We start from the raw sequence: 288,358 nt of genomic DNA, 5'->3' as shown, positions 1-288,358 counted from the left end.
TGGATTTTTATTTTTATTTTTTCTGTCGCCTGACACCCACTCAACGTGCCCGTTCTCTGAGCGAGGCGGCATAGCCACCTGCTTGCATTGTGGCCGGCAGCTTTAGAGCGCGGCAGGGGGGCCTGCAGAGACGGCCGAGCACGCAACATGTTCCGGCGAGTTTGTTTGGAAACCGGCGGGCTGGGCCGGTGCGCTGATCAGGGGGAGGATGGAGCCAAGCACAGCTGACAGACACGACACACCAGCTCTCTCACTCACAGTCACTCTCTCGCCACCGTCTGCCTCGTTCTACATCAGCTTTTTTCCCCCTACTCTGCTCCCCATGCACTCCCTTCCTCCCTACAGGGGTCTGAAATCACACTTTAATTGCCCATTCTTTGCTGCCTGACCGTCACTGCATCGTTTTTTTGTGTCCCACAGGTGTGATGTCATCACTAATGGCCCAGGCAGAGACTGCAGGTGAATCTTTATGGTCTCATTATCTTTGAGGTTTAACTGACAGGAGCGGCCCACCTGAACAAGTTTCTGTACTCCCCTATGATTAATTTACAGTCGGCTATATATTACCGTGCCACTGCTGAACGCTCCGCTGCGGGAGCGACATGACCAGATATTCAAAAACAGCTCTCATGTGCCACAGTGTCGCATAATAACATTACGTCCCCTTGGAATTATAAGGTTCTTTCTGACATTTTTGATAGAACCTTATAATTCCAAGGGGACGATTAGTAATAGTGATGCATCTCATTTTTTTATAATTTATTGGAACATGCAGTTATCTTGTTCCAGTGGTCCATGAGGAGACATTTAACTTAATTTTATTTTTAAATTACTATTCACGCATAATTCATGTATGAATGAGAAAATACACACTTCCAATTGTCCAAATCAATATAACATATAAAATAACCTTTTTTTTTCAGAAACATAGCGAGCTTGCTAAGGAAGTAATCTTATGCAGCGTTCAATTCAGTGTTAATTTAGTACGGCTGAGCTACTAATATAGTGTTTATATTTTGAATACGTTTTAATACTCTACTGTTTGCATTTGAATTTTGGTTAAAGTTTTAGTATTTTTGTTGCGTTCTTTTCATTTTATTTGTTTGTTTCTTTTTAATTTGTTTTAATCTCAGTTTTAGATAATTTTAGTACATCATGTAAACCTAAATGAAAATTAGAACTGTTGAAAATTAGAATAGTTGAAATTAGTTTTTAGTTTGTTTACTTTATATTCCATATATATTTAAATAGATTTTTTTTATAGTTTTTTAGCTACAACAACGCTGAATACAACAAATCTTCTAAGATGTCATATTTAAACAATTTTTTAAAGCACCATTACATGTTTCACTTACAGATAAGAAGATCCCCAATACATTACATAATAATAATAATAATAATAATAATAATAATAATAATAATAATAATAATAATAAATAAATAAATAAATAAATAAATAAATAAAAACACAAGATGGTGGATAGAGAAATGCTGAGTGTAATTTACAGGGGTGTCAAACTCAATTCCTGTAGGGCTGGAGCCCTGCAGAGTTTAGATTCAACCCTAATTAAACACACCTGATCCAAATAAATCAAGTTTTCAAGACTTATTTGAACACTACAAGGTATGTCGTTTTCAAGCATGGTGGGAACAAATCTCTGCAGGGCACCGGCCCTCCAGGAATTGAGTTTGACACCCTAATACTATATACCTCTTATATTTCATTCAATCCTGAAAAAATTATTGTTAAAATAGATAATTATGAGAAAATTTTACTAATTTACCAAGTAGCCTATTTGTGTGAGTTGCTGTATAATATTTTTATGCTTCCAAGAATCGAGTCATTAGCTCAGCAGAGTCCTAAAATCAAATGAAGCCTAAGCTTTTGCTAGTTTCCAAGCATTTCAGGCTGGTCAAGAGGTTTTGGACACAGGCTTGGAGACCACAATTGGCTAGAATAGCTGAAAGTCAGTTTATCAAGGCTGGAGACTAGTTAAGACCAGATTGGGCTGGTGTAAGCTGGTTTGAGCTGTTCAAGCCTGTCAAGATAGTGTTTCGCTGTTTCAGATGAGTGGCAAGCTGGTCTCCCACCCTAACTGGCTAAAAAAAAGTGTATCCCCTACTAAAACCAGCCAACAGAACAGATATTTGTATTGCATGGAGGTTCCTGCCTATGAAGAGCATCTCTTATGAAGTTTAATTTCAGTTATGCAGCTCACTAGGTATCTCTCGAATGTATCTTATTCAGAACACGGTGAAAGCAAGCAAACACCGCATACAGATTTTCTGATGCTTTGAAAAGACAAGCTGACTTTGCATCTGATCTCCAGTCACAACCTTGAAACGGAAACTTTCCATCCTGCATTATGTAAAGAGTGACATTCGAAAGATCACTCTTCAAATGTCACTGCTGATGCCCCCTGATACACACGCAGGGTTGTCAGCGCAGGTATTTATGATACATCATCCTCTCGTGTCATATCAGTCATTCCGTCATTTCTCAACGCATGATCAAGCAGTGCTTTTAAATGCCACCTGATTCCACCCACGATGGAGTTGTGATTTCTCTTGCCAAAACAATCAGTATGCAAACACACATGCGCATCTATACATAGACTACACAGTCATTTTGAGAATCAAACCTGGTGCTGTAAGGACAGTAGTTCATGGGACAGTGAAATGAGAGCATGAGAGAGAGATTAAAGAAAGCCCTCTGGGGGAAAACACCTGGCCAGCAGAGGCATGGGCCAGAGGAGATGAAAGAGTGTGAGAACAGCTTTTTGATACTCTTCTTCAAAGCCGTAACAGAAGAGAAAGTCTCCCGGAAGACTGCTCTCACCTGCTATATCTGGCGCAGCAGGCTTCCGGAGTATTCTGCACCACATAACTTTTGCTTTCTTTCTTTTTTTTCTCTGTAGGGCTAGGTCTTCCTCTTCCTCTACTTTTTCTTTCTCTTTTTCCTCCACAGCAAGGGAAATCACAATTTCTGTCTGCTTTTCAAACGAATGACTAAAATAGTGTGAGCGCTCGAGGTACACGAGACATATAGGAATAAATGCCATTAGTTAAATGATTCATTCATTTCTGGTTAAACAATTACCAGAAAAATGATATTTTATTAGTTTCACCATTTTAGAACAAAACACACACATAAAAAAATAAAATAAAATAAAATAAAACACAAGCAAACACAAAATGAAACATGATTCAAAACAACCAAAAGCAAAATAAAAAAATGATTTGATATACCACCAATACTTTTCCCATCTTAACATTATGAAAACCCCAAAATATCAACCAAATATTATTCTTCCCAACAGCCGTGAACCACCGCCCAAAAAGCATATCTTTACACACGACCCAAGCTTGTTAAACACTGAATCTACTTTTGTGGCTCATAAGCGATGAAGCTTTAAAGCGGCGGGGGGTGTGCGGGGAAAATGGAGGTAACATCTATTATTGCTTTTTTTTCCCTTTCCTTTTCCTTTTTTTCTCATATGTAAGCCTGCGAGGCAAGCCAATTATTGCACAATCTCACTTTTTTATTGTTCCCAGCTGCTGAAATGATTTCTAAATGTCAGTAAGATGCAACATTTCCTGTGGAGTTACTGACAGTAATCACTTCCCCTCCCAGCGTAGCAGTCTTTAATATGAATACACTACAGAGCAACCCGCCCTCTACACTTTACACAAGGCCTTCTCCATTTTCTTTATTGGATTCCTCTCTCTCTAAGCCCAATCACGCTAAACACACACACTGCATCATTTTCTCATTGAGTGACTGCACCTCCTGGCACATTCTGTAATAATAAAGCTTCCTGTCTAGATCTGTTTCTACATTACATTTGTGTTCGGCAAGACCCCCATATCATGGCGGGGGGCTCTTTGGATTTATTACAGCCCTTCGCTGATGGACGCCCACTCTTTGTAACTCTTCCTTTATTTGGTTGTCATCAAAAAAAGTTGGACATAAAAGCGCAGTTATGGAGCATTCATGAAGTTAATTGGTGAAAAGGGATGTAAACAGAGTTGTGCATGTAATACAGTGGTTGGTTGTCTCCAGCACCAGTGTGGGCTGGGAATGTGCCCAGCGGATGGAAGTGGGAAAGGGAGGAAGAAAATTATTTTAGTGAGACATCAGTGTCTAGGTATCAAGACCAAGTGAGAGACAGACAAAGACAGAGAGGTTAAAGTGCTTGTATTTAAAGCTAAAGCTGCAGCGAGACTTAAAAGACCAAAAATAGTCCAAAATGGAAATGGTGTCCTCAATAAAAGGAAAAAAAAAAAGAAAAAGAAAATAATCACCCCCTTCACAATAATATTTTTTTTGCTTTGCAGCCTGAAATGAAGAAGGACACTCTTTTAATCAATGAGTCAAATCCTTCCCTAAAAACAACAACATAAAAGTAACTTAAACTTATTCAGTCCAATGTATATTTAAGTTATCTTTTGTATTCAAAAGAATAAAGAAAGACAATGACATGAGTGTAAACGAACAATAACTGAGCTATCATTTGTAGGTAAAAATCAATTCAAATACCACATTAATTATTTTTAAAAACGCTTTTGCATACATGGCAAAGTACATATTTATTTTACTGGCAAGCGTTTCACATTTATTGTAAACACAGGGATAAATATTCTTCCATCAAAGAAGACATACTGACAAATATCCAAGCATCAGACAAATAGATGATGTTTATCCGGGATAAGAAACAAGACGCCTTACAAGAGACACAGCTGTCACTTACCGGGGAACCAAACAAATGTGCGCATTCACATAAACAGACACACAGGCGCGTAACCTTAGCGAGGGGTTGAGGTTGTCTAACTAGGGCTGGGTGCAAACAAACATTCCTGCGATTTTCTGCCTTTGTGCCTGTATCTTGTTAGTAAGGCTGATCATAAAGAGCTTGCAGAGCTGTTTGATCTGGCAAACACATAATACTCTTGCCGTTTTCTCTCTTCATTTCACACCCACATGTGGCGTAAAGAGAATTATTCATTGTTTTCCACTGAGCAACAAAGGTCTGGCAGCTCAAAGAGCATCTGCAAACAAACGGAGCTCATCTGGATCCACATTCATTGATGATTTAAGGCTGAAAAGGTTCATTTTTTTGCTGTAAAAATTTGTTTTTCTATCATAGATTAATATGCAACAAAAACTAAGCTATTTGTAAATGCATAAACAATGTGTCTCCTTGAGATTACCAAAAAAAAAGCAGCAACATTCAATCAACAATTTACATGACATTGTGGGCGGGGCTATCTGTTCGGTCAATCAGTGGTATATGGGATAGTTGGGAAACCTGTTTGAAAACTTTTTTTATTATTATTATTAAAACTTCAGAAACTTAAGAAATCAACTTTGATTCCACTTTGAGAAAAGAAAGTGAAAGGGATATTTTTTATTTGGTTTTCATTTCACTTTTGTTTTGCAACAATTTACTGTAATAAATGTGAGTCACTACACTTGTGAAAATAATAGGTGGTTCATTAATTTGTGTTTTGGAATGGAAAGCCTAACCTCATTGTTTTGTGAACTTCTCCTGAAACCAAACACGCTTCATCACTTCCTTGTTACTTTTTGAGACGTTTTCCGCTGCATGCCCCACAATTAACTTACTGTTGTCTGTGTTTCTGTTTGTTAACATTTGTAAACATCATGCTTCGTTAACCATTTCGTGTCACGGTATGAGATGATGAGTATACATGATTATAGGAAATCAATGTTGGTGTCTACTAAGGGATATTACCCTATGAAACGACAGCCAAAAAGTCCCCCATATTGTCTGAGTCACCTTCAGACAGTATCAGGGGGTTTCCCATGATAACAACTAAAAACAAAATAAATAAAATCTTGAATATCTTGTTCACCCGTTCAAAACCTTTAGGCATTACTCTCTTTATCCTGAATATCAGATGTAAGCCTGAGACAGGCCTTGACTTGTGCCCAGCCTCATCACTAAAAGTCACACGCTATTTATTACAATACACACCTCGAGTTCTGTCTGGATGAGTGTAGCAGTTCTGACTGAGAGTGTCTGGCTTTGATTTGATACTATATGTCTCTGGTCGCTCTTTGCTACCAGGGTGAGCGCACTGGCCATAACCTTTCACTCAGACACACTGAGCTCTGGGCACTGCCAGATTTACACCAACGGCCCCATTAGCCGGAGACAGATGATGGTGCTCAAACCAATAATGAGGCAGAAAAGCTCCGGTCTCACATCACTGTGTGATGTTACTGTTTTTATTTGAAGAATGGTGTCTATTTGGCTGTCTAGGTCAGTGTTTCCCAATCTTTATTATGTAACCCCACAATCCCTTTAAACACTGACACTGAATATGGGCAGAAATGTGTTCCTTTTAACTTTCATTACATTTTATATACTGTATATACAGTATACATTTTATACTACTACTACTAATATCACCAGTATAGAAATTATTATTATTAAGACATAATAAAATAATAATAGTAATAGTATAATAATAGTAGCAATTATCATTTCTAGAAAGTTAATTTATTATTTTAAATTAACTTTCTAGAATGTTTTATTATTATTATTATTATTATTATTATTATTATTATTATTATTATTATTATTATTATTATTATTATTATTATTATTATTATTATCAATTATAACAATAACTATAATAAATTCTCAAAATTTTATTATTTTTAAATTAACTTTCTAGAATGTATTATTGTTGCTATTAATGGTAACTATACTAATAATAATATATAACAATAGCAACAGCAACAATAATAAATTAAACTTAATTATTATTATTATTACATGGGATCTTTGTAGGATTAAGATTTCTTAACAGAAACATCATGAAGAACAATTAATTACAGAAAATAGATCAATCAAAAGAAAAGAAAGAGATATGTCATGGGAACAACATGAAACAGAAGGAAAACAAACAAACCAAAAAAGCTAATGCAGAGTGGAGAGAAAACGCATGAAAAAAGATCCCCGCAGGAAACGCATGAAAAAAACCCCGGAATAATTCAGTAAATCAACAGCAGAAGGAGAGGATCATTAAACCGCTATGTGAGAGTAGCTGAGGGAAAAGAGACTGAGGAGTTTGACAAAAGAGAGGGAAGAGACTTCACAGAGATACTGAAGCTCCAAACCATGGGAGAGTGAACAGGGTTGGAGTAGCTCAGATAAATATTGGGGATAAAGGATGAGGATTGTGTACTGTATGCGGTAAGAAATAGACGTAACTGACAAAGTCTCCACTGATAAGCAACTACTAAATATATTGTAGAAACTTCATTTTCTGTGAAGCAGCTTTGCAATGATTTGTTTCGTGAAAAAAGTGCTATACAAATAAACTTGAATTGGAAACTTGAATTGAATTAAGAAGTGCAGGTGACGGGAATGGGAATGATGAGAGCAGATCTTTTAGTGCGAGTGAGGAGGCGGGCAACTTTAGATTGGCAAAGTTCGCCTGGAGAAGAAATGTCTTGTGATTGCACTTCTTTTCCTCTTTTTTTGGTCCTTTGCCAGGATGTGTTTCTGGCCAAGACAGAAAAAAACAGAAGAGTTGTCTAAACCTGGTAGACAGCACAGAATGTGTGAATTGACAGGTATTCCAATGGCTGCCAAAATCAGCTGTCTAAATCTTCCGCCATCACAAGATCTGCCTTAAATAATTCAGTGCGCGTATATTCACAATCCCTCTCTCCCTCTAGGCTGAGAAGCAGAGATAAGTGTATAAACTCGGGAAAGCTGAAAAGTCAATTACTTTGACAAAACTTTCTATGCCAAGGAGAGCGGAGAAACCAAACCGATCAGAAAATTCTTGTTATCACAGCTATATGAATTAATGGCAATCCTTTCAGTTGGCAAACTTGGACTGAAATTCTGTTGAAATTATTTTGGAATGATATTACATATTAATGCTAATAAAGAGTTCTGGCCTTATAGCTGTCACAACCACACTGTAAAAAAAAAAAAAAGGAGATACTGTATTTGTAATAAACTGAAACTGCATTAAAAAAACAGCATTAACTGAAATAAAATATGAAAATAATTTAATGTTTAAAATAATTAATAATGTGAATACTAACATAAAACTATATACATCAAAAGCAAGAAACTAGTAAAAATGACAAACTGATTTAAATTATGAATAAAAACAATAATAGTATCTCAATGACACTAAAATACCGGTTTGTGTAAAAAAAAAAAAAAAAAAAAAATGCTACTATTTGAATCAATTATTAACCATTACTTAATTTCAATTAAATATATTGACTAAACTTAAAATGTCAAGTTGCCAATATTGTGACAATTCCCTATTTAAATTAATATTAGATAACATTTTAATTAATTTATAGAATATTAAGCATAACTCATTACTTAACAAAACAACAACAACAATGTAAACATAACTGCGAAAAAAAAAAAACATATCAATTTGCCACTGCATCCTGGTAGGCCTATTATTTTAATACAACTATTTGGGGCAGAAATTAATATTGAAAAAATTAACCAAGAGCAAAAATATTAGTACATTTTAAATGAAAAGCTGCATCCACATGCATTACTCGTGTTTCTGATATTATGTGATAGTAAACAAACAAACAAACAAATAAATAATATAGTACATCTTTATTAGTTTATCTAAGAATCAATTTTACAAAACCAACGGTGTTACACAAAAACAATTAATTAATCCAGGATGAGCTTCTACTCACCTTTACAGTATGCCAAAATAAAAGAAGATGCTGAAGGATGAGCACTTGCTTCACTGCCTTCATAAAATAAACATATATTCAGCCCTGATCTTGGTCCTATAAAACAAGGCAAGAAAAAAAATGATCTGGTAAACTGTGTGAGATCTGCTTAACTATTCTTGGACAGACTGTTGATGTGTAATGTTCACACAGCCCACCTGCCTGCTTTCTCTCAGGACTCTCACTGGAAACAGATGAGAGCGCTCTCAGGCAAAAGCCAATAGATGAAAGAAGCTCCACCGTTGGATTAGCAGAATCGGTTCTGCACGCCTTGATCAGACTTTGGAAAGTTCCACCTCCAAGTTTGCAATCTTTAAGGTCTTTCAGAGACTGTGACCAAAAATAGGCTTGTGCTGTATGTGACCATGTGGTGTTTGTATTTGGATGAAATCTGTTAAAGGGACACCCAGCTCAGTATGCATTGGCTTTGAAATACGGAGCCACAGTTTTGGGAAGCATTCCACACAAGGATAAATATGCTAACAAACTGCTTCAAACACAACAGGACAGACTCATGATTTACACTGAAACATGAGGGGAGCTTTTTTAGCTCCACAGCTATTTAATCCTAAAATGATGTTTTCAAGAGGCCCAACGACCCTTTTAATATCTTAAAAAAATACTTATTAAGAACCAGGATCATACATTGCTTTCTAGAAATACATCCAGTAAACTGTTTTAATAGTACTTTTCTATATTGTGTTTTTGTTGCAGTTAAATTAACTCCAAACTGAACCAATACTACCATATTGGGTCTTTAGAGGGTTAACATTTAAATTTATGTTCATTGACTTAAATTAACATACTAAACTAAATTAAACTAAACTAAAAAAAAATTATTTGGGTCCTAAAAAAAGTAAAGCAAATCTCAATAGAGCATGAGGGTTATAACATGAGGTTAGCACAATTTCTGTGAATATGACAAATGAAGGACATGGCCAGTGTTCCCAGGTTTCCATTAGGGTATATCATCTTTGCTGACTTCCCATTTTCCACACACCAAAGAAAGAGGTAGAGAGTTATTTCCACTTCATGAGACACACCACCTGCACCCTCCGGGGAAAAAAATAATAAAAAAAAATTACCTATTGCAACAGCTATCACTACCTTTAGAAAACTTCTGCTAATGATCCACAGAAATGCTATACACTGACATATATTTATGTGTGTGTGTGTGTGTGTGTGTGTGTGTGTGTGTAGTGGATTGGCGTTAATCTGGGGCCTGGTGCTAATTTACGTAATTATATTACAAACCCTATGTAACTGCGAACATTCCTCTAATTTTCACTGAGATTGCAAGATGACAGGCTGCTAAGGTGACGGTCCAGATGAAGGCTAAAGGATCACACTTTCAGTCATTTCAAGAGAAGCTGGTTGTTCCAAAAACATGTGATTTATTGAATATCACAGCTTTACAATGACGCTAATTCAATCAAGTCCCCCCAAAAGGCTGGTTGTCCATATAAGACAAATGCACGGGAAGACAGTATAATGCGGAGACTCTCAATGGGAAAAATGGTTCATCACTGCAGCTGGAATTGCTCACCAGTTCAGTGATGAACAGGATATGGATCTGTTTCGGGACGTTTAAGAGAAGTTGGACTGAAAGCACACTCTGCAGTGACCAAGCCTCTCATCAGCAGAAAGAATCAAAAGGCGAGGATCACCTTTGCTGAGGAGCTTGTTGTGTGAAGAGAGAAGAACTGGTCCAAAAGTTCACTTAAGTGATGAGAACAAGATTCATTTATTTAGGTCAGATGGGAAACATTCAAACATCAAAGATCAAACTGGGGAAATACTGAAGCCCAAGTGCATAAAGAGGTCAGTGAAAAGTGGAGGAGGAAGTGTTTTCTGCAGCAGGTGTTGGGCCTCTTATACAGCTAAAGGCAGGGGGATTGAAAATTTTTATCAGAACCTCCTCATGCGGTTCCTTCCCTGCAAGCATCTCACAATCAGCCTGCAATGTTCATGTAAGACAATGTCCCTGTCTAACTGCAAAATGGGTAAAGCAGTTCCTTGAAGCTAAGAACACTGAAATGAAATAATGAAATGGTAGCCCAGAGTCCTGATCTAAATCCAACTGAAAATCTCTGGAAAATCCTAAGCGACAAAGTTATCATTATCTAATTTTGATCACTGAAATTCCTTGATTATTTTGTAAAATATGTTAGTATAACAGTGGTATACCAACAGCTAGATGAAGATTAACAATATTTCAGTGGGGAAAAAGTATAAAAAAATTGTTCTCTAATTTTGATCTCTTAATTGATATATATATATATATATAGAAGACATTCTCAGATTTGCATAAAAATATTAACCAGTGTAACATTAACTATCCAGAGGAGCCATCAATCTTATGCCAACTATATCGTATGTTTGGGGACCCAAAGTGTGCTAGAGGTAAACTGGCATTATGGGGTCTGGCCGTAAACAGCGGGCCTGTGGGAAGCTGTAAACAAAGCAAGAGCTTGATTATCAGAGTCGATTAAGATGCATGCACAGGACTATGCTAATTTTACCCTATATCCTACAGAAGTAAAACAACAAGAGCACGCTTCATTAAGAAAGGCCATGCATTATTCAGATAACACACGGCTGGAGAAACGACTTCAGGCCAATTAAAGGACTGCGCTGGAATTCTCTGTAGCCTGCACTTTCCTTTGAAACAAAGGCACATACACAGAAACAGATACGCCATTCATTTTTAAAGAGCCGGATCTCTTATTATCATTATAAATGACCAATACTGCTGAAAGGTCTCAGGCAGGGCAGGGATACACTGCAAAATAGATGAAAATGCTGCGGCCTGGACTGGTGGGAAGGAGAAAAAGAGCGTGTATCAGCTATTAGAATGCAAACTGTGCAGGTTTCCCCAGGGTAAAATGGCTGACCTATTTCTCTAATGCCAAGGTTCAGTGCTGCTCTTAAATGCACACGCGTGCACACGCACATACACACACATACAGTCAAAAATATGCTTAAGATTAAAGTGTCATTAGTAAAGTAAGTTGTTAAATGGTTACTGGTTTAACTCAAGAGTCTTTTTTTTCCATTTGGTGGCATTTCAAAGAACATCCAGGTCAAATGCCAAAATGGAAGATGTTAGTATGCCCAATATTCATACTACAAACTGAAAACATAGAACACACACTTCATGCAGTAGATAGGCTCTTCACTGAATTTTGTACACTGAAAATGCACAATTTCAGATGGAGTTGAAATTGTAGGCTTTCCCTCTCAACCCCTTTTTATTATGTTAAAATAATGGAGGGCAAATTGTCCCTAACTGGATTTAGTACAGTTTTCTCAAATATACACTATGAAAAACAAACCTTTAATATCAATACTTATCAATACTTATTTATTTTTTTTATCAGTGTGTATATGCCAAAATAAAATCATGTCTTTTAATGTGTCTATTGTGTATTTCTGTCTCTTTCTTTTTACCAACCACCCTTCATTTAAAGTCACTGTTAACATAGCCTCCGGAAAGTGCCGTCCTACCTTAGTACAAGGACAAAGACATAGCACAAACCTAACTTTAAACCGCTTAAAAGTTCCCATAAATGCACAGGAAGAGATGTGGAACTAACACAAAAGTGTTTTGCACAGGTACACTGCGAAGAGCAATACCACCTTCAAATGTTGATGAACAAATTAGCATTTGGCGTCAGTGATAATTCAGATGATGCTCTGAATTAAAGAAATGGGGAAAGGTTACAGGAACACTATGTTTTCAGCAGGATTCTACTGTTCTGTGTTCTACTGTTCTAGCAGCAGCTGGCAGGATGAGGGGTGCATCTCACACCAACAGTAGGAAGTGATGAGAGCTGCTGACAGGAAGCCTGGAGTTCAGGCCCGTGCTAAGCTAACACCAGTCCACTGGCGATGCAGTCACATGCCCTGCGGAGACTGCGGTTGTCAGAAAGTGGTCTGGAGGCCCAGCTGTCGGGGTGTGATGAGGTAACAGCGGGGGAAGTGCAGGGCAACATGTGGCATGTGGCAACAGCCCTCAGCCCTCGACTGTTAGTGACAAGCAGCAACTCATCCTGTCACAAGATTCACCACAACTGTGTGAGATCCATTGACACTGAATTCTGTTTTAGAACACGGGATCTTCTCGGTTAGTCGGCAAAAGACTGGTATCATTTGAATGGTAAAGGAATATTCTGGTTGTGTTGATAATGTTAATAGCACAATGTTGAGAATGCAAAATTTTCTTCAAATAATCCCTCTTTTTCTTAAAAAAAAAAAAAAAAAGCACAAGTCTGCGTTACAGTGAGGCACTTAGAAGTGAATGTGTCCAATCCATAAAAAAAATAACAATTATAATAATTAAATACTCAAGCCATAGGGTGTTAACAATGTGTGTTAATATGATTTTAATATAATAAGATGAGCCCTAAAATAAAGTAATTCCTGACACAAGAAACTGACTTCATTTTGGAATGATATGTATTGACGTGCACAATAAGACCACAAATTCTTATTAATGCAGTAAATATGGCCAATTTTGATTTTAATAACAAATAAGTAAAGGGCTATGAAAAAAAATAGAGACACACATGTTCTTGGCTACAAACAAGTATATGCAGTTTCTGACGATATAAATGAGCTCACTGCCCTGCATCAAGAGCAGGTCTTAAAAACGAGCTCATCTTATCTGTAAGTCTAACTCTACTCAGTCTAGATATCTGTCTCCTGCCCCGTCCTGACCTGTCCTGCTGTGCATAGCTGGCCTCGACTTTTGCAGATCTCATTACAGTGAGTTGCTGTAGACCAGACCAGTGGATTTTGGATAGTCCCACACGCCGCCTCCAAAAGTCCCTGAGGTCAGCACCCGTCTGCTACCGAGACAAGGCTGCGTCTTGACGGACATGTCATCAGGTGTTCATCAGGCACTCCAAATAGGACTAATGCTGGAGATCTCCATCTATGCACAACTGCAAATAAGGAGCCTCACCTGGTGATTTACACAGGGACTGATTTGGTGAGCCAGGCTTTTGGGGATGAGGCTATACCAGGCGCAGGCACACAAGGACTGGGCTGAACATAGCAGCTACGGCCACTGTCATCTCTACCCTCTACAGGAGGCTGACACACTCCACAGTTAATACAAAAACATGGAGTATGGTATCTAGGAGGGATAGGCTGGCGGTTAAAGGTGCTTTTAAAAGATGTTGTGGAAATGATAGACGACAGTTTTGCCAACATCCTCTTCTTTGCAACTTACTCTATAAAATCTACTGTAGATCAAGTCCAGGATTATATCTGGTCTTCCAGATAAGTTTGCTCAGGAGTTTTGACGGATAAAGCAACTGGGTTGATGACAAATAAGAGTGTACAAGATAAAGAAAATAAAGATTTTTTTTTTTAGAAATGTACCAAGATGCCGGAAATGATGGACCAAAACATAAAAAAAAATAAAAATAGTATTAAGCATATCACATAATAAAGAAAGCATACGCTAAATAGACAAGATATAATCAATAAATATTTTTCTAAGTAATAAATTAATAAACGATTATGCTAAACTACTTAAAGTTTTCTATACAAGAATGCAAAGGCTATTTTCTTCATGATTGCATCAGTTGTACCGTCCTGGTATTTTTGACTTTATGCCACAAAAAAAAAAATATTAAAATGAATTCAGAACTTCAGAACAAGCTTGTTATAGAATAGGTGTATTCAAGTCTTTATATTTTTTATTGCTTTTAAAAAATTTAGATTAGAAAACTTATCTGAATCTTAATCAAGCCTAGTGTTGTCAGTGCTGACGTGTCCTCCTTAACAGTTGATGGCATAGACAAACAACTAAAGACTAACCACAGTGGTCCAACAGATGCTTGTGATGGTGATAGAACAGTTAGTCAGAGTCAAGCACAGATAGTTTAGTCAAACACAGACAGCTTAGTCAAACCAAAGCAAACCGATGATTATTTATGGATCTTGTTACGGAAAGAACGCCATGCCAATCCACAGTTTACTCAGTTTAACAGAAACATCCTCAAAGCATTCAAGAAATTAGCATGTCTAATTTGCAGGTTTGTACAAGATTCCCAGTCCAGGCACTCAAGGTGAAAATTCAGTCCATTGCTTACACAGGATTATAATGCTGACGGCAGAATTGAGCCACCCTGCTTCTGCACAGGGACCCACTGAGTGTGCTGGCTTTTGTTCCAACAGAGCTTCTAATTACCTCAGCTAATTGAGCTGTTAATTGAACTGTTGTCTTAATTAAATATCTCCTGACGCTTCTTTGCTCCTAGTCCCCGCCAGCATAGATGAGTGGCCATTGCCACACATACAGGAAAGAGACCACCAAATCCGGTCAGCTAATCAACCTCCTTCTGTGGCCTAAACATCAGCAATTAAAGATTAGCCACGACTACACTGAGATACAAATCAGAAATCTAAGAAATTAATAACAGGTGAAATTAAACCAAAATGGCCTATTCGTCGCCCTGAAATTAAAAAGTAACAAATGTGATTAAACTGAAATGATTGTCTTTTATCATAACTTAGCATCTAATAAAAAGTTCAGAACTGCCAATCAAACACGTGTCCTAACCAGGGGCAAAGCAGCAAGCCAGAAAACTCCCATCTCCCTGTCTCCATGTTAATGGAGTTTTTTCACCTAACAAGCAATGTGCCAACGGACATTCCACTTTATAATAATGGCTACGTTTACATGCACAATTTTTGGTTCAATCGGACTGAATTCTTTCCGACTGATGAATCTGATTGTAGTGTTTACATGAACGCTAAATAAATTGATCAGGTTGATGTGCGTGCTTATACGTCACACGCTTCAAATCAGAAAAATAGATTTTTTTACATGCGGACACCGCAAAAATATGTTTCACTGTCTGCACATAATAACCACTCTCCTACACCGTTTCTTTATATGTTTTAACAGCAAAATTTGTTCTGCGCGTCATACGTCATTACGCTATTTCTGCGTCATTGCACATGTGCAGTCCTTTCAGTTTCATGGTTCAGTCCGATTGAGTGTTTACATGCACTCTCAATCGTATTAGAAGAGACACAAATCAACCCCTTCAATCCGATCGCAATTTTATTCCAATCGAGCTCAATTGGATCGATAAAGATTTTCAGTCCGATTGAGCTGTCAATCTGATTACAAATGGATTATTTGGTTGCATGTAAACGTAGCCACTGTCATGTTACACTAGCTAGCCCTGCCCACAGCACAATCTCATTGGCTAAAAAATCCCACTCACCAAATATGTGCAAATTGGGTTTTGTCACTTCAGTCAGGACAGAATGATGTAACATTTTAAAGTCTTTTTAAAATGTTGTTGTTGTTGTTGTTTAGGTAAAACATTTTTTTACATGCGACATTGTTTTTTGAGAGTCAAACCACATGACAATTTACAACACAAACTAACCTTGCCTTGTCATAAAAATTGTAAATGATCTAAAATTTTCTGAGACTTAATGACCTTGACACACAGTCATAAGATTTCTTCTGGTGTCCTCTGTGTCCTCTGTATGTTTTTCAAATAATTCTAATCATATAATAAAATAAAGAAAATATAATAAACAAAAATTTACAAACATACAAGTAGTAGGTAGTATGTAATAATAATAATAATCTTCTAAAAAAATTTGAATTAATTATAATAAAAAAAAAAAAAAGATTATTCCAAACTTGATGTTGATGGCAGAATCGAACACCTGCAATATGCAAAAGGAAATTTTGGTTTATAATTTTGCCACGTCACACTGGTTAGCCCAGTCCATGGCGATATGTAATTGAACTAAAATCCTGCTCCTTCAAATACGTGCAGATTGGCTTTTGTCACTTTATTTGGGACAGAATTACATAACACTTGAACAATAAAAAAAAAAAAAAGTTGTCATGGCATAAGTAACAAAACTGGAGCCCTCTGTGCTATGCAGGCCTGTGGTAGTCAACCACCTGCAACCACAATACATCCCTTCACCCACCCATCCTCTGATTTCTCCCCCTGTTTCCCCTCCCACAGGGCCCTCATGGGAGCCAAGTCTGGTCAGCCACACTCAGCTGGACGTCTGACTCACACACACTTCCTGGAAGAGGCCAGCACTGAAAAGGAGGAGGATGCAGTGGGACGAAGACGCTAGCGATGATCATGCTAACTTTATCATCCGCTCCCAGGCTGGGTGGCAGATGGTGCCAAGTTGCATTTGCGACATACACCAGCATTTCCCACGAGCTCGGGACCACGTGAAAGGAGAGCTTTGTCACAGCCCTCCAAATGTCAACAAGAACAGCGAGAAGTTAGAGGCATGGCATGCAGTAGGGGTGGGGGTGACTTCTGTTTAACATTTACCCATGGTAATGATTGACTTTTGTAAAGGAAATGCTTCACCAGCATAAACCCTTAGTGTTTTCTGCTTGAAAGGCTCTTTGGACTAGCGGATGAGGTTCCACATATGGAGAAAGTGAGAGAGCGTGAGAATGAGAGCGAACGAGGCAGGGAGAAGAACTGCTGAGGAATGTGTCGCTCTTCAGTCTGAGCAGCAAGTACCCTGCAGATTTTAAAAGAACTATTATAAGTATTTCCATGGCAGCTGTGCACGGTCAACAAAAGATAAAAGGTTTCACTGAACACAACAAGAAAACACATGAGGAAAGTGGCTAAAACCCAGTTCCAGAGAGACAACTTATAAAAAAAAAAACAGTATGTCAAAAATAAGGGGACGTTCAATAAGGATTTTTTCCTATGTAAACATGCCAGTCGGACATGTTTGACCATCACATTCATGTCTTTTGTGTCTCATGCATTGAGAAGGCATTCTAAACACACTCAGGTTTAAAACTGTTCAAGACCTTGCATTTTTTCAAATCTTAAATTTTTAAACACAAAACCATGTTTTATACTTACTCTTTTTAAAACAGAACAGCATGTAAAATGATCCCAAGGAATCCTGCAATACCCGGTGAAGAGTTACTTTTTACATTATATGGAGTATTGTGGAAGTGAAATATATATATATATATATATATATATATATATATTTTTTTTTTTTTTTTGTATGCAGAATAATGTAATTATGACATCTACCAGCAAGTAGTCAAACCTTGACCCCATGTGTCTCTGTCATGGCACTTTGACTAGCTTAACTAGCAATACTTTCTTATTCAAACAGCTTCACCCAGTTACAATTGCTCAGTTATGTTGGTGCATTATACATTAGACCACCAACAAACAAACCAACAAACCTGGACAAAAGTAAAAATGCATGCTTATCTGAGTAAAGCATAACATGGTGAATGTTCATAAAGTTGTAATGGGAGTTTGCCAGTTAAACATTAACTACTTCCTCCTGAATGATCGGGTAGTTGATGTGAAGAGTTAACTTCTTAACAGGTAAAAGTTGTCCTTTCACAACAAGACACAGATGGGGAGTTCAATATGTTGTGACAATACATTCAACAAAGAGTTATATATAATGCTTGGCATCATGGGAGAGGAAGGCCTGCACTGATGTGATTTATAACTACTGTTAGTGCTGTATTTCAATGATGAGGAAGTTCAGAAATGTTCACCACAGGGTTTCTGGTGATACTGATAAAACATGCTAACCTGTCACAATGTGTCTTGTATGTGGACAATTGCAATATCTATTACAACATACAGACTGTTGTGAAAGGCTGGTACAGTGTGAACTCATGCTAGCTATGGTAAAAAATAATATTAAAATAATTGTTAATGCCTACTAGTATTTCTAACAATCGTTGCAGTTTGAACTGTAAGCTTTCATAATCGTCTTTTAATTAAATTGATCAAAAGACATTGTAAATATGTCACAAATGATCCCAGACAATCTCTCAAATGAATTAGGTTCTTTTGTATTTCCTATTCAGAAAAATTCCGTAAAATCCTGCAAAAACTTTTCAACACTGAAAATACAATACAGTAATAAAAAGTAATGTTTTTACTGTAAAAAGTGATATGAGACTTCTATTAAAATAGACTTCTTTCAAAAAGAAAAAAAAATGGTAAAAATTATAAAATCTTAATTATTTTAAATGGTAGTATAAATATAGTATAGTCCTATTTGATTCGACATACTGTTTAATTTCCCCATGATCAGACAAATAAGCTGACAAATATGCAAACTAATGGTGCAAAAGATTACACACGATACAATGACATTTCTCAAAGCACATCTGACTTAATTTAGGATGTGTACTTGAAATAGTGCTGCGGAGTCTGCAAGAAAGGGATGGGAAAAAGATTTGAAGAAAGAGAGTGAAGGAGAAGGGGAACGTGGGGAACTTTTGACAGTTTTGTGTGTTTGTTCCAAAGTTGTGAGAGAGCAGCAGATGGCTTCACTCCGTGTGAGTTTGCTGTGGAGTGTGACTTTGCCTCTGGTTGTGCCACTGATGTTGCCATCCACCAAGTCAACGGCAAACCGGTGAAGCCAGCCTGTTAATTCATCCCACCCTCTGACAGAAAGACACTCTGTGCCTTAGTGAAGACACAAACATAAATAAATGCATTAGGAAAAAGTTTTAGAAAAGATGAAAAAATGCAAAAACTAAAGTCACAGAAATGGAAGCTTTAGCCTAAGTTCTGCCAGGAAGACTCAATCACTTCGTCACTAATTACCTTCATCATTATCCAATCACGTCTTTATACTCCTGTATAAAAGATCGTACTTACACATGTTTGAGTTCGCAGATGCCGGCGCGACAACAACCTCCACCCTCCCCACCACCACCAGGATGGGCCTGTCCTTACCTTCCAGGGGGGTCGGCTGCGCCCCTGCCTTCGTCTTCAGGAAGGAAATGCAGATTTGCTACCCTCGGATTACGAACCATGGACGGGGCCTTCGGCCAAAGAAATTTATAATTGTGCTCGCTGAGCTGTCAATAAATGTATGCTTCGTACATCATTCTATCTCCCGAGTCTTTCTGGTAGAACATGAATGCTGATAGTCCTCTCTTAGGTCTTACGTCTACTGTGTTGCCTTTTTTTTTATTATTTCTCTGGTCTCAGCTTAAAAGATCAGTCCACTCAAAAAATAAAACTTGCTCATCATTCACTCACCCTCATGCCATTCCAAACTTGTATGCCTTCTTTTCTTCTGCAGAACACAAAAGTGCTTTTCTTAAAAAGTATTCCAGCCACTTCATATATAGCTGTTTCCAAATTATGTGGTGATATATATATATTACCACATAATTTGGAAAAATGTCAGAGAAATGTTGGAGATAAGGGTAGATACATTTGTATTTATTTAATACTGCAAAGTTCATTTCCAAGTAAGATGATACTGGTAAACTGGAAAAGCTAGTAAGACCAAACAATCATATCACAAGTTTGATTCCTAGGAACCACTTACTGAAACCCTTGAACTGAAATATTGTGAAATATTGCTATCCTAAACCATATTCACCTTCCCTACATTTAGTAAATGCAACATTAAACCCAGGAATGGGTAAACTGTGCAGCTGTACTCACATAAAGGCCCTCTAACAACAAAAGAGCAGCATTATGACCACAAACTCAGGTGTTTTGTCAACTAGCGCTGCCAGCACAGCTCAACACGCTCCCTTTATCTTCACACACTCCTTCACGAGACGGGTTCCTCCTTAATGGAACATCTGTTTTCCGTCCTTTCATCTCATGGGATTTTCATTTAGCCAAGTTAATTACCCTATCAAACCAGGTTGATTATCATATTCCTCGACTTAAAATAAATAATTAAAAAAAAATAAAAAATTGGTGCCATGGTCTTGCGGCGACGGATCAAATCCCACGCAGCCTCTATTGCAGGTACGGCCCACCGCAGCACAAAGAACAGCTGTGTCTGGACAGGGTCCCCTGGGGGGATCCGGTACTATGTGCTAAATTGGAGTTTGGTGCAGGTTTGTTGAACAGTCTCATAGTAAACATCGTTCCCAAATGTGCCTCTAGAGAATATAAGGAAATGTGCGGAAATGGTGATGAAATGGTGATGAAATGGTGATGAAATGGTGATGAAAAGCAATTTATTGAATCGGGAAGTAATCCTTGTGCCCAAGCCTTAATCCAAATGGCTCCCTTAGCGTAATTAATAAAACATTTTCTTTTCCCATCAACCTCTATTGACCTTCATTGCTAGACATAATTGAAATGTCTAGTTATTTCAACCCTTCGATTGAATCAATTGAGCTTCGGGGGCGTCCGTTTCTTGACTTAATAATTTGGGTCTTTGTCTTTTACACATCAGTTGATTAATGTAAAACAGGCCACCCACATATTTTCACCCTGTAATATCAGAAGGAACCCTCCCCCTCAAGCGTTTGAACACGCACAATAAACTACAGTATGTGGACTGTCAGAAAGCTTTATGCAGTTACACAGGGATCATTACTTTAAATAGGTAGCTGTACTTGAAATGACCTTTCACACACTGTCGTTATTGTATTAATCTATTCTAAAGATAATCTGTTAAATGAATTATACATAGCGTATTTCTGCCGAGCAGCGAGGCACGGGAGACCAGATGGCTCAGGGTGGAGCACTAACTGCTGTAAATTGTCAAGACAAAAATGGATGCTCTAAATATGGTCATCATGCTGCTTGTAGGTAGAGAAGAGAGAAGCAATGGATGGAGAAACTAATATGACCAATTATGCCACAATAAACAATATCTTAGAACATTTGATTATACTCCAAAAGAGACTTTTAATAAAATAGTGGGGCATAATGTAACACTATACTCAACAATTATTATTGAAATATGTTTTACTAGAAAATACTATTTCAGTCTTTCTACTTTTTTTTTTTTTTGCCCTTTTGCAACTTTAAATGAATGTGAGAAAGTGCCAAAATACAAAGAGAGGGGTAGACCATTAGGCATTAGGACATGTTGCAAGCCAGATTCACACTAACAACACAGCTTAGTATGTAGGCGCATGTATGCTAACCGCTAGGCCATAGCTCTGACATTTGCCTCTTTTTAGTGTTTTCCAAGGCGAAACTGAGGTTAGTTTATCTACAAATTAATCACGTTAGCCCTGAACGCATGGCTCTGCACATCCAACTGCCTTAATTCCAACCATTTGTGTACATTTAGATAACAAATATTTCACAGGTGCAGAGGATCAGAGAAAAATTCTGGGGTGCTATGAAAAAAATTCTGGACTTTGGATTGTAAGTGAGCCTTTTAAAAGCTAGCAAAACAAACAGAGAAAGATGAAGGCGGGAGCTATTGTAATGTAGCATAAGACAGGGTGAGAAAGTTTCTCGGGGTGACAGAGTGCTTCCACACGGAACGTTTGCCCGCCAGCGAGTAGCACGCGCCTCTGCTACTGTTTAAACCTGCGCGGGTGTCCCGCGTGCACACGCTAATCACACTGAGTGCTCCCCTGCGTCTCGTTTTATTACCTTGTTGACACCAGCTGCTAGTTTTTAAGCACTTTTAAATGCGGGTGTGAGTGGTGGCTCAAATCACAGAATTAATGCCGTTATTCGCCACGCTTTTCTTTTTGGCAGCGACTTAAGCCCTAGACTTAACAACAAGCCTGTTTTTTTATGCATTCCGACAGCTGGTGGGAATAAGACTCTTGCCAGTGGAATAAAAAAAGGCCGTACATGAAAACACAAAGAGATAAGTACTGTGCACATAAACCACTCCTGATGGCTCTAATTCTCAGCAGTGGGCCTCTGAATTTTTCGCCCTGAGAAAAGTTAGTTTCCACTGTTCTAATATTAACATAATGATAAGGTGTTTGTTTGGTTGTTAGTGTTCTTGTTTAATTCTATATAAAATTCCCTTAATAAGAAAGTATCAATGTTTTAACACAGAATATTAGCAGTAACTAGGTATTCAGATCCAACAATTCATAGGTATTGTAAGTCCTAAATAGTCCAAATAGTTCTAAATAGTTATGCGATGTGAATTTTCCAGTTTAAGAAGTGAATTTTCTACTTTAAGCAATGTTTTCAAACTTTTGAGAATGTGTAAGGAAAAATGGAAAACACATTAAGAAAAGAAATGAAAAAAAAAATCACAAAACAAAAAGATCAAATAAAAGATCAAATAAAAAAATAAAACTCAAACAACAAACCAAAACATGCAACAAAACAAAAACTAAAATAAAATAATGTTAGACTTCAAGAATCGGAGTTATCGAGCGCAGCGTTAGTTCAGTCAGGCCACGGAGGCAAGGCTGTGACCAGCTGATGCGGTCAGCTGTCAAATTGCTCCAATCACTACCACTCTCCTATTAGACATGGGACATATATATATTATATATGTGGCACTACTGCTCGGTAAGTATGTTCAACGGCTCGCAAACCTCCCTCCCTCCCCATTATAAGCATGAACACAATACCGTCTTCTGACTGTTTCAGATCATTAAGGCTTCCAAAATCTTAGCTGGTATGGAGCTCACTGCGCCAAAGTGCTTCCTGTCTGAAATGGAGTTATTTACAGCACATTAAACATTGTGACAGAATGAGAAAACGTGAGCAGAGCTCAAATCTTTGTGTAGTGGAGTCAAGTGATGAAAATGGCAGGATGATGGAAGAGTAACCTTGACCACAGTATCTTGAGGGGCTGTCAGAATGGGTTGAGTCTACAGACGAGAGGCGCCATGATTGCACTGACAACAACAAGCTGCTAGCGGAGTGTGTGTGTGTGTGTGTGTGTGTGTGTGTGTGTGTGTGTGTGTGTGTGTGTGTGTGTGTGTGTGTGTGTGTGTGTGTGTGTGTGTGTGTGTGTGTGTCAGCTTCTCTATGGTGTAATGTCGAGAAAGAGGGAGGATCTGAAGCCTCAGGTAAAATAAATACAAATTCCAAATGGTGCCAGCAGCACCTGCTTGATTTACATTTTCTAATTGCAAAAGAAAGAAAAAGCCAAAAAAAAATTGTTTCATCAATACATTGACAAGAGAAAGAGAGGAACAGCACTGGAAGCACAAAATAATTAATCCACAGACAGAATTAACTCTGATGTTTCTTTGTTCATAGTTTCGAGGCCTTGCTTCGTACATAGTCTGTGTTCTTAAAATGTCTGTCAAAATAATTTTGCCTCCCTCTTTGTTCAAAATGCAGACAATATGGAAGTCTGTTTCATCCTCAGAGTAAAGATAGATAGATAGATAGATAGATAGATAGATAGATAGATAGATAGATAGATAGATAGATAGATAGATAGATTGATAGATTAATGAAAAGGTAATTGTAACTTTATTTTCAATAACTGGGACTTTATTTCTCATACAACTGAAACTTTAGCTGTGTCCCAATTCAGAGACTGCATTTGAAGACTGAATGCGTCACGGGTGCAACGAATGCTGTCCCATTTCAAAGACTTCTTCAAATGAAGCCTTGAAATGCATCTTTCATTTCCTAACTGGATTTATTTTGAGAGAAAATGCCAGATTACATGGGCGTAGAGTAAACAGGGGATGCAGGGTGTCCAGTTATGACTTACCAGGAAATCCCAAATATGGACAAAGTCATCTAGCAATCACTGTAGCTATGCAAGCTGAATAAAAAGCAGAAATGTTTTGACTGATGAAACATGAAGACAATAAACGTAATTGCGACAATGTATGATTTATATGTTTTTTCCAAGACATTTCCTGGCAGTAAATAAAGTATATGAATGATTCAGTGCTAACTGACATATCATTTAATGCAGTGCAGAAACTATAAAATATATTTCCCACCTTATTCTGTGATGAAATGGTGCTTGTAGTATATAAATAAATTAGGAAATTGTTATTGGGAAAAAATATGCAAATATATATAGCAATTTTTTTTTTTGGATTTCTTGATTGTAAGAGATAAAAGTTTTTGTCAAAAATAAATATATACAAACAATTATTACATTTGACACTTCTGAAATGGTGGCTACACCGCTGCCAGATTACACTTTTAAATATAAGTATTGGATTTCAATTGGATTTCAATTTATTTCAAACCATTGGATTACAGCCCATTAGATGGAGACATTAACTCATGCTTCTCAGATGTTTCACCTGAGACCCTATAAATCTCACGTGTCTTTAAGGGCAGGCTGTGCTTAAAAATTACTTTAAATGCATTAGACAAAGGCAAGATGAAAGAAAACACCATGTAAACTTTTCTGAAAACAGTCAATTCCCCACAGAGATACATTCATATAATCCCCAATTCCAATTGTTTGTATTTTCTTCCGATATTTTGTCTGTCTGTACAGTGTTTTCTCCTCTTTGCGTCCATCTTCATTGTATCTGGCTTCTAGTAACATCCGTTTACACACACAAATGACATTTTGGAAAATGACTGAAATGCACATTGTGTGCAAACCCAGAACGGAAACAGGAATTCAAAATGGATCGCAGCATACTGCTCAGATTTCCACAATACCAAAGTCTTGTGAGCAAAATCTAATATTTCAATATATTTTAAATTTACTTCTCATTCAAAAAATTTTTAAACCAAATTTCTCTGCACTTTGCTACACACACTATTTTTTTCCCAAAACTTTTGCCAGACTAGAAGACTGCATTCAGTTTTTCTTTTAAATACAAAAGAAATACTGCAAAAACAACCAGCCTTTGGAGAATGTGCACTGAGAATTACTGGCAGATGATCCCAAATCAGTTGCAGCCCGTCAGACGATGACAAACACAACGTACACACAGTTGAAACTGGTTAGCCAGGTCGTCTTTTGACACCTTAACCAGAGGCCCTTGCTGAGAACTCAACAAACAACACCTGCAAGGGCTTCCCTGCAAGTCGTGTCCTTGATGGCATTCCAGTCACCTGAGAGAAAGAAAAACTTCCCAGGTCTGGCACCCATTCGCTCTCTCTTTCCTCCTCTCACTATCTCTCATTCTCTTTTTGCTTCCAAGACCACAAAAAAAAGCATTTTGTTGTGTGTGATTCAGGTTGTGCTGTGCAGCAAAAAAGACAAACAATGGAGAGAAAGAGTGAGTGAGGGAAGGGAGGGAGGGGAGACAGAAAGGGAAAACAGACCGCGGGTCAGAAGTCTCAGATGACACAGGTGTTGCTGCTGCCACCAAGAGTGGCACTAAAATTGGCAGGAGCTTCACTGCTGAGCTTCTTAGCGATATGGCTGTTTGGCAGATGAGGACATGGCTGTGATTAGCAGCAGCGCACTTGCACTAACAATGAAGGAAAAACCAATCGGGGGGTACAGCTGTGAATGAATCTCATAATAGAGAAATGCTGTGCCAGACTGACCAGCACTTCATCAGATGTGGAATGCTGGAAGAAAGCGTGACACCTATAAAGGACAGCGAAGACCTGCACAAAAATGATGTAAAGAAATTCAGACATTTAAGCGTCTGCAATAGTCAAGGTTCAATTCAAGTTAAATTGAATTGACGACTAAAATTTAGACTCATCCCTTCCTTTAAAATTTTTTTAAGTTGAGGCATGGTTTAAAATCAGAAATGTGAAGCTTATTTTATTGTACTTTTACCAATAAAACATTATATTATTTGTTTTTAATCATTACAGTTTGTTTTACTGTGTAAAGCGTAGTGTTATTTTTGGTGATAAGGTTGTAAAACTGAATATAACTATGTAACTATATATATATATATATATATATATATATATATATATATATATATATATATATATATATATATATATATATATAGACACACCCACACGCACACACACACAACTGATATAGATTGTGTGCAATTGAAGAACAACTGAAAACTGCATAACTCTGCTCCGGTGTGATATTTCACAAATGCAAAGCTTGTGATAACAAAAAGCAAACAAATGCCCCCCTCAACCGTTTTTGTTGAAGTCTTGTAGGGAACCATCATCATCGCCAGACTCCGTGTAACAGACACATGACAATAGGTGAGATGTGTATCCTGTCAGATGTCTTTGTCTTCTGTTCCCTGAGGTGACAACACCTGCGAGTTCAGATCCTCTTCACTGTTCACTCTCACGCTAACACTGCCAAAAAGGGACATTACAGTCATATTCACAAGGTAGAGTTGCTCTTAGAAACATTGCTAGATACTGAAGTCATGCCCATGTGTTAATAAATATCATCCACCCTGTGGCAGCTGTTGAATATGCATTTAAGTTAGCATTATATAGACAGTATATGAGAAAGACTACTTGTAGACTGTTCATTATTGATGAGTAAATATCAAGATATTCTAAAAAGACGTTAGTTAAAGTTATTTATTACTGGTGTTTTTACGGATAAGTGAGCATTAATTGACGAGAAGCTAATCTCAGACGATTAACAAAAAACTCTTTCATTTACAGTAACCAATCACCTTTTAGCTATATATACTGTTTGTTTAAAATGCAAAAATGTGGCTGCATTTGAAAGGTCAACAATGGGTGGGAAAATCCTGCAAAGTGTGTAATTACTTCCTTTACCAGCAGGGGCCAAAGGGCCATGCTAACTGATATACATCCTGTTATTGAAAACCTATGGGGTACAAATGAAATAACCCCTAATAAGTGGAAGCAGAAAACATGTCTTCGGTTTAGTAGTCTTTGTTTGTTGCAGGTGATCCTGAGTTTTTATGTGCCTGTGTTGGTTGCTGGTGTGTTCTCAAAGCAGCCAGGAGCTAAATGAGCAGCGCAGCAGCACCTGAGGCCTGGGGGCTGAGAGTCTGGAGTCTGCGGCTTCCTTCCTGCCAGTAGGACAGGAATGAGCTCATCACTGCTCTCCCCTGCTGTCAGCAGCCTGGAGAGCCCATCCACTCAGTCAGAGAGTCAGGAGGCTCCGCCATATTGCGCGCACACACATGAATTGCTTTCCACCATGCTTCAAACATTGTCAGACACCTTCATTGAAATGAGGGACTTGTCATGATTCCTGGGAGTATATGCACTGTCCCAGCGGTCTGTTCTTTGTGATCAGTAACTGGAATGCACATTCAACGGTAATAGTTAACTAGGGCACACTGTTCATTAACCAGTTGGTCAGGACCAAATTAATAAGTAATTCTTAAGTGAAAGAGACCAGATCATATAACTGATAACAACTAAAACAATGGATACACCGGGGGAGGGGGAGGTATAGGATTTCCTTTGATACAATTTGAAACAGAAATTGCTAGCAAATATCATAAATACTTAAAGAAAGAGAAGTATTTGCACATAATAATTTTATTTTTACAGTGTCCCTATACACTCCAGAAAAATGTTTTCTGGTGCCAAAATTTATGCCAAAAAAAGTCATTTTAAATTAAATATTAAATAAATATTAATTGAGCAGGACATTCTCGAGACATTTTGTTTTGGTCTCTACTCTCTCTGACTGCCTAGGTCATAAAGAAGGTCGTAAACATACATTTATTTTGTATTCTTAACTACTGTATATAAATCAGAAGAATTAAATATATGGTGGATGAGGAGATACCCCCTGACAATGTAAAGCGTTTTGAGTGCCTAGAAAAGCACTATATAAATGTAAGGAAATAATAAAATCAAAAAACAAATAATAATAAAAATATATATAATAAACATATAAATATATCAACATTTAAGATCAGATGAGCTCATGGACTATAGAAATTTTGCAGCAAAATAAAATGTATTAGTTCATTGCATATCAATAATTAAAAATATATTTGATTATTTTTATTGCCATACCAGCATCTATGGCTATTTTCATGGCAAGATCCATGTATTTTAAAAGAAACAAATAGAAGTATCATACAATAATAATGAAAAACAACAGTTGAAAAATTCAATAAAAAAATTGCCTTTAAAAGGGCCTGTTTCTTGTTGTACCCTTTAAATCCAAGCAGGGCAATGGCTTCTCGACTGCAGAACTAGTTTGTCCTTTACTGTCTAGTGAGCTACTTAATTATAACAGAACTCTTTCAAATTCTGGGTTACTGGGCAAAACTTTCAAATATCCTTATCACCTTGAAACATGAACAATCAGGGAGACGCTAAGCTCCCATAACATATTTTCATTTGTGTTGGTCTTCTGCTGGGACAACAGGGTTATTAATTTCATTTGGGTTTCATTAAACCACATTCTGCAATTGGGCTCTTCCGTCTTTAATCATAATTTCTCCCCTTTGCCAGTGTGGCCTCCAGTGGCTTGGAGTGGAGGGTCACAATGTGTTCCCCCATCATATCCACAAAATGAATGACGATAAAAGATCATTCATCTCATTCACTCACTGCTGGACCAGAGTCATCTAAATCCCTGCTGTAATTCATCCTCACTGGAGAGCAAATCGCTGTCTTATATAAGAAGGGATAATAAGAAAACAAATAGGTACATAAGAGATTTTGAAAACACTTATTCAAGAATAAAAATTAAATGACTGAAATATTAAGGGAGAGTTATGAATGCATTTTAGTTTAGAGACTATTTCAAGGACATCAAGCAATATAAACTTCAAGAAAGGGCCTGATAGACTGAATGATGGATGATGATTGAATAGCCTTTATATGATAGAAATATGAAATAAATAAAGGGCATCTAGAGGAGCATAGAAAATAAAAAGAAGCAAGCATGTAAATGAAAGTTTTGAGAATCCATGAAGATTTTAAAGATGTTATGAACCCAAGGTTTATCAGGGCAGCTTCCAGCACAATATCTAACTAAAAAGCTTTTCCCCATGAAACTGAAGCCATAAATAAATGTTTACTTGATTTGCCAGACAAACAAAATGCAGGAAAATTTGACTGACAGACCAGCAAAAAGAATCATCAGTTTTAGAAAGAGAGGAGATGATGCACACTTAGCATTTTTAGCTTTGCAATCATGGCAAAATATTACATTTACTACTAACAGATACTATGATAAAACTATTTACTATTTATTATTTATAAATAAATAGTAAACCATGTATCCAGAACTGTCTAAAAAACAAAAACACAAAGCAAAACTGTTACTAAAGCAACTGTTTTAACTTGGTATTTGTTACCACTGTTACAAAAGCAAAAATAAACAAAAAATAAAATAAAACCTTTACAAGGACAAAACTGTTTTATCTTGGTAAACAAAAAAGCCAAGTAAAAGCACAACAAAACTGCTAGTATAATAAACTAGATTAAAACCACGAAAACAACAATTTATTATGATAAAACTGTTTTAGGTTTGAAGTATTAGCCACCATGTCACAAAACAAAACAAAAAATAAAAGCAAAGAAAAAAATCAACGAAACAAAACTGCTAGCATAATTGTTACTTTGTATAGCCATGACTGTCATAAAAAAGACAAAACATTACAATAAAACAGAACTGTTTTGTTACAGTTATAAAACTGTTTAACTTTGTATTAACAAACCACAAAACAAAAAGAGAAAAATTTATTTAAATTATTTATTGTGATTTTTCCATTGTAATAGCAACTGTACAGCAACCATGGAATTCTGGTAAGGGACCTAAACGTCAGTATCTTTGGCTGTTCAGTGTCCATTGTCAAGACTTATGCTCATGGGTAACATTAATGTATACCCACACAAACAACCTCTTCATTCTAACTTGTTAAAACCCTAATTTTATTCAATTGACTTAAATAGAGTTTAACTCTGCGGAATGATGGCAGGTCGTCCCTCCCTACAGGAGATTACAATAACCTCGCAGAAGTGCAGCCAAAAGCTCTTAGCGCTGTGACAGAGCAGATGCCTGGAGTAATGACAGTGGGGATTATCCAATAATTGTGGATGCGTAAATCATTTCAGTTGGGCCGCCATGATTAGGAGAGCGAGCAAACAGTTACTTAAAACAAAGAACATATTTAAATATGTTCTTCAAGGGAAACAAGCTTTAAATTACGCTGGCGCACGTGTCTCAGACAGCGCCTGTGCTCATAATATTCTTGCAAAGAAGAGAATAAGGCTAAAATAGTTTTTGAAAGGCACAACATTGCCCAAGGGGAAGGAAGGATGTTATCTTAGTATTCCAAGCCATGGTGGCACATTTATCTGTAATAGATCAAGCAAAACGGGGGCAATGACAGTCTCTTATATTCACCTAGTGCTTCCTTTCTTTCATTTTCTCATCCTAGGCAACATTTTCACATTGCCTTCCACCAGGAGCTTACATTGTTGTTCTAATCACATTGCTCACACTCTCTCGCTGCTTGCCTTAATTGTTTAATAAATTTTATTCAGTTAAGCATGAATTATTGTTAATTGAACTAAAAAGTAATTTTCTTAATTGAAATGAAGCGGGGGAGGGAGGCATATTAACAAGGTTAAATCGGGATGCTTGCCTCAACGCTGCGAGATTTGCGAAGTCATTTTATGTCATTTGTTTTTACTTAGTTCTACATTCATTTACTTCACTTAGTCTTAGTATGCCATAACTTGAAGACAAGCTTTCAGCTGCTTTTGAACATCTAAATATTTATGTCCATCTGTAAACTGCAAACTATTCATTTATCTGAGCTGCTGTGACAGAACTTCAACATGACTCGTGTCAATGTTCCTCACTGCATTGAACTTTACAGAGACTGACATTTGTTTTTTCTGTGATCTATATTGCAATTTAAGAAAAAACAGGAATTTTCACAAGATGACTTGAATATCTACATAAGTGCATTAAAGTTTACTGATGTTGATCCAGGAACATGTTGTACTTGGTGAAAATCACGCTCGCCGTCCGTGTGCTTTGGAAGTGTGCACCAAGCGGCAACCTCCATATATCATCAAAAAGTTAAATGTATTACACCAATTCCATTCAAAAAGTGAAACCTGTATATTATATTCATTCATTACACACAATCCCAAATTCAGTATCTCAGAAAATTAGAATATTGTGAAAAGGTTCAATATCGAAGACACTGGGTGCCACACTCTAAACAGCTAATTAAGTCAAAATACCTGCAAAGCTTTTAAATGGTCTCTGAGTCTAGTTCTGTAGGCTACACAATCATGGGGAAGACTGCTGACTTGATAATTGTCCAAAAGATGACCATTGACACCTTGCACAGGGAGGGCAAGACACAAAAGTCATTGCAAAAGAAGCTGGCTGTTCACAGAGCTCTGTGTCCAACCACATTAATTGAGAGGCGAAGGGAAGGAAAAGATGTGGTATAAAAAAGTGTACATGCAGTATGGATAACCGCCTGACCTTAACCCCATAGAAAATCTATGGGTTATTGTGAAGAGGAAGATGCGATATGCCAGACCCAAGAATGCCGAAGAACTGAAGGCCACTATCAGAGCAACCTGGGCTCTCATAACACCTGAGCAGTGCCACAGACTGATCGACTCCATGACAAGCTGCATTGCTGCAGTAATTCAGGAAAAAGGATCCCCAACTAAACATTGAATGCTGTACAAGCTCATACTTTATTATGATCATACTTTTCAGTTGGCCAAGATTTCTAAAAATCCTTTCTTTGTATTGGTCTTAAGTAAGATTCAAATTTTCTGAGACACTGAAATTGGGATTTTCCTTAGTTGTTACTATAATTAAGGGCATGGCCACTTGAGTGACAGGTGGATTGCTGCAGCTGACACTGCCGTCGAGCTAGGTGGGCGTGGCTTCAGCAACCAGCTCCCACCTTTTTGCCCATTTTCAAATATCCAGATGTGACACGGTGATGTGCTGCCAAGATGGCGACAGCCCTGTCTGCCCACTTTGAGCCTCAAAAAAGCTCTTCAGAAAACTACGGGTGACGTCATGGACACACCGTTCATGTTTTTATACAGTCTATGGCAGGGATCTTCAAATCTGGCCCACCAGATCCACTTTCCTACAGAGTTTAGCTCTAACTCTAATCAAACACACCTGAGCATGCTTACCAATGTCTTCAGGATCATTACAAAATCACAGGTAGGTGTGTTTGATCAGGGTTGGAGATAAACTCTGCAGCACATCCAGAGCATGATTTGAGAAACCCTGGTCTATGGTGTGCACTCAGAAAACCGTACATCATATGGTTTGAAACACATTATTTCAGCACAATGAACATGATATTCAGAACCAAAACAGATAGAGCACTGCTCTATTCTGGAAAAGGGGGCGGGGAGCAGCAGCTCATTTGCATTTAAAGAGACTGGTCTGAAAAACAGCGTGTTTCTGCTTCCACTCAAAATAGGCATTTTCAAAATGATATAATTAATGATCGGTGGAGTATTTTGAGCTGAAACTTCAGACACATTCTGGGGACAAAAGAGACTTATATTATATATTGTAAAGAAGGGGCATAATATGTCTCCTTTAAGTCTTGCATGCAACCGTTTTTTTCTTCACTATCTACTTTCACTTTAGACATAACCAACTGTGATTATATGTAGGCCTTAAACTTGTGTGTTATTGACAGTATTAGCAGGGTCATAAATTGTTTCTGATGGTTGTCTTCCCAAAATAAAAAAAAATATCATTACAAACCATTCTGTTTATTATAAATGATATAAGCACATATACTTATAGCAAAAAAAATATATATATATAGAAATTAATGAGCGATTAACTAGCTTGTTTAGTAGCTTGATTAATACCATAACTTGTTATGCTAAACTATGCTAAACTTAGCTAAAATTAATATGTATATTATATATGTATAAGTCATATGTTGATGATGTGTTGGGTTTTGCTCAATACGATGTTAAATGGCACATGTGGGCTTACTGCTGAATATCTAAATAAGAGATGTACTCAATCCCAGATGAAACCTAAAATACTATGTGGAGGATCCAAAATATTAAATAATTATAATATGATCACGTGGTGAACCTATGAACCTAACTCATATTTAAACATGGTCTCCATGCTATGAATACATCACTTGTCTATCCTCTATTAGAAAACAGTTGAGTAGATTTTATCAGGTTTCTTTGATAGAAAGTTCATCAGAACAGCAAGCTACTGTATAGCACCCAAAACTGACCAATCAGATCAGCCTAGAGGCAGAATAACCATATTTGTATTGAGTTTATATTAGCAACAATGTGTGGGAGTAAATAAGCCTATGAGCGCATCTCCTGTTCATTCTCCATGTGCCCCTTCTAGCAGTTAAATGCTTACAGTGTGAACGGCCCATAAACAACGTACAGTACACTTCCTGTTTTCAGAATTCAACTAACAGCGTCACAAAACCAAAATTCTCTGATGCCGTCTGCAATTTATTTATTTTTTTTGTGGAGATGTAAGCAGCGAATGACGTTTGTGTTGAGAGATGCGCTGAAGCCTCGCTTCATGTGAAAGGGCCTTGGGATGTCTCTCTGGAATCAATCAACCGGGCCAGAGGAACTTGAACTTGGAGAGGTTTGTGTCCACAAATATTAGTCCAAGTGATTACATAAAACCAAAATTAGTTGTTCTTTCCAGCTTCAATATCAGCTGCTGCCAGGAAAGGGTCACCAGGACAAAACTAGAAACCACTTACCATCCTCTCAAGACTTTAAGAAACATACAAACACTGCTTAAGAAAGAATCTATTGATGGTTTTGATAGCATTGTTGCATTATATCTTTAAACAAGTACTATTAAAGCTTTAGCCTGTCTGACCACTCATATAGGATGATGGGAAAGCTATTTTATCTTTTGTCCCTCAGATTGGTTGTGTCTACAATGACGCATTAAAAGTATGTGCAAATATTTCCAGCTGTTGGAAGGGGACAAAAAATGAAGATTGTTCCCAGGCTTCTACACAAGATGAAGTCATTAAAAACACTAATTTCAAAGTTTAAATACTATGTAAAGGATGCTATGTAAAGGATGCATCATGTAAAGGGTGTATGGGTAAAGTTACTCTGAACAAGGTATCAGCGGTGTAACTGATGCTGGTGACAAATGTTTTTCATAAGAACAATCATCCTGACAGCTGGACAGCTGACATTATTGCTCTGCGTCCTTCCATCTCCTTTGAACACGGCAGACTTTAGGCTCATGCTCTGAATGATTTAGGCGACTTTAATAATTCAGGGTTTCCCTGAGCTAATTAGATAAGTGCCAGAGGTTTAAGGTCTAGTGAAGGCCTCAGGGGACATGTGGAGGAATGAGCCGTGTGAAATACAATCTCACTATTGTAGCTGCTTTAAAGGATCATTTCATTGTATATTTACACATTTGATTCAGACAAAATGCTTCTTGGAATGTGCTTTGTTGTTTTTCTATCACATATGTTAATAAACCATTAAAGTAAAATGACATTATAAGTCTAAATACAACACTATAAAATAATTTACAAGTGAATTTAGGCATCACAACATTTAATATTCATATGAAAATTGGATATTCATTTTGATTTTTGCTAAACATTACATTATTAAAAGTTGGAGATTAAGCTGTTAAGTGAGCATTAGATGACAGCAAAAAAAAATACATATACAAATAGGGGAAATTATCATGCACTGTTAAATATAATTAAAAAGGCTCATTTGTACATTGCTTTAGATAAATTCATCTACTCAATGAATACATGTTAAATGTAAATATTTAAAAAGGTTTTGATTTTAAGAGGGGTTTCTGGATGTTTTAAGATGGATATGGAAAATTATGTTTTATCTTGTCATACATATAGCAAAAGTGTTATAGTGTTTTTCAATAAATATAGTTATAAAATGTAAGGTGACAGGAACAGTCCTTGTGAAGGAAAGATGTGGTAGGCAGAGAAAACAATCTGAAAGGCAAAGCTGAAGAGTGGTTAGAATGGTCACAGACAAGCCACAGACGAAGAGCTCCAACAACATCTTGCTGCTGATAATGTCATTGTACAGTGTTTCACAGTCTACACACTTTGCACAAGGAACAGCTCGATGGAGGGCTGATGCAGATAAAAGCCTTTTCTGTGGACTGCCAACAAGCAGAGTCCTGTGAGGTATGCAAAGGCTCATCTGGAAAAGCCTGAATTATTTTAGAATAATCTGTTGTAGACAGATGAATCGGTAAGACGGTTATTTGGTCATAACCAGAGGCTCTTTGCATAGCGGAAAAAGAAAACAGCATTCCAGAAGAAGAACCTGTTCCCCACTGTTGAATTTGGTGGAGGATCCATCATGCTGTGGGGCTGTGATAAGCCCAGGAATTGGAAACCTTGTCAAAGTTGAGGGTTGCATAGATTCCATCCAGTATCAAGAGATTCTCAAGAACAATGTTCAAGAATCAGTCAAGAGGCTGAAGTTACACCGGGGTTGGTTGTTTCAGCAGGACAGTGACCCAAAGAATTATTCCAGATCTACCAAGGAATTCATGCACACACAAAGATAAAATGTTCTTGAATGGCCAACCCAGTCCCCAGACTTGAACATCAATAAAAATCTATGGCCATCAAAGCTGACTGAACTGGAATAAAATTTGCAAGGAAGAATGGTCCAAAATAACTGCAGCAAGATTTCATAAACTTACCAGTGGCTATAAAAAGTGTCTACAGGCTATTATTTCAGCAAAACGTAGAGCTACTAAATACTGATGTGATTATTTCATTGGGGTGCCCAAATTTTTGCACCTGTGTATTTTTGTTACTATTCACATTGCATTGTTTCTGTCGATTCAATACATTTCAGAACTGAGATTTTACTGTTTTCATAAGGTAGAAACTAATTCCAAATAAAGTTGTGGCTACGAAAGCCCAGCAGATTATCAATTGAAATGATGATTATTATCAGGAGTGCCCAAACTTTCACAGAAAACTGTACGTCTACATATACACACACAGAAAGTTACAGCATTTCTTTCCAGAGACCTCTCTAAATGCTCTGGCCTTTTCTACCAAGTTCAAGGTCAGGTCTCCAGACGTCATTTTCTACAAGGAGAACCTCCTCACAGGAAAGCTGTCAACTCTGCCTCACCCCTCCACGTCCACAGCCAGAGCTGCAGGAGGAAGACCACAAACACAAGCAGATATGCCGCTTATCTAATGCAATGAAGCCTCTAACATAAACACAATGTGTTGTTTCACAGCACTGCTGGTAAAACCAAGAGGTCTTAAGCATCCTAACAGAAATAGGAAGCTCAGAAGTGAATCTTTATCTAAGGGAACAGAGACACTTAGTGAATAAATGTTTTTATCATCACAGAGAACAAGAACTGTCTTGCATAAACACATCCTCTTTCGTGAAATCTTGTCTTTATCTGCATGGCTTTTGCATGTGCCTGACTGAAGCTGATATCTCACACGTAAAGTGAATTGTGTTAAAAGAATGTTATACTATTATGAGACTGGAAGCACAGATGCTTTATCATGCAAGATTACACAAATACAAATGTATTAAAGTTTATGTGAGATAACTAACCCTCTGTAAATATGAAGTCCGTCTGACACCACTGACAGAAATCCAACAAAACATTTTCTCAGTAACTAAACAAAGATTAACAAAAGACGATAGTGAAAACAGAAAGCTGACCGACCTATAAATGAACTAACCACAATAATTGACTGTTTATGCCATATCGAAATACTCTGTCTTCACTTTAGCAAGATCTAAAAATCTGCCTGTCAAAGACATTTTATATGAATTAATCAGTGAAGCCAATTAGGATCACTGCTTTTGACTTGCCTTTGAAAGAGTTAGTAGAACCAAAGTCAGCAAATTTGTCTCATCTCATGAGAATATAATGGCTTTGCTCATGAGAAAGACCTCTGCAAATGATCCAGTATGAGAAAACTTTGGCTAAAAAATCCACAGACTGACAGCTATGCATAAACTCAAACAAAAGCAGAGCGAAATAAACGACCTACTGTAAACAAACTGTAAGTTTCTTCATAAAATCAACTGCCCCCTCTATTCTGAACAGAAATAACATATCATGCTCTAAAAACCTCAAGAGGTGAATAGGTGGAGCACTGATCTTACTCAGCTGTTTCCCATGCAACATCAACATGCCACAAGTTGTGAGAAACACTGAAGTTATGAGTAATGAATTCAAACATAGGCCTTTCGCCCACGCGCCAGAAATAGAATCATGTTCTATCATCAATTCTATCACAAAGATGGGACATTTTTGCTCTGTTTTTAAGAACGTCACTTATAACACCTGTAAACCTTATGTTAATAACATTGCTGTTATTTCTGACCAGCATTGGGGAGTAGCGACGCTATTAACTTCCCTAATCTCGTGTAACAATTGTTCCAATGTTTTCAAAACAGTGTGTCTTTTTTCAGTAACCAGATTCTTATTCCATCGCTGTACAGCATGATAAAATGCGACATCACTATGTTTTTATTGTATTTTAATCTTTGTGCTTTTACAGCAACGCTAACTTATGTAATCAAACACGCTCTTATCTCTCTTATTTGTTCATAGTTGACATACTTCATATCAGTGGCCTGTTTGCAAAATGGTTTAGAAAACACTAATTAGGATTGGTGTGGATGGAAAAAAAATGGAGCCTGACCAAATGCTGAAATTTATGATCCACTCAAAAAACAAACAAAAACAATTAGACAGCCTACGTAAACTTTCTTCCATTCTGGTACCCTCTTATTGTATTGGATATCTTCTTAAACCATGAGTGTGCTCTTCATGTTGCGTTTCAGTGGGCGAAAGCACATCTTTGAAATTCATCAGTGGTAACATGCAGAAGGTTTCTGCAGCAATTCTGCAAAGACATGAATACCAGCAACCCTCCCACATACACCAGCACTGTCATACAGTCCAAACTACAAAGGTAATCTCAAGAGGAGCATGCTGTCAGTTGATTTACCTCTGTAGGGGTAAGATATTTGAAGTTGATAGTTTCATTAAATTGAACAGAGATGAGAGGCTGAGACCTTGAAACTGAGGAAACTGGCCAATATACACTACTACTAATACTACTATACGATACAATATATACTACTACTACAAATGTAACATACCAACATCCAATAAATGAAAATGACTATATATTTACTCAGGCTAGGGGCTGTTTTGATGCTCTCCGGAGTTTGACTATTACCATAAAAATGCTGTAGTCAAGGAAACTGGCTTTAAAGTGACCATTTACTGGGTCCTTTAATCTTAGTTTAGGTGACTTGTAAGTAAGCAAATACACACAGATTTATAAAATAGTTCAATTTTCTTCTTCTGATGGGAGTGCATATTAAATACATTAGCAGAATCACCACATGGTAAATAATTAAAGGGATTGTTCACCCAAAAATGAAAATTCTGTAATTAATTACTAATGTCGTTCCAAACTCATAAGACCTTCGTTCATCTTCTGAACACCAATTAAGATATTTTTTATGAAATCCAAGAGCTCTCTGATCCTCCATAGACAGCAATGCAATTAAAACATTGCCAGGCCCACAGACGTAGTAAAGACATCGTTAAAATAGTCCATGTAACATCAGTGGTTCAACTCTAATTTTATGGAGCTATTTTTGTGCACAAATAAAACAAAAAGAACAACTTCATTCAACAATTCAACAAATTCTCGTAGCTTCATAAAATTACAGTTGAACCACTGATGTCACATGGACTATTTTAACAATGTCCTTACAACCTTGGCCTATTTTAATGTCCTTACAACCACCTCTGTGGTCCTAATGGGTGGAGTTTGACCTTATTAGGGATAGGTTTATGGTTATGGTGTGGTTGGACCTTCAAGCTCCACCCATTACACCCTGAGAGAGGGAGCTGGATGTCAAGCTCTTCCTATTGACTCTGCAGTGTGTGGGGAACTTGGGCCAATGGGGACAAAGGGGTGGAGCTTGAGCAGCTGTAACTTCCCAGAACTACAAATCCCTGGAGATTTTAAATGGAAGCGACACTATAGGGAGTGACAACAAATGTCAGTATCTATCCATAATGGCGTTTGATGTCACTTTAATAGTGGATCAACGTCTCCTAAAACATAACTAAACATAACCATTAACTACCATTAACCACTGACAGAAATAAGAGGGAATTGATGAGTTGGTAAAAACGTTTTTCAAGCTCCATCCACAGCCCTAAACATAACCCTAAAATCTGATCAGCTGACAGGAATGTTTAACTTTACTTCTCATCTTCCCCAAACAATCTTCTACAAGGGTGCAAAAAGACAGTGTACCATCTGTTTTATCCCCATTCAAATGCAGTATCTCAAACGATGGAGTGATCAGTGTTATGTTAGAGCAAACATAGCAATTAAGCTAATTAAGTTCCCGCAGATTCCCTTTGATTTATGGCAGTTGGAGGAAGACGATTTCAGGAAACACGGATTCTCTCCCTCCGCTGCGCTGCGATGATGATGGGCCTTTAACAGCAGCGGGAGTAAATGGCTCCTCGGGCGTCTGTCACTAACCCAGGCCAGCATGGGATGAACAGTCATGATGACAGGGCCAGAGTACTGTGTCAACATGCTGACCCCAGCTGTCAATCACTGAGAGATGCCCCGGTACAGAGACGTGCAACAACCAGAGACGAGAACAAAAAGAGGGGGATGAGGTGAAGAAGGTTGGGAAAGGACACAGAAAACTGAAAAGAATAGCCTAGACTAGCAACAAAATGTCTATTCATCAGTGTGACTTATTCTAGTCAAAAGCCAGCCCCTTAAACAGGAAAACACTGTCTGACTGACGTGTTCTATGTATAGTATATATATATATATATATAATATATATTCATTAATTTTTGTTTTTATTATTTAACATATATAATTTCTTGATATAACGTTACCAGATGCACTAATAAGAAAATGTCCTTCATCCTGGAAGTTGCGTCAAGCCAGTCAGAATGGAGCTATAGCAATTTCAGTCAACTATTGCCAATTTTCTGTCAAACATTTAGCGAAGGGCTGTTGGCCATTCTGTAGGCATGCCATGAGAATAAATAAATAATAATAATTAATATCAATAACAGACATTTTACACCATGCTGAAATGCCTGAGTGATGATGACTGTAACTTTAGATCAAATTGAATTACAGCTAGAAATAAACCCACAGCTCAGCAATTCTGTGCATATTTTCCTGGGGCTGTCCCCTCTTCTAATAATTTTTCCAAGATAAAAGCACATCTTTGCTGTTTTTCGGGTGTAGACAAAACCACACATCTGCAGCACACAGAAAAACCACAGAGCTCATCTCTAAGTATTTTACTACTGCCATCCTATACTGTAAATGTTCCAAGCTTTTTCTTAGACATAGATGCTGTTTTCAGCTCAGTAGGAGGGAATTGCTCTTGTCTCTGTAGGACACTCCTGGACAGATAAATGGGTGGGTGGACAACCCAGCAGCCCGACCACAGCTGTGCCCTGTGAGACACCCGCCTGTCCACACACACCCACTCATCCTGCTCAGCAGGAACACACAGATGTGGGTCATCGGACATCTGTTTCCAGATTGCTGCCCATATTCATTTTAATAACCACTCCCATAATCACACGGATTATTTGAATATTAGTGAGCACACTCAAAGTTGTGGCCCAGAGTTTAGCTCTGGTTAAAGTATAATGCAGGGCACCATATGGTCAACAAGGTCAGGCTTTTCTCCAGCAGCACAAAGATGAAAGCTAAAAAATGGCTTATAGGTTAATCAGGGTCTCTCCATAAAACATATTTAAAGAAAGAAAACAATAATAAAAAATAAAAATAAAAAGTTGATTCTGGATTAATATAAACAATCTGTCACTGCTGCAACATGAAGATCATTTGTGGCAATAAAAATACCTTTAAAACACATAAGCAAATCTGAAGTAAAATTCTATGCCAACATATATACTTTAACTGAGGGCAAAACAGTTAATTTTATTTATAATTTAGGGAAAATAGAGACTTCTTCGCAAAGACTTTATTATTTTATTGACTGTTTACATTTTAATGCAATACCATAAACTATGCTACATGATGAATATAGTCATAAACAAAAAGGGATATGGGTACTCAACTGTACATGCACATGTCTCTTAATATAGTATGCAGACAAAGAGGTTATAATTATTAAAAACAAATATTGTGTCTACAAAATTTGTGGTAAACCCACGACAAGATAAAACAAACTCTAATAGTAATCACATTATGAATTTGATTCATCTAGCATCTCTGAATTTGCTTATCTAATGAGTTGCAAAAACAAGACTATTCCTAATAATCTGCCACCAATGCACACATCAATTAAAAGCACCAATTTAAAACATGTAAAATTATGACTCTTCTGATTATTCTGGGTTCCAAAAGAAAATAATTCTTCCCTTCTCTGTCGTACACACTCCCCCACCTCCCCTCTACGCTTTTTATTACTCTCTTTTTTTCTCCTAAGAGATCTGTTTGTGGAAGTTCTCAGCGGATCCTCAGTACCTCTACTACTGCTGCTGATGTTCTCTGTCTGCAACTGCAACAGCTGCGGTCACCATGGTGCTGTTTATTACTGAACACCACATGCCCCAAAGACTTTGATCTTGTGGACAAACATTTTTCAAATATTATTGATCATTTACTTTACATTTTACCTTTAGATTTATTAATTTAATAATTTCTATCCAAAGCATACAGGTGTCATACACTTACTGACCTCAAGCATCTAGAGAGGATGTAGACTCATGATTGTGTGCAATGCAAATCGTGCAGATTGTGCTGTACTTGTCTGTCTTTTCTAAGTTGAACTCTAGGTGTTTTGGTTGCATTCAAGCTGAGGTGTTTGCCAGACAGAATATGATCTGTGCAGCTACCCTTGGATCATCTGATTGAAATGTATTGTAGAGCTGTAAATCATGAACATAGAAATAGTAGCAAAAACCATGTGTCTGTATAATGGGTCCCAGAGATGGATTGGAGGGGTCCAAACACTAATCCTTGAGGAACCCCCTCGACCAGCTGATGTGCTTTGGATATTTATGTTTTGGCAAACTGGTGGCGAATTCTGCTTATATTGAGGATTTTTAAGGGTTTAAAGTTTGCTTTTTTCCCCAAAATTTTTTATAATAATTAGATTTTGTACAGATCAAATAGTTATGTAATTATTTATCAAATCTAAATCTCTCTTACACTGCAAGTGAATTGCATTTTTATATATTTTTTACTAAATTAATAAATAAGATAAAATAAAAAAGGGTCACATCATTGATCCATTGGTGGTCAGCATAACTTTCCAATGATTGCAAAAATAAGATTGAAAATTAGATGGAAAAAAAAAGATTTGATTTTGTTTTGTCAATGAATCAGTTTTCCTGCTGCTATGAATTAACACAATATGCAGAAACCATCTGTGATAAATACATATTATATAAATTAATCATATAGAATTGTGAAACTGTTAAAAGTACAGTATCACAAACTTCTACTAATTTGCATAAATATTAACTTTTCTCAACTTGGTCACATCAGTGGACACGCCCACATTATGCTGTCAAAGGCCTCTATCGCTAACGTCGCTAAAAATCACCAGTTCTGTTTGAAAATATGTATCCTGGTCACTTTGTAAGTCGCTGTCAGTTTGAACTCAATGTGAACTTGTCCACAGCTCAGTCTTGTTTCTTGGTAGAAGACAAACACACACTGCAGTTGGCCAGCAGCAGCTTGTGAGCACATGGACTGATCAGCCACAGGCTGGGAAGTTAATGACATTTGTGAGAGCTTTTGACTGAACCTACATGAGGTGAGCAGTCTGGTGGGGACCTTAAGGCCACACACATATGTGCACACACACATACTGTACAACAGACATGCACACACACACACACATACTGTATAATCCACATACATTCACATACACACAAAGAGTGTTTACAAAGAGTAAATATTTGGTTTGACAATGTTTGATTAATAAATGATGCAATGCAAAATAAAATCAGAAATTTGTTTACAGTCTGTTATGCTTCGATAATTGTAATATGATATATAATTAAACACCAGAAGATGTCAAGAATTTTATTTTGAATAAGAATCTAACTGATAACAAACCAGGTATAATAAAAAATAATATAACAAGTAATATTAATTATATAAAATATATATATTTTTGTATCGGTGTGTTGAATTTGCATTACATATCAATGCATTTGATATATTACAACCCAAACAAGTTCTTATTTTCCATTTGTATATTTGGCAAATATTTATATCCAAATGTATTCATGCATTCCCTGGGAATCGAACCCATGACCCTGCCGTTGCTAGTGCCATGCTTTACTGGTTGTTGTTGTAGACTCTTTTTTTTTATCATTGTAAAAAATCTAAGATTGTTAGAGAACATTTTACAACAAAATACTTTTTTAATTTTTTTTACTACAAAGTGTCTTATTTAATCCAATGTGTTACTTGCTGTTTATTTCTAACTGGTCTGACTGTTCAACTTTACTAGCAAATTCTGTGTGAAAATACCTACAAAAACACTACCAAATTCCAATCAACATGCATGCAATAAAGCATTACTCTTTCATAAGCACCCATTTCAGATGCTGGGAAATCAAATAGATTATATATTATTCCCAGCCTGGGAAGACACACTGTAAACTTACACTGTAAGTGTAAGTAAGCGTAAGCGTAAGTAAGAGATGAATGTTTAGCGGAGCAGCTGATGGGTGGACTGCAGCAGGTTCGAGGAAGAGGATCTGTTACGCAACATGTGAGATTCTACTAATCTGCTTTGGCCGCCTGTTCCTCCTGAGCATCTCCATCATCCACACACACACACACACACACACACAGGTGTCACTAATGGGTTTAAAAAGCTATGGATCTGACCTCATGCACTAGCATGTGATCAGAGAACAAGGGAAAAGAATTTAAGATTTTTCGGCTGAGCAATGTTTTATTTGTAAGTTCAGAGAGAGCAGCATATGGCGTTTACTCTTCAGAAAAAAAAAATGCATATCTCCAAATCCAGTCCTTCGAATGAGCCTTCAACATGCATGCCTATTCAGGAGTGAATATCACTAAAACAAATACATTTCCACCCAAAATTAAAATGAATATTAAATTATATTTTGTATTTAATTCAGTCTATTTTAGGACCATGACTGGGTTTATTCAACTGTAACATTATTTTTATGACAATTAAGCACATTTACACCTTACATTATCTTCACTGTATGCAGCCAGGCATTTTAAATCACATTAATTATACCCCACATAATTATAATAAACACTGAGATAAAATGATACAGTACAATTAAAATTAAAAAAAATTTAATTAAAATTAAATATTTATGAAATAAATAATTCTTTGAAAGAAATTCATACTTGTATTTTGACACGTTAAATTAATAAAAATGACTGTAAAGACATTTATAATGTTACAAAAGACTTCAGCACAACTGCTTTTAACACTGATTATAGCGAGAAATATTTCTTGAGCACCAAATCAGCATGAAAGAATGATTTCAGAAGTGACATGGGCATTGCCTGCTGAAAACATTTAAAATATAGATATTACAGTTATTCACAACATTACCGTATTTCAATATAAATGCAGGCTTGGTGACTATAATAGTCCCCATATACATGCATGCAAATAGATTTATTTTATGGGGTGGGATAAAACATGACCCATACACAATATTTTTATGTATTGACTTGTATTTGAATCCATGACTTGGGTTTGATGTGGTGTTGACACAGCTTGCCTGCTGTAATGAGATAAAATAATGCTTCCCTTTTAAGACGCACCAGGAAAGGATCTACTGTGTGACAACTGGGTTATTAATTCATCCTATAAGTGAAACCGGTTAAACCCTCATGCAGCATATCATGCTTTGACCTGGTTTCAGCTGTAAAACGAGTGACTTAGTGTAACCACATGCAAACTGCGTTTGACCTGAAATGCCTTGAGTGGTTCCTATCCAGGTTTTACACATTTTTTTTTTTTTTACATTTTCATGTCTCAGTCGGTCTTACAAACTCCATGCATTTAAGTTTACAAATCTCTTTTTTGATCTAGTCCAGTTCATTAGACTAGACACACAGGGTCAGCTGTACAGGGCAGATAAGCTTGATTATGACCGCATTACTCAGCAGGCTAGCATACGGCAAGACCTTTCTCTCTCTCTTCAGGAGAAACAGGCTGCTCACCTCTTTAATACCCACTGTCACATGGGCCAGCACGGGATGTATTGACTATGCCATTGATCTGAGGGGGAGTGTCTACAGATAAAGCACACACACACACTGTGAACAGTTACCAGATAGTCATCCTGAGAGGAGCCAGGGCAGCTAGTTGCTAAACCACATCATTCTCAAGCTGTGCAGGATTTGAGCGGTTAGCAAGAGATCAAACAAGCTACAGCTCACTTGGAAGTCGCCCTGCTTGCTCTCGCGGTTGTTTCTGCCTTGAGACAGACTTAATTCTGTGACGCTCAGTTGACAGTTTTTTTTTTCTTTACCTTCCTGGAAAAGACATGGTAAACATTAATTAATGCAATGATAGAAGGCAATATAGAAACAGTTTGGAGAGGAATGACAGATGTAAGAACAGAGAGATGGACATTATGAGGCTCACTGTGAGAGCTATTTGTGGCTAATCGCATATATAACCATGAAAATGTGCAAGGCAAGGCATAACCGATGTAAAATACAGCATTTTTTTTATAAATGGGTACATTAAATAAAATAAAAATGTGTGAACTGTTAGCAATAATCCTAATTTGGCCACACCCACTTCACTTATTTTCAGCAAATCAGTACTGCTAACATTGCAACATCTCATTTGAGTTCATGAAAACACTAATAAGAATTATGTTGTGCCTCTTGCACACTTTTTGCAGATCATTCCTTCTCACCCTTGATGAAATGCATCCACATCGAACCCAGAAGCTTTGCATGTTTGTTTCAAGAACAAGTAAAAATGCTTAGCAAAATCCAAAAGGTCTCTGTAAGATATAAGATCATTCAAAGAATGAAAAATAAGTTCATGTGTAACATGTATATGGATGTTAGCATATTCCGGTTAGGGGTCCATGAAATAATTTAATAATCAACCACTGAAAAATCTATATCACTAATCTGAATATTGGTTTAGGCGGAGTGTCTCGATGTTATGGCCTTGGGTATATGAGTTTGAGAGTAAAGACTGCTGAATTTACCATGAGTCCTCCATGCATCTTCTCTTGAGTGACTACTTCATTCTCAAGTCAGTACTATTATATCAGTCCAACTCATTCATCTGGAAATGACACACACTTACACACAGCAATGCTGTCTGAGAGGAGTCAAAGTTGTGTAAATGCTTATGATTTGCATAACAGATATTATTATTTTGTAATAGTAATATAATTAGATTGTTTTGTGTAATTCTAAAGTATTCTTTTTTATTATATTATATTTTAGTCATGTATTCAAGTTAAGTCAAAAACAAATGTTTTGTTTCTCCATTCGCCACTTTAGACATATACCATATAAAGTGTTTTTAAGGTGTAAAGTGATTTAAAAAATGTTTATTCTGTTTTTAATGTATAATTCAATATATATCATTTTTTCCAAAATGTGGTTTGTTCCTTTATTAGCGGCTTTAGGTACAAGTTGTTTTCTTCATCTTTCATGGATTTGCACTTGATTTTTTGCGATTGGTGCATCTGATTCTAATTTTAGACACTTATTGTTGGGACAAATATAGGGATGTACTAACTTCTCACTTTTTTCCACTTTTAAATTTTTGTTTATTTATGCTATAAATATAGTTTCTACAAAAATGAACATTTGAACAAGTGTCAGTTATTGAAGAATTTCTTTATTCAAAAAAAATTAGAAAAAAAAGATGTAAATCTTTATATATATATATATATATATATATATATATATATATATATATATATATATATATATATATATATAATTTTTGGCCTTCTGGAATCTATGTTCATTTACATGTACTCAACACTTGTTAGGGACTCTTTTTGCTTTAATTAATGCCTCAATTCAGTGTGGCATGGATGGATGTGATCAGTTTGTGGCACTGCTGAGTGGTCTTCAGCTCATCTGCATTGTTTTGTCTCTTGTTTCTCATTTTCCTCTTGACAATATCCCATGGATTCTCTCTGGGGTTCAGGTCTGGTGAGTTTGCTGGCCAGTCAAGCACACCAACATCATGGTCATTTAACCAACTTCTGGTTAAACTAACCCACGAATTGTGTACAAAAAGACATTGAACAAGTAAACAAATTTAATTGTAATTGGCAGTGATTTCCACAGCAACGTCCCTTCTCTGACCCTGCTCCACCCCTGTCCTCTCAGAAGAGCAGCCCCAATGAGCATGCTAATTAACACTCATTAGTTCATCATTGTCTGATCCTCTTCAACAAGCCCACAGATGTAACCAGGAAGCTACTCGGAGGAGGTAGGCTTCTGTCTAGCAAGCAGTCGTGCGGCTCAGTATGGAAATGATGACAAACTACAGCCAGCCACATGCTGAGAGGTTGGACGACTGTGAGTGATTGAGTGATCAGTGATAATGAAGAGATATACAGGGAGCCAATGGGATGCCGGTGAAGCAGCCGTCCTTACGGAAGATGCATATATTTTCATGCATCACATGGAAACCGGCAAACACTGACGGACACGGTTTTCTGTGCATCTCATAACCTTTTTACCATGCAGTCATTTCAGTCCAATGATCTGCAGTGGACTCATAAAGAAACATCTGCGTTTAAGCACACAACAACCACAGAAAGTGAGAGAAAGAGACACAGATGACACCAGCTCAACAGACACGACAAAGACAGCAGGTTATGTGGGCAGAAGTTGACACACTCATCTCCCAGAGGAAGATCTGGCCACCATACGCCTGCTCCAACATGATCACTAACACTCCCTAAACACAGTCCTACAGTAACACTAACAGCTTATGTGCACCCACTGGAACATTTTATTGCTCAGATGTTGCTCTTTCATATAGTCAGCAGATTGCAATTACTTCTTTTCATTTCATTTTTCAGCTTTGGAAAAAAGAATGAAGAAAGGAGATGTTTGTTGGTGTGTATTAGTGTATAGAACTGTAATATAAACAAGAAAAGCAATGGCTGGTTTTGGAAAAATATGTAACATTTCATGTTGAAATATGTTAAAATGACTTCTTTTTGCAGACATAGGTGTATAGGAAAATCAAATTTGTAACTGTAGCCTAGTATCTGTCCAAAAAGCTTCCATTCAAATTTCAAATGCTTTTGATTTCGGGGGAGCTTATCTTGCAAGGTTTTAAATGTTTCAAAGAACAAACTAAAAAAAAAAATGAATGTAGTGTATTTTAATGAGATAGTTCACCCATAAATGAAAATTCTGTCATCATGTCGTTTCCATACCCGTAAGACCTTCGTTCACCTTGGGAACAAAAATTTATATATTTTTGATGAAATCCGAGAGCTTTTCTGATCCTCCGTAGACAGCAATGCAACTGAAATGTTGAGTGTCCATGTAACATCAGTGGTTCAACAGTAGTATTTATTTTTTTTAATTTTTTTATTTTTTTTATGCTACGAGAATACTTGTGACGCTGCTGACACAGGATCCTGTAATTGGAATTCTGATTAATTTTGGAATATTCTTTTCCATGTAAAATAAATAAATAAATGGTGTACACTGTAAAAATACATTTTGAAGTTGGCTTAATTTCACATTTAATTTAACGTGTCAGTTGCCATTTTCTGTAATTATCTGGCATCTACTAACAATTTCTGTGTGGAAACCTCAAAATTTTTTATTTTCTTGTAAAATGTGCTCCAATAAATTACTTTCTAACTATGTACTGGGGTCTTCTCCACTACAAAGGGAAACAAAGAAAGAAAGGAATACATTTTTGTAGCAGTATTTTTGCCTTTTTTTCTAGAAATAGAAAATTAAGCCAAAATCCTAACTTGTTAGGCTATGAGAATTTTTTTTTTCTGTAGGGCCTGTATTTGACCTTGCCTCAACTACGCTGTAGTCTTTAAATGCGCAGCGGCCAAAGCGGGTCTAGTATTAGGATCTCCGGCTCTTCCACGCTGAGATTAGGGCACATTCTCCGATCCAGCACAGTAAGGACTATAAAGCTCCTGCTCTGTGTTCGGATGCTGAGGTCTGCACCCATCTGCTCAGCTTCTGCCCACTAATCTGCTGCGAGCCATAGAGAGAGAGAGAAACACACTGCGGATAACATTTGTTCTTCTAAGTCTACCATCAGAGGTTTTTACTTGCACCCGAGTGTCCACTGTGACCAATGTGGTTTAGAGGTGATTAAAAAGGAAAGCCGGGCTGCTTGCCTAGCAAGAGTAGCTGTCATCTACGGAAACTCTCCGACCAGACATACTGAAAATCTACAGGCGTAATCGGTTCATATGCAACAGCAGATGTCACTGAGGAAAAATCCAGGGTACAAATTTCAATCAAGCGCACAGCAAAAAGCAAAGCTAAATGAGTATGGATTAATATGACAGGACAAACCCTCGTCCTGATTTATAAAGGCATGCAGTGCATTATGGTACATGCATATGTGGCAGGCAGTGCATATGTGTTTACCCAGAACATTATGGTGTATGGTTCCCATTTCACTCAAATGCAGATCTTATCTCATCCCAGCAAGGAGCCACCGAGTGGCATTTTCAAAGGAATCAGACCAGAGCTTCCAGCATGTCTGCCAAACGCTGCACGGAGAGTGAACACTCCACTAGGGAACAGATGGTCATTACGATCATTTATAAGTTATTAGCGCACATGATCCTACCTTAGTCTGCCTAATCCAGCAGTGCCTGTTTTTATCTGGTTCCGTTCAGAGTGAGTGCACCTGCCCAGAATGACAGCCCTAATGATCAGGATGCTCCAACTCATCATCTTGGCATATAGTGAGTGATGTAAATATTTCCACCAAGTGTAACGGTCGGTCATATTGTTTCATGGAGAAGGGCTTGTGCATTGGTTGTATTGGGAGAAAGACTTTTTTTTTTTTTTTTTTTTTACCATCTTTAATTCATGATATAAAAAGAGTAAGCTCACCATTTAATAAAGAATAGAATACTTCTGGGTATAACAGAAATTAAATTAAATTAAATTAAATTAAATTAAATTAAATTAAATTAAATTAAATTAAATTAAATTAAAACTATTATTATTATTATTATTATTATTATTATTATCACCATCCCAACTCATCAGAGCAAATATGCTATATAGGCCACATTAGATTTGAACACAATACAGATTTCTCATTCACATAATAGTCTGAGAACTGCAAAAAGTGGCTTATTAGTTAGTTTAAGTAAATAATAATAATATAATCTTTATATTGTATAGCTATGCTATCTTATTTTGCAATGCAAAAATAAGCTATTATCTTTGAATGTGCCAGACTTCAGATTCATTAGCTGCTAACAGGTAAATAACTAGAAAAATTAAATACAGTAGACAGTAAAACTGTGATGCAAACCAATGTTTTCGAATATGATAAATAATGTGGTAATAAATACCAATTTGCAATATCAAGCAATATAATGGAGTGTTTTTGAACAGGTAAAATAAATGAAAGCAGAAGACACTGAAGGCTTAACACATTTGAGTGGAAAAAGAACGGCGGCATTTGCTCTTACATCAAAAATAAGCAGGATAGATTGATTCATCAAGTTTTGAGAGACAGTAGCATGAGGTTTAAGCTTTTATTTTCATATTGAGAAAACTATCTTTAATACTGGTTCTGTTGAGCTTTGCTGAATGGCAGGGCTGTGGAGATGGAGGCTTCCCTGTCATCTCTCATGTTGTCTGTGCAAACAAGTCGCAGAATGAACACCGCGAACAGGTGTGTGCTGACGCCGGATGTCTAACAGCCTACATCAGTCACATGGAGATGTAAAAATAGAGCCAATCAGTGTCCCGCATGGTTACAATGGGTTTGTTTGTTCCAAGTGCCAAGGCCTCCAGATAAAGAGAATCACTCAAACCTCTGGGGTGTGGTGACATAATGATTTTAAGGGAATTAGACTCTATATCATTATATGGGGATCTCAAAATATGTTAAATTCATCTCTTTACTGTGCATTGTATTGCAATAAAATTATGTATATAGAGAGATTGATTACTGGTATTCCATATATATAGGGGTGGTGGGTATGTGGTTGGACTAGTGTAATGAAGTTACTGCTGGCATGGACTATGAGGAGCAGCTTGTCCCCTGCTGATATGGCTAAAGGAAGGAAGAAGAAACAGGAAGCTATTCCCTGCAAGACAGATGGACACCCGTCCTCTTCCACAGCACCTTCACTCATATAGTCTCTTCATACAGAGTGGAGAAAGGTTTGGAGGAGAGGGAAAGGGAGGAGCGTGACACATGCGATATCTGCCAGGTGGAGTGAGAACGCTTCCATCGCTTGATTTGAGAGAGCAGTGTCAGATCTGCATGGTGCCAGATTGTCAAGTGACACAGGCAGTTGTACTGTACATGTGTCACATGTGCTTTATTAGGGTAAGAGTACACGCACCACATGACATGTATGGGTTTGAGATGCAGTGATAGGCCTGTATCTCTGGCACCCTCACAGGTGTGTGCATCGCCACAGTCAGATGCTCTCATCCACATGAGCAGCACATGAGAGGTGCAAACAGCTGTGTGCTGACTTGATTGCGAACGTGAACTGTGAGCTATGAGAGAGCTAATGAGAGTGTTTCTACCCAAGAATACATCTGAAATCATGTTGACCCACACCTTTATCATGATTGGATAGACAGTAACTATTTTGGTTAGTGAATTCATTATCCAATCAGAAAAAGCAGCTAAATTTGGTCACTTTTTTTTTTTTGTAGTGAAGGCTATGTCTACAGGCTAGCGCACACTAATATGCTAGCCATCTTGACCACAAAATTTATTGTATTCGGTTGAGTTATCAACACTTTTCTGCATGCTATGCTGCAACACTATGTTTTTAAGCACACATTCTAACCAGAGAGTTGATTCTTGACAACAAACAACATGGATGAAATTGGTTGGCTATAGTCTGAGGCTTTTGACACAGACTAGTCGCAGAATTTAAGGGATCGTTCAATCAAATATAAATTTATCTGAAATTCTGTAAAAAAATAAAAAGATATCATGGCCAGAAATAATTTGTTCCTATGAATTATTAATTGTTGGCACATTTTGTGAATTGATTCTGTGGTTTAAGTGAATTCACTGTAACATTTTGTTAAAGGGATAGTTCACCCAAAAGTGAAAATTACCTCATGACTTACCCTCAAGACATCTTAAGTGTATATGACATCTATGAGTCAATATATTCCTGCATTATTACCTGAAGCTCGGTTCTCAAGGCTTGGCACATCAGAGTTGTTGTTTTGGGTTTTATTTATTTATTTATTTATTTATTTATTTATTTATTTTTTTGACGATTTGCTATTTAAAATGCTATTTAAATTCACTTTCAATAAAACTCCGATACACTTCTGTACACTGTAAAAAAAAAAAACAGTGTATCACGTCTACTTCAAATTTCTTTTGAAATAAGCATTATTTTTATGGAATGGCCATTATTTATTGCTAAACACGAAATGTAATTTATTAATAAGATTCGGGAGGAGCGCGTCAGATACTTAGCCTAACCAACACAGGTGGACCATAATCAAGTAATTAATCCCATAGTATAAATATTGCTGACTTACCTCTGTCCATTGACGGTTTATCAGCATGCTGGTTCGCTTCGTCTGTCACCTTATCACAGACCCAATTTTCGTACCAACAAAGAGAGCTACACAGGGGATTTATAAGACCTGCGATCATTCGTACCCAGCCAAACACGGCCGTTGAGCAGCATTAAGCGTCATCGTGACAGCTGCTCTCCTTGCCAAGCCACACATCATGGCCAATAGACCGTGCAAGCTCCGAGCTCGCCTCGCTCGAAACAACGATCGTGCCGCCCGAGACCGAGCTCTCCTCGAGCGCTGGATTGCAGCAGAAAGAACCCAACCAGCCTGCACCGAACCCCAGTTCTGACCACGGCTCAGCCTTTCACCCCGGAGTTCCGGCCGAGTGGCAGTTTGAGGCCACTTCCTCTAGTGGCTCAGAACGCGCGACGTTAACCAATAAATTTTCAGGCAAAGACGCTAACAACAGGTTCTTCTTTTACTTCATTGGATTTTTATGGCAGTTGGCATCCAAAGTGTTGCATCTAAAAGCAGGTTCGCGGCTAAAGTTTGTTAAACGACGTCATGACGCAGTTCCGTCTTCTTCTACTAGTGTTTTATGGCGGTTTTGGCAAACCAGCGTAAAGGTGCATTACGCATAGATTTGTACTACAGATACAACGTTCCGTCGGATGATGATGCCACCTTTAACCACGAAGCCAAGGCATTACTAGCACGTTTAAACCTCACTGAAATGATACAGACATAAGTTCCATGATATAAAAAAAATATATAAAAATTCCTGGTAAATCTCTGGATAAAAGCGTCTGCTAAATGCTTAATTTAATTTTACATTTTAATCTCCATGAAAGTTTTCTGGTAGGACCAAATCATTTAGGGACCTATTTCACCATTCAACGGCGTGATCACTCAAAATTCATCTAAAACACATCTGCCCTCGTGGTTTGACGCAGGATAGCAAGTGTGAGAAAAATTACTGTTGCCTTTTAAGGACCGTAATACAAAAAAAAAAAAAAACAGTGTTTCAAACGTATCCGCTCTGGAGACTGTCTAAAGAGCCCGGAGGCCAAATGAGAGGAAAGATGCTTTTCCAACAGGAACATAATAATGTGGACAAGGCTTGAGGAATTGTCAAATCAGGCAACCAATTGCTAAGCTGGTAACACAGTAGGCTACCCATTCATTTTTAGCTTGCCCATCAAATGTTACTAATCCTTTTTTACTCTTCCCACAGCCAACATCTACAGCAGCCGAAGCAAGTAGCCTTTCCTGTACCTCCTCACTGCCGCAGCAGTGTCTGCTCCCGCAGGAGCCTTTCCTGTACCTCCTCCCTGCCGCAGCAGTGACTGCTCCCGCAGGAGCCTTTCCTGTACCTCCTCACTGCCGCAGCAGTGACTGCTCCCGCAGGAGCCTTTCCTATACCTCCCCACTGCTGAAGCAGCGTCTGTTCACACACACAAAAAAAAAATAAAAATAAAAAAAATAACCCATATCACCTCCGCTTGAAGGTATGCCATGGATCCTAGGTTGCGGTTGATAGCATCATGTATCGCAAATAGCCAAGATGATATTAGGCCCATTCTCCAACCAATGTTTTTTATCATAATTATTAGGCGGCCTACCATAATTCGGCTTTCAAACCGCTCTGTTATCTCATCTCAGCACTGCACTTCACGCTCGCCCGTGCTCTCAAAGGATGATGTGAGCCCGTAGGTGGCAAAGAAGTCTCCATCCACAAATAGACATACATGGTTTGCAGATATAAGGTATTCCATCGTACTTTAACAGGTAATCCGATACGTGCCATATTTTAAAGGAGCTCTCACTAACAGAGTTTAATGCCACAGTTACGTTAGAACGCATCTCATTCTGGTTTCAGGGGCGGTGCGTCGGTCCCATCATGAGGCTTGTGGTCTGGAGCGCGTACAACCAAGACATCATTTCAACCGAACTCACTCCAAATATATGAACTTACCGGTTTTTGAATACCTTATATTTAAGGCATTCGTTTACGTCCATATTAGGGTTAAATCATTAGACTTAAAATGGAATCTACTATCGTAAAAAAAATTTTTTTATAATAAAATAAAAAAAATAATTAAAAAAAATTCACAGGACAAACGAGATGACAGTAGTGCCGACTACATGAACTAGAAGTTTTAAATATAGTATTTTATATTTAATGCCAGTTTATCAGTACGTCCGAAAGTACATTTTTCGGTTATTGGTGATTCCATAGGCTCTTTTCGTGCACCTGCATGGTTAAAATGGCAAATAGTAAGCCCAGACAAGTATAAAGAATTTTTCTCTTACTCCACCCATGCACGATTACATTGTCGATATGTACCATCGATCTCACGTGCTGACAATATGACGATTCGACAACAATCCGCATCGCCGATACATGGCACCTATTTGGGGTACACTGGCACAGGAAATCCAATCTATTTTTGTACGCTTAATTTCGAATACAATGACTGCACCAAGATTTTTCGGACTCATTATCGGAAGCAGCTCATTGGATTTGCTAAACAATTATTCAAATAAGCCTCACAGCGTCTATCCTCGTAGACAACCTCCTTAGTATCGAACTCCCTGTCAGGTGCTGCAAGAGTGCTCCCGGTTGAGCCAACCTTTGCCTTCTCCGTTCAACTATCAGCAAAGCTTACTCGTATGACATCGTGAGTATTAAACTCCTGTCAGATGCTTTCCCGCTTAAGCAATCTTGGACTTTCCATCCGACCACCAGCGAAGATTACCCAATTAAAAAGCCCGATTAACCAAAAAAAATATAATTTTCAGTCAGCGACACTTACCTATAAAATAAATAAATAAATAAAAATATATAAAAAAAAACAAAAAAAAAAAACACCGGATGCCGGCCATAGCCTCCCGGCCAGATAACCTTACCTTTTTCTATCTTATGGCCGGCAAGGCTTCTCTCTTCGATGCCAGGAGCTCGAGCTCCCATCGGATGCTGACGAGAGCCTCCCGGCCAGACAACCTCACCTTTTCCATTGTGCGGCCAGCAAGGCTTACCCGTTCATTACCAGGAGCTCACACTCCCTTCGGACGTAGGCGAAAGCCCCCGGCTACCCTTTTGCCATTCTGTCTTACGTACGGAGAGGTTTACCCATCCAATGCATGGAGTCAGGGTTCGATGTTCTGAGTTTAATGCCCCATCGGATGCTGCGAGAGTCCTCCCAGCCGGGTTTTCCTTTCCACTCTCCCCGTCCGGCGAGGCTTACCCATCTGATGCGTGTGCTCCCTTCAGACGCCTGGCGAGAGTTCTCCCGGTCGGGCTTATGCTTGCCGGCCGCAAGTGAGTCTCATCCATCCGATGCCGTGAGTCGGGATCTCCCTTCGGATGTCGCCAGAGTCCTCCTTGTCGGCCAGCCCAAAGCTTTTTATCTGCCAAACCGAGAGGACCCAGACGTCCGTCATCCTGAGTCTCAATCTCCTGTCAGAGGCTTCATGGGCCCTCTCAGTCAGCATTAGGCCCTTCACCCACTGAATAGCAGGGGCTGTCAGCCAGTAGGGCCCGTACGCCGACACCATGACCTATTCCAGTCGACGCAACTCGGGTCCTCCTGGTCGGGCACCACAACCGCGCTGCTCCTCCTCATCAGCCGGTAGGGCTCACCGTTCCAATGCCAAAAGCTCCATATGAGCATCGGCTCGAGCCCTACCGACCGGGCGCCAACAACAACTTAGTTCACTAGCTGCAGCCGGTAGGGCCTACTCTCCCAACGCCCAAGTCGCTCCCTCCGGAGTACGTAGGCCCTTCCAGCCTGCAAATGAGACGACTTCTCAGAAACCAAATCAGCCCCTGCCAGTACTCTATGCTTTTTGGGGGGGGGCACTCTTTAAACCAGCAGCTGTCCTCTTGTACATTTGCCTTTTTGGGGGGTACTCTAGGTTCGGGCCATTCCCGAGCCCGGAGCCCTTCCCCGGACAGCACGCCAAATACGCATACCATACCTCAGCTAATTATATGTAAGCGTGAACTAGTGAAATGTAATTTATTAATAAGATTCAGGAGGAGCGCGTCAGATACTTAGCCTAACCAACACAGGTGGACCATAATTAAGTAATCAATCTCATAGTATAAATATTGCTGACTTACCTCTATCCATTGACGGTTTATCAGCATGCCTCCTCCACCCCATCTCCTCACTTCGAGTTCACTTTATAAATAGACAGTGAAAGGGGGGGTACTCTAGGTTCGGGCCATTCCCGAGCACGCCACATACGCATACCATACCTCAGCTAATTATATGTAAGCGTGAACTAGTGAAATGACTGTTTCATCCATCCTGGACACCAGAGGGTTCGAGCGGGATTTTATGTTGCTGTTGATCTGCAGTCTCTTTTTAAACAAGGTGTGTTCACACCATATCAGAATTACAGTGATTACGAAATTTTAACTTGTAAAAAGCATTCACGTCCTTGTACCACTACCACCTGACCACCTCTGATTTATTAGGCACTATGTTTAGGCATTAATAGTGTAATAGATTAGAGTCCAAGGGTGTGAAGTGTGAACAGCTCTAAGTAGAGCGTCACGTGTTGTCATCTCGATATTACGGCTACAGTACATCTACATTCATGTCACCCACCAGAAAGCCCTCTCTCAAGTACACGCATATGACTGACTAGAGATTACAATTTGTAAAGTTTTAAATATGTCTATTTTTCTTACAGAAACACATTGTTTCGCTTTAGGAGGCCTTTATTTACCCCCAGAGCCATTAAGTTAAATAATAACATAATTATTTATGTGATAAATAATGTTATTATTTAAGTATGGAGAGTATGACTCCTAACCCTAATGTTGTGGGTTCGAGTCCCGGGCCGGCAATACCACAACTGAGGTGCCCTTGAGCAAGGCACTGAACCCCCAACTGCTCCCCGGGCACCGCAGCATAAATGGCTGCCCACTGCTCTGGGTGTGTGTTCACTGTGTGTGTGTTCACAGTGTGTGTGTGTACTTTGGATGGGTTAAATACAGAGCCCGAATTCTGAGTATGGGTCACCATACTTGGCTATATGTCACTTCACCTCACTTCACATGCAGGTTGTCTCCTGCAACTTTTTTGTTCCCACAACATTTTACTTGGTTCCTATGGCTTATAAATTTGTTCCATTGTTTTATTTAATTCGACTTTATAATTAATTCTCTTTGATTTTGTTAGACTATGGCAAGAAATTAAATTACTACTTTTTATTTCACAATTCTGACTTATTTTCTCACAAAAAAATAAAATTTCCCCAAGAATCTAATCTTGCAATTATGACTTCGTTTCCCAGAACTGCTCATTTATATTTCACAATTTTTCTTGCAACTGCTAGTTTATATCGTGCAATTCTGCCGAAAAATTTCATACAGGCCAGACACAAATCACACGTTCATTCCAGGTGTAAAGTGGCCACTGTGTCTGCTCTGCAAGAACAGTTCTCAGTACTGAGCCAAGTTAAAAATCCCTCCTGTAGCCAGATGGGCTTCACTATTACACATAAACAGAGCCGTGCAAATCCTGTGTCCGGTTGGCCACAACAGAAGTGCGAGGGGACGTCTATTACCACAGAGAGTGTAGTGATAGATAGAATGAAAGAAAAAAGACGGGAGGGGGCTGTACGCTACAGCTGGCATCAAATTCACAGTGCCAGTCGCCAGTGTTGCAGAGCTCCTTAACAACTTCACAGGCTGCATAGAAGAGCTTTAAAGTTTACCCCCAGAGCCATTAAGTTAAATAATCACATAATTATTTACCTGATAAATAATGTTATTATTTAAGTATGGAGACTCAAACATGACATGCAGTGAGTCTCCCGCAACTTTTTTGTTCCCTCAACTTTTTACTTTGTTCCCATGACTTATAAATTTGTTCCATCGTTTTATTTAATTTGACTTGATAATTCATTCTCTTGGTTTTGTTAGACTATGGCAAGATTCTATTCATTTATCCCCATGACTTATTAATGGCCATGTTTTGTTTCCTCGCATTGTTATATAAATAATTCTAATAATTAAATGAATTAATTATTAATTCATATGCAGAGCTATATGTAAAATGGAAAATTCTGAATGAAAAATCATTTACTGACTTTTCTTTTCAAACCTGTATAACTTTCTGTCATCTGCAAAACAAAAATGAAGATATTTTGGCCCATTGTGTTTTTTTGTTTGTTTGTTTTTTCTGCATTGACTTTCATTGTTTAGGCAAAAAATAAAAATAAAAGGTTGACACATTCTTCCTATTATCTACTTTTGTGTTCTGCAGAAAAAAGAAACATGAAGGTGAGTACATTTGTGACAGGATTTTTATTTCCGGGTAGACTATCTTTTTAAACCCTGCCATGGAGATGAGCTTCTGTCTCATATTGTGTGTTTGACTTTATTGACTGACAATCCTGGTGTATCTAGAACATGACAATTGATATGGAAGAATCATGCTGCATCTGCTCATTCAAATTCATGTCTTTGATCTTATTCAGTATGAAACAAAGGATCATATGATAGTGATATATTTCACTTGTACTGAGTAATAATGGTGGAGTCTCGGCATAAACACCAGATCAAACATCATATATTGTGTTCGCTAACCACAACTCTGGTCTCAAAGGCCCCCTTTACACCTGTCATTAACATGCATAAGGTGATCAGATCACAATCGAACAGCACCTGACCACATGAAAAGACAGGTTTAAATACACCCAAGATGCAGTGTGATTGGATCAATCAAACCACATTTTGAGATGGTCAAGAACAGTTCCTGACCACATTTGATGAAGCTGTATGCTAATGCATTTTCGTTGTCTTTTATTTTTATTCTACTCTCAAATGTAAAAATAAAGACAACAGATACTGGGTTTAATGAACTATATCCCATGATTTTGTCTCTTTTCTCATAAGCATTTGGTTGCATTTAAGGTGCATTTAAAGGAAAAGATAAGGGATATCATGGTATCCTTTACAAAGCTTTTCCACCAATGAATAAAAAAAGAAAAAGAAAGAAAAAAAATCAAGAAATTAAATTACGACTCTTTATTTCACAATTCTGACTTTTCTCACAAAATTTCCCCCCCCCCCCCAAGATATAATCTCGCAATTATGATTTCTTTCCTCAGAACTGCTCGTTTATATTTCGCAATTTTTCTTGCAACTGCTAGTTTATATCGTGCAATTCTGACGAAAAATTCCATACTGGCCAGACACAAATCACACGTTCATTCCAGGTGTAAAGTGTCCACTGTGTCTGCTCTGCAAGAACAGTTCTCAGTACTGAGCGCAGGTAAAAATCCCTCCTGTAGCCAGATGGGCTTCACTATTACACATAAACAGAGCCGTGCAAATCCTGTGTCCGGCTGGCCACAACAGAAGTGCGAGGGGACGTCTATTACCACAGAGAGCGCAGTGATAGATAGAATGAAAGAAAAGAGACAGAAACAGAAGGAGGGGGCTGTGCGCTACAGCTGGCATCAAATTCACAGCGCCAGTCGCCAGTGTTGCAGAGCTCCTTAACAACTTCACAGGCTGCAGAGAAGAGCTTTAAAGTGTCCACATGGCCTCTGCAGCAGGGCTTTAGAAGGGCTCTGCTCAACTCCCTCCACCAGCTGCTGCTGGGGACACCAGCGCGTCTGTGTGAGTGAGAGAGAAACAAATCTGTGCTAAAGAGAAAGGGTGTCAGTGTGGAGAAAAACAAGTGTGAAATAATGAGAGGTGGGGGGGGGGATTAAATGCTTTAAAAAAAAAAAACAATGTTAAGAAAGCAAAAATTACCGTGTCGTGTTTAACTTACATTTCTGGAAAATAAGAGGCTTTCATGTGAGAACCAGTGACTTTTTGTTTGCTCAAGTTAAAAGTTACACATTTAGGCAAAAACTAAAGTAAAAAAAAGCCTGAGTAACATTCAAAATCTCTCTAGCAACCACTCAGAACATCCTAGCAACAACCTAAAACAGTCTAACAACGCTTCTAATACTAGTAAACCCCTAGCAACTCCAGCTAAGGACATTGTTGCTGCTAAGATGTTCTGGCTGGTTATAGTGAGATTTAGAATGTTACTCTTTCTTTGCTTGCTGATAGAGGTTTTGTTATGGTGTTCTATTTAGTTGTTAGGTGTAGTACCAAACTGGTGTTTTGGGTAGTTGCTAGGGCATTGCTACGTGCTTCCTATGGTGTTGGTTTTATAGGGCATTGTTTGCTCCTAGGATATTTTGGGTGGCTGCTAGGGAGATTCAGAATGTTACTAGGGCTTTGCTAGAGGCATTGTTGGGATGTTTTGGGTGGTTGCTAATGAGATTTAGAATGTTACTAGGGGTTTTCTAGCTATTAGAGACGTTGTTCTAAGTTGTTACTAGGACATCGCTGGTTGTTAGGGAGTTCTAAGAGATCGCCAGTGTTCTGAGTGGTTACTGGGGAGTTTTAAGAGGTTGCTAAGGTTTCGCTTTGTGGTTGCTAGGACAGGGTTTTCCTAGGTTGCTGTTAGGATGTTCTGAGTGGATGCTAGGGAGATTTTGAATGTTACCAGGGTTTTTCTGGCTGCAAGCATTGTAATGCACCGTTTCCACCGCAGGAACTTTACCCAGGAACTAGGGACTTTGGCCTGGTACTCGGTGTGTTTCCACCGCAGGAACCAGGAACTAAATAAAGTTCCGGGTAAAAAAAAAATGCCCCTCAGAAAGTCCCTGCTGGCGAGGTGGTACTTTTTCAAAGTTACAGAACTTTCGGGGGCGGGACTTGGGCACTAAACATCCTGATTGGTTGAGTTCACACAGCATTGGTTGAGTTCAACCACAATTTATTCAGATCAACATTTTAAAATTTTTACTGTTATTGTGTTTTGAAATTAAATTTTAAAAATATTTCAGGGGAGAATGTAGTTGTTTAAAACTCAAATCTATGGTTTATTTATAAAGACAGCGCCTATTTAAAAATGTGTTTCGCCGATCTCGTAGACGGTGAGCTCCACGTGATCAGCGGGAGCTCAGTCCTCATGTATCCGCAGAGAGTAGCCTCACCTCGGCTAGACTTTCTGATATGTGCCGCTGGCTCTGATGTCTCTTTAGTGGTTAAACATAAAATATAATTCAGCTGCAGGGTAAATCTAACAGGTTTTCTTTGATCTGTATTCAATTTCTCTATATGTTAAAATGAAAATAAAAAAGGCAAATCTATATGATATTTCATTTCATTGTAATGGCTTTATACACATATCCCTGAACTAAGTACATCTGCAGCTGTTATTATGTTTAAATGAAAACGAAAGGAGGCAGTGGTATTTGATATCCTATTTCGCTTTATTGTAAATGTACAGTGAGGAAAATTGCAGTAGCCAAGGCAGGCTGACTGAAGTTATCAAGTACAGTGTTGTTTACAGATTTACATTACACTCCCGAGACAAATGTGCAAAGTCTGAACTACCGAGGATGCACGTCCAAAATCAGCGTACTTTGTACTGAGAAACGCGCGCAGACCTACGTCACCAGTCTATTTGCCTAATCTTCCCGGTTCTTTACACCGCGGTGGAAACACAGGAAGTTCCAGGTCTGGGGGGAAAAAAGTTCCTGGGAAAAAAAGGTTCCTGGTACAAATGTTCCGGGTAATTTCTGTGGAAACGCGGCATTAGAGACTAAGTAGTTGTTGTGACGTTAATAGGTGGTAATTATTAGCTTGACTATAGGGAGTTCTAATAACAATAATTGGACTAAAGCTAACACTTTTTGGGGTGGTGATTTTTGGGTGAATTTTCCCTTTAAAAAACTAAATTATAGTTTTGCATTATTATTATACATTATTGTTATTATTGTTATAAGCTAATATCACTACAATATTACACAGTGACGTGTCTATAATATTAATGTTTTGTGGTGTACTATCGAAGATGTGGGTTGATGGGATTCCTGCACACAGCCGTACTCCATGTGTAGGGCAGATTTAAGGTAATGTTTCCTTGCTCTTTTGTGATTCTTTGCTCAAATATTTTCCTCTCATCGGGGTATTTTCAGTGGTCTTATGACAAAAGGGGGTTTGCTGGGATCAGAGTGTATTCCCACCATCTCTATGCAAGCCTGGGCCACATTCACTGTGGACATTAGCATTTCAAGGAGTCTCTATTAGCGATGGCAAGAAAAGCTTCTCTCTGTGGGGGGAGTTCAATTTTGTCCTCTTTTCCAACATCTGTTCTAACCTACAGAGCCAGAAGGGGAACTAGATAATGCCAAAGAGGCTTTTGATTTACAGTAATGACACCACTGACCAAGTTTCTGCTAGGACGAGGGAAGGGGGCAACAGAATAAAAGGCGAAAACGTCATTTGTGCTATCTGTAATGGGATATATTCATTTCTCTCAGGAAAGCATGAGAGGTGCATTTACCCCCAGCTGGAAGCCTCCAGTATATTCAATGGGAAATGCAATGTAAAGTTTTCAAAGAAATAAAACTCATTTAAAAACCCTTTTAATCTGCACATTTCAGAACAGGTTTGACATAAGAACAGGACAAACAGATAAAAGGAGAGAGAGAGACAGTTGACAAGACTGTAGGGCTTGATCCTCGGCCCATCTGCCCTCTCCTTGCAGTCTGCCGCTCAGGCTGGACTGAACTGGAGGGCAGGAGGTCCGTTACCCTCACAGACGCTGCGGGAATCCCAGGAGCTCAGCCATTACACACAGCCTGAGCGGCCCACTGTCCAAACTCTCAGCTCCACGTGCCACTGACCGGACTAACAGGTGACTGTAGTCTGCACGACAAACAGGGTCCTACTGTGCGAAAAGAGAAACTTCATGTAAGTCCATTTTAAACAACATTTTTCCATTTCTAATGTAGTTATATAAAGTGTTCAGAACTTTATAGTAATTGAGAGGACTGAGAAGATTAAAAATGTATTCATGAGAATATGAATTGCAATAAAAAAAAATTAATTAAAAATACAATTTCCCCTTTAGGAAGCTGTCAGACTTTATTCTGGTAAATATTTCTTAGGATAGGAAAACAATATTAATGAACCACATATACTTTAGTGTTAGGATTAGGGTTACTGCATGTAATTATGCATAATTTACTGTTATTACTATGGTAGGTCCATGTAATGTGTAACACAATGTTAGATAAAGAGTTATTGAAATTAATACAGAACACCCATCACTAAAAACTACATTTAACAAAAGGTAAGATCAGAGACTTGTCCTATTAAGATACTCTGAATAGGCAATGGCCCAAAAGCCTGGTGTGTTCTCTATTGTGTCCTTCTGCACTGTCTGCAATTTAAATGCATGCAGTTGGCCACAAGCTTGTAGTTCAAAACAGATTTTCTGAAGATCTCAAATGGCTTCAGTGTGTCTGTGCAACTAAATGTTGAAATAACTTATGAAACATGAGGGTGAATTTCTATTACTGTATTATCATGTTTCATGGCTTTTCCAAACAAGTTTTACAATGCGATGTAATCAAACTGAGCCTATTGAGTTATAGGTTTGGGCCACCTGCACTGACCACCTGGCTGCTTTGTTTAGGGATTTCATTGTTGTGGGCTGTGGGCGTACAATTCATGCTCTCTTTTTTGGACAATGAACACTCTCTCACTCACTCACATTTTTCATCTCTAGCGATTCTAAGAAGAAACATGTGACCTGTCCATGCCAGGCCAGGTGCCATCTTATCTAACCAAAGCACTGCACTGCAATCATATTCCCCTGTGTGGTCCATACGCAAACCCTCCGATTGTCCTGCGGTATAGTGCTTACAGCTGGACTTGAGAGAACAACATCACTTTTAATGATTATTTTAGGTAGTATTCTAGAGTTAGAAAACATAAGATGTGTTTGTGAGATCTTATATGTATGTTGAGAAAAATGACAGCCAGCAGAATCTAACCAGATGAGTAGGAAAAGTAGTTCCAAGCACCTGTAGACTCCACAATTTGCCTGAAAGACTATGAAAGTAATACTACTTACCATTAACCAAATACAGCATAATACACACTTTACAAAAACAAATAATAATAATATTAATGTGATGTAACCATTAAGTACAAAGTACAAACATATTTTCCTTACACTTTAAATACCTGTGAGTGTACACAGCCTAAAAATTACTTTTTTAAAATATATGTTTAGAGAGAGAGAGATTTAAATAGATTTATTCTAAAATTATTTGGTTGATTTTTTTTTAACAAACATAAATATCAAATAGTTGTACAATGTGTCAACCTAAACTGCTATTGCATCACATGGAAAAAAAAAAGATAATTAAAAAAATATATATTTTTAAAAAATTATTAAAAAAAAACATTAGAAATAACATCTATCGGATTTATACACACACACACACACACACATACACATAAATACTTGCATATTTAAATAATAATAATAATAATAATAATAATAGAATTGACAAACAGTGAGTGTCAAATGATTAACTATGATTAACCCTTCAGACTGATCCAATAATTATTCAAAATACAAGTGAATAAATCAAAATTTACAGCTCTAATTTGCATTTTCAATCAAAATTTCAGTAAAAATGTCATTTTGCAGTCTGTTCCAATAATGAGTCAAAATAAAAATGAATAATATGTCAAAATGTACAGCTTTTGTTCATTTGTCGCACTGGAAATGAAAGGTCGAATAGGGTTTGTTGCAATATGGCATACAATATACTTTTGGTGTGCTTTGCTGTATTCTGCACATTTTGGCAAATGTAATATACACACTACAGAGAACACTAAAAGTAGCATGTTAGCATATGATTCCAAACATCGTCATGGAGTATGTGTTGTCTGCAATACATAGAATTTCAGCACACAAACACACACATCTAATGACACATTCTTGCATATGCGCATACACACAAACACATGCACATACGCATGGGCAGATGGGCTTCAATACTAAGGCTTAGTTTAATGACAAAGAACCCTCAATCTGGACAACATGGGTGGATTTAGCTATCTTTTTAAAGTCCATCTGCAAGACGTTTGACTTCCGATCACAATTCTTCCTAGTTCAAACATAAAATAGAGCACAGACTTGTTTATCTGTGGGTATGCTCATGCGTTTACATTCAAAGGAAAAGATGTGTCGTGCCTTTAGCCCCACAGCTACGTCCTAACATGTGATATGTCACCACGAATCGTTTATTTATCTAGGCTGCTGCAGCCCGGCCTGAGAGAGAGACAGATAGACAGACTGACAGTGAGGAGATAGACTAGCTACCTATTTATAGCCCCGGCCATCTGCAAAAGCTCCCTCTTGTCTTTGGTCATCCTGTTCACAAAGGCTGGGAGGCAGATTCCAGCAGCAGCCGCTCCATTCACTATTCATTCCAGGACCCGGCAGCTCCATATGGATCCGGCCCACTGCTGGGCCCGGGCAGGCTCTGTTTTTTCCCTGGGATTGACATGGTAATGGAGCTGCAGAGGAAGGAGCTGTTCTGAGATCAGAGGAGAGCAGCATCCCCCTACGCCCGCCTCCTTCCTCCGCAGCTCCCAGGTCAGGCCTTTCACCCTTTCTGGCCACACAACTGATCTGGGAGCACTATGGGCATCTGTGAAAGGCTAATGACAGGCTCTTATGTTGGGCCTGCTTTATTATAGCCCCACTAACCGTGTCTGTCCATCCAAGCTGTATGCGGCACAGTGCAGCCGGGCGTCTGGAGCATCCCTAAAAATGATCTCACAGGTCTACGCCATATAGAAAAATGTTGAATTATTCTGTCTGATTTAGATCTGAACAAGGTGGATATCAGGAGATATCGAGGATATTTTAAGGGATAGTTAACCCAAAGATTCACACAAGAAAACAATCACTAGTCAGGTGGCTATCAACTATTGATATTTTTATTTAAATTAATACTCACTGGTACTAATTCTATCTTTCAAATGGGTTATAATGCACAAATTTACTTTATTTCTTATTTACATGTAATGCAGGCCGAACGTCTTTTACCTAATAGATCTCCTTTAAAAATCTCCTTGAGATTTTAAAATCGATATTTTAATAATTAAGTATCACATTTGCATGTTCAAAGTTAATGGTCACATGACATGCATCTAAACAAATAAAATATATTTTTTCTATCTCTTCTATTACAACTTATTATTTCATTTTGAACTTGATAACTCAAGTTTTTTCTTTATCATTTAAAACCTAAGGTGTAAACTGAAATAGATGTCACTCGGCTTGATATTTTGTTATATAATCCAAAGGCACGAAGTGGTCATTCAAAATGAAACTCCTGAACAGACTCTCTGGTGAAACTGCACAGGGATCTGAGACAGAGATTACTGACATGGAGTGGCAGGGAACAGCACATGTGTCACAGCTTACAAGCCCTTCCCTTTCTCAGATCTCCTTTCACACACTCACAGGTCAGCTTGGCAGAGCAGCATGGTTCAGCTCATCAGACACGGGGCCCTCAGGGCAGCGGCTGAATTAGGGGCCCCGTGCTGGGCACAGATTCTGCCAAGACCATCACTGTCAACTTGTCTTTGTCGCCTGATCTGGCCCCACTATTACCACTGGACATTGAACAGCTATTAAAGAGGCCCTTGAAATTCCTTGGAGGACCATTAGCATATCATGAATAATTCATAGGGACTTGGGGGTGGGGAAGGTGTAGAACCGATGATGAAGAACAGCACCTCTATCAGTGCACGCACAGCCCAGCCTATTCCCAAGAGTCGACCCCTCGATAAAGCACACTGCGGAAGAATCAATACAGCATGACATTAGCCTGCACTGATGCATTCCTGACCCTGTATATGTTATTTGTGGCAAATATGGCAAGGGTGGGTTGCAAATTATGCATCTAGTAAATCAATATGAATTTAATCAGGTACGACTAACTGAGATGCCCTTGCTACTTTGTTGTGAGATTGTGAGAATGATGTTGCTATTTTGTTTAGTGACACAATTGTAGTAATTAAAAGGAAAACTAAAATTACGTAATTGATTCACCCTCATGCCATTTCTCTATAACGAAAACATACATACATCTATAACGAACACATACATACACACACACACACACAAATAAATTTTGTATAATCAAGTGATCTGAATACAATACAATTACAATAAAAGTAGTTTATGTGATATTATATGCACTATATTCCAAGTGTTCTAAAGTCATGTGATAACCTATGGCTGAAACACTACATGACTTTTGCTCAGGTTTTTGCCCTGATTTATAGCCTGGACAAGTTGACACTAGTTTTTGCACTGGATCAGTCTGATCAAATTCAGACCAGTTTTTGAACTGGATCAGACTAAATAAATTCAGAAGATTTTTTTTAAAGTTTTGTGAACTGCAACAGTCAATTCACTGAAAGACATTTTAGTAATTCTTTCATGAACATGCCATAAGTGTGCCAAAGACATCCCCGGTACATATTCACTTTTATTATATATTAAGAAGAGCTACTATGATTTTCTTCATAAAAGCAGATAAAGTCATACGGGTTTTAATTGACATGAAAGTGGGTAAATGATGACAGAATTCACACTTTTTTGGTAAACCATTCCTTTAAATTGGTCTACCGTAAAGTGCATTTGGGATATCAAAAATAAGAGCAAACTAAATACTTTTTACAAAATATAATCATATATGATGTGTCACACAAGGACTTCTGGGAATGTTTTACTGTTTTATTATACTGTAATTTATACATTAGATTTTTTTATCACATATGCAATGTTAAACCATTAAAAGTTTTGCTGGACCAAGCAGCAGCAATACCTGTTGAATGTAATCCGCGACCCACATTAAATATTGCCACACAGCCGTGATATCTTTCTTCAGCACTTGTGCATGCAAAGTCGTGCTGCAACCACTACACTGCAGGGAAAACCTCACTGTGTGAGCCATCACCGTAAAAACCCTCGCCAGCCAATGAGAACACATCCTATATTCAATAATATTGTTACAACTAAACATATGATGTTCAGAAAATACCTTTTTATAACACACAGTGTATTTCAAGATGCCCCTCAAGCATCTGAAGTACAGGTGCATATCAATAAATTATAATGTCGTGGAAAAGTTCATTTATTTCAGTAATTCAATTCAAATTGTGAAACTTGTGTATTAAATATATTCAATGCACACAAACTGAAGTAGCTTAAGTCTTTGTTTTTATGCGATGATTTTGGCTCACATTTAACAAAAATCTCAACAAATTAGAATATGGTGACATGCCAATTAGGTAATCAACTTAAAACACCTGCAAACAGGGGTGTCGGACTTGGGGTACAACCAGTACTGATTACCAGGGCTCCGAAGGAAGAGAGGGCCCTTGAAAAGTCTGGAATATATATTTATAGACAGCTGATCTGACAGTTGTCCAGAAGACAATCATTGAAACCCTTCACAAGGAGGGTGAGCCACAAACATTCATTGCCAAAGAAGCTGGGTGTTCACAGAGTGCTGTATCCAAGCATGTTAACAGAAAGTTGAAAGATCACAACCGAGAGAACCGCAGCCTTAAGAGGATTGTCAAGCAAAATTGATTTAAGAATTTGAGTGAACTTCACAAGGAATGGACTGAGGCTGGGGTCAAGGCATACAAACGTGTCAAGGAATTTGCTACAGTTGTCATATCCCTCTTGTTAAGCCACTCTTGAACCACAGACAACATCAGAGGCGTCTTACCTGAGCTAAGAAAAAGAAGAAGTGGACTGTTGCCCAGTGGTCCAAAGTCCTCTTTTCAGATGAGAGCAAGTTTTGCATTTGATTTGGAAACCAAGGTCCTAGAGTCTGGAGGAAGGGTGGAGAAGCTCATAGCCCAAGTTGCTTGAAGTCCAGTGTTAAGTTTTCACAGTCTGTGGTGATTTGGGGTGCATTGTCATCTGCTGGTGTTGGTCTATTATGTTTTTGTTTTTTTAAATCAAAGTCACTGCACTCATTTACAAAGAAATCTTGGAGAACTGTATGCTTCCTTCAGCTGACCAGCTTTTTGAAGATGCTGATTTCATTTTCCAGCAGGATTTGGCACCTGCCCACACTGCCAAAAGCACCAAAAGTTGGTTAAATTACCATGATGTTGGTGTGCTTGACTGGCCAGCCAACTCACCAGACCTGAGCCCCAGGGAGAATCTATGAGGTATTGTAAAGAGGAAAATGAGAAACGAGACCAAAACATGCAGATGAGCTGAAGGCCACTGTTAAAGAAACCTGGGCTTTCATACCACCTCAGCAGTGCCACAAACTGATCACCTCCATGCCACGCTGAATTGAGGCAGTAATTAAAGCAAAAAGAGCCCCTAACAAGTATTTAGTACATGTACAGTAAATAAACATACTTTCAAGAAGACCAACAAATTTTTTTTTTTTCGTCTTATAAAGTATTAGAATTTGCTGAGATAGTGAATTGGTGGGTTTTTGTTAAATGTAAGCCAAAATCATGACAGATAAAAAAGAACCAAAGACTTAAACTACTTCAGTCTGTGTGCAGTGAATTTATTTAATACACAAGTTTCACAATTTGAGCTGAATTGCTGAAATAAATGAATTTTTCCATGACATTCTAATTTATTTGAAGAACTTGTGTTCTTCAAGTGTTTTTATAACCCTAAAATACTAGAAACCTCCTCTGAAAAACATAACAGTGCTATAACATTATAGTGAATCACTAAAAGCTCAGTGATTGTCAAAGCTCATTGATTAATCTGTTTGTTCTCCGCACAAAGCACAACCCTTTAATGTTCTGACATTTCTGTTTGAAACCCCATACTTTATTTCCATTATCTTATTACCCGGATCAGACATAATAATGTACAATCAAACTGAACAGTGCATTCTGTTGCCTAAACAACATTAGGGTGTTAATTCTCAATCGGTTTCAAAGGGCAACTGACAAATGAAATATTTAGTAGAGATGGCTTGGATTTAGAAAGCCTGCTGAAAGGTGTCGCTACATTTTGGTGTAAAACATCAGTGGAAGGTTCAATGCAAAGTTAGAGCTCCAAATAATAGCTAAACTCTCACATAAACATACTTTTATCATAAAGTCCGGAAATAACATTCTGATGGATAAGCGTGAGAGCAAAACTTTACACAAAACCCCAGACTCCTCATTTGTCTAACATGCTCTCCAACTATTTAATAATAGTGAGAGAAATGAATTCCCCATAGACTCTCTCTTCCTTTGTAAGCTATATAAAGAGATGAGATTGAGTAAGAGTCTAGTGACTGAGAGCAGAAGCCAGTAGGGAAGTGGCTCAGAAAATAACTATAGTCTTCGCAATCCATTGCAGATCCTGTAGCGGAGAAAGAGAATAAAGCTAAAGCAGTTTGAGTGGCACAAGCTACCACAAAAACCAAAAAGTTGCCTGTCCATATGTCCATCCACATCTGATAGTCTCAGGCAGTTTCAGATCTCCCAAACACTCTCAATTCCCTTGTGACACTCAAAAATTTAAGGTGTCTGGACTGAGAAAGGAGCCTTTCAGGATTTCTCTTCCTCAGTCATGCACACTACTGGTTTCTATTACATATCAACTTTATATGAGGACTGATAAATATCTCTTTTATTCTGGTTCATACTATTACTTTAGTCTATATATTTACATACTTATGTAATACACACAGATCAAATCCAATCTTTAATCCACTGTTACAGTGATGTTATTGACAACTCACAGCACTAAATCACTGGGTATCTATATTCTTTCAGTTCTCATAGATTTGTTTTTGCATATATATATATATATATATATATATATATATATATATATATATATATATACACACAGCAATAAAATATTTAAATATACAAAAAATGTAAACTGTTTTTTTTATTTTAATAATATTTCACAATTTAACTTTCTTGTATATAACTGTATTTTTAATCACATAAATGCATAACATAAACAACTTTATTAGCTGAATCTTGTTTATTGTATTTGCTCGTTTATAACAGCTTGATGAAATTAGATTCTTTACTTTGAAGGATATAAATGGGGAAAAAAAGAAGGACAAAGGGGAGAAAACAAGTAATCAGACAGGTTTTTACAGAGTTTTTGCCTCAAAACGTAGTTACTGAAATATAACCCCTGTGACAACTAGTGCCGGTCTCCATTGTTTGTACAACTTGAAAAAAAAAATGGTGATGCTCTGACAACTAAAGGAAAAGCGTTTTAATGGTCTGTTGTGAGAATATAAGCAGCAGCAGCACATTACGCAACCAAGAAAAATACACGATTTGAATTGCTCAATTTCCCAGGACCCTCTTTGGGAGGCGAACAATAGCTTTAGCCAAACATCAACGCCACGCCCATGGGGTCGATGTTGGTACAAGAGTCGCGAGCAACACTTTCACGAGTGTATTGCTGCACGCGACAGGCGCGTGGGAGCCTCAAAGCCACTAACTACCGAGAGCCGAAAACACAGCAAAGCGAAAGACCAAACGATTAGATGCGTTCGGATATACAAAGCCTGTTCATTTGCAGTCGCTAAGTATAATGCGGTAACTCGAGCTGAAACGGGTTATTGGGACAGCGATTTTTCTGTTATATATTTTATCCCACAGGTTATCAGGAAGTTTGACGTAAGAATTTGAAATCTCGCATATTTAAATATGATTTAATGAAAACGTTGCGCTGCTTAGAATTTAACGTCTTGAGCACCGATTATTGTGAGAATGCGCGTGACTTTCTTTAGAATAGCTTTTCTAATCTTTTCAAATGAAGATAGTATAGCCTATACATCCAACAAAGTTCTGATTCAGTGTGTTGAGTACCGTCATCAGAGATCTTAGACGACAGTGCTGTGGGTAAGATGGGACTGGTGAGCTGGAGACGGGAGGAACTGTGCAGCTGCAGTGAGCTGGAACAGCAGAGGAGGCGGGACAGACATCCTGACTCCAGCCCGTGGAGAACTCCTCAACTCTGCCAACTTTAGATTGTTTTCTTGACATTATCATTGCGAGCTTTTGACAGAGCAGACAGAAACGTAAACGTGACTCTAAAATATACTGCGTTTTGGGTGTGTAGTAGCTAATGTTCTTTTATAGTGAGTAGCCTGTATTTAGTTCAAAAGTTTAGTTTAGTTCAGCCTTTAATGGATAAATATATGTCTGTCCGTAACTTTCAGTGCGCAACCGGTCGGTTCCTTTCTCTGTAGTCGAATTAGGCTACTTTTTAGAGCCAACAGTCAACTTAGATGATGTTTGAAACGATACATAGTTCGTGTTATTGTGATAGCTTATATATATTCTGCAATATATGTTTGATATTTTACTGGAAAGTACTGGAGCGACTTAAGCCTATTGTTGTAGCCTAATGGATACTTCCTCGGGCAAACTTCTATGTAAACGTCTGTGATTACTGAAACTTTTAAGACGCGACTGAAATGTATTTATCTTTTTTTTCTTTTAAAACCATGCAGTCATTCGCAATTCTGCTGGACATCCGACTTTTTTATCCATAATAATAATAATACATAACTAATTGAAAATGCGTTCTACATCGGGCACACTGAGATCAAGTTGAGGTCATTTCGGGTTACTCTTTTTACATTACGTTCGTTTCAAAGTCTAGATTATCTCAAAAGGGCGAGGAGTCGTCCAAGTTAAACGTAAGCAAAGAAATGCAAATGATTGCAGGTGTGCGGGCCTCGGAGCGCAGGAGACCTGAGGTGACGGACTGAACTCCGATCTCTCCGCGCCGGGGCCCCATTGATCAGCTGAGAACCGTCTCCATAGCAGCCGCCTGGACGGCGCCGCGAGGATGCGCTGGAGGGCCGCTGTGAATGGGTGACGTCACGGGGCTGGCGCCAGAGAGTCTGCAGGAGCGCGAGCTCGCGGCGTTGCTCTGTAGTGCTGCTTTGCTTGGTGCCAATTCATCACCTGTCAGGGATCAGTCAGGGTGTCATGCGAAATGTACACAGCTGTGAGAACAAAAAAAAAAAAAAAGGACGAGGGAGAAAATAGAAAGAGCCAGTTGCGGCGAAAGCAGACGAGCCCACAGTGCTCTTATGTGTGTCGCGTTTGTAAGTCTTGCGCGCGCGGAATGTAGTTTTTGGTGAAAACATTTCCTTGAAATAGCTATTTAAAAATGTCCAAATGCATCGGCCTGGAGGCATCTTACAAACAGGCCTAGCTCATTTTCTAGGGAGTGATAATGAGAATGTGAGCTGCATTCCGACACATCAACACGACTGCGTTCCGACGCATCTCCGCAAACATCTGTTAAGTCGGATATGCACAAGCAACCAGGAAATCGCTGTCTCCATTGTTACTTAGCATGTGTAAACATACAGCTTTTTTCTTTTCTTTTTTTGCCATCACTCTCTAGCTCTAGACTGCCAAAAAGGTTTCTAAAAAATGGAAATATAATCCGTGTCAGGACAAAAATAGCCTATTCTTCCCAGTCCCGACAGAATGCATTTTCACTTCACTTGCACTTGTGTTGTTTCGAGTTAAAACGTACAGTAGCCTAAATTCTCCCAGTCAGTTATTGCTGCATGTCTGACTATCAAAATGCTGAGCGCATTCCTGAACTAAATCTTCTGCCATCACTATTACATCTTAATCGCAGGCCCGAAGACTGCTCCCATAGTCCCCCACAGTCAACATGTGTATAAACAAACATAAATATTAAGGGCACATCACCAGTTTCAGAAAGTGCAAACTTAAAACTGCTGGGACGTCCACAGCGAACACAACAGATAAAGAAACGGCTCTACGAGACTGGTTATAACTAAACTGAATTTCTAAGATTAATTCTGTGTCCTGAAGAAAGTAGGCTACAGTGGGCACAATTTCTTTAAAAATAAATAGAAATAACACACACACACACACACACACATAGGCTATGTATAGGCTACATAGCCTACATAATTGTAAGAGGGATTTCTGAAACTAAGGTTAATTGACTTGTCTGGCATTGGATTGCCATCTTTATCGAAAATGAATTACAGCATGCCATGATAATGCCACTGACCTCGAGGTAAATGTTTATCTTTTACACTATGTTCACAAAGGGGAAAATTGGAAAATTAAAGAGTATGTCTAGGCTAGATTGAAGAAAATATGAAACTTGTTGGAAAATAGCACGTTGATTGTTGGATATATGTTAAGTTTCATAAGCTGCGAGGTATTTTAAATAGGCTATACAGATATAATAAAATCCATTATTATGGAAATAGGTATGATCATGTAGGGCCTATGGGGCAGACTAACTCATGATGTCCGTCACAGCATAAATCAGCCTAAACTTGTTTTGATACATTGTATCCGTTACACTATAAACAAAGAAGGAAAATGCGTGAAAACAACCTTATACTGGCAAGTCACTAATTCTCTTGATCGGAAACAGGTACACTGATTTGAGAAATTATCCGTGGAAGCTGAAGGCAGTCAGAGCCGCCCGAAACACGCGCTTTCACTGGTTAAGAACGCGGAAGAAATGGGCGGCTCTAGAGCGCTCAGAGCAGCGACCAATAGCGTTGCGCGAAGGCGATGACTGACGCGTCAATTCCCTCCAATCAGCGTTATCCAAAACAGCGCGTGAACGACCCACCCAGCTGGGTATATATACAGCGATGACAGCTCGCTAATCCACTGCGTTTGCTTCAACAGCAAGAGGAGACCTCGAGCACAAAGAGCGATTCTTCCAGCGAAACCGTTTCGTACAGACGTGTGAACATGAAGGCAGTAAGCCCAGTGAGGTCTTTCCGGAAAAGTAGCCCTAATGTGACGGAGCACAGTCTGGGAATCTCACGGAGCAAGACCCCCGTGGACGATCCCCTAAGTCTGCTGTACAACATGAACGACTGCTACTCCAAACTGAAGGAGCTGGTGCCGAGTATCCCGCAGAACAAAAGCGTGAGCAAAATGGAAATCCTGCAACATGTCATCGACTATATCCTGGACCTGCAGATCGCACTTGACTCGAATTCGGCAATCACCAGCCTCCATCAGCCGCGAGCGGGACAGGGGACATCCAGAACCCCCCTGACAACACTCAACACAGACATCAGCATCCTCTCATTACAGGTGAATGACCCTAGAAATAATAGTGTGCACTCTATCTATCTATCTATCTATTTGTCTGTCTGTCTGTCTGTCTATCATAATGTTTTATTTGTTATTAATGCGTATGGTAAAGCTACATTGATTTGTTGCATATTTATTTGCACGTTTGATTGTGCAAAAGACTGGACTTAATAAATAACTTGTTTATGTCCTTCTAGACACCTGAGTTTCAATCAGACTTGATCACAGAGGACAGCAGGACACTTTACCGTTAATCAGGTAAGTGCTCTTGACCACACTGTTTTTAAAGAGCCTTGTATTACATGCTGTAAATAATAATAATATAAATAAAAAATAAAAAAAATAGCATGCAATCAGAGCAGTGTTTAATTTTAAGAGTATCTAATCAAATTTGCTAAGGACCATTATGTCATATAGTTGTATAAAGTGTGTAATAAGCGTCAGTGGAGGTTGAAATGGAAAGCACGAGTAAAGGCAGAAGTTGTGCTCGTGTACATCTGGAGCCCAGGGTTTTGCTCAGTCTCTGAGTGTTTGGTTAAATGTTCAAACTGCGGCTTCCTCTCTGGCGCCAGGCTGTCCGGATCTCTGCCCTGTTTGCATTCTCTAAATGCGCCTCTTTCTCAATCTTTTGCAGGTGTTTGGTTAAGACACAAGAACACACAGGACCTGGGAACTGGCTTTTCCTCCGATTTTCTGTTCTCAGTCTGGAGTTTTTTTGTTTAGTTTTTTTTTTTTTTCCCTGTAATTGAATCAAGACTTTTTTTTTTTTTTTTCTTTTGCTTCTAAAAGGACAATCCATGTGTTGTGTTATAAGTTCGGACACTGATTATTTATCTTCTAAAAAGACTTATTTGGTCTTTTCTTCAAGAGGAAGAAGCACTATATTCCCTGAGAAGAGGAGGGGAAACTTGTAAATGATCACAAGGAAGCTTTTCTCTGCACTGAGAAGAAGTCTTACCTTTTTTTTTTTTTCATGAAGACCGTGTGAATAGGAGAAGACGTGGTTCGTTACTGTACAAAAGTTTAAGTCTGTTTTTGTCAATTCTTTTGGCACATGAAGGACTGGATGTTGAAAATGACATGAAACCTTGTGAACTCTCTCGGAGTTTTATCTTGTATAGTTGCAGAAATTGGACTGTCAGTATCTGCAAAGTGTTATGCTGTATGCTGAGACTTTTTATAAAAGTAATATTGTAAATTGTACCTTTTTTTTATACAAAATAAATCAAATGCTTTATTTGATGCTGGTCCGTTATGCTTGTGTATAAAAATGCCAATCTGCCATGCAGTGTTGTGCTGTAGATTGACCTTGCCTTTTATATCCAGGATTCGAAAGCATGTCCCTGACAAATGCACATGCAGCCATTACTGACAGGAACCTGAAATGATCTTTTAAATCCCATGTGTAAAACTGAATTCATTCCAGTCCAAAATGTGCTTTTTCTATATATATATATATATATATAACTGTCCACAAATCATAAAGTCTAGCAGTTTTTCTTGCAATTGACCTCTTTCTCACTTGCTGTGTGGTAAAACTCATTTCTTGAAGGTGTTTGAAAGTAGAACATTAATTGTGACTGTATCCACAATGGATGAAATGGCAGTTAAATCAATGCTTGAGCTTTTGATTTGTGGAAATCCGTTTGTAAAATAATTGTCTGTCGGGTTACAGTCGGCCGGCCGCTTAATGAGCATAAAGTAATAAATCAAGAGACCCAGATAGTGATTTTTGTATTTCTATATATATTATAAATGTTTTATAGCTTCAGCTATTCTAAAATAATCCAGAATTGTACACAAAGTCCCCTGGTCTTGTTAGCATATCAGACATTAAAAATAGATTTAATTTATAGTGTAGTAAGTGATGCACACATTTGAAGGAAGTCATTTTGTGGGATGTAATTCAGGAAAACTATTTAACTAAAGTGGAAAAAAAAGATAATGGTATATGCTTTTCTTTATTACATCCATTTCTGCAAAGAGTATGTTTCAAAATTGAAGGTTGTTTCTCAAATGCAGCCTAAAGCGCTATTAGTGTTGTTGATATGAAGAGTGCGCCACCTGCTGGCGGACAGACTTCACCTCAGAAAAACAACGGACATTCCTTTAATAGTTTCCGGTTTCACTGCTTATGGGGGGAAAGATTGGCAGTTGGAAAGTCTCCTCAAAATACATACATAAATGCATGTATATTTACAAAACCAAAGTCTTTAAATGTTATTATTTTAGTGATCAGTCCATCCGCACACACTAGCAAAGCTTAAATTTAGCAGAGATTACTTAAAAATCAGACACATTTGAAGTTAGTTTGATTTTCAAATATAATATTATTTGAAATATTCAAAATTCTCAAAAGATTGGAAAAGAATGAGGTTTATTGGTGTGAGAAAACATTGAGGATACTCATACACACAATTCAAACCTTACAGAAACCTCTATAATTTCTTGTTTTTCTCTTTTCGTAACACTGATCACAATTCGATTCACTCATCTAAAACACTACAAGGCAGAACACAAACTACAAGGATGACCTGAATGTGAACAGGGCATTCAATCACTAATAAATAACAGCTTTCACATCACCGATCACAGCAAAAACATCAGCACCAACTCTCTGTGGTTAAATCCCCACTCTACTTGATGGATTTGAATATTGTGGACCAGCCTACGCTGGATCTTTAATGTTAGCAACAAAGCATGAAATAACAGGATTTGCACTAAACAAATCAGAAACTACGAACGGCTTCACAGCTTCCATTTATCGCTTTTTAGCACCCACTCCAAAAACAGAAACAATTAAATTTCTCACACTTTTACACAGTATTTTGGTTTTGTTTTCCAGTTAAAAATATCTAAATGTCCTTAAAATAAGACACTTACATTGATAGAACAAGGTTGTGTAAAATAATAAGATTTGTTTTCAGTGGATCTTTTTTCTCTCTCTCTCGGTAACACTACAATAGGCTTCAATTCTTTAACATTAATCAGTAATGATCTAACACAATGACAATTTTTTTAAATATAGGTTAATATTATATAATAATCTCTGAATATACTATGGATAATTGTTGTAATCCATGTTCATTTATAATATGTTAATGTTAATTCATGCAACTTGAAACCTTAAAAATGTATATGCAAAAATGAACATTAACCTAAACTAATAAAGCTGTAAAAGTTTTTGTCATCGTGTTTCCTAATGATTTTTCTTATGTTAATGAATTGCACTTCAATTCTTAAAAAAGTTACTTTTAAGTCTAAACCATAAATTTTTGGTTTTATATAATAGGCTTCAGAAATGTTATGCTTAAATGATTTTATATAACTAATTAAATTTCTTGTTTTATGGACCTTTAAATATCTTTTATGCAAAACTAAATCAGAAATACTGGTTAAGAAACAGATTTTGCTGTGCTGGGTCATTTTTAATTCGTGTTAACTAACAACACAGATGCCTGAATGAAGAGTTTCTCTGAAGCTTTGCAGTCGTTAGACTTTTACAGTAATTTACCTTTCTTCAGTTAAAGAAACCGTGTTAGGCTCAGAGGACACTCTCTCGTTCCTCAGCAGCGTCGGTGGCGGGACCGGTGGCCCTCTTCTGGTAGGCTCCACGCAGGTTTTGATTGGGCAGCGTGGTGGTTTCGGTGCTAGATCCTGGCCGTATAATGATAGAGGGGCAGTCGGTTGGGTCGGGCGTCTCCTGACGGGCGCTGTTGTTGATGTTGTTGTTGTTGAGCGCAGTATTTTCAGGTGAGCAGTTGAGGTTGCTCACAGCTGACGTGGGCCAGCTGTCCTCAGGGCTACTGCTGTCAGATAAAGCGTCAGAACAGATGGACATCCGGGCCACTGCCTCATCCTGAAGGTTACTCAGCCTGTGTGGTAAGACTCGCTTCTTAACCGGGCTCTCAAGAACCAGCTCGATCAGATGGGCCTCTTCTTCTTTCTTCTCCTCCTTCTGCGCCGATTCGCTCTCCTCGTCTTGCAGCGAGCGGTCTGATGAGCTCCTGCTGGACCTCACTCCAGAATCAGATGATTTCTTATCCAGTGCGATGTCTGAGATGAAGCTCTTCCCTTTAGCTAAGACGCCTGGTTCAGCAGCCCAAGGTTCCTCTCTCAGCAGCGGGGTGGCGTCCGTCTCCTCATCGCCTGAATCTTCTTCATCGCTCGGTATGCTGTGGTAAGACGGTCCCTGTCCTTTGGTCTTGCATCTGGGTGGGATTTTAGTGGCGGACCCATGCTCTGACTTCTCATCCTCCTCTGTAATTGGATCTAGAAGACCACCGTCTGGGACAGAGGAGAAGTCCTCTATAGTGTCTGGGGTTTTGGAGCTCTTTTTGGCGAAGGGTTTGCGCCCGTCTTGCTCACCTTCCTTAGTCTTCTCCTCAGAGCTGGCTGGGAAGAACCGGCCCGACAGGACTTGAGCGGGACTCTCTCGTCCAGCAGCAGACACCTCGAGCTGGGACATGTGGGAGATGTACTCCAGGTAAGCACTGCGATACTCCGCTTGCTGCTTGTCGGTCAGCTTGCAGATGTCGTTAGATGATTCCTGAGAGTTCAGGCTGGATATGCTTGGTGTCCGGTGAGTGTTGGCCTGAAGGAGAAGATCAGGTCAATTCATTTAGACAGTAATATGTGAGAGAACATGTTAGGTGATGTGGTAGCAAACACACAACAAAGCACTTCAAGCAATAGTTTATCCAAACCAATTTTTCAAGGCAAAACTGAGTTTTCAAATAGGATTCCATGCAACTAGGAATTTTAGACGGCTAACTTGTCTCAAATGGAACTTTTTTACTACATAGAACCATTCACAGTGTTCCGTTTCTAGGAAAGTTCTGTTACAGTCGCTTTAGCATGTTTAGCCACTCCCCTTCCTGTACATCCACACTCTGTCTTTTCTTTTAAAATACATCCCTCAGCTACTCACAATCCATTTAATAGAGCGTGAACACACTACTTGGGATACAAAATGGTGTAAAAAATAGTGCAGAGTTCTGTGAAATGAGATGCACGCACAGTCTGTGCTCACCGACAACTTCCATAATGCTAATCTAAACCATTATGAGCTCTTGCTTGTGTTGCAACACCTTGTCAAGTGTTAACAGATGAGTGCAGAAATAGCTATCTCTGTGTGATAGAAAGCTAGCGTGTGTGTGGTCAGCTCTTCACTTCCTCTGCCCATCCAGGACAGAAAACAGTTCGTTTGTCACCCAGTTAACCACACGCTGTTTTCATGCAGATGAGAGACTACTGAAAAGGAGAAGCTGCCTCTATAGCAACAAAATACAACAACACTGAAGAAAATACTTAGTTGAAAAGGCACAAAAACAAAAAAAGTTCTGATTTCTTTCTTTTTTTCATGCACGCATATATGTTTGTGTTAGCTTCTATGTATATAATTACGCCGTTTTCTCATAGTGTGCACCTGTGTTTATCTATAGGCTGTACTTCAGTGCCTGTGTTTGTGTGCACAACAGTAGCACGCACCAGCCAGTGGGCATTGTGTTGCCTGGCGGGCTCCTCCAGCCCCACACCGCTGAGCTCGTCGAAGCTTAGGCTGAGGCTGTACGTGAAGTTTTCTGGGTTGATGGGCACATCTTGTGGTGCTTCACTGGGTCGGCTGGGTTCGAGTTGAGTCAACACACTGCTGCCCTGCTCGCTGCACGCTCTCGATTCATCATGCAGCAGCTGGTTCTCCACATGACGCTGCTCTAGAACCTACAGCACAAATACAGCAATGTTTAAACCGATTCAACAGCAAGAACGGATTTCATCCATTATAGGGATATCGAGTCGTTCCAGTACGATTCCGACTGACACTGTATTCCTGTGTTCTTGAGTTCTAAAACACAAATAGTATGACAACTATCCAGAAAAAGATAAACTACTTTTTAAAAGTATGGCATTTTAAACACTTTAAAAGAAGTGCTCACCCAGGGTGTATTTATTTGAGCAAAAATGCAGTAAAAACTAATATTGTGAAATATAACAAATAACTCTTGTATTCTAACATATATTAAAATGTCATTTATACCTGCAATGGCAAAGCTGAATTTTTCAGTCTTTAATCCAGTTTTCAAAGTCACATGATCATTCAGAAATCATTCTAATATGATGCTTGGGTGCTCAAGAAACATTTCTTATAATTCCCCATGTTGAAACAGCTTAAGCTGCTTAATATTTTGGAGAAAATCATTATACATTTTGAAGGATTCTTTGATAAAATGTTCAATAGAATAGCATTTATTTGAACTATAAATCTTTTGTAACATTATAAAAATCTTTGATGCCACTTTTAATGCATCCTTGCTGAATAAAAGTATACATTTCTTGTAAAACAAAAATCTTACCGACCACAAACTTTTCATTGGTAGTCTCTGCAATATTAGAATAATGTTACACATGATTGGGATAAGTCAATATTTCTTTTTACTCTATAGTAATGTCTAAATGTCTATATATAGATAAATAATGGCCATAGAACTATGTGAAACCTCTGGGGCATGCCAATATTACAACTAGCCTCGAGTCGTTCCATTTGGACTTGTTTCCAGTCTAAAGAATGCTACTTTCTTGAACACGTCAAGCTATTCAGATCTTCAAGTGGACTCTGAGTTCCCACTGACAATAACCCTCCTTCATCCAGGAAGCAGCCAGCTTGGACCAGATGGCTGCCTGCTTGCTGGCAACACAACATTCGTTTGTATAAGCGCAAATGGAAATCTGATCAACACTGCTACATGAGTTCCTTATTTCAACCCCATCCAGCCTTCTTCACTATAGAGAGATTAGCCGCGTGCTAAACATTACAAACCACAAACAGAAAGATGACCATTATCTGATCTGAACGTGTAGGAAAGAACAGCTGATGTCTTACCATGGACCTGAAGAGATGCCAGTCTCCAAAGTTCATGTTCATTTCCTTCTTGAGCTCATCGAGGTCGCACTGAGACAGAACCCGGCCGTTCACGTTGGCCTACATTTAGGATGACAGAATTTGACATTAAACAGACTTTGGATTAATTTGATCTCAGCAGTATGTCAAAGGTTGAAACAAAGTTCACAATAGAGATTTTTGAGTAGGCAGGTTGACTAATGCATGTCTAATGAAGACATCAAATGTCATCGCTTTCCTCAGATGTTGTCCAATGGAAAGAAAGGCCTCATTGTGAAACCGCTGTATGCACCACATGGAGCTGATAAAACCACTCTTTTCCAATGCATGAACATGTATTTACAGGGATGAACTAATTTACCACACCCCATGTCTCAGTCCTGTTTTTCTCTTTTTTATTAGAAATTGTTGTATTTACATGAAAAAAAAAGGCATAAGACTAAGAGACTAACTTTCATAAGATAAAATATTACAAGAGCTGCTTTATTTTCTATTCATTTTATATAAAGTTAGCAGCCCTGTTGTCAAAATGAGGACGTTCAAACACAGTTCAAAGCCCATTGTCTGGATTTATTTTCTAGCAATAAACAACTTAAAAACATACAAAACATAAAAATAGAAAAACATTAAAATAGATCAATATAATTAAAAGACGTTAGGAAATTAGTTGATTTGTACTTCGTTTTGTACTAATTTGACTTTGTACTTAGGACTGCATGCTTTTCAATGGAGCTTTCAGGACACTTGTCCAAAACAAACCTTTTTGACTGTGCTGATATACTGCTGCAGCATGCTGGAGTCCAGGCCCTGGATCCGTTTCAGCTTCCCACATACGCCATCGATGCTCAGAGAACCGAGGAGGACCTGAGATCCACTAGAAACCACAGAACCAGAGCCCTACACACACATACTATAACTAGTTACTCATTCCATCAGTTCATAATGCATTCTGGAATGGCAAGGCATGAGGCACGGTCAAAGCCATGCAATGCAAAAGCAGTAACTAAAGAAAAAGCACAGTAGTAATCTAATGTCATTACATAATAAGGAACTGAGCAATTATGGGTGAAAGAACAATACGTGATACATGATGGAAATTTCTGTCTGTTGAAGGCATGTATGGGAGCTATTATTACAAGACTTGCATGCATGTTTAATGTAAAATGTTAATGTGTAGTGTAGACAGTGTGAACCACAAGATCTTTATGGTGCAAAAAGATTCTTTATTTGATTGATCAATAAAAAACTTAAACTTCACTTAAAGGTTCTTTTTGGAACCCGAAATGGTTCTTCCACGGCATTGTTGCAAACCACCCTTTATTATGGTTCATGGATCCATAGATGTCATTTATTTTTTAAATTTATATAGACAGTCCCCTCATCTAATGCAACAACCTTGTAGTGACCATATAACATTACTTTAGTTATACTTATTTGAGTTTTCTTATGAAATTGCTCACTAATTTAATAATCTGGGGCCAGAGTTACCTCCATAAATGACTCCGCATTAGCATTATAAAAATCTGTTCTTCCTATGATGGCGACTGGGCCTTGTATCTATATTTAGGTCGGTCTGATTGGGAAACAACTACTGTGATGAGCAGCCAAAGAATATAAAATATATCTTTGTTCAAAAATGAGTGGTGTGGATTCTCGGCCAAGCTTGACACCATTGTTTTTACCGAAAATATTTGTGCTTAAGTCCTGTATTCATCAGCAGCAGGCATGTTTTATAAGAAAACATACAAAAAATTAAAGTAAACCAGTGCCTTGAGAGCTAATTGGATGAAACTGCAGAAAAATGAAAAGTAATCATCCAACCAGGAGAAACCTCTGAATTAAAATTCTCTATAGTCACTGCAAATATTCTATAAAAATTCATTTGCACTCAGATTCAAACAAGCTGACGTTGAAATTAAACTATATAATAGAGAACCATATTTGAGGCATTTTAAGTCAAAAACAGTTGAAATTTCAATCTGTCCTTCACATAAATCATCACATGGCTTCAGAAGACTTTAAATATAGCGCACAGGTTGCATGGAAGTTGTTATTGTCCTATCTGGAGCTGGACAGCATGTGTTGTTCAGTTGTTCACATACTTTTGGCCACAGTGTATCTGAACAGAAATTTCACAATAACAGAACTGGCTGTTCATTTTGTTTTAAGTGAAACAAGCCAAAATGAGCAGAAGCCCTAGAAATAACACAGTTAATAAACGAAAACTGAAGGGTTTAAATGTTTGTACCTGCTTCATTCTGAAGGGCTGAGATTTATTCTGGGATTGAGAACAGGAGAGAGGACGAGACGAAAGGAGGGATTAGGTCACATGCTTCAATCGATCAAATGTACACACAATATCATTATTTATAACAGACTCACAGCATCCAACCTGCACGGCTTTCACAGTACTGATCTGACTGGAGCCACACAAACAGAATTGAAAAGAATGAAAAGAACAACATTTTGCAGAAAGGATGGACTGGCAAAGGGTTTCGAAAAGAAAAGAGAATAGGACAAACTGAAAGGACTTTTCACGACTCCATGCAGAGAAGAAGTTGTTTGATTCCAAAACGGCCCCACCCTGATGGGCGAGTGTTTGAGCGGGACGATAAGAGTGTAATTAGCGTGAGAGGCCGGGGAGGAGGAAACAGACATGTTCGCTGAAGGAAGAGGCTCGCTGTGCTGATAAGAGCGCACCGTCCCAGCACTGCTGATGCTAATCCAGCCAGCCTCAGATAGCAGAAGCCGTTCACACCACGCAGAACAAGACAGAGCAGAGAGCGCATCAAATGACAGAGGCATGAAAGAGCAGCACAACAGAGCTGAAGGAAGGAGGGCAGAATATTAGGAGAGAAATCAGCAGCAGGGCTTATGAGGAAGAAGGACAGAGGTGCAGGATAGGAGAATATGCTGGAGGTGCTGAGAGAAATGTAAATAGTGGTTTTAGGGATGATAAGTAAGTGAGCATCAGTGGGCATCAGTCAAAATCTAATCTGAGATAATTATGATTTATGATATTTGGCCATTTTGAGATTACTGGCATCCAATCTGACAACAGAAATATCTTTCCAACAGCCCCCAGTCAACCAATATTGCACATTTTCCGTTTAAAAAAAGTTTGTACTGAATTAGGTCAATACTGATTAAAATAAATGTTCATTGGATTCAGAAATCTAGTGTGAAATCATTTAAATTATACTACTGTTCAAATGTTTGGGGTTGGTGTGATTTTTCAGTGTTTATCAAATCACTTATTCTCGCCGTGGTTGTATTTATTTAATCAAAAATACAGTAAAAACAGTAATATTGTGAAAGATTATTACAATTTAAAATAACTGCTTTCAGTTTAAATATATTTTATTCCTGTGATGGCAAAGCTGGATTACGCCAGTCTTCAGTGTCACGTGATCCTTCAGAAATCATTCGAATATGCTGATTTGGTGCTTAAGAAACATTAATTATTAATATCCATATCGAAGAATCCATATTGAATATCCATATTGTGCATCTTAATATATTTGTGGAAAATGTTTTGTCAGGATTCTTTGATAAAAATATATATATAAATATATACACTTAATTCTGTTTCAAGGTCAAATACGCATTCAAAAGTCAAGATGAAGCTTTAGGGTTTAAGCAGCGCAGGCAGAGACTGGTCAGCTATATAAGTGTAACATGATCACATGATCACGAGTGTATATGTGTGTGTCTGCAGGCAATAAAAGGCACTACTGCATCTTTTATGCACAGATATAAACACAGACATACACACTGCTAAAGTTACCATAGCGGGAGATGTAGGAGAGGGAAGACCCTCGCTGGAGTCCTCTCTGATTACATCCTGATGGAGGGAGACAGTATGGATGAAAGAGGAAGAACCAGAGGATGAAAGACAGTTACAGGACACACACCTTCAGTGTGGACAGGGGAGAGGACCGACATAGAGACGGGCAGGAATCATGGGGGTTTTCCTGTAACTTCTGAATACTAGAAGCTTCATCGGGTCTTTAATGGGAAGTGTTTTTGAAAACAAGAGTTTTTAGGCTCTTTTAGAAATGAAGACAGATTCTAACTAGCCAGAAATCACATGGTTATAATGTCATAACCATTAGATATTAAAATATGAGCTAGACTTTAAATTGGCAGATAGTATTACTACTTTGCCATGCAAAAATGTTAGTCAATCATAAAGGTTTACATGTACGTACACAAAATCAAACTTCTGCTGTATACCTTTAAGACTAAGTAAGGAGGAAAGGAAAAGATTGTTGAAAACTAAAAAAATTTTTTATATAAATTTGTCAAGGAAAGTGCTACAGAACCACAAAATTGCTCTGTGAGTTTAGCGTGCAAATTATAGCATACAAGCCAAAGGCTGTTTGTCACAAGGAACCTAAAACAGATATATATTTAGTATCATGACACATAAAAACATTATTGCGGCCATATAGGCTATAGGCACTAAAATGTGTGTCTGGCTGCAGTGACACTGATGCGTTCAGTTATGTACTTACTAGTCCCGGACTGGGGTCCTTATGGAGTTTAGTAGCAGGGCGTGAGGGGGCGTGATGGGGGTTTCCAGGGGAATGTCGGGGCAGGTGATAAACATGATGAGGGAAGTAAGGCTACAGAGGTGGAGAGAACAGACAAATACTCAGGAATCTGATGAATGAGGGGCAGTGCCACATCAGGCATTCAGTGAAAGGTCAAACATACATAACAGCCAATAAACATGCATGATGATTTACCAGGGCTGGGCTATATATATGAAATATTAATATCATTATTATTAGTGGCAGTGTTACAATTCTTATTATTATCATCAGTCATACTACTACTACTACTACAATAATAATAATAACAATAATTTTAATTATTTTATATTACAAAATATTCAGTTTAATCATAATAATCATCCTTTAATTAGTATTAAATACTGATCATTAAATGATGACGATGATTAAGTGTAATATGATCAAATATAAAATATTATGATTAAAACAAATATTATTAATGGCAATAGTAAGATTATTATTATTAATTTATTATTAATATTTTAATTTCTGCTATTTACTACTACTACTAATAATAATAATTATTATTATTAATATTACATTGATATTGTTATGAACATTTTATGAACTATCATTATTAGTATTAGTAGTATTGTTGTTATTTATATTATATTATCATTAACATTATCATTGTTATTATTATTAAGCTGAATATGATAAAATATAACATATAATTAAAACTAATAATAATAATAATAATAATAATTATACGATTATTATTAATAAAGGTAAAACAATATTTTATGAAGTATTATTATTTTTATAATTATTATTATTATTATTATTACTACCACAACAACAACAAAAACAATAATATGAAACTACTTAGTATCAAGATTTATTTGGAAATTAAGTTTAGGTTTTTTTTTTTACATGCAAAAATGACGGTTTTGTTCCTGCACCTATTTTACAATATACTTATCCTAGGTATGTTTCAGTATCTCCACGGACACAGGTCCATTTTTCCTGAACACAGTAAGCAATGTCTGTTGTGATGTCTCACCCGGTTGTAGAAGGGGTGTTGGGGTCCAGTGAGCCCACTAAAGTAGCTGCTGTGGGGTTGAGCGGCCGGCAGCACACCAGCAGGAGCCAAAGAGCCTGTGGGAGAACAGGCCAAAGACTGCTGCCCAAATGTCGAGTGGGGCCGAACCGAAGCATCTTGCAGGGGCAGTGTGGGATAGCTGACTCCTCCAAGGTGCATCTGCTCTCGTGCATCTCGTACATCTGAAGGGAGAAGGGGAAAAGACACACAGAGACAGAGAGAGAGCAGGAGAAATTTAAATTCAAATCTTGGCCAGCACTTTAAAGGCATTCAAATCCTCCCACTCACAGTCGACTTCAGCCAAATGAAGCATTTATAGTAAGTTACATGTGAGAAAAGAAAGGCCTTTGTGGTTTGATTCCCTCAGAAAACCAGTTTCCCAACAGAAATCGCAAACGCACCTGGGAGAAATAAACGTGGCTCCCAATGAAATCCACGTTTGCTTTAGCGTCAAAGTCTCAGGGGCTCAAACATACGTCAGAATTTGTTTGGTTGGAAATAATATTTCTGAGTCACCCAGGCAGACCAAATAAGACTGGCTGGGTGACTCAGAAAACGAGCAGCTCATGGAGCTTCAGTGAGGTTTCATTTCATCTCCCGGCATTCACAAAGGAACCTTTATTGCACAGTCCTGTTTCACATTGCACCAAGCAACGTTTGCGGTCTCAAAGCACGGCGCAGCTTACCATTATCATGTGATGAGATGTTATTGCAATGATTTAGAGAAATACACAGCAATATATTTAGCATTGGGTGTGCATTTACTACTTTAAATTAATCTATACACACTATATAAAACATCAAGCTATAAATTCCAGTAAATATATAATTTTGCCAATTAGTGTTGATTGCCAGCTTGCTCGATAGTGTTCTTGTAGTCTCGTAGTTTTGGCGAGTTTGCATGAATTCTAGCTGTATATAAAAACAATACCTTTCTTATTTATAGTTAGACAAACATGTTTGTGTTGGTGTGTACCTGCAATGATCTCCCTTAGTTTGGGATCCAGGTTGACAGTACAAGGCAGGAACATCTCCACATCATGAGCGGTAAGAACAGGGGTGTGCGATGAAAGAAACACCTCGAAACTACGAATATCTCCATCAATCTCCAACAGAGGCTCCACATCTTTAGTGGTGGGAATGTTTTTAGAAATCCTGCAATGAGATAGTGACAATTTATATACAGAAACTGCTAAGGTACACTAGTTAAAAAAAAAAATAAAAAAAAAATCAACAGGTTTTGAGGCTAAAATTCCCCAAATTTTTAAAATGTGACAGAATAAAATGGGAATAAATGTACCATTAACCCTGTTTTTTTTTTTTTTTTTTTTTTTTTACTTGCTATGTAAACAACCCCCAAAAAATGAAAAATTCTGGACATGACTCAAAAAGGTAAAATGGTCCTGAAAAAAAACAGTCGCACTTGTATTGTTTGCGGTCAAAAATTGGACCGCATTGAAAATGAATGGGAAGCAAATATCATCTAATGGAAATGTTTGGTATTGCATCCAAACAAAATCTTACTGAAAGTAAATTATTTTTGATATATCAACCTCGAATATTGAATACAACTTGTTTAGACGTGTGGTTTTTATTTTCACACAGTTTAACAGTAAACATATTTTGGAAAATAAATATTTTGTAAAGGTAAAACTACTATTTCTGTGCATTTTTCGTAATAATAAAATTAAACTTAAACTTCTATAACAATTTTGTCCACCTTTTTTTTTTTCTTGTGAGCAATAATCTGCCATGTCTGTGCTCCAAAGCATGGAAATTGTTGGAAATGTAATTTGCAGGTGCTCAAAAAGTGGTTAGCAGATAACATGTAAATGAACGGAACTATTTCATAAATATAATTGAGTACGTTTATCACATTTAGTACTTTTTTGATGGTCACATGAGCAGCAAAAGAAGGTTAAAAGAATGCTATCTAAATAAGTAAATAAGATATTGTCAATCAAATTATATACAAATTATATCATAAGGCAAAATGCCCCTGAAAAACTGTTTCAGGTTGTAAACATTGGGGGTTCCTAAAAAGGACATTTCTGACATTGATGCAGACTGACTGATTGATAGATTGATTTATGGACAGATTGCTTTGCTTTATTATGTATTAAATTAGCCACCGACTAAGGTGCTTGGATTTATTCACACACTTTAAAATATTTATTTGAAGCTTCTTTCTTTTCAGATTCTTACAGCTTTATCATAATAGGCTGCATATTAACGTATTGGGAGAAAACAACAAGTTCTATGTGAAATCAGACATTTGAGCTCCCCCATAGGGTCAACATGGCATAATCATAACAACCCACAAATATTCGACTGTTAGTTTGGTAGTCGAATCAGACTCCTCGAATCGAAGCATCGAAGCATCGAATCATCGACAATTTGGGGTCACCCCTAGTATTTAGTATGAATTATCATCAATAACATGTAAATGTACTCTAAATTTGCTTACTAGTCACAAGCCCACACTCTTTAACTTTTTTAGCATATATGTGGTAACTGCAGTTATTTTCTGCCACACGATGTCAGGCGCTTTCAGATAAATGCCTTTCCATTGCAATTTATCTTACAGAGCGTGGAAATTCATATCAAATAAATCTGAAGATGTGTTTCTGCTAAACCCAGACACTATGCAGAACCCATTTTTCTTCATCTATCTTCTTATCTGCCCCCAACCCATGCCTCTGTCTCTCTGCTGAATCTTCTTATTGGTCGGTATGAGGGCACAATAAGTCCTTTTTTCCATACTGATGGAGCCGGTGAGCTCAGTGCTTGGCCCCGTCCCATCCCACCGGTTTAACTAATCTGATTTTAGCCTTTTAAACGGAGCAGGAGAGAGATGACACAATGACACTCAGATGACCTGTTGCTAAACTGAGGTGGTGAGGCAGTGTAAACAAACACTGATATCTGAATGAGAGACGATACACACCTGGAGGGAGCGTCTGAAACACTCAGTTCCTCAAATGACCTCTGACCTCATATGGCACAACTATTTACACTGCAACCTTACCAGATACTACAAAGGCACTCTATATCATGTAGGTATGTTTGGTTTCTATTTCTGCATTTCATTGTATTACACAGCATTTTTACTGTCTGTTTTGACCAAAACAAATGCTTGTTGCCGGTTAGGACACAGCGTAACGGTCAATATGACCTGGATGGGATGTTAAAATATCATGTTCCAAATGGTTTAAGTTTAGAAGACCATTTAAGTTAATTGCTTTGGTCCCATCATTCTCTGCTGGCTGTATAAATAGCGATGGTCACCAAATGAATCACATTTTCAGATGTGAAGTGTGTGTGTTGGAGGTCGAGCGAGTGGCTGGGTGTGAGAACAGATGTTGAAGTCACTGGACAAAGGCCCACACTGTGCTACAGCAGGCCTGTGTGTCAACGGGTCAGAGTAGGATGCTGCGCTAACAGTCAGCTGACCTTCCGCATGATGGACATTAGGTAGAGGTCTCGCACTTAGGGTGGAGCACAAGGACGTGACCAACATAAAGATCAAACTTGAGTGCAAACACATGCACACACACACACACACACACGCAGAAGTATCACTTTAAGAAGGGCTGAACAAGAGAGACGGGTGCTGGTGGTGAGAGAGGTTTGGTTCATTTCCCACGCACTGGATTAGGCAGAACTGGGCAGATTGTGTCTCTTCCGAAATCCAGCTGGGCTTGTTTATTTGTATGTGTGTGTGAGCATGCTCACAGACGAACAGGAGCCAGTGACAAGAGCCTCTCTAGAGAACCAACTTCCTCTGTCACAAGACACACACACACACTTTCCACAGCCTCTGCTTTAAAGGAAACTGCTATAGAGAAGGAAGAACATTTAAGAAGGATCTAAAAATATTATACAATTCTTTGTAGCCAAGTTTGCGCAGACACATTCGATTAATGATCTATGAATAAACAGTGTTTGGTCCATATGGCTAAGATGAGATGAGACTGCCTGACTGACACGATAAGTAATAAACCACAGTTTGTTTAGGAATTTATTTGGAAAAGATGTTTGAATTTTACAGACTTCAGAAGAAAAAGATCAAATTAACTTAAATAATTAAATTAATAATTAATAATATTTAAATGTATTATTATTATTATTATTATTATTATTAAACATGTATTAATAATAATAATAATAATAATAATAATATACAATTGTTATTAATAAACTTAATTTATATGTAACTTTATAATATTAAATTGATTTATAATATTAAATCAAATATGCATTATTATTATTATTAACAAATGAAATATAAATTTGGGTTAAATAATAACAAGAACAATCATTTTGTTTAATTAATAATTTTTTAACATGAATAAAGTTTCATTATTATTAATAATATTAAATAATAAAAATACTATTACTACAAATAATAATAATAAATACCAAAATATGTTTAATATAAGATTTGTGTATTTAATTGCAATAGAGTTATTTTAAAGAACATTTTATATAATACTTCTAAATAATTTTTGAAATCTTAATGCAATAGCAGAACATGAAATCAGTGTAACACACACACACACATACATATATATACACACACACACACACACACACACACACATATACAATATTATAATCATGTAATTCTAAATAGAGATGATTGTCTACGACTTGTATGTAGAATAAAAAAAAAAATCAAAACATACATTCAATAATGTGCAGGAAGCAGTTGATGAGAAAACTGCTGTATTCAATCTGGCGTGTAGTGTGACAGCGCAAACAACCCGACACAGGCTTCGTCCAAACAAAACACCCAGACTAAAACATCCGAGGCGTCCATAAAAACTGACGATGTCATTCCAATGACTGGCTAAAACAAGACTAACCAGACGAGGAGGAAGAGACACATCTGCAGGCCTACAGGGGAATTTTCACTCTTAGCCAGACCGGGCCATTTTCCTACACAACACAAATCAATGTGCCGGGTCCCTACGTCTTCATTTCAGCCTTTTGTATGAGTCAGACTGGGTTTTTTTCTGGCCATTTTGCTGTTTTATTAAAGGGCTCACTAACTGAGAAATCAAAATCCCCTTGATCTTTTGACATGTAAGTGGTCATTGTACTATAAAAACATCCTGTAAGTTTCAGAACTCAAAACTTTCCCATTAGTCTAAAAACAGCTTCTATTGAAGCCAAGCTGACAAAACTACAGGTTGTGGAATGAGCCACTTTATGATGTAATAGTGTGAAGATGATCATCAGTGCCTGCTTCTACATCACTGCCTGTTTAACCCCGCCCACTGATTCGTACATGTTGTGTAAATAACTAGAGAGGCAAACACAGTATATTCAGTAGCTCCTCACTGCAGAACACAAGATCAAGGGAGCGTGGATGGATCTAGGGGTGGAGATGGGTAGGTTTGGGGGGTGATTTGTAGGTTTAGGGGTGGAGATGGGTGGGTTTAGGGATCAGGGGTGGAGACGGGTAGGTTTAGGTATATGTAGGGTGGGAGGAGTTGGATCTGGATCCGGATCCAACCATGTCCCCTGGATCTTGTGTTCTGCAGTGAGGACCATCTCACAACTGTTGGCCAATCATACCAGTGGGCGTGTCCATGTCTACAATCTGCCACGCCTATTTAAAGAGCGTTCTGATGAGGGGGTCAAAACAGGACAGAAAGTAGCCTATTACTTTTAAAATGTGATTATTATTTTCTGATGTAAAAATAATGTAATAAGTGAACCTCAGAGAACAGTACAGAATGATAAAAAAGGCAGTTCATGACCTCTTTAAAATGATGTGAAGATACAGAGGTGGATGAGATCAATTCAAGTAATTTTATTTTCAAAATATTCCAAATATAATGTCAACCAACTTTTTATTATTTAATAAATGCATTGAAAAAATGAATAAAGACAAAAAAATAATATACAAAATACATTTACTCTTACTAAGGCATTTTAATATACGCTGTCTTTCATATAAGTATTTTTTTATTATTTAATATTAGACTTGATCAAAAGTGACATTTACAATGATACAAGAGGTTTAGATTTCATACAAATGCTGTTCTTTTGACCCTTGTATTCAAACAACTGTTTTCAACACTGAAATCAGCATTTCCTAAATATTATACTGAAGACAATGGCTGCTGTTACTAATGTTTATTTTATTTATTTTTTTATTTTTTTATCAATAAATGTAGCCTGGGTAAGCATATAGGAACTATACATTTCTTTTTTTTTTTTTTTACAAAAAAATAAAATAAAAAATAAAACATAGTAGTGTGTGAAAAAGTGATACTTCCGTGATTATAAATTCTCATTCCGACTTTAGTCAGATGTATCGATTATCAGAATTAGGTTCTACTAACAGTTTTTTGAAGATGCTCTTAAAAACATAAGATAAGTGAAGATAGCTGTTAAATGGTCAACTTGATTAAACATCTTTTTATTAGTCATTTTGATGCACAATTCAAACAGCAGACAGCACATTCAGTCTGCGGTAAAAATTCTAAATTGGCAAAAGTGAACATGTGTTGTTGTTTTTTTATTGGACAGCAACGATATGGGTATGGATGTGATATGAGCAGTTACATATAATTTTATGAGACACAAGGCAGTGAAGCAAGTTAATTCCACCCCAATCCCCACTATTTCTAGTATCTGTATTCAACTATTCATATACAGACACAAACAACAGGCCATGGCCAAGAGAAGGCTAATCTTTCCCCAGCCTTACACATCTTCTGTTACAGCATTCTAAGAATACTATTTATAATAAACTGAGGCTGATGTAATTCTTCCACCAGAAAAAAAAAATGGAGCTTTTGAAGCTGGTGGGAGAAGAGGTTGGATTGACATCAAGTGATTTGTTTAGCAATTACTTTTGACATTCTTGCTTTTGCTACGAGAGAAAATTGCAAAGGAAAAAAGTGCTATCATTCATCTGTCATGGAAGCACTGGGAGTGAGGGAAATTAAGCTCTGCCATTTAAGATACTTGGCGCTTTAAAGAGTGCGCACAAAGATAAAAGCACATCAAGAATACCAAAGGCGTCTCAAACAATACTGCTATTGATCGGGCTGTGTTGCGTCGTTCGGCTAGTGGCGTGGCTGCCTTAAATGTTGGCCACTTGAGAGGTTTCTCATTGGGTTTATCCAAATGCTAATCGATCCCAAAGCTGGCTTAGCTCTTTTTTTCTTCCCCCTCTTTTTCTTTTTCAAAGACTCCCACACACAGCAGCTGATGAGAAAGAGTATAATTCTCCCACTATTTTCCCCTTTGACCGGGTGCTGAATGTGGCACTTGACTTTGCTTACAGCCACCCTTGTTTGGACAGTTTGAGGACGCTCAATGAGGCTCAAACACGGCGATGTAACCCTGCCCTCCATAAGGGGCCCAAAGACGTGTAATGCCAACACACATTTCTTTTCTGAGCTCCATAATGAGAATCAACATGCCCACCACGAAAAGAACAACAGTCGTCATCACTAGTCATAGTGTTTTGTATGAAAGGTGGGCGGTGGAGGTCGTAAAGTGCTAAAAGAGGCAGGACTGGTGGCCCGAGATGTGGAGTTTCCTTCTATATTATTGCTTCTTAGGAGTGGTGAACTGATCTTGGATTTTCACTCCAAGAAGTTGTATCCACATCCCAATTAGTTCAACATCTTTGTCAATTTTTTATCTCTTTTATCTCTAGCAGTGAGTTGTAATTCACACATACATAAGCCTGAGATGAACTAAGAAGTGTAAGAACCCAGATAAACCTCCCAACTGACAGCCAAACTTTGAGAAATGAGTAAACCCATCTGTAAACAAAAGCATCTCGCCCAGAAGCATAATAACTCTAATGAACTTCCATGGGATTTATCCCCCCCATTGATGAAAGCTGAGGCGCTACCCCTGGGAATCAGTGGAACACAATTATTCTGGAAAACAATAGATATTTATAGATCTAAGTCTTATGATGTTGGTTACTGTCAGGTAAAGCTTTGAGAGGAACTTTGCCCAAAATAGATTGATTAGATAGACACAGTAGCCAGACCAAAGTGAAGGCTTTCTATTTTTATACATACCAAGGGATGTCTAACATCTAGAACACATCCCTACAATTAATCATAATCTGATCAAAGGGTAAAAACATCTTTCCAAACATATACTTTTTGACTCTTCTGTGTTTGTCTTCTGCACATGTTCCTGGAATTGACTGCAGTAACTGGAGGGTCCATTAGGTGTTGGCGCAGTGGATAAGAGGGGTGGTGGAGGGTCCAGGGATGATGTTGGCGCAGTGGATAAGACACATGCCTTTGGTGTGAGAGACCCGGGTTCGAATTCACTGTGAGACACCAATGTGTCCCTGAGCAAGACCTTCCCCTAGCTGCTCCAGCTAGGTGTGACCTCTGACATATATAGCAATTGTAAGTCGCTTTAGATAAAAGCGCCAGCTAAATGAATAAATGTAAATGTAAATCATTAGGCGGACACACTCTAACCTCTTCCACACACTCAACCTCGGCCCGCAAGAAGACGACAACTTAAAATATCAATAAAAAACTGTGAAGTTAACTGAGAAAGGTTGAAACAACAATAATATGTGTGCAAGGATGTCCGAAGTTACTTGTACTTGAGTTAACTAAAGGAAAAGTAAGAGGATGTTATCAGGTTTTATTCAACCAGGACAGATTTATGATATTTGATGATATTTGATGTTTTAAATTGTATTTATGTAATTGCTAACCTGAATGTATTTATTTTAGCCCTACTTCCCTTTCCATAAGTGGTTATTCCACTTGTCAGGCAGCCATTGTAAATAAGAACCTTTTCTTAATTACTTGCCTGTAAAAAAAATAAAGGTAAAAAAAAAAAAAAGACTAACAAACCGGCTAACCCGAGTTTCAGTTGCTCATATCAAAATTCAAATCATAAAAAGCAGCAAGGAACCATTTAGAGCATACTAATCTTGCCATGAAAATTGACCTAACTGCACAGACCCACACACCATCACAGGAACGATCCAAAAAGCGACTTTAAATCCCACTGTGCAGCCTACAACCTCTTCCCCAGTTTCAAACTCATCTCATCCATCTGGAGGTCACTTTGTGCACCCAATAAATGCACTCCCTATCTTAGATTGGGCTTCTCTCCTTTAGGGAATAGATGGGGCTTTCAACAGCCTTATCATTTCTAGGGCCTTTGGGCAAATAATGGCTGCCCTTTTTAAATTACTAAGTTTACCTCTTCCACCAAAGAGCTCTTGAAGGATCAGGTTCACGGACAATAGCCTCCCTCCAAAGGTGGAGGAGAAAACACATCGAGATGCTAGAGACAAGACTGGTACGTGACAAAATTACAAATTCACAGAAAAGTGGGAAGTCCAAACTCACAGCCAAAGGGGATCAAAAGAGCAGAATAAAGGAAGCCGTGTGCCTTCCAGAAGAATTATTTAAAGGCTTATTAGGATATTCGCACAAAGGAAATCACATAAATGTGCTTCAGAAGGCACTTTTATCTCCCCACGTAATTGCGACTGAAATTACAATAATTGTACCAATTAAAGTAATCCTGAATGAACAGTATGTCATCTTAATGTTTCAGTAATTGGGAGAAGAGTCGGTCTAATTAGCTCCAATAGCCTCCCATGCATTCATTTTTGAGTGTCATTAGTTAGAAAGTTTCACTAAAATTCACTTTAAATCCTGGATTTGAAGCCCAGCACTGAGAGCCAATTGTTCCCTCAATGAATAAGCCGAGCATTGTGACAGGAAGCATTGTGAGAGGGATGAGCCTTTTTCGGAAAGCGGAAGGGCTTCCATGGTCTTTTTCTTTCACCGGTGAATGTCACAATGAGTTGGCATGCCAAGAAGACGCCGAGAGGTGCGGGAGGTGTGGAGGAAAAGGTGAAGGGGCGTGTCTTCCTTCATGCACGTTCACATTGAATCCCATTTTGGAGTGAGCCACGCCAACTCTCCTGGTGGGTTAATTAACAAGGGCCGCTATCTGAGTAAGGGAGGAGGGGACATATGTTAAAGGGCCAGAGCTGGCTGATAAGGGGAGGGTGGGCTGGGCATGGTACCCGGCCCACTCAGGTTGTGTCATCCCATCCTGGCACAAGCCGGACACCAGATGTCAGAGCAGAACCGGCTCGGCGGGCCACACCTCATAACAAGCACAAAACCGGAGCAAAGGGCCATAAATAAACTCCCGGTTGATCTGACTCTGCTCAAAAAGTCCACAACAGATCATGGCCATCAGCCACCACAACATCTCTCTCACTCTCTCACTTTCCATTTGGACTTCCGCCTGTTTGCTTTTTATGTAAAATGACCTATATGTGTCTCACTATAACGAAGACATTCTCGGTCTGAAATAATGGCCGTAAAAAACCAAAAACAACTGTGACTCACGGTCCTACGGAAGAGAGACCGTTAAGTCCAGACTGAATGGAGAAAAAAAAAAAAACGTTACAGTAAAACTGAGATTGACATGAGTCAATTTCAAACAGAAAGGTAATTAGTTGAACATTTGCCTTTGAATTTGTCTATGTATGTTGGGCTTTTTGGTGAGTGGACTAAGAGTAAGAGTAATTTTTACTCAAAATAGAGCAGTACAAACACAGGTGGCCTATGTGGTTTATAGACCTGCTGGTTATAAGCCAGTGTACCTTAAGGACACTGAAATCTTTGTGCTTTGCCTGCTCGGTTGGATTACTAAATGTTAATCATAAAACAAGCTGATGTTATTAACAGATTATTCACATTCTGGTGCAGATTAAAAGGCCGGATCCCTGAGCGACTGGAGAGTTGTTTCCACACTACCCAGGTGTTACTACAGTTCAAAACAGCACATTCACATTTTTGAAATAGGTATTATCAAGAGTCATGACATTCTAATGATATTGGCACTGACTAGTGAAAAGTTAATATTAGGACAACTATAGTCTCAAATAAAAGACTTTACTAAGATTAAGATTACTAACATCACTAGAGATTAATTAAAATCACAAAATTCCCCCCAATATGACATTTTGTTTCACTGGAAGAGTCATGCTTTCAAATGCAAATGCATATAGAATATATATATATATATATATATATATATATATATATATATATATATATATATATATATATATATATATATATATATATATATATATATATATATATATATATATATATATATATATATATGCTTTTCTTCTCTCTCTGACTTATTTTAAATCCATATAAGGTGCAATACATATAAAGTGCACAAAACTACTAATAAATTATTAATTTGACCTCTTAGTCTTAAAGAAGCCCTGCATATTTCTTTGCTCAAGTTTAGGGTCATGTCCAACAGGCACAGTTTGTTAGGGGGCATTCACACAGGACATATTCTCATATTCATATTCATATTGATCATTCTCAGGATGAACTTCAGAAACGTATTTTAAAAAAAGTGTTATCATGTGAGAGTCATGAGAGATGCCGCATAAAAGGCGAGACGTGAGAAAGCTATAAAAAAAACTGTAACAAACAAATGTATACTTTAAAAGGGGTCATGAATTGAGAAATAAAATTTCCCTTGATCTCTTGGAATCTAAGTGGTCATTGTAGTATAAAACCATCCTGTAAGTTTCAGAACTCAAAACTAGCTTGTTAGTCCAAAAACAGCTTTTATTGACACCAAGCTGCCTAAATGAGACATTTCATTCTGGATTTGTCTCAGTATGATGTAATGGTGTGACAAAATCTTAGTTTCAAGGACACACTAAGAGTTGTTGGTGTGTCTTGCATTATGGCGTGGGTTTTAAGGGTTATGTTGTGCAAACGGCATGAATTAAATGTCTCACAAACAAACAGACACACACAAAAAAAAACAGACAAATGCACTGTGTGAGCTCAGCCTCATCATGACCTACTATGGAGCAACGTTACAAAGAGGGGATTTCGCCACTTCTCTCTTCTAGGAATGTGTGTGTGTGTTGAGAGAAAGGCAGAAGGATGTAGAAAACCTAGCTAAACCAGGCAACACACCCACACACACTCTCACACACACACACACACAGTATGTCCATTTCCCGAGCAAATTATATCAGTTCATTGGTCTTCCACACTATCACAAGAGCGGGAACACAAGTTGAGGCCTTGTGATTGCGACTGAGAATGACAGCTGACCTATGAAACTTACTCACTCCTCTGCCACATACTGACCACACACACATCCAGATCGCTCTAGTCATGAGATCTACAGGTCTAAAACCTATTCGCAATGAACCAACTCATAGCTTTGTGGCTATAATCGATGTTAGCCCAAATTAGAAACGGCTGATACAATGGAAAGCAAATGGACACATGCAGGTCTGTGCCTGTGCTGGCCGCTGTGACTCACCCTCATTTCTATAAAAAGCGAGCAAATGAGTGGCCACGTGACCTCGAGGGTGCAACAGAAGGAAGAAAAAAGCACCAGTAGGTTTGACAGATTCTTATCGGAGCAACATCTGTGACAGATAACAGAACAACACGACAGGCCTCTATTTTAACATCCAAAGTGAACGACTGACTGCCCCCACCTGCGCCGAAATGCAGCGCTGGTGTGGACATAAGGAAATGAAGGGTATTTCGGGCTATGAAAGAGGAGAAAAACGGGTGAGACGTAGTGCTAAAGGGCATCATGGGGGCTGGGAAAGAAAGAGCGATGGGGAGAGAGAGCAGATGCTGACACTGAGATGCTCTGACACTTCTACAGCCCCAGGAGTCACAGCATGTTAGTGCAGTGTGACAGAGCAACCTTTAAAGGCCAAACACTGAGCATCAGCAAACCTAACGGCCTTACAGCAGCCACACACACACACTCACACACTCGTCAAGCCCTCTAGAGAGGATGCAGCAGATGTAACTGTGATGGTGTGTTGCATGTTTGACGACAACAAGTAAATAAGACAATTATTAAAGAGTGACAGTCTGTTAGTCAGGCAGCGACTGAGCAGCATTCTTTTGGTTTTGCTGATCATATACTGTATGAAAATCCTGCTGTAAGAAGATAAAAGGAAAGATCAAAGCCTGAAATACTTCATGGTACATCATACCCAATGAGACATCCTGATTTATAGGAATTGTGCTGTGGACCAAAAATAAAACAGAGGGAATAGAGATTTTTTACTGCCACCTGCAGGTCGCAGGCATTATTACACTGAAAACACAACCAACTAGAACAAACCTATTTATTGTTTATAAGGAAAATACATTTTTGTGCGATATGCATCAACAGAAAAAGTCCCAAGGACTAAAATAATAAAAACAATAATAATAATTTTGGAATTAAATAACTAAACAAATAAATCATGGAACTAATTTAATAAAAAAATAATAATAATTATTATTTATTATATATATATATATATATATATATATATATATATATATATATATATATATATATATATATATATATATATATATACTAATATTAATAAATAAAAATAAAATATTAAAATTACAAAATTAAATAATACAAATTAAGAACTAAATAAGCTAAACAATAAAATGAACACAAAGCATAGATGAATAACAAAAAGAACTTAAAGTAAAAAAATGCATAAAAGAAATAACTAAATAATATAATTAATTAAATAAATAATAATAATAGATAAAAGACTAAACAAAGAATGAAATGAATGAATAGACAAATAGCTAACTAAAAACTCAAACAATCAAACCAAGTGAAATAAATAGTAATAATAAATAATGATAAATAATAATAATAAAATAATAAAATAAAAAAATTATTTAAATAGAAGACTGACTAAATTAATAACATAATTGAGGAACTAAGTAAGTAAATAAATAAAAAATAATGTAAAAACTAAATAAATATTCATTCAAATTCCCAATTCTGATATTTGTAAGTTATGATATTTAACAATCTGATGTGAGGTACAGAGGATGTGTAAGCTGACCTCTCATAGATGGTCTTCAGTGTGACCTGATCTGAGACTCCATCAGTTTCCTCCAGGAAGAGAATGATCCAGGATGTGCGGTACGGCCACTCCTCCGTCAGGTTGATCCAGGACGCTAGTCGGTCCCAATTAAAAATGATCTGATTGGCTCTAAGTAGGCGACCTATCAAAAGACACTTCATTACTAATATATATAACATTTGTAAAATCACTGCTCATGTCTTTACCACATCACAATCAATAATGAATGCATGTATGTATAGTTGGGTCACACTGACCTGTGACTGACACTATGTTGAGCAGTCTCCTCATCGTCTGAGGGCTGATGTCACTGAACCAGTCTTCGGTGACCAGCAGCTTGGTCAGGTCGAAGGACATCTGGCGCGTGACGGAGCGCTGCATCTGTCTCCTGAGGTACGTGTCCTACACACCAATATGCAGAGAACCCAATGTCAGGAGTCCAACAGAGCCTGTGTGATGATAGCTGTAGGCCTGAGAACTACAAGTATATTAATATCTTGTTTTACCACAAGATCTAATCACTGTCTTCACAGTTCGGTCTCTTTCTTTCGCTAAACAGAGATACACATATACAGAGAGTCTTGATTAAGATCGTTCATTCCTATCAGTCTGCAGTATAAATCACAAACAGAAAGTACTTCCACACTTGCATATACCTTACAAGTTAGATAACAAATGCATTTTGCAGAGAAAAGGATGTGGACAAATACATCCTGATCCAGTGAAATGGCAGCTGCAATGGCTTGTGTTAGGAGCTGCTGATTCAATGTTGTGTCTGGGCAATTCGTTCTGCATGACCGTTTGACTTTTTCTCTGTCCTCACATCCAGAGGTCCGGCTGACTGATATGTCTGCTAGTCTTTTAAAGCATCAGGCAGTCCAAGACAAGCACAATGCAGAGCCGATCACGAGCTCTGGGGAGTCAGAGCTTTAAGCCCACTTTGAAGATTTTAATGCAGAACTTGTGACTTGACTGATACTTGGAACGCATGGCCATCAATAAGGTGGCCCCTTTTTGATCCAGAATGATGGAGGGGAGTGTTAAGGAAAAATACGCATGATGGAATTAGTCATTAGTACAGATAAACCAAACTTCAGCTCCGCTTTATTGGAGACCCTCTTTTTGCATCAAGCGAGACCTATGCAAAACCTCAGTCTGACCTCACAGCTTAATGGAATATAATATAAAATTAACAAGGAAAAGGACACGACACATTCATGTGGCCGCCCTACTATTTTTCTTCTATAATGACTGGAGGCTTCCACGAGCAGTTCCTGAAACCCACTAAACAACTTTCCACATGTTCCGAAATGTGCAGATCAGGGGTAAGGTAAGCTGGATACTCAGCCAAGAAACAGCAGAGGCTAAAAAGATGAGCGTGCCCCTGAAATAAAGAGGGGCCAAATAAATCAGCCAAGCAAACAAACAGCCCTTGCAGGGCGAGCAGAGGAGCCACTTAGCCTCCTGCCTCCATGCCGCCGAGCCAGTGCTTTGTCACCGCGACCCACTGCTGCTGCACCCTGTCATTAGGCAATGGCATCTCAGCGGGAAGAGTAAACAGACATTAAATCAATTACACACACTCCTCGGCAACATCCAGGGTCTCTAACAATACCCCCACCCCAAAACACACACACACGGTCCTAACTGTCCTTTCTAACTATGAATAGATGAATCATACAGGCTTGTTTTTAATGGTTTTAAAGCATTTATAAATGAGTTATTAATGAGGTAATAGCAGCCATATGGCCTTTGTTGTGCTGGCCTTCTCAAATCGTGTTGATGGGAAGTGGTGGGAGTGTTGGAGGCTAAGTCTTACCCGGCGGTTCAGTGCTGTTTTACTGCCCTGCTCGCCGAGACTGTTCTGAGACACCTTCCTGTCCATGTCCTCTTGCCACGCTACAGCTGGAGAGAATCAGACATTCAGAGGAGGTATCGGAGCGGAAAAGCTGTGCCGTTAGTCTATATTAAATGCACTACACCACAGACGATGCAGGTGACAAACCGCAACAAATATCTGCCGCATAAATCAATGCAATTAAATTAACAGACCACAAACATCTTGTTACACATCAAAACACATTAAAGAACATTAAGAAGTACAGATGTTACAGAATATCTTCCTTTTTGTTCCACAAAAGAAAGAAAGAAAGAAAAAGAAAGTCATACAGGTTTTAAACAACATGATGGTGATTAAATTATTATTGAATGATCAGTTTTGGGGGTTTCTGAGGGCCTTTATTTTAATAAAATAAAATAAAATTCTTCTGGGTAACAAAAAAAGAAAATATTCTGAATAACATTTCAGTGTTTTTGCCCATATAATGAAATTCAACAGGGACTTTCACTGTTGGACAAAAACAGTTGAAACGATATATCTATATATGACAGAAAAAGTAAGTCATACTGGTTTGGAATGACATTAGGTGAGTGAATGATGACAGAATTGTAATTTTTGGGTGAACTATGCCTTAAACTTAATGGTGAGTCCCAATTTTCTCTTCACTACAGCAGTATGTCTATGCACTTTTTATGTATTTTGTTACATTATGCATATCGGAACGCTGCGTTTGAAAGCGTCTCTCTACCAACCATCAGAGTTCAGTTGATCCACATTGGCTGGGCTGGAAATGCAAAGTGTCTTGGTAGTGCTGAGGCCACGGCTGTTGAGGAACACGGGCAGGTGGATGATGTTTCGCATGTAGTCGTGGCCGTTGATGTTGGAGTCACGCAGCACACTGTTGAGGTTCTGGTTTATGGCCTTGATGATGATATGAGGGTCACTGGCAAAGATTGAGATGAAGGGACCTTTAGAGAAGAGCACCCGAACCTGCAAACAAATGAGAAAAGAATGTTTCCTCTTTATTAAAAGTGCAAAATCTGTTCAAAAGTTGCGGCCTATCAGTTACAGCACAAGGAGCACATCGGTAAATATCAGTTACTGCATTAGATATTATAGGAATATAGTACAGTTTTTACTATAGGTCTGTTTAGAAAGGTTATGCTTTTTAGTTATGATATGCCAAATCAGTGTCTCTGATACAAACACACAGATTGGATCGGTGATATACTAAAGTAGCAGCCTATTTTTCCTTCTCAGATCACTTCAGAATGAATTGAGCTATTTAGTCATAATTCTATTGGACTAATTCTATGTTCCACAGGCCTATGGCTCAAATTATATGTTGTGGAATATGTGTTCGTTTACACACAAGCCTGTATACATTTGCACACACACAAACATGTACTCATCTGAACGTGATGGGACTTTCCAGACTAACGAAGAACACTGCAACATGTATAAGTGTCACAGGATACTGATTTGTAGACCATTTAAAGGTTTAGAACGGCACGCATAACTTCGAAATCATTGTGAAATATCTGCTGACGCTGCGGTTCTCCACGCCAACTAAAATATGGCATCTGCATTCAAATCCGCCATTTTTTCTTATGGAACATCAGCCTTTGCAATTGGAACGATATTAAGCTAGAAGGAAAAATCCAATTTGGTAATTCCTATCAAAATCAGAGACAAAAAGATCAGAATTTAAAAGAGAGATGGCTAATTGTGCCACAAAGGAATCTTTGAGGGGTTTCGCAGGCTCTCTGGTAAATGGCAGATTTCATTAGCAGTGAACAGGCTGCCAACACAAGAGGATTATACCCAAATAATGACATTTAGCTGAAGGAAATTCCATTAGTCCAGCTGGGAGAGAGGAATCTGAACTTCTGGAGCTAAACAAGCCTGAACTCTGAGCACTGCTGCACATCCAGGAGATGTTTGAGAGGTGAACGGGCTTGTTCTGCCCACAGAGTGGACATGAGGCACCTTGTTTGGCCATTTAGTCAAGAGCACGAAGCGAGTGTGCTCAGACAGAATGAGTCTTTTATATTTACAGCGGAGATGGATGGCTTGTGCCATTAAAACCTATTGGCATTAGTTAAATACATCAGCAAATGCAATCCTGGCAGTAAATAAGATTTGTACACTATTATTTGGTTATATGGGAGATGTTCAATGAGGTTTAATGCAGGGCTGTGCATTGTAGCATAAACACACACACACAGACGCACCGTATCCAGCATCTGTAGCACTTTGTCCTGTTCACAGGAATCCAGGCCATCGATGATGACAGCCAGTCGGGTCTGATTCTGAGTGAAGCCATCGATGGTTTTAGCCATTTTAGCCATGAGCTCCACTTCACACTTCATAACCTGAGAGATAAAAGGAAATAATTCAGCTATTGTGTAGCAACATGCAGTAAAAAAAAAAACATAAGCTTTAGAAGTCCTAAATTTTCATGAAATAGCAAAATAAATGAAAAAACGGAAGGATTTCCTCTCTAAAGAGTTGATATCAAAATCAACTGCGGGCGGCAAATCCTTTTCCTATTTGGCTCCTAAACTCTGGAATAACCTACCTAACATTGTTCGGGAGGCAGACACACTCTTGCAGTTTAAATCTAGATTAAAGACCCATCTCTTTAACCTGGTTTACACATAACATACTAATATGCTTTTAATATCCAAATCCGTTAAAGGATTTTTAGGCTGCATTAATTAGGTAAACCGGAACCGGGTACACTTCCCATAACACCTGATGTACTTGCTACATCATTAGAAGAATGGCATCTACGCTAATATTAGTCTGTTTCTCTCTTATTCCGAGGTCACCGTAGCCATCAGATCCAGTCTGTATCCAGATCAGAGGGTCACTGCAGTCTCCCGGATCCAGTACGTATCCAGACCAGATGGTGGATCAGCACCTAGAAAGGACCTCTACATCCCTGAAAGACAGCGGAGACCAGGACAACAAGAGCCCCAGATACAGATCCCCTGTAAAGACCTTGTCTCAGATGACCACCAGGACAAATCCACAGGAAACAGATGTTTCTTCTGCACAATCTGACTTTGCTGCAGCCTGGAATTGAACTACTGGTTTCGTCTGTTCAGAGGAGACCTGGCCCCCCAACTGAGCCTGGTTTCTCCCAAGTTTTTTTTCTCCATTCTGTCACCGATGGAGTTTCGGTTCCTTGCCTCTGTCGCCTCTGGCTTGCTTAGTTGGGGTCACTTCATCTACAGCGATATCGTTGACTTGATTGCAAATAAATGCACAGACACTATTTAAACTGAACAGAGATGACATCACTGAATTCAATGATGAACTGCCTTTAATTGTCATTTTGCATTATTTAACACGCGGTTTTCCTAATGAATCTTGTTCAGTTGCTTTGACGCAATATATTTTGTTTAAAGACCTATATAAATAAAGGTGACTTTTGAAACAAAACATAAATGTAATAGTGATGACTATAAATAAGCACATTACATATTATATTAACATCAATGGCTCACCTTCATGAATCCCTCACTCTTGAGCTTGTGCATGCTGTTGGCAGCGTTAAGGAGCCTCCTCCTCTGAGAGTGCAGCACAGAGTCTGCCACCTGCCACCAGGTCCGACAGTTCAGCAGCACGGCCAGAGCCACCACACTGGCCATGGAGACCAGAACCGCGTTCACCGTCAGGTTCTCTGCGTCCGCCTTGAAGATGGCCAGCAGGGTCAAGCCAGTGATCAGACAGCCCGACGTCAACACAAAGAGCACAAAGGAGGGGACGCAACATGTCTTCTTCCACTTCTTTCCTATAAAAAAGATGTCACAAAAGAAATAATAAATAAATATACAGGCTGAAGTTAAATATTAACCAAACAGTCTAAAATGTCACTGGATGAGCCAGATTTGAAGCCACAGTAAAACACCTGATATATACCTGTAATTATATTATTAATGAATAATACTATTGTTAAATGTTATATAAATGCCATTTAGTATTAATTCAATAATTATTGACAATTTCTGATGTTTGATATAGAGCTATGTACGTAGTGCACAGTTTTTGTCCAAATGGGATTTAACTATGGGTGAGAAATAATTATTTATGAAAAATAAATTTATTTAAAAGGTTATTTTAATCACAGTTAAGGGGGTTATGATGAAAAACTGACAAAAATTAATAAATAACTAAAACAGAGAAGATTACAAATGTTGCTTGAGTTGAAAATCAAAGTACTAAAATAATAAACTAAAACTCAAATTGAAATAAAAAGAAAATACAAATATTAAAAACTAAAATTAATAAAAAAAACAAAAACACATAACCAAAAATTCAATTAAGCTGAAAATATAAAAATAAAAGGCCATTCAAAATATTAATATATATACAATGAAAGTTCATAAATAATGCAATAAGAACACTGGTTCTTGAAGGTTAATGTTGTATATTCTAAAAACACACCTTGAGTTTCATCTTTCTTGAAGACCCTAAAAAGTCTGGTGGCCAAGAAGCCGAACTCTCTCTCACAGGCATCGGACAGCGTGGCTATCATTTCAGCCATGGACGTCTCCCCTCCCACACTCGACAGACGGTTATAGTCTGTGAACAGAAACCTGGACAGATGGAGAAAAAACAAAGACTGACTGGAAAAGAGCATCACACATGTGCGTGTTGCGGCTGAATGTGCAGGTAATCTAACGTCGTGAAGTGAATATTTACAACATAAATTTACATCCGTTTACATTTTTATCTTGATTTTTCAGCTTTGCAAAAGAACAAATACCAGTGTAAAGTAATTGGATGTGTCTGGTCATGGCTGCAGTTTTCTGAGAGCTCTACCTGACAGGCAGGGCTTTGGTGGTCTGCTCTGGAAGCTCGGGGGGATTGACGAACATGAGTTTGAGAAGAAGCTCCAAGTAGCCGATGTGGCGGGCCAGTCTGGTGCTGAGGACCCAGGCCCAACTCCAACCCTGCCCTGCTTTTCTCCCTCCAAAGTACACCAACACTGCACAACCCCCCCAAAAAAAAAAAGCACAGGAGACTGAAATGTCTCAAGGTCACATTCTGATATGAACTGATCCAAGAAAACAAGCTAAACGTAGAGCAGTCAATCCCACTCATAATGAGATTCTGAAGTACAATGCTGCACTCTGGTGGACAAATATACTGTATGTGTACAGCTCAGTGCCTTTTGTCCGCTTTGGTTCCAAGGGAACTATACACCTTTTTTAACACTTGGCCTGTAATCAGAGGCATGACAGTATATTTGATTTCTCACCAAAGAAGATGTAGAGTAGGGTGAGCAGGCTGAGGGCCACAGCGATGGCAAGCTTTGTGTCAACAGCAAAGCCGAGGACCAAAGCCATAGATCCACACAGCAGCAGAGTCAAAACCACCACCAACCACGAGAACTGGAACAACGGCTCCACCTGCTGCCCGGCGAACGTCTTCATCTCATCTGAAACAGTGGCAACACAATCAGATCTTATTCACATGGGAAAGATCCAATAAGTCTAGACTTTTCTGGCTCATACCCTCCAGTTTCTTGAGCAGGAAGGACTTGCCGCTGCCCCACTGGGCGTAAAGCCCCACACAGATGGGCGGCTGCATGGTGGGCTCACTCAGGATGTCCGCCAGAGCGCTGCTGTACAGGTCATAACCCAGCATGTCCCCGTCACACTCAGAAGGAGACAGGTGCTCTGGGGAGGAACACATCAGAAGTGTTGAGACATGTTACAGTGCAAGCAAGGTCTGTTTGAAGAAATACTCACTGGCTCCAAATATCTGGGTGAGGATGCTCTTCTGGTGAGTGCAGTCGATGTTGTAGGGCGTCTCTCCCTCTTTGTTGGGCCGGTAGAGCAGACGGCCATCTTTAGGGTTCCTCAAGAGCAGCTCGGCGAGTTTACGGCTTCTCCCTCGAATGGCAATATGCAGAGCTGTGTCACCTTTCTGAGAAGATGACATTATATTTTTAGAGAATATTCAAATACAGATATTCTCAATAGTGAATGGCTGTGTGTAAATTCATACACACACTACCATTCAAAGGTTTAGGGACATTAATACATATATTTTTTTCATACTTTTATCAAGTAAAAATGCTTGAAGCTGATCAAAAGAGACTTTTGTAAATGTTACAAAAGATTTATACTTCAAACAAATGTTGTTCTTTGGAACATTCTATTCAAATAAGAATCCAGTGAAAATGTATCACAGTTTCCACAAAAATATAAAGCAGCACAACTGTCTTCAACACTGATAATAATAAAAAATGTTTCGAAAGCACCAGATCAACATATTAGAATGACTTTTAAGGGATCATGTGACACTGAAGACTGGAGTTATGGCTGCTAAAAATTAGCTTTGTCATCACAGGAATAAATTGCATTTTTAAAAAGGGATGTCCCAAGCCGATCAAGCATTTGATCCTAATTTTAATCACTTGTATCAGATTGGGCACAAAAAACCTGATCGGGACATCCCTATTAAAAATATATTAAAGGGGGGGGGGGGGGGGTGAAATGCTATTTCATGCATACTGAGTTTTTTACATTGTTAAAGAGTTGGATTCCCATGCTAAACATGGACAAAGTTTCAAAAATTATGTTGTACGTTTGAAGGAGTATTTTTGTTCCAAAAATACTCCTTCCGGTTTGTCACAAGTTTCGGAAAGTTTTTTTCGAGTATGGCTCTGTGTGTGACGTTAGATGGAGCGCTTCTCCCGGAAGAGCGCGCGATCCCGTATAGCAGAGCAGAGACGAGACACTGATCAGAGCGAGAGCGAAATGTCACAAAAGAAGTGTGTTTTTGGTTGCGAGGGCAAGGCAACCCTGCACAGATTAACAAAAAAAAAAAAAAAACAGTGGACGGAGTTTATTTTTAAAGAGCATCGACGGAGTTGTGCAAGTGTTTTTGTTTGTTCCCTGCATTTCGAAGATGCTTGTTTTACAAACAAGGCCCAGTTTGACGCCGGATTTGCGTATCGTTTATTTCTTAAGGATAATGCAGTCCCAACGAAAAAGGATCGCTGAAAGAGACGCTGTTGTAGTCGTTGCTGATGCTGCTCTCGTTCAGTTTCAGCCTCTGGATCTGATTCTGGATCATAAACATACGGCTGAATCTGACTGTAAGCCATGGTTTGTTTTTGGATGATGTTTTTTTCCTCACGGTAATGTCACAATTTCCAAACGCTCTCAAAGCAAAAGCTTACTCGCGCTCGTGATTCTTTAGCTCCGCCCACATGTCACGCCTCCAGCGGCTCGTGTTTTTCCGAAAAAAATCGGCACAGACTATTTTTCTCTTATAAATATAATAAAACTAAAGACTTTTTGGAGTTATGAAGGATGCAGTACTACTCTATAGGTACTCAAGATTAACAGGATATTGAGTGAAAATGAGCATTTCACCCCCCCTTTAAGAAAATAATACAGAAATGTTAATGAAAATGATGTGCATGTAAACGTAGTTAACTCCAGACTTTACCTTGTCCACTGCTGACACTTTGGCCCCTTTGTCTAAAAGAAGCTCCACAATTTCCATGTTTCTCATCTTGGTGGCTTTAATGAGGGGCGTCTCTCCATCCTGATACATTCACACAAAGAACATGTACATAAACAGTCTTTCACTACTCTTAAAAATTATTACCCCATATACTAGGTCTTTACCTTAGTGTAGGCTTCAGTGTCAGGGCTGCACTGCAGAATGTCTCGAACCATAGTTGTGTTACTTTTCTCCACAGCCCAGTACAGGGCAGTCTTACCGTCCTATAATAAAAAATTAAACAACACAGGGTCAGAGTGACATCTACTTCCTTAATCACAAGGGGATTAATAATATGTTTCTAATATGAGTTGAAAAGGGCATCAAAACACAGAGGCTGCTCTGTATAGATTAGCATTCGGGACAGTGAGCTGATATTGGAGATTGAGCTGGTGGTGTGGTGGAGGAGATGCAGTTACCTGGCCTTTGACATCGATATCAGCATATTTATTGAGCAAAGCTCGGACGATCTCCACATGACCTCCTCTGACGGCTCCGATAAGCACAGTATCACCACTCTGAGACAAAACACGCACAAGATAAATGGGAATTTCAAGATTGCTTAAATACTAACAATCGAGATTAAACGAGCAGTGTGAGAAGCCCGACCCGGTCAGGGATGTTGACATAGGTTCCCGCGTCCAGCAGGTCCTGGACAATCTCAGTGTAGCCCTCTATAGCGGCGATCATCAGCGCAGTGTTGCCGTCTTTATCAGTCATATTCATGTTAGGGTTTCTCTGAAGCAGCTCCTTCACCACCTCAGTGAAACCACCTCGCACGGCCACTATGAGCGCAGTCATCGAGTTCTACACGAGACGGATCATATCAGGACGTTATTCTATAACATACTGTCTTTTTAGTGTTGCATTTTAAGGACTGTATTATATCAGCACATTTAAGCCTTTAAAAACTCAAAATCTAATAAGTACAGTAGTTCGAGACAAAGTGCGTACCGCTCCCTCCTGGTCCACATTGGCGCCGTTTTCCAGCAGATGCATCACACAGTCGTTATGGCCCTTCCTGCCTGCCCAGATCAGGGGAGTGGTGCCATACTGACAACGACAGGCACAACTGCAGTGAAATGACTAAAATCTCTATTAATGTAATTAATTATGAATTTTGTGCTTATTCGTTCATGGGGTAGCACTTTATTTTACAGTCCTGTTCCGCATGTACATACTACTGTACTTGTAAACCAGGTAATAACTAGGTACCAGCCCTGAACCTACCCCTAAACATGTAGTTACCTTATGTTATCCAGTACGTTCTTAGTTAAGCACACTGTAAATACAGGTAAAATATAGTGCAACCGGTCAAAGAATCCTGATCTTTGATTGCTTAGCTTTCTCATTGTTTGACCTTGCTTAGTAACCATAAACAGCCAGAGCATAAGCAAATGCAATACATTGCTTGGCATTATGCCTGTTCATTCAAATTATAAGAACCTATAAAAGCAAGCTGTGTCTTTATGCAATTAATAATGCTTTATATGCCATGTGTTACAGTGATTTTAGTAAGGTTTGCAATTCATATCTACTCTCTATTTCCAATTGTTTACCCTACTGTTCAGAATTTTTTTTTATGTTTTTGAAATAAGTATTTTAAATGAATGTTCACCAAGGCTGCATTTATTAGATCAAAATATAAAATGTTTTTTTTTTCTTATGATGACAAAGCTGAATTTTCACCATTATTACTCAAGTCTTCTGTGTCACCGGATCCTTCAGAAATCATACTAATATGCTGATTTAATGCTCAAGAAACATTTTTTTCATATTATCCATGTTGAAAACAGTTTAATGTACTGCTCTCAATGGTTTTGTGGAAACGTCTTATCTACAGGATTCTTTGATGAATAGAAAGTCCAAAAGTACCACATTAATTTCAAACATAAATCTTGGGAGGCACAAAAAAAAAAATAATAATAATAATTTGATGTGTGTTTACTGGGAAGCAAAAAAAATCTAGCTGACTTTTTTAACAGTAATATATATTATTTATTGGTGTCATGTGGAAATGGTTGACTCAGGCTTTTTAGTTCACTATCAGTGTTTATGAATCTAGTGAAAGCTCAGCATTGGTTGCGATGGGAATGATAAGGCACCTTGTCAGAGCAGTTGACTTTGGCTCCATGCTGAAGCAGCAGCTGGACGATCTCCGCATGGCCTCTTCCTGCTGCCCATATGATGGGGTAAACACTGTACTACTGGGACAGACACAAATCAATTACACACCGCAGAAAAACACTAAAATCTTGAGATGAAATGTCATAAAGGGCCACATTAACACCCTGTGTATGAGTGTATTTAATGTACAATAAACACTTGTACATAGAACAGGAAAAGGCTCTCCAGACCTGTCCGGTGATGTTCGGGTTTGCTCCCTTCTCCAGCAGTAGACGTGCCACCTCCACACAACCCTTATAAGCGGCCCACATGAGCGCGCTCCAGCCCCCCTGCACACAAATATACAGAGGTCATTATATTCCTAAGTGAAGGTCCTTGAGCGTAATCTCACGGTCATAGGACTATGTGGAAAAACACATTTTCCCTGAGTCAGGGAGTGACTCAAACTACCAGCTGGCTCTCTTCTTCCTTATTTGTTATTATAAGCTTTAGCTTCTACCCAGACGGCATTTATGAGCAACATAAACACTTACAGACATTCTATTTTCAATATTTAAATGAGCCTATGATACTCAAAAATCACAGCCATCATAAGAGTATATATGACTACAGCATGACACCATATATCCAGGAACTAGACAGAACTGCTGGTCTTAAAAACAGAGTATGATGTATCACATGTTCCAGTAGGGTAGGAATTAAATGACTCAAGATGGGACAGTTGAGGATGCATAGTTTCAAGACTAAGGCTTTGAATTTAACATTAAATGTGAATTATCATAAAAAAATACTACATATTTACAAATTATATAATAAATAAATGTTAATATAGTAATACACAAATTAATTTGGATAAATCAAATGTGTCAACTGAACTTCACAAATATATTATGTAAAATATAATATACTGTGTATATATATATATATATATATATATATATATATATATATATATATGTATATATATGTATATATATATATATATATATATATATATATATATATATATATATATATATATATATATATGCAATTATATAATAATATATAATATATGATCAAATTAATTTGCCTTTTAAATTATTATTATTTTTTTTTTAAGTTTCATTGATTCATTGTCTTGATATTGACTCACAAACATACTGCAAAACTAAATATTAAAAACCTAAAACAATTATCAAGGTGGTAAAAAAGAACTTTCCAGCCATTTCTACAATGATGAATTCAAGAACACCTGCTGATTTAAGTGTCAATACCAGCTGTATGGCAGCTCATGTCAGTGTCTTACCATGTCGCGATGCTCCACGTTGGCATTGTTCTCCAGGAGTTCTTTCACCACTTCAGTGCGTCCCTCTTTAGCAGCTGAAATCAGAGCTGTCCAGCAATCCTGAGACGAGTGGAAAAAATGCTTGTTTAATTACATGGGAATCATCATCATCATCATCATCATCATCATCCCAGGAAGAGCTAAAGATCTTGTGTTTAGAAGATCATACCAGCTGGTCGTACCAGGTGGTCATAGTGAAGGCTCTTCAACTGTCACCAGGAAGGCACTATATTATGTATCTGCTGGTGTGAAAAGCTCTAAATCTATTCATTTACAAAAAGACAGTACAGGGTACCAATTATTTTGATTCTACACCCCACCCACAGCTATGAAATCATCTGGCTGAAGAACTACAGTCTAGCAAAGCAGACAGGGATACCAACCCGGACTACAGACATAATAAATACCACTGCTTGACAAAATCCTACCATCCTATTCCAAAAAATATTGCTGGTTTATGTTTTGCCTTTCAGCCTAGGATGTCTCGAGAAGTACTTACAATATCATCCAAGTTGACGTTTGCTCCCCTTCGGATGAGCTCCTGCACGATCTCTAGGCTGCCCTGCTCTGAGGCCAACATCAGAGCCGTCTGGCCGCTCTACAGCAGAAGACAATGACTTAAGTATATATCAGTGATGGGGAAGCACATTTAAAAGAAATATTCAGAGTATGTTTCAATCTAATGTTTATGATCGGCATGTGTAGCATGCTGTAAGTTACAAAAGACTCATTCCTCAGTGTGTACAAATGAACAAGAAACATATTTACAGTAAATACACTGTTTTCACAGTTTGACCATAATGCATAAACAGCACAGACAGCACGGCAGTGGCGTGACAACTGGTATTACTGCTCAAACTTTCTGCATTGTGTTCAAACATCAAATCTTCTATCTCAAAAAAAAAAAAAAAAAAAAAAAAAAAACTAAATTCAATTGCTTACACTTATTCATAAATGATTGGCAACCTTCATTCACAGGTGTCCATAACATATAACCAGGAATTCTTCCACATAGAAAAAGACAATTTTCACCTCAAATGTACAATTGAAACTTTATAGTTCTAGTTCTACAGTTAAAGATAAAAAAATCTTTATTTTACAGTAATTATATTTCAACAGTAATATATTTCTTGATTTGTTCATTTTTAATTAAATAATAATAATAATCAGCATATTTTAACCATGTTTTATTATTATTATTATTAATAATAATAATAATAATATTAACAATTTTAATAGTCATATTAATATATAATCACAATATATTTTTTGACCAAAAAGTTTTTATATATGGGTCAAAGAAATCTAAACAATAAATGTTTACAGATTAAAATTTGTTAGTTTTGGAAGTTTGTAAAAAAAAAAGTTTTTACAATAGAATGTGCCTTGTTTGTTTATTTGTTTATTTTTTTGCTGAGCTTTTATTTTTATTTTTACTATCATACATTTTTTTTATATTAATTTTAATAATCAATAGTTCATGTACCCATTTGTTAACAAGGCGTTTTTAATCATTTAAAACATACTAAAATTAGTAATGATCACTTTTTCTTGTATATTTTGTAATAAGTATAGGTCAGAATAAGTATTACATTACAAACTATTAACCCAACCCCCCCACCCCCACCCCAAAAATAAATCATTCAGGCACACAAAGTCTATAGTGTCTACTTAAGCTTGAATTAACTCATTGTCAATCATTCATATTGAATTTAATTAATTTGATTCATTTACTACATAATGTGTGATGAATGAGCAAATAAGTGAGCTTTTTGGACATATCTTGCGTGGAGCACAGTAATGCCTCCAATGTTTTAAATCTGTCTAACATGAGTGAGTTTAGCACCTTGGTGAAACAACTTTAGATACAAAAAGTGCTACACCTTAACAAACAAATCACTTGAAAAATGACACACAGCCAATTCTAATGATCAGATGTTTAAAAAACAAAAAAACAATGTGCAGTGTTAATAACTCAAAGCTAAATGCACCACAGAATAATGCTTTGAGCTTAAAAAAAAAAAAGTCGAAAGTGACATTCAAGGGTGGCTGCACACTCACTTCACTTCTGGTGTCCACCTCTCTGTACTTGTCCAGATGAGCTTTGATGGCCGAAAGGTTTTCCTCCTCCACATAGCTGAAGAGACTCTGGGTGGTCAGAGAGCTCATCTTCAGAGAGCTGCTCACATCCATGGTTGTATTAAGAGCTCCACTGGAGAACGTGGAAGAGAGCAGCAGAGACACGTCATTGAATGAAATTCTCCTCTGTTCAGCCATCAGAAATCTTGGCTTGTCCTCCTGAAGCAAAGCTACAGATGTGGAGCAACAAGCACAGTCTTGCTGGATTGCACAAACCATTCGAGTTAATGATGAACCATATGCTAACTAAAGAGACAGTAGGCAACTACCTTATCAATATCGATTAGGATAAAGCCTCATGATGTGAAGTTAAAAGCCTCTAATGCTGTCTGAGCAATAAACAGGAACTATGCTGCCCCCCACACACAAAAAAACAGCCTTTTATACTAAGTTGTTATTCTGAAGGAGTAGTTCAATCTTTTTAATGGCCCTTAAAAGGGAAAACAGTTTGAGCAAACTAACAAGGCTTCACTTTGGCCTCAGAAATGCACGCTGTAGTCCAAGTCCATTCGTTAAACACAACAAGCACACTTCCATGGAAGAATCTGGGCTATCTAGCAATCATCAATTGTTGGAAGGAGGAAACAAAATGACTTAAGGAATCATGTGCTAGTTTAAAGAATGCACACAAAAAGTAGCAGAACATTGGGAAGATACTATTAATGTAAAATATTAAATCAGATATTTTTAACATTCATACATTTGGACAATTTACTTGAATAATTGAATGATGGGAGAAAAAACGAATTCCATTCAAAGATATGCACCTGTATGATTCTAAATAAAGATAAAAGAAACTATTTGCATCTTATTAATTAAATTATTTTACAAACCATTATTTTTAATATTTAAAGTGAAAGTCATGACATTTGCTAAGTATGGTGACCCATACTCGGAATTGGTGTTCTGCATTTAACCCATCCAAGTGCACACACACAGCAGTGAGAAGTGAACACACACCTGGAGCAGTGGACAGCCATAGATCCAGGCCCCAGGGTTCAGTTACTTGCTCAAGGGCACTTCAGCCGTGGGTATTGAGGGTGGAAGAGAGCGCTGTTCATTCACTCCCTCCCACCCACAACTCCTGCCAGCACCGAGATTCGAACCTGCGACCTTCTGCTAACTAGTCTGGCTCTAACCATTAGGCCACAGCTGCCCCATTAAATTAAACAACACAAATCCCAAAGATTGAACTTTTAATATTTCACTTTAAAGTAAGACTTTTCTACCATAACAATTAATGACGGAGTAAACATATTCCCCATTAACAAATCAACACAAACTTTTAACAGCCAACACAAAACTAAATTCATAAATCACTACTATCTTCTAACAGAAAATTACAGAATTTACAAAACTTTTAATGTTTTTGAAATGCAACTGCTAATATTCTGATGAAAAATGTTTCATCATATCATATAAACATTCAATAAATGCACTGAGGAATTAGGGTTGCAAAGGGGTGAAACTTTCCAAAAATCCCTGGAATGTTCCCAAAAATCCTGGAAAGTAAAAAAAAAATTATTGAATATTTACTGGAAATCTTCCACCTTTTTGCAACCCTAGTTGAGATGAGATTTAGTTTCACTTACGGTCAACAGGAAAAATTTAAAGTGTGTGTGTGTGTGTGTTTGGTCACACTTAAACTGTAAGAATGTCACTGCATTAAAAACAAAATATAAAACCATGTGGCATCAACCAAAATTTTTTTTTTTACATTTGCCAGGCCCTTTATTGGAAGTGAATTAAACCACATTATAGTGCATAAACTGTTACACAGCTACACAAACACTAAATGATGAAAGAGATTTTCTCACAACTCATTTTACCTTCCTGAGCCATTTTTACAATATTTACATTCAACCTGTATGAAGTGAGTTGCCCTCAATTTCACACTTCTGTCTGTAAAATAAATTCAACCAGGTTTGATTTGCTGCTATTTAAAGCAAAGACATTGATATACAGTATTTTAATACATTGTCCAGACATCTAGACAGATTTAACTGCTAAGCTGTACTATAATATGCAAAGAAAACACTATAATTAAGCTTTCAAACTAAGTAAATAAGGCTGAAAGCAAATACTTTTTTTTCCAGAGCCATTTTGCCAACTCAGCAACCCGGTACAACCCTATGAAGATGAAAGCCGGTCACCAAAAGCTACTTCCAGCTGACAACATGCAAAGCATCATAACAGGTTAAAACAACCAACAGGGCCTCAGTTCCCAAAAATCCACTCAGTTCCAGCAGATAAAAGTCCTATCCACAAACCTAGATATCTTAAAGCAGAGATAAAGGTGACAGATCCAGTAATGCAAGACATCCGCTTCAGTCAGTCTTTGTTCATCTCTGAACTGCTGACACACCCTTGAAAGCATCCCAACAGCCCCCCCAGAGAGATCACACAATGGAGAGAGCCAATCACAGAGAGACCCTCAGCCAAATATTGACCGAGCAAGGTTCACCCCCTCTCCCAGCCCCAACACACAAAGACCAGAGAAGATAACCCATTCATGACAGATAATCCAAATACAATCCATAAAGTCAATTTACAACAAAATCAATCTTCACACACAGTCTGAGAATATGCTCACTCACCTTATGCCAGAGTTCCCTGTGAGTTGGGTTCTAAAAGCCTTTCTATCTTTGTGCTGTTGATACTCCACTCACGCTGTCACTTAGAATGGATATTAAAAAGCTGGCCAGGGCTCTGCCTGTCACTCCAGGCACTTATGAATAATGCAGGAGGAAGTGTAAAGCCTCACCTCTTTTTAGAGTGACACCCAATGCACACACATGCTGTGAATCCTAGTACGGCAGAGCTCCACTCATGAATATTAATGAATTCTGACGTTCGTACTGAAGCCTCCTGAAGTGTCCAGCCCACGAGTGATTAATATTAATAAGACACGCCTTCTTCGGTCATTAGCATACAATACATTGCTAATCATTGTAATAATAACTAACTAACTAAGCAAACAAATAAATAAAAGTTCTGGACTGGAAGCACATTTGGATTTCACATCAGAGTGAAGAAAACAGTACTGCACCAATCCCTAAATATAGTAATATAGTAGAGTTCTTCTAATAGATATGATCTTCAACTGTTTTGAAGCCAACAACTCTTTAGAAAGACAGAGTGTGTGCATGGACTCACTGTTCGTCTGAAATTAAGTACCACATTTTTATTAATAAAATTGCACTAAAAACAACCATCTCTAGGGTTTAAAGAGATTGGTCCAAAAAAGAGAAAATATCCAGTGAGCAGGAGCTGTGTGGACAAAAATACCTTGTTGATGTCAGAGGTCGGAGGAGAATGGTAGGCTGGTTAGCTATGATGGAAAGACAACAGTAACTCAAATAACCACTCCTTACAACCAAGGTATGTACAGGGTTAGTACAATTCGCACAGGCTCACCAAAACTGGACAATAGAAGATTGGAAAAAATGTTGCCTGGTCTGGTGAGTCTCAATTTCTGCTGCGGCATTCAGATGGTAGGGTCAGAATTTGACATAAAGAACATGAAAGCATGGATCCATCCTGGAGGTGGTGTAATGGTGTGGGGGATATTTTCTTGGCACACTTTGGGCCCCTTTAGTTAGTACCAATTGGGCATCGCTTAAATGATCACTTGACCATGTCCATCTCTTTATGATTACATGATGGCTACTTCCAGCAGGATAACGAACCATGCCACAAAGCTCAAATCATCTCAGACTGGTTTCTTGAACATGACAATTGAGTTCACTTTACTTAAATGTCCTCCACACAGTCACATGATCTCAGTCTGATAGAGCAGCTTTGGGATGTGGTGGATCGGGAGATTCGCAACATGGATGTGCAGCTGACAAATATGCAGCTACTACGTGATGCTATCTTGTTAATATGGACCAAAATCTCTGAGGAATGTTTCCAACACATTGTTGAATCTATGCCACAAATAATTAAGGCAGTTCTGAAGGCAAAAGGGGGCCAACCTGCTACTAGCAAGGTGTACAGCTGAATCTTTACTCATCTTTTTAGCCAGCACTTAACCATCTAATATTAGCACTTACCTTTTCTTTTCTTGTCTATCCTATTCTTGAAAAAAAAAATCTGGCTACGTGTTCTGTACTAAACTAACTGAGACTTGTCATGGCACTTGTATTCTGTTGTTGTTCTCTTGTTGGTCTGATTGCTTCTTTTGTTCTCATTTGTAAGTCGCTTTGGATAAAAGGATCTGCTAAATGATTAAATGTAAATTTAAGTTTGTACCTAATAAAGTGGCCAGTCAGTGTATATATAGAAAATTGGATTACAATCATAACGGTTATAAACTGATGTAACATCAGGGGAAAATAATGGTCACTGAAAGAAGACTTGACTAAATGAAACTGATCTAAAATAAGTATGGTATCATTGTAAGGTTTACTTTGCAATTTGATTAAATGTTTTAAAATCTAAATGGTCAGAAACTGAACTAGTATTATGCAAAAAAAAAAATATAATAATAATAATAATAATAATAATAATAATATATACATATATAAAAATATACACATATATACAAATATATACAATAAATATATACAAATAAAAATTTTTTGTCAATTTGGTGCATTTTTTGGTCTTATTGATTAATGTTGTCAAAACCAAAACAAAAAATGTGTTACTTTTAACTCATATAGGATTTCATTTAGCATTATTACTAATCATTTTAAAAGTCACTTAAAAAATTCACACATTATTATTTTCCTTTCTTAACATTCTAAATCTTTGCAGGCACCCCGTGGGTTCCCTGGGGTTCAGTTCCATCTGGTTTGGGAATCACTGTAAGGATCTGTTTCCATAGTGTGGCACAACAGCACAGTGGTAAACATGTTCATACCAGCACCATAAAAAATAACATTTGAAAGCAGCTCAAAAGCATTTGCCAACAGTCTTGTAACTGACAGCAGAATTGGAAAATTAAATGACACCATTCATGTGCACGTGTTTACAAACAGACATCAGGATACACGTCTGCAACAAACGCTGCTACTTTAGTTCTAACTTATTAGCATATGTGTCCTGACAGCTGCAGCTCAACTGTGCACGTCCACGGTTCTCTTTTATAACAAATTAACAGTGTTTCAAAGCGAATATGTTGCAGTTAAAAATAATTAAAAACATACTTTGCCTTACATGAAAATTATGCATTCACATTAATTCACGTCTTAAAAAAACACGTGTCTTTTTGTCACATGATTGTAATTGTAATTTGTAACTTACATCTCCCTCCCGGAGAAAAACAAGGTCAAAAATAATCCGATAAAATTCACATAACTCTTGCCATAACCGGTTTGTCTGGAGGCGACGAAATTAAAATTAACTAGGTATGACAACACCCACTGTGCACAAACCACGCCCACTGAAGGACACGGTTACGCCCATGTTTTGACGGACTGCAGTTACTACACGTTTTATTTGTCCGCTTCTCATTAGACTTCATGTTTTGTTTAACAACAGAAAACATGAACAGTTAAAGGTTCTCAAATATAAACATTGATATTATTTTGCTCTCTCTCTATCCATCTATCTGTCTGCCTTTCCATTGCAGGATTTAGCCATATGAAATTCAAAAACACTCAGATGAATACCAGGAAGTAAAATATGGTTTATTTGTTTTGAGACACAAAACAAGAAGTGGAATTAGTTTTTAAAGAGATAGTTCACCCAAAAATGAAAATTGCCTCATGATTTACTCACCATCAAGGCATCCTAGGTGTATATGACTTTCTTCTTTCAGACATATCTAATCAGAGTTATATTAAAAAATGTCTTGGTTCTTCCAAGGTTTATAATGGCTGTGAATGGTTATTTTTTTAAAGGTCCAAAGAAGTCCAATAAAGTGCATCCATCCATCATAAAAAAAACCCCCCAAAGCTATGGGGGGTAAATAAAGGCCTCTTGAAGTGAATCGATAAATTTTTATAAGAAAAAATATCCATATTTAAAGCTTTATAAACGATAATCTCTGGCTTCTGCTAACTTATTCGAAATTCGTACTTCTTTTGGACTACTAAAAACTAACAACCATTCACTGCCATTATAAAGCTTGGAAGAGCCAGGACATTTTTTAAATCCATAAATATAACTCAAATTGAAAGAAAGAAACACCTGGGATGCCTTGAGGGTGAGTAAACCATGAGTAATTCATTTTTGGGTGAACTATCCCTTTAATATCAAATCCTTTATTCAAAGGGAAAAATCACTTCAGAGCACTCAGTCACTCATCAAACATTTCAAATGCTGGATAAGTATCACATCTCAATTTATGATTATTACAGAAAATAAATTGAGGAGACAGTGTTTGTTGTCCTATGGACAGTTCTCAATCCAAATGCATTTGCACAGACAACCTTGTGTTTTATAATGGATATAGGTAAATGTATTTATACTGAAGTAACTAACATATTAGGTATTACTTTTCTTGTATCTTTTCATAAACATATTACATTTCATTAACATCTTTAGGTTTGCTGTACGCTGCCAGGTTATGCAACATCACAAGCAGTCAGTAGGAATTACAATGGAAAAGTTAAACAATTCTGTGCAACATCTGGAAAGCATTAGCAACAAGTTACGGGGGTTAGCTTGTTTACTAAGGGGCCACAATCACTTATTTTGAATGGCCATTAAAGACCAACAAGGCAATGACAAACAACAGAACTAAAGTGGATAGTGGAAAACAATTGCACTGTTAAAAAAAAAAAAAAAAAAAAAAAAAAACCTTACAGTAGTCAACACACTTTCACACAGCTTTAGGTCATTCTTTGTAGAAGCAGAAGTTGGCAACGGTATGAAATTAAGTGAATGACATAAATGAAATTTTTACAGATAAATAAGGCTGATAATGTGCCTTCACTATTACTTGAGCCTTAACAAAAAGATGTTAGGCTGCATTTAACTGAACAATATCTGAAGAAAGGTACGATGTTTACACATAAACAGCAATGAACACACATTTAACATCTTTCTATGGATGGAGCCTGTTCACAAAATATGCCTATAGCACTGGAACACAATCCTGATTCTCCTTTGTTGCTACAATGAATTTTGAATGTAACAATTTGGGCAAATTCATCCGTTTAACTTCTGTTAAGCACATACTCTAACTGTTGAGTAGCACTGCATTGTTCTTGCATTGCTTCGGTAGTTTTTCTACGATAGCACTACCCCGACTCATTCCTACCAAAAGTGCAAATATGGAGGGAGTGATTCCTCCCAACATCTCAGTAGGTAAAAATAATGTCAGTTTAAGACCATATAAATCACTTGTTTTTTTGTTTGTTTTTAGAGTACAAACCTCTCACCCTGTTGTAAACCTGTACAAATAAAGTGATCTTTTGTGCACCTCGTGTGATTTGGCACTTTGGACATTTTGTTTTGCATTGAGGTGCCAGTTGGTTACTGAGGGACATAATGCCTTTGGGCCATTAAAACAATTAATTTCCTTAAGCTAAACCTTTAAGAAAAAGAGACAGGGCAAAAGGGCAAAAAGACAAATTATACGGTATATCCTAGACTGTTACCAGCAGAAGTAGACTTGCTAATCCTCCTACTGGTTTTGCAGTTGCTAAAACTTTAGGTACATGCCAGTATTTCATCATGGTTTTACATTTCCGGACGCCAAATACAATAAGACTTTAGAGAAGTGTGCTTATGAAATCCCAGCGGGCTTGTTCAGAGCGTCTTCTCCAAATGGAGGCTGGTCTACTTCACGCCCAAGAATAACCTTTTCTTGTTATGGAAAATGCTTGGTTAACAAGAATTCAGTGAGACTCACTTTGCTAAATGCTTTAGTCCCTTCAGCCCTTCATTACCAAATGAAAAAATGTAGAGTCACTTTAACCGAGGGGTAAAATGTTTGGAAGAAAATAATTGCATCAACTTAATTACACATATCAAAAAGTAGTTTCTTGGGGAATATGATGAGGTCTGATTTTCCAGATGACTGAATCAAATGAACAAGGCTCTATGATGCCTTTTCATAGGATCACAGTTCAAGAACAAATCTGGTAGCACTTTATTTTGCAGTCCTGTTCCTCATGTACATACTATGAAGATATTAATGTTATTACAATAAATAACCCTGAACCTAAACCTAACCCTTCCCCATTTAGTTACCTTTTATTACCAGTACTTTCTTAGGCAAGTACACTGTAAGTACATGTAAGTGCACTTACTGTAAAATAAAGTGCAACCAAAAATCTTATAGGAAATCACACAACTTGCAGGTTTCTTTAGGGCCTAAGAGTTTTGATGTATTTATAGAAGAAAATAATTGTATAAAAATTTGAAACTGCATGCATCTGAATACTGCATGTACAGTACACTGCCAGTAAAGAGTCTAAAACTAAACAAAACAAAAAAAATACTATTAAAAATTACTATGTTGGCACAACTTATGTTTCCTCATTTATAGCATTTGCCTTAAGTTCAACAGGTTAAAGATCAAAAGAGATCAATTTGATTTTGTCCAAACTTTTAGCTGGTAGTGCACTTGAATACTGAACCTCTACACACTTCTGACTATTGCTGATGTGATGAGAGCGTTAGCACTGTTCGCAAAACTAATGTGATCCTTTCACTTACCATGCACCTATGGAAACGACACAGATATTGCACTTACCATTTACATCTGTAATAAAAACACAAACAAGCTGTGATACTGGGTATTACTGAACTGTCTTCTGTTTTCTCCAGATGGACTCTATGTCACGGAAGAAACACAGATGGTAGAGAAACATCTAAAATGGTCTGAAACATGTGTGCCCTGAGGAAACCTACAACCCATTAAAAATAGCATCAATATAACCCTTAATCCAACCAAAAGCCCTTAATTAAAAACAAACAAAAATCTAATTAGAGCAAAAACAAGACACACCCAAAGAAAGCAGCAGATATGAACATAACCACAGAAATAAATGAGAATAAAGCTGAAGCAACGGCAGGAGATAGGAACCTAAGGCCTATACGTTTGGCAACACGCAACTGGGCTTGTTTCGTTTCATTTACCGCACACATTTCCTTTGAGAAGAACTAAAAGAGAGGTTACTCTGTTTAACTGATGATGGCAGAAGCCGATTCCAGTGCTAGACTTCCCGCACTAATGTAGTGAATCTATGAGCCGACAATGACTGGTCCGTTCCTATGTAACACGTTCCCCATATGAGGCTTCAGGCCTAAATATATGGAGGGTTTAAGGCAACTTCAGATGAACTGACACAAACTGACATAATCAATCATCCCAATTTCATACGCTCCTATTTCGATTTCCTGTTTAAAACCCATCTCCAACAGGGCAACTATAGGGTTAACCGTGTCTTGTTGCTGGAGTTTATGCCTTGTTAAAGTCACTGTCAGTGTGGTTGGATCCGAGGGAGGAAACGGCTGCTCTCTGTCTCTCAGTAATGATATCAGAGTTCCTCACAGTGCTGTGTGCGGGTCGAGCAGCCCTTCCTGCCCTCATGTGGCTTTCTGCTTCTGGTTGCAGTTGTCGTCTGGGGAGGAGAGACAGTTCTGTTCGCTGCGCGGCTGTTCCTGTTGTTTCGTGCGTCTGGACTTCACAGGAAGAACCAGCACCAGCAACAAGCAGATCAGGTGAATGTAGCAGTACCACGAGCTGAAGAGGGCAGATAACACACAACACAGCACATTAGGAACTTTAGTTGTGATTTTGGCATTTGTTGGAACTCTTATGCATGGGATCGATTATACTTTCAGTATAACATTTGTTTTATAGCACAATATTAAGGTTCTAGGGGGGTCTCGGGTCTCAGTACTTTATCCAGTCAGTTACATCACTCTATATCTTTTCACACAGTGTTGTTTTCTCCGAGGTGTACTGAGGTACTCTTCACCTGAACATAATTCACTCTATCCTGGTCTGAGCTCCCACTGCCTAATTCTCTCTCTTTAATTGAAAATGCTTTGTGTGTTCCTCAGGCAGACTCATATATCAGCCCTACTCTAGCAAATGAGCATCATAGATTTCTTTTATCTCAGCAGAAGCTGTGAAATAAATGGTCCTCTGCCAGCTCATAAAGTGTCACCAGACTCGGGCCTGTAAAGCCGTCTAATGAATGAAGCGGCGAGCGGAGATAATTCTTCTGCTAATAACTCTCAGGAACAGCTGTGTGGTGCAGGTGGGTCTGCAGTGACTTTCCGACCTGCTCTTTAAAGCGTTTCACTTCTTTATTAAGGTTTTATTACTGAAGCTCGCTCATAAACAGTCTGAGAGAGCTTGTTGTGTATTGATCGTCAGTCAGCGGAGGTGAATCCGTAGTGGATGGAGTCAGAGACATTAGGACCTGCCCTGGAAAGCTCACATACTGGTGCAGATGTATTACTGACCTATAAAACTTCAGGGAAGGCCCCACTGCCAGCAGTACAAATGGCACAACAATGTAACAAACGGCCAACTGCGTGCAGAACCACGTGATCACATCGTAGATGAGCTTGAGCGAGGCCGAGCCCAGGAAATGTTGCCGCACATTGTGTCTTACCTGAAAAAGAGGAACATTTCTAACTTTAAAAAAGCTCAATAAATGTCAAATGATACATTTCAAACATAAATAATCATATTCTAAATACATGACTATGATTTTCAGATTAAGATTTTCATTTTCATTAAACCTTCATTCCCCCCCAAAAAAGGTTTAATGTTCCTGTATATATGTAATTAGCATCTTGGGCATTTTCTTTTTCTTCTGGAAATACAGGAGATGTCCACCTTGATGAAATTTATTTTTTAAATAATGAAACTTAACAGTAACAGATAACAGTGTTCACGTGGCATGTTCATGTATATATTCAGAATATCCAAATTCTGATTAATAAATGAATATTCAGTAAGGGCAGTCATTCTATTTTAGATACGGCTTTAGATATTCTTACTTTGGTTTGAAAAAGTGACAACAGCTCTGGAAGCAACTCTATATAATGCAGACAATGCCGTGGGCTGAATAGTTTATATTGGGAGTAGCACTTTAAGAAAGACTACTGCAACTAAGTGACCTACTTTTTCTTTAGTTGGAGAGGCTTGATCATTACCATGCGACTGAGAAACCGTGGTACTATGCAGTACATGACTAGATGAATAATAACCTTGACTGAGCAAAGTCTTTTTTGGATCCCTACATGCCTCTCATTTATTATCAGAGAAAACCAATGCCCAATTCATTCTGACGTAAATGTATTTTTAACCGCTCCCAATAGATTCTAGATAGAGATACATTTCGTCAGGTGCTTTGTGATATAAATCTGAATTAAATCTTGTTTTGACAGCCGATCTTATGTAAAGAATACTCACTGCCCGTGCTGCCATTGTTACAACGATGCCTGTGATGAAGGTCAGGTAATAGCCCGGGTAAACTCCATGCCAGATGGCCGAGAGGAGGAATGTGGCCGCCGTCGGATTGTACGGGCAGCGCTCATAACACACTCTGTAGAGAACAGCAACAAACCTCACATTGTTTCAGAGATTACAAGAAGCACACACGCGCTCAGTCAAGATTATTCTGTTTTGGAGGATTCACCTTTTCAACCAGAGTGCTGTCTGTATGTTCCAGTTGTCCAAGAACATCTTGAAGCTGGTGGCAAACTGATTCGGACATCAAGAAAAAGATGATCTATTAGCGTTCAGCTCGAGTGAGAAGACAAACTTGTGGATGCAGCATATCTTGCCTCTGTCTTACCTCAATATCAAGTATTCTTAAGTTTGATATTCTGTCCCATTTTGGGGTGCCATCTGCGTTATAGCCATTAAACCCAAAACCAGCCGCATTGTTGATGGCATCGGCTGTGAAAGAGTGAAAGAATCTAGTTAAAATAAAAACATCACAAAATAACTGAGGCATTTCCTGATTCACTATTACAAAAAAAAAAAACACCATCTAACAACTATAAACAGGGCAACAAGTCAGAGGAAATGGCTTTTATGAACACAAGAGGGCAGTACACTTGAGTGTTTTATGGACAGAGTTGTAATAAAATGGTTATTATGCATTTTTTTTTTTTCAGATTTGTAATGGTATTTGGATTATGTAATGTGTTAGGAATTAGATGTGTGTGTGTGAATAATTTAATACCAGAAGAGCACATTGCCCATCTATTCTACTCACCTAACGTCCATACAAAGTAGTATTTGGGGCGTAAAGCCAACATGGAGATGTAGAGGTACAAGACTTGGATGTAGAAAGGGTTAGAGGCCATGAAGGTGTCGTCGATGACACGGTCCGTGGGGAAGATGGTGTAGATCACCAAATAAACCATTAGTGACAGAGCACATGTACACACTTTCTGGATCACATCCCTCTATAAGAGCAACACAGACCATTTCAGAGAGTCAGAGCAATACAATTTAAAAAAAACATTATAAAAAATCAATAAAAAATAAAACTCAGCAGAGCTACACTCTAAACAAACTCTCCACTCTGCATGTCTGAGAAACATGAGCTCCTGTCCATGAAGGTTTTCAAAAAAACTCCATGAGACAACTGATAATGCAATAAGGAATGCAAAAGTCCTGAGCATACAATGAAGTGGAGTTGAGTTAAATCTAAAGTTTTATGAGCGCTCCTCATTGTCTCTCAGTGTCCACTGAAAGTAGCATTGTTTAACTCACTCAAAAAAGCATTTCCTTTATGAGGTCTTCAAAACAAAAAAACATCAGGTTTTTTGGGAATGACATCAGGTTTTCCACCTAGCAGTCATTATATTTTCCGGTTCACCCACACTCACATGTTCTTTGTTTATAATTGCTGTCCACATTTACTAAACGTCCACTACTACTCATTTGGTTCAAGTGTTCATGTATAACTTGGGGTTTGTTTTGGCTTTGTAATTAAAAAATGTCTAAATTATTATAAAATGAGTAAATGAGTAAGGATGCAAAAAACAGACTGCATAAAAATCTAAATGAAAATAATGAACAAAACTAGAATAAAAAATATATAATAATAATTAAAAACACAAACTAATTTGTATGTATTTATAAACTGTATAAATACAAAAAATATATATTTATATTAAAAATATATAAAAAAAAAAAAAAAAAATCCTATTATGGCAAAGCTGTATTTGTTGCTTAGTTACTATCAGTTGTTATTCATGTTCAATTATTAATAATTGTTCTTTTAATTATCACTGTTGAAAACCGGTAATATGTGTAGGTGTGTATATACATATAATCTTGTATTTAACTATGTAATGTACAGTATATTATCTTTCTGACAGCACAAAAGTGATACGGTCACCAGAGGGAGCAAGAGAGCAGTGAAACCACACTACCTTAGGTGAAGGGTCACTCTGCTTGAATTTCCCGTTCTCCTTGCCGTTTGACTCCAGATGCTTGGGCTCATACCATCGACCTTCTATAAAGGCTATGTAATCATTATAGGAACAAGTTGGACCGGCCAAGATCCCCATAAAGTTACAGTTATAACTCAGATACTCCAGCAGACTGGGCATCTTCCTGTACAGCAAACACAAGGACAGAACAACTAGAAGTCACCAAATAAACAATTTCATTTAATTTAACTAACAAAGCACACCCAATATCAAGGACCAAAACATGATTTGCTTGGTAGTGGTATGAAATGAAACTTACCCCATGATTGACTCACCCTCAAGCCATCCTAGGGTGTGTACGACTTTCTTCTTTCAGATGAATGCAATTAGAGTTGTATTAAAAAATGTCCTGGCTCTTCCAAGCTTTATAATGGCAGTGAATGGTGGTCCAGATTTTGAAGCAAAATAAAGTGCATCCATCCATAATAAGAAGTGCTCTGTGAACACGCATACGAAAGTAAGTGGAAGCTAGAGACTGAGGTTTATAAAGTTTTAAATATGGATATTTTTTTACACAAATGCATAAATTCTCTTAAGAAGGCCTTTATAAACCCCCCGGAACCGTGTGGAGCACTTCTTATGATGGATGGATGCACTTTATTTTGCTTAAAAATCTGGACCACCATTCACTGCCATTGTTAAACTTGGAAGAGCCAGGACATTTTTTTTTATATAACTTCAATTGTATTCATCTGAAAGAGGAAAGTCATATACACTTAGGAGGGCTTGAGGGTGAGTCAATTAAGGGGTAATTAAAATTTTGGGTGAACTATTCCTTTAACACAATAATAGTATTAACCTAGTAATGTTTTTCAGTAATTAAGAAAGCAGAAAATCTTATAAATCCCTTTAATGTTACAATACCTAGTTCAACCACTCGGAGTCAATCCTACATACAGAACCTTTAAATTAAGAAAAAAGCTATGGTACAAACTGCAAACATAAGATAGCTTAACATTAATACCAAAATAATACAGAAAACAGCATTGAATTTGCTGAATGATATATTTTACATATATACACACATTACATATGGCTATTGAAAATAAAATGACAATGCTTATTACTGGTAAAGTTACACTTTTTTCTTAAAACAGCTGCGTACTATTACTGTAGTTAGTCCAGTGGTTAAATATAATGCTAGATACAAGATTTACACTAGGATTACATGACTTTGATTTGACTGCTATTATCTCAACCGTGAATGAGTTTGTAGTATATGTAACCAGCACTTGGGTCATGTTTGAACAGGAATATAACTCATCCATTATGTAAATGTTGACATATTGCTCAACGCTCTGTGACCACAGGGCCGTGGTTCCTATCATTACTCAGAACTGCAGGGTGTGACTTCTGAAACCTCAGAATCCCGACGACTTCCTGTGGACACCGGTTGACGTGATTTGGACATTATATGGTGGGAATGTTTAGTTGCTTGGCAACAGCCTTCAGGGCTTGATTGTAAATGATTTGAGTCTGAAGTGGTATGCTGCTTTTTGGGCACTGCGCAGCAATATTATGCTAAAAATTATTGTTACTGAAGAACGCAGCTCTCTAAGGGGACTAACATGCATTTGATCAATGAGAGGAACTTTATATCTCAAATCGGGTATGAAGTTGATTATATTTCAAAAGACCCAGAAAGTAAATGAGTGATCTCATCCCAACCACAAACATACCTTTCACACATACCTGACTGCAAGATACTTCTGACTGGGCTTTAGATGCTCCTCCCTCTTCATCAAACCTGTGGGAAAAACACACAAACACATTCCCAAACTCATCAGACACACTCCCACTGTCACTTCTGAAACACGTCTAGAAGTTGAGAAACACTGTTCTGTTTGGTTATAAGGCAGCAGCTCTACTGCCGCAGTGTTGTGGAGTTTGAGGCCAGTGGTCTCCTGCGATTCACACTAGCCTGCAGAAACAGCACATATACTCTGATACAGCAAATGTGTGTGAATAAAGCCCACGTGATGATGCAGAATCACACACACTCGCCAAATACAAACGGAAATGATATCACACATCTCTGCTTACGCATTCAAGAAAAGAACTAAATCGATGTAGTAAATAAGTACTACTTTCAAGTAGCTGTTTTCAGCATAGATAATTTAAAAAAATTCTTAAGCACCAAATCAGCATATTAGAATGATTTCTGAAGGATCATGTGCCATCACAGAAATAAATTACAGTAAGATACATTAAAAATTTACCTATAATAGCCCCAAACCTATTATATATATATATATATATATATATATATATATATAAACGATACTGTTGACTGTAGACATTAATTTAGTGTCTGTGGACAGTGCTGTCATGTTCTGCAGCACTGAGCTGCACTGCTCCAAGTCTGTGGGGTTAGTGAAGAAAACGGATCAAGCCATTCTTCATTCATCTCTGTCAGTGCACTGAGAACTAGATTAGTCTCCCTATCAGCTTCTGCAGGCTCTAATGGCTGCTGGGAAATGCATAACCCACAGCAGCATGTACACACAGACACAATCCCACTCTTCCTCCTTCAGCAAATGTGACCGCATCAACAACACCTCATGATGTTCGTTCATTAGGCAGTAATCTCAGGTCCTACACAGACCCGTCAAAACAGTATTAATAACAAAAAGAACCACATTGACACATTGAGGCCTGGTGCTAATGTGGGACACTCGGTCTGAATGAAATCTGGGTTGTAACCCTGATTGTATAGTGTGTTTTGTTTTTTTGTGGGAAACGTGTTAGCAATTTAGCACTTCCACCTCCATCATCCTGAAATCAATGGGTTTTTGGTCAAATGCCTGAAAAAAGGTCAGTGGTTAACACAAGCTCAAGATATTTTTTCATTCTGCGACACAAAATACATCAGTAATACACCGATTGCTTTTTTCTTCAAATCTTTTACTGGTCTTGAAAAAGGCAGTTGCCAACAAGTGACTACACTGACCCTTTGCCGGGAGTTTGATTGACAGGCGATCTGACCAATCATAATGCAGAATTTGTCTGACAAACAAACCAGACAGTTCAAATAAGACACCTGCTGATGATGTTTCGTGTTTATTTCGTGCTATAACTAGTAAAGAGAAAGAGTTGATTGGTTTATATGCCGCTTGAACTGAGGTTCTACAGCAATCTGTCACGACAAATTAAAGAGCCACAAAACAGTATATTTTGTTTGAATTTCTTTTAAAATGACAAAATTTGAAAGCTGAGACATTGTTTGAGACCAAACATAACCTTCTCTGACTTGTCTTGACTTGACTTGTCGGCATGTTGTCAGTTTCCTCTTTGCTCCAGAGTGTATTTTTTCCTGCTTGAGAACATGATGTGTGCCATGGCTTGTCAGACATAGCAACAGTTACTAAGGGTGGTAGGTCTTTGCGAAGGGTCAATTGTACTACAGAAGCTGTCTGGGACATTAAATATCATCACACCGAACAGAAAAATTTATTTACTTGCTTTTAAAGCCTCAATTTGTTAATAATCGCACCCTTGCAAACTATTCTTAATCAAACTTTCAGGGAATGCTTTTTTAAATAAAGATTGAAGAGCCTTCAGAAGCTTAGGGATGGCAACACTTAAAGGGGTCAATTTTTCCTTTCTCTTTGGAATGTTACAAACTTGGTGCATGAAGAAGATCTGTAAAGTTGCAAAGACTAAAGTCTCAAATCCAAAGAGATATTCTTTATCAAATGTGAGACTCTGCCACGCTCCCCTAAAATGGCTCATTCAATCACGCCCCACATGTCTACATCACTATGTGTAAATATTTGCGTAATGCTGCCTAAATGTTCACGCAAAGAAAGAAGGTGTGGTTTCAGTAACCGCAGGTAGTTTTGAAGCAGCTACGTCAGGGAGATGCTGTGTGTTTTCTAGGCGAAAGCAAAAGCACTTTATTTGGCTTACCGAAAGTAGATGCATTTAGGAAACTTTAAGATTACTTACAACAGAACAGCAATGCATTTTATGGACGATCATTTCGTGAACCTAGGAGAGGTTCTGGCGCTTCTGAATCAGCTACTGTAAGTATGTTTTGTTATTAGTTTAAGTATTTGCTACTGAATGTTTAAATGCAGAGTTTTGCGCATCTCTCGTGTGTGTGTGTGTGTGTGACAGAGAGAGAAGAGAGAGAGAGAGAGAGGGTCACACAGTGGAGTCAGCTGTCTCAACCGTCCATGGCTTGTTTACTGCAAACACATTCGAGCTTCACTAACGTGTCTGTCACATGACGCCGTTTCCCTTTCGGGCTTGAACTGATGGTAAAACTAAGGACATTATAAACTGTCTTTACACTGATTTTGAAAGAAGAAGCTTGCGATTATGGAAAGGGGCGTTATAGTTCCAACAAGTGCTTGCGGTGTTCGGCTAATCACCATGTACTGGGTCACTTGGCCAATCAGAGCAGACTGTGCTTGTCGGAAGGACTTTGTAGAAAATGATGCATTTGAGAAAGGCAGGGCATAGAAGACCTACTATAATTTACAGTATTTGAAAAAAAACATGTCAACATATTCTGTTACACCAAATACACAAAATAATGATCTTTAAAAAAGCGTCATATGACCCCTTTAAGTCAGATGACCACTGTTATGTTTAGCTTTTGCCGATTGCATTTAAGCTTCAAAATTGCTAAAAGTTGTGTTAATAAGTTAGGATAATCAAGATGAACAGAAATGTTCTAAAACTATTGTTAAATATAGTGAAACTATTGTTACGTTTGGCCAACAAAAATATGTTATCACTACAGGGCTCCATGCCTCAATTTCCTGTCCCCAACTGTGTTATCTCTAGCATTTGACAAAAAGGCACACACACACACACACACACACACACAAAAATTACACATTATTTAAATTAAGAATTATTAAACATTAAACCCAAATTATACGTAAGTATGATAGCGTATGTGCATAAAGTCAAAGTATGCGTGGTTACAAAATTCGGGTAGTGTGCAGATAGTATATGCAGACATTAATGCATACGAAATTTGCATCATGCAGTGCACTGAATGTAGTCCCTCGCATGTGAAGTATACTTTGTGCTTTAGGCTGCATAATTTGCCAAAGTATCAGAGCACCACACTCAGTTTAGTTCTCCATAAAGTGGTGGAGGAATGAGACTATTACATAACTTCATTAAAACACGTGGATTAATATTGTCATGTGTGTTGCCTGCAGTAGAGAAGGGCATGCAGAGCTAACAGCAAGTCATGCGGAGGCAGCTCAAAAGTGCTGGGCTGGAGTTTCAGCCAGCTGTTCTATGAGTTATCGCTTCAGAGAAATGGGATGTGCTCTCTTAATCTTCCCATAAACAATGTTAAAGGAAATGTGATGACTGTGATGTTACTTCTGTTTGACTCTAAATGTGACTCATTCACATATCACAAGTGATTAGATATTTGGTTGACTAAGTATCTAAAAACTATGCTTGGATGGTGTGCAATCTAGTTTTTTCTTATCAGTTGTCTTGTTTACATGGGAGATTTGCCAGTCGTTGATAAAACTAGAGTGTCTCTTGGGTTCCTGCCATCACGCTTCCTCTGATTGGCTTTCCTTTGTGCTTAAAGGTACAGTTCATCCAAAAATAAAAAATCTGTCAATTTTAATTCCTCATGTCAATTCCAAACCACTTTGACTTAACTTCTGTTAATCACTAAAGAAGATATTTGCAAAAATGTCTGAGCTGCTCTTTTCCAACCTATGAATGCAAATCATGGCCGGGGCTGTCAAGGTCGAAAGGTTTAAGGATGTAGTCGTTTTTCCTTTTTTTTTTTTTTTTTTTTTTGAGAAACAAACAAAAAAAAGTTAACAAAAATGTTAGTCTTTAAAATTTTACATTTTAAATAATTTCAATCAATTTTAATTTTAAATACAGTAAAACTAATATTGTGAAATATGATTGAACTGAAAATAACAGTTTTTTATTTATTATTATTATATTTAGAAATGTATTCCTGTGATGCAGAGCTGAATTTTCAAGCGACAAAATTTCTTCAGTCTTCAGTACCACATGATTCTTCAGAGATCATTATAATATGCTGATATGGTGGACTAAAACATTTCTTATTATTATCAATGTTGAAAAACTTTTTTGAGTGTGTGTAAACCCAATTTTTTCAGGATTCTTTAATGAATATAAAGTATAAAATATCATTTATTTGAAATAGAAACAATATAAATATGTTTACAGTCACTTCTGATTAAATTAATGTGTCCTTGCTCATTTAAGTCTTCCTGACTTCAACCTTTTTAATAGTAGTGTATATTCCAATATGGTGTGTCAAAAAGATAAAATAATTTTTATTTTAGGTGGACTGACCGTTACACTCAGTTGAAGGGAAGATCTTGAAATCCCCTTCATTTTCCTTTACCAATGAATTAGATCATCCAAACATGATGTGGAGATACAGCACAATTAGTATCTTATTAAACAGATTCCACCAAGTTGTGTAATAAGTGTGTGTTGGATGCAGTAAGTGTGGTCTATGAAGTGCAACATCCAGCTGGCAGCCCAAACTCCTTTGGCCCACTCACTGGGTGAAGCGCCAGCAGTGCTATAAATCAATGGCATACAAGGACGTGGTGTAGCAGCAGGGTTTAACAGCCCTTATGTAATTCCTAGAGCCTCTAACACAGGCATAGACAAAAACAATGGAGCTCTACAAAGATTTCAGGTAGAAATCCTGCCAGTTTTATTATAGCATTCATTACTCAGGCATTTCAACCATGAAAACTTCATAAGATGGGAATTGGATTAATAAAACTGTTACATACCGTCATGAATCTCAAATGCCAAACTTGTGATCTTCTGTGTGATGACCATCATGGGCCTGGAGAGAGGAAAGGAAAGAGGAAAGTGTGGGTATGTGTGAGTAGAGCTTCTCTTTAAACCTGATATTGAGTCTGTTGGATCCATGTGTACGTAAGAGCTTCCACTTCTATCAACCTCTTCAACATTTATTATTTATACAGTTTTATTGACCACATCTCCACATAGATTCTAAAGGGTCACCTTGCTGTTGCTTTTATGTCAAACCTAATTGAAGGCTGAGCTATGATTCTGATATGTTTCGATCCTGAGGTAAAACTTTAGCACTTATATACGTACCATTGGCAGTAGTTAAAGGTTTAGTTCACCGAAAAATGAAAATGATGAAGGCATAGCCAGCTAGCAAATTGTAGGCTGTAGTAACTAACGGTACTGACAGTAACTCACGATTGAGCAGGTTAACTGATGCGAATGTGCTCTAGTTAACGTGTTAGGGAAGGGGCCATGCTCTGTGGCTCCGGTGCGTTTTCGACAGTTATTATAGTGTTAGAGGAGGGGCCATGATCAGTGTCTCCGGTGCATCATCGACAGCTATTATAGTGTTAGAGGAGGGGCCATGATCAGTGTCTCCGGTGCGTCATCGACAGTTATTATAGTGTTAGGGGAGGGGCCATTATCGGTGTCTCCGGTGCGCATTGACAGTTATTATAGTGTTAGAGGAGGGCCATGATCGTTGTCTCCGGTGCGTCATCGACAGTTATTATAGTGTTAGTGGAGTGGCCATGATCGGTGTCTCTGGTGCGTCATCAACAGTTATTATAGTGTTAGGGGAGGGGCCATGATCGGTGTCTCTGGTGCATCATCAACAGTTATTATAGTGTTGGGGGAGGGGCCATGATCAGTGTCTCCGGTGCATCAACGACAGTTAATATAGTGTTAGAGGAGGGGCCATGATCGTTGTCTCCAGTGCGTCATCAACAGTTATTATAGTGTTAGAGGAGGGGCCATGATCGTTGTCTCCGGTGTTATTATAGTGTTAGAGGAGGGACCATGATCGTTGTCTCCACTGCGTCATCGACAGTTATTATAGTGTTAGAGGAGGGGCCATGATCAGTGTCTCCGGTGCATCAACGACAGTTATTATAGTGTTAGAGGAGGGGCCATGATCGTTGTCTCCGGTGTTATTATAGTGTTAGAGGAGGGGCCATGATCGTTGTCTCCAGTGCGTCATCGACAGTTATTATAGTGTTAGAGGAGGGGCCATGATCAGTGTCTCCGGTGCATCAACGACAGTTATTATAGTGTTAGAGGAGGGGCCATGATCGTTGTCTCCGGTGTTATTATAGTGTTAGAGGAGGGGCCATGATCGTTGTCTCCAGTGCGTCATCGACAGTTATTATAGTGTTAGAGGAGGGGCCATGATCGTTGTCTCCGGTGCGTCATCGACAGTTATTATATTGTCAGGGGAGGGGCCATGATCGGTGTCTCTGGTGCGCATCGACAGTTATTATAGTGTTAGAGGAGGGGCCATGATCAGTGTCTCCGGTGCATCAACGACAGTTATTATAGTGTTAGAGGAGGGGCCATGATCGTTGTCTCCGGTGTTATTATAGTGTTAGAGGAGGGGCCATGATCGTTGTCTCCAGTGCGTCATCGAAAGTTATTATAGTGTTGGGGAAGGGGCCATGATCAGTGTCTCCGGTGCATCAACGACAGTTATTATAGTGTTAGAGGAGGGGCCATGATCGTTGTCTCCGGTGTTATTATAGTGTTAGAGGAGGGGCCATGATCGTTGTCTCCAGTGCGTCATCGAAAGTTATTATAGTGTTGGGGAAGGGGCCATGATCGGTGTCTCCGGTGCGTCATCGACAGTTATTATAGTGTTAGAAGAGGGGCCATGATCGGTGTCTCTGGTGCGCATCGACAGTTATTATAGTGTTAGAGGAGGGGCCATGATCAGTGTCTCCGGTGCATCAACGACAGTTAATATAGTGTTAGAGGAGGGGCCATGATCGTTGTCTCCAGTGCGTCATCAACAGTTATTATAGTGTTAGAGGAGGGGCCATGATCGTTGTCTCCGGTGTTATTATAGTGTTAGAGGAGGGGCCATGATCGTTGTCTCCAGTGCGTCATCGACAGTGATTATAGTGTTGGGGAAGGGGCCATGATCGGTGTCTCCGGTGCGTCATCGACAGTTATTATAGTGTTAGAAGAGGGGCCATGATCGGTGTCTCTGGTGCGCATCGACAGTTATTATAGTGTTGGGGGAGGGGCCATGATCAGTGTCTCCGGTGCATCAACGACAGTTATTATAGTGTTAGAGGAGGGGCCATGATCGTTGTCTCCAGTGCGTCATCGACAGTTATTATAGTGTTGGGGAAGGGGCCATGATCGGTGTCTCCGGTGCGTCATCGACAGTTATTATAGTGTTAGAAGAGGGGCCATGATCGGTGTCTCTGGTGCGCATCGACAGTTATTATAGTGTTAGAGGAGGGGCCATGATCAGTGTCTCTGGTGCATCAACGACAGTTATTATAGTGTTAGAGGAGGGGCCATGATCATTGTCTCTGGGGCGTCATCGACAGTTATTGTAGTGTTGGGGGAGGGGCCATGATCGGTGTCTCCGGTGCATCAACGACAGTTATTATATTGTCAGGGGAGGGGCCATGATCGGTGTCTCTGGTGCGCATCGACAGTTATTATAGTGTTAGAGGAGGGGCCATGATCAGTGTCTCCGGGGCGTCATCGACAGTTATTATAGTGTTAGAAGAGGGGCCATGATCGTTGTCTCCGGGGCGTCATCGACAGTTATTATAGTGTTAGAGGAGGGGCCATGATCGTTGTCTCCGGTGCGTCATCGACAGTTATTATATTGTCAGGGGAGGGGCCATGATTGGTGTCTCTGGTGCGCATCGACAGTTATTATAGTATTAGAGGAGGGGCCATGATCAGTGTCTCCGGGGCGTCATCGACAGTTATTATAGTGTTAGAAGAGGGGCCATGATCGTTGTCTCAGGGGCGTCATCGACAGTTATTATAGTGTTAGAGGAGGGGCCATGATCGTTGTCTCCGGTGCGTCATCGACAGTTATTATAGTGTTGGGGGAGGGGCCATGATCGTTGTCTCCGGTGTTATTATAGTGTTGGGGAGGGGCCATGATCGGTGTCTCTGGTGCGTCATCGACAGTTATTATAGTGTTAGGGGAGGGGCCATGATCAGTGTCTCTGGTGCATCAACAACAGTTATTATAATGTTAGGGGAGGGGCCATGATCGGTGTCTCCGGTGTGCATCAACGGTTATAGTGTTAGGGGAGGGGCCATGATCGGTGTCTCCGGTGTGCATCGACGGTTATAGTGTTAGGGGAGGGGCCATGATCGGTGTCTCCGGTGTGCATCGACAGTTATTATAGTGTTAGGGGAGGGGCCATGATCGGTGTCTCCAGTGCTTCATCGACAGTTATTATGGTGTTAGGGGAGGGGCCATGATCAGTGGCTCCAGTGCGTCATCATGCCACTGTTTTACTGAAAACATAATTGGTGAAAAACGGTTTAACAGTCTAACTACACTATTCAGTACTACAGAATTTACAGTATTTGTAATATGTTTCAGCAAAACATTTGCTCAAATTTTTATGCATTTAAAAACAATTATCAGAATTTACTTTACAGGGACTTTAATATAATTTTTTAATAAAATTGTAATAAAAAAACTCATTCATGAGTTGTTTATTTATTTATTTTTTTAATCATCCATGGAATTTAGAGCATTTTCTGTTCACTAAACCACTGTAAGCTGTAGCTTTGTTTTCGTATGTTCAGCATTTAAAAAAAATTACTAACCTCAAACGTTTGTACATTAGTTTGAACTAAACTAGCATTGTTAAATAATTACAACTTTCAGCCTTCATGTTATTATATACTGTCAATATATAGTGACAGTATCATGTTTAATGCAGCTGGCATTTATAATATATAATTGAAAAAGAACAACTGCAGACTCACTTGTTACACTGACAAATGCTACTAGCTGAAAAGTTGGATTAAAATACCTCTATACTCAAGTTAATGTGTAGAGTTGTTCTTTTTCAGTTATATTATTTTTTTCTTTAACTTGCACCTCTACAGGTGTGCGTTCGCTTTGCCTCACTTGATTTATAATATAGATATCATCTGTCAAATATAATAATTTATTTATATTTTATAGCTCTTTTTATCTCACTTGTGTTAGTTTTAGAGTCATGAAAATGTATTAAGTTTAGCCTGTTTTTCACAGACAGTTTTTATTTGTATTCCAGTTGGCAAAATCATTTTAATTTAGTTTTAGTTTTCATGATAATGACACTATTTCCAGTGTAAAATTACTTACCCAGTGAAATCTGCTGAGTACATGCCGTAGTCAAACACATAGGCTCTTGTGACCTGGCAGAAAGTGAGATATCCCAGCGTAACCACAAAGCAGTATCTATGGAGATGAATGCAAAAGATAGGATAGGAAAACATAAAAACTGTGAATCCGGAAACAAAAATATACCAGATACAGTATTACTCCATTGCAGCAGTATGTACATTGTGGCTACAATGCATATGTAATGGGAAGTCGTGGCCTAATGGTTAGAGAGTCGGACTCCCAATCAAAAGGTTGTGACTTCGAGTCCCGGGCCGGCAGGAATTGTGGGTGGGAGGAGTGCATGTACAGTTCTCTCTCCACCTTCAATACCACGACTTAGGTGCCCTTGAGCAAGGCATCGAACCCCCAACTGCTCCCCGGGCGCCACAGCATAAATGGCTGCCCACTGCTCCGGGTGTGTGTTCACAATGTGTGTGTGTGTGTGTTCACTGCTCTGTGTGTGTGCATTTCGGATGGATTAAATGCAGAGCACAAATTCTGAGTATGGGTCACCATACTTGGATGAATGTCACATCACTTTCACTTTTTTTCACTTTCATGTACAGTATGCAAAATAAGCAGTATACAACACACTGTGCAAAGACTTCCTCCCAGAGTGCTATACACTGAACCTGACTTCCCATTTCCTGCATGACAAATAACAAGTCAAAAAATAAATTGTATGTATATATAAATATTATACATTCTAAAATAAAAATAACTACAAAATAAATGTATGAACCTTCTGTAATGGTTGCATATGAGTCACGCAGTTGTCCTCAGTGTGAAAAAAAAGATGGATCTTTGTTGGAAAGGGTTCAAATAACACAAAGATGCTGAAAAACCAAAGAATTTGTAGGATCTGAAGGATTTTTCTGAAGAACAGCAGGCAGTTTAACTGTTCAGGGCAAACAAGGGACCCATGAACAACTACCAAAAAAAAAAAAAAAACATTAATAATAATAATAATACAAAACAAACCGAAAAAACAGCTGTGCATCATCCAGGTAACAACACAGTATTAATAATCATAGTTTTTCACACACACACGTGTGTTTGTGTGTATATTTCATCAGTATATTTTCTCTTTCATGGCTAATTTAAATGCAGGAGGAAATTTTAATTATCCCCACAAACATATGTAGCAATAGGCCCCACTTATCTTAAAATAGCCTGAACCCCCACTTTATAAGAAATAGCTCACATTTGATATGTGATATTATACATGAAAATTAATGCAAGCTATTTACATACTACAATAAATTTGTGAGTGGATAGAGAGTGATCAAGGCTGCTCTGCTACATCACTGCCTAAAGCAGCATGTTAGAACAACACTATCAAGGCTCGAGCCATTATTTCAACTCGGCTAATTAACTTCCTTCCTCAATCCGATAAGAATCACTCTTTTATTCCACATATTAACCATCAAAAAGACGATTATAGCCAACAAAAGTTCTGAATCAAATAGTCAAGTCCCCCGATTCCTCATTAGGCAACAGTGGGCAAATTCTTGGCCTTCTAGTTTCTGGCCTTGCCTCTAACAAAGCTGGTTTAATATGTCTACAGTCCCACTTGTAGTATTTAGAGGTGGTGCCTGCTCCGTCTCAACACTAGGCCCTTCATCAGGGCTGTGAGTAACACTGTGTGTACTATGAAGACCTTCTTCTGTTCAGCTGTTCTGTAGGATGATTGTGTAGAGGATTTTTCTGGTTGTACAGGGAACATTGTACAGTTAGGAGAAGGACTGTGATGCAGAATAGTACTGGGTCAGTCAGTTTACTTAAAGGGGACATAATGCCTTTTTTTTTTAATAAATCAAAACAGAGGTCAATTACATACAGAGGTACTAAAAGAACACAGAGAGGGTGAAAATGTTTATGTGACTGTTTTTGGTGCAAACAAACTTGAAAAACATTGCACATTAAAAAAAAGCTGAAGAAATTTGATTAATGAATGTGTTTAAAATCTACTACATCGGGCCTTCTATTTATTTATTTAACTGTTTATTTTAAAATCATTATGTTATTGTTATTCAAAACCTTTTTTGGTGGTTGTGGTTTTTTCAGAGTTGCTGTTTATTTGTGTAGAATACATATACATGTCAACGAAAATCTACAAGAAATTAATATCTTTCATCATACTATCTTACGTCTTTGCTCTTATATTGTGCTTTTCAAGAATTCACACACTACAGTAGCTTTTCTATAAATATTTCTATAAATAGTATTTAAACTATTAATCTCTAATAAGACAGACAAGAACTCCAATGACCCATGAAGAGGGCAGCTCTCTCTCTCTCTCTCTCTCTCTCTCTCTCACATATACACACACACACACACACACACACTTTCTCTCCTGGTTCCATTTTAATCTGTCAATAACCGCCACACGCAGTCTCAAGATGATAATTTATATAGGTGAGACACAGAGGTGAGGTGTTATAAGCAGCTGTTAGATGGGGTCTCGTCTACACCATAAAACTCTTCTCTCACATGCTTGAGTGAAAACATATTAAAGCAATAAATCACATCATAAAAGTGTCGTTTTTAATGAAATGGGGGACAGTCACACCACTCTGCAATAGAACAAGACCTGCAAGAACAACCTTCCAGTAAATCTCTTTAACTCCCTGAGCAGAAGTTAACGGCACACAGGTTTAGAGGGTGGTGGTGTGTTGTGTATGATTTCAGGTTTTTCACATGCGGCTGTATTTAAAAGCACGGCATCTGTTTGAACGTTTACCATACTCCATTTAATCTTTATAAAGTCCTGAAGTTTCCTGAACTTCACAGTGATGCTCACAGAAACAAGCTGTCAGGAGATACACATCCAGAAGAGCTCTAAAGGTACATTCACACCTACAGTAATTTAATCGCTGAAGGTCGCCAAGTTGCTGTATGTGCTTTAAAGTTGTTCTCTTAGTTGGAGTTTACCCTGGTCCAACTCTGTCAGGAGGCATATCACGTGTGCCATCTTACTGGCCATCACCGTTTTGCTATCCCTGCTGAACATTGCCGTAACACCAACCAATGTCAGTCATGTCAAGTCAAATTCTAGTCTCACATTAAAAAACGGTCCCTGATCATTGTTAGAGTGAATGCACATTAATTCACAGCATTTGCATTAACTTACATTCTTATTAAAGAATGAATGTCAATCTTCAATCTTTTTTAAAAGTGTATAAAGTTTGTCACCTATGCCACACAGGTTATTGCTATAAGCTAAATTTGAAGGCACGCTGGTGTTGTTTTGCCTACAATTGTAGATAGTGCAGTCTTTCTAAAACCTTAACAATAAATTACAGTCAGTTGATGTAAATATAAAGGTTATGGTAATATTAGACCTAAATACTACTGAAATACAACAATCAAATAAAATACTGCCTAACTAGCATACACTACCATTAAAACATTTGGATTTTGTAATATCTTATGTTTACCAAGACTACCTTTATCAAAATACAGTAAAACAGTAATATTGTGAAGTACTATAATTGAAAATTAATATAATATAATATATTAAATGTTTTAATATATTTTAATATGAAATGTATTCCTGTGCTGATGCCTATGCTCAGAAAACATTCCTTATTATTATCAACTGAAAAACGTTGTGCTGCTTAATATTTTGGGGGAAACCAAGATTGAATATAACTTTTTTTGTAACATTAGACATGTTTACTGTCACTTTTGATAACTTGAATGCATCCCTAGTATTAATTTATTAATAAATACATTAATAAACAATTTTTATTATTTATTAATGTACCAAAAAAAAGTTACTGCTGCCACATTACAACCAACAAGTTATTATGAATCCAAGCACTGAATGTTGGCTATAAGGCCAGAAAAAGAACTGAGTGAGTATTCAGGGTTTTTGTATAATGAAGTGTTTGCACGATCATATCTATGACAGTCTGAATTAATGACTCCAGGTAATAAACAAGTTATGTAATATGAGACAAAATAGATCCTTATGCCCTTCTGCACACACACACACACACAGAAATATCTTGCATTCTCTATCGGTTTTCCACCCGTTTTTCAATTTCCCTTCCTCCTTTGCTTGCCCGCTCGTCTCCCCGAGCACTGGAGCATAGCATCACTCTATTACCAAAAGGTCTGTTTTGTAGCACTGCATCCGTAATGTTCTCTCTGTACTTATTGCAGGGAACCAGGGAAATCTATGTCTCTATCACAAGTTCATCTTATCAGTCTTCAACAAAATAAAAGTTGCTGCTTTTTACTTTTTTTTTTTTTTTTTTAGAAGAAACCAACAATAAGCCAAGAGAAGGAACAAGTTTTTCATTTTGAATAATTGGTATAAACTCCATATTACTGTGATCTGACTGTCACACCCAGTATGAAGTGCTCACAGTTCAAAAAGCGTTGTTTCAAAGTCTATTTTGTCTAGTTCAGTAATCAAAGTTCCTGTAAGTTAAAGGAATGCTCTGAACTCAAATCATTAGATTGTAAAAACATATCACGAACCATTCAGCAGTTTGCTTTTACTGTTCTAGGAGTTTGCTACACCTAAATCATACTTTGCTGATAGTTATGAAAAAACAACAGCGGTGGTTGCCAGAAATTCACCATAAGTGAGTGAGTGAGTGAGACAGACAGACAGTCCTCTACGCACTACAACTGCTCTGTCTGTTCAGTCCACGTAGAGTTAAAACTCCTTGTCTGATAATTGTGCAGTTATGCAAACATCTGGGCAGGAGGCCGACGGTCAACTTGTCGTCATGACCTTTTCAACGAGCCAAAGTTCACAAAGCATGCTGGCAGGACTTCTGACTGGAAGTTCTGATGTCTGTGCCAAGGTCAGATGACCTACACTTATCTAAATGTCTGGAATTTGATCATATATAAATTGCATTATTCCTTGCATTAGTATGCACTCATATTGTGTTAATATGCACTCGTGTAGGTTGTTGGAGTTATTAGTAATCACTATCGAGCACTGGTTATTTTTGGCGTCGCCCTGAGCAGCAGAGACCATCCATTCATCTGACCTCAGATCAGCAGTCACTCAGCACGAGACTTGCGGAAGCAATGATGAAAACAGATGCACCCTCGTTCCCCAGGGCTGTTTACTGATAAGAATTAAATGGATGGGTGAGAGCGGTGTGGATTATTATTCAACAAGCCAATCGTAGGGCTAGATGAAGAACTCAAGCATATGGTGAACTGGATGGAAGTAACGTGTTGGGAGCTCTGGAACATGTTCAGTGTCATAACAGATTTTTGATTTGTCATAAGGTTGTTCTTGTTACTGGAAAGAGAGCGGATTGATGGTGCAGAGGATTGTGAGGTCGGTACTCACTTGTGCATGTGTTCTACACCTGTGAAGATCATAACACCGTAAGCAAGACCGCTCTGTACCAGAAAGTGTAAGGCATACCTGAAATGAAGCACAAGGAGAAGAGGACATCAATGAATAGACTGCGAAACATGACTGTAATTTTGAAAAGGAAAGAAATGTGTTGCTGAACATGTTAAGATGGACAATATCATGTATTTCATATACACAATTTCTTTTTTAATACATTTTGTTCATGAAAATGATATATGACTGTATGTGAATAATAAAAATCCTCATTGATCCTCAATGAATTATCTTGATATATTAATCATGACCAGGGTTATTAACTGAAACTAAAACTAATACTAAATAATAAATACAAATTAATAGACATAAAAAAAAAATTGACAAGAACACACAATAAAATTACTAAAACTTTAACAAAATTAAAACAGAAAATATAAAAATATAAGCGAATTGAAAATATTAATAAAAACTATAATAGTATCTCAATTACTAGCCAATTACAATATGCCAGTCATGATTATAGATATTTTAACTGATTATATCATACTATAAATAATTTTTTATTCAATGAAAAAATATCTTTGACTTTGCAAAATTCATAAATTTATCTTACATAATTATATATTTAACACTTTAAAGACATAAAATACAAGAACTGGTCATCATCCAGAAGTGTTTCCCTTCCTAAGCCCGAGACACTGGGACGGACACTGGGAAGATATTTGGAAAATGGATGGATGGAAAATCCATATGCTGAAGTTGCTCAAGAAAGATGTGGAGGGATAAGAAATCATCCATCTGGAATTGTTTGGATTGTGAAAGAGTTATCTTAACCATTTGTCTGCACTGCCTTTGTGACGCCAAAAAGGAATGTTGTCTGAAGGGTGGAGCAAGCTATTGCACTTTAATGAGACATTATTACGTTTTTTTTTCTGTCCATAAAATGTGCTGATGAATCCCACACAGTAAAACCAGGAACACACATTTGGAAAGTTAAATGAGCCCAATCTGAATTTGATGTTGACCGAGAGCAAACAAAAGTCTTGGTGAAGTCTCTGCTGGACAGAGAGGGGTGCACAAACTATGCAATGATAGCACATCACATTAAAAAAGCCCTTCATTTGCTTGATACACAACATTCATACAAATTTATTTGGTAATAACAGATGATACTTCACTCACAAATTGGTAGTAGCTTCAACATAAATGCATTCAAAAGGGCATATTCAATGACATCAGCATCTGCTATGTCTTGTGCAATAATCTTGCTTTTTGCCGTCATGTTTATTGCATAATGACTTCCTGTGTGATTTGGGTTGATTGACCTCTGCTCAGAGAGGTTTTTCAATAAGTATCAGCTTAAGCATGACTCCCACTGATGCAAGTTCTCACATTTTAACAACCTTGTGATAAAAAAAAACAAAAAAAAAACAATGTGTGATGTGGTTATTATGTAATTCGGTTAGCCTTTATTTTAGTTAAAAAAAATTGTTGAAACACGTACGGAGTGTCAAAAAGCTGAAACTACTGGTGAAAGTGCTTTTACTTAGCATTTTTTTAATTATTACAAAAATGCATCATTGCAAATTATTTATCAGTACAAAAATATGTGAAAACGTATTTGCTTCAGTAGTATTTCACTTCTCTTTTGCTTTAAGGCAAGACACCGCAGGTGAAAAGGGTATAATGTTAACTACTAGATATCATTATACTTCTCCAACTTGTTTGGATAATGCTTTCTCAAATGTTATGTTTAAATATGCAAATGAGACAATATCTGATTAAATGTGCTCTTATTTGCATACATTTCCAGGTTCAGAATTCTGGTGTAATTTTACTGACTTACAGATTTCAATGTTTTACAGAGGGGATTTTGAAAAAGTTTTTTTTTTTTTTTATCATTCCATTAATTAAAAAAAATTGGCACTCTGTGTTCCTCATACTGTAGACAGAATCAAAAATTAGAAAATCTTTGGAAAACATCAAACTAGTAAAGATCACATCGAAAATCTGAAACAGGGTATCTATTAACAAATGACTTTCACGCATCTTAATGCAGCTTTTTTTGTTACACAAGAATTCAAGCTCAACCAACAAGCAGCAAGTATGTATTGATAAAGAGGCTTACAAACTGCTCCATTAGAGCATCTCTCGGTTTCCACCAGTGGACAGCGTAGCTGCTGAGGAGACTTGGTCTTCGGCCAGCACTCCACAGCCTCATTATAAATTGAATGGTTCACTAACCGGCTATCAATAACCCTACTATGGATCAATATAAAAGACCTGAGATACATGAGGGATGAAGCAGACAAACACTCACCAGCCAAAGCAGAAGAGGGCCAAGTAGAGGCCCAGGAGGGTGGCGACTACATGCCGGATGAAGGGACTCGTCTTGCTAGGGTGCAGGTAGAGTCTGAACCAGAAGGCCGTGACCAGGGCGAAGAACTGGCATACCACAAAGTTCACCTAATGGGAGATATATAAAGTTCATTTTACACTGCTCAAGAGGAAAGGTCAGAAAGCAATCATTTTTTAGATAAACTCATCCTAGATACAAATAAATTAGAAAGGTTGAAAATCAAAACTAATCTCCATGTAATCTTCAAATGGAAGTCTTCCAGCACATTGAATGTTAACTGTGCTGACACTAACACAAGGCAAATGCATTTGCAAAGAGGATAATATCAGAGGCCAAAAAGAAAATTGACTGCGATTCAAAAGTTTCTGTGTATTCTGAAATTAATTAAATACACTATATTAACAAAAAAGCACTTTCACAATCCCTTGTGTACTTCTTCTCTTTTGCAAGACACCATTTCCATTCAAATCAATGACTTCAAAAGAATTCACTGATGCTACAGAAACTTTGGAATTTATGACAAAACTTAGGAAGGGCATAATAATGGACGACAAATACATGATTTTTAAATGCTCAACCGCTTTGCAAAACAAATGCAAAGTCATAAAAAGAGATGCTTATGCTCACAAACCCATGAAAAGTGTTTTATTTTACTTGACGTCAACATTTACAGTACAAAGTCATGTCTGAACCTGAACGTTACAGTGTCTAGTGCTTTTGAAGGCTAATCTGATAAAGTATGTACAGTAGGCTGCTCATTGTCTCTCACCCTGCCTTTCATTTCCAGTGTCACTGTAAGAGCAAAATAACCGTTCTAAAGGGATAGTTCACAAAAAAAGAAAACTGATTCTAAACCTGTGTGGTTTTACTTTTTTTTCGAGTTCCACAGAAGAAAGATGGACAGGTTTTTTTATGTAGAAATTATAACTCAAGGAGATTTTGTCTCATTTATGACACTCAACATGTGAGGTCGATTCAATAGCACTGCATTGTGGGATACACTACTGCATATTTTCTGAATGTAGAAGGGTATTGCATGCAGACAGAAAATATGCAAAATGAGCAAAAAATTTACTGCAAAAACATTATGACTATAGTATAACACAAGACACATTACATTTCTCCCTACTGCTTAGTGGCCTTCTGTCAGACTCTGTTGAGTGTGTGTGTGTGTGATAAAAATGAGAGTGAGATCATCTTCATGTGCCTTATGCCATGCAAATGAGCTCCAGCTCAACAAAGAAACAATCCGTCACTAGCTTAAAATAACTTCCAACCTTCCTGACTCTGCGCTGCTTTATTTATCGTTCACTCTCCATTCATCTTATTCTAGTTTGGTTCACTCATTCGATTTTACATGACAGGGACAAGCATGTCCATTACAATAAGCGTAGCCCATCTTGCCTCAAATCTACTTGAAATAACGATGGACTTGAACCCTCAAGCCCTATGAAAACAGCTACTTGGTTTTTTTAAATATTTATTTTTTTTACTTTTAGATATTTTGACACTGGCAATTGATTATGCCGCTTATTTTGTTGGCAATACCTTGTTGAAAGATTCACGCAAGAATGTCTACAATTGCTGGAGAAAGCTACACCTTAGCATTTCTGATTCTATGTTTAATTTAATTTTTTTTTTTTTTTAAATACACCACAGAGTGTGATGTCAATATTACAATAAGTCTACTGTAACTGCAGCTTAATAATCTAATAATATCACAAATGTGTGTTTATAAAGTATTTTACAATGGATTTGAATATGGCTTAGCCAATCAGAATCAAGGCCTAGAATTATCCATTTTATAATACATTTAACATTTTATCACTGAAGCTAAAAATAGTCCAATTAAACATTTAATTCCCTTTTTTGTGTACAGCTATCCTTTTTAACAGTTTAACCTTTAAACTTACATATTTTATACAACCTAAATTAAAAATAAATTAAATATAGCCTTCGTTTAGCAAGGTCACAGTTTAGCCTAGCTTAGAATTTAAACAGCTTCACCTAGTAGCTTAGCACAGTGGTTAAGCTCTTTTGAAGGAATGACTTCAGTTGTCAGACATTGACTTCAATGTTTGACAACTGAAGTCATTCCTTCACATCTTGTCCCAAATTCCAAGTACAGAAAAAGCGACTAAAATGCCCATCCCTATTCTAAAATGTAAGAAAATGTGCTAGAAAGGATGACAATAGCTTTCTGTTTAGCATAAAACCATGGGGAATGTTATTGAAACTTCAATCTGAAGAGGTTTGGTTTGTTTTCGCTGGTCTATTTTTGTCATCCCCTGGAGACACCTCTCATCTTCGGTGTCCCCTTCAGGTGGTTGTCACTTTCATTTTGGATCTCATGGTCTGAGATATTTCAACTGCTGGAAACATGTCCTGCCTCAACGAGAAACCTGGTGCATCTCCTTAATGTTATAGGTGGTTATACTGTACAGAGGCAGCCATTGTTTCCCATTCTGCACAAACAGGTCAACAGTGGGCCATACAATATCCCATTGGCAGCTTCTTTGTATCCCCCACACATTCTGTATCACAGGAAGCATTGTTTTTGGCAGGGTAAATCTGTACACGCACAACTGTATGTAATTGTGGTCAAGCATATTTATGGAGATGATGTGACTGTGCCATTTTATATCACTAAGAGCTCACTCACAAGTGACCTGACATCGACTGGCATTTGTGGTCTCTTTAGAGCCGCTAAAAAAACAACACATAATTACAATCAATTAATCTGGGACATTAACCCCTAATTAAACATAACCTATCCTTGGTCTAAGATTCACAACATGGTTTGTAAACAGAGCAATGCTTCCAAGACAATCTTTTCCCAAGTTTTACCAAACAGGGGTGTGTTTCCCTAAACCAGCTATGGTCGTAAATTCCGGCATCACCTCAAAGCAATGGCTCACGTTTCCCACATTTTCACCTGTTCCCACTACCTTAAAGGAGTGGTCAGTAATGTTTTATTAAAAAGTCTGATATATTCAAGGAACTTTTTAAAAACATTATTCATGTGTACTCTCATATTGTAATAAAACTGCACAGTGACACAAAGGTTGAGGATCCAAGTGCAGTGTTTATTGATGGGTAATCCAAAGGCGCAATCCAGAAGCAGGCAGAAGGTCATACACACGGGTAATTTATATAAAAAAAAAAAAAAAAACAACAGGGAAATAAATACAGGGAAACAAAACCAGGAACCAAGACATGGGAAAACCAAGAACCAAGGCCTAAAATTGCATTCTTAACAATGAATGACGAAGAGGACCAGGCTTTTATATCGTGAGCTAACAAGACACAGGTGCAAACAATCAGTGCTGATGAGTGTGTGCAAATGATTATGGGGAATGCGGTCCAGAATACAGAGGCAAAAGTATGGGATGGAGTGCCCTCTGGTGGTTATCAAGGGCACTCAAGCTGGTGATTGTGACAAACGTAAATGCAGGCCTCGTATATATCATATTTATTCTGGAAAAAGTTTTATTCTACATGGGGCATAGACCGTTCAATGGCTTTTTCTCTACATAAGAATGCAATTTGGTTTTAAAGGGGGGGGGGGGTGAAATGCTATTTCATGCATACTGAGTTTTTACACTGTTAAAGAGTTGGATTCCCATGCTAAACATGAAAAAACAAATAAACAAAAAATTAAGTTTTACGTTTGAAGGAGTATTTCTGTTCCAAAAATACTCCTTCCGGTTTGTCACAAGTTTCGGAAAGTTTTTTTCGAGTATGGCTCTGTGTGACGTTAGATGGAGCGGAATTTCCTTATATGGGTCTTAAGGGCACGTCTGCCGGAAGAGCGCACACTCCCGTATAGCAGAGCACTGAGAGCACAACAGACAATCACTGATCAGAGCGAGACCGTCGCGAAATGTCACAAAAGGAGTGTGTTTTTGGTTGCCAGGGCAAGACAACCCTGCACAGATTACCAAAGAAAAAACAGCATTAAGGGACCAGTGGATGGAGTTTATTTTTACAGAGCATCAACGGAGTTGTGCAAGTGTTTGTGTTTGTTCCCTGCATTTCGAAGATGCTTGTTTTACAAACAAGTTCCAGTTTGACGACCGATTTACGTATCGTTTATTTCTTAAGGATGATGCAATCCCAACGAAAAAGGGTCACGAACGTGTGTTGGAACCGCAGGCGGTGAGTAAAACTGCTTAAAATATCTCTACCTCCTTGTTAGTGCGTCCGCCTCCCATGCCGGAGACCCGGGTTCGAGCCCCGCTCGGAGCGAGTCGTTGCTGCTGCTGCTCTCGTTCAGTTTCAGCCTCGGGATCTGATTCTGGATCATAAATAAACGCCTGAATCTGCCTGTTAGCTATGGTTTGTTTTGGATGATGGTTTTTTCCTCAAGGTAATGTCACAGCTTCCAAACGCTCTCAACGCAAAAGCCTACTGGCGCTCGTGATTCTTTAGCTCCGCCCACACGTCACGCCTCCAGCCAGTCGTGTTTTTCCGGGAAAAATCGGTACAGACTATCTTTCTCTTATGAATATAATAAAACTAAAGACTTTTTGGAGTTATGAAGGATGCAGTACTACTCTATAGGTACTCAAGATTAACAGGATATTGAGTGAAAACGAACATTTCACCTCCCCTTTAAAAAACAATAGGATGATTAAATGACAAATTTATTTTTTTAATATATACATATATATTTTTTTTTTGGTTGAACAGATTTTCAAATGGTTCAGTCTATATTCTTTTAGATGCATTGATTGAATTGTCCGATCTAAGAAAATATATTTTTAAATAGCATCAAGACCATGCAAATACGCTTTTTTGAGAGCACTTCAGGGGCTGGATTCACAAAATTCTTCTTAAGAAATAAGTTAAGAAATTTCTTAAGATAAATTCCAAGAAGTTCATAAGAATGTTCTTAAGTTCTTAAATATATTCTTAAGAACATCTTTTTTTTTCTTAAGAAGAAATTAACAGTCGTTATCTGAGTGGCTTACTGATAAACTCACACTATTGTATTTTTGCGCTTCCTGCAGATTACCCTAATAGTCATAATAAGCACGCACATTATTTTTGTTATGAGTTTGACTGGCACTCAGCTTCACATTTTAATGAGCCGTGTTTTTGAACGGTTACTTAAAAAGCCTTTCTGAAGCGATGTGTTTCAATCATTTTTGTGCTGTGTTTTTGTGCTCTCATCTGAGCTCCCAGTATATGTGTCCAGGCTTCTACATCAAACATGTCCTGCACATTCATTTACGCTGAAAACTGCCAAAGATTGTTGCATTTATAAGATAATTTTAAAAGCGTTCAATTAAAGTTGCTACTGAGTTTTGAAGTGAGCTGAAAGTAGTGTCACATCTAGGCTAATCATGACTGATCATTGTTTACAATATCAATAAATCGCTGGCATTTCAGAAAACGTTTGCACATCCTTATTAATAGCTCTATTATGTGCTTTATGTAGCTAGTGTTGTTGTAATGATTCAATTTAACAATAAATTTGAAATAACCCAATAATTCATTAAATAATTGTTGTTTGGGATTGTCTGGGGCTGTCCTAAATTTAAGAAGTTATTTATGATGAGTTTTAAGAATATTCTTCAGATTATTTTTTTAGGAATACAAAATATTCATAACTTTTTTTGCTTAAGTTAAAAAATAAGAAGAAAATGGCTGTTGAGAATAAATTTCTTCTTTAGAATGTTTCATGAATCAGGCTCCTGATTACCAGTCTGAATAGCAGTAAGGACACAAGACCGTGATGAGAGATTCTTGTCCCCCTGTGGCTCTAAACCATCTCTCTTCATGGCAGCCATCTGGCTTAGTTTCCACTGACATCTCCAGCCATTCAGCTGAAAGAGAAATATATAAGGAAAGGGACATTTGGGAAGAGAGCGGAACAAGGAATGTCTTATTAAGGGTCAATATTAGAGAACCAGGCCACTATGTGCTGTATAAATATCTCAGTATAAATGTAAACCAGCTTTTACATTTGAGGGGAAATTTGTAATAACATGAAGGGCGATTACTAAGATCAAATTAAACTAAAGTTCAAACATGGGCTTCTAAAAGTGACACCATTAGGAGCTGGGTATTCAAAAAGGGACATGTCAACAAACTTAAAATATAGGCACAGGAAACATACAAAGACAAGCATATATCCTTAAGGGTTTAAAATGGTCCACAGCCTGAATTTTGGTCCTAAATTCAAAAACAAGTGACAATAAGTCTTAATGTTGATGCAAATATCCCTCTCTGCCACATCTTTGCCAATTCCCAAAGACAAAGATCAGTGCTTTCCAACCTGGAGAATGGGGGGGGGGGGGGGGCTTATCATAAGACCACTAGGTTTTGAGTTTAATTTATTTTTATTTAAAAAAATTGAGAACCACTGGTTTAGATGGTAGGCAATTGGGAAAAGCAGCTGGTATTAGGCTAGATGACCATCTTGGGTCTGAAACAAGCCTCCTGACATGGTTGGTTAGCCATTTGCATGGTTAATTATGTCATAAAACCAAATGCCACAGTAGTACAAATAGGGTCTCTACTATCTACCCAATTTATTATGACTCTTCAACATTTCTGTCATAATACCACAAACCACTAAAGTCATGTTAAATGTTCATATTAAACACTTACCAAAATGTAAAATCATTTGTTTATGATCTCTGCACAGGTTTTCCAAACAAAAGAAAATATATCGGCATCAGTTATCGTCCAAAATGAGCTGAACACCCCTGATGTACTGTAAACCACAAAGTAGCCTTGTAGCTAGTACCAACAGTCATTTACAAAACAGAAGGATGACAAATAGAGTGACGAAGAGGCGTGACAGGAGAAGTGTTTTTATAAAGTGTCCCTAGTCAATGAAATGGAAAATTGGCCGGAAAGTCATGTATCCTTGACTACATTAAGGTAGTTATGAATAATCACATACTCTGAGGCTTAAAAATAGCATCAGGTGCATGTAGCTCCTGTGGTATCACTCAGAAAGGAAAACAAAGACCTTAAAAGGAAACAATACATTGAATTCAGTGGAAAAAAAGAGGTCATACCAGTTTTGAGTGGTCTAACCAGTCAGCTAGGTCAAGATATGGTTTAGAACATGATTAACCTCTTCATTTAGGTCCCCAAAACAGGCTACCAGCTCTAATGAGGTATACCAAGATAAACTGACCTCTGTCCCGACTCCCAACAGTTGATTAATTCTTTAAAGGTACAGGTCGTAGGACCTGCCACTAGAGGGTGCACTGCCACAATAATAACAATCACGTGGTTTAATGACACTAAGAAGGAGCCCCGAATGATGGGATTTGTTGTCTTATACCCAACTGTTGATGGCCATCAATCAGACGGAAAGATAAATCATGGATTTAACGCAAGTTCAACAATTTGCGCGAGTAGATTACATGCAAAGTCAATGCAAAGTCACGATTAGACGTGTCCTCAAGTGGGTCTAGAGACGCGATGCCCCACATTTGGCGTGTATGCCCCATAATACTAATCGTTATAATAGCATACGTTTTCTGTAAAGATACGAATCAAAACAACTCACCTGTCGAGTAAAACACAAGTGAGATTGGCATCTTTTCTAGTTGAAGTTTGTCGCGAAGCTACTTCCGCATTTGTCCACGACACTGTTGTCATGTGGTTTCTACGTCAGTAAAGGTGGTAACGAAGGGTAACTAAAGTCATTGACAGGCGACTGCGCTGCCCCGTGTCCCTGTTTAGAATGGGAATTTTCTCATGATTTACAAGTAGTTTAAAACATTAGAGATATTGTTATTAATCAGCTGGACAAAATATATAGCACTAGCCTAGTGGTTTTTGGATATTTTACTGCAAATATCTTTCAAATTATATCTTTAAACCAGCAGAAGATTGCTATAGTTAGATTTTCCAGCAGGCATTGTTTTCATTCTGACAAATCTCACACCAGCTACTGTTTGAATAGGAGACGTAAAGATTTAACATCAACACTTATCAGTAATTTGAATAGGGTTCAATTTATTTTGCCATTAGCCATTTTGCCATATTTTGCTGCATGGGCACAAGGGATTCAAAATTTAGCAAAATTCTGACGGGGTGAACCTTTTTCAGACTCCGTGATTTTTATTTTCTGATATGTTGGTGTTATATCTTTCACTCGGATGTTCTGAGTAAATACAGCTGGATAAAACAAAAACTGTGACCGAATGTGAACATTTTCGAGGCTGGTGATTCTTTTCTTTGGCTATCAGATACGTTTTATTCTCGGCTCACTCCGGACTGCTGTTTGGATTCCATGTGATTATGAATCCTCTGCATTTACTGCCACATGTAGTAAAATTTGAATAGTGTTTTTATTTTTTGAACAATAATTACAGATTGAATATTCGACTATTTGTGTACACCCATAATGGTCGCCAGCTCAGAAAAAGTGTCACAAATAATAAAACATGATTCAGATAACAGATTTGACCAGTAAGATATAAGCTTTGTTACAGGTGTCTCCAAAGTGAATGAATAATGCAGAAAGGAGTTCACTTCTATAATTCATGGGAATGTATATATTACTGTTAGCTAGTATAAAAAGGGAAGTTAGGCACTTATTTGAGCTCTTCAGTTAAAAAAAGTAGACACGCACACACAATCAATTCAAAGCACTCACATGGTAATCAATTTCATTGCAATAAGCGATACTAAACCTAGAGCAATTAAGCTATGTGGCACTGCCAGTCAGGTTTAACTGTGACAAAGAACCTTGGCAGAGATTCCTGGCAAAGACGAAAGAAATGCAAGACACTGCTTCTTCCTCTGTTTTCCAGAGAGCTCTGAACCTCAAACAGAATACTGCACAGAATTACAGTAAAATGCATAGAATAGGAAGACTGCTCTATTCAGACAATTTTATATTGTGTTCCCCAGGAAAGAAAAAAAAATCTGTGGATGGGTGGAACTTTTTTTCATTTGAAAAAAAAAAGCAACAACAAACAATAACATTGCATCTGAATTGAACGTAACCTCAATCCATCCTATAAATGTTGTCATATGTCTTGCACAAACCCAGTCTGTTTTTTATTCATTAGTAACATGCAATTATATATAGACAACAGGTTAAGTAAAAATATGAATATGCAATATAGCGCATATATTTGACAAGATGCTCCTCTTTATAGTTATTTTTACCGTCTGAGTTCTGACTGATGAGCTTATGGATGTCAAATGGTTATTCTGAGGTAAATGTTGCGTGGCATTGTTTACACACTTTACACATTTTTACCGCATTTTGAAACAAGTGAATACATGAGACATTTCAGTAAGTTGCACTGTAAACTATCTTATAATATAACTGAGGCGCTAAAGTGATTCCTCATGCAGAGCACCATAAAGGTTTACGAATTTAGCAGAATTTGAAAGCTGATACTTTGTTTATTAAAAGGTAAGAAATCTTGTTCGCGATTACTGGATGGCAGGTGCACTACAAATAATACGAAGTTCATGCATTAACATAATTCATATTTTAATTAATAAAAATGTATATTTTTGTCTGCAAATGCAACCCGTTTAGGCACAGCCTGGAGCCTCAAGTATACTGGCTACTTGTAAATAGAATTTGCTATTCTGGAATTTAACTAACCTACCAAACTAAAAATTAAACGGTGCAGAATGGCCAAACAAATTCAGTTAGTCTTAGTCTTTTTATTTCTTTTGAAGCCTTTCACAATATTATCCCAAAAAATTGAAACAATTTTAATGACTCCCTAAGACACGAAGCCCAGCACGTCCACACTTCAAAACAATTGTCTTTTATTTGCGGAGCAACACATTTTAACTGATTAAATGTTTCACCCTACAGCAAAGAAGTCTCAGATGTGCCTATGTTTTATGATACAGCAGCTGCACGGTTAACAAAGCAGCAGGGTAAACAAGACTTGTTCCATTTGACTACAAGTCCACTGCTCCGCTTGGGCCTCACATTTGGTCTCCAAGCAACCAACTGCTCAACAGAGCATAACTTCGCCAAAGCGAGGCCGATTGGCCTTGAGGAGGGACACCTTTGGCAGCTCCTCTGGCAGATATTTCTACACGGGCATGATTTTCCATAGATCTCAATCTCCCCTAACCCTCACAGGAACTTCAGGATCTTCAGGTTATAGAGCAAGTAACCAGTTCTGTGAGTGCTTGCATAAACTACTGAGACAAACCATAAGTTAATCTTTTTTTTCCTGCAAAACTGGTCTTTTTTTTCCCCCTGCAAAACTGGTCATACATTTTTTTTTTTATGGCCGACAAATTAAGTGTATAATCATAAATGTATTTGTTGTAGGGTTGTCAAGATTTTCATTACACAATTACCTACTATAATAGAGTGTCAAACGGTTACTGGTGCTGGTTATTTACAATATTGTGTGAAGCATAAACACATCGTTATTTCATTTCCAATTTTATTTTGTTAATTTGTGACTGGAGTGCAGCCGAATTAAAGGTTTCAATTGTTTTTAGAAGCTGTACTACCTTTAACATATTGCTTATGATGTGAGGCACAGAAAAACAGCAATGGATGACGTCCATCTCCCAATTAAACAATTCAAACGAGCAGAAGTAATGTGAGATTCATCATATCATGAACAGCCTTCAAAATATCAATGCTTTTTCATTATTCAGGAAACCAAGAATACGAAATATTTAATTTTGCTACACCAGATGATTCATATTGAAACAAACTTAAAGTAAGGTCTTACCATGCACGCTAAAAAACTATAATGCAATTAAGTAAAAAGTTATTTCTAGTAGTTATCATTAGCCAGTAATGCTTGCCAATATACTGTGGGCCACTAGTTAAAGAAACTTAGAGAAAAAGTGGAAGTCAAAGGTAAGAATTAAGCAGAAATCTGATTCAAGAAGCAAGCCAATCAAGTCAGGCTTGCCAAACCTGTGTGTGGCACCTGCCGTTTCCCCCATGGGAATCTACTCTGTACTTCATTTCACACCTGTGTGACTCTCTAACGCATCCGATGCACATATAAAAGCCTGCCAGCAGAGTCTGCAAGCCTCCTCATCTGTTTCAGGACTGAATGTTTTTCTTCACCATTCACTGATTCGCTTGGCAATCCATCTCTGAAATAGGTCTCAGCAAGGCAGCAATTCCAACTTCACTTGCAGGCAAAGATAAGAAGCTAGTGTGCCAGAAGTGTTCTCAAGATAAGCCACATTTCCTCCAGAGCCTTGCTCAAGCTAACCTCCAAGCGACAAGTTATCATTCATGATATTTTCCATATTAATTTCTATGCAGTCTTCAGGTGTATTATTTATAGTCACTCATGTTTGCTTTACTGAACAAAAGAAGGAGCTCATACTAATTTAATGACATATGGCGCATAAATTTAACATGAACTTCCACATATAAAAACACCTTTCTCCAGGCAATTCTGTGCAATGAGGACAACTATTTCCCACAACCATTGAAGCAAATGTTGATCAACTCCAAATTACTTCATCCAAAATAATGTTACTTTGTTCATTGGTTTACTTTGTAAGGGCACAAAATGAAGACAGAAGCAGGTTGCCTTCTAAATTTCATCCATGGAGGAAAATAAAGAGAAAGACTGAGAACAGAGAGCAGCAGAGGCGGGAACTGTCTGTATGCTAGTTGAACATCAAACGTGACTTTTCCTGCCAGACGGAGCCTGAAAATCAGTTGAGAAGAGAAAGAGAGACCCTAAACAATACCCAGATTACACTCTGAATCAGTAACTAACCAGTGGACACTTTGATTTCTCAGGCCATGGGCGCTGAGGAGCTGACAGATTCAAAAAGATGAACAAATAAAAAATTCATGTACAAAAGGAAGTTCCTTGTGGTTATGCCACACGTGTAAACCACAACCAAATTACCCCATGCTGTATGTCTAACTATCTACTTACAGAACATACTTCCTCAGCTGTTGAGAAGGAAGTCCATCACCACATGTGGTGCATACTACAGGAAACCACAAAGAGAGAGAGAGGGTGAGCACATGAGCAAGTTCTGACTTCCCATGGCATCTTCTGACTTAGTTTGTTTTAAGGAACTCTAACACACAAACAAACACATTTCAGATCTTCAAAACACAGGACAATGAAAGTCAACTAGAAATAACAAATGTAATGGTATAGTACATCAGAAAAAAATAAAGCTTTATGGCAGCGCAAGGAAAGATCATGTGACACTGAAGACTAGAGTAATGGCTGTTGAAAATTTGAATTTGCCATCACAGAAATACATTCCATTTTGAGTAAATAAATATATAAATTTAGAGTGAAATTATTTCACAATATTACTTTTTTCCTGTATTTCCATTAAACAAGAAGGATCTCAAATGCTCAAGCTCTGTACTGTCCTTTCTCGTCCTGCATATAAAGCTGTAGCTGCAGAATGGAACATCTCCTGCTTTCAAACACTTCACCAAACACAAAAGACTCCAGTCACCTGGCAGCAGGCTTCGGCTACGTCCCTTTATGTTCATCCAATGATCACAGCTTCCCTGGTCAGCTATAAATAAACCACCATTCAGGCCTGCCCTGCGTGACAAACGGCTGCCATTCACCCCCTCCTCAAACAGAATACAAAAGGAGACAAGCCAACACAAAACCAATGCAAAATCTCACCCTCACTTGTGGAGGCAACATTTAACAAGTGCCAGAGACATTTCCTCTCATTTTCAACAACTCACTTTGGAAGCTTGTCAAAATGAGAAAAGGATGTAAACACCCCACATGAACATCAATTGCCATCTTACTGTTGGGTTTCTGAAGAAATAAGGAAGACGAAGTGAGAATAACAAGAGCACATTTGTTGAGTCACTATATAACTTGTCAGTTGTTCTGTGTAAATATAGAATCTGAGGAATGTGTACTAACTAATAAAGCTAATAGTAATGTAATATTAGACATGTAATATGTCACCAAGAAATCCCAAACTATTGACTTTGGGATGATGGAACCAGAAGTTAAATAATGCTTACTCATTTCTGGGTTTTATGAATCATACCTTTGGCCTTCTGCACTCGATTATCTCACTGTTTTTGTGTGTGTGCGTGTGTGTGTGTGTGTGTGTGTGTGTTCTCAGCTCCACCCATTTAAATGAGAACTGCTTCCATTTACCAGTTTTTATTCAATGCAGTCTGCAATTCTACAATCCACCAGGGAAAAAGAGCATCTGCTGGAGAAGACTAAGGCAGCCTGATTCAGACACAATTCTCCATGCGTGTACTTTCAGCAGTTGGGACTTGAACTAAGCTTTCCCACCTTATAATGAGCCTGCAAATAAACATAATGTGTTTTATATATATAAATAAAAGAACCGCTAAATCAGACCACACATTCAGAAAAGGGCATGCTGGCAATCCCACCTTACAAGCTGTAATGACTTACAATCAGTTTCTAAAAGTTCTGGTTGCTAGGATACAACGCTGCCACAGAGGCTGGAAGTGAGACTGACAGCAAATCACGGAGAAGGAAAAGCGACCGAAATGAGATCAATTTCCTTTTCACATCAGCCATGAGTCACAACAAGCACCAGTCCAAAATAACATCACACCTGAGCATTGTCAGCAGCAGATGCCGTCTGGAAGAAACCAAGAGATGCTGTCTGGTCTTAAGGAGACAGAAAATTGCTTCAAGGCGGTCTGTTAAATCTGTAATAAATGTTGGTGCACCATTCATTCTTAAAGGGATAGTTGACCCCAAAAAAGAACATTTTGACATCATTTACTCACTTTCAAGTTGTTCTGAAGCTGTATGAGGTTTTTTTCTTCTGCTGAAAGCCAATGGCTTACCACCATTCTTTAAAATTTAATTTTTGGGTCAACTGTACCTCCAAGTGAGATGCACAGTTGCATAATTTTACGTTTATCTTTAATGATCCAATTCTGTCTATATTAAACTAAATAACTACAGTATTGAGATTCTTTGGATGAACTCTGCTGACTTGTACAGCTCCGGAGAAATGTTATCATTACTACACCCCCCCCCCCATCCCCCCATCCCCCCCAGCGTCCGATGCCACTTTGGTAGCAGAACTCAAGCAGAGGCAATTGGTCCAAAGAGAGTGCCCATTTAGAGAGACAGAGGGCGGGCATATACCTCCTCTGAGAAATCAAGGCTTTGCCTCATGCTCCTGCTGTGCTCACTGGGGTTAGCGACAAGAGACCTGTGAGCTTCCTTATTACAAAGCACTTCAAAAACATATGCACCTGTCTTTCAACAGGTAGTTAGGGGAGAAAAATGTGAGACTTAGACTCTAGAGTCTTTAACCAGGTGCACAATGCTTTGAAGTAGCACTTCTATTTATTCCAATGCAAATACACATCTTTCCATGTAAATTTTGAACATTTTGTCATCTTATTCACGAAACTCAGTATTTGACTTGCTGAAAGGGTGTAGAGTTATCGTTCTTAGAGGCAGATTTACTTAATGCAAATCAGCGTGAGAACGCAATTCCAAATAAACGTTAATGGAAGTGTAAATTTATGCAGGTGACTTAAAGAAAATGCACATACTAAAGAACACAGAAGTAGCCAGATCATTTCGAAAATGACCAACACAATCTACCAAGAGCAGCACAAATTAGTATCTGTTTTAAGACATGCATTGTTGGCGCGTTAAATATTGGCATAAATACCAGTAATTTGATGAGTGCAAACCTTAGTAAATCAAGTAGCATGATTTATTTTAATGCTCTCCTCCCTCAAATAACTGTGTTTATGCCTTTTCAGAATCAATTCTTCACTGCAAGTATTTAGTCATCCTGACAGAACTATTTTAATGTGAAAAGACAGTTTGAGCTAGCATTGGCTGTTAGTGAATCTGGCTCTTAGTGTGAACGGGCCTTAGCTTTGAAATGAGATTGGCCTGCTCTAAGAAGTGTCCTTTCAAGTGTGGACTAATGATGTACTAACAAATGAATGGAACATAGTTCACTTGAAATCTTTTAGCCACACGTTATAGGAGTCCTCCAACATTCATCAACCTTTGAAGATCAACCAGAATATTCTCAAAGTCTCAAAGTGATCTTGAGAGGAAACCGTTTTATGTTGCACAAGGCTTTAGTCACTGATTTTAAGACCAGTTGTGGTCAATCATTTCATTGTGGTCTATGACTGGTTTCTACCACTGTTAACCTTCATTAAGTTTTTCTAAAGTCAAAATGGGTAATCTCTGCACCACTAACATAATTAAACAGAAAAAAAAAAAAACTTTTCAAAAGTTTCCCCAAAAACTCCATTGGTCTGCCATTGGTTAGCCAAACAGAAAGACACGCCCTAAACTCACACCATTGGTTGACTCAATGTTTCTGTTACCAGGCTGGTTGAGAGCAAGTTTTCAAACAGAAGTCACCATGTTTTCACTTTTCTAGATAAATTAACCTATATGTGACTATATATTTCACCGGTTATTTTGAATTGTAAAATATAACACACTTCAGCATTAAAGGGATAGTTCACCCATAAATGAAATCTTTCAATGTTACTTGGACACCAAAGTTAAAATATCTTATTCTGTGTTCCCCCGAAGAAAGAAAGACATTCAGGTTTTACACAATGTGTATGTGAGCATGTGAGTAAATTTTTGTGTGAACTATGCATTTAACTATAGTGCACTGAAATGCAAACCAGGAAACCAAAGGGCTTTAGGACCAATGAGACGATATTATCACAGCTGACTGGGAAGTGTCCTTAGTGACATGGCTATTTTAACTGCAATGGTTTCAAATTATACACTGCCATCTTACAGCAAAAACTTTTGAGCTCAGCCTAGCAACCCACATCTTACATAATCAGAACTAGATCTATATGGCTTCACTCCTGTGTTTGGCTAAAGCCCAGGACGCAGTACTCCTGACAGCTCGTTTCATGTGCTCGGCTGAGGTATTGATTCCTGTCACATTCACAGGAGTTCTGGAGTGGACTTGTGTTGGGAGAGGGTTTGTAGGCTTGAGGCCTCCTGCCAAAATCTCATTCAGAAAAGCTGGTGAAGAAGCATGCCAATGGCAGAGGAAAGGACACTAAAGCTGTGGCCATAACCAAATGGACTTCCAGATTGAAAACCACCTTTTTTGCTTGGATTTCCAATCCTTGACTTATCTTGAGGACCTCTATTGTGGAATGCTGGCATTAAAAGTGATAGTCAAAAAAGAAAATCTGCTGAAACTATACTTACCCTCAAGCAATCCAAGATGTAGATAAGTTTGTTTCTTCATCTGAATAAATTATAATGCCTTATTATATATACTACTTACTCCAGAGATAAAATAGTCTCACCTGAATAAGGAGAGAAATATGCACAGATCAAGCTCCTTTTACAAATGAAAACAGGCCAAAACAGTTCTAAACATGAATTAACTTTTTCACTGGAGGAAGCGTCATGTATAATGGGCACAAATATTGGCCATAACTATTGGTTTAAAACTAAACCACCTTAAAGATGGATTTGCTTGTTACAAACACGCAGCTTTTCAACATTATTTGGTGGAATGGAGTCATGTATGGCCTATCATTCTGACGGCACCCATTCACTACAGAAGATCCATTGGTGAGTGCTTAATCTTTTCCAATCTGCACTTGGATGACCTGAGAGTGAACACATTTTCATTCCTGGGTTAACTATTCCCTTAGAACTGTAGCTGCTGGGTCCCACACCCATAAAAGATATTTATCATCTAAGATGTTGAACAGGTGGGTGTTTCAGAATGTCTACGCTCCAGAATGACTGCATTTCTTTACTCATTCTTGCCCAGACTTGCATTACGAGACGGGCAGCACCAGCTAAAGAGGTCAAAGAAGCTGAAAATACAATATGTGTGCAGCAGCGAATACACTGGAGTCAGAACAAGACTTATTGATGTAATATCTGAACACACAAGCGACACCAAGTCAACGGACACTGATAAAGGTCTTGCTGTACATTTCTGGATTATTCGCTGTATTATTACTAATTCCACGTGTAAGTAAACAAAGCTGCGTCCCTCATGAAAATGTATATGATAGTTCAGATTGAATCTACCTTTAACATCACATTGATAAAAACTGGCTTTCAACTAGATGCACTTCAGAACATCTCACTGTACATGAGAGAGAACTTTCTATCTTTTACTTTCATGCATGGCAGCCAGGATTTTAATTGCTACATTATGATGAATATTTTATCACACCTCCACATTAGCTTAATGCAGCAGCATTGGAAACAGATGCCGGATAACTCTTGTTTTGCAAAGGATTATGAAAGAAAGGTATGACTTAACCTGAGGCATATGACTTATCCACAGGCTTGATTAATAATTCATAAACAACACACACAAAATCTACAGGCAAATGATTCTAACAACCACAGAATATATCTGCTGGAAAGTGCTTGGTAAAAAAAAAATATATATATATATACACCAACATATATATATATATATATATATATATATATATATATATATATATATATATATATATATATATATATATTTTTTTTTTTTTTTTTTTTTTTTTTACACCAATATATAGGATACATATAAATAAATAAATACATATATATTATATATGGTGTAATATGGAATAATATTTTATATATAAATATTATCATTGCATAAGAACTGTGAGTAAAACTGATATACATATACATAGTTATATTAGCATTATATTGTTGATTATGATGTTCTTTAAATATAGGTATAAGAAAAAAAAAAAAAAACTTGAGGAAACAAGGAACGAGTTAATGAATCGTTTAATGCACTGATTCAAAAGATCCGAGTCACTTGATGAATCACTATTGCGAACGTTTAGTAACCGAAACCTCCTGTCTTGCAAATTCCAAAGTAAATCACATAAAAATATAATTGTTTTCACATTTAGATAAATCATCTAGAGAAAAAGACCTACATAAAAGACGACGACCCCTAAACAAACTAACAACGTCAAAAAGGGGGACCTGAAACAACTATCGCCTCACTGCCTTAACTAGAGTGTGCTTTTGCTTTAATAATGCATGATACATCGGGTTGTATTAAGGCCATCTTTAAATATAATGTCTATTTTTGCAGAACGTCGCTCCAGCACAGGCATAATCGTGACTATGGCGGTGTGTCAAACCCTCTCGAGCTGCCTACTCAGACAACTTCCCTCGCGAGCCTTCTGTTTGGGTTTCTCTGAAGCGAACGTTACCTAGATACCCAAAAATGCTGTCTAAAAAGATTAAATAATTGGTTTAGCATCACAGCCAGTGAATGACTTGTCATTAGTCAATATTTTGAGAAAAATACAGGGAGGAAAAGACAAACGGTCGTTATGAAATGCGCGAAGATGACTTTCGGCTTGTTATGTCATATACAAGAATACCGTACTAAAACGCTCTTTTCGTGCAGTTGTCAGTGACAGACGTGCGCATCAAATGTGCTGGATTTACAGCAAACGACTTCACATCAGCTAGCGATCTTTTCCAGGCAAAATAACAAAAGCGAAACATAAATCCTGTTAAAGTGACAGTTTACCTGGTCCAGTGGCAGGTGAATCATCTTACTAATTGGCTCCAGCAGCGTGGAGCCGGTGCAAGACGTAGAAGTGGCCATGATTCAGTCCAGCTCCACTGCCTTACAAATCAAATAGCCCAAAACAACGCCTGTCTGTGCTCTTTCTCTCCCTCTCTCCCTCTCTTTATGGTGGATGGGTCGGGTGTTGGGAATGCTGATCTCTGGTGTTGCTCTTGTGGCGAACTGTCAGTCCTGTAGCACCGCCTGAACATCAACACAAAGCCCGTGTAGGCGGACTGACTCGCCCAGCCCCTCCATTACATCAAACTACTGCTGCTCAATCACTCACACACACACACACACACACACACACACACACACACACACACACACACACACACACACACACACACACAGCTCAAAAGAACTTTACTGACACTCCCTCTCATTCATCCCCGTCATTTACTATAGCAAAGCAATTGTATATTTTAAAAAACACACTGAAAAAAATAAATATAATTTTTACCATGATTTTTAAATAGCCTATATATTTTATATATATTTTCTAAACTGCACTTCTGAAAAATATTTAAATGATGTACAGTAGAGCCAGTCTAAAAGTTGCTATGTTCTATGAGGCATGTTGCCCCTTCATGACCATGGTCATGTTGACATCACATGACCAGATGTTGCATGCGTTTCTAAGAAAATCAACAACAACAATAATACTAAATATTACAATTTGAGCCCTTGCTCAAAGAGCTTTGCAAAGTACAAACATAAATGTACAATCAATACAAAACTTCTGTTTATTTCCCATTATGCAGAGGCATTTACTGGGATGTTGTACATTTGGTGAAATGCTGTGAAATTCTGTGAAAATGGCAGACTGCTTTACAGCAAAAGCATGTGTAAAGCTATATTATTTATATGTTTATGACAGTGAATAACACTCGCTCAGCTGTACGGGGTTTCAATAAAGTCACTACAATACTCAGAACTACATACAGTTGCTTTAATATTAACAAACATTATGATATTATTTATTACTCAACAAATGAATAGTAAATGTTCATTTAAGCAGTTGTGATAAAAAATGTGATAAAATTGTGGGTTTATATATCTGGACACTGACTCCATGCAGCACATTCACAGACCTCGTGGTCATAGACCATTTCATGATAAAATTCAATTATATTAGCCTACATGAGAAATACATAGGTTTTGGAAGAGAAATAGAAAAAAGACATCCGGGGCAATTGTATCTTCTACACATGCCTGATGTCTGTGAGCGTGATTAGACCCAGAACTGAGATGAGGTCTGTTATTAATACAGTTCTTATTATGCAATTAGATGCAACAAGGTCATATGGTCAACATAATTATGTGCCCAACAGGATGTCCAATGTCCAACAGGTTTAACAAGACGAAGTCTGTAAAAAAGGAGAACCAGGTATAAATAAATAGCCAATAGTTGGTTGGTTGATTTTGCCTATTTATTTGTTTTTAGTTCTTATTTTTGTTTGTTTTGATCATTTTGTAATGTGTTTTCTTGTTTAAGTTTTTACAGTTTAAGTAATTTTACTATTTAATCTTAAACATATTCTATTGTATTTCAGTTGAGTTCAGCTCAGTTACATTTGTAAATTGTATTTAAACCATTAAAGTATCTAATGTGTTTTTTATTTTGTTCCATCTTATTTTTTTTTTAGTTATTACTTCATTAATATATATATATATATATATATATATATATATATATATATATATATATATATATATATATATATATATATATATATATATATATATATATATATATATATATGTTTTTTTTTCGTATATTGTATTAGTGAACTTGTGTATTGTAGAAGAGAACTGTCCTAGTGTAGCATGGTGTGCAGTCAGAGAGTGCCACCTACTGGTCATGTCAAATTTGCCTATTTGATGAGTTTAATTTGTAAAAAATAATAATACTAATAATAAAGAAAAATGAAAAAAATACATATACAAATATCAAAAATGTATATATACATATAATCAATTAAATTTGTATTCCAAAAATTGTTTAGCAAACTACCAAGACATTCATGATAAGATATCAATATTATAACCCATGAATAATTATTACAAAATGCGTCATTAATAAGGTTACACATTCACGTATAGACGTTGCTTTTCCCCTAGTTTTAGTAACAACTATGTCACATTTTTTTTAGTCATAGCGGTATGCACAATGAAAACAAAAGCGGGTCATTGGCAAAGGAGCGTTTACATATACCGCAGTTAAGGCGATTTGATTTCATACAGCTAAACCTTGTGCAAACAACAACAAGTTGTGATGTTGACCATTAAAATCATATGCAAATGTCACAGTCTGACAGCGCAGGTCCATTATAGAGTTTCAGCAGCTCAGGCTGTCCACACATTAGCCCTCTCACCCAATTACGTTTTTTAACAACACCACGTGTACTACCCAGTGGACTTCATGCTAACAAACATAATTAGGTGCTAACATTAGTAGGTCAGCATGTTAGCACCAAGCTTCGTTACTAGGGGTCTCTGATGAACACCTGCTCGAGGATGGAGAGTGAGGAGGACAGGAGCGGACCGTGACTCAGCAGATCTTCTGTGGTGATGGAGAGTCCTGTCAGTGTGACTGCGACTAGACTTTAACTCCAGTGTGTCTGACTGGATACACGTATAAAACTCTTGCCATGCACACAAACCATAAACACACAAAACCGTGTCGCTATCGCTGCTGGTTTGTTACAATTCCGTGATACAGCTGGTGATTAATGGACCTAGAAACATTTAAAATATGCAAATAAGGTAAAAATGCATCAGGGAACCAAAAACTCACTTTGTGGTTATAATAAACTTTAAATCAATAATATTAATGAATTCACTTTTCATTTTAAATAAATATTAATTATAATAAATAATATTAATAAGCTTAAAACGACATATCATCGACAGAGAAAAACTAACTGCATCACTTTTTGTTGGTATTGTGGCAGAAATGTAGGATACCGTCATAACAGATTTTATCATATTGTTAATGTAGACATATTGGCCTATAGCTTAAGGGCATAAAGAATAGGCCAAATTACAGATATTTTTGTTATAAGCAGTTTTGTATGGAAGCGTATGGGTAGCATTCAATTTGGGATGTAATATGCAAAATGACAATGCAATATGTAAAATGGCAATGCATTTCTGTATTTACATTTACATTTTCCAATACATTTGTGCAACGTTTGGTGCAAAATGAAAATGAAAATTAAATTACATAATTTTCATTTGCCATTTCCTACACCAGTTTTAAAATGTAAAATGAATATTAATTTTAACGCTTTATAAGTTGCAAAATTAAAATGAAAATGTATTACAGAAATGATTAGATATGTTTAACATGTTAAAGCAAAAACTGTGGCAAAATGATCATTTAAATGCTATTTTTCTTAATTGCATTAACACTCACAGTCAAGACACTTACGATTGCATTTTCATTCGGTGTCACGCAATGAATGTAGCAAAACTCAATGTGCACATTGAAAATGCATTCCGAGCCGATCACGTGTCCCCGCCCTCGCGCCACGTCAATCATTGTGTGAACAAGGCGGGGCTTACAGAAGGTCAGAGACTCAAGTCTCAAGAAGAGGATTCAATCAAGTGAGACAACATGGACAAGACAGTTGGTCCGTGTATGTTTTGATCATTTCAGTTTATGGCTTCAATATTTCATTCGGACTTGTGGGCGGAGCTGAAACGCTGCTTTCATCTGATTGGTCGAATCGGAGCGGTTTTCATCTGACAGCCTTCAACTCGGTCTTGTCATTCTTTCAGGCAAAATAAGAGTCAGTGCGAGTGAAGCACTGAAATGTCTGAAACTACGCTCACTGTTAATTAGCATAATATTTAAATCAGATGTAGCTGGGCACATAATTCGTGCTGCTGAGACCTGCAAATTATTTCTAGGTTGTAGTATTGTATGAATATTGTCCCACTGATAAAAACAGTGCAAATAGTTCTGTCTCTTTGGATAACAGTGAAGTGGAAATTAAAATCAATAATAGACTGAACAGTTCCATGTCTGTAACATTTACCACTCTCATCTTTTAAGTCATAAGGCACTAGGTGTGTGTGTGTGTGTGTGTGTGTGTGTGTGTGTGTGTGTGTGTGTGTGTGTGTGTGTGTGACATTAATAAATAATTGTACAAATGAATATAGTTACATTTCTAAATAAAAATAGTAAAATTAGCTCTATGCTGCTCAGTGCTACCCCAGAGCGCCCTCTCGCGGCTGTAGACGGTAATGTTTTCTCTTGGTCTTGAATAATTGTGACATATAGTCCAGTGCGACTTATATATGTTGTTTTCCTCGTCATGACGTATTTTTGGACTGATGCAACTTATACCGAAAAATACAGTTAACATTATTATTATTATTTATTATGAGAGTAATTGACACAGACTAGAACTTTAATGTTTCACCCAATTCAGCTCATATCTTTAGACTCGTCCGACTCGTGTTGCTTGTATAACTGGCCAGACTTACCTTCCCAAAAAATCCTATTTAATTTTATTTCATAAATTTAACTATATTTATTTCCACTTTACTGTTATCCAAAGAGACAGAACTATTTGCACTGTTTTTATCAGTGGGACAATATTCATACAATACTACAACCTAGAAATAATTTGCAGGTCTCAGCAGCACGAATTATGTGCCCAGCTACATCTGATTCAAATATTATGCTAATTAACAGTGAGCGTAGTTTCAGACATTTCAGTGCTTCACTTGCAGTGACTCTTATTTTGCCTGAAAGAATGACAAGACCGAGTTGAAGGCTGTCAGATGAAAACCGCTCCGATTCGACCAATCAGATGAAAGCAGCGTTTCAGCTCCGCCCACAAGTCCGAATGAAATATTGAAGCCATAAACCGAAATGATCAAAACATACACGGACCAACTGTCTTGTCCATGTTGTCTCACTTGATTGAATCCTCTTCTTGAGACTTGAGTCTCTGACCTTCTGTAAGCCCCGCCTTGTTCACACAATGATTGACGTGCCGCGAGGGCGGGGACACGTGATCGGCTCGGAAGGCATTTTCAATGTGCACATTGAGTTTTGCTACATTCATTGCGTGACACCGAATGAAAATGTAATCGTAAGTGTCTTGACTGTGAGTGTTAATGCAATTAAGAAAAATAGCATTTAAATGATCATTTTGCCACAGTTTTTGCTTTAAAATGTTAAACATATCTAATCATTTCTGTAATACATTTTCATTTTAATTTTGCAACTTATAAAGCGTTAAAATTAATATTCATTTTACATATTAAAACTGGTGTAGGAAATGGCAAATGAAAATTATGTAATTTAATTTTCATTTTCATTTTGCACCAAACGTTGCACAAATGTATTGGAAAATGTAAATGTAAATACAGAAATGCATTGCCATTTTACATATTGCATTGTCATTTTGCATATTACATCCCAAATTGAATAATGCTACCCATATGCTTCCATAGTTTTGTGCATACAAAAATAAATGTTTATAGACTAAATACCATAAAGACATTCTAGATATCATCATTTTTATCCTTTAAAAATGAGATTTACATCTTCAACACAGCTCAAGATACTGTCAGACACACACAAGCATAGCCTATATATAAAACCTATCTCTCCTTGAACTTCTTGATGATCTGGTAAATGGTTCTTTCAGGTGCAATATTCTTTGTAGCAATTTCCTCGCATGTGACACCATTTTGATACAAAGTGAAGATGGCTGCACGTGTTTCTTTGGATGTAACCATTGCTAACAAGAACACAATGATCAGAAGTTCTTATTCCCTCCTTTAATACCAGTCAGTCTGCTCTTTACAATCAATTTAATATGATAGTGATTAACCGGATTAGCACTCATTCACAAGTTCACATGTGCTGCTGATATAATTGGTCATTTTGCATCAGGATAAAAAAAAAAAAAAGTGAAATTAGTTTTTTTGGCCAATTAAGCTTTTAGCAATTATTTAAAATGCATCTGATCACTACACAATGAAACAATGTGAATGAACACCACAATAGCTTAAGCAGCACACTTTGCCAACAAATAAGTTGCAGACAAAATACAGCTGGATAATTATTTTTTCTTTTAAATGCTGTCCGTCTTCATTTCAGGCTGCAAGGCAACAAAATGTGATTCTTCTCTATACTCAAGAGTATTAAGGGAGAAGCATCCAGCTCTCTGGTGTGTCTAGATCATAGAATTTGACCCCCTTAAAAAAGTTTCTAAACCTCTGTTCTTCACTTTCTAATGAAAGGTTATCCACCTTTTTCCTTCTTCCAATGAAGCTTTGCACCAGTTAGAGGGGTATCTTCTGTTGAACTGCAAACATACCTCAAAAATGCTACTTTTACTATATACTATACATGACAATAGAAGAATCTTCCAATATTTTATCACACTAAAGGCTAGAATACACAACACTTCAGATAAATCAGGACAGATTTTAAAACACTATATAGGCATCACACACCTGCAGACTTTGTAAACTGTTACAAAATGTCTGTGCTCATCATCTACTACGCACCTGTGTGTAAAATGCCGACTTGAACTTCCTAAAATCTGCAAACTGGCTCTGATTTTCAACAACTAACATTAAATAGTCCAGACTGCAAAAAACGTATAAAAGTTATGTAGTGTACTCCAGCCTTAATTTGACTCGTATCATAAGACAAACAAGCAGAAGGAGACCATTTCTTGCTTTTTATTTTACACTCGGTCCAGAATGAATGAACGAATGAATACATGCATGCATACATAAAATAAAGACTGACACAAAAAGTTCAACTTTACAAAGAAAGTCCCCCCCAAAAAACTAATGAAATGGATATAGGAACAATATCTAGTGTAAAGCACATTATACAAATCCGGGATGTATAAATGTCAACAGCTAGTAATCTATCAACAGCTAGTAATCTACAATGAAAGAGGTTACTATATCATTTAAAAATGTACTTTAAGCACTTTAGTGGGATAAGTGCAGAGCTTTTAGTCGTCTTCAGGGGGTTTCTCAGTGTGCCATTTTTTGAAGCAGTTCCTTGAAGACACAAAGCACAAAGCTACATTGCACTTTGAACAGTACACAGGTGTCTTTACTTTGTGACCTGAAATTTTGCACATGATACAGACTCTCCTCCCGCATGTGGCATCTGATCCAAAATATTCTGGCCAGCATTGCTGTTCCTCGACAGCAGACTTGGAGGTCTCTTGTGCGGAAGGCTCTTCGTCTTCTTGTATGTCAATCCCTGCCAACTCTCCAACGAGTTCCTCTCGAAACTGCTTCTGGTTGAGAGGGGTCTTGTTCTGAGATTTCAATAGATGCTGGTGGAGAATGAAACTGTTCACCACTGCAATATCGATAAAATGGAAAAAAAAGGTCTTGTACCATTTTCTGGTCTTGTGTAAGACATTGTAGTATCCAATCAGAGCATCTGAAAGGTCCACACCTCCCATGTATTTATTGTAGTCCTTCGCTGCCAACGGAATTGGAATTTCGCGCGTTTCCCATCCACTCTTGGGATTCCTGATACGCCTAGAAACGGTAGTGCCATCATAGGCCTTGTGAATTGTTGAACACATTGAAACGGCTCTTATGTCCATCCACCTCACAAAGAGGAGCTTACCTTCCCTGAGCCAGCGCATGGTTCCTCTTTGCGCCCTTTCGCTGAGTTCATTACCCCTTGTTCTAGGAAAGCCCTGTACGTGGGAGCGTATTGTGCCACACGCAAGTGTCTTTTTATCAAGCAAGTCCAACAAAAGGCCTGGGCTTGTATAGAAGTTGTCCATGTACACATGGTAGCCTTTGCCAAGAAGAGACAGATCCAAGAGGCGCATCACAGAATCATAACTCAGTCCTTTACCTGTGGTCAAAGACGACTTACCTTCATAAACAAAGAAGTTCCACGTGTAGCCACATACAGAATCAGCAAGAACAAAGAGTTTATAACCCCACTTGGTTGGCTTGTCCTTCATGTACTGTTTGAAGCTGATTCTTGCCTTAGACGCCACCATCCTTTCATCAATTGCCAGCTCACGGTTTGGATGGAAGTACGTTTTGCATGCTGTGATGATGTCAGTGTACAGGGGCTTGATTTTGAAAAGTCGGTCATGGTCTGGAGTTCCCTTTTTCTGCGCATTCGCTCGATCCTCCTCAAGATTGCATAGATGCAAGTTCCAAGAGATGGCCTGAAATCTAGACCTGGACATCAGTGACTTTGGAAAAGGTATACTGTAAATTTTTTTGCCTGACCAGTAATCTGAAATGGTTTTTGTGCTGAGGAGTCCCATGTAAATAACAATGGCAAAATACGAATATAGTTCCTTCGCCGTCAAAGGGACCCAGGAGAATTTCTTCCCAGCTTCAGTCCTCATTTTTGCATAACTATTTGTGTTCTTCACAATGGTTTTCACCACAGAGGTTGAGAAGAAAAGCTGAAACAGTTGCAAAGGGGAATACATTCTGTCCATGACGATCTGAGCTCCTGGATTTCTCTTTGGAACAAAACTGGGTATATCTGGAGCCTCATCCTCCATGCTGATGTCATTCCAAATGGCCAAATCACTGTCCACTGACATGCGGCCTGCAGACCTTTTTCTTCCCCGTGGAGAACGAGATCTTCCACTGGGAGTTGACCTTGGACCCAAGGAACGTGCAGAGGATGCAGGGGTTCTGGGGGTGTGTGGTTTGATGATGGGGGACGGGAAGATACAACTTTTTTTGGGACTTGGCTCATTGCTTGACAATTCATCATCGCTTGAGGACAGACTGTAACGCAGAACAAACACACAGTCACAGTCTTATCTGTCCTGCCACAGTTTCGTAATAAACCAAAGATATATTTATCCTTATAGCATAAAAGTTCTTTAACGTTGTGTTTCACGCCATTGCAACTTCCATGTTACTAACCAGTTACTTAAGTAAACAGAAGTTTTTATGCCTAGTCAAAAGATTACACTATTAGGCTATTTGACCATAGCATAATAACTAACATAATCAAGGTGATAATCGAAATATTTCATGATATAGTATATAGTTTATGCTTTTGGGAAATGTTTCGAATAAAAATAAAAAAATAAAAACACAGAGGGGGACACAGAGGCCACCAGTTATGTATAATTTTCTACATTTCAATGGGCAAATGTTTACAGTATTTCATTAAATTAGTTATGTTTGTAAAGCTGTTTTAAATTAAAAGTTCAACTGAAGTTTCCGCCAAAGTAAAAGTTCAAGGGTTTATCTCTTGCAAGCATGACCTCTTGCAAGACTAGCACAGAGAAAATACTATACATGTACAGCAAGCTCACTGTTCGGAAGTAAAATATTAATACTGGGTAGGAGGTTTATATGAATGTATTTCTGAAGGGAACTGACTTCACAAAAGTTTAAATTATATATTTCCCCTCTTTTACAACTGCTGATCCATAAACACCACCAGCTGTAAGAGAGTGAATTTGCATTCTCATTCCGGTTTTTATTTCATGCAGGTTTTATGTTTGTATCTTTGTTTGTATCATGATTAAAATGCAAGGGTTGGTTCTAATTTCAAATAGATTTTTTCATGGCAAGGAAAAATATTTAAGGTTGTTAATCATCTCAAGTCACCAGCCTCCGGCACATGTGAAAAATAGTTTTAGGCCCTGCTTGCAAGTGTAATTTTGAACAAAAGTATTGCAATTAGAACAAAAGTATTGCAATTTCCCTACAGTAATGTATAATAATAATTTTAATTTATTTCATAGTGCAATTGTTTTACAATATATGGCCATTCATAGAGCATAAGAACAATAATATAAAATTATTATTGTTTTATTCTAATTTATTTGGCTTCCAACTTTACCAGTGAGGCTGAGACACTTGACTATATCACAACTAAAAAGACAGTTGAGTCCCCTTTAAATTTCAAGTGCGTTCACCAGCTTTTTTCTTTAACTTAGCACACTGAACTTATGTTGGAGCTCTTAATTTTGAAATTCTCAGGGTCCACCAGATGTATGAATTTAACTTTAAAATCTTCAATTTTCTTCGGGGGGGGGGGGGGGGGTCATGCCCCTGGACCCCCCTAGAGGGATCGAGGACCACCTACCACAGTCTCACAAAATCCTGTGGGAAATACTGCATCGCATGCATATGTGAACGCACACTACACTACCTTATAGGCATGGGCCGATTACTGGTTTCAAGGTATAACGTTACCACAATTTGAAGATGTTTTTTTCGTTATCTGGCTTGGCTCGTCAGTTCAGTCAGTGTACTGTTTACGTGCATGCATTACTCCGGGATATTGGTTTATTTTAACTCAGAGGAATTGTCAGCCACATTAAAAAAAAAAAGTTAACAGCTTAAGTGGATTAATGCTTATTGGAGACGCGAACCGTTTCAAACGATTCATTTTGATTTGGTGAACTGGTTCAAGAAGATCCGGTTACATCAAATGATTCGTTCGCGAACCGGATATCACTAAACTGCAGCACACAGTACAGTCCATTGCGATTTCCTGTACGTTTAAATATGTTTAAATATGGTGCTTTCCGCGCACAAGATCAGTTGTATGTAGTGTTGTCAAAAGACCCGGTACTTCGGTACCAAGTCAGTACTAAAAAAATGTAAATGTGACGGTACCAGGTTTCTTTAAGTACCGGTAGTACCGAGGTCCCGGTGTTTTGGTCGATATGGTTATTTTTCAAATCGTCATATCGTCAGCCCGTGAGATCGACGATACACAATATTATCATGCCTGGGTGAAGAAGGAGAGAGACTCTTTGTTCCTATCATAGCATAACTATTTGGTGTTTTAAACCGCGCAGGTGCATAAGAGACATCCTAATCGGCAATCGAAAAAATATATACGTTCAAACATACTGAAAAACTAACGTTAAATATAAAAATACTGTATTTAAAACAGCTAGTTCATATATAATCGGATGCAACTGTCATATCACGCGTCCTGTGACAATAAGTCCTGCTGGAAGTTATCAGTCTAAATGTTCTGTAAAGTCCGTAACCGGTGAAAATCAATAGCAGATTTCATTTAAAGTCCAGCAGTTTAACACTAATATTGGGCATACATTAACACTTAAATATAAAGTATTTAAAACCGGTAAGTTCGTATGTTTGGAGTAAGTTTAATTAAACTGCTCTAAACCGCGCGTTTTATGACGAGACTGACGCACCGCCACAAAAACAAGAGATGCATTCTAACATAACTGTGGCATTAAACTCCGTTCATGAGGGCTTGTTTAAAATATTGCACATATAGGCCGTTCAGATTACTTGTTAAAGTGCAATGAAATACCTTATGTCTGCAGACGATGTACGTCTGTTTGTGGATGAAGACTTTGTAATGGCCAAAACTATGTATTTTGTATGCATCACATTATAGTGCGGCAGAGCGAACTTTCATCCATAGTGGTTCTCACATAGTCCGTCTACATCATCACCACATAGTGTGTGTTATAAGTTAAGTGATCAGTCTTTAAGAGAAGGACTACGTGAGAACCACTATGGATGATAAGTTCGCTCTGCCGAATTAATTATTTTGTCTTTAATTAATTTGTAACGCCAAGAAAGAGTTAATCTCTCATGTTTGAGAAGAGCGCGATGCCGTGTAGCAGCAATTAAAGTGTTGGACACCAACTCCATTTCCCTTTCATTTCATGGATTTAATGAGTTATACGAGTCAAATCGGACCACTTCAACGACTACAGGCTCTAATCCTCGTGTGTGCGTGCGTGCGCACGTGAAATGCGGTGATGAAGTGAAATAGCTGGCAGTTTGATAGCCAAATTATAATAAGCAGCCTAATAAAAATAATAGTTATTATTATTATAATAATCTAATACATTAATCGGAGAATGAGCCTAATATCGTCTTTATTATTGATAGAGAAATCTGCTAATGTCGATATCTCTGACTATCGTCGATACACAATACAATGGTCTATTGGCACAACCCTAACGCACAGCACTGTATTTGACGCCCTGTAAACAAGGTGCTCGACTCTCCGTTGCTTTACTGATAGCGTTGTTTCTCACACATGCAAAGAGAGAGAGAGCGAGAGTCTTACCACGCTGAATCGACACGCTACATGTAAACTTTATTCTTTGTTGTCTTCTCCTGTCAAAATAATGGAGTTCATTTAGAATTATTCGTATTTCTCGAACAAGAAGAAGATATGCGGGTTTTTCCAGTAGTGGGCGGAGCTAATGCGCAAATGGCAATTTCATTGGCTGGCGTTCAGCTATTACCGTCCCTGTTTTGATTTCAGCAAATCAGTTTGACCGAACGCATACAACGTGATTAATATTCATGAACCCAGCAGCTCATCAATCCATAGTGCATTGTATATTGTTAGTATGGTAGTAGAATTAGTAGCAGTATTATCTTTTAATAATAATTCTTATGATCTATTACTTTTTTTTTTTAACAGAAACCCTCAGTGACCAAAAATATCTTAAGCATCACCACCAGTCTTAAGTTCAGTTAAAATGACAAATATGCATTCATTAAAAGTTCATTTTTACATAAAGGCATTGTTCTACTAAATATTAGTATTATTTAGTAAAATGTATGTGATACTGCTACTACTGTAGAAAAAATTTATAAAACTTTATTTTTTTAAAGAAATAAATCACAAAATATTTCTTCCATGTTTTAATTTTAATAGCAAATCCCCTTTATTTACCAAAAATAAAATGTGTTTAAATTTAATAAATTAAAAGACAAATTAAATTTGGGTGAAACTTGTTTACTGTTTTTCATAATTATATAACTTGTAGAAAAACTTTAAACACAATTGTAAATAAGTATAAAGAATGGCATTGGTTTTATTTTTAGTGATAAAAAGTTTTGTAATTTTAATTATTATTTTTTAATTAGCATATTTTTGTGTTTTGCTTTGGTACCGAAATTGGTACCGAGAACCGTGGATTTTCACTGTTATCGGTACCGAATACTGAAATTTTGGTACCGTGACAACACTAGTTGTATGTGGTTGTGTACAAGAGGTAAAAACTATATATATACTGTTCTTTTTCTCACACAAACCGCTTGTTTCGTGTCTTAGGTCATCAATGTGTACTTACGATGGAGAATTGTTTAATTTGGACTCCTCTATGTATGCTCTTTGAGGCGGTGAGCATAGACCTGCATTATGTGAGTCACAGACAAGAACGGATTGACCCAAAAATATCAAAATGGAAACTACTGCGGAAAACAAAGACAACTACATCTTGGATGCCTTTGATGTAAGCTAAAACATACCAAAATTTAATTTGAAAGTGAACTATCCCTTTAAGCTGAAAAAATAAATATGGCGTCTGAAAGTTGCGGTCAGTGGTCAGTTTGTGTTTGTGTAAATATATGTTTTTGACACTTTATGTAATTTCTAGTGAGAAATTAATATTGCAGTAATGAAATATCCACTTTGTTTTCACCAAAGCTCTCAATATTTTACTGTAGATCATTCAACCATTACTGAGAAGTCTGTCCAAAATCAGTTTCATGAGGTGCCTTCCTGCAAAACCGCTGCCTGCAAAGTCACTGCATTTCAGGTTTTATGAAACTTTTAAGCTTTTCAGCCAAAATGTGTTAATTTCTAGAGGCTTAATTTGTTCACAATACCATCTGGTGGCCAAAGACTGTATAACAAGCATATGACCTGACGTGATTTATGATGCACTGTTTTTGCGACGGTTAATGCTAAGAAATAATACTAATATAGATTAATCTATTTATATGAATAAAATTGTGTATTTTCTAGTGGTATATAATGATTTTATAACATAACGGTGTCATAGACGTATTTGCTTGAAATTATTTCGTAAATCGATTCTTTGTTCATAATAGGCAGGATGGGCAATAATAGTACGAAGAAGAGACCGTAACATGACTTCTACGATATATTGGATGTGACATTTCATTTCGAATGTAATCAACAACGTACGAAGAACGGATCCCAGGCACCCCTCCTCGTGTTTTTGAATCGGACATGTGCACAATGTATTTCACATATGCATGTTACAGCTACACAAAGAAGAATGAAATGCGATTGATGCAGGCAACGCATGATGTAGCTATAAATGTGCGCGATAATTCAAATATGCATAAAACAACAGATAAACAAAAAGCACGGAACAGACACACAGACACAGATATGAAACCCACAGACACGTTTAAACGTGTAAAATGTGTACGTACGGCTCAAAATCAGGGTCCCCTTCCTTATCCTCATCGGCCTCAACAGACACAGGCTCGTCGTCGTTGGAAGATTCGTTTTTAATATCTTTATCAAGCTCTTCCAAAACCGACTTCTCCGCAAACAGTTTTCGGGATGCCTTTCTAGAAGCCATTGTCCGAAAGACAAGCGCGGGAGAAAACACTGACCGGCTTGAAAGAGTGCTGGGAGTCCAAAGACTGTGAGACGAGCTCAAACGCCTCTACCGACTAGAAGCGTTAGTGCAGCCGCAGCAGCAGACACCTGGGCTGCGTTTCCCGATAACAGTGTGTCTCTAGCGTGCTACGAAGACTCTAATGTACACCTTAACTATAGGGGTTTTCCTCTCCTAGGTGTGTTCCCCGAAATATACCTTAGGATGATGTTTAGGGTAAACCTTCTTATGTGACACAGCAGGCACTGTCCACGCGGGGGCTGGCGCGCTCTCTCTGGTAGCCGCAGGTCGAAGCGCCACTTCCGGTGACATCCCCATGCCACGGCAGCTGCCTGCCACTAGTCGTTTATGGCAGCTGCCATAATAAGTGCCAGATGCCACGGTCTTTCTCGCCGTTTCTGATGTTTCCTCGGTAAAACTACAGTGTTCTCTGTGGCGTGCGGTGGTGTTTTTTAAAAATGATGATGCAAAGTTCCAACAATTGTATTATTATTATCATTATTATTAGTATTAACATTATTATTATTATACATTTCAATGTATCAGCGGCCAGAGTTCGTGCCACGAGTCACGATCGTTTGTCGCCCTGCTGTAAACGACACTGTTTCATTTTTAAATAAAATATTTAATGATGCATATTATGTAGCAAGCATATATGATCAAAATATTAACCCAATAAATTGCATAATCATTTTCCCATAAAGATCACCCATAAGGAGTGCCCAACTGCTGCTAGCCAATAATTTATATCTAGGCATGCACACACGCACACACAAACATTTATTTAATGTTATTATAGTTGCTCTATATTACTATATTAGCTGTTTGTTAGTACTCATAAAGCACAGTACACTCTCAGAAAATAAAGTACATAATTGTACCTTTAGCGGTAGAATAGCTTGTCACTGGGGCTGTACCGTCAAGAGTACAGCTTTACCTTGGCATAGGCTTGGGAATATATATGTATACCAACCTTTTTGACCAACCAGACCAACCAGACAAACTGAGCAACTTATGGAGAAAAGCACCTAAACCCTTATGAAACAAAAATATATTGCAGTATATTGGGAAATATCATGTAATATATTAGGCATATATTCTTATATATATTAATTTTTTTTCCAATATATTGCAATAGATTGAAAGCGACAATCATTTGTATATTATGCAATATATTATATAATATATGTATCATCAATATTTTATTAAATGTATTCAAATATATAAAATATTAGAAAATAAAAAGGGAAATTAATATATTATCATTTTAAGAAATATATTGGTAAATATATTTTCCTTTCGTAAGGGAAGGATCATCAAACTATGAGAAACAAGATTATTTGATCGGATTAACCTCAACTCTAAGCATGATGTTTGAAGGAAACCAGCTTTGCTTATAATTTGTCTCAAAATTCTCAAAAGTAAAGTGTGATGGTGGCAGCCTCATGCTGTGGGGCTGTTTTTCAGATATTGAGAAAAACTTAGTAGAAACCTAGTCCAGAGCATTCAGAAGCTCAGACTGGGCCGAAGGTTCACCTTCCGACAGGACAATGACCCTAAGCACACAGCAAGTATAGCTTATAGACAACTCTGTGAATGTCCTTGAGTGGCCCAGCCAGAGCCTGGGATTGAACTCAATTAAAGATTTCTGGAGAAACCTGAAAATGTGTGTCCGCCCCCATCCAACCTGACAGAGCTTGAGAGGTGAGGAGAAGAAATGGCAGACAACTGCCAAATTCTGATGAGCAAAGCTTTTTATATCATACCCAAAAAGACTGTAGAGGCTGGAAAGGTACCTCAGCTAAGTACTGAGTTAAAGGTATGAATACTTATACAATGAACTTATTTCAGTTTTGTTATTACATTTACGATGTTGTGAAAATTTAGTTTTTGCTTTGTCATTATGGTGTATGGAGTGTAGATTGATGTGGGGGAAAAAGTAGTTCAAAGCAGTTTCACATAAGGTTGCAGCAACATAACAAAAAGTGAAAAAATAATGAATACTTTTTATAGGCACTGTATATAATATATATATATATATATATATATATATATATATATATATATATATATATACAGACCAAAAGTTTGGACACACCTTCTCATTCAAAGAGTTTTCTTTATTTTCATGACTATGAAAATTGTAGAGTCACACTGAAGGCATCAAAACTATGAATGAACACATGTGGAATTATATATGGAATTATATACATAACAAAAAAGTGTGAAACAACTGAAAATATGTCATATTGTAGGTTCTTCAAAGTAGCCACCTTTTGCTTTGATTACTGCTTTGGACACTTCTTGGCATTCTCTTGATGAGCTTCAAGTGGTAGTCACCTGAAATGGTCTTCCAACAGTCTTGAAGGAGTTCCCCGAGAGATGCTTAGCACTTGTTGGCCCTTTTGCTTTCTGTCTGCGGTCCAGCTCACCCCTAAACCATCTGGATTGGGTTCAGGTCCGGTGACTGTGGAGGCCAGGTCATCTGGAGCAGCACCCCATTACTCTCCTTCTTGGTCAAATAGCCCTTGATGCCTTCAGTGTGACTCTACAATTTTCATAGTCATGAAAATAAAGAAAACTCTTTGAATGAGAAGGTGTGTCCAGAAGGTGTTTTGTATATATATATATATATATGTATGTGTATGTGTGTGTGTGTGTGTGTGTGTGTGTGTGTGTGTATATATATATATATATATATATATGGTAGTATCTTCACCAATAATAAAAAAAAAATGGATTTAAGTCAGTTATTTGAGTCTGTTCCATGCTCTTCTATAACTGTCTGGTTTGGGTCAGACAGCCAATCAGATTTAAGAAGACTGCAACAGACTGTTAAGACTGCAGAATCATTGGTGTGCGCCTGCCCAGTCTTCTGTACTTGTACAGCTCCAGAAGAAATGGTCCGGTAACATCATCATAGACCCCTCTCACCCTGGACACAGCCTGTTTGCACTTCTCAGGCAGACTCCATATCTCTGGGGTCTAGAACATCTTTACATAAAAACAACCCCCCCCCCCCCCCCATTTAAACAGCTAACATATCAATCATTACCTCTGTTCTGTAATTCATTTACATAAATCATTCTACATCTTTAATTATTGCCTTCTCAAGTATTATGTATACATATACATATGTCTGCATATCTTTATTATTTATACAGTTCTATATAGAGTAAACATGCTCACATCTGTAAATAAATCGATCTACTGTTCCAGATTATTTCACATTATTAAATCTTGCTAAATTAATTTTATTTTTTGTTGTTCTCATGTCAGATTTGTATGTATCCATGTATGTTTGTATGTACCAGGAGCACCTTAAAAAAAAAAAAAAGTGTGGTTTAGGCACACCAGGCGAATAAAGCTAATTCTGATTCTGATTATTTCTATGTTTTGCTGTAGTGTGCGTAGTAAACATCAGTTTACATTTCCAAACATTATCTTTGCCATTAAATGTAATAATCCAGTGAGATTATACTTTGCACAAGGAGTCTGACAGCAGCTAGTGCTCCACACAGAGATCTGATCTCATCATCATCAGAGAACAAACTGAGACAGACACAATCCAGAAGAACTGTGGCAATGTCTCCAAGACACATTACGAAACCTTCCTGTAATGCTACCTAAAAAACAAGTACCTACAAAAGTTTTTTTTTATTTATGTGGTCACACCAAATGTTGATTTAATTTAGTTAAGTTACTAGAAATTAATTAATAAAATCTATTTATGGCATTATTTTTGACAGCATCTTCACTTTAGTGTATAAAACTTTGCACTGTAGCTTTGCAGGTTTCTTGAAGTGTCTTGGAGAGATTGCCACATGCCCGGGGAGCAGTTGGGGGTTTGATGCCTTGCTCAAGGGCACCTAAGACGTGGTATTGCCTAGGGTTTAGGATTCAAACTCTCTAACCACTAGGCCACGACTTCCCCACAACTTTATCAACCATTAACACTTTCATCCGTTACTTTAATCATTTACCAATGTATGAAGCTGTGTGCACGTCGGTGTAGCCTATACTGTATAAATTTATTATGTATATATTCAAGAAAAATATGTAGTTTCTATATTAAATATATTTTTCTATAATTTAAAATATAAGAATATAAATATAGAAATGTGTATACATGTAAATATTTTTAAAATGTGTATTTATATATAGACTACAGAATAAATAAACACAGTAAGCTACACATAGATATATTATGGGAACAAAAACTTTATTAATCATTTGACAGCACTAATATACTGCATGAGTATATAATGTCAAAGCCTTTGACTTTCTGCAGACATTAATAAGTACAAACTTTGTTTAATATATTATCTAGAATTAAATTACATTGTAGACTTACATTACATCACATACCTTCTGAGATAAAAAGTCAACATTTTCAGATATGAGATATAAGAGACTTATATCTTGACTTTATATAAAAGTCAGTTATGACAAAAAAGTCATAATTATGACAAAAGTTTACAATACAACAAAACTTACTATGAAATAAAAGGTCTACATTTTGAGATAAAATGTCACAATTATGAGATAAAATACATAATGCAATTATAATAACTTAGAAATTTGGCTTTTGATGTCATAAGTATGAATTTTGTGTCAACTTTTTATATCATAATTTTGACGTATCTCATCATGATGTCATAATTTCATCTTTTTATGTCATAATTTTAGCACTGACAATGTAAAGATCACAGATATTTAAGAACTAAATGGCTGTAGCCACTTGTACCTGTATCATATTGCAGCCTCTAGATGAAATCATTTCTGAAAGTAAAACTCCTCAATATAGAACAAGGTTATTCAAAGAGACACCAGTAGAGGTCATATGAATATGCTTTCATTCTTCATTATGTGCTCTGAGTGGAGAGCATTAGAGTGTATTGTTAACATTCAGAAGAGAGTCAGCAGTACAGATTGGGAATTAGAGTTAAAACTTGCTCATCATATTAATTATTTTTATTCAGTAGATAAACCAAAACTGAGCCACCTGTCATTGTCTTTAGTGTGATGTTTCCACAGTAGCCTATATTTTTACATAAACTGATGTATGTGGCATGAATTATGTTTGTTTTGTTTGGTTTCCACTTTTTTGCCTGAAGTGACTGCAGTCTTTTGTGAGGATGCAAATGCACTTTGTTACAAATATGTAAAAGGAGGCTTAAATTATGTATTTAAGACAATGCATTAAGAATATTTTCTGGCAGAAACCCAATACAAAGCACTGTTCTGGAGATGATGTTTCATATTTAATGTTGTGGTCATATTAAATGTATCTGTTCAGGTGGTCAATTTAGAGCATAATAAAAGTGTGTTACTGACAAACAATGTTAATTAATTGCGTTGAAAGAACTTAACAATAAACTCTGATTATTATTATTTATTCATAAGATTTAAAGCTACCAGGTCACTATCTCAAACTCTGTTATTATTATATCAAGGGATTTTTCTGAGAACAACTCTGTATTAAAACTACAAAACATCTAAATAACGCTTTTTTGTGTGTTTCGTTTCTGATTATCAATGCTGATTCAGATTCTACATATAATAAAGACTGGCTCATTTTGCTCGAGCGATTACAGGCCTCAGCAATTACAGTATTATCATCTTAATTAGCCTTTTGTTGTGGAGGCAGGGGGGCGTGAAGCTTGGAACAGACAAGCACTAATAATGAAGCACTCTTATTCTACAGATTAATTAATTTATACCCATGAATGAAGGGAGAAAGGGTTTCTTTTTTGAGACATACAATATTTTATATATTTTAGATATTATTATTATTATCATATTATAAATAAATACAATTCTAAAACGCCTTTTATAATTAGTAAAATAAAAATAGCTATAAATAGATGTAAAAAAAAATCCTCGTTTGAAAGGCATGGTAAATGAAGACTGAATTTTCATTATTGTGTATCTTTTTTAATAATAAAAATCAGTATCAAATTAGCTTTTTTAAAAATAAATAAATAAATAATTAGTAATAATGCCTCAGAGAGACATGAAACGTCAACTGTATTTACACCATAGACTGTATAAGATTTACACGCACAAGAAATGTCCTTCTCCACCTTAAGAGAGGCGCTCACGATCCTAAAGGCGATCTACAAACAGGCCACGCCCTGCGTCCGTTCCGATTGGCCCAAAGCTGGAAGCTCCGATTCCTCATTGGTCACTCCTTTCTCATTGAATCTCCTCCACCTTTACTTTGTCAATTTCTTGCGCTTTCATTGAATTGCACTGCAAGCGCTGCATCGATCTAAAGCCCGCAGCAGTCCCAGCACGACAGCATACACTCCTGTCCCTTAACAGATGAGGACTACATCATCACCGGTTTATCGTCAAACGGGTGGACCGAATTCGCTCTTACACTGGAAGAAGTGAGAGCCAGCACCGTGGGAGAGAGATTTCCCGTTGCAGAAGCGTCACTTCTCTGTAGTTGGCTAATGATTTTTATTAATTCCCAACTTGTCTTAATCCACCGAGGACAAAACACAGCGATGCTTAGACTTCAGGACGCTCATGAGAGTTTAATTTCGTCATTTTATCTCTGAATTTCGACATTAAGTGTACCACAGCCGGTTATTACGAGGATTAAAACCGATATCTGTGGGCTTTACGAAAGGAAATACAATGCCGGACCAGATCACAGTGGCGGAGTTTGTGGCGGAGACGAATGAAGATTATAAATCGCCCACCGCCTCAAACTTCACCACAAGAATGACTCACTGCAGGAACACTGTAGCCGCACTGGAAGAGGTGAGACCCATAACTTTATCTAACCTGCTATTTTGCCACTGTTAAAACCTTGCCGAGTGTTTTGCTTACTACCACTAGAGTCAGCTATTGCCTCCCTTGGAGTTACGTTACTGAAGGAGTTACTGAGGAGGCAAATCCTCGCGCTCTTCTTTTGTTGATGCCTCACCCATTAGGCAAGTGCTGTACTGCATTGTCTCATCCTGAGGAGATATAATAAACCTCAAACTGTTTGATTATTCATTTAATATTTAGATAAAATACCATGCACAGGCAGAAGTAGTTATACATTGAATGGGTTGAATAGAATATATATATATATATATATATATATATATATATATATATATATATATATATATATAAAAGAAAAAAAAAGTTGATCACCTGTTACTATGAATACATTATTTATTCAACAATTCACCATCTTATCCTTCAGAGCTGGTTTCAAGTAGGTCCAGTAGCTGGTCATTAGCAGGTTGACCAGCTACAATGTTCCAAAACAATTTTTGACATCCTTAGGATGGTCCAGGTTTGGACATCATAATGAACAGCTGCTAAAAAGCTCAGTGGTTCAGTCTGGTTTATGATGTTCTCTCAGTCTGGCTGAGATGCTCTTGCTGGTCTCCCAGATTGGCCAAGCAGGTGTTCATCTGAAAAGTGTTCAGATCCCCTGTACAGCCAGCCATCAGTAAATATACGACCATATTAGACCAGGCTCCTATTCACGTCTTCCAGTTTAAACTAGATTATTAAACCTGTATACTAATACGCTGCATGTAAAGTTCACCAAGAGTGTCTAGATTGTATGAAACATCTCATAAGTGTCTGAAGCCTCGCCCTGATCAGATATAAATAGCTTTTCACGGCTCTGATGGGCTCTGCTGCTTTTGTGTTGCGTTGAATAGAGACAGCTTCCTGTGGGATCTGCATCAGCACAGCTCTGAATTATAACCGTGATGGATGCTTCAGGCTGTATGGACTTGTTATTAGGTGTATTACAGATAACAGTAATGTGAAGTGTTGAGATGTTATGGTATCTCAGAAAGGGTTGAAACAGTTGCTATGTGGCTTTTGCTGATATTAATAGCAAGGTGTGTTGCAAGGATAATTGACTGTTTAATCGCATTTCATAATGCTATTGGGTTAAATGATTCGTGTGCTTCCAAGGTAAATCTACAAATGTGTAACTATGTTCTGTGCTGTGGCTGTTTGAGGAAGTCTGGAGCTAAATGAGTGTTTTTGGTCTTCCTTCTCTTGCCTGCTGTTTGTTCACTCTTTGGCTTTGTGGTAATTGCTTCAGGGACATAAATAGTACTGTCCACATATTTGCAGTTTTATGGAATTGCTCTAAGTCGGGTGTATTTGTGTTGCGTCTCACACTGACCGACAAACAGAGTCCGAATGGGAATTTGTCAGAGAAGGATTTTCAGATGTCATGCTAAAGATGCCCTTTCATGTTAAAGAAGCTTTCTGCTTTGTGAGTGTCCTGGAACTACATTCACAGGAAATGGTTCTGATTCTTCTGACTCCGTACTGTCTCATCACTTTGAAACGGCTTCCCTTACGGGTCTCATTGCTTCAGCCATTGAAACGTAAGGGCCTAATTTAACTTGCAGCTTTTGCCTGATAATAAACAGGATAAGACGGAATTAAGGAATTATAATTTATTTTTAAAGCACTTACACTGAAAAACAAGTTAATTTGAGGCCTGCAATTGTAAAAGCTTCAGCCAGGGGGGAAATAAAGGCCGTAAAATATTAACACGCATTGTGGAACGACAATATCTGGTTAAGAAGTACATGAAAGTAAATTACTGAAACAATGAAATGCTTAGTCTTCAGTTTGTAGTGGCTGATCTTAACCAAACGTTCACGGAATCATTAGACCTTTAAAGTTTCTACACTTACAAACACCATATAATCCCATATTTAATGCCATATTATTTAATCTATGCAAACACCAAGGATTGTGCTCTTCCAGCATTTATTGATCGCGTCTTGTTAGTCTCGAGTCACTTTATGAGTAAAATGAGTTTTTAGACCACAAATCAGATGATTGACTCTGAAACATATTGGTGTTTTTAGTTTGATAGCCTCTCTCTTTCATGCGGTGGGAGAGTGGGGTTGATTTATGGTCGGATGTGTCCTTGTCTTGTCGAGAGGTCAGCTGAGGGCAACGGGTTCAGAATCAATAAGCATCAGTGCTTCGTTTGAATCCTCTGTCGCATTTATCTCAGTGCTGATTTTCTGGTATGAGGGTGCCTTCGGACACTGATAAAACTAACAGACCTCCTTTAAAATGTTTAACCCACTTTTATAAATTTTATCCACTTTTGTAGGTCAAAGAAAGCAGTGTAGCCTAGTTCAAACTGAGCCCAGACTGACTCTCTAGTTCGGATATTGGCAGCAGTTTCGTCTCCTTTCAAACACATTCAGGGGTACGGTGCTGCCCACCCTTGTGGTTTGAGTGCATCTTTGAGTTCACAGCGTGTCAGTGAAGTTTGTGATCCCGCTGATTGACTCCACTTGGGGATTACAGGGGGAAAGTTGGGAAATCGCTATGGTATTCCTGGCATCCCTAAGAAATGTTGGCATTGACCTTGTTGTCTGCTAAAACCTATGGCTGTTGAAGCCATTGATGTGTTGCTATGTAGACATCATAATCAACTAAATAAGCACTTGCTGAAATAGTTTTCTTTCTTTTTTTTGTCAAAAAAAAAAAATGTTTCTCTAGATATTCTGGTTTGTCCACGGGAATATTCTGGAGCTTAGAAATGGCTATTTTTAATCAAAAGTTGTTTACATTCCATAATGCACTGTACACTAACATTGGCTAACATAATAAAGTCTGTAAAACACATTGCTCATTGTTTGTTCATAGCCTACATTAAATGAGACCCTGTTGTAAAGGTGTTATAACTTGATTTCTTATAGAACACAACAAAAATAGGGTTAACTGATTTTCATTAGGTAAATGATTTTGTCCTGGTCAGCTGGAACCTACCCTGTGTAAAAAGCTTAAGGCCTGTTCACATATTTAGTGCAATAAACATTTTAATTTGAATGAACAGCTGTTAATGCATCTGTTCAACTGACACAAATATTTGCATGCAGTCAATGCAGCAGATTATTTTTTAAGCAGAGGTGTTCTTACTGCTTTTCCAAGCCACACGGCAACCGATAAGATCTGATTCTGCACATGGTTGCAGAATTTTCTTTCCCGCATTTGTCTAAACAGATAAATTGCATGCGAAAATCTGATGTTTCTTTTTAATGTTCATGTTGATTTACACCAGTGTGGGCCATCTATTACTCAAAAATCAGTTTTTTTTTGTTGCAGGTGTACAAGCTTGACCAGTATAGTCTTGCTGGGAGACTGAGGTGTTCAAAACGGGCCTTATACTGATAACCAGCTGTGGTCAATTAGGATGGTCACTAGATGAACCAGTTTAGTTAGTCTACTTGGACCGTGTGTCAACAATGCTGATGGAACAAGCAGCTGCTCTGACATTACCATGGATAAAAGCTAAGACAACACTAGCACCTGTTCCTTCAGGATGTTGAGATGCTTTTCAAACCTGCTGCAGACCAGAATAATGATTAGGACGTGCCATTTGCCATTTGCATCGCGTTTACTTTACATTTTCAAATGACTTGTTTTCAAAAACAAGATATTTAACTGGAAATATATAAGATGTAAGCTGAATGTGGATTTTATCCATGAAGATTTCATTGGAAAATAGTTGGGTGACAGCAGCCAAAAAGGAGAGTTGTTTTAGAGTAAGTGCTTCTTGGTCACCATGCGGTGAATCCATCGTAGATCATCGTTTTAATGAAAAAAAAAAATTCAATTCTGATTTGGGCCTAAGCCACTGCCTTTTCCCAACAGATTCTGGAGTTGTGTATCTCACATGATAGATGCCTGAATCCCCGATGACATGTTGGAAAAGTGCGGCTGAGGAAATCCCATTAATTGGATGAAGCAGGGGGCATTGATCTGCTAGGGTTCACAAGTGCACTGGCCTTTGTTTAGTGAGTGTTAAAGGGGGCAGGGAGGCCCTCCGTCCCATCCAGGGGGTTTATCACAGATTACCAGGGACAACTCCCTTTTCAGAACCATTGTTAACTGTCAAACTCCACTTCTTCATTAATGAAGTTCCCACCATTGATTTGTTGCCGTATCCTTTAAAGATGGCCATCCGTTTCCCAGAGGTGCCTGGTAATCAAGTTTCACAGTTTCTTTCACTTTAAGAAAACCCAACAGCAAATGTGAGGGCATTTTGACCATGACGTTACATTTATCATTCCAATGCATCATTTTAAATTTATTATTGACTGCAAATTAAAATTTAATGGATTCAGAATGTGTTGAGGTTCATACTGATACTTTTAGTATTTTCATGACTAGGCTAATATTTACATTATTTATACATGGTATAAATATTTTTAATTCAACACAGTACTCTATTTCATGTTGCTAAAAGCGTTTTTCCTTGAACAATGGCAAAACAAAGCCAAAGCCAAGATCCTGGAGTGTTAATCTAGTGTTTGGGGATTTTTCTCAAATGTGTGAAAACCACCTGCATGTCCACGTTTCGCCAGTCACTCTTGAGCTCTAGAGCGCTGCTATTTTTACAGCAACTGAATTTTTAATGCTGCTGCCACTGCTGAAATCTTATGGACGTATGAGGGGTGTGAAACCGCAGTTTCTGCTTGTTCATCTCTGGAAAAAAAATATGAATAAAAATCCTGCAGGATTCTGAAGGTTTGTCATTTTTCTAAAAAAGCAAGGTTTTTAATTTTGAAATTTTTTGACGTTAAAGGAATATCTCCCCTGAAATGACATTTTTATTTATGCATCGTCACATTTTTCCAGACCCGGTTGAATTTTGAAGAATCTTTGTATGACAAACACACCATAAAAGCAGTCAGAGAGCTGTAGTGTTACAGTTTCTCCCATATGGTTCATATACAGTAGTTCTTCAAGGTGGAGAGTGTGTGAACCATTTCTTACACATTGCTTCTCCAGCACACACATTTGGTCTTCATTTTCTCAGACTGTGCCTTCATCAGTTCCATGGAGTTTACACACTCCCTTGCAGTCACTTTAAATTATAAGACCGTCATTAAAACAGGAGCCACTGTCTATCTATGGAATGTCACTTTTAGTTTTTCAGGTATCTGAGTCTAATAATGAGTCTAGTATTGTAATACTTATACTGAAAATAATTTGTCAGTGTTTGGAGGGAAATTATTTCAGCTTTTTTAGCTTTACCTGTTTTACAGGTGTGTTCCTTGAGTAGTTGGCTAAATAAATATTCATACATTTGTTGTGTGTCAAAAGAAAGTGACAATGCTGTATTTTGGTGTGGTATGTGTACTGAAAATTCATGAGAATCATTGGTATTTTATTTATGCTGTCTCTCTCTGTTGGGAAATTTTCAGAGAATGAAGACTTCAATCTAGACTCTTTATGAAGTAAAACTATTGTATGACTTAAAAGGCTTGGAATATATCATACAAGATTTATGAATCTCTTCTATGTGGCTTCTTTTTATCATTTTAGAGCTTGAGAGCCCCAATCCACATTCATATATCCATTACATTAAGCAGAATATTCTTCAAAATAAAATCTACCTTTATGAAGAAAAGAAAAGTGTTATGGGTTTGGAACAACATGAGGGTTAATAAGTAATGACAGATTTTTTTATTTTAAGTGCCCTGTGCCTTTAAGATGGCATCTTAGACCTTGGGTTAACCATTAAACTGTTTGGTGAGTAAAATGGTGCCTTGGGTTTGTATGTTAACAGCTGAACTCAGGTCAGGTGCTAGTCTTCGTAAAGAGTTGTCGGTATGTGGTTTAACACTTGATGTGCTATGTACCCGTTCTTTGAAGTGCCCACAGTAGGACAAAAGGTCTTCCTGTTGACAAGTACTTCCACTGAAGACAAATGGACCTATATACTAATGAGCTTTCAAGAGATGAGGATCCTTCACTACTAATCACAAACATCACATAAGTTTGTTTTGTTTCAATTAAAAGTTTTTTTTTGTTTTTTTGGATTGTGTGCAATTTCAGTTTTGTGGAGTTTCTCAAACTTTGACCGAGTCATGTCAGAAGATATCTGTGATCACAGCAGCGTGTTGCACTTTCCCTTCTTTTGTTTCTCTCTCTCTTTCACCACCCCATCACCCCACCCACCCACACACACACACACACACACACACAGACACACTCACTATCACTCAGCTTAAACAATGGAGGTTTTGTTTAGGTTGAACTGCCATCAGGAGGGGTCCACATGGCTTTAGAGTGTGTTGTTTTCTTGCAGGGAAAATTGTTCCGTTAGTAATATGTTTCGAGGTAGAGATGACACTCTTGTGTGTGTGTGTTTCTAGGTGAGCATTTTAACCCCTAGCACTCTAGACTCACCTCTGTTTTTATGAAGCACTTAACGGCAGTCCTGAGGGAGGTTGTGTTTTTTTGACACCGGTTGTTAAAGGCAGTCCCATGACACTACAAACAACGAGTTGCAATAAAACCTGTTTGAATTAATAGAACACATTATTTAGCTTTGCGAAATTACTCGAAGGCCATTATGCTCTTATAGTAACAGTTTCTATTTAAGGCACAACAAAATAATTTTCTTTCCTATTGTCTATATGACATTAAATTGCATTTTCATATTCTTAGTATGTGCCATTTTCTAAGGGGTGATGGTTATTTTTTGGAATATTTCCATTTCATAAATCTGATTAATAAAAAAAGTTATTTCCTTTAGTGAGATGATAAAGGTCAGTGCTTCTGTTTATTTCCTCTGCCTAGTCCAGCTTAGCCAAGCCTACTCGGTACTTTAGTGAGGTCTAGTATAGGCTGGTCTTGACTGTAATCCGGAGAAGACTAGTCTGTACTATAAAGAAGTCGTTCTGAGACTTATATTCAAGTAAAGCCTTGCCCAGAACTTTATTCCAGTAAAACTGGGCCTGTAAAGTCTGGTAAAGCCCAGACTAATTTAGTAAAGACAAGAACGTTCTGTAGTCCGGTAAAGACCAGCTAATCTTTAGTAATATCTAACAAGTCCAGCTTTGTTTGTAACAAGTGTAATGTAGTAAAACCCAGGTTAGTAAGCAGCCTAGTTAAACATAGCGTAGTCTATCGGAACCTAGCCAATTCTGTAGTCTAAAGCCCAGCCTAATTCATAGTCTAGTAAAAACTGTCCTAATCTGTAGTCAAGTGTAGCAAGTCCAGTCTTGTTTGTAACACTTTAATGTAGTAAAACCCTGGTTGATAAAATCCAGTTTAGTACGTAGTAAAGCCCAGCCTCGTCTGTAGTCCAGTAAAATACAACCTAATCTGTAGTCAATTGTGACAAGTCCAGCCTTGATTGTAAAAAAAAAAAAAAAAAACCTTGTGTAGTAAAACCCAGGTAAATCACATCAAAATCTATAGTCTAGTAAAACCCAGCCTATTTTGTAGTTTAGTTAAGATTAGCCTAGTTTGTAGTCTAGGAAAGACAAATCTAATTATTTATTTTAAGGGAAGTCTGTAACAAGTTGGTAACAATCTGCAGTGTTGTAAAACCCAGCCACATACTTTTGCCGCGTTCCCACCGAAATTACCTGGAACATTTCTACCAGGAACTTTTTTTCCCAGGAACTTTTTTCCCCCCAAACCTGTTGCTTTCTGTGTTTCCACCGCGGTGTAAAGTACCAGGAAGATTAGGCAAATAGACTGGTGACGTAGGTCTGCGCACGTTTCTCAATACAAAGTACGATGATTTTGGACTTGCATCCTCGGTAGTGCGGACTTTGTGCATTCGACTCGGGAGTGTGATGTCCGCGACGACGCAAAATGAATTATATTTAATGTTTAACCACTAAAGAGACTTCAGAGCCAGCGGCACACATCAGAAGGTCTAGCCGAGGTGAGGCTGCTTCTCGACGGATAGATGAGGACTGAGCTCCCGCTGATCGCGAGGAGCTCACCGTCTCCGAGATCGGCAAAACACATTTTTAAATAGGCGCTGTCTTTATAAATAAACCACAGATTTGAACAACTAAATTCTTGCCTGAAATACTTTTAAAATTACATTTCATGACACAATAACAGTAATATTTTGAAAATGATCCGAATAAATGGTGGTTAAACCCAACCAATGCTGCGTGAACTGAACCAATCAGGATGTTTAGTGCCCAAGTCCCGCCCCCGAAAGTTCCGGAACTTTGAAAAAGTACCACCTCGCTAGCAGGGACTTTCTGAGGGGCATTTTTTTTACCCGGAACTTTATTTAGTTCCTGGTTCCTGCGGTGGAAACACAGAGTACCAGGCCAGAGTCCCTAGTCTCTGGGTAAAGTTCCTGTGGTGGAAACGCACCATTTGTAGCCTAGTAAAACCAGTATAGTTTTGTAAACTAGTAAAGCCCAGTCTAACTTGGCGCACTTAAGCTGCATGGCTTCAGAAGGAAGAATGTATGCTAAACACTGGTCATTGTGTTTTTAAATGAGTTGCAGCTTTTCTTTCTGTGTTCGTTCTCTCCTCTCATGTCTAAAGGTGGTTTGCTGAGTGGGCTGTCTAGATGTGCCACATTGCCACAGCAGCTTGCGCCATGCATCATTTTTAGCCCGGATACACTAAATCGACCGTATTTTTTGCAATCCAGAATTAAATTGCAGATTAGTAGCAATTTTCCTCACTTGTTTAATGCTGAATGTGAGAGAAGGTGGATAAGGATGAGTTCAGACCACTGTGGCCCAGACTGTGATATTAAAAACACTGCTGCTGTTTTAAGACCGATGACATTGACTGATTTTATCATACTTTTGGTCCCTCTGGTGCTTGTGTGTGTGTGTGTGTGTGTGTGTGGCGCAGGCTGAGCTAATACTCCCTTGCTGTGATCCCAATCAGGCTGGTGTAGCAGACAAGGTGTTCTGGGAGAGGAGATATGCCATAGCAATCACATTAATGGAGCTCACTACAATCTATATTCACTCTCTCTCTCTCACACACACACACAAACACACACATATTATTAAAAACCCCTGGCACAGGGGCCCCCTTTTCTTCATTAATTTGTGTGCATCTCTTTAAAAATGGCATGTCTGTGTGTAGCTCTTTGAAAGATGCTACATTGAGTGTTGGCAAACCACATTTAGTGTTTCAAGAGCGATGATGGATGTCAGTTTGTATTATAGACATTGTTCTACACAAACATTGGGGTCATGCCAGATACCAAGTGAGATCCTGAGTTTAGTGGTACTGTAAATGATGGGAGAGCTGTATTTTGAATCCTTTTAAATTCCTCTGTCTGCAACAGCCTGTGACTGGGAAAAGGCTATATTTGTTCCTGAATGGCAGTGACAAGTCAATTATAGTGGCCTGGAATAGCACTGTGTATATCTAGTGAAGAATTCAGATGACCATTTCAGAATAACAGAGAAACCTTTAGAGAGGAATTCTTGATTTTTTTTTTATTATTGTTATTATTTAATATTCATGTTTCTGCTTATATCGCTATTGACAAAGTAAGTTGATTAAATGTCTACATTCTTAACACACAAAAAAGACGTCACTATTTGACCCTGGGTCAAAGTGTGCATTAAAATACTGGGCAACTCACCAGATCCAATTCTTTTCCGCTGCTCAAAACCATATGTTTAAGTCAAAATTGAGAGGCTTGAGGAAATAGTCAGCAGATCCGCTTGTGAAATGAAGACCTCTGTGAGAAAATCTGTTTTTGATGTAGCTGGCAAGGTAGATCTACTTGATTTCAGATGGTAATGTTAGTTTACTTAAACTATCTGCATAACTGCAGCTAGTCCACATTGTTATACGGGTTAGTGACACATAAGAAAAGGAACAATAAAGTGTAAAACACATGCTCCAGAGTCTTTGAAAAGTACTTTTTTTTATTATACTCTTTGTGTTCATGTTGGTTATATATATAGTTTTTGGAAAATGTTTGCACTTGTTTATGTTCAAGATTTTTTTTTGGATCGTGAATATGTGTGATTACATTTATTTTCTAAAATGCTTTTAAATATGTTTTATTAGGGTATTCTTGTTTTAAAGTGACAGTGATATACAGCCAAGTATGGTGACCCATTCTCAGAATTTGTGCTCTGTATTTAACCCATCCAAAGTGCACACACACAGAGCAGTGAACACACACACACACTGTGAACACACACCCGGAGCAGTGGGCAGCCATTTATGTTGCGGCGCACGGGGAGCAGTTGGGGGTTCAGTGCCTTGCTCAAGTGCACATAAGTCATGGTATTGCCGGCCCGGGACTTAAACCCACAACCCTAGGGTTAGGAGTCATACTCTCTAACCACTAGGCCACACCCAATTTTACAACTTTACTGCTGCAACGACGCATCACACTGTTTAAATCTAGCATAATGGCATACTGGGAATGTAGTAAGTTGCATTCTATCACAAAAACCACTGACCACTGTTATCAAAAGTATGGGAATACTTTAAACAGAGGCCAAAATAAAAATGGCCCTTTGTTCCCTTTCCAAAACCGATATGGTGTACCACAGCAACACAAATGCGATGCACGAGCACCTCAGAGGAAAACACCCTGGCACTCTCCGGTGTTAGGGTTTGATGTGATAAACTGATGTGATATTATTAAGTGTCTAACAAACGCAGACTTGCTCATTGCATGATTCTGATATTCTTGTAAAGATTACAAGTTATTGGTATGATCACCCGTAGCGGCTGAGGTAAGGATAGAAAAAGAAAAAAAGTAAGTCTGTGTTGGCGCTGGTTTCGAACACACGTTAGGGGCATTCACATATCGTGCCTAAAAACGCGCATCTAGTCGCACTGTTTTCTCCTTCTTTCCAAGGTGCTCGGGCAGTTGTGCCCCCGGGACATATGCCGTTGCTAAGCAACCATGACGTGCTCTCTCCATGAAGACGCGGAAATTTCAGCAAAGGATAAATGGATTTGCAGCACTAAAAATCGCTTGCAGTAGCTCTGCTACTAAATTTATTTCAAAATGGCAAACCATATACAGCTATGAACAGCTGTTCCCTCATCTTAGCTGAGCTTTCAACGTTGTTACGGGAAAGGATGAAGCTGATTGGTTAGTTCTTGTCACATGACCCGAGGTGCGCTTGCGGCATTCTTAAAAGTTTAGATGGTTTTTAACTTGATGCAGTGCGAACGCGTCTGTTTTCGCGTGCGCGTCGCGACCTTTGCTTCCATTATGAGCGCGCATACCGCGTGCCTACATTGGAAATAACGAATATGTGAACAGCCCCTTAAAAGACAAGAGTCACAAACCGCCGAACTACCCCTAATCAGCTCCAGATTTCTGGAAACCATGCTAAACCATAGCAGAACCCTGACTACATTTTATGGTTTGTGATGCTAAAGAACATTTCATGAGTCTCAGACAGCTGTAAATTTGTGGCTACTGTGGTTAAATTATAAACGCTATCTTAAACTCATATTTACCATAGCATAATAATTTTCTTTGCCTCTTTATTTTTGTATACTGTAAAAACTTCAACCACATTGGTTGAAAATGAATAAAGGTTAAAATATTATATTCAAAGTTTTACTTATTTTTTTTGTAAAGTTATCCAAAGGATTTATTAGCTAATCAAAGAAAGAACATTAGATTCATTATTTATTGTAATAAAAATAATTGTTAGATTAGTCGACTAATCGAAAAAATAATCGCTAGATTAGTCGACAGAAAAAATAATCGTTAGTTGCAGCTCTACTTGACACACACAATCATTAAGGTCTGATGACTTGAATTTGGCAGACAACATTTTTTTTATATATATTTTTGCTACGGTTCGGTTCATATCACGGTTTTGGAGCCTTGATACTATTTGCTGTGGGGGTAGGATTCATTGCATGGCAGCAGTACTAAAGAACAATATATTCACCTTTAACTTAATAATAATAATAATAATAATAATACAAATTTAAAAAGTAAAAATGGTTCAATAAGACTCTGGTCCCGAGTGTACTACTGTGTAGACTTTGGTCCCAAATCAGTGCAACTTTTTTACAATGGAAGAAAGTAATGGCTCGATGTGCATCTTTTGTTACAGTCTATGGTTTCTATAAGTGTCTCAGCAGGGGTACAGGGTAGGTCTAGAGAGTACCTCACGAGAGTACTGCGTTATGTACCGTGGGTGGTCAATCACGGTTACAACGCTGCAACCCTAATAATAATAATACTTAAAGTAACACTGCTTACCTACTTATTTTCTTACTAACGTATTTCATTCTTTTATTGAAGTTTTTGTCTTCATTATGATAACAACAATTCTACTATTACCACAGTGACAAATTTTGACTTTTTGCTTCAAAAATTTCACTGACATTTCATGTTGGAAATTTACATAAGAGATAAATATGAATTGCTTTTTTTTTTTTTTTATAAATATGAATTTATTTATTGTTTTTAAAGAAGTGAATAAACAGAATTGACCTATTTGCCACATTGTTTGCATGAAGATAAATGTAACTCTCTTTTGGGTTTGAACTGAGACAGCTCACTTGAGAGTTTGAGCACACCCATGCCTCCATCACACCAGTGTACCACACAGGGTGGAGCTTACTTCTGTCTGGGGTATCAGACTGCTCCATAACAACACGCCGATCTCATGGCTCCCATTCACAAACACTACAGTGAGGTCAGATATCACATGTGAAGAAAACACGACATAGAAATGCACCACCCTTCCTGATATTTGTTTGTTTGAGTAAAGACCTTTGGTGCCTCTGTGAAACCAAGATGTTAATCGTCTCCCTTTTCCCGCTGAATTGGATAAGTGTAATCCAGACAACCTCTTTTGGCCCAGGTTAAACTGTGTTTAGACTTTGTGTGTGTGTGTGTGTGTGTGTGTTTGTGTGTGTGGTTTGGGGGATGAAAGTACAACATTTAATAAAGTGACACCAGACAGGAGCCAAGCACGTGCCGCACAGATGACGCTCCCTTGATTCTTGCTTTGTTCTTTAAAGTGGGCGGCACTGGCATCTGGGTTGAGACTAGAAGTCATGTGGAGAGAAGAAGTAAAAAATAGTTGGTGATACAGAAATATGCTGTTTGCCACAAATGTTTGCCCGTCAGTTTGGGGCGGTGGGAATGGAGGGGGTGAGTGTGAACCTACACTAGACATGCCGTCATCAAATAGTTTCAAATCTGAGAACAATGTAGACCGGGTCACGGATAATCCCACTATTTGCAGTGATCCTGGAATTATTCTGTTCAGTACAGCGTGTGACTGAACTGAGGGTGACATCCTTCCAACTAAAAAAAAAAAAAAAAAAAATAAAAAAAAATAATATATATATATATATATATATATTGTTTCCACAAAAATTATTATTATTATTATTTATTATAATAATATAGCACAGTTATTTTCAAGATTGATATTATTAAGGATCATGTGACAGTGGAGTAGAAAATTAAGCTTTGCCATCACAGGAATGAAAATATATTCAAATAGAAAACAGTTTTTTTTTTAATTTAAAATAGTTATATTTTTTCACAGTATTTCTGTTTTTATTGTATTTTTCAATACAATAAAAATAAAATAAGAAAGATGAAAAAATCAAGAGATTCCGCAATACAGTTGAGCATTTCTGTGCCACATCAATGTGGAGGTGCTTAGATTTAGGCTAATTAAAATCTCTAAAGGCATTAAACATGACCTATTAACCTATCAAGTCTCTGATGTCCACGGAGTGAGTATGTGATGTTTTAGCTCAAAAATATAAAATATATATTTTTTAATAGCTTTTTGAAATTGCCACTTTTAGGGAATGAGCCAAAGATTCACCCTTTTTGTGTTCATTACTTTAAATGCAAATGGGCTGATGCTCCCACCTCCCTTTCCAGAAAAGGGTGGAGCTTTGGCATACCGGTGTTGTACCGAATTCTGTGTTCCACTGAAATTTGTGACCATAATACGCGCTGTATTTAGCTAATCCAACCTACTACCTTCACTACAGGGCCTACTAAGGTCACATAATTTGGTGGTCACAGAATTAGGTGCATAACCCCGGCAAGAACAAAACAGCACAATCTCACGCAATCTGATTATACTGTGCATAGTAAATGCACGTTTATAAATTACACATACTGGGAGCATGGCGCGATAAAAATAATGACACGGCTGGTTTCATGGTGTCTTCGCGTGCGATCACATTATGAGCTCGACAAATTCAAGCATTCGACTTCACATTGCTTTCCTATGCAATTTTTAACTACAACATTCCTATTCACGATCATTCTGGTAGCACGTGAAGGCAGCATCCATGTAAACAGGTAGAGACAATGGTGGCTTCAGCAACATTAGCCTTACAGAGAGCCAAGAAGCTCTTTTGGAAAACAAAATATGATGTGTGATGTTTACTTTGTCTGTAGCTGACATTTGCGCACAAAGTGTTGGTATCGATCCCATTTTCAGAAGAAGGAACTCCAGCGCTGAACTGGTTCTTGTTTGTGAGGCATTTTGACATGAAATGATTAGCACAAACATAGGACTTTCCTTTGAAAATTTAATTTAACAGTCTAGACTCCTATGTTCGTTGGTGCATCCCAACACACAACACTTGTAATGCCTCCATGTAGGGCTGGAACGATTCCTCGAGTAACTCGATTACAAAACATTATCAAGGCAAATTCCTCTGCCTCAAAGCCTCTTTTAATTTATTTTAAATCTCACGTCAGGTACTCACTCAGGGCTGTGTCTATGCTAATAGGGAAGAGATCATCACAAATTTTGTGGGACATTCCCTAGTATGATGTCAAAATAGTTAGAAATATGGTACCGCTTGTTTGGAGAGACTGTTTATGATTTATTGGAAGTATAAAAAAATGAATGGATGGATTTTTACCATTATAGGCTAGTTCTTTTCACACACTAAGGCCACACAACTGCGTTCAAACACCTTATAAAAGTGATTTTTGCATAATAGGTCAACTTTAACTAGGGCTGGGTAATATATCGAATATTAGCGATAATATTAGAATAATTTTGACGATGATGTAAAATTCGAAAAAGCATACTTTCCCAAAGAACGCGCTAAACGTCCAAAAACGTAACCTGTTATTGTGGACTGCTCTACACGAACTTTCATGAGTGTGGTTGCCAGAGAGAGAGAGAGAAAGAGAGAGAGAGAGAGAGAGAGAGAGAGAGATTTTTTTCATATATCGCCCCGCCCTAACTTTAAAGTTTAAAAAGCCTTGTGTGATACAATGTAAGTGCGTTAAATCTTTGCTTTGGGCCAAGTGTAAGTGTTTTGGCTAGACAGCCGATTAGGGCCTATCTTTGGTCAGCTGTTTTGGGCTGATGGCCGGTTGTGGTGGGGCTGTTTCTCGAGTGGTGGTAAGCACACATGTGATTTTGGTGAATATGGCTGAGGTTGTTAAATAATGGTTTCCAGAAAAACAGGAAGACATTATCATTTCTAAGAATAAAATTCAATGATTTTGATCATAAAATTCAATGATTTTCAATGATGAAACTTTTCATCCCTGTGTTGTGGATTAAGCTTCACTAAACAATGAAACCAAATGGAGCCACAGCCTAGCAATTACACTCATTCTTTTAATTTGTTTGTAATTTATATTAGTTTTATTTTATTTGCTTATATATTCATTTTGTATTGAAATGTTTATTTTACAAATATCATTAATTAATGCATTCCTAAATATCAGTATGTATTTGGGGAGTTGTTTCTCATGACATTCTAAAATATTTATTGACCTTGAAACAGTCATGAGGAGACAAATCTTTTTTAAATATTAATATAAAAAAAAATCTGAAAAATAAAAAAACAATAATAAAAAAATTTATTTTCTTTATTTGCTTTCTTTTGAAAAAGTAATAAATGTACTTTTTATGACAAGTTAATCCTCAAAAATTAAATATTACATAATTTTCTTTTTTTCATTATGGTATCAGAAATTAAATCTAACAGCACAAATCTAAAATACAAAAATTATAAACATCCTTATCATAGGAAGATGTGTATTAAAGTCACTCTATCTATAAAACATACAATCATATATTTGTGAAGTTTTAAAGTTGGCTTCAAGTTGGCTTCAATTATGGTCGTTTTTTTTCATTATTTGAACCAATCCTCCATTGGATCGAGGCTTGGTCCTGTCAGTTTGACACATGGCAGCATCTGTCAGGAGAAAGTTCCTCCCATTAGGACCCTGGTGTGACTCTTCCCTGGTGTCCCATAAATCAGGGTCACTGCTTTCTGAAAGGGTGATAAGCTCTGAAACCCAGCGCTCTCCCACCAGCGTGGGGAATATAAAGTGACACAGTCACCCCAGCGAAGGCCTGGCACTTTCAGAGATGCTGCTCTCCAGACTGGAGGGAGACAGATGGTGCCTGACGTCATATTGACTTGAATGTCCTTATTTTACTGTCCTGGGATAGTCATCAAACCTTTGGTTTTGTAATGTTTTGGCAGTGTGCAGGATGTCTGTTATACATTAGTTAACAGAAATTAATCAAATGAAAGATGGGGGAGAGCCTCCCGACGCTTTGCACAAGATAATGATGCCAGGACACCACTAGTTCAAGGAATGTCTCATTTCTTTGGCAGATGCTGTGTTGCCCATTATCACCTGAGTGCTATCAAAGTTGACGTGGTGACACTGTCGCACTTTTGTGTGAAGAACAAAGAACACAATGAAACAAAGTCTATTTACATTACAGGGGTTATGGTTTCCCCTGAAGTCCACTTATGATTTTAGTCAAGATCAAATCAAATCAAATTTGTAATTAAAATTTACAGAATAATTTTCCACCTCCCCTCCTGACCTGGTGTTATACTACAACACATAATGTAGCACAGGTGTTAGTTTTGACACGTGTTCTTGATAGATTATTTTTACTCCAGTGTCTGCGGTATTTTTCCCTAGAAGTTATGACCGATAAAAATGTCTTTCCAGTCTTTTAAACTAAAGGTCTGTGAAACAACAGCCTGTGCCAGTGTTGCCACCTTGAGGAAGAACTGATTAGTGCAATGAACAAGTGTGACTTGCACATACAAAGGACAGTTAAGAAAAACGGACCAGTACACCAAATTGGACTGAACTGTCTGAAACATTTTGTGGATTTAATAAACTAGGGCAGCAGTTTTCAATTCCAGTCCTCCCGCCCCCCTGCTCTGCACATTTTGTATGTTTCTCTTATCACTTCAGTCATTTTTTCTATTTAACCGTAAGTGCCCTGTGAAGTGGACAACACAGGATATTCCGCCTAGGGGTGTAAGGAAATATCGATATACGTATCGCATCGCGATATTTTGTTAGCTGATACTATATCGATTCTCAAAAATGGAATATCATAAATTAGAGCTGAAACAACGAATCGATTTAATCGATTAAAATCGATTATTAAAATAGTTGTCAACCTAATTTAGTAATCGATTCGTCGCTAAATAAATTTTATTTGCCATAAGCGGCTCATTTCGTGCATACTTCAAATCTGCGGTGACCAAAGTGTGGCAGTAATGAGCCACCGGAGGTTTTACTCAGCCAGTACAGCAGGTGAAGTAGCGAATAGCCAATAGCTGGCCTCGTTTTATGTCACGTGCTTCCCGAACAGCGTCTCTGCAGCATTCAGCGGGAAGTGGGAGTACTTTACTTTGAGCCTTTAAAATGAAGAGTAACCTGTAAACTCTGCACTACTGAACAGTTTAAGGGGCCGTTCACATAATCGTGTCTTTTGCGTGCTCAAGTTCGTTATTTCCTATGTAGGCGCGCAGTATGCACTCTCATAATGGAAGCGACGCGGTCGCGACACGCACGCGGTGCGATGCGCCCGTTTTTCCAGGCGCGTCCACACCGCATCCATTTATCCTTTGCTGAAATTTCCGGGTCTTCATGGAGAGGGCACGTCATGGAGAGAGCAGGTCATGGTTGCTTAGCAAAGGCAGACGCCTCAGGTGCGCTTCTGCCCGAGCGCTTTGGAAAGAAGGAGAAAGCGGCGCGACTAGCGTTTTCCACGCGTTTTTAGGTGCGATATGTGAACGGCCCCTAAGAATTTTATTTGTGCAGATTCTCCAGTACAAGGTTGTTTGCAAATGTTTAGTCGTAAAAGCTGATTACATTGCTTTTTAACAGTTAACATTTAAAGCTTTACAAACATGTTATGTGATCAGTTTGTCGTTTACCAGTTCATAATTCAGACTTGCAGCCTAATTATGACTGAATGAGAGAGTAAAGAAGTGCATTTTAAATCTACTCAAACATTTACCTAAGTATTCACTGCTCTTTTTCACACAGCAGGTTTTTTGTGTGTGTCATGCCATTGGCACTTTTTTTCGAAGGATTGTTTACAATTTCACAGCATAAGCTATAAAGCTTTTTCCCAGTAAATAATAAAATACAATGCACTGCAATTTTATTCTGTTTTATCCTTATACTTCGTGAAAATATGTTCTCAAAGATTCCTTAAGCTTTGTTTGGGATGTTAAACTACTTTAGGAGCTCTAAGGACTGCCATGGTGAAAACAATATTTGAAATCTCCTTGTGAATTTTGCTAGAGTATGGATCAGTGTTTTGATTGCAGAAGAGTTCGACAAAGGATTACTAACATAATAAAACAACTCCAGGTATATTTTTGATGAGGATATGACAATGCAAAATGGTTAAAATCTCTTAAAAATCTATGCTGAATGATAAAGACCCTTTATTAATAATTTACTTGGGGGAAAAATGGAAAAAACTAAAATATAAGTACATAAACCGATTAATCGTAAAAATAATCGACAGATTAATCGATTATCAAAATAATCGTTAGTTGCAGCCCTATCATAAATAAAAAATCATTCAAGATTCATCGTAGTTTCGTTTTGAGTTTATTTCCCGACCGCTAGATGGCAGTGTTCATCTCTGTACAAATGCTTAGTGATAGGAAATAGCATAAGCGCACGCCACTAATGTTATTGTTAATGTAGTTCGCTGCTTGTAATGCAGGGTGAAAGATTTGTCGCAGTTCATGTTTCGGTGTACGAAGCTGAATTGTGACATCATTTGGGCTTTTGTGGTAACGTCCACTGCGGGACTGTGGTGCTCGCTCCGCCTCGGTTCCGCCGCTTGCCGACCCATGTGAAGAGGCTCGCGCAGGGCACAGCAGGTAGGAGGGTCGCCCCATGACTGCAGCTTTCTCTCATTTTGGGGGCATTGTGTGCAGTTTGTGCATTTCTCGCGTCGCATTTTTGGCGATTCCACGCGGAAGATAAATTTAAAAGGTAATACTTCAGACTTATGTGCCCTCTAGAAGCTTGCATTCTGCAAATGAACGTCACTTGATTGCGCCATCCCAAAGAAGCACAAAGTGACTTTTACAGACTTTTAAATTAAATGTTACCTCCTGGTGGAATGACCTGCGCTCAATCCGAGCAGCTGAGTCTTCAATAACGTTGAATGTTACCGGGACTGATTATTGCAAATGCAGATCCGACTGTGTTCTGGTTAAACAATTTTTATTTATTTATTGCTAAGGTTTGCATATGGTGGTGCACTCTTAATGACAGCTTTCCTTACATTATATTCTATTCATAAAAAATTAAATATCCCCAAATATTGCCTTGCTTACAGTATCACAATGTATCACAACATATCGTATCGCAACCCCTGTATCGTGATGCGTATCGTTAGATTCTTGGCAATGCACAGCCCTAATTCCGCCATGATTCCAGTTCGAAGCGAACGTATATGTTCCATTCAAAGTGCATTGAAAGTGTGCGAGAATTATTGTATTGTATTTATTTACAGAGGTATATGATGTCACACTTGTCCATGTGTGAAGATGTTGCACAGTGCAAATCCGTGAATTAATGTAAAGGTAAACAGATTTCCCCTGCTCAGGGAGTAGGGAGCATGAACACACTGTGTAGCGGCCATGTTAATTGGAGCACAGTTCATGCACGGTGCTCACTTCTAATGAGCTGATTATCTGAATCAGGTGTGTTAACAAAGAGAGTCATTCAAAATGTCTAGAGCAGAAGGTCGCAAGGACTGGAATTGAGAACTGCTGAACTATGCCAGTGCTTCTCAACCACATTCCTGGAGGACCCCCATCACTTTTCAGTTCAATTCAATTCAAGTTTTTATAGCGCTTTTTATGACTACTTCACAGAAAATGAAGTCTACAATATTTGGTAGTAGCTTATAAGTGGTGACTGTCAGTTTGTGCATATGAAAGGAATTTTCAGAAAAATTAATACAAGACATAGTCAACCAGACGATGAACACTATTAACAGCAATTATTATGTGATTGCATAGTAAGTAGCGATATTTGTTAGTTCTGTATGTTGTTTCAGGGTTAGCATCATCTGAGGTCATCTGAGGGGTCAGCATCATCTCTTCTCAAGTGTTCTGGATCCAGACTGGAGCTTGTGTAAATCCTTGTTAAGCAAAACAGAGAAACAAATAGAGACATAATTAGCATAGCTGCTGTTCCAACAAAGTAAAACGAATGAATTTATCCCAAGTTAAAGAATAAGAAATCTGCATTTGATCAGATACAACTGCAGTCACAAATTATGAGATGCATTATTCGAATGCTTGGCGAAAGAGGTGTGTTTTTATTGGTTTATTGGACTTCTGTTTGACTATTTCAGAGGACACTTTTCATTTTCAGATGAAGTGAGGTATTTCCAGATGAGAGCGAGCATGTGGCAGGTGTGTAATTTCACATTGTCAGAAACACTAACACAACATCTTGTCGGTCCCTGCATGCTTATTTAACACTCAGACACTCTCACAGAGGAGCCTGTCAGAATTAGTTTCAACTTAATGAAAATATTGCATCAATGCTGACTGTGGTAGACGTGTCTCGTTTGCTGTGTCCCCTTCGTTTCTCTGCTAACTTTGACTGATGAAGTTTGATGGGTGTTTAGCCTGCTCAGTTCTGCCCTCTGCATTCTTTCAAGGACCCGGTTTAGTGTCTCAGATTTAAATTAAAACCGATGAAGATTAATGTTGAAAGAGTAAGATGAAAAAATGCCACTGTGTTGTCATAACAGCACTTTGGTGAGCGTAGACCTCCGTAACCCCTTGTATGCTCTTCATGAGCTGTGGAAAGCGATTCCTGCCTGCAAGAATCACGAGAAGGTGTAGCAGAGGAAATGTAGTCAGATCTCTTTCTGAGTTAAACGTTCAATAAAACATGGTCTCGGTTTGTCCAGGGCTGAGTGCCTCACTTATAGAAAAAGATAAAGGCCAGTAAAATGAGATTAAGTGGAAGAGTACAGGGTCTGTAGAGATGAAGGTAAATGGAGGCCGATGGCGGTTTCAGATGACAGAAAGCCACTAGATCAGTCTGTCAGATTTTACTGCACATTACTCTAATGTAACTCTTTCTGCACATAAAGGGGAAGCACATGGATTTGTAAGGCTATGGAAGAGCCTCGTTCTGTAAGGGATGGGAAATTGACAGTTGTGTATTGAACTGAACCATTAAAATGGAGGATTCGTTGGAAATGAACATCAGGATTTAGTGTTTTCTTTCAAATAAACCTTCATTTAATAATAGTACCGCTAATAAATGACAATGTTGTTGCCATGGTACCATGCTTAAATTATGTTCATAACACCTATCCATCAAGGCAATCCCAGAATGCATTGAGAAGAGTTCCAAAAGAAATCAATAAATCTAAAATCGTAGACAAGGAAAGAGATAAATAGTTTTATGTATTTGTTCAATAAAAAAAATACTATTTAAAAATGTGGTGTCAAAAGAGTTTTGTCTTTTGAGTATCTTTGTTCACCATGACTGCATTTATTTGATCAATTGTTTTTTATTTTAATATATTTTGTTTTATTAGTTTTATTTCACTTTAGATTTTATTTTTGATTTTTTCTATATGTCTGTGATGACGAAGCTGAATTTCCAGTGTCATGATTGATCAGAAATCTATCTGATATGGTGTGCTGCTTAATGATTTTGTGGAAACTGTGATTTGAGTTTTTGAAAATATGAAGAACAGCATTTATTTGGAATGTAAACCTTTTTTTATATTATAAATGCCTTACTGTCACTTTTGATCGATAATTGTGCGTACTGAAAAAATTACTATAGTATTTGCAGTACTAAAATAACTTAGTAGTACTAAAAATTAAAAAATTAGTACTAAAATTACTTAGTATTTGCAGCATTCTAACTTCAAACTTTTATTATATTTCCAAAGTGGTTTAGACAGGTGGTTGATGCTTTGGGATTAGATCCTAATTCAAGTAATCCATTTATGAATGCTGTAACGAAGTCCTGTTTCTCCTACAATTCTCATGTCACTTCAGTAGTAGATCTCTGTGTGAAACAAAGACACTCTGTGAAGTGAAAGTTAAATTAGCTTTTTTTTTCACTCAGTAGGACACTGAGGTCTAAAGTGAAACTGCTTCCCTATTTGCCTCAAGTCAAGTTTAGGTCACATCTCACTCACTCCCTCAATAACTCTAGCGGTAATAATAATGAAAAAAAAAAACATAATTTTTGTGTGTTGAAGCGTAATCTTTTTCAAAGATAACTAAGAGAAAGATTATAAAAGGATGAAATGATGTAAAATGATCATGAAACTGTGGTGGTGTTAATGTGAATTTCTTTCTATTTGTATGAAATAATTTGGTTTATTATTAACTGTACTGTTTTCTTAGTAAACTCTCCTTTTGCTTTGTCAGGCGTCTCGGTTTTGGTGGTTCCCGGTCGGGCTCACTCCCTGTTATGAGTAAAAGCATTGTCAGTCTACCTACCGCTCTGAAACTGAACACTCAGCTAAATGAAACTCAGCCAGCCGTCAGACGAGCATCTAGAAAACTCTCCTACAACATGTTTGGCAAATGAATATTACACAGCGTTTTTAGTAAAAGCAGGATTTGCATTATCCATTTTGGGAGCAGCGGAGGCTCCTGTGAACGGCAGAGGATGTTGAGTCCGGAGTTTCTTTAGATTTGTCTGCAGGTTTGAGGCTTTGTAAGCAGCATGGACGTACTGAGAAGTGATTGTAGAGGATGTGATCGTTCAACCACATCTGAGCTGGGCTGCATAAGTAGAGGAACTAGATGCTTGAGATTCTATTTCCCTTTTTAATGCTTGATGCAAAATTTAGATTTATTTATTTATTGTTATGTTTCACCCTGCTGTGGTACTGAATGGTATTCTGTTTGGGCTACATGATTTGAGGAAAAATAGTTTTGTGTGTGTTTTCCGTCACACGCATACACTATGAGATTGTACGTTAGGTTAGACTACGTTTAGAGTTTCACTTCACTGCATGATTAAGTCTATATTAAAATACATTTAGAATTACTTAAAAATTCATGATAAGGAGCAAATATGCACAGGTATGACTTTTATGTGTCTTTTATATTTATCTCATCTGACATAGTTAATATCACACGTAGAATGACGGTTTTCTCCAAGTATCAGCACGATTGCAGATGTTATATTGATTTGATGTACAGTTCAATAATTAAAATTAGAAGGTAATATTTAGTGACTTACATTTTAGGCACAAATCGTTGTTTGAACAAATCGGTTGAATGAATCACTCAATGACTCACTTATGCCGTGATTTGCCGCCACCTACTGGTGATTTTAGCTAAGTATATTTTCCTTTTTTGCCAGAATAATTGTAAATATCAATATTTAACGTTTGTTTAATCAAATAATTAATCAAAACATCAAAATAATTAATCAAAACATGCATCTGCATTAAACTGTGTAAATGCATCTAAATGCCACTTCAGATGCAGATTCTATGCCACCTCTGCATTGCAAACTCAAATTTAGTTGATACTGATTACTTTTCTTTAAGATTACGGTCTAACTATTTGAATTTTATTGATAAAATGTAAGGATTTTACATAAAAGATGATGCATACATCAGGTTAGAAAAAATTGGCCTTATAAAGGTAAAAATTTCTGTTACTTCTGCAATCTAGCCACTTCACAGAATAGGAATAATATCAGAAGCTTTACGAGTCAGCTGTCCATGACAGTCCTAAACCTCCCAAGGCACCAGCACCATAACACTCTCTGCTAAATTATGTCTAAATATCGTTATTGTCAAAATTCCAGAAAATATTAGGATATCATTTTTTTTTATCATTGTCACACACCCCCTACCTCCACGTTTGCTGTACTTGGCTGCACAGCATTTGAGAACAGATATACAGTAAATATATATTCTCATAAGGCTGAAAAATAGAAAATAATACAATTGTATAGAGTGAAAATGTGTACTGAGTCAAATGAATGTTGAAATGAGTTAACAGCATTAGAGAAGCAAGAATGTCTTTTGTAATCAATATTTACATTATAACTGAAAAAGACCAGAATAAATGTGGTTACATCATCAAATCAAGAGCTTGTGAATCCAAATTAAACTGAATCATCTAACTGTATACCTAACACCACCCTGACTCAGATTTATGTTTTAAAGTGTGTTATGCTTAAGCTTTGCACTCTTATTGAATGTCATACTGCTCTTTGTGTGTGTTTGTGTGTGTGTGTGTGTTGCATCCTGCGGCGCTCCTGGGGAGTTTTGTTTGGTGACTGTGTGACTTCCGCTACTCCTGCAGTGCAGGGATTGTACTGGAGTATTTTTAGGAGCTTGCTTTTGAATAATGAATCCCCTGCAGACCCAAGACAGCAGGGTCTGCCCTCAGTCTGTATGTGTGAGATTCATATTTGAGCGTGACCTAAAGATAAGTAAGGGTTTTTGATAAATGCTCGTTGTACAGTAGTGCTGATGTTAATGTGAATCTGTATTACTGTCCTAAAGGCTTTGAAATACACACATTATATCTTTCGGTTTCTTTCTGTGTCTGTGTTTAGGCCCTGGATGTGGACCGCAGTGTCCTTTACAAGATGAAGAAGTCAGTTAAGGCCATTTACGCCTCCGGTCTGGGTAAGTGATCTCAGCCTCTTCACTGCCTCGCCTCTCTGTCATTCATCATCTCATCCCGTCTCGTGATGTGGCCGCAGTCTGATTGGATTACAGTCAGCAAATCTCTGGAGCACATCTGTGCATCCATCTGATACAGGGAATGTAGCCGGCTTTATCTATAGGTGACACTTTTGATACATGATATGTTGATCATGCTGAAAAAGAGAGTGTGTCCTTTAGAATGGAACTGAGAGTAGGTACCTTGTTTCTGTTTTTTTATATGGATGTTCAGTGTCTCTATGGGTTTTTCAAGTGCTGAGTGAAATTTGATGAGAGTCTCTATTCGATGTATTGACTAGGGATAGGGCAGAAGGATGCTCAACTAGATGTCCAGCAAGTGACATTTTTTAAAGGTCTTAACCGGTATTTATTTGTTTATTTAGTTATTTTTCTCACACTTGTATAATAGTGATATATTTAGCAGCCATGCTTTGCTGTGAAAAAAATAAAAAATAAAATAATTTCAGTATTTATTGTATTAAAATTTATATTAATATTCTCAATAAAAATTACATACCAGTATTTATTAAATGAAAAAGGCAGGGCATTTGTTTGCATATTCTTTCCATGGCTGTAGTGACTGTGCTTTGCTGGGAAAAATAAAATAATAAAAACCACAATTTGCTCCAAATACTTTGTTTAAAACTATATTATTTTCATATAAAATATTTAAAATTATTAATATCATATTTAAATATTTGAAAGAATACACTTAAAAAAAAATTTACATTTGAATTTTGCAAATGTATTGTCGAAGCCAGTAAGTTTGTTTGAAAAAGTTTCCTTCGCAACCATGCTTTGCTACTAAAAATGAAACAACATTTTTTATATTAAAACTATTTTGTTCTAAGATTTTAACATTAAAACTGTATTTTGATGTTAAAAATACAATTAAGTATTATTAATAAATATTGGACATTAATTATTAAAAGGGGGGTGAAATGCGATTTCATGCATACTGAGTTTTTTACACTGTTAAAGAGTTGGATTCCCATGCTAAACATGGACAAAGTTTCAAAAATTAAGTTGTACGTTTGAAGGAGTATTTCTGTTCCAAAAATACTCCTTCCGGTTTGTCACAAGTTTCGGAAAGTTTTTTTCGAGTATGGCTCTGTGTGACGTTAGATGGAGCGGAATTTCCTTATATGGGTCTTAAGGGCACTTCTGCCGGAAGAGCGCGCGCTCCCGTATAGAAGAGCACAGACATTCACTGATCAGAGCGAAAAAGGGTCACGATTGTGTGTTGGAACCGCATGCAGTGAGTAAAACTGCTTCAAATATCTCTGTGTTGTTAACTTAGCAATCGGCGCTTAAGCACATCAAGTAAACCTTGTAGACCTTTAAAGAAAAAAAAAGACGACATAAAGTGGAACTTAGTCGTTTTCCAAAACCGCTAAGCAAATATATACAGTTTCAATACATACCACATAGAGACGTCCTGCTGTTATTCGTTGCTGCTAAGGCTCTCGTTCAGTTTCAGCCTCTGGATCTGATTCTGGATCATAAATAAACGGCTGAATCTGACTGTTAGCCATGGTTTGTTTTGGATGATGGTTTTTTTTCCTCACGGTAATGTAACAGCTTCCAAACGCTCTCAACGCAAAAGCCTACTGGCGCTCGTGATTCTTTAGCTCCGCCCACACGTCACGCCTCCAGCGGCTCGTGTTTTTTCGAAAATATTTTTCTCTTATAAATATAATAAAACTAAAGACTTTTTGGAGATATGAAGGATGCAGTACTACTCTATAGGCACTCAAGATTAACAGGAGAAAATGAGCATTTCACCCCTCCTTTAAAGATTTAATAAAAACATCTTTGAAATTTCAACATTTATTAAAGAAAGCAGTGTATTTTATTCTATTTATTTTTTTTCAGATAAGGTTTTTCGTGGCTGTAGCTGTAGTGCTTATGAATGAGGTGAATTTATAGCAGGGGAAGTTGCGACAGTAGCCCCACACTGCAAACTCATTGGACAGAATTACTGCTGCTAAACTATGTAAAACATCAAACATGGCTGAGGAAGATTCGAATCGAATATAAGATGACATGAGTTCAACTAGTTTACGGAGTCAAGTTCAAAGTGGAGGTTCAATAATACAAAATCATATTAGATTTTGGGGGGTTTTAGACCAATTAAATCTCACTAAGGGCAGGACTGCTTTTACAAACTGCAAAACCTGATTGCTGAGACCAAAACTCAGAATGAGAAATGATCGCTTGCTGCTTTAAAGAGTAGCACTGTTTAGGATCCAGGGTTAACTTCATGTCGCTGACAGGCTGTTATCTTCACACTGACCGACTGGAGAAGGTGGATTCATGAGTTGTGCTTTTCCCGGAATAGAATTATTTTTTTTAGAGTGTTTCCGAGTGATGCTCCATTGAATGGCTCCAGTTATCAGCGTGTACTGAAGGACTGTTCTTTGTACCGGCTGCCAGTACTGAGGTTGAGCAGCTCTCCATTGTGCTGCCTGTCTCTGCCTAAGACAACACGGCTCATTCACACACTGAATCTGTTTCAACTGCACAAGAAGACCCAGACGAGCGAGCTCTGCTGATCGACACTTTTCCAGGAACACTGCTGGCTCTGTTCAGGCGGGACAGCTGTCTCCCACACCCCAGGGGACAGCTGTGCCAGGACGCACCCTTCATGTCTATCCATCACCCATACGCACTGATGGGATTCCCAGAGCCACGGCTCCGTTATTGTTTCCTGTTTGTGGGAAATGGTGCTTTTGTGTTGTTTCACTCTGGCAGGACCTGTTTCACTTATTTGATTATGCAAATTCAAATTCGATGAAGTATCGTTGAAAATAATTTGCAAACCTGATCCTTATTTGCATTTTATTGAGCTAAACACATCTGACTTGCATGAAATATCTGTGCCTTATTTGCATATCAGACAAACTGAATGCTAATCCATTGCTATTGCTTATATTTTGATTCGTTTTAAATGCTACTAGGCATCAATAAAATAAATCAATACAAATATTTGTTTATGCTATTTTGTTTAAATAAGACACTAAAAATTTGTTGTTTTGAATGCTGCAGTTGATAGGCATCACACAATTCTAATATAAAAATAAATAAAAATGGCAGATATTAATATTTTATACTACTTTGACTAAATAAATAAAACCTCTAAAAACTAAAATGGGTTGTTTTAAATTTTACAAGTGTATTTAGGCATCACAAGGCAACCTTCAGATAAATGTAGCAAGCTATTTAGGCATATTCTAGAATATAAAAAAAAATTATAAATAAAAAAGGGTGATATTAATGTTATTTTATTTTGTATATTTATACTGTTTCGTCTTATGAAAAAAAACTATAAAAAGTAAAATCAAGCTTCACAACATTGTAATTTAAGAATAAAAAAAAAGAAAAAAAAAAAGAAATGATGCTTCTGGTTTTAACACACCATGTATGAGAATATATGAAAATGAATATTCATTTTGAGATTTGCTAAAGTGTCAACAGTTTTACCAAGTGTATTAATAAATTATTAGTGTTTTTCAAAGTTAACTTAAAGTGAACATTAGATGATAAGAATGGTTATTTAAACATTTAAAAATAGGGGAAATGTGCATGAATGATAATAATTACAACATCGTCCGATAATGATATATTAAAAAATGTCTGCTAATATCAGCTGATGACCGAGTTGGCCGGTCAAAAGTGGTTATTCGTTAGGAAAGCCGTATTACACAAGCCTTCATAGGAGCGTCATGTTCCTCTGCAGTAAAACATCAGAGAGTCTCTGCTTACAGGCTGGTGACTCTGGGAGACTTTGATTAAGTTCTCTGCTCTTAACACATTCTGTTATCTGTGAGGAACAGGACATCTGCTCTTAGCTGGCTTTAGAAAGGCACCTAAATCTCTCAGAGTTGACGTGCGAGAGACAAATCTCCTGATCAGAGCGCTCTGAACTGCCGGGTCACGCGCAGAGGTGCAGAAATAGGTGTAATTCACACCTGGAGAGAACAGTGAGTGTGTGTTAAAAACACTGCTGGAGTGTGGAATTTGAAAGCCTCTTGAATCTAACATCTATTAGCATTGCCTCGGCAGATGCTGCTGTGATTGACACAAAAGTGTTAATGTGCCAATTAAAAATAGAAATAATATGTAATATTTCTGTTGTAGCAAATTACAAGGTAAAGCACGAATGTACAAGGTCAAGTCAGAATGTACAATAATAAATTCATATTTTTGACAAAATTTTATTTAAACATGTAATTCAACTTTTATATTATGTTATATTATATTATAAATAATATATAATTTTATATCCGGAATCGCTCTCTCTCTCTTTGTCTTTCTCTCTCTATGTGTGTGTGTGTGTGTGTGTGTTTATAAATATTGTTCAGGTCAGGCTTACTCTCATAACATCTAAAAGGGAAGCTAGAAACATCCTAAAGAAGCACAGGCTGTTTCCATTTTTAAGTCACAGCGCTTACATCATTTCAGTCTCTTCACATACTATCTCATTAATTAAATAAGCTGCCAATGTGTCTTCAGTAAGGTGAAGGAGATCAGCTCTCACTCCTGACACATCAGAGCATTCTCACTTCAGCCCAAGAAACAAGCACTTCTGTTTTACAGTCCTGGATTATTTATGCATGATGATCAGTGTCTATCGCAGGCATCTATCGAGAGGATGGGTGAAAATGAAGGAAGAAAATATGCTGACAGAACTGGAACATCTTTCCTGTGTCTGTTTGGAGCCTGAGGCCTACTGGAGGCTTTTGCCAATAGTGAAACCTTGAGCTGGCATCAGGTGTCTGAGCGTTTCACAGTAAGAAATGTCTAGCAGAGCAAGACGTGTATGAAAACCAGGAGCAACAAGGTTTCTGAAGTGTTTTACACTTATATTGACATAGTGGCTATTGTGTTGCAATGCTAAATTATGAATAAATTGCAGACAAAATTAATAAATTGTAACTAACAAGCAATTTTCTCCCCAAAAGTTAATTCTAATTAGTCATTATTATATGAGAAAGAGTAATGCTGCTCTAAATATCACTAATATTGAGTTACCGACGCTTTAGATGCAGTATTGCTAGTTATTTGGCCTATTTTACTCCAGCAAAAATGATGCAAATTAAGACATATTAGAATAAACCATTAACTTCACAGTAGCGTTTTTTTCAGTCACAATTTTATTGAATGAATCAGTTTTTAAGTAAATCAGTTAAGAAAGAATGATTCACTGCAGTTCCATTTCCCTTCAAATTGTGCAAACTGACATTGTGAATTGAAAATACGCCCGATAGAAACATGTACATTTCGCAAAAATTCCCATATATCGCATGAGGTGGTTTACGCTCACATGGGGTGGTTTTTTTCAGGCAATTCAAAAAAGGAATATTTCATGAAATTGAAAATTGTTTTTACGCATTTACAGGTCACCTGGTGTACGTAAGTAGTGTTAATTTCATTAAAGCTGCGGTAGGGAACTTTTGACGCTCTAGCAGTTAATAAACAGAACTGCTTGCGTCTTGCGGAAGAACATCGTAGCCGGAACTACTTCTCTCTGTTTATGTCTATGAAGAATCACAAAGGTACTGGGTTACTCCACCGCGGAGTACAAGAACTTGAAGTCTTTATTCATGCAAGATGTTCAATAATAGATAATCTTTGGCTCGGTAATGCAAGTTCATGATCCGATTAGTGAACCAATGATTATTTTGAGTCAATCTTTTAAAATTATAATTTATTTTGTTTAACGAAACCAGTGTGAAAACCAGTGTTTCACAAACTGGATAGATCTGAGGTGCAGGGCTCGCAAATTCGTTAGCCCCACGTCCCGTGGCTTTAGTGTTTTCCAGTCCGATGGGCTATCGTGAATCGTGATGTAAAACTTGATTTGCGTTGTTCACTCGCTTGAAGGGGTGAAACGGATCGTAGCTGATCGTTTGCACTTGTTTCTAAATATTGCTGATTCAAGCGTTTTAAGCAATTTGGCGCGTTCGGAGTTTGCGCTCACTCATTCAAAGCACACGCTGCGAGCAGCATTTCAGACAATGCGCTTACAGAGAATGAAACAAATGCTTCATTTAATTGGTGGTATTGCCGGCTTTGGTTGCATTACTCTTATCGCATATGTTGCACTTTGCTGACTTGGCATCCACTTTTATAAAGTGTAGCCACACTTTAGACCTCTTTGGTATTGTAAAATGGAAACGTTTTGAGAAAAAACAACTACAATTGTGTTATGTGACTGCGAGTATCTTCAGAAATCATCCCCGTCACGTCATGTGGTGGTAGACGGCCAATCATGGCGAATCTAGGTCCTTACATGCACGAATGCTACAAGCTCACACAGACACAGCCGCTTGTCAAAAGCTTGGCTTTTGGAACCGAAATTTGGCACCAAAAGTTAAATCATTTTTCGATACTCATAGTATATGATAAAGGTATCGAAATTCGGTACCCAGCCCTAGTTCTGTCATGAGATCTCCACTGTATTGTTTGCGATTGTGATCGCTAAATTAATGCACTTACTCACTCACTGTTGTTTTAGAGAAATAGATTATTGCAATATTGTAATTCAAATTTCTTGAATGACTACAATCATTATGATTATAATTTTGAGAAAAAACAAAACACAACAACTTTTATCATTTTAACCATTATACAGAATGACGAAAATGTGACTATGATTTCATTGATTAAAACCTGATGAAAATGCTCATACATTTCACAAGTCCTGGACTTTCATTGAACAAATCGGTTGAGTGATTAAAATGACTCATTCATAAAGACAGTCTAATTATCACAACCTACTAGCATAACAATATAACCTGAAAATCTCCGGACAGTCTGTCTGGAGCACACCAACACAGATAAGCCAAGTGAGATGCAAACCATCCCAGTGCTGTTGAAGAAAATATTTAACTCCTGGATTGTCCAATCAAATATGAGTACTGAAACCTCCTTTATTATTGTATTGTATTAATAGTTTATTTATCTTCAAAACAAATTGACCTGTGTTCAATAAACTCTATAAGTAGATTGTGACAAATGGGGGGTGTTTTTCTTATCGTATAAACCAGGTGCAATATACACAGGTGTTTAAATGACTCAAGCATTACTCACATGGACCAACCTTCCTCCACTACAGACTCACTACAGAGTTTACAATCATCTGAAACCACATAATAAGCTCCCGGAGCAGCTATCCAGAAAACATTCATGAAGGAAGGAAGGAAGACAATTTTATACTATATGTGTCTAATAGTGAGTTTCAAATGCTTAAAACTCAAGTCACTGCCCTAACGGTTGCTTTTTTGCATGAGTGATTTTGAAGGTGACTGTGAGAGGCCAATGAAGCAGTCATCAACAGACTGTCATTCAGATGGCCACAGCACTTAAAGCCTGCTAGGGTTGAGTTACCATGAGGAAAGACACAGCTAGGAGCCAGAGTTTTGCCTTTGCAGATGTGCAGAGCTCATATGTCGCTTTAAAAACAATAGGCAGATCCAAATGCACAGTTGACCATTGCAGCAGAAAACAAGATGGCATACTTGAAGGCCAAACACAGCCTGTGTTGAGTCTGTACACACACTGCTTGGCCTGGAGATTTACTGTCATAACAATAGTGGCGGCATCAGCTGGAATCCAGCCTGCATGTGAAGAGCCCTACTGTGAATGTCAAACCATTTGGAGATCACAAGCTCTGCTATAAAATTCAGAGCCTCACATGCATTTTTTTGTAAGAGAGTTGCGGCTCAGGCGGAGTTGGGTATTCAACGGTTATGGATGGCATGAGACATTCAGGTTATGGGTGGCACGTTTTTATCTGACTTAAAATATTATATATGTGAACTGATTGTTATGAATTGTATATATTTAATACTTAAATTGTTAAGCCTTTTTTCTTCTTGGCTTGTTTGTGTTTATGGGGTGCAGTGTAACATGTCTTCATGCTTCATTTTTAAAAATATGCCTTATTTTTTGTATATTTTGCCTTTATTTTAAGCCGCTGTCTCCATTGTCATTTGAACGGCCGGATGACTTCCTATTTTTATGAAACCACTCCCTTAGAAATACGCAATGGGCTTCTACATATATATATATAATATAAGTATAAAAGTCCTGGACTTTCATTCCAGAGTGAAACTGTGATTCAAGTGACCCATTCATAAATATACATATAAAATATAAATATAATCATAAATATAATTAACATTTATTTGTATTTATTTTTTCCTGCTTTGTCAATTAGCAAAACATGTTTTTTGAATAGTTTTAGATTTACTTAATGGTACTTAATTGAAAAACATTTAGGTTATGATTGACTTAAAATATTCTACAATTAAAATCATTGCTATGGATTTTGTATGTTGGTTAAATTATGTTCATAAATTAAGGTAAAGATGTCAAACAAAATGTCTAGACATATGGCATAAAATAATAATAATAAAAAAATAAGATACGTCCCGTGTTCAGGAATTGCCATGCATTGGTCATGGAGCTCACTGTAGCAGTGCCTCAGGTGTTTTATTTATTGCTTAAGGTTCACACGTACTCCGTCTACAGTGCGTATATAGTAAGTTATGTGTAAGCAGTTCAGAAGCAGCAGCGAGAGCGGATTATTGTAACGCGAAAGCACATTAAAATAACGCGCACACATATTTCCTTAGCTCTGTTAACAAAACCAGATGCGCGTGCTCAGATCATAGACTGTATAAGGCTCAGATACATGCTGCCTTAAAACGTGTCTCCTCTCGCTCAACCTGTTCATTGTGCACTCACAACTCTCTCTGTGCTCATGCGCAAGATATTAAATCTTTCTATTAATAACCTTTTCTGTTCTCATCTTTTACCGCGTACAGTGTGAACGTTCTGACCCGTTAACATGGGCCGACAGACAGTGTGTGAACCTGGAGTTAGGCATATGCCCAGTCTGTTTTGTTCTCGCGCTCCACTTAGGTGCACTGCATTCTTATTGGTTAACATAACATACTGCGGGAGGTCGTGGCCACGGAAAATCGTGCAATAAATCGATTTAGAAATCGCTCACACTCAAATCGCGATTTTATTACGATTTCGATTTAATCGCACAGCCCTAATTGTGACAAACTCCAAGATAGCGAGTGATTGTATAAAAACATACTGGTACGATTTAATCACACAGCCCGAATTGTGACAAACTTCAGGATAGCGAGTGATTGTATAAAAACATACTTGTACGATTTAATCACTCAGCCCGAATTGTGACAAACTTCAGGATAGCGAGTGATTGTATAAAAACATACTTGTATTTTGTTTAGTACTACAAAATGTCATTAGAATAGCTCCAAGTAATTATAAATTTACTATTTAACCCAGTGTCGAGTGCTGTGTGTAGTATATTTCACACTTAAGTCTTTGCTTGGTGATGCTGACCATATCAATTTCAATGTCATTTAGGACGTTCACTTGGAAGATATCTGACTATTTGTACAGTATACAGTGAACTTACTAGATTCCCTGTTTAAATCTTGCCTACTACGCTATAAAGATAAAACGAATAGGAGTCTGGACTAGTTTAAGCTTGGGTTAGCAATTTTAACTGATGCATATACTGCGCATTTGTGCTCTCATTTGTAATTATCAACTGTTTATTTATTGATGCAGGTGTAGCCATTCATCAAACTGAACAGGCATGGGGCATACAACAAAAACAAGCGTCCTATCCCTGGCTTCCCAGTCAGGTATGAGAAAGGATGCTTTAATTTGAATGGAATGGCCTTCAGATATCTACTATCCTTATTAGCCTGTATTTAATTACTGTGCCTGTTGTTGCTCAAGCACATGAGCACACAAATCAGCTGGAGTGCGTCTCCAGGTCTTCCTTTTGTGTTGTCGCTGCATGGTCCCAGTTCTGGACTGGCTTTAATGTGATTTTGGCTTTAATGTGCACCAACGCCTCTCTTCCTGTCCCACAGTGTCCTTCCTATCGAGATACAATAGGACGCCTAGAGAGAAAGCTCTCAAGGAGACTATCACAAGCAACACTGAATCAAATCAGCTTATGAATTATTCATAAGAGGTCATCGACTATATAATAATACCGTGTGGCTATTCTTGCTGACTGTGTTTGTTTGAGGAAACTGTGCTAGGTAACGTTACCTAGTTGTGGGAGGAAGGTCCCCCACAAGGGAGGCTTGAAAAGCTCCAGGTGTTGATTATAAACAGGCTCGCACATTTACTAGCATCCAGACGATTTGTACTTGGAAATTGCACATTTTCCCTGCAGACAAACTGTGGGGAGTTTGCAACATCACTGCATGAGTGAAATACACGTTTGCATGTTTTCCATCTTTCGTTCTTTGCCCCTGGAGAGGACATCGACTGGGAGTTTGATGGAATTGTGAGGAAGTTTCCATCAAACTCTATCAGGGTATTTTTGTCTTGGTGTACAATAACAATAGCAGAGTGTGGAAAAGATTCCTTAAACAATAAATAGTCTATTCTGTGTGTCCGTGGTTGTATGAAGTTGATGTGATAAGGTGGACTGTAACTGATAATGCGGGAATACATGACAACGCAATCAGGAGGAAAGAAACCAACAGTAGGAAAGAACAATAAGCTTTGAAGAATGTTAGGCTTATGTGACTGTATAGAACGTCATAAAAAATGGTTGTTATAATTATTGAAGTACATCAAATAATTAATTAGCTTTTTTAAGGTGCAATTAAGTTGTGATTACAACTTTCTGTCTGTTTGTAGCTCACGTGGAGAACGAGGAGCAGTATACTCAAGCTCTAGAGAAGTTTGGAGAGAACTGTGTGTACCGAGATGACCCTGACTTGGGATCAGCCTTCCTGAAGTTCTCCGTCTTCACCAAGGAGCTCACAGCCCTCTTCAAGAACCTGGTGAGGACATTTATTATGCATTGATGTGATTTTATATAGAGCAAATGGGTTTCAGATATCTTACTTTCCCACTGTTAATGTGTTTGGACCTCTGGGCCCAAAAACTGATCTGGAGTCATTGATCTCCTGGGTGGATCAACTTTCATGAATGTGTTTTAGCAGTCACTGGTGATGAGTTGAGCTGAGCATTATCAGTCATTGTGTAATTTATGATTTGGGAAGTTTATTGTTAGTTTTTGCGACGCTAATGAAGAATTCCACTATAGTGTTTCCATGAATACTACTTAAAACGTCTCATTTCTCTCCCGCAGCAACAGACCTTTCTTGTTTCCTCTCAACTTTGTGTGTTCATCTCTGACTGCCATTCTAAGAAAGACACTTGCACAGCTGGGAAGAAAGAGATTTGTCTAATGCGCTGCTTTTACTCTGTAGTTTCAGAACATGAATAACATCATTACCTTCCCATTGGACAGTCTGCTGAAGGGAGATCTGAAAGGGGTTAAAGGGGTAAGTTTATTACTTTAAGCCAATAAACTGTTTTTTTGTTCTTTGCTTTTTGGCTTGTCTCAAGGTGTTTTATGCACATGCACATCAGCCAATACTAGATGGGGAATATTCCTTGGCACACAAGTCTTGAATTTCATGCGTAAACAATTACTTGTGACTGAATTTACACCTTAATGATAGGGACTTTTTGAAATTTAAAAGTTAAGTTAATTTATTATTCAATGCATTATTAAATATTATTATTATTATTATTATTATTATTCATTAAATATATTAAAATGTATTAATTATTAACCCCTTTGTGTCTGTTTACGCTCACATGAACATGCTTGAGCAGAAGACAGCTGGTAGAATTTTAGAATGTTCTTCCAGGCCACTTCAGTTCATTAATGTCCACCGTGACCTCCTGACCTTCTCTGTACCACGTGATTGTCTTCTTAGCTTCTTAAGGTGGAGTCTGATTTGATTTACTCCTAATGAGGCGCTTCACTCAGCTCCCCGTCTCGTTTCCTTGGAGACTTCACTTTCTCTCTCTCGCTGTGATGGGACTGAGAAAGACATTCTGCCTGGGTGATGCAACTCCTTAAATGTGTAGTTAAAGTTGAAAGACCAGTTAACTGAATCAGTGAGACCCTACAGGCATTTATTGGGGCTTAATAGTGACGTAACGTGTTTGGACATTTACAGTGTCAGTAGTATTTCTCTCCATTTGAGATAGCATTCACAACATCACTGCCTAGTGGTACTATTTCTCGCACTAAATGACAACATTTTTTGGTGTGAAAAACAATATGCCTGTTAAAAAATTTGCATACCATCAATGCTATGGATTTTTTTTTTTTTTTTAGGGAATGCTGTTGTAATCTGTTTTCCATCGAGCCCATCAGATTTGCACTTTTGGTCACATCCCGAGTGTCACTGCTGTTACATGACTTGGTGGTGCATTAGTGCATAGCAAATGCAAAAATCTGAATGCTGTTTAAAATAAAAACATAAATGCTATTTTAAAACAAAAACAATTATTCTGTGACAATCAGGCGCTTTGTGTACCGGGGTATCATGAGCATTCCTGCTTTTCTTATAAGCGCCACCTACTGTCAGAGTACATTTGCATTTTTATTCAGTTCATCTGCAGTTTTTTTTTCACATTGGTTTGAACAGTATAAGAAAAAAGGACTGAACACTATATATATATATATGTTTATTTATTTATTTATTTTGATAATTTGATTAATTGATTTTTTTAGTCTTTTTTTTTTACTCTATTAACATGGATGGCAAATAGCTAGTCTGGACTCGGCCAGTGCAGAAGCATCAGATTCTCATATAAATCCATCTTCGATGAAGATGTAAATCCTGCTTTCTGTCAGTTTCCTGTAGAGGTGATTGGGATGACATTGACAGCTGCAGTTGGAGTGCTAATGGTCTCAGAACAGTCTGCGTCAGCATCGGGCTTGATTCAGAGCACAGTAGGGGACGCCGCTAATGGGGGGAGATTACAGGCCTCATCTCGGGCCATCATTCCAGTCATTAACCTGAACCTGTGCCTCATTAACCCATCAGCAAATGGATCTTTGAAATGAAATGTCTTTGGTGTCATTACGAGGTCATCTGTTTTGTTGCCTGAATTAAATATTCGTAAATGAACATTAATACTCTCCCCTTTTTGTCTATAGGTTATTTAGTAAGTCAGTGTGTTCTCGTTTTTAATTAAAATCTGCTTATTTTTCACTTAAGTTGTTTTTGTATTCTGGGGTAGAAGATTGGAACATCCCACTTCTCCATGTTTGTTAAAGGGTTTTTTTTTGTGAGGGGGGGTGGTCTTTTACTACTTTCTCCCTATTTTAATATTTTAAGAATGGTAACTAATGTTAATGTATTCAACTTGTAAAGTGTTTTACGGTTTGTGAAATGTCAGAAAGCTTGACCCCCAGCGTTCGCTGTTCTTGACCATGAAATGCATGTCATCTAAACTGCTGAGGGAGACGGAATTGCCATCCTCATGAAACCCACACACGGAACGAGCTGACATCATCCCAAAACCTCTCAACTCGATGATAGCGCTGTCTGTTCCTCAGCTGCGTCTATTGTCTTATAGTGTGTGTTTGTGACCGAAACTTCCTCTGTTCAGTCAGTCTTTGATTGTGTAGACAGTTTTGTCGGCCTCAGAGGGAGTGATGTCAGCGCTGAAGCCCGCTGAGCTGTGAAACCCACCCGCTCAAGCTTTTTTAGACCCCTCTGGCTAATAGATGTTGCGGTCTGGACGTCCAGGTGACGATATGTGACTCAGCTTGTTAGAGAAAAGTATCCTGGTGCTGTGTGGTGAGGAATGATGATTTATAGTTCAGGCAAAGCAAAATGAAGCAGCTCGAAACAGTGTTTAATCGCATACAAAAATGCTCTTCCTTTGTCTCTCTGCGTCCCATCTTTTCTGTGTTCATGATTTAATAGGCTGAATTGCTGAACAGTCATTCTTCTGAATCCCTGAAGTGACCCTTTTGGTGGTTGAGATTGTTCCTTTACAGAGCCCTAAATCTCTCTCTCATTCAGACTGATTTAAAAACAGACTCAGACTAGAACAGCAACCAGCCACTATTTTGATCATTGATTAATTTGGTGATTATTTCATTAATCTGAACATTTTTGTTTTAGTCAGATGAATTTACTCATTGCAACTTATAACATCCAAGTGAAAGACAGAACACTTTCATGTCAGGAAAAATTAAAAGCAATATCACCACCTCCATTCTTTAGTGTAGGAATGGTGCTGTTTGAACGGTGAGCTGTATTGCATCTCCACCAGATGTATTGTTTAGTGTTGAGGCCAAATAATTACATTTTAGTCTCATCTGCCCCAGAATCTCCAAAGAGTGTTGAATGCATGTGGTCTTTCATGAGGAGTGGCTTTTTTTCTTGCGACCCTCCCATACAAGCCACATTTGTGGAGAATATGAAATATTGTTGTCACAGGCATACAATGACCACTCTTTGTCATAAATTCCTGCAGCTCCTTCAGAGTTGCTCTAGGCCTCTTGGTCTCCTCTCTGACCAGTTTCCTCCTGGCTCTTTCATCCAGTTTGGAACGACTTCCTGATCCAGGGAGGGTCTGTGTTGTACCAAATACTTTCCACTTCTTAATAACAGACTTCACTGCGCTTCTAGGCATTGATAAAGCTCCATCTCCTGATTTGTGCCTGTCCACAACTTTATCACAGAAATCTTTTGACAGTGCCTTGACACTCATAGTTGATTGTTTGCTTCAGTTGCACCAACAATAACTAAAATGCTGCAGGAAAACTCTTTTCATGCTGAGCTGATCAAAATGACCACATCTAAAAGTCAGATGTGCAACTAAAAAAGTTAATAGCTAAGGCTGAGTTTACAAGTAATTTTTAGTAGGGGGTGATCCCTTTTCCAAATCAGTGATTCCGTTTTTTTCTGACATGATTGTGTTCTATCTTTCACCTGGATGTTATAAGTTGGACTGAGTAAATACAACTGTAAATAAAAAAAAGCTACAAAATGTGATTATTATAAAGGGGGCTGATTCTTTTCTATAGCCACTGTATACTTATAGATCTTATGTATTTATGTTTAAATTAGGGATATGCCGGTATCAAATTTTCCTGTTGCGATTAATTGCTCATGCTTTTATCATGGTAAACGGTATTATCACGGTATTGAAATTTAGTTTTAAAAAGTGCTCAAAATATAGTATAACATAATATAATATAATAGGTTAAATAACTTTTTTCTAATAACAAAAATAACTGAAAATTTAAACAAAGTAAAACAATAAAGTAAAATATATAAAGTTAAAAGTTTTGCACAGATTCAAGTGCAAAAGAACTATAAAGACCCATAGGTCTCACTTTACAATCTCATTAGTTAGCCATTAACATTCACCATAGCTACATTTGCTACAGAAGTTATTAATCTTTGTTAACAAAAAATACAAGTCATTGTTCATGTTAGCTCATTAAATAATACACTTGCAACTTTACATTTTAATAACGTGTTATTAAATATTGGAATACTGATGTTCAGAAGAATTTGTAATTTGCAGTTTGTTCACCAATGAATTAACTAATGTTAAAAATGAAGCCCTGATGTAAAGTGTGAATTAACAATAAAAAATCAAAACATTTTCAAACTATATCTATCGCAAGTTGTAGTCCAGATTAAAATAACCTAATTAAATCTTAATAATTAAGTATTTGGCACTGTGATGAACAACATAGTCAATACACAAATCTGAATGGCTATTTAAAATTATTTAAATATGTTTCAGAAAGTCATCCAGCTTTATGGGGTTTCCAGGGTAAGGACATTTTCTGCAGTTTAGCTCCATCTGCTGTCAGAGAGTGAATGTGCTTTCATTCAGCGTGTCCCTCACGTGTTCCTCCATGTGCTTCTCATGTGTGCTTGTTTACATCAGAGTCTTTCAAGCAGCGTACAGCGGTGTTGTGCATTTTGACCAGTTGATGGGAATAGTAATTCAGAATCATTTGTAATATATAATTATTTGCGGTATTTAGAAGTGCCCACGATAACAATATTGCATATTGATTACGTGATATATCGCATTACCGAATACCGGCACAAGTCTAGTTTAAATAGGGACTTCTAGTCTCTTCTGTTTTCTTTAACATTGATTCAAGTATGGAATGCTTGGAGATGTGGGTTCTTTCAATGTGGAAATGATTTTCTTGTCAGCAAACTCTTAATGAGCCATTATTGCTGGCACAGATGAGACTGTTTTTTTTTTGTTTTTGTTTTTTTGTGTGTGTAACATCTGTTATGGAAGCACATTAACAGAGTGGGTAGGACTCTTAGGAAGTCCCTCTACAAACACAGACTTGTGTTATTAGCGTAAACCCTCAGTAGAGCTGCTGCAGAACAATCTGTTTGCACAAGAAGAATCTCCCTAAAACTTCCAGATGATGTCATTTCAGAATACAGCCACTGGCATAACATCAGGTACTTTCTTTGTGAGCATGACATCATACGTGATGGTGTACATCTGAGTGGTGATTTGATGCCACTCGTCTGCTACTCTAAGCCTCAAGCCGTGCCATTTTTGTGCGAAATGCATGCTGGCTGATACAGCAAATCTAAACACCCTGCGTTAATGTTCTCTAGTGCATTCAGAAAACAACCAATGGGCCAACTTTGAATTGTGTGACAATATCATGATATGATTCAGAGGAAAAAAAAACAAACAAAAAAACATTGCATCCACAGTTTGGAGCAGACGACAGGCTCTGTGAGACAATGCTTCTGCTCAGTCCTGTTTTTCCTCAGTTATTTGGGTTCAGCAGCGGATGTCAAAATGAAAGTTGAGTCATACTCTATGTGTGTCTAATGAATATCCTCTCTCTTTCTTTTGCAGGATCTCAAGAAGCCCTTTGATAAAGCCTGGAAAGACTATGAGACTAAAGTGTAAGAGATTTTTCAAAGAATTCCTTCATTTCTGTAATGCATGTTTGCTTAGTCTGAAAATGAATTAAATCGAAAGGAAATGTCGGTGTCCTGAGTGTCAAATGAGGGATCAGTGGCACCCAGCACTCTGGATAATGAGCTGTCATTGTTACCACCTCACTTCCTGTTTTCCTATCCTCTGCTATCACACTGATTGCTGTGCATGCGACAATGTATGACATTTATGTAGCACTTTTTATATATTTTCCAAGCTGCAAGGGACATTCTTTACTGAAAGGGTAATATATTTTCTTATGGCACGCCATTTGGTTAAAGCCAGGGGCTGTTTATGGTCCTGCCTTTTTTAATATCATTGCTGTTTTCCATCATCAGCAGTTTTGCTCAGTCAAATACATGTTTCACCCCTCATCTCTGGATATAATCTCTGGCGTTTGATTGTGACCGATACCTTCATGTTTCCAGACAGAAAGAAACGAAACCGTCCTCTAACGTGACACTGGCCCTGACTCCATTAAACTGGTTTTCATCGTCACCTCCGCTACAGTTTGAGTTCACTTTCAATATCTGTCTATGCAAAGCTTTCGGCTTTCTCGCAAATTGCAGTTTGCGTGGCAGGCTTCATTTGTGCAAATACGCTGCTAATGAATTTGCTGAAGATCTTGCTGTGTTTGTTTAAGAGGCAATGAATCTGACACTAAAAATAACGTGCTGCCTCGGGACACCAGGTTAACAGCAGGAAACATCAAATCACGAATCATATTTACCTAATTTGTTTGTGTGTGTTTCTTTCTCCCAAAGATGAAAGCAACACTCCACCATTTTTGTGTTTAGTTTTTAACTGCCTTGATATTGAACATTTTCTTTTTCACCAAAAATGGTGGACTGTTCTTTACAGTCATCTGTGGAAGTGATGTGCTGACATGAGGGAGTCTGTTTAGGCTCATTTCTCCCATCTGTTAGATGTACAGGTGCTATACCCAAATCATTGGGGAAGCTACAAAAAAAAAAAAAAAAAAAAACACACACTAAGAACTATAATTATATTTGATTATTATTAAGAGTTATATTTTTGGACTTGTATGCCTTTTAAAATACAAAAACAAGTGTAAAAAAATAATAATTTTGAACTATATGTAACTGAATCAAGAACAAAGAAATTGAGTATTTCATTAAATAATTATATTACTACACCACATTTTAGAGTTCATCAAAGATGATGTGTCATAGGTTTTAAAATTTATATTTTTGATTTGATTGAATATAGCCATGATATTTGACTTGGCACTAAAAAAATAAAGTAAATAAAAATAATCAGCAACTTTTTGAATCTGTTCATTGAATTTCAAATGTTTATTGTAAAACGATATAAAAAGTCCTAATTATAAAAACATAAAATTCACTGAAACCCTTCATGGAAAATAAGTGTCTGAACACGTTCACTAAAATGAATCAGACTCTACAAAACAAATACTAAAAATAATTAAATGCTGTCAACATTTACTCACCCTCATGTTGTAACAAAGCTACAACTTTTTCTTCTGTGGAACACAAGTTATTTTAAAGAATTTTGGGAACTATAACAATGAGTCTATATATATAATATTATATATATATATATATATATATATATATGTATTTTATTTTATTTATTTTTTTTTGGTTAAATAATCACTTTAAGTTAATAGTCTTGCTTCTCCCCAACACTGAACTTACAGAAATCAAACTTGTTTTCAGCTCCTCATGCTATCACATCACTTCATTTACCGCTTGATGCATTTTCTCGCAATCTTTTTGTGCCTGTTCATTTTCTAGTTTCACTGCCTAGAAATGTTTTGTTTTGGAAATGGCTTGTAGTGTTGACCACATCTCCTCGCAAGGCTTCAAACTCTGAAAGCAGAGGTTCCAGAAATGGCCAGCCTGCTTCATGATCGGCCGCTGGAGCTTAGAGCGTATAAAGGCTTAAACCAAACGCATGAGGCTCTCTCTGGAATCCTGTGTCTGAGAGAAGGGCCCTCCTTCCCCACAGAGGAAATGCTGCATCCGTAACGTGGGGTACAATATGCCGCTGGAGCATATGGAAATAAAAATGCCCTGCTGCATGAGTGTTTCCTGTGCGTGTGTTTGCATTTGTGTATCTGAATTCTTAAGGTGGTCTGTATGTGTTTCACACAGTTCTAAAATAGAGAAGGAGAAAAAAGAGCACGCCCGACAGCATGGAATGATCCGGACGGAGATCAGTGGAGCAGAGATAGCAGAGGAAATGGAGAAAGAGCGCCGTTTCTTTCAGCTTCAGATGTGTGAGGTAAGAGGTGACTCATTTCATTGGAGAATCCTGTTGTGGTGCTGTAATAGGCACTTCCTGTACAGTGTGTGTGCTTCAGGCTCCTCTATTGTTTTGTTACAGTACCTCCTCAAAGTCAATGAAATCAAGATCAAGAAAGGTGTCGACTTGCTTCAGAATCTCATCAAATACTTTCACGCACAGTGCAAGTAAGTCTGGCCACATTTCTCAATCTCAACCATTTATGTATTATATAATTCAAATGTAGATATTATATTGTTTATAGATGCAAGTATTTCAATATCTTGTGGGGCATTAAAAGCAGTTAAAGTGAAAAATTAAATGTATTCACACTCATACATTTAATCTTTTGTCCATAATTGAAATTCTGTTGTTTGTATAACATCTTTACCTAAATTGGAGCCTGTGTTAAATGATTTGGAAAATAACTGGAGTGATGTCTTCTGCCATAGCTTCTTTCAGGATGGTCTGAAAGCAGTTGACAACCTCAAACCCTCGATAGAGAAACTCGCCACAGACTTGCACTCGGTGAGAGGTTCTTCACAGCTGAAGCACTGACACACCAGTTCTCTTTTTACCTTCATAAACCCTTCTGTTTCCACTGCTGCTTGTGTCTTCAGATCAAACAGGTACAGGATGAAGAACGCAGGCAGCTAAACCAGTTACGGGACGTGCTAAAGACCGCTCTGCAAGTGGAGCAGAAGGAGGTTGGTACTTTCTCAAATCAAATCCAACTCAGTTCGCAGTAATTCAAAAGCCACAGCACCATTCACAGTGCATTTATAGCTCAGTTTAACATGTATCTAGATTGAAATGGTTTAGGACTTCTGCTTGGAAACATTGCTTGTGAAAACTCATTATCACAGTACGCATTATCTTCCTGCAAGTACTCACCCTCTTAAACTTTAGTTAGTCTAAAGACATTTAAAGGGATACTCCACCCCAAAACCGTAAAAGCTTCATTCGTCTCAGGAACACAATTGAAGATATTTGGGATGAAAACCGTGAGGCTTGTGACTTTCCCATAGACTGCCAAGTAAAATACACTGTCAAGGTCCAGAAAAGTATGAAAAGCATTGTCAGAGTAGTCCATCTGCCATCAGTGTTTCAACTGTAGCATGAAGAGACAAGAATGCTTTTTGTACGTGAAGAAAACAAGGTGATGCGGAGAGGGACACAGAGCAGACAAATTGTTGAATTACTGTATTTTCCGGACTATAAGTCACACTTTTTTTCATAGTTTGGCTGGTCCTGCGACTTATAGTCAGGTGCGACTTATTTATCAAAATTTATTTGACATGAACCAGGAGAAATGAACCAAGAGAAATGAACCAAGAGAAATGAACCAAGAGAAATAAACTAAGAGAAAACATTACCGTCTCCAGCCGCAAGAGGGCGCTCTATGCTGCTCAGTGCTCCTGTAGTCTAGACTGAAAACATAGAGCGCCCTCTCGTGGCTGTAGACGGTAATGTTTTCTCTTGGTTCTTGGTTCTAAATAAATGCGACTTATACTCCAGGGCGACTTATATGTTTTTTTCCTCATCATGACGTATTTTTGGACTGATGCGACTTATACTAAGGTGCGACTAATAGTCCGAAAAATACGGTAATTTGTTGTTTTTGTTTTTTTCAGACATTAAGAGATTACACACATTTAATCTAAATGCAAATAATTAATAATCATCTTAACACCACATGAACAAGTACATTTATATTTGTCTTGCCATCTGATTACACTACTGGGTTAAACATCTTTGCTTATTATAAACGCGCAGAATACAGTATATCTGATCACAGCAGTTTCAGACAATGTATTCATTCATTTATTTGTGTTTTTTAATTTTTTTGCCCATCTTCCTGTTTTATTTAATCAACAGCCCTGTTTACTGTGCACAATATATCTGTGATCATATTGGTTTTGACCCATATTTTACCTTGCTTACTATAAGAGTGTACACAACATATCTGATCATATTGGTTTCAGCCACAGTTATTAACTTATTTATTTTCTAGTATGCACCATGGGCTTTTTTCCGTAGACATCATATACTTATTTGCATGGTACTGACACATTTTTTCTCATGCCTAGCTGCATACTCTGGATTTAGTTTTTTTTTTATTCATTAACCATAACACAAAAAATAACTGTCTATTGATGTCACACAATGTTTTGAGTTCGATGCATTCTTACAATATATAGCAATGTTGTTCTAGAGTGCGAACTGTTTTTTTGTAAACTGTCTGAAAAATGCTCTTTTCTCTTCTTTAATGCTACCGTCCTTTGGCAACAAAGTCTAGGAGAGTAAGTGTCTACTTGGTATACATGATCATACTTTTGCATTTGCCTTTTCCTGGAATTGATTATAAAACGTGATGCAGATTAATTCAGTTTTTTAGGCTCTGAGTGCAGTTCATACAATATTGCGGCTGATGCCTTTTATCCAACCCTGAGTGATGTGTGTCTATATTTAAGCCGAGCTTTATATAGCACACACAGACTAAATACAGCCCATTTTGGCTTTCGTCCAACTCAAAACATTATTACTAAAATGGCAGCGTTCTCATTACTGGCTCAGAGCCTTGTGTTCCAAAGCAGTGTGTTTCCAAATGAGCTCAGCTCCCTGGGGACGCTTGAAACCCACTGCTCCCATTTCCTCACTGGAGTGACAACATACAAAAACACTGCTTTTTACTTCCTCTGACTGCTGATGTGCCAGTGCTTCACTGCTGCTGTGTGCACAGCCAATATACATTTACATATCTGTTCTCTCCTCATAGGACTCACAGGTGAGACAGAGCGCCACCTACAGTCTGCACCAGCCCCAGGGCAACAAAGAGCATGGGACGGAGCGCAGCGGGAACCTTTACAAGAAGAGTGATGGGTAATCATATTTTGAGATCATATTAAAATGCCATACAGTGAGTTAGTGCATGTTTGTTATAGTGACTAAAGTATGTCCTGCATAATTTATCATGTATTTAATGCTTAAATAGTCATTAATGTGACTTTAACTGTTTCCTGCGTACTTCCTCAGGCTACGGAAAGTGTGGCAGAAGAGAAAGTGCACAGTGAAGAATGGTTATTTGACCATCTCGCACGGGACGGTACGTAACCTGCCTGATTAGGCAGTTTTCAGGCTCACTAACCTATAGGTAGTTGAAATGTCCGGTGGTCACGTATAGTTATGTCAGGTGGAGCAGTAACCGCATTGTCCTGTAGTGTAACTTGTCATTTTGATAGTAAAGGGATCTTGAAATATTAATCTATATTAATGCTACTAATACTGAAGTATTAAGAGAAGTGTTTTTTTTTGTTGTTTTTTTTTGCATGAGAATACATTAGATTACATTACATTATTCATTTAGCTGACGCTTTTATCCAAAGCGACTTACAATTGCTATATATGTCAGAGGCTATATATGTCAGAGGTCGCACGCCTCTGGAGCGAGCAACTAGGGGTTAATTGTCTTGCTCAGGGACCCATTGGTGTCCCACAGTGGATTCGAACCTGGGTCTCTCATACCAAAGGCATGTGTCTTATCCACTGCACCATCAATGCCCCTAGTATATATATATATATCTGTGTATATATATATATATCTATACATAGGCGCACTTAAGTGGATTTGTAAAGGCTAAAAAGGTGATATAAAAATTAGGGCTGTCAAAAATAGCGCGTTAACGACGTTAATTAGTTGTTTGTCGTTAATTACGTCAAATTTTTTAACGCATTTCACGCATGTGCAGTGTGACAAATTATGCAGCTCAGGAAAGTCTCGTCGATCTCTGAATTCTCAAGATAGTAAAAAACAGCGGCGAGCGCCACGACGAAAACACCGAAGAAGATTAAGGTTTTACCTCAGTTACTCTCAAATACATTCATGCCAAGCTCGATAAACAGAGACGACTTTGGTAGTTGATACGCTGGAGCTTCTTCTTCCTGTTATAGCAGTGATCCTCAAATCTGGCTCGCGAGATCCAGTTTCTTGCAGAGTTTAGCTCAGACTCCAATTAAACACACCTGCCTGTGATTTACTAATGATCCTAAAGACACTGATTAGCAAACTCATGCGTGTTTGATTAGGGTTAGAGCTAAACTTCGCAGGAAAGTGGATCTCGCGAGCCAGATTTGAGGATCACTGTGTTATAGCGTCCTGTGTTTCACACTGCGCATGCGCAGAACGCCTACATGCAATGCAGCGAAAATTACAGCTGTTTGGAAAAGCATATGCATTTTTACTTGGTTTTACTGGCACTTGAAGCCTTCAGAACGTGAAAATGTCGATCCTAAAGTATTGTGGCATAGCAAATGAACACCTCCCAAAAACAAGAGTGCCCAGAGTGCTGCTTATGTGACTGTGGCGCATGTTTGTGTTTCTGAGTTCATTCTTTCAAATTTCTCTATGCATAATTTCATAGATATGTGGCTATATTTAACCACTGGTTCACCTAAAAATCTTACACTATCTTACACTATCAGTAGTTAAATGGCATGGTTTGATATAGTGCTCAGGTAAATTTGATCTAAGTAAATGTTAAACTTTTGAAATTCAGAAAAAAAGAACCACATGTTGAAACAATACATGAAAATGATGTATCTGTGTCCTGTTATTTATCTTTTGGTATGCATTTCAGAAAAAAATGGTTACGATTCAGGTGTAATTGCAAATAGTGATTAATCCTGATTAATCCACTGAAAATTCTGATTAATTTGATTAAAAATTGTAATCATTTGATAGCCCTAATAAAAATAGAAAATAAATAAAGAAATGGATTAAAAAGGGACCAGCCACAGCACCTGCAATACACTTATCTCTGATAAATGACACAGTTTCCTCATTAGTGCAGTGCTACTTCAATAGGCTTTCAGTCTTCAAGCCGAGCCCCTCAGTGAACATCATTAGTCATTGTACTGTCTTTTCCAGAGGCATTTCCTTTGGCCTCAGTGTTGTTGGGAACTGAAAACTTTCCTTGTCACCAAGACAACTAGTGAGAGGATAACAGGAAGTGTCGAATAAAAGAGCAGTTCAGCAGTGGCTTTTGTTACACCTTGTGCTGGAGCACAAGTTCAGGAAGTTCTTGCTGTGTCTGATTCTCAATGTCGTCAGCTGTACAGCGTCAGTGTAGAATATACAGTATGTACGGAAAAAGAGAGCCAGACACATTTATGAAGGGATTTATAAAGGTCTTTTTGAAAGGGATCTCATGAAGACAATTAGAAAAAGAAAATATATGAATATATGAAATGAAAATTAATCCTGTTTGAGGACAATTCGTTTTTTTTTTTTTTTTGAGACATGATTTTCATTTAATTATTCTTGTTAGATTTTCATTACTATAAAAGTGTAAAATAAATGCTGTGTTATAATGATTTAAAAAAATATGTTACAGTCAGTAAACTCAAAACCAGAGAAATATGGCCTGAATTTTGTTTTTGTGGGTTTCTAAGTTCCGATATTAAATCACTGTATTAGGATTGTGTTGAGATGAGCATAACCATTCTATTCTCTCTCACTGTGTCGCAGGCTAACAGACCTCCTGCCAAACTCAATCTTCTCACCTGTCAGGTGAAGCACAACCCAGAGGAGAAGAAAAGCTTCGACCTCATCTCCCGTACGGTTACACTCCGTCGCCGTTACTCCACACACACATTAATAAATCTGATATGGGAGCTCTGTAAAACTTAATTAAAGCCTGGCTGCTAAAGACGTAACTGAGAACATTGAGAGCAAAAATGTTAAAGGAGCAGTACAGATCAAAGTAGGAGAAAGAAATTCAACTGAGATTGAATCAGCCAATTGAAAGTCTATTTTTTGATCTTTTAAATGATCTAATAAAAATCATTCAAACTATATAGTGTAGAGCCTTGCAGTTCTGTAGCTTGTAGAGTTCGAGTGTAACAGTGATGGTGTTGTTGTTGTTGTTATCTGTGAGGAAGTAATGGCTGAGGGATTTTCTCCCATGCTCCTGTGCTTCCTTTAGCATGTCATCTTACCACAGGGAGCTAATGCCAGAGAGAAAAACAAGTTCAGTTTTACGTGTCCCCTCCATGAGTGGGAGTATTTGAGCTTATCTTGGCTTCTGATGTTTTTTCCAGTCTTCCTCATTCCAAATAGATTGCCACAGTGTCACTCTTGTGAGGGAAGCGCAAGTGTTCCCCGCGGTGAACAAGCAGAACTTTATTCCTCAGACTCTCAATGGTGTTATTGTTAACTCAACTGAAACCCTTATTACCATTTTCAGGTGAAATAAAGAGATAAATATTAGATGGAAAACTTAAACTCAGATAGAAAATATTAAAAAAATTCTTTATATATAATAATTATATAATTCTAATTTCAAATACTTCAAATGCTATAATAGTATGTATTAATAATAAAATAACGAATTATTTGTGGTTCGTTCCATAAGACAAATTATAAATGAATATAAAAGCAAGGTAAGTTGGATCAAAGTTGCCAGGATGACAGAATTTATTATGAAGCACTGTCTGTATGTAGTGCGTCGGGTAATAAAGGAAATGAAGATTTTATAACAATATTTGGGCCGTATCTGCTTTTTAGAGTCAACACTAGTTTTTGAAAGTCATAGCCAGTGGGCACAGATTCCGACTTGTAAGTCTGTTAGTGTGTGATCCTCAGTTGCTTAGTTTATGATGCCCGGTCCGCAAGTGTATGATGTCTAGTGCTTTCAGATTTCAAAGTTGTGGAGTATATTCCAGCCTTCAGTCGTCCAGAAAACACAGAGCTCTGAACAGATCTATTATTGTCAAAGGTTTGCTTGTTTTCTCCAAGATCTAACACGGTCTTTCTGTTCTTCTATCACTCTTAGATGACAGAACGTATCATTTCCAGGCAGAGGATGAGCCAGAGTGTCAAATGTAAGCGTGTGTGTCTGATCGTCCCTGTTCTGTTTTCAAAGGAAACCTGTCATAGGGATCATTTGTTTGTTCCTTAAACTCATTGCAAAGCATTTCACTTCTTGTTTTGTAATAAAATAAATGGTTTCCTCTTTAATAACTTTAATTTAATAACATGCTTAAAGTGTAGTGAACTGCTGTTTTGGGACTGTAGTTGAACTGCTTCAGTTTCAAAGTATCTACCCCAGCCTTGATTAGAATAGAATCCCTGATCTCTGTTTCTTAATCCTTATGATCTCTCAGATGGATCTCAGTGCTGCAGAACAGTAAGGAGGAAGCGCTCAACAACGCGTTTAAGGGCGACCAGCATGTTGGCGAGAACAACATTGTGCAGGAGCTGACCAAGGCCATCCTGGGTGAGGTCAAGCGGATGGCGGGAAACGATGTCTGCTGTGACTGCGGAGCTCCCGGTGAGTGACCTGGAAACCGACAGGAAGTGGAGAAGGAAGAGGGAGGGGACGCTGTTTTGAATGTTCACAGGAAGAACAATGTGGAAGCTGGTAGTAAAGGAACTTGGTTAAAAGGCTTGGATTTGCATAGACTGCTCTCTTTGGACCAGTCAGGTACTTGTTAAGTGACAAGACATGACCCAGCATGCCAAAAAATCAACGGACATGTATTATTATTATTATTATGATTACTATTATTATTGAATTTATTAAATATAATAATGTTTTACAATAATTATACAAAAATAACATTTACTAATAAATGTTTTACAGTTATTATACCAACATATAATTTATTAATACAAACCCGATTCCAAAAAAGTTGGGATACTGAATAATTTACAAATCTCATAAACTTATATTTTATTCACAATAGACTATAGATAAAATATCAAATGTTGAAAGTAAGACATTTTGAAATGTCATGCCAAATATTGGCTCATTTTGGATTTCATGAGAGCTACACATTCCAAAAAAGTTGGGACGGGTAGCAATAAGGGGCCGAAAAAGTTAAATGTGCATGTAAGGAACAGCTGGAGGACCAATTAGCAATTTATTAGGTCAATTGGCAACATGATTGGGTATAAAAATAGCATCTCAGAGTGGCAGTGTCTCTCAGAAGTCAAGATGGGCAGAGGATCACCAATTCCCCCAATGCTGCTACGAAAAATAGTGGAACAATATCAGAAAGGATTTTCTCAGAGAAAAACTGCAAAGAGTTTGAAGTTATCATCATCTACATTGCATAATATCATCCAAAGATTCAGAGAATCTGGAACAATCTCTGTGAATAAGGGTCAAGGCCGGAAAACCAAACTGGATGCCCGTGATCTCCGGGCCCTTAGACCGCACTGCATCACAAACATGCTACAGTAATGGAAATCACAACATGAGCTCAGGAATACTTCCAGAAAACATTGTCGGTGAACACCGCGCCATTCACTGTTGTTGGCTAAAACTCTATAGGTCAAAAAAGAAGCCTTATGTAAACATGATCCAGAAGCACAGGCGTTTTCTCTGGACCAAGGCTCATTTAAAATGGCAAAGTGAAAAACTGTTCTGTGGTCAGATGAATCAAAATTTGAAGTTCTTTTTGGAAAACCATGGACACCATGTCATCCGGACTAAAGAGGACAAGGACAACCCAAGTTGTTATCATAATTCCTACAACAATAAATATGATTACATAATAAAATAATAATGGAATACAATAGTGACAATACAAATACCGTTCATTTAATATTCATTATTATTATTATTATTATTATTATTATTATTATTATTATTATTATATACTGTATTTTATTTTATTTTTTTAGTTTTTCTTGTTACTTCTTACCAAAATATTTTTTAGGATTAAGAAACTTTGCAAGCTTGATTCAAATTTTTGAGCACGTGCACTAACTGTTATCTCCAGCAATCTGCCTAATTGATCATAAAACTCTATATTGTGGAATTGAGGACAAGCTGTTTCATCTTTTGTAATATGTTACACATTGTTGATTGACAGCCTCTGTTAAAGTTGTTCAAGCTTTTTTTTCTCTTTCTCTTCTTCCTCAGGCCCCACATGGCTCTCTACCAACCTGGGCATCCTGACGTGTATCGAATGTTCAGGGATCCACCGAGAGTTGGGCGTGCACTACTCCAGAATTCAGTCACTAACACTAGATGTTCTCAGCACCTCAGAGCTCTTGGTTAGTGTTTGATCCTTGATTTCACAGGGTGCAGCTCCCCAGATTCCCCAGCACTGCTGCTGTAAGCCTCATATTGAGTTTATTTATTTGCTTTGCACTTTTGATTCAGCTTTCATGCTTGAAATTTTTATAGGCTTCCCTCAAATCACTTGGGCTCTTTGGGAGCCATTCCACACGCATGATTTCAGCCCAGAGCATATTTGGCCAACAATTTAGGATCATTAAAGCAATTACACAAGACTCCAGAACTGTTAGCCACAGTGAGAAAGGCTCGCGTCTCTGATTAAATGCCAAAGATACATTGTTAGGCTGATTATGGATATTATGAAGTAGCAAAATAGATCAAATGGACCCTGAATAAATGTCTTTTTGTTGGTACTTCAGAGTTGTGAGATGCAATTAGTTTTGCACCAACGTTGATTTTATGCATGTGTTTGCATCTATGTTTATGTTGTGGTGTTCAGCTGGCCAAGAACGTGGGGAATGCTGGGTTTAATGAGATCATGGAAGCTTGTCTGACAGCAGAGGATGTCATCAAACCAAATCCATCCAGCGACATGTAAGCCAAAATTTGTCATCACTTTATATTATCATTATACAAATTTATATTGCATCGTTATACTTATTTAATTCCCTATAATGGCACAGGCAGGCAAGGAAAGACTTCATCATGGCCAAATACACAGAGAAGCGATTTGCTCGTAAGAAGTGTCCTGATGTGCTGTCGAAACTGCACACGCTCTGTGATGCTGTGAAGGCTCGGGATATTTTCTCTCTCATCCAGGTCTATGCTGAGGGTGTGGACCTAATGGAGCCCATTCCTCTGGCCAATGGTCATGTGAGGTTTTTTCCCATCTTATTATTATAAATGATGATCCCTTTTGATAAGAGTTGTTCAGTTTGTGGATTTAATTTATACTTTTTCAGTGATGTCCAAATAAAAATAATTGTATTATTATAAATATATATATATATATATATATATATATATATATATATATATATATATATATATATATATATATATATTTAAAAGTGCTGGTTTATTAAAAATAATTAAATAATTAATTTGAACTTCATATATATTCATATATATATATATATATATATATATATATATATATATATATATATATATATACTTCATATAAGTTCAAATGAATCATTTAATTAATTTTAATAATTATATAAACAATTAAATAAATAATTGAATTATTGTTATTTGAACATCACTCAAAAGTATAATTTAAATCCACATTTAACATTGTTTTTTAATGCAGATTTAGTTCATATTTTAACATTCAAATTAAACAAAATATTAAAAATAATAAATAACACACAGTTTGAATCCGATCTCTTACTTATTTACTATGAATTTACAGTAAAAAAATCCTTACTGTCATAATTCATAGAAAACTTTGCTTACCATGCTCAATACACATACGATACGCCAAAATATCATGGTCTGTTCAAACAGGAGGAGCTCTTATGCACAAACCTTAATAGTAACCAAATAGTAACAGTATAAACATGCCATGTTGTTTATTTGTTTGTTTCTTGTTTGGTTTGCTGTGGTAGGAACAAGGTGAGACAGCCCTTCATCTGGCCGTGAGACTGGTGGACAGAACCTCCCTTCACATCGTCGACTTCCTCACCCAGAACAGGCAAGACCCAGACAGCCCTACAGAGGGTGGAAACCTTCCCTTGTTTGCTGACCCAAGTGCTGACTGATGCTCCCCCACAACTAAATCTGAATGAACAGCTTTTTTTTATTGTTGCTTGACCAGAGCTATTTAAAAGTGCTGGTTTTGAAGGTTAAAGAGACCGTTATAGCTGTGACTGGAATGGAAGATTGAGATTTAATGTTTTCTAAATAGACCAAATTGTGTTTGTTTCTCGCCGCAGTTTAAACCTGGATAAGCAAACGGCTAAAGGAAGCACAGCGCTGCATTACTGCTGCCTGACAGACAACAGCGAGTGTCTCAAACTGCTACTGAGAGGAAAAGCCTCTATAGACATCGGTATGCAGCAAATGAAATCTCCTGACGTAATCCCCGTTGAAACAGGAAGTTTGGGTGTGACATTGAAGGGCTCCTTTTCATGATGTCTTTAAAGATTCCGAGACTCATTGTTTTGTCTGGTAGAACTGTTCAGGATGTTTTCACACAGTGTTCTTTTTTTGACTGCTAGGAGAAGTTAGTGTGCTGATTGGAGTGGGGTTGTAATTCTGTAAATCTGTCCACCAACAATGGGAAGTAAAGATAACGGAGCCATGTGTGACCTAGCGGTTGTATGTGGGAGGATGAATCTGTGCCAGGGAATCTCTTCTCTCAGATCCCTGCCAGTGGCTATTGTAAGCAAGCTGTCTGGGTAGACTTGGCTTTGTCTCGTCAGTAAGATAAAATTGAATACTGGAAGCCAAGAGTACAGAATGTGGTGGGAAAATGCCAAGTTGTCCTTATTCATCCAGGCTTATAAAGTGTAACAAGCCAATGTATCCTCCTCTTAAAATGTGTTTATGTGTGTGTTTAGCTAATGAAGCTGGTGAGACGCCGCTTGACATCGCCAGGCGACTCAAACATCTGCAGTGTGAGGAACAGGTGAGCCCTCATATCATACAACATCCTTGTAGATTAATACGAGCAAACACTGGCCTAGATGCTAAGAACTTTTTGATTTTTTTTAGCTTAACCAAGCACTTGCAGGAAAGTTCAACGCTCATGTGCATGTAGAGTACGAGTGGAGACTTCAGCATGAAGACCTGGATGAGAGTGATGAAGATCTAGACGAGAAGGTGAGCACCAACTCTGAAATCTCAAGGAAAAATCATGCCTTGTGACTAATATGTATAGGTGTAGAAATTTAGTTATAGAGTTTTCCTAATTTAATTTGTTTAGATATTGTAGTGTGTGTAATATTTAATACAAAATTATTAACTTAAAGGGTTAGTTCATCCAAAATAAAAATATATTAATTAATCACCATGTCGATCCAAAGCTGTAAAATCTCTGTTCGTCTTCGGAACACAATTTAAGATATTTTGGATGAAAAACTGGAGGCTTGAGACTGTCCCATAGACTGCCAAGTAAATAATAGTGTCAAGGTCCAGAAAAGTATGAAAGACATCGTCAGAATAGTCCATCTGCCATCAGACGGGCAATCTGGGTTATATGAAGCGACGGGGACATTTTTTGTAAGCGAAAAAAATAAAAAAAATAACGACTTTATTCAATAATTCCTTTGTCAACGGTCTCCTCTGTGTCACTCCACATCACCGTGCTGTGTATGCTCTTCTGTGTCCTCCACTCCACAAGGATGCACTGTTTTATTTTCAACTCAACGCACTTTATTTCTAGAGTGCTTTTAAAAACCACAATGGGCACCAAAGTGCTGTATATGAAAAAAAATAAAATAAATTAATAAATACAATCCATATACATACAAATTTCAAAACATTAAAAGCCAAATAAAATAAATAAGTTTTTAACATCCTCTTAAAAGACCCTAGAGTAGGAGATGTTTTAAGGACAGGGGAAGCTCATTCCATAGTCTAGGGGCATAGTCTATCTCCTCTACATTTTAAGCATGCCATCAGAATCATCAGGCACCGTTGATCCTTAGAGCATAGAGATCTCAAAAGTTTATGTAAACAAATTAAATTGGAAACATACTCTGGTGCCAAGCCATGGAGAGATTTGAAAACACTTTATAATGAATTCTGTATCGAATTGGTAACCAATGTAGTGAAATCAGAACAGGAGTAATATGGTCTCTCTTTTTGGTACCAATAAAAAACCTAGCAGCTGAATTCTAAACCAGCCTGAGGGTGAGAAAGAGAAGCCTGACTCACACCCAGTTACAAAGCATTGCAATAATCCAGATGAGAAGACACAAAGGAATGAACAACCTTCTCCAAATCACTTAAAGAGAGGATAGACTTCCACTTAGCTATATCTAAGATAAAAAGAAACTATTTTTAAACTACAACAACATTAATTTGGCAATCGAATTTAAGCTCTGAGTCAAAAATAAAGCCTTTTCACAGATAAACTTTTTTTTTTCCCAGGGAGCAATAACAGATTGCCATTAGAATCCATACCACATCCTTTCTGATCAAAAAAATAAACTCTGATTTGTCCTCATTCAATTGGAGAAAGTTGCTTGCCAACCAACACTTCACATCAGCCAAACAGTTATACAAAGACTCATGAGAAGATTGCTCCAAATTTTTTAAAGGGAAATACATTTGAGAATCATCAGATGGTAATTTATTCTGTGCTTATCAAAATTCTTTACAAACGGAAGCAAATAAAGGGAAAATAAAAGGGGTCCCAAAATCGAGCCCTGAGGAACCCCACACGTCAACTGTACAACAGAAGAAGAGTGGTTTCCCAAACTGGCTGAAATGGTTCTATAACCTTAAAATAAGATGAACACCAGTCCAAGGTAGTGGGTGTTCAAATCAAAGCTAAATAGACATAGAAACAGCACGTCCTTGTGGCGCAGAGGACACAGAAGAGCATCCACAGCACGGTGATATGGAGTGACACAGAGGAGACTGTTGACAAAGGAATTATTGAATAAAGTCGTTATTTTTGTTTTTGTTTTCTTCTCTTACAAAAAGTGTTCCTGTCGCTTCATATAATGCAGATGGCACGTCTGATGGCAGATGGACTATACTGACGATGACTTTTCATACCTTTTATGGACCTTGACAAGGACCTTGACCTTGACATAATTGTTGTGATTTTTGTGAATATTGAGTGGGTTTATCTGATCTCACTTACAGCATTTAACCTTTGTGCCTATAGTCCAGTCCTCACCGGCGGGACGAGAGGCCCATCAGCTGCTACACACCGGGCAGTAATTCCCTTCAGCCCAGTCCGGCTAGCCTGGCACGAGACATACGAGACGTGGGCAAAGACAAGCAGCGTTTCATTCCTAACCTTGTCAACAATGAGACTTATGGTACCATCATCAACACCAACTCACCGGTCACCCTCTCCACCTCTGCTCCACCTCTACCACCCCGAAATTTAGGTACTTTATTTTTCAAACAGATCACCATGAAAAGAAAAACAATCAGGGATGTGATTTCTGTATTTTACGACCTCTGAGGGATGACCCAGATAGATGGATGGATAGATAGATGTTATATATATATATATAAAAGCTAATCAAATTCAACAAAAAGTCAAACATACATAAATGCAGCATGTCAGTGAAAGACTGTTTGACCCTTTATGATTATCATTCAGGCCACAATAGGCCACAATGTCCCCGGGAACACAAGATAGGTAAAAATGTATAGCCTGAATGCACTGGAAGTCACTTTGGATAAAAGTGTCTGCTAAATGCATAAATTTAATTTTTAATTTTAATTTAATTTAAATTTAAAATGTAATATGCTGCTGTATCTTTGGCCGGATGTGGTGTCTCAAAACGACAGAATTCTCATTTGACCTGTTCTTGAATTCTCACCGTCACCCAGTTGCTCTGCAAAGCTCCATAGCAACGGCTGTGTGAATATGCTGACCTATATGAGCGCTTCCAGAGTCCCTGGACAGGGAGCCGATCTGAGCTCAAACGCTCGGCAGCAGGTGTCACGGGCAGCTGCACTCTTTCAGACACTTTCAGGACTGTTTTTAAGGCCTTTCAGCTCTTAAGAAGACATAAGCTAGATTCCAGTGAACCAGAGACTGGTAACCTTCTGACTTTGTCTGTCAGAGTTTAACTCGGATAAAAACTACGTTAGAACTAATGTTTTTCTCTCTACTGGGACTTTGCTCTCAAACATCAGTTAGAGACTTCACAATGAGCTGTATTCTTAAAGACACTAATGAAATTGGGTGCATAACGGAGCTCTGCTGGTCTGGAGCAGCTCCAGGGTCCAGAAAAAGAGACATAGCAGAGCTTTCTCATCATCTAGTAAACACAAGTGGTGTCCTGTAGACCAGTCTGTTTGAATCTGACAATCAGTTGCTCTGTCTTCTCTTCTCTTCTCCTTCCCACAGTTCAGCCGTCTGGTCTTGCTGGAATAGCTCAGGGATCTCCCGGTTGGAAGCCTGGCTCCCTAGATCTGACCGGCAGGCAGCGATCTTCCTCTGACCCCCCCAACATGCATCCACCAGCGCCCCCCTTACGGGGCACATCCACTTCCCGTGAGTTGGCTGTAGATGAATGAGTGGATGAAGCTTTGCTCCTGGCCAGCGATTCAGTTTCATGTGCTGCTTTGTGTTTAGATTTAGTTTAGGGACAGACTGTGCTTTGATTGATCCTGGATCTGCTTTTTGTAATGAGATGTCATGACATGGCAGTGTCTTACCTCATGAATATTAATTAGCTTATGTCTTTAGCTGATTGACCATACTTAACTGTCCATTCATGTTAATATTAATATTCATGAACAAATGGCAGGTAGCAGGCTTCAGAAATTCTGGTCTGCACTGGTCTTGAAGCTGAAAGGCTGAAATTGATCCATACATGATTTCCCCCCAAAATTCAAGACAAACGCACTCTCTTTGTCTTTCATTCATTTTTTATCTGTTCAGGGATTTACAGATCATTAGTGCATCTTTCTGTTCTCTTAATTCAGGCTAAAAAAATAACATGAGATGCTGAAACAGTTAAAAAAAAATATATAATAATAATAATAATACTAATAAACATTTTAAATATACTTGTAAGCTTACAATATATATATATATATATATATATATATAAGCCTACAAGTATATTTAAAATGTTTATTAGTATTTTTTTACATAAAGTTAAGTCATGCTCAATACTATGATATTTATTAATCTATAAATAACCCATATAAAAATTATTAAAGCCAACAATATCATTAGTTTCAGTATCAGTTTTCTTTTTTTTTTTTTTTATGTTTTATATGTACAGTACCAACCATGTTTTGTCTAAATCGGCCAAAATGGGTGGAACTTAAAATATCAATAAATACAGGAATTATAGTTTCCATATAAAAAGTAATGGAATTTCATAACACATTAAAATGAATAATAATCTAATTATGATCAATTATTTGTATTATTACAGTTTTTGATTTATTGGGTTTTCTTGTTTGCAAACAAGCACCAAAATAAAACATACATGTTCTCAACTAAAACACCTCGGGCAGAACAAAACAATGGCTGAATATTTATTAAGGATAATGAAAATACATATTTAAACACAAAACAAAATGTGGCTGTCATTTACTGTGACCATTAGTACCCTATAATATAGTAATATAAATATATTAAATAGCAAAATACAGTTTTGTTTAACTCCACAATATTAATCAGCTATATATATATGTGTGTGTGTGTGTGTGTGTGTTATTAACTATAATATATTATTTTTACATGTTATTTGTAATTAATTAAAAATATTTTAAAAAGTCTCTATACACAAATCAAGAAAAACTGGAGTGTCAGAGAAATTCAGGTGTGGGGACCCTGTTAACAATAATAAAGCACAAAAAATTGAAATTGAAACATCTGTGAAAAGTTTGTTGTAGTAGTTGTGAGGATCTGTAACATAAAGGCAGCTATTTGTTGACTTGTGTGCAGTTCTTGTTCCCAGCGGAGCTCTTCCTCCTGTGGCTAAAACTGGCAGTATGATGGAGGCCATGACTACACAGCCCAAACCCGGACAGGGGCCTCCTGGGCAGAGCATCAGCCGGGCTACAAGGTCAGAATACTAAACAACCCTTGAGCAAATACACACACGTGTGTGCATATTCACAAGGTATCCTCTAGTCCATGCATAGAACTTTCCGTAGAGTGTTTGGTGAGTCTGATTCCAGTAAAAGGTGAGTGTGCCCTTATCTGAACACAGAGGTGGAAAACGCCTTGAGGGAAATAAAATTCCTATTCAAGTCCTCATTCACGCACACGGTGCCAGAGGACCAGACAAGTAGGGCACTCAGATTACTAATGGTGTTATACCAGCATGACCTGAGTGGAAATATCATAGCCTTTAGTACTACAGAAACTGTACACACATTCACATCTGTTGTTGTTGTTGTTGTTGTTTGCAGCGCGGACAAAAGCTTCAGTAAAAGCACACTGATGCGCTCCGGATCCATCGAGAGACCAGGCAGATCTCAGAGAAACCATGCTGACTGTAAGTTGATAAGTTGTATTAATAAAAGGCTTGCGGCAATAGTTATAGTGAAAATGCAAAGCTAATTGTGATGTCATTTCCTATTTTTGTGGAACAGCTAAAGAAGTTCCTGGAGGCCCCCAAAACACCACTGGTCAAACTCTGCCCGCTACACACATGCCCAGGAAAACTTACCTGGTATGTTCAACCACAAGACGACGTTCCAAATATGTGAATCCAGTCAGATCGAAAGCAGCATATTTGGAGTGTATGAGATGCTAAGTGACATGTTCTTGTGTTTCCACTGGATGTGTGTGTGGTAAGCAGAGGCCGAAGCGTGTGAAGGCCATGTATAACTGTGTGGCTGATAACCCAGACGAGCTGACGTTCTCTGAGGGAGAGGTGATCGTCGTGGACGGTGAGGAGGACCACGAGTGGTGGGTGAGTATCCTGTGTAAATGACACACACCTCACCTTCAAAAATGAAGAGTGGGGGATCCAGAGAGGAAAAGTAAGTTGACCATATTTCCCTTCCTGTGACTGGCTGGCTGTTAATAAGTAGACTCACTGAGGACTGCGGTCTGGTTCAGTGTCTCTGGCTGAATACAGACTAGCTGCTTGTGTTTTTGATGCTGTGCTGAGGTTCTTGTCCTGGATTTCTTTCTCGGTCTGGTCTTACGATGAATGTGGTGAGCCTAAAAATAGTGTACGTTTTTTTTAGATCTCGCAAACAGCAGACAGAAAATCCATAGTTAATAGTTTAGAAAGGGATTTAAAATGTCTTTGCCAAAAAGATGCATGAACTACATCTTCTACAAACTTGTCTTATACATATTATATGTTCATAAATAATAGAAGGGAAGCACTTTTTTTTTTTATCTCAAAAGTCAAGGTAATTCAAACTCAAAATGACTGAAGTTATGATACCAGTAGACTGTTATTAAGGAGCCTATAAATGTTCTGTAAAAACAATGAACAGCAGCTTTCAGCCTGATGTCACTATGATGCCAACACGTAATTTCAGAAATACACTATTACCGTATTTTTCGGACTATAAGTCGCACCTGAGTATAAGTCGCATCAGTCCAAAAAAACGTCATGATGAGGAAAAAAAACATATATAAGTCGCATTTATTTAGAACCAAGAGAAAACATTACCGTCTACAGCCGCGAGAGGGCGCTCTATGTCTTCAGTGTAGTCTACAGGAGCACTGAGCAGCACAGAGCGCCCTCTCGCGGCTAGAGACGGTAATGTTTTCTATTGGTTAATTTATCTTGGTTAATTTCTCTTGGTTCATGTCAAATTAATTTTGATAAAGTCGCAGACCAGCCAAACTATGAAAAAAAGTGTGACTTATAGTCCGGAAAATACGGTAGTTCTTTACAGGTTTTTATTAGATTGCGCTACTTTTCCAGTTTTTTCTATTTGACTGTTGCGCTTTTGATTGTTTTTTTGCGATTTTTTTCCAATTCCACTGCTCACATTGCATCTTTGTCAACTAGGGGTGCACAATAAATATCGGCCGATAATTAATGCGCATCTCGTCAGTAAAGCCGGTTCTCTAATCAGCGGTTAATTCCATCAGGTGTGTGATTTCACATAGAGCAGCTGTTACTACACAGAGCCGTTGTTAACTGAGAAGCTGCGCAAATCCACGCTGATAATGAACGTGGAACTGGCTTTACTGATGAGGTACGCATTAATTATCGGCGGATATTTATCGTGCACCCCCTATTGTGAACACAAAAGTGCATTCTGTGTGAATGGTACCTAGTGATATATATTACTCATGGTCCTTCTAAAAATGTGTCACGCGTGAGCGGTTCATCTCGTATTGGAACATTGGCATAGTATCAAAGTGTCTAATATTTCTATTTAAAATCGTAATTCCTCAATAAGTAAAAAAAATTATTAAATTGCGGAGAAACATTAAATTCAAAATAATCAATAAAATCAGAAATGTCACCCAGCCCTATATGTGACAGACTTTCCCTTTGATTGTTTTGTAGCTGGGCCACATAGAGGGAGAGCCAATGAGAAGAGGAGCTTTTCCGGTCACATTCGTGCAGTTCATCATGGACTGAGGTTCACAGATTATAGACACGGAGTTGGACGATGAAGGCACTTCTCTGCTTCTGTGTGGTCTCACTGACCATCATCATCTTCATCACTGTCCCCTTTATCGTAAGGCTTCTTCTGAGCTTCCAAAATCCCTGGCTCTAGCCTGGCTTGAGAGACTCTGTCTCTGGAATATAACAGCTTTCTGGGCTTTTTGTTTTTAATTTTTGTTTTGTGAACCAGATAGGATTCCGAATGAGTTTCATACATCTAATCTAGTCGCACTTTTAACCTAATTTACCATGAGCGCAATGCTAATGAGATGAATGTCACCGAAAAATGAAGGTTTTATTCCGACATCATTATTCCTTTTAGATAGACTGCTCTATACCGTAAAGTTGTTTTTGAAGTACACAGATCTGTGAATATAGTCTTGTTTGCCCACATTCCGTGATTGGCAAAAAAAAAAAAAAAGGCAGAAAGATAATTGGAGAATCATTGACTTTTGAGTTGGAAAAGACAGTTTTGTCAATGGTGCTACACCAGGAATATGCTACAAGAGCCGTCTGCCTCCGATGTCCCTGTTTCACACTACCTGCCCCAGTGCATCAATAGACCTTCCCTGCTCACACACGGGAAATATCTGAAGTGCACTGAGTGGAGGAGAGAGAGAGAGAAACGGACAGACACAAGAGTGCTTTAGTGCGGGCTGAGGGACAGGGGATGTGGAGACTGAATTAAAGTAATCTTGGCCCTGTACCTGCTGGGAGTTTTAAGCAGCGTGACGGTCTGCATGAACATTCAGTGGCCTCCAGAGAGAGCAATGGAGCATCAAAGAGGTTTATTTCTGTATAGATATTTATAATCTGAAGCTGTCCTTCTGTGTTCTTGATTTAGGTGCTCTTATTGATCAGAATGATCTTTTGCAGACCTTCCTTCAGTGTGCAGGCCACTTGCCTTGAGACATCTGTGGAACACTGTCACTTATCAAATAACTCATTCATTCATTCTTAAAGTGATAGCCCAAAAATTGAAAATGTGGTCATTTATTTACCCTCATGTTCTTTCAAACAGTGCAAAAGAAGTAGATTAGCCCAGAGTGCTCCATACTATTAGTTTTCTATATTCCAAGTCTAATGAAGTTCTATTGTAACTTTGTGTCAAGCACAAAACAATATTTAAATGGACTGTTCACCCCATTATGATACTTCTACCCTTAAAAAAAAAATCACAATTTTATCACATTCGTATCGTTCCAAACCTGTATGACTCATTTCTTTTATGGAACACAAAATATATTTTGAAGAGCATAGGAACCAGGCAACATTAGAGCCTATTGTCTTCTATTCTGAAGACAAAAATAACTTATTTGAGAAATGTGTAATAAATATATAATATATGTATCTATATATACTATTTTATATATATATGTATACATACACACACACACACACACCGGATCTGGCTGGTTCTGTGGAAGCTAAAAAGGTTTGAAATATCATGACGACAGCATTTTCAGTTCTGGGTGAACTATTCTTTTAAGCTGCTCTTCTCTTTCTTCAGTGTGCAAAACAGGACTGTACTGAATAGTGTTTTTACCTCGAGATCTCCAAAACCTAGTCATTTTTAACAGATTTCAAGCTGTCAGTTTGAGATCGTTTCCACCTCCCAGGATGTTCCCAGAGTCTCCCTGCTTCGGTTGGCCAGATGGGTGTTCCCTGCACCAGTAATAACTCCGCATCTCTCTGATTGTATTCCAGGGGAAATTAAAATCCCTCGTGTCATTTCCCCTCACAACACTTCTTTAAATCCTTTCTAAAGCTTTGAAATGCTCATCCATCTGTAATTGTGTGCAGGAGTAGCACAGCAGAGTGTTTTATGTCATGAGTGTTTGATGTGGTTGCAGAGCAACTTAATGGAGTCTGTTATGTAACTTTTAATTACAGTCACGTTAGTCTTGATTGAGCTCGGACCAGAGTGACCTGTAACTCGCCCGAGGGATGTAATTATTATACTGTGTTCAGCTCATTGTATATGGTTTATGGTCAGCACCTGGCTGGCCGTGATTGTAGATAAATGTAGACTTTGCTTTGTGCATATTTAATTGCAATCAGAGAGCTAAACTGTTAATGACTGATGTTTTGATGTACTGTTAGATAAAACTGTTACAGTACACTCTGAACCAAGATGAAACGACCTCTATTCACCCGTTTACCATAAACGTCATTGATGCTAATATATATGGACAAATAAATGGAAAAACTGGAATTAAAAAATTGCAAATTATTGTTCATGTGTTGCATTATTTGGGTGGGTAAGTACATTTTCACAGGCTTTATGTTCCTCAATTAAGGGGGCTGTGGGATGTTGTTGTTGCTATTAAAGGACTGCCATCTAGTGGAAATGAGGAGGAAAAACAAGATGAAACTGTATTACATTCGCATTTATTGTACCATATTAAATGATCTGATCCCACCTGGATCAGGAGGATGACAAAAAAGGGGCATGTACATATAAAAGACGCAGAGGGTTTGGGTTTTACAGCATCTTTGTGTTTACACTGACATTAATGTACCACGGTTTACACAAATCCCATTAGAGCCCGACAAATCCCAGATTCACTGGCCCATAGTAGGAAATGTGCTCTGAGGTTATTGTATATTTACATTAAATAAGATTAAATTAGGTTACAAAAATAGACACAGCCCAAACTTGGTTTTTGGGTTGTGGTGGGGCTGTTAAAGAGAAGAGGATGCTGGGACTAATGTATATGATGTAAACATGTGGTTGAGATGGCTGCCCTTTCATGCTGAACAAAGACGGATCAGCTGTACTGACATGAATCAAAGTGAGACGAATTCCAGCATTTCTGTCAGAAGCATTTCAAAAGGGCACCTTCCACAAACAGACTTCAATCCTCCTCCTGCTGCTGCTGAGTGAGTGAGTGAGGGAGGGTGGAGGAACAGGAACACTCCCAAACAGACCTCAGGACTTCTCTGAGGCCAGGGCACAGTCGAAGGAGGTGGACAGTACTTTACAGATGGCCTGGGCTTGTTCCTGTAGAGCACCAAATAATGCTGCCTTAGTGAGCAGAAAATAAAAACATTTGAACAGTAGTGTACTCTACAATATATGGTATGTTTATACAGTAGTATAAATATCAATAGAAAATACATACAGCACATGTAATACATGTGTAAAATAGTTTCAGTTAATTTATGTAAACGTCTGATTCAACTATTCATCATCACTCAGTGAAAATAAATGTATTACAAGTAATAAACAATATGCTCAATGCATTGGCATTATTTATAAATTTATTTATATATATATATATATATATATATATATATATATATATATATATATATATATATATATATATATATATATATATATATATATATATATATATATATATGACAATATCAGAAACCTTTGTGATGATTTGATTAAAAAAATTAAAAGTGCAATTATTTTTGACATGCTTTATTTTTTTGCCCTAATCATTTTAAATAAAATGTGTTACAATAGCCTTTTGGTCTAAATGATGGTTCCTCCAGTTTAAAAGAAAATCTATTCATCTTTTCACTCATTTCAGGGCTAACACACAACTAGTGAAATACAGTTTTCTGCTACACTGTCCAGATCTAGGCCTGACTCATACTTCAGAAACACTTCCTGTCTCGAGGTCTTACCGCACTGCTGCACTGATACACCCAGATGCTGCACTCCTGCTGCTCTGCATCTGTGGTCTTCAGGGCGAGCAGGTTTTTTCCAGCACCCAGACCATCATCATAGCAAAGCATTCGTACAATCAGGTAGAGCGGGTGACGGTGAAGCACATCCTGAGAAAACAGGGAATAATGCTAGATGATAGAGGTAATGTTCGGTTCCATTGTGGTCATGAATCTAAATGTTTCTTTTTATATGCTCCTATAGTTGGTGTATAAAAAAAAGAGTGAGTATTAAACAATGACATTGGGTCAGGTGAATGCACTCACACACTGGTCCAGTGAGGCCACTTTAACTCCATGCTTGGACACTCCCAGAATCATCTCCTCATCTCTAGGCACAAACGGCAGTTTTCCATCTTGCTTTAAATTGAACATATGAAACATAATGAAGGTTTTTAAAACAGCTTCAGTCTTGATGCATGATTTATTATAACTATTTGATTTTATAGGCCAGGAAAATATGATAAAGTGTTTTCTCAAAATATATGTGGACCTGGACAACAGAACCACGCTTTAAGTGTCAACTTTTTTATTTTTATTATTGAGATTTATACAATATCTGAAAAGATGAATAAATAAGCTTTCCATTGATGTTCGGATCAGACAATATTTGGCCGATTTGAAAATCTGGAAATCTGAGAGTGCAAAAACTCTAAATCACCTTTGAATTTGTCCAAATGAATTCTTAGCAATGCATATTACGAATCAAAAATGTTTTGAAATACACTGTATTTACGGCAGGAAGTTTACAAAATATCTTTATGGAACATAATCCTTACTTAATATCCTAATGATTTTGGGCATAAAAGAAAAATCGATAATTTTTTTTTTTTGCCTATTGGCTAAAAATATACCCCAGTGTCTTAAGAATGGTTTTGTGGTCCAGGGTCACATACTGTACTTCAAAATCATCTGAAAATTGTAAGAATTACGGGCTTCTACCAAAGTGGTCACATAACAAAACAAAAAACGTTCACCCAAATACATTTTCAGCAAAGTTTAAATGTTTGGGTGAACTACTCTTTTTAAGAGGGTGACATCGAATCTTCCCCTTTTGTAGATCCTTACCTGAGCTGCATCGATGTAGTTGATCAGGTCTAGAGGCTCCTGAAGGGTTTTGCTCATCTCAAACTGTAGCTTCTCGATGGCTCCCACATACTTGACTCTGAACTCAGCACAGGTGTCAGACACGGCGTTACCTGAGGGTTCAACAAGGTCAGGGTCACATATGTACACACATAAGTTTCTAGATGTTTCAGTGAGGACTAACTTGAGCTCTTGGTGGAGTCCGTATCAAGACTGGCGACTGTGCTGGACCTAGACAGGCCCCCCAAACTGGAATCTACCGACTGGATAAAGGGAGATTAGAGTTTATCGTGTCCTTCGTGGAAACCAGAGCTCAGCAGACAGAGTGGCTGAATCCCTTTACCTTGCTTTTAGTGCTGATCTCACTGCTCTGGGAGCTGCTGCTGCTGTGGCGCTTCTTCACCTTTCGAAACATCCTTCACCATGACGCCAGCGCTGCGGGTCTCCAGCTTCCCAGAGGATGGAAGCAGAGTCTGAGGAGAAATAACAGCATCAAAACCACACCCATGGTTTCCTGTAAAGATTCCAATATTTAGAGAACAAATATTTAATTACATGATTATTTCATGATCCAATCAATGTTTAACCAATTATTATTTATTTTTATTTTTTGGTAGATTTCCATTTGTATGTCAGATACACATTTTTTTTTTTTTTTTTTTTTAAGAATTTATGCTTAACGGTGTACAGAGAGTACAATATGCTAATCGATGACATATTTTATAAACAGAGCAAATTAGAAACGAATATAAAAACACAGAAATAAAAATGGGAATTAAGAGATAACTCCTCACTTATATTAGAAAACTTAGATTTCACATTAGATATCATTACATCATATCGTTATGCATCATTTAATTCAATTAAACAATTAAAAACAGTTACATTTGTAAACTCAACACTGACTATTAACCAAAAAAAAAAAAAACACTATGCTGTGAGAGCTGTCAATTAACAAGGTTCCTTACGCAGTATTTCTGCTCAGACACATTACGTTATGAGAAATCCAGCATAGACATGTTCTCGGGGTGCAGGGCACTCCACGAGCCCACGCCCCTATAAAACAATGGTGCCAAACTTTGAGTAACTTTCTAGGAGTCGCTCAGCTCGCGCTTCATGTCATTTCTTCACGGCACGAGCTCACCGCGACGGCGCTGCTAATAAAACCCCGCGGAAAGTAACGGAAAGCCGTTGCTAGGATAAACAGTCAGCAGCAGCCCACGTCTATCCTGACTAATGCGAGCGCAAAGGGCTCTCGTCTGGTCGTTTAATGGCATCTCTATAATTAAATATGGAGAATTTGAACTTGGTAAACAAGCACACTGGCCATACCTCTGTTTTGAGCTCACTATGCAGTAGTGTACAGCCGTAATAATAACTAATATGTAGGTTCATCAAAGCAGCGGTCGGCAGCCCCCTCTGTTTTGGCGAGACTTGCGTTGACACTTCACTTCCTGTACGGCTCCACCCAGCACTTCTTAAAGGGGACGCGCGATAATAAATGGCTGTGTTTAGATTGGAGTGTCAACTTACTACAACTACTAAGTACTGCACAGTATATACTACATTACCTAATATTTTTAAATAGTAAGTGGCTATGATATAACTGATATCAGCTTACTAACTGCTCTATATACTTTAAATATATTAATTATTTCATTCATTAGCAAGAGGCTATGTATCATTGATCTATAAAAGTCATTATACAGATCAGTGCTATGAATCCATTTTAAACAGATCCACTCGCAATTAAATAATTTAACATTTATTAAGGTGTTATTGGCAATAGCATAACTAGAAAAATGTATATTCATTCTCTCTCTCTATATATATCTATATATATATATATATATATTTGAGACATTTTAAGACTTTATTCATTTACATGACATTTCCAGGTCTAAAAATCACAGTGTTAAAATGATGCATCCTTTTATACCTCGGTTTTTTTGAGGGGTAAAATGAAAATTATCTTGATTTTAAGTTTTTCTGGTTTATTTTAATGCTTGTTTTGTTTTATTTTATTTTATTTTATTTAAGTCCTCTTGAGGCCTTCTTGGAAGGTTGCTGAGGTCTCTTAGTGGGCCCCGACCCCGGTTGAAAACCACTCCTATATACGGTTATTTATTTACTTGTTTGTGTGTTTGTAAATGGCCATGTTTAGAATGGACCGAATAACACAAACTGTATTCTTGTTTATTTGTTATATAGTTAGAATAGAAGAAAATACACCTTAGTAAGCTTTATGCACTCCCTATGGTTTGTTTATTTATTAGATAGTATGTGGTTATGTTTAGAATAAATGCAATGACACTTTAGTAAGTTATATACACTCTATAAAGTCTGTTTATTTGTTTGATAGTAAGTGGTAACGTTCTAAAGCTAGCACGTGGATCTGACACGCGCTACACAGTTCAGTAAACGAGAGAGGATTCGAAGATTCGAAGAATCAAAGATTCAAACTCCGAATCATTCACGAACAAATCACCACTAATCCAGTTTGCGGCTTCCTAATTTAAGTGTAGATTTGAAGTCGTCAGGTGCCGCTGTTACTATGTCGACACTAAAGAGTTATATGGCCCCAAATCATTCTCTTCGGCGACTCAATAACACAGGTAACATTTTGGGAACACAGTTTGAGGTTTGTTCTTTACCCTGACATGCTTTGTTTTTGTTTCAGTTTACGTTTCAAGCGAACGGATGGGGTTCCGAGATCTCTCATAAAGTCGCCAGGTACAGTTATGACAGCACGTATGTATTTTTGCCTTCATACCACTGCAGCGGATGTTTTTTTTTTCATTCCTTTCATTCATTAGAAAATGCGACGTAGTAAACCGAGGCTTGTCCGGTTATAACACGAGGTGGGCTAAGATTGTGCTTCCTCGCACCGTGCCCATTTCGGATGCTGTGACCGTCTTCTTCGGCGCTAATGATTGTGCATTGGAAGGTGACAGTATTTCACGTGTCATTTCAAGCTCTGAACACCAGCGGCGGTGATAATATGAGACACTTAGAAACGTTTCTTTGCAGAGAAGAACCCTTTGCAGCACGTGCCTCTTCAGGAGTTCACTGAGAATTTAAAAGATGTTCTCAAATATCTGGTGACTATAGGAGTGTCCAAAGAGAAGATCATCTTTATCACACCACCACCACTTAAAGAAACCGCCTGGGAGAAAGAGTGCTTGCTAAAAGGTGACACCTCCTGAATTTAGGCTGTATTCAGTAATGCTGTACTGCATGCTTCACAGTGTACTGGTAAAAAGTTTGAGAATTGAGAAAATAGTATGCAGGGTTCTGTATTTCCATCGTATGATTGGCGTATTTAGTTGAAATCATTAAAACAGTTTATTTTGCATTTCAACTCAATTATATACAAAACAATATTTGGACTCTAGACAGTCTAAAGAAATACATGGTAATCATGGTGGATTCTTCATTTGAAAAGCCTTGCGTTGTTGAATACTTTACTCTATTTTCATTGGTATTTCCTTGTTGAGAGAGAGAGTGAGAGATCGGATGTTAATACATTTTTACTTAAATCTTGGATTAAAGGTACTGGGTTACTCCGCCGCGGTACCCCCGAAGCAATTTAAAATAGTCTGAATATAAACACTTATTATAGGTGCAGCCTAGTGATTCAGGACAAGCTAAAAACACGGTTTGGAAAATGGATTCATGGTGTACTCGCTTATTATATACATTTTTCTACATTTTGAACACAAACAAAGTTACGGACCGCAGCTCTGATTGGTTGTTTCTTACCGGGAGCGATGGAGTTTCTGCAAATGGCAATAGGACCACTGGGAGGAGCCAGAGGAGCTTGATCTTTTTCACAGATTATCTGTCTCATATTCTACTGTCAGGACATAATGACAGGTTTATTAAATATGTAAAAAAATATATTTTTACAAAAGTTACCTACTGCAGCTTTAATTAAACATGCAACTTGGCATGGAGTCTGTTGCATGCATATTGCATGATCTTTCCTTTTTCCCATACTATAAAAAAAAAAACATATATATACTGTACTGTATATATATTCATAATAATTTGCAATATACAGTGTGCAGCAAGCAGAACTCTAGTATTTAGTCACAAAGCCTCTCGCACACACACACACACATTTTAGATTTTTTTTTTTTATCAGGTTCAGCTTTGAATCGTTTGAACTCTTTGGCTGGTCAGTATGCGCAGGCCTGTGTTCAGAATGCTGGAGAGTCTGGAGCCTTACTGGGGAGTTGTGGACCCATAATGCCCTGAGAGCTGCCTACTGTGATTAAAACACAGGTCAAATGATGCACAGAAGGTAAAAAACACCATTCAGTTCCTGTGGTTTATATGTGGACATTTTTAGATACACTAAACAATCATAAATTGTGTAAGGACAATCCAGCAGTCACAACTGTTCCTTAAACTGAAACCAGTCGTATCTGAAAATGGGTTATTCTGAGTTACTCAAATTAAATCACAGATAATGTCATATGTTCTGCCAAAAGTATTCAGATTTCTGTACTATTAATTGTTTTAGTCAATTTATACCAATTGATTTATTGAGCTGCATACATACAAGCGCGAGACAGTAAACGCTTTCATTATTATATTTTCTTGCAATATTAAGTGCACTTTTCTTTCAGGTTCATAAAATAATCAGAAACACTTCAGTGTACAGGCAGTTTATTAACGTGGCTTCAAACCCCAATAATACATGTTAAATAAATGTGACCTAACCGAGCATCAAAACCACACACTGAATGATAGCAGACTGACATCAGATACAGCTATCTACGTACATCCAAGTGAGAGGTTTTAATTACTTCTGATTTGATATCCAGGAATATAAGAAACAATACAAAATATATACTTACTAAGTTTTAATGTGCCATAAGTCAAATTACTATCTTAAAATTTGACTGTAATAGTTATAGTCAGATATTTACTAGTCACTGATTTTGGTCACGTCTATACAACCGTTTTAGTGGCAAAAATATGCACATCCCTTGACTCTGTAATCAGTGTTTCACATAATAATACTAGTATATTAAAAAGACATGAGATCCCATTGAGAATATAGTAGTACAAATTAAACGGAGCAAATCTTAAATTGCAAAAATGTAACATCCTGTGCAATTTCTATATCTAGGCCTTAAGAACATGTAAAATAAAACTCAAATTGCATCTCCTCTTACAGTATCCATACACATATGGCATAGGACATGCATAACTTGAATCTTCTCAGCAAGTCGACCAGTGTAACATTAAAAGTGTGACAACACGTAGAGAGCCGTGCGGTAGACCCGCTGCTCATGAGGTATAAATGAATGAGAAAACAAGAATTTGCACAACTGGATGGCACAAACTGACTGTATTAAAGAAATATTCCTGATTAAATACAGGTTAAAGAAATCGTTTACCAAATATGGAAATTGTCAGGTCATTCCAGAAACCAAACATTTTTAAAATCATCTACGAAACCTGCTTTCCCTCCAATCAAACGTCCGTTCTCCGAAAATGTTCACACTTCAAAAAGATCATAAAGACATTGTAATCTTCACTTTATATACACAGATTTGATTCACATCTGAACATTGATCAGCACACAAAGTATGTAGAGATCATCATTTAGGGTAAATGGAAAGCAAATACAAAGAAGACCTGGATTAAACTGCTTGATTCATTTAGATTTCCAATGCCTTCATTAATGTTTTGAAGTGTGAAAGTTTTGGAGGAATGGATTTTAAATGAAGGACAGAAACCTCTCATCTCTTCATTTGTGATTTTTGGGTTTGGAAGGACTTGAGGGCGAGTAAACAATAGCATCATTTTCATATTAAGGTGAATTGTCCCTTTAAAAACTATGGACAGCAACTGTGATCGTTAATTACCACAAAAAAAATGATTTTGATTTGTACTTCGGTTTATAAAAAGTGACCTCAGATATGTATAGAACAAATGTACAATGAATGATTGCTGGCTTCTGAAATTTACATAGTTATTTCTCTTTAAATGCTTTAAAGGAACACTATTTTAACAACTATAATTGTGCATTGCAACAATGCTGCAAAGTTTCTAAGAACTGAAATGTGTCAACAGTTTACACGTCACAGACTTTTAAACGCACCAATAAAATGAAGCCTGATTGCACCGTGAACTTCACAGCTCACGTCTCAATCAAGTGATCTTATGCCAGTGTCCTCAACACACCGTCTCCTTACTGTCAATGCACGGCTGTCTCGTCAGCCGTCTCTTGTCCCCGGGGTATGGCTTTGACTGTCCGGTGAGGTCCTCAAAGGACCTGGCAGCTGTACTGCTTTGACGGAAGCCTTCTTCCTCGTCCAGGTGAGGGCCTACGCTGGGGTCCTCCTCGATTGTGTCCATTCGCAGCAGATCTGCTTTGAGTGCGGTGGAGAGGTTGGCATCGCCTGGGCTGCAGAGCGTCTCCTGTGTCGGTGAGACGGCGGGGCCTGTGGGGGCTGAATGCAGATGATAGCCCTTCACAATGCGGATGGGTGCCGATTCCACACTGCTCAGCATTTCTGCGTTCTAAGGACAGAATTTTGAAATGGAATAAGTAAATGAGACTTCCAAAAAAATATATTCATAGTATTAACTACATCCTGCACAAATAGGGGTGGGCACAAGTACTCGGAAGTGGCAGCAGTTATCTATTACAAGGTTTCTGCAGGATTTTTACGCTCAAATTTAAGACTTTTTTTGTATAATTTAAGACCCTGTGGAAACCCTGTATTATTAAAGTACTAAATGTATAACTTTAATTATTCAATTAAATTGAACAAAACGAAGTGGTTTTAAACTATGGGTTGGGTTCTTGTTAAATGTGAGCCAAAATCATCACAATTAAAAGTTCCAAAGACAAACTACTTCAGCCTGTGTACATTTAATTTATTTAATACACAAGTTTCACAATTTAAGTTGAATTACTGAAATAATTAACTTTTCCTCGACATTCTAATTTATTTAGATGCACCTGTATACATACTTTTTATTTGTATGTATTTTATTTGTTAACATTAATTAATATTTATATAACATTTATTGATCTTACTTAATATTAAGTTCAAAATGTACTAATTCATTATTAAAATTTGAAGCTGTATCAGTTAACATTAATATTCAGAATTATCTGTGAAGTACGAGTACACAAACTAATGCCCATTCCGATGCATAACATAAACATCATGCTACACTTGGGTTAAATGCAGCAAAATATGCATCTGCCCAATCGGTAACAGTCCAGTCACATCTCTTCAACCAAATCAAATAAGAGATGAGCACCTGTATCAAGCATTTGCAGTATCAAGAGAGTTTCAAAGCTGTGCATTTAAAACGCTCAAATACAGAATTGCATCTAAAAAAACAACAACATTTGAACCAGAAACCAGCAACACATCCTCATGGACACTGAATGCACGAAATGCATTCTAAACTCAGTCGTCACGTCTGACACGTCACACCAGTGCGTTCAACTCATCACACTCAGGGGGACACAGTGGTGTGGGGGGCCATATGATGCTCACTCACCTGAGCTGAGATCTACACACCTCCACCAGCATCTGCAGCAGTTCCACAAGGGTCAGAGCAAACAAGCCACAAGTCATAAATATGCAGCCATGCTTGCCCAAACTTGCCCTGATCAAAGAAGCCAAGCTAACTGGATGAGCAAGTTGTTACTTTGGAGTGCTGGATGACTTTAATGGAGGTACAGTGTGTTAGTTAGATCTGCTGCAAGAGAAAGGAGCCATGGTGGGAGTTTTAGTTTTCTGAGAGAAAGACTTACACGGGGGTTCATCATGGTTTTGGAGTTTTCTTCATATTGCTGATCCATTTTCTTGTCCTATTAACAAGCAAAGAGAGACAATCACTGTAATGTCTTGTCATTTTTGGCTAAACGAGCCCTTCAGAGACAATTCTGTCATCATTTACTTACCATAGTACTTGCATAATTACTGAAATATTATCAGAAACAGAAGTTTCTGAATGAGACGGCAATACAAATGAGATTATGGCAAAATACTAGGGCTGTAACAGTACGCAAAAATCACGGTTCGGTACGTACCTCGGTTTTAAAGTCACTGTTCAGTTCATTTTCGATACAGTAAGGGAGAGAAATGCAAACATTTAACTGTTGTTTATTACTAGCAATTTTTTTTTACAATTTGTTTACACTTTTTTTTTTTAAATACCTTTAAATAAAATATATATAAAATAAAAAAAGAGTAAGAAATAAAATACTGCTGCAAAGTTCTCAACTAAATAAAAGACTCTCAGTCTCAAACCAATATCATATAATAAAATATAATGAAAAATATAAAAGAAGTAACTATGATTACAGTGCAGCATTACCAAACCCAGATTGTAGAACTGCTCATATTTATGTTATATATATATATATATATACATTTCCAAACATTTCCAAAGTGTAAAGTGCAGCATCAACAGTTTCAGTTTTTAGACCTGCTCAGATTTTGTTATTGCGTTGGCCCGATGGGAATTAAGAGCAAAGGTCTGTTTAAATGCCGACGGGAGCTGCGTTTGATTTACAATCGTTTTTTTTCCTAGTTGTAGTGATGTTCACACTTGCGTGATGCCTTTTGAAAACCTATACACACTGGCATATTGCACCTGTCAAACATAGTGTATTTTGCCCTCAACACTGTTGGCCACGTCAGGCACAATTCTGGTGTGTAAAGACACAGAAAACGCGAAGCAGCCATCACGCAACTGACACGCAGCAGACACGTCACGCTCACGCCATGCAGCCAGTGTGTCACCGACATAGACAGTAAAAGAAATGGAAACAGCGACCCCATTGGATTCAACGGAGAAAAATTAAGTAAATTAGAAGCACGGACTTCCTGGGGGTCGGGTGTACTGCGCAGACTCAAACTGAGCTTGATGACGTAGATGTCATGTGAGCAACCTGTAAGTCTTCTGATCGCTGTGCCAAGAGAAATCTGAATCACCCACCGAATCTTGCAGAGAAGGCGAGCGTGAACAGGAGCGAATTTTGGTAAGTATTCTGATTAATTATCTCCCTTGACTTTATGCCTCCACGTTCCCCCAATAGCCTCATAGACAGTAAAAGATTGCCTGCGAGCTTCTCCTCCTGTCATACGGTAATTTCTCTACTGTGCGACAGAGAGTCACAGGTTATGATGCAATCGTGAGCCTATTTTTTTACAAAAACTGCTTCTACGGGACCATAACGTGAGATACAAGGTAATGGAGCCTTTTATACATTTTCGTTTTTCTTTAGAAATAATTAATGGACAAATGGAGTTTTTAAACACCTCAGATGTTAAGTTATTCGCTGTCAAAGTGACTCCAAAATGAATGGGAGTCAATGGAATGCTAACAGCAGGTGGGGGTCCGCTAGCCAATGGCGGCGCCCAGGGGTGCTTCAAAAAAATACAAAACCCTGCCCCCCTGGTCGCCGGCCTTAGAATCAGCTGCAGGGCGGGATTTGCGCTGAACGCAGAGACTTCCTTCACTTAATATGTTCATTTGGAAACACGAAAATGTACCCATGTTCCGCACACAAAATATTGCATTCGTTCATTCAGTACACACATGCACCGTCCCGAAAGCCCTGTACCGAAACGGTCCGGTACGAATACACGTACCGTTACACCCCAACAAAATACCAAAAAATTTCAGCCTGTTCCTCACAGTGTTATTGGTAACTAAAATGTATTTTTGTTGATTTAAATAAAGCTGAAATAAAATAAGATATAAATATAAGATAAAAATGTAAACACTTTTTGCATGGAAAACAGCAGATCTACCAAACAAGTTGCAAAGAAGAAAGTCAAAGACGTTTGGAAGTACATGAGTATGTGTAAATGATGACAGGGTAGACTATCCCTTTAAAAAATATCAACTCAGAAAAACACATCGACTGTGAAATTAGTCTCACCATACAGTGCACCAGTATGCTTAGGGGAATCCAGAACACGAGAGAGAAGAACACCACTGATCCAACTATGTTGTCAGCCAAGAACTTCCCTGAATATGGAAATTCCCAGAAAAGAGTCACCACTGGCATTTACAAAACATAAAGAAAAAGTCCTGGCTATCATCCCTTACCAAATGTGTTGATGTCCAGTTTGTCTATGAAGTCCCATAAACGTTCGATGGCATCTTGGACATGCTTCATGCATTTACCCTGGAGTGTGCAACATCACAGCATTTGTCACACCAATAAAAAACATTATTCAGTCTGATAAATGATGTACTCACGGCCCCGTCACAGAAGCCCACGGTACAGGGCTTGCCCTTGCGCAGGTAAAGATATGACCCATTACTGACGAAGGGAGTGCACAGCCCATTACTGCCTCTACAGCAGACTTTACAAGAGTTCTCAGTGTCTGAAAAACATCACAGCACTTTTGAATTTATAATTACAGGTAAAACATTGAACACTATTATTAGTACCATATTTTTTTGGACTATAAATCACACCTTTTTTCATAGTTTGGCTGATCCTGCGACTTATACTCAGGTGCAACTTTTTTATCAAAAGTATTTTGACATGAACCAAGAGAAAACATTAGCGTCTACAGCCCAGAGAGGGCGATCAATGCTACACAGTGCTCCTGTAGTCTATCACTGAAGACATAGAGCGCCCTCTCGTGGCTGTAGACGGTAATGTTTTCTATTGGTTCTAAATAAATGTGACATATATATGTTTTTTTTTTCCTCGTCATGACGTGTTTTTGGACTGATGCGACTTATACTCCGGTTTGACTTATAGTCCGAAAAATACGGTAGATGTGTTTTGGTGCTAGTTTCAGTGTACATCAACCATTCCAATTAACGAGCCAATGAAACGCAATTTTGAAGTGGAAAATTTTAGTGCAGCTTCTTGGGGTGCATGTGTAAAATAGCCTAAATAATCCCATAATTTCAGCCTTTTTTATATAGAGAAAACAGGGGATAGTTGTCAAAAAAGTCTGTATACTTTAAACTATTTGATGTTGGGGATCAGTTAGATTTTTAAAAAAAAATTCAGCAAGAACACATTAAACTGATCAAAACTGATAGTAAAAAAGTGCATTTTAACAAAAGATTTCTATTTCAACTAAATGCTGCACCAAACAGCATATTAGAATGACTTCTGAAGGATCATGTGACACTGAAGACTGGAGTAGAGTAAAATTCAGCTTTCTGGCACATGAATAAATTACATTTGAAAACATATTCAAATAGAAAGCAATTATTTAAAATTGTAATTTGTTTAACATTTTTTTATTATTATTTTATATCTAACCTTTAATAAAAAATAATAATAATTACACACACGCATATATATATATATATATATATATATATATATATATATATATACACAGTACTGACCAAAAGATTGGAAACATTACTATTTCTAAGTTAAACATTACTAAGTTTCTTCTGCTCATCAAGCCTGCATTTATTTGATCAAAAATACAGAAAAAAACAGTAATATTGTGAAATATTATTACAACTTAAAATAATAGTTTTCTATTTGAATATACTTAAAAAAAAAAGTATTCCTGTGATGCAAAGCTGAATTTTCAGCATCATAACTCCAGCTTTCAGTGTCACATGTAACATCCAGTCGATCACATTTAGAAGATCATTTAGAAATCCTTCTAATATTCTGATTTATTATGAGTATTGGAAACAGTTCTGCTGTCGAATATATTTGATGAATAAAAGGTAAAAAAAAAACTGCATTTATTCAAATTAAAAAACAGTTTTATAATAATATATATTCTAATAATATATTTTCTTTACTATCACTTTTTATCAATTTAACACATCCTTGCTGAATAAAAGTATTGATTTTATTTAAAAAAAAATAAAAAAAATAACTAACCCCAAATTACTGACCAGTAGTGTATATTGTTATTACAAAATATTTATATTTTAAAAACATAGCTTCTTTTTTTTTTTTTTTTTTACTTTTTATTCATCAAAGTATCCTAAAAAAGTATCACATGTTCTGAAAAATATTAAGCAGCAGAACTGTTTCCAACTTTGATAATGAATCATCATATTAGAATGATTTCTAAAGGATCGCGTGATAATGATCCTAAAAATTCAGCTTTGCATCACAGAAATAAATTATAATTTAAAGTATAATAAATTTCAACATTAGATTTTTTTTTTTTCGGTATTTTTGATCAAATAAATGCAGGCTTGATGAGCAGAAGAAACTTCTTTCAAAAACATTAAAAATAGAAATGTTTCCAAACTTTTGGTCTGTACTAATATATATATATATATATATATATATATATATATATATATGTGTGTGTGTGTGTGTGTGTGTGTGTGTGTGTGTGTGTGTGTGTTTACATATATTCGATAATCATTTAACACTTAAAACAAAAAATCATTAAAGCATTTTCCCCCCAAGATAATAATGATTTAAATGTCAAAAGTTTAAGTGGAAGCAAGATATTACAGTCTTTGTCTCTACAGTGTTATATTGTCCATCCCTGCTCGGTTTGAACACTGGTCATCCAAACAGTCATCTCTTGGTTGGGCACTAGTGTGAACACATTAGACGGTTTGTTGAGACATTTACCATTGCAGGCACAGGACTCAAGATTATGCATAGCCTCACAGAAAGGCTTGCACTTGCCCTTCTGACATCGACCCTTATCCACACACTCTGTGTTATCAACCAGGTTTCCAGGGGTGGGGCACTCACTGCTGTTGCCTGGGGATACACAAGGGTAAAAAGTATAATAGATCCAGACCACTGCTACATTGACATGGGAGAGTGTGGAGCTCACCTGTGCACTTTGACGTGCCCTTGCAGGTGGCAGTGATGGTCTCCTGACAGGTCTTATTTGCACTTTCAAAGCTACAGTTCTTGCAGCAGGGGCTGTTCCTGTCACTGGGGGTCACAGACAACAACATCAGCCACAAATACTGATAACAACAATGACCTTAAGATAAACACACTTCCTAACAAAACCTTCAACCACTTGTCACCAGCAAAAATCTGCATAAAGAAATTCTGAATAACTCTGTATTAATTCAAAACAATCGAGGGATTACTCTTCTGTTGAAGACATCAGCCAGCAAATTAAACTTAATTTATAAAATGTACTTAATAGCCAATTTCAATTCCCATGAATATACATAAAATGTCATGTATTCCAGTGATGCAAAGCTGAATTTTCAGCATCATTCCTCCAGTCTTCAGTGTCACATGATCGTTCAGAAATCATTCTAATATGCTGATATGCTGCTTAAAGGGATAGTTTACTCAAACATAAAAAAAATCTGTCATTAATTACCAACCCTCGTGACGTTCCGAACTGTAAGACCTTCGTTCATCTTTGCAACACCAAATTAAAATATTTTTGATAAAATCCGAGAGCTTCCTGACCCTGCATAGACAGCAAAGGAACTACCACATTCAAGCCCAGAAACGTGGTAAAGATATTGTTAAAATAGTCCATGTGACATCAGTGGTTCAAACTGAATTTTACGAAGCTATGAGATTACTTTTTGTGCGCAAAAAACAAAACTTTATTCAACAATTTCTTCTCTTCCAGTCAGTCTCCACTTTGATTCACGAGAGTACCATGGCGCATGCGTGTCCATTTCTCTGCTTGTAAACAAGGCGCAGCGCATCCAGGTTCTACGTCAGAACGCCGGCTCCAGCAACAGCAGCATTAAATGCTTAAGTCATGTGCACTGATGTCACATGGACTATTTTAACAATGTCCTTACTATGTTTCTGGGCCTTGAACATGGCAGCTCCCTTGTTTGTCTATGCAGGGTCAGAAAGTTCTTGGATTTCATCAAAAATATCTTAATTTATGTACTGAAGATGATGTCTTGTGGATTTGGAACAGGTTTCATATACATTTTTATTTTTATGTAATTATTATAATATTTATTTAATATTCTACTTAAACACAATACAATACAAATTTGTATTTCTATAGCACATTTAAAACAACTGCCGCTGACCAAAGTGCTTTCCAGCATCGTTGCATACTATCACACAAACAAAAATTGCATTTAAAAACGAAATCCTGATCACTCTAATCAATTTTAAAAGCTATACTAAAAAGATATGATTTCAATCTAGACTTAAAAGCATCCACAGATGGGGAAGATTTAATGTGCTTTGGAAGAGGGTTCCATAATCGAGGGGCAGCCGCTGAGAAAGCCCTATCCCCTTTTTTAATCTCATTTTAGGATCATGGAAGAATCATCTGACTTGAATCATCTGATCTCATATTTCTTGTATTTTGATAAGGAATCAAAAAGTCAAAAATATATTTTGCGGCAATACCATGCAGCACTTTAAAAACCATCAATAGAACCTTAAACTCAATTCTTAATTTTCCAGGCAACCGGTAAAGAAACCAGAACTGGGGTAATTCTCTCTCCTCTTTGTGTGTGTCAAAAGTCCAGCAGCATTTTTTACTGATTAAGTGAAAATAATTGATTAATATTGTGATTCATCTCTGAACTGGTTTGTTCGGTTCATGGCTTAGATTGAGATATTTTTTTTAAATCCCTATCCATAGTAGGGCTGTCAAAATGGCTGAAAAATTAAATTCTAATTTTGTACTTATATATTATCAAAATATCAAAATTTGAATTATATTCAAATTTAAAATGCATAATTTCAGTTAGGGTGAAGAAAAGCTTTTGGCTTTTCTCCTGATGCCACAAGAGGGTGCATCGAGCAAACTATTACCAATGCATGTTTACTTAAAGGTCCCCTTCTTCTTGATCCCATGTTTTAAACTTTAGTTAGTGTGTAATGTTAGAGTATAAATAATATCTGTACAATTCTAAAGCTCAAAGGTCAATGCCAAGCGAGATATTTTATTTAACAGAATTCGCCTACAAAAAACGACCTGTTTGGACTACATCCCTCTAGTTCCTGCAGTAATGACGTCACTAAACAGTTTTTTGACTGACCTCCGCCCACATGAATTCACAAACGGGGGGCGTGGCCTTGTTGCGCTCCGACGGAGAAGAAGGAAGAGCTGCGTTTGTCGCAATATCGTTGAAACACTGTTATTTTCATCTCTGAGTCCAATCACCTTTGTTTGGGCTTCCCAGGGACACTGTACTTGGAGATTAATGGCTACAATTTATGTTTAACTCGGTTCCGGAAAATTATAATGCACATGTAAAACTATGTGCAGCTCATTTTGCTGAGGACAGCTTGCTGAGGACAACTTTCTCAATCTCAATCAGTTTAATACCGGATTTGCACAAAGATTATTCTTGAAAGATGGAGCAGTTCCCTCTTTGTCTGGAGAAAAGGCGTTGTTTATGGACCACAACCGCAAGTGTATTTTATTATTTAAGTTGGTGCGTTTAACAGTTTCTGTAACTTATTACACACAGGGCAACGCTGTTCAGCTTTGTTAACTAGATGTTTTCATGCGCATCTTGTCAGTAAAAACGCTCCTGTGATTATAAGTACATCTCCAGCACACCCTCCTGCCCACTTGCTTCTCAAAACTACTCAAAAACTAGTCCAATCCCTCCGGGCTTGGTTTCAGTTTTGATGTAAACAAGATCTTCTCCACATTGATGTTCTCTTTTTCTGCAATATTTAAAAAAAATAACATCGTAGCAGCGCTGCACTCCAACTGGATAGGCTAACAAAAAAAAAAAAAAAAGGACGCATTGAATGGAAAAAATAGAATCCATAGAATTTCAATAAATTAAAAAAAAATACTTGAAGAAACAAGACAACTGAAATAACGTGTGGTCACTATTGTGATCTATATCTGGTTGATGCTGATAATCTTAAAGGCTGATATATTGGTCTATCCCTGTTAGCTTCTTTACCTGCATTGTGCCGTCTTCCTGAATTTGCACTTAGCTGTGCAGCAGGGGTCATCATTGAGATGAAGGAGTCCAGGGTCACAGTGTTCATCCTTCTCCACACGGGAGTTCCCACACAGCTTACTGCTCCTCACTGTAAAGCACTGAGGGGCTTTAACCTTTAATGTCTTACTGACTGAGAACTTGCTACAGTTGGAGAAGCGCTGAGGGAAAAAACAGAACAGGTGAGTAAGTTAAGTATCTATATGTAAAGGGGAAAAAAATCAGTACAGGATGGATAATACCTTGTTGTTCACGTGATCTCCGCTGACCGCAATAGGGTACATAACATATTTGCCACCCTGATCATCGCTGGGCGCACAGGCAACTATATTGTCTGGATCGTGTTCTGCTCCAAAGTTGTGCCCCAATTCATGAGTTGTTACAAGATCTGCTTCCTGGGGAGACGAAACATCAGAGTGCTGCCTGCTACAAAACATCTAGCATACAAGACACAAGTAGTATGACAAGCAAACCTTAGTCAGAATAGTTTTCCCATAATTCATGGTGCTCGTCAAGCCTGTGTTTAGGTGGCTGGGTTTCTTGGTGGTTTGTGATGGATAGTAGGCTGTAAGACGAAATGAATGTGCAAGGTCAAGCACTTTTGACGAGTGGAATTCCACTGTTCACAGATAAAGAGATCCTTACGCTTAGGGCAGAGTCCTCCCAATCCCTGTTTGGAAGGGGCCACGTATGCCAGACCCAGAGTGCCATCATCGAAGTCCTGATAGGTGAAGAGATGGGCAAGGCAGACAACAGAGGCGTTGTCTGAGATGTCGTAACTGAATTGCTAAAGAGAAGTGAGATAAAGATGAGAAAGGGTCTACAAATTTGTGACTCAGGGCTCGTATAAAACTGGCTCTTAAAAATGAAACATTTAGAAGCTAAATTATGGATAAATTAGCTGACAGTTTACAGAAATGGTAATTATTATTGAGTGCATAGCTTATTTACAGTGGGTATAGAAAAGAATAACCCCCTTTATAATAATCCCCTTAATTTTTTTGTCATGTTGGCATTCTATCTTTCATGTAAGTATAAATACAGCTAAATAAAACAAAAACGGTATCCGTCTTCATTTCTGGCTGCAAAGCAACAAAATTTGATTATTTTCTATACCCACTGTTCATTTTAGTATGAATTTTGTTGTATAGTATAATTTATATAATACAGAATTATAATTCAATATTTTCTAAACGGTTTAGCAAGAATACTTCAGTTTGTAAAATGATGTTAGATGTTGATAACGGTTCTTTCATGTCAATTCAACTAAATATCCTGTCAGAAATGATCAGGAAGAGTAGAGCCTCTTTGAATGACTTCAGCACATCTGCGGCTGCAGGATATCACTGGTTTCTCACATTGTGCTGCTGTGATCTCGGTCTACTCTTCTTCCAGTCTCTTCCACAGTTTGGTGACTAGTTTCTTAGCCATAACTTTGTTTCTTAGGATTTTCCAGAGATTTTCAATCCCCCTGCCTTTAGCTGTATAAGAGGCCCAACACCTGCTGCAGAAAACACTTCCTCCTCCACTTTTCACTGACCTCTTTATGCACTTGGGCTTCAGTATTTCCCCAGTTTGATGTTTGAATGTTTCCCATCTGACCTAAATAAATGAATCTTGTTCTCATCACCGAAGTGAACTTTGCATCAGTTCTTCTCTCATCTCTCTCTGAGAGGCTTGGTCACTGTAGAGGGTGCTTTCAGTCCAACTTCTCTTAAACGTCCCGAAACAGATCCATACCCTGTTCATCACTGAACTAGTGAGCAATTCCAGCTGCTGAGTTTTACCAATTCCCCATTGAGAGTCTCCGTATTATACGTTCTTCAAATGCATTTGTCTTACATGGAAAATCAGCCTTTTTGTGGGACTTGAATGAATAAGAATCACTGTAATGCTGCTATATTCAAGAAATCACGTTTTGGAATGTCCAGCTTCTCTTGAAATTACTGAAAGGGTGATCATTTATCCTTCATCTGGATCGCCTCCTGCTGAAGGCTTTCAGTCACCTTAAGCCCAGTTCAGACTGCACGATTTTAGCCCAGTTTTTGGCTCGCCGACAGGTTTTGAGAAATTACTGACAAATGCCTGAAATCACAGGCAAATCGGTGATCATTCACGCAAGTTACAATCGCGCAGTATGAATGAGCAAAGACTCATGTCTTCGTTTCAGAAAAAGGCTTTCTTCTTGGTCTGTTTGGACCCAAGAAATGGAAGAAAAATTAATAGAAATATGGCAGGAGAACCCAAGTCTGTTTGATCTGAGCTATCCCAGTCTCACGTGAGAACTCTGGCATTGCATGCGTGATATTGCGTTGTTTCCTCGTCACATCTCATGTGTGTTGGGTTGTGAAACGTAGTTTGTGTGCCAGACAGAGTTGTCTGCGAGTCTTCCTATTGTAAATTCATGCAGTGTGAGACCTTCTGTCCCTGATCCATCGTGCGGTGTGAACACAGCAGTGAGTGAATGCTGGCTAAGACAGTCATGCAGTGTGAAAAGAACAGTGAACCGACTACTTTGAAAATTGTGCAGTCTGAACTTGGCTTAAGAGTGGCCCGTCATCTTGCAATCTCAGTGAGAATGAGAGGAATGCAGCTAATTAAATAGGCTGTCATATAATTACGGAAATTAGCACCAGGTGTAGCACCAATAACTTGTAGGTTTCTGTAAGTGTTCTCTAATTTTAATCAGAGTTCTTTTTCAAATATCTCCTATTTTTTATACTGTGCTTCAGAATACAATTAAATTTATGAAATTTGACCCTGGACCACAAAACCAATCTTAAGTGTCAATTTTTCAAAATTGAGTTTTATACATCATCTGAAAGCTGAATAAATAAGCTTTCCATCGATGTATGGCCGAGATATAACTATTTGAAAATCTGGAATCTGAGGGGACAAAAAAATCTAAATAGTGTCCAAATGAAGTTCTTAGCAATGCATATTACTAATCAAAAATTACCTTTTGATATATTTACAGTAGGAAATTTACTAAATATCTTCATGGAACATGATCTTTATACAATATCCTAATGATTTTTGGCATAAAAGAAAAATCGATAATTTTGACCCATACAATGTTTTTTTGGCCATTTGCTAAAAATATACCCCAGCGACTTAACCCATAACTGTCACCGTCCCACCTGTGGGATGCTTGGCACTCTTTTTTGTTATTGTCTTTTTCAATATAAAATCTTTTAGTAATCATCATAAATCATATATCATTTGAAAGCTTAGAAACCCAAGATTCATCCTGTGAAAACCATTTTGAAATCGGACATTGCTTTACCATGGAAATGGTACTTTAAAATCTAATGGCGGTCACCTCCCCCTTAGTGGGCAGGGCCAAGTTTCATAAAATATAATGCATTACGTTCTTCTAGAACCAAAACTTTTTATAATTTTGGCAACAAACATATCATTGGAAAGGTCTGAGTCTCAGGATTTCATATTTGGTGGTTATTTTGAGATAGAAGTAAAATTCACAGAAATATCTAGAGAAAAATTAATTATGCAAAATTCAAAATAGTTTTGATGACTCCCAGTGGCTGTGTGTGGTATGACGCCCTAAATAAATTCTCACAGGAAGCTCAATTTTTTTCAGATCAACTTCAAATTTATAACATAACTTATTAAGACACAATGCTTTAATTTTATACCAATTTTAGAATTAAAACTGTTATGTAAAATATTTATAATAAATAAAATAAAATAAAATTAATATAGCGCATATTATTTACAGTACATTTAAACTTCTATAACTTTTTGATACTTCAATTTTTTTTTAAATTCCAAAATGCCAAAATCTGCAAAAAATTTTTCTTTAAAAAGAGACCAACCTTATGTTTATATTCCAAAGTGTTCATAAATAACAGCAATTTTAGTTTGGATAGTGCACTTTAATGCCTATTTAAAAAATGGGGGGGTAACAGCAGTGTTAATTTTGACACAAAATTTTAATTTAGTTTTAGTCTTAGTCTTTTGACTATAATTCTTTTTAGTTTTAGTCAAGTTTTAGTCATCTGATTTGTTTTAATTTTAGTCTTATTTTAGTCGACTAAAATTGCTTGGTATTTTAGTCGACTAAAATAAGACTAAAATCAATAACAGATTTACTAGACAATTTTTTACAGCTGGTATAGGAAACAAACTTAACCAAAATATATAAAACACAAATTCAACTTTATTTCAACACAACTGTGTCTTTATTTCGATTCAAAAGCTTTTATGCAGCAACAAACACTGTCATGATAATGTAAACAATAACTAGCTGCCAACTGACCATCAATAAAAGAAAAATAAAGTTAGGTCCAGGACCTTAAAGCTTACAGCTGAGCTGAACAATAAGTGCATACATTTAAAGTAAATATTTAATAAGTTGGCAGCTAGGTGGATAAAAAAAGTAACAAGATTTTATAAGGTATTAATTTGTCTAGCAATATTGTATGTTTTAAATACTACAATATTGCTAGATTTGTATGTATAATGATAGGATGTGAACATTCACGTTTCACATGACTAATATAGAAATATTTGTGATATTGTCAACAAGTAGAACATTATAAAATATACTAAACATTAGTATTAATCAAATGTTTTTATCATGATATTACGTATTAGTATTGTGCTCTCATCTAATTTGAAGAAGGGGCTATTTTACAGTACTTTTCAGTTCGTAATATTTAATGCTACAACATTTACGCACTGCAGTCTTCCAATTTTGCTTAGCTCAATAAACAAAAGAACATCGTTGTGAAATTACATTTGAGAAAATGTCCGGGTGGCTCGTCTGTAAATGTCTTTTCAAATTGGTGGTGTTCTTGCCACGAATGAGCGCTCTGCGTGCTTTACACTTCGTTTTGTTTTGTTCGTCGTCAAACGTGAAGTGAGCTGTGGACATTTTGTCGCTCTTTTAGACATCGTCTCTTCGAATGCCGACTTCCCGGGAGCTCATTTAAAAACTGAAAACCTTCGCTTCACGTCTCAATAAGTCAGGCTCTGATTGGTTCTCTTCTCTCATGCAGTCTGTTCTGTTTTGCCGGTTCTTTTGCTCATTCCTCGCATCTCTCCCGTCTGCTGATTTGATTTTCGTCACAGTCTATTTTCGTCTCGTCCTTTATTCGTTGACGATAATGTCAATCAATTTAGTCATAGTTTTAGTCTCCATCAGTGCCTTCTATTTTAGTTTTCGTTTAGTTTTCGTCCGCAAAAATATATTCGTGACGAAAATAATGACGAAAATATTTAGTCAACGAAATTAACACTGGGTAACAGAAAAGGGGTTAAGACTGGTTTTGTGGTCCTGGGTCACAAAATGCTTAAAAACTGCCCTTTTACTCTTATTAGGATAACTCAAATAGGACCAAGCAGTGAAATTAAAATTTAGGAAATTGTAGGTTGTTTTCTAATTTTGATCTCCACTGTATGTTTGTGTGTTTATACAAAGACACAGTCTGGAGCCAATAACATCCGACCAAAATACAAAGCTCATAAACTTTACTTTTATTGGACTGTTGTTGTGGATTTATCATAACATTTTAACCTGTGTATACTGCACTTCTAGGGACATGGCACTTACTTCCAAGAGTTTCTTCACATCCCACACACCATCCTTTCTTCCTAATGGGCTGCCGTCCATGTTGTAGTGAATCTCTCCGGGGGCAACTTTTGTGGGCTCCTTGTTTATGATTATCTGTGAGCATACAGAGCACAGCATAAATGAGTACACCCCCTCTAAATACATAAAAAAAGATGTATTTTCTAAATGTTCAATAATATAACTCATGTAAAGATGTCAAAATCTAAACATATTAAACATGTACTTAATGAAAACAAAAAAATATATATTTGCCAATATTTTCTGTAAGATAAGTTAATTAGCCGACTTTGTTTAAATGTATTTACAACTTAGATGGCAATATAACACCCACAGATCAAAAACTTGTACTCACTGAATATTGAGATGAGTTGGGCTTTCAAGCTTTAAGGAGGATGCAAAAGCATCATAAGAGTTTTGTCACAATTTAAGTCATTATTCACTGATAACCTATTGAGTTGTTAACTCAAGGAATGCTTATCATCAGTTAATGAGATTTAATCAAGAACTGTATCACTGATTTTTCAATGAAAGTGGTTTAGTGAAGCATTTTAGTTCTTCATTAATTTAGTGCCATTGATAGATTGAAGGATATTGATGATTTCAATGAATAATGAAAAAAAAAAAAAATCATAATATAGTACAGTTGTATCAAACAGTTTTATTATATTTTTGCAGAGCCTTTGCACAATTTTTCACACTGTAAATCATCAACAAATCCCTTTAACAAATAAGAAGAGAGAGCAGAGGGTTCTCACACTTGAAATGGTTAACCCTGAATCATTCCCAGGTAAATGGAATCGTGGGTTATCGTGGGTTATCTTGTTTCACATTCAAAGCACTTGTATTACAGCAGACTGAACCATCAAGTTTAACCTGAATGGACTTTGTCTACAAAGGTAAGAATAAACAGTCTCTTCTTCACTCCATTTAACATGTTTAGTCACCACTTCACATTTTTCCCTAGAAACTCTGAAATGACTGTTTATACGATGTGCTGTGCTTTCATGTGAATATGAGGCATGTGATTGCATGTCTGTCTACGTGTGGCATTCTAACACCACTTCGTTTGACACTAGAGCATGGTTTCATAACCCTGGGGTAAAAAGCAGTGCTCACCCTGCTTCTAAATTACTAGTGTGAAAAGTCTGTTATCCGGAGTTAAAAGCTGGATTTAGAATGAAGATTAACTCCAGGTTAACTGTAGTTTGGGAAAGAGATTTCATCTACTGAAGTAAGAAAAGAACAGGAGGACGATCCATCCAGATTTTGATTTGATTAAGAGTTATTAAGGTCACCTGCTTAATCTGCACACCGTAGCCTTTGAAATCTTCATCCCAGGATGTGTTTCTGTATATATCATCCACTCTGTCGATCAGCTCAATCTGAAAGACACAAAACACACAAATTCAATGCATTTTTAATTTGATATCATGGTGTTTAAACGGACCTTAGCCTTAGTGCAACAAACTGCTCTGCTGTATAGCACAACCACAATGACATCTCTCCTTTCCAGTTAAATGTAATGTGTTCCAGTTGCATTGCTTACCAAGTAGTTGAGGGTTGTGCTCTCCTCTCCACGGCCCATGTGCCTGTAGAAGCGATAATCTGCCACTAGAAGCAGAGTGCAGGTGTTCTTCTTGTGGTCGTGTGTAGATCTTCTCTCTATTTTGTGATGCTCTGCATTTAAGAAATAAAAGCATCTAAATGGATCAACCAAATAATTATTTCTAATAACTCTCTTCCAAAGCATCGATGTCCATAAACAGATCTACACAATTTAAAGCAACACAATAGTCACCTGACACTGTTGTTATTAGGCCTCAAATGTACTATTAAAAAAGGTCTGCCACCTGAAACAGTTAATTTTGATAACTTGTCTGATCTCCAGTCTCTAACACTAAGTGACCCAAAGTCCTCTGTGGTATCTTATTATAAATATATATACACACCCTCCTCCTGTTCTGTCTCTCCCACTGCTCTTGCCTCTTCTGGCAGGAGTTCCTGGGCATCAGCGTTCACATATCCACACACTTTGGATGAGAACAGTCGACTGATGTTTTTAATGTCCTCTGAACGATACACCAGTAAACGGCCATCAGGGTGTGACTCTGTAAACCGCCACAAGGGCTAAACGAAGACAGAACAAGATATACTGAAACATTCAGTAAAAATGCACACTGTAAAAAATTAATATCAAATGCTTTCAAGTATTAAGCATGTGTGAACAAATTACCTCTACATTATATTCAGCCTCTTCAGTAAGAATGTGGGCTGAAAACTCTTCCCCATCAATGTGTGCCTGCACGCGCGAGTGCTCCTCTCCTGTCGAGATAGCAAACAATGATATGTCACTGTATGATAATGAATCACAGATGGAAAAACAACAAAATTCAGTTCTCAGCCGAGGCTGATATTCTCATCCTATGTCTTACCCACTAAGTGTCCTTTATAGTAATTCTGTAACTGAATGTCATATTGGTGCTCTTTTCCATTCTTGTCTAAGAATACAGCCTTGAAGTTTTCAGAAAAAAGTTCTGTGTTGGTTGTCAAGTACAGCTTGAAGTGCCTTTGAAAAGAGATGTAAGAAATGTGTTTTTAGTGCTGTGAAACTCTGAAGGAAGAACCAGCCTCTCTAATCATGATCTCTTGAGGTCAGGGGTCAGTGAATAACAACACAAACACTCAAACTCTCTCTCTCTCTAAAAGTTATACAGATGGATAGAATGAAATAAAGCATAGAATAGAATAAAATTAAACCATAAATAAAAATAACATAATAAAATAAACTAAAACCAAATGGCAATAAATAAAAGCATAATATAATTACCATTATTTTTAGAAACCAGGGGTTGTCAGAGAAGATTAATGCAAACAAAAAATAATAATTCATATAGAACAGTAATTAATTATATATTACAGTTTTAGATATTAAATCTATATATAAAAACAAATACATTATATATAAAATGTGAATAAATACAAAAATAATAATAATAATAAGGGATGCTCAGAGATTAATAATACAAGCAATAACACTTTATAATAAAGACTATATGTGTGTAGAGCTTCACCATTATGACAAAAATCATAATTGTTGATTATTCCATTTAAGCTGTAATTGTGATTATTATTTACGATTATTAAAATTTACACTGAATGGTGTTTATACCAGTTTGAAGCAAATGCATGCATTTTGTTTTTTATACGAAAACAAGCTGAAAACACTTTTTTATTCCAACTTTTATTGCTTTCTCTAGTATTCAACATTGGATTGGTTTCTTTTCTATATAAATAAAATATGCATGGTATTATAATGTTATACTACAACTAAAATTAAAGGTCTCGTTCTTCATGATCCCATGTTTTAAACTTTAGTTAGTGTGTAATGTTGTTGTTAGAGTATAAATAATATCTGTACAATTCTGAAGCTCAAAGTTCAATGCCAAGCGAGATATTTTATTTAACAGAATTCGCCTACAAAAAACGACCCGTTTGGACTACATCTAGTTCCTGCAGTTATGACATCACTAAAACAGTTTTTTGACTGACCTCCACCCACATGAATTCACAATAAGGGGGGCATGGCCTTGTTGCGCTCCGACGGAGAAGAAAGAAGAGCTGCGTTTGTGTTTGTCGCCATGTCGTTTGAAACGCTGTTATTTTCATCTCTGAGTCCAATCATCTTTGTTTGGGCTTCCCAGGGACGCTGTACTTGGAGATTAATGGTTACAATTTATGTTTAACTTGGTTCCGGAAAATTATAATGCACATGTAAAACTATGTGCAGCTCATTTTGCTGAGGACAGCTTGCTGAGGACAACTTTCTCAATCTCAATCAGTTTAATGCCGGATTTGCACAAAGATTATTCTTGAAAGATGGAGCAGTTCCCTCTTTGTCTGGAGAAGGCGTTGTTTATGGACCACAACCGGTAAGTGTATATTATTATTTAAGTTGGTGCGTTTAACAGTTTCTGTAACTTATTACTCAAAGGGCAACGCTGTTTAGCTTTGTTAACTAGATGTTAGGGCTGTGCAAAAAAACCAATGCGATTTTCACGCGCATCTCGCCAGTAAAAACACTCCTGTGATTATAAGTACATCTCCAGCCTTTGCTCCAGCCCACTTGCTTCTCAAAACTACTCCAAAACTAGTCCAATCGCGTTTGAAGGAGGGCAGCGTGTGCTCAGCTGCTGTCGAATCACAACACAGGAACCGCTGGCCCAATCAGAACTAGTTACGTATTTCTGAAGGAGAGGCTTCATAGAACAAGGAAGACATCAGCCCGTTTTTATAACAGTGAAAACAGCGGCATACAGATAGGTGAATCGTGTGAAAAATACGGTGTTTTTTTTACACGCGAAACATGAACACGTTATATTGCACACTGTAAACACAATCAAAGCTTAAATGGAAAAAGATTAAGATAACCTGTAGAAAGAAGGAAAAAAACATCTTTGTGACGAGTGGGGCGGGGCCGAGGGACGTGGGAACGAGGAGTGAGGCCGGTGTAGTGATTGGAGATGAGCTACACCTGCGATCCACCACCGGTCTCGAGTCCCACGTAGGAGATGGAAGGATATAAAACTGGAGCGACGACAGTGAAGGACGAGAGAGGACCAGGCCTGGGCTTTATTTCATGTTTTGCTTTTTATTTGCGCGCATCAGTCGTCCGTGAGGGGCTGATGCGCTGTTTTGTGTTTATTTTGAATTATTAAAATGATGTTTGATTGTGCGCCGGTTCCCGCCTCCTTCTTCTCGATGATTATGGAGATTTTATTATTACAATCTTAAGCACACAAAATAACATAAGTGGACTTTGAACGATTAATTGACACTTTGAACGATTACGTAACTGTGCAATCTGTAATTGTTATCACGATTTCAAATTTTATTAATTGTGAAGCCCTGTATGCTTGTGTGTGGGATTCACATCAGGTGGTTCTTATATATATATATATATATATATATATATATATATATATATATATATATAGTACAGAGCAAAAGTTTGGACACACCTTCTCATTCAAAGAGTTTTCTTTATTTTCATGACTATGAAAATTGTAGAGTCACACTGAAGGCATCAAGGGCTATTTGACCAAGAAGGGGAGTAATGGGGTGCTGCGCCAGATGACCTGGCCTCCACAGTCGCTGGACCTAAACCCAATCGAGATGGTTTAGGGGTGAGCTGGACCGCAGACAGAAAGCAAAAGGGCCAACAAGTGCTAAGCAGCTCTCTGGGAACTCCTTCAAGACTGTTGGAAGACCATTTCAGGTGACTACCTCTTGAAGCTCATCAAGAGAATGCCAAGAGTGTCCAAAGCAGTAATCAAAGCAAAATGTGGCTACTTTGAAGAACCTAGAATAGTGGTTCCCAAACCTGTCCTGGAGTACCCCCAACACTGCACGTTTTCTTTGTCTCCCTAATTAAACACATCTTATTCAACTCATCAGCTCATTAACCCATGTGATAATGAGCTGATGAGTTGAATCAGATGTGTTTAATTAACTCAGATGTGTTTAATTTACCTGTCCTACAGTAGTAATTCGATTCTAAGGCTCCAAAATACTGGTGGTGAAACTGTATTTTTTAAACTGTATTATAGTCATTACGGTTCTACCGTAAGTAATGTTGTATGTGGGGTAGTCGCTAAAATGTTTTTTTTTTTTTGTCTTGTCATCTTTCTGTGGTGCTCTTTAAGGGCACAAAATGCTGTGTACAATCTGCGCCTTATTTGGTATTGTGTGTTTTCTGATGCTTCAGTTCAAAGGGAATGAAAAGACTTAAAACATTAGCAGCTTAAACACTGCATTTTACAATAATACTGATCCACACACACACACACACACAATTTACACAAATACAAAATTGTTATTTTTTAGAAATCAAGAATGGAAAAAACGTAAACAAAAAACCCCAAAAAATAAAATAATTAGATTACATAAAATAAATTGAATAATTTATAATGTTTAATTTAAAGGGTTAGTTCACCCAATAATCAAAATGATGTCATTAATAACTCACCCTCACGTTGTTCCAGTATACCGTACACACAGCTTCAATGGAGGGACTGAGAGCTCTCGGACTAAATCTAAAATATCTTAAACTGTGTTTCAAATATAAACTGAGCTCTCACGGGTTTGGAACGACATGAGGGCGAGTCATTAATTACATCATTTGGACACACTATATTAAGTGGCCTTTACTACTATGTAGTTAAATTTAAATTATTAATTTTGTACAATGCACTTATTGTGTACATACATGTTTTTACATTGTACTTATATTTGAAAAATATCTGTATTTAATTTCTGTAATTACATGTATAATTACACGCTGACCCATCCCTTACACCTTAACACACCCTTAAACTTACCCATACCACCAAATCTGTCCCTAACCTTACCTGTTTCCCACCTCAATAGCAGCAAAAAAAAAAAAGTTACAATACAATATGAACACAATAAATACACTGTATTTATTTTTTGATGAAAGTACATAGTAGTTAAGTCCGCTTAATATAAAGTGGGACCCATCATTTTGATTATTGGGTGAACTAACCCTTTAAAACATTATAAATAAATAAAAATAATAATAATATCATGTGATCTGCCTTCAGCAGCCTCTTGGCAACATAAAGGCTATAGCGCTTTTCACAGCATAACAGTAAGAGAGTGCTGTGTGTTGATCTGTCAGCTTTACCTCTGGAGTGCTGTGAAGCTGACCAGCCGCTCCACATGTGATCGGGCATCAATGTCCCTCTTCCCGACCGAATGAAGCTGGAGATCTGATGCAGGCACCACATCAAAGTCTGACAGTATGGAGCGGAGTGCATCTGGATGAAGTAAAGCATATATATATATATATATATATATATATATATATATATATAAAAATTTTTTTTATTTTTTTATTACTCCTACATAATACCACTATTCACACACGCACCTTTCAAAACCCAAAACAGCATCTAAAGATCAAATATTATTAAATATAACGTTTATATATTTTTGGTCAATGCTACATACTATTGTATAACCATACAATCTCCCACACACGGTTTCCACTGCAGGAGAAGCGTATGTAAATGTTTTTTTGTTTTTCCATTGAAACTGCGATTAAATTGCAAATGCAGCAGCGCTGGAGGAAATGAACTAACTTAACATTAGCAGTCATGACTGAGCCAAAACGGGAAAAGTAAGACTGAACTCACAAATCCAGACACAGATATTGAGTTTCCTATTTAGAGTTACTTTTCTTTTTGAGTCCATTTGAATTTCGTTCTCAGAGTAACTTACCAAACTCTTGTACCTCTTCCTGATTTCTCAGGTCCTCTTCAACAGATGCTGGTTTCACCGCACAATGGATAGAAAGTGGAGTTAAAAGTACTAAATAAAACATCAAAGTTTCCATACTGGCGATGAAGCATGACTTCTGTCAAAGCACCTGGATGTGAAGTCCGCTGCCAACAGATAACTGTTTTTGTCCGTTATTTACCAACATACAGGACCGCTTATTAAACACGACTATAACAGAGGACTTTAAATAACAAAATTAACAGGAGAGGATCCCGCTAAATGTATTATAAATAAGAGACAGTAGACCGCGAACCGCCACAGCGTTCAGCTGCTCTCTCACTGGCTGCGAACTGAACTCTCCGTCTCCGAGAGTAAGAATTCCACCGACTCTACTTCCGGCAACCACAGAATTCCTCGGAAAAGGGATCTTTTATTTTGTATCTTCTTTTTAAATGTTCTTTTTCAAATTTACTACTGGTGTAATTTTTTTTAATATATACTTAACATAAAATTGCATACGTATAAATAAATAAATAATTTTATTCCAGCAAATAAATATACTTGTTTACTTTTCATAGAATCTAATGATGGGGAATAGTTAAAAACGAAATATTTTTTTAATACAGAGACCTAAGGTTTTGTCTTTACATACGCTTATGGATTCAGAATTTAGCTATAAAATAACATTAATCATAGAATTAAATTTTTGATATAAGATACAATATTTGTTATTTATTGCAATAAAAACAATGCAAAAAGTTTTTTAATCTGTGAGAATTACAGTAGGCATAAAGATATACTTTAAAAGTAAAAAAGTAAAGATATACTTTATACATATACATACACACACACACACATATATATATATATATATATATATATAATTTTAAACAAAAATAAATGTTCATAATTATCTGAAGTTACAAAGTAAAAAAAAATGATTAGAGAGTATTTTACTTCGCTATATTTGGCAAACATTATTTAATTTTTCAGCACGTCATGAAATTACTTAATACAACCTTTATGAATCCACATTTTTTAATGATATCTTTTTCAACAGTGGTCTATTAAACAGTTTCCTTGACAATGGAGCCAAAATGCAGACATAACCAAAATAACACGGGGGAAAAAACGCAATGAACATTAATACATACATTTTAATATCCCAGTATTAGTGGCACAGACAATATAAACGAATACACAAAAAAATTAAATAACAATTATCCTCAAGACTTCACATGCACGCAATTTTACATCCAAATGTACAAGTGGAATTTGGCTGTGATTCTCAAAGAATAAAACATTCTCTTTATGACGTATCAAAAACAAATGATACATTAGAAGGCCATCCAAGGAAGAGTGGGAGGCTAAATCAGTTTAGAGAGCAAGGGCAAAGGGCCACTGCCAAGGTGCATACAAATCCAAAGTGGTATAAGTCAAAACATAAAATAAATGTTAATATTTGGAACAGGCAAATGTCAAGAGTGAAAGACGGACCTCAATGCAAACAGACCACTGTTGAGAAAAAGGAAAAACAAGACACTCTTTCCAAATTCTTGCTCTACCTCCAAACTATAAGAGCTTACAGGAGTTTAATCTGAAAATATAAAAACGCATCTGCAAAGGCTGTTTTGTGCAACAAGCAAATTCCCACAAACAGGAACAATACAGTTTTTGGCTGCTTTGCTAGATCTATAGTATACATCAAGGAGTATTTCCCAGTTTACATGTAAAGCCACAATTATTATTTCTAATTCGATGTAGGAACAAATGGTGTTCGGGACGCAACTCAAACAAAGACAACAAAAACAGCCCTTGACCGCATGAACAGCCAAAGTGCAAATTCAATAACCCTGAATTAAGCAAACGATTACATTGTACAACTAATATTTCATAAACACTGTACACAATGAAAAAATAACAAGAAAGAGTATTACAACAAAATATACATACATACATCATAAATGAAACGCAATCAACTGAATT

General features: G+C 37.6%; 7 protein-coding genes and 1 pseudogene across 21 annotated transcripts; 3 read left to right on the top strand and 5 right to left on the bottom strand.

The window, feature by feature from the left end:
* Positions 1-63,571: 63,571 nt before the first annotated feature.
* Positions 63,572-122,902, bottom strand: LOC113060583 (kinase D-interacting substrate of 220 kDa B-like). Of its 12 annotated transcripts, none has more exons than XM_026229610.1 (31): positions 117,479-117,906; positions 115,917-116,015; positions 115,379-115,477; positions 114,321-114,419; positions 114,069-114,167; positions 112,918-113,016; positions 112,573-112,770; positions 112,383-112,481; positions 112,089-112,187; positions 111,907-112,005; positions 110,196-110,373; positions 109,959-110,123; positions 109,703-109,882; positions 109,264-109,429; positions 108,886-109,037; positions 107,946-108,232; positions 106,665-106,805; positions 105,183-105,420; positions 104,410-104,495; positions 102,848-102,992; positions 102,570-102,732; positions 89,622-89,800; positions 88,607-88,827; positions 87,544-87,654; positions 86,814-86,870; positions 85,275-85,304; positions 83,786-83,923; positions 83,009-83,107; positions 81,619-81,849; positions 79,643-80,722; positions 63,572-63,892 (listed from the first exon to the last, which is right to left on the bottom strand). In XM_026229610.1, the coding sequence occupies exons 1-30, from the start codon at positions 117,773-117,775 to the stop codon at positions 79,673-79,675; spliced, it is 5,304 nt and encodes a 1,767-aa protein (XP_026085395.1). In that variant the 5' UTR covers positions 117,776-117,906; the 3' UTR covers positions 63,572-63,892; positions 79,643-79,672. The 12 variants fall into 12 exon arrangements, with proteins under 12 accessions (XP_026085395.1, XP_026085394.1, XP_026085402.1 ...); XM_026229609.1 differs by having other exon boundaries at positions 63,572-63,889; XM_026229617.1 differs by lacking the exon at positions 63,572-63,892 and adding an exon at positions 122,807-122,902 and having other exon boundaries at positions 78,489-80,722; positions 117,479-117,629.
* Positions 75,671-77,370, top strand: LOC113060586 (DNA-binding protein inhibitor ID-2-like). The gene is made up of 3 exons (XM_026229622.1): positions 75,671-76,128; positions 76,326-76,386; positions 76,763-77,370. The coding sequence occupies exons 1-2, from the start codon at positions 75,778-75,780 to the stop codon at positions 76,380-76,382; spliced, it is 408 nt and encodes a 135-aa protein (XP_026085407.1). The 5' UTR covers positions 75,671-75,777; the 3' UTR covers positions 76,383-76,386; positions 76,763-77,370.
* A 269-nt stretch (positions 122,903-123,171) lies between the features above and the next one.
* Positions 123,172-168,542, bottom strand: LOC113060585 (membrane-bound O-acyltransferase domain-containing protein 2-like). The gene is made up of 13 exons (XM_026229621.1): positions 168,257-168,542; positions 149,741-149,886; positions 147,415-147,492; positions 142,068-142,163; positions 137,707-137,762; positions 132,623-132,677; positions 130,871-131,054; positions 129,703-129,895; positions 129,277-129,380; positions 129,118-129,182; positions 128,892-129,024; positions 127,934-128,085; positions 123,172-127,202 (listed from the first exon to the last, which is right to left on the bottom strand). The coding sequence occupies exons 1-13, from the start codon at positions 168,332-168,334 to the stop codon at positions 127,046-127,048; spliced, it is 1,497 nt and encodes a 498-aa protein (XP_026085406.1). The 5' UTR covers positions 168,335-168,542; the 3' UTR covers positions 123,172-127,045.
* A 6,457-nt stretch (positions 168,543-174,999) lies between these two features.
* On the bottom strand, positions 175,000-182,972 carry LOC113060582 (piggyBac transposable element-derived protein 4-like). Its single transcript, XM_026229607.1, has 2 exons — positions 182,507-182,972; positions 175,000-177,076 (listed from the first exon to the last, which is right to left on the bottom strand). The coding sequence occupies exons 1-2, from the start codon at positions 182,656-182,658 to the stop codon at positions 175,300-175,302; spliced, it is 1,929 nt and encodes a 642-aa protein (XP_026085392.1). The 5' UTR covers positions 182,659-182,972; the 3' UTR covers positions 175,000-175,299.
* Positions 182,973-188,928: 5,956 nt separating this feature from the next.
* On the top strand, positions 188,929-255,063 carry LOC113060580 (arf-GAP with SH3 domain, ANK repeat and PH domain-containing protein 2-like). 4 transcript variants are annotated; one of them, XM_026229602.1, is made up of 29 exons: positions 188,929-189,471; positions 214,322-214,394; positions 225,147-225,292; positions 225,725-225,799; positions 231,192-231,241; positions 233,414-233,543; positions 233,646-233,731; positions 233,996-234,071; positions 234,164-234,250; positions 235,838-235,846; positions 236,323-236,426; positions 236,580-236,649; positions 239,071-239,158; positions 240,377-240,425; positions 240,708-240,874; positions 242,474-242,607; positions 243,072-243,166; positions 243,256-243,445; positions 244,186-244,271; positions 244,513-244,628; positions 245,140-245,207; positions 245,294-245,401; positions 247,419-247,647; positions 248,622-248,768; positions 250,179-250,299; positions 250,649-250,734; positions 250,832-250,911; positions 251,038-251,154; positions 252,724-255,063. In XM_026229602.1, exons 1-29 carry the CDS (start codon positions 189,346-189,348, stop codon positions 252,796-252,798), a joined length of 2,988 nt encoding a protein of 995 aa, XP_026085387.1. In that variant the 5' UTR covers positions 188,929-189,345; the 3' UTR covers positions 252,799-255,063. The 4 variants fall into 4 exon arrangements, with proteins under 4 accessions (XP_026085387.1, XP_026085388.1, XP_026085390.1 ...); XM_026229603.1 differs by having other exon boundaries at positions 188,930-189,471; positions 251,041-251,154; XM_026229605.1 differs by lacking the exon at positions 235,838-235,846 and having other exon boundaries at positions 188,930-189,471; positions 251,041-251,154.
* A 134-nt stretch (positions 255,064-255,197) lies between these two features.
* On the bottom strand, positions 255,198-259,046 carry LOC113060581 (integrin beta-1-binding protein 1-like). The gene is made up of 7 exons (XM_026229606.1): positions 258,928-259,046; positions 257,939-258,068; positions 257,780-257,858; positions 257,578-257,708; positions 256,777-256,869; positions 256,471-256,620; positions 255,198-255,829 (listed from the first exon to the last, which is right to left on the bottom strand). Exons 2-7 carry the CDS (start codon positions 258,008-258,010, stop codon positions 255,758-255,760), a joined length of 597 nt encoding a protein of 198 aa, XP_026085391.1. The 5' UTR covers positions 258,011-258,068; positions 258,928-259,046; the 3' UTR covers positions 255,198-255,757.
* Positions 258,019-261,855, top strand: LOC113060294 (isoamyl acetate-hydrolyzing esterase 1 homolog; annotated as a pseudogene).
* Positions 261,856-262,251: 396 nt separating this feature from the next.
* LOC113060579 (disintegrin and metalloproteinase domain-containing protein 17-like) lies at positions 262,252-286,773 on the bottom strand. Its single transcript, XM_026229601.1, has 19 exons — positions 286,373-286,773; positions 285,777-285,909; positions 281,506-281,639; positions 281,307-281,395; positions 281,023-281,200; positions 280,620-280,750; positions 280,369-280,455; positions 279,053-279,166; positions 274,123-274,264; positions 273,951-274,042; positions 273,720-273,872; positions 273,439-273,638; positions 270,396-270,499; positions 270,185-270,319; positions 267,853-267,980; positions 267,700-267,778; positions 267,530-267,618; positions 265,391-265,447; positions 262,252-264,135 (listed from the first exon to the last, which is right to left on the bottom strand). The coding sequence occupies exons 1-19, from the start codon at positions 286,485-286,487 to the stop codon at positions 263,788-263,790; spliced, it is 2,508 nt and encodes an 835-aa protein (XP_026085386.1). The 5' UTR covers positions 286,488-286,773; the 3' UTR covers positions 262,252-263,787.
* Between the last annotated feature and the right edge of the window lie 1,585 nt (positions 286,774-288,358).

The sequence above is a fragment of the Carassius auratus genome, chromosome 42 (assembly GCF_003368295.1).
Source record: "Carassius auratus strain Wakin chromosome 42, ASM336829v1, whole genome shotgun sequence".
Taxonomy (NCBI): Eukaryota; Metazoa; Chordata; class Actinopteri; order Cypriniformes; family Cyprinidae; genus Carassius; species Carassius auratus.
The sequence above is the reverse complement of the archived record's forward strand: the minus strand, read 5'-3'. Positions and strand labels throughout refer to the sequence as shown.

Bases quoted from the DNA above. Each gene is read 5' to 3' on its own strand.
- LOC113060586 (XM_026229622.1), top strand. From the start codon at position 75,778: ATGAAGGCAGTAAGCCCAGTGAGGTCTTTCCGGAAAAGTAGCCCTAAT. The intron at 76,129-76,325 runs GTGAATGACCCT...ATGTCCTTCTAG, and splicing joins TCAGCATCCTCTCATTACAG to ACACCTGAGTTTCAATCAGA.
- LOC113060583 (XM_026229610.1), bottom strand. From the start codon at position 117,775: ATGGTTTGTGCAATCCAGCAAGACTGTGCTTGTTGCTCCACATCTGTA. The intron at 115,478-115,916 runs GTAAGTACTTCT...CACTCGTCTCAG, and splicing joins ACGTCAACTTGGATGATATT to GATTGCTGGACAGCTCTGAT. The intron at 112,482-112,572 runs GTCGGGCTTCTC...GTTTTGTCTCAG, and splicing joins ATGTCAACATCCCTGACCGG to AGTGGTGATACTGTGCTTAT.
- LOC113060585 (XM_026229621.1), bottom strand. From the start codon at position 168,334: ATGGCCACTTCTACGTCTTGCACCGGCTCCACGCTGCTGGAGCCAATT. The intron at 128,086-128,891 runs GTGAGTATTCTT...CCTCTTTTTCAG, and splicing joins TAACAATGGCAGCACGGGCA to GTAAGACACAATGTGCGGCA. The intron at 127,203-127,933 runs GTCAGTAATACA...TGCCCTCTTCAG, and splicing joins CCTTCCCTGAAGTTTTATAG to CTCGTGGTACTGCTACATTC.
- LOC113060582 (XM_026229607.1), bottom strand. From the start codon at position 182,658: ATGGCTTCTAGAAAGGCATCCCGAAAACTGTTTGCGGAGAAGTCGGTT. The intron at 177,077-182,506 runs GTACGTACACAT...TCTGCGTTACAG, and splicing joins GGGGACCCTGATTTTGAGCC to TCTGTCCTCAAGCGATGATG.
- LOC113060580 (XM_026229602.1), top strand. From the start codon at position 189,346: ATGCCGGACCAGATCACAGTGGCGGAGTTTGTGGCGGAGACGAATGAA. The intron at 245,402-247,418 runs GTGAGCACCAAC...TTGTGCCTATAG, and splicing joins ATGAAGATCTAGACGAGAAG to TCCAGTCCTCACCGGCGGGA. The intron at 250,735-250,831 runs GTAAGTTGATAA...TTTGTGGAACAG, and splicing joins TCAGAGAAACCATGCTGACT to CTAAAGAAGTTCCTGGAGGC.
- LOC113060581 (XM_026229606.1), bottom strand. From the start codon at position 258,010: ATGTTTCGAAAGGTGAAGAAGCGCCACAGCAGCAGCAGCTCCCAGAGC. The intron at 257,709-257,779 runs GTTAGTCCTCAC...TTGAACCCTCAG, and splicing joins GGACTCCACCAAGAGCTCAA to GTAACGCCGTGTCTGACACC. The intron at 256,621-256,776 runs GTGAGTGCATTC...CTGTTTTCTCAG, and splicing joins TGGCCTCACTGGACCAGTGT to GATGTGCTTCACCGTCACCC.
- LOC113060579 (XM_026229601.1), bottom strand. From the start codon at position 286,487: ATGGAAACTTTGATGTTTTATTTAGTACTTTTAACTCCACTTTCTATC. The intron at 273,873-273,950 runs GTTTGCTTGTCA...TCGTCTCCCCAG, and splicing joins GGAAAACTATTCTGACTAAG to GAAGCAGATCTTGTAACAAC. The intron at 267,779-267,852 runs GTGAGTACATCA...TGCACACTCCAG, and splicing joins TGGGCTTCTGTGACGGGGCC to GGTAAATGCATGAAGCATGT.